Source organism: Pogona vitticeps, chromosome 1 (genome assembly GCF_051106095.1).
Source record: "Pogona vitticeps strain Pit_001003342236 chromosome 1, PviZW2.1, whole genome shotgun sequence".
Classification (NCBI taxonomy): domain Eukaryota; kingdom Metazoa; phylum Chordata; class Lepidosauria; order Squamata; family Agamidae; genus Pogona; species Pogona vitticeps.
In genome coordinates this window covers 27217607-27505964 of record NC_135783.1, presented here as the reverse complement: position 1 = coordinate 27505964, position 288358 = coordinate 27217607, and the positions used below count along the sequence as shown (strand labels likewise).

Sequence of the window (288358 nt, the reverse complement as noted above, 5' to 3'; positions counted from 1 at the left end):
TCGTGGCTGCCATTTCAGCTGCAACGGCAGCTTTTTGGGCTTTCTGCCTTTGTTGCTCTTCCTGCTGCCGGTGTGTTTTCATGTGTGCATTACGACTTTTGATTTTGAAAAACATCCTAATAAGAAAAGAAGGAAACAGTCAAGGGGTGTGTAAAGAGAGAGGACAACAGCCTTCAGGAACAACTTTCTTAGATCTTGGGAGTATTCAATGTCCACATAGATATCCTGTGAATGTCAGCTGAATACAGACCAGATGTTCTATACAGTGGTGCCACGCTTGACGACGATAATCCGTTCCGTTAAAACCACTGTTAAGTGATATCGTCATCAAGCAAAAGAAAAAAACCCATTGAAATGCATTGAAAACCGGTTCAATGCGTTCCAATGGGTGAAATACCTCATCGTCCAGCGAAGATCCTCCATAGGGGAAGCCATTTTCGGTCGCTGTCTTCCGGAAATAGGTCCGGAAAATAGCAGGCGGCCATTTTGAAACCTGTCAATCAGCTGTTCTTGATTGTCATAATGTGAAGAATCAGATACCAAAGCAGGGTCATAAAACGGATTTTCTCCATTCAATCATCGTTTTGCGATCGCAATAACAATCGCAAAAACCTCATCGTGAAGCAATTTTGTCGTGGAGCGGGGTAATTGTCAAGCGGGGCACCACTGTATATTTTCAGACACTCATTATAAGATGTATCAAACATTCCTGTTTTCAGACACTCATCAATGAGCTCTATCTCCAAATCTACTCTGTCAGCACCATTATGGGTCCCAACGTTGTCACCCACACATCAGGGGCTCATCTACTTATTTCTCTTCCAATGTGATGTGTGCCACCTTCTGCCTGCAGTGTTCCTGTACATTTAAAATAAAGGAGGAAAGAACACTCTCCAAGCAAGAGAACAAATGCATAAAACCTGACATTAGAAATGCAACACGAAACTCAGTGTCAGTATATTTTAAACTCAAAGGACTATATAAAGAAAGTACTCTTCTCTGAAGTCTTGTGTATAGGCAAAGAATTTTTGGCAAAATCCTGGCACAAGGACAACCAACTCTTTCCTGAAAGCAAAAGTCTTGCAACAATTTTTTAAGACAGCTTAACCATTGTCCACTAGCTGACAGACAATTAACATTACTGTCTGTTGGCAGAATATTTTTGAATCAACATTTTGATGGTACATTATCCATGTTTGCATTCTGTTTCACCGTCTTCACCCCCACAACCATGCACACTGCATATATCTAAACATGTGATCCAAATACTGTACATGTCTGAGGAATTAGATTGTAATCAATTAAAGCTCACAGTTAAATCTGTAGGCGGTTGCACAAGTTACACCTGTACAAGAGTGATAACATCACTGGTGGGGTGGGGAAAAGACTCAGTAATTATGTTATACAATAGGATTTGGGCTTGTTAGTCTTAGAGGTACCACACCTTTTTTCACACATGCTACAATAGAATCAGACAATTATCTCTGTGTAATTCTCATTAAAAGGAGACCTGTGAGAAATATACTGTTGTTAATCCTTGGCCTATTTTATTCTTTCATTAGGAAGTTGAAACTAGGAATGTTCATTTTTTATTTTTATTACCCTTCCTGGGAATCCCACTTGAAGGATCCAGACCTTATAGACACCTGTGTTCACCTGGAGAGAAGGCCCAGCTGGCAGTCTTAATATCTTAGATAGGCCTAACTTCCTGTTTGAAAAGAAACCTGCCCTGATGATTGTTGGGAACTTGGAAAAATGTTGGACTGCAATTCTTTTGGACTACAGCTCCCAGAATTCCCTATCACAATAGTCAATATCTCCTGGACAATTGCCGAGTAGGGAATGTTCCAAGCTTCCTCAGTCCCTCAGAACAAGATGAGGATTTAGTGTGGCTCATATCACTTGTGTGCCATCTAGAAAATGGATGCCACTTTATAAATTTTGCTGCTGATTATGCAGTGGAGTTACCAATGAGCAACACCCTTCTTATCTTAGTGGAAAAACTATCTTCCCCTGAAGTTTTTAGTAAGAAATAGCACATTTCTGCATATACCATAGATATAGATTTACTCACTTGCCACATTCTTTACAGGGGAAAACGGTAGGCGGGTCAGTCTCACCACTTGTGGTACTATGAGCTGGGGAGGTTTTGACAGAAGAGTAGTCATTCTGGGAATTCAGTTTTTGCTTCATTCCCGAGCGGGCTTTTACCACAGCGTTGGCACCACTATGAATCCGAACATGGCCATTCAGGGCTTGTCTGGAGCTGAACATCTGGAAGAATAAGGAGATGATAACAAAGGATCAATTTATTGATTTCCTTAGAAGAGAAGACGAGTAAACCACTTCTGAATACTTTATATCAAAAAACCTTTAAAAAGGTTGCTCTAAGTCAGAATGTAGTTGATGGTGTCTTGTTAATTGGCAGGATAGCTGAGTAAGTTAGGTATCTGGCTGAGAAGCCACATGCTGGGAATTCAAGCTCCCTCTGTGTCTCCTGGGAAGAGAGTCAACCTGGGTAGCCTAGGGCAAGCTGCACCATCCCAGGGTACCCCTAGATGAAGGGAATGGTAAACTACCTCTGAGGACGATATAATTATAAAACCCTGGAAAGGATTGCTGCAAATTGGAATTGACTTGACAGCACCTAATTACTTCTTCATGGATTGCTGCCTTGTCATGGCGAAGGGGCTTGAGTAACTCAGAGAAGCTATGGGCTATGCCGTGCAGGGACACCCAAGACGGACAGGACATAGTGGAGAGTTCCGACTAAACGCAATCCACCTGGAGTAGGAAATGGCAAGCCACTCCAGTATCTTTGCCAAGAACGCCCCATGATCAGAAACAAAAGACTAAAAGATATGACGCTGGAAGATGGGCCCCTCAGGTCGGAAGGCGTCCAACATGCTACTGAGGAAGAGCGGAGGACAAGTACAAGTAGCTCCAGAGCTAATGAAGTGGTTGGGCCAAAGCCGAAAGGACGCTCAGCTGTGGACGTGCCTGGAAGTGAAAGGAAAATCCAATGCTGCAAAGAAAAATACTGCATAGGAACCTGGAATGTAAGATCTATGAACGTTGGGAAGCTGGAGGTGGTCAAACAGGAGATGGCAAGAATAAACATCGACATCCTGGGCATCAGTGAACTAAAATGGACAGGAATGGGCGAATTCAGCTCAGATGATTATCATATCTACTATTGTGGACAAGAATCCCGTAGAAGGAATGGAGTAGCCCTCATAGTCAACAAAAGAGTGGGAAAAGCTGTAATGGGATACAATCTCAAAAATGATAGAATGATGTCAATACGAATCCAAGGCAGACCATTCAACATCACAATAATCCAAGTTTATGCACCAACCAGCATTGCTGAGGAGACTGAAATTGAACAATTCTATGAAGATTTACAACACCTTCTAGAACTGACACCAAAGAAAGATGTTCTTCTCATTCTAGGGGACTGGAATGCTAAAGTAGGGAGCCAAGAGATAAAAGGAACAACAGGGAAGTTTGGCCTTGGAGTTCAGAACGAAGCAGGACAAAGGCTAATAGAGTTTTGTCAAGAGAATAAGCTGGTCATCACAAACACTCTTTTCCAACAACACAAGAGGCGACTCTATACATGGAAATCACCAGATGGGCAATATCGAAATCAGATTGATTATATTCTCTGCAGCCAAAGATGGAGAAGCTCTATACAGTCAGCAAAAACAAGACCTGGAGCTGACTGCGGTTCTGATCATCAGCTTCTCATAGCAAAATTCAAGCTTAGACTGAAGAGATTAGGAAAAACCACTGGGCCACTCAGGTATGATCTAAACCAAATCCCTTATGAATACACAGTGGAAGTAAAGAACAGATTTAAGGAACTAGATTTGGTGGACAGAGTGCCTGAAGAACTTTGGATAGAGGCTCGTAACATTGTCCAGGAGGCAGCAACGAAAACCATCCCAAAGAAAAGGAAATGCAAGAAAGCAAAGTGGCTGTCCAACGAGGCCTTAGAAATAGCAGAGAGGAGAAGGGAAGCAAAATGCAAGGGAGATAGGGAAAGTTACAGAAACTTGAATTCAGACTTCCAAAGAATAGCAAGGAGAGACAAGAGGGCCTTCTTAAATGAACAATGCAAAGAAATAGAGGAAGATAACAGAAAAGGAAAGACCAGAGATCTGTTCAGGAAAATTGGACATATTAGAGGAACATTTTGCGCAAAGATGAACATGATAAAAGACAAAAATGGGAGGGACCTAACAGAAGCAGAAGACGTCAAGAAGAGGTGGCAAGAATACACAGAGGAATTATATCAGAAAGATTTGGATATCCCGGACAACCCAGACAATGTAGTTGCTGACCTTGAGCCAGACATCCTGGAGAGCGAAGTCAAGTGGGCCTTAGAAAGCCTGGCTAACAACAAGGCCAGTGGAGGTGATGGCATTCCAGTTGAACTATTTAAAATCTTGAAAGATGATGCTGTTAAGGTGCTACATTCAATATGCCAGCAAGTTTGGAAAACTCAACAGTGGCCAGAGGATTGGAAAAGATCAGTCTACATCCCAATCCCAAAGAAAGGCAGTGCCAAAGAATGCTCCAACTACCGTACAATTGCACTCATTTCACACGCTAGCAAGGTTATGCTCAAAATCCTACAAGGTAGGCTTCAGCAGTATGTGGACCGAGAACTCCCAGAAGTACAAGCTGGATTCCGAAGAGGCAGAGGAACTCGAGACCAAATTGCTAACTTGCGCTGGATTATGGAGAAAGCCAGAGAGTTCCAGAAAAATATCTACTTCTGCTTCATTGACTATGCGAAAGCCTTTGACTGTGTGGACCACAGTAAACTATGGCAAGTTCTTAAAGAAATGGGAGTGCCTGACCACTTTATCTGTCTCCTGAGAAACCTATATGTGGGACAGGAAGCAATAGTTAGAACTGGTCATGGAACAACTGAGTGGTTCAAAATTGGGAAAGGAGTACGGCAAGGCTGTATATTGTCCCCCAGCTTATTTAACTTATATGCAGAATACATCATGCGGAAGGCTGGACTGGAAGAAACCCAAGCCGGAATTAAGATTGCCGGAAGGAATATCAACAACCTCCGATATGCAGATGATACCACTCTGATGGCAGAAAGTGAGGAGGAATTAAAGAACCTTGTAATGAGAGTGAAAGAGGAGAGTGCAAAAAACTGTCTGAAACTCAACATCAAAAAAACTAAGATCATGGCCACTGGTCCCATCACGTCCTGGCAAATAGAAGGGGAAGATATGGAGGCAGTGTCAAATTTTATCTTCCTGGGCTCCATGATCACTGCAGATGGAGACAGCAGCCCTGAAATTAAAAGACACCTTCTTCTTGGGAGGAAAGCGATGACAAATCTTGACAGCATCTTGAAAAGCAGAGACATCACCTTGCCAACAAAAGTCCGAATAGTCAAAGCTATGGTTTTTCCTGTTGTGATGTATGGAAGTGAGAGCTGGACCATAAAGAAAGCAGACCGCCGAAGAATTGATGCCTTTGAATTGTGGTGCTGGAGGAGGCTCTTGAGAATCCCCTGGACTGCAAGGAGAACAAACCTATCCATTCTGAAGGAAATCAATCCTGAGTGCTCACTGGAAGGACAGATCCTGAAGCTGAGGCTCCAGTACTTTGGCCATCTAATGAGAAGAAAAGACTCCCTGGAAAAGACCTTAATGTTGGGAAAGTGTGATGGCAAGAGGAGAAGGGGACGACCGAGGATGAGATGGCTGGACAGTGTCTGCGAAGCAACCAACATGAACCTGACACAACTCCGGGAGGCAGTAGAAGACAGGAGGGCCTGGCGTGCTCTGGTCCATGGGGTCACGAAGAGTCGGACACGACTAAACGACTAAACACACACACACACACACACAATTACTATTTACAAACTTAAATTGGCTTAAGCAGTCATTGTTTCTCCTCAGGACTCTGCTCTGAAAGTTATAATGGGGAAGCAGAGGATAATAAATAATACATCTCTAAATAAACAAATCCTCAAATTTCTGGGAACAATAGTTCTATAAAAAATTCCTCGTTATTAATCATTAATTTATATTGTTGAACTGCTTATCTATTGATTGCTTTAACACTTTTATTTTTACCATGTCAGCATACAAGCTACTTTTCTCCACTGTCCGTGAAAATAACTCAATGTCCACAGAAGGGAAAGGGGGAGTTTCAATGAAAATCTTAGTCAAGCCTCTCCGTGCAACCTAACCAAATCGATCACAGTTTCTGAGATTTCACAAAGCACTGCGTCTTTGAATTCCTTATGGATTGGGACACACTTCCTGAAAAACTGTAGGCTGTGAAGTTTCAGCAATGCAGGATTAGTATCTGTATTAGTATCATGAAGCCACAAAATCTATATAGCCCTGCTGTGTCCACACACCCACACGCTTCTTTCTTTAAGGACTTAAATCATTATCAAACAATTATCAAATAAACGTACTGCCCCACAATCTGGCATTTCACAGGAAAAAGTGACAGGAAGCATGATGCTCTGCAAGGAAGGCAGGTTAATGGGTGCAGCAACCGGAGGAGGGTCTGGGGAATGTGGGTTTTCCGTTTCCTCTTCTTTGACTGATTTTCTGTCTTCTACTGCTAGCTCTTCTTCCTCCAACTCATCCTCTTCTCCACTAGTCTGAAAGGCAAAAGCATTTTCATAGAAAGTGAAACAACCAATTAAAAAGTTCTGAGTTTTTTTCACCAGAAAGTAAGTCATGGGAGATTGATAGAAGTTGGATGTTGCTTCCAGAGTGAGGCTGGTAAAATGGGTTTTAGCTATGAGACCACCATAAACATCCTTCAGCTCTGATCCATTTATCTGCCTTGGAGATGAGAGGCAGACTCCCAAATCTTACACTCAGAATGTTACTGGCTTCAGATCAATATTCCTACCTTTATCTAAAAGTGCTGTTCCCTCTCTCCCCGTCCATGCTTCCTTTTATCTGACAGGGAATGAGTTTCCAATTTTGCTCCTTAACAGAATTTGTTTTTCAGAACTTGCTCCAGAAAAGAAAGCTATATATTTATACTCAATGTGGGGAGGATGCTTTCAGCCCCTTCCTGTTGCTCTCAAAATTGTTCAGGTTTCCCTTTATTCTTATACTTGCATCCCAGCGCGGAAATTGATAACAGATGAATTGCATGAGAAAAATCAGAAACAACTGCCTTGTACCAAGTTAGACTCTTTGTACATCTAGCTTCTTTTATTCTACCTAGATTGACAGTGGTTCCCAGGACAGGTATCCCTCAGACCACCCCGTTATGCATCCCTTAACAGTGGAGATGCCAGGAATTAAACCTGGGGCTTCTTCCATGTTAAGTGAATGCCTAAGCACTGACCAATGGAGATACCAAACACATCAAGAGCAAAAAATATATGCAAGTTTCTGTGTATGTAGACATACAGAAATACTTTTATGGTAGAGCCTTGAGTACTCAAAAGTTGCATCACTGAAGGGAAAAAGCAATGTTCGCACGTGCAAAATTTTAATTTTGTGTTTCCTGTTTTGTAACAGAACATTCAGAAATGTTAAAAATAAACAAATATCTGAAAAATGGAATTTCATTTATGAAATAATACTTTGACAACAATAAAGAGGAGGAGAAAGAGAGGAGTCAGAAGCTTACTAGATGTTCGTCTTTTACTTCTGCCAGGCGTGTTCTGTGTTTTCGTCCTAAATGCATGATTTTCTTCCAAGTATAGTAGTATTCCACACACTGTGCCACAGTTTTAGACTTTACCTATAATTAAAAATAATGCTGCAATATATAATGTCTTGTGTCCTTAAACTAATAATATCCATCTGCCCAAAAATAAATCTGATACCTTGGTTAATATGGTGCATTTTGTTGCAACTCAATAGGTTGAGTGAGCTGAGCACTGAATATTGCTGAAGTATCCTTTCATACTTACAGTGCCCAGGCACACACACATAAAGACACACAAACTCTGTCATTTGTATTCTGCCAGTATTCCATGAAGCATTGATGGGTATAACTGGCAATCATTTATTTACAACAACCATACCTATCAATTAGGTTATGCTGTGTGTGGGGGGGGGGAGGGTTGAGAGAGAGAGAGAGAGAGAGTGACAGAGTTTTTTCAGCCAAGACTTTCTGTCGACCCAAGCAAGTAGTCTGCGATCAATACAAAAGACCAAGTAAAAGTTAAAACTAAATGCTTGGGGTATCCCAGAATGTGTGAAATTCTGCTTTAAACCATGCATTCCTGATTTAGTTCAAGTGCTGAGTTAGCAGCAATTGTTGAACCCTCAGAGCAAAATATCTGATTGAAAGAACAGCAAATCCCATCTTACCATTTTCTGCACCAAAATGAAATCTTTGCCATATGTGGACAGGGCTTTGTTGAACAGTTTCTTTTCTGCCGGCGTCCACCGATCAGAACCTGTAGTAAATCGACAAGAACAAACCATCAGTGTTTTTACTATTACATCAACTGACTGATTCCCTCTTCTCAAGGCTCAACTTGAATGAACCTGCCAGTGATTACAGTTCACATGCAGAGTCAGAACATAATCTTTACCAACCTGCTTGAAACTTACCAGCATAATGATAATTTGCCAGAGGATGTGATTTTGCTCTTGTTGGTTTCAACAGAAGAAGCATCTCCAATGCAGCCTACATGATAAAGAAGGACAAAGCAAACCATGCAGAATTATTATACCATCTAGTCTTACTTATTATATGTAGTTTTCGTAATAGGAACATTTATCTAAAGACACCACAGGCAACCAGTGGAGGCGGGCCAGAACCAGAGTGATGTGGTGAAATTTACTTGCACCCACCCACCAGTGTGGCTGCCACATTCTGGACCTGCTGAAGCCTCCAGATTAGGTTCGAGGGGAGTCCCATGTAGAGAGCACTGCAGTAGTTGATATGGGAGATGACCAGGGCCTGCACCAAAGTCCTGAGGGAGCCCTTGTCTAGGTAGAGGCGAAGTTGGGCAATTAGCCTAAGCTGGTTAAAGGCAGATCTGGACACAGCTGCAATCTGGGACTCCCAAGAAAGAGCTGGATCCAGAAGAACACCCAAATTACGCACTTGGTCCCTAAACTGGAGGGAAGTACAATCAATCCAGCATAGGGACCATTCCCCCTAATTTGTCAGAGGTCTCCCCATGGGTGCAGAATCTCTGTTTTGCCTGGGCTCAGTTTGAGGCTGTTAGCTCTGCTCTTTTCCAGTACTGCAACCAGACAACGGTCAAGTGTCTGGGCAGCATCCACTGCAGAGGCAGTAAAGGAGAGAGAGAGTTGTGTGTTTTCAGACTACAATCTTAAATACACTTTCTTGAGAGTGTTTACAGTTTTGATACCCCCCCACACACACACCTCCCCAAAAGAAAAGAAGACAAGGAAGAAGAACTTGAGAAATAATGTGGTACAGTGATAAACAGAGGCTAGGGAAATCCAGGTTCTCTTTCTCACTTAGCCACAATATCTATTGTAACTTTGTGCCAGTCATTGTCTCTCAGCCTGACTCATCTCAGAGGAAGTCCTTGTATGTTGCCTTGAGCTCAAAGGAAATTTGGGATATAAATGCAAATAATAAATAATAAACCATCTTCAAAAATACTAGAAGCAACAAAGGGTTTAACAAAGGAGGAAAGGGATGAATGCCCAACACTGCTGGACATGTAGTGTGAAATTACATTCACGCAATTAGCCGCCCAGAGACCTTTGGGTAGAGTGGGCGGCATATAAATTAAATAAATAATAATAATAAATAATAATAATAATAATAATTCACAAAAACTTTAAGTCTTCTCGTGAGATTTGTTGTTGATTTGAACACATTAATATATAGAAACAAACTTTTCTTACCATAACATTGCCTTTAGCTTCAAAGAGAGAATGCAAACCATATTCTAGATTAGTTCCTCCACCAGTTAATACACTTGAACAACACATATTTAAGAGGTTGGTCACTGTAAAAAGAAAATCCAAAATAATATTGTGAGATGTTTCTTTGTCCAGAATTAAGAGCACAGAAATTTAAAAAACGATACCACAAAGCCAGCAAAAATTGTGTGTCTGTGTCTGTCTGTCTGTCTGTCTGTCTGTCTACCTATCTAAGTAAACATACTTAGCAAGAAGTATTTTAAACAGAAGAGATTGGGAGAGAACAGTATTGTAAGGCAGGAGTGCTGGAAAAAATTATCAAGATGAGGAACATTGAGGTGTTAATTCCCACATGTACTGAATTAGATTAGGATCCATTTACTGAAGTAATTAGTTTGATCTTACACATACAAGTCAAATGACACTGCATAAACTCTGTAAGAACAAATTGATGCAGAACAATGTATATAAACCTCCCAAACCAGTAGGATAGCATGTGGATTCCAGCATCTATTTGAAATAACCACAAACCATTATTTCAGCAAACCTGAACTACTTTATAATCTAATTAGTAATGGTCTTTTCCCCCTTCATGGATTGCTACCTTGTCGTGGAGAAGGGGCTTGAGTAATTCAGAGAAGCTATGGGCTATGCCATGCAGGGACACTCAAGATGGACAGGTCATAGTGGAGAGTTCTGACTAAACACAATCCACCTGGAGCAGAAATTAGCAATGCCACTCCAGTATCTTTGCCAAGAAAACCCCATGAACAGAAACAAAAGGCTAAAAGGTATCTTTTAGTATATGAGCCCCTCAGGTTGGAAGGCGTCCAACATACTACTGAGGAAGAGCAGAGGACAAGTACAAGTAGCTCCAGAGCTAATGAAGTAGTTGGGCCAAAGCCGAAAGGACCCTTAGCTGCAGATGCACCTGAAAGTGAAAAGAAAGTCCGACACTGCAAAGAAAAATACTGCATAGGAACCTGGAATGTAAGATCTATAAACCTTGGTAATCTGGATGTGGTCAAACAGGAGATGGCAAGAATAAACATTGTCATCCTGGGCGTCAGGATACTAAAATGGACTGGAATGGGCGAATTCAATTCAGACGATTATCATATCTACTACTGTGGACAAAAATCCATAGAAGAAATGGAGTAGACCTCATAGTCAAGCTGTACTGGGATATAATCTCAAAAATGATAGAATGATTTCCATACGAAATCTAGTACTGACACCAAAGAAAGATGTTCTTCTCATTCTAGGGGACTGGAATGCTGAAGTAGAGAATCAAAAGATAAAAGGAACAACAGGTAAGTTTGGCCTTGGAATTCAAAACAAAGCAGGGCAAAAGTTAATAGAGTTTTGTCAAGAGAACAAGCTGGTCATCACAAGCACTCTTTTCCAAAAACACAAGAGGCGACTCTACACATGGACATCACCAGATGGGCATTGCCGAAATCAGATCGATTATGTTCTCTGCAGCCAAAGATGGAGAAGCTCTAATACAGTCAGCAAAAACAAGACCTGGAGCTGATTGTGGCTCTGATCATCTGCTTCTTATAGCAAGATTCAAGCTTAAACTGAAGAGAGTAGGAAAAACCACTGAGCTAGTCAGGTATAATCTAAACCAAATCCCTTATGAATATACAGTGGAAGTGAATAACAGATTTTAAGGAACTAGATTGGGTGGACAAAGTGCCTGAAGCACTATGGATGGAGGCTCATAACATTGTACAGGAGGCAGCAACAAAAACCATCCCAAAGAAAAGGAAATGCAAGAAAGCAAAGTGGCTGTCCGACGAGGCCTTAGAAATAGCAGAGAAGAGAAGGGAAACAAAATGCAAGGGAGATAGGGAAAGTTACAGAAAATTGAAAGCAGAGTTCCAAATAGCAAAGAGAGAAAAGACGGCCTTCTTAAATGAACAGTGCAAAGAAATAGATGAAAATAATAGAAAGGGAAAAACCTGAGATCTGTTCAAGAACATTGGAGATATTAAAGGAACATTTCATGCAAAGATGGACATAATAAAGGACAAAAATGGGAGGGATCTAACATAAGCACAAGATGTCAAGAAGAGGTGGCAAGAATACACAGAGGAATTATACCAGAAAGATCTGGATGTCCTGGACAACACAGATAATGTGGTTGCTGACCTTGAGCCAGACATCCTGAACTCAAGCGGGCCTTAGAAAGCATGGCTAACAACAAGGCCAGTGGAGGTGATGGCACTCCAGTTGACCTATTTAAAATCTTAAAAGATGATGCTGGTACGGTGCTACACTGAATATGCCAGCAAGTTTGGAAAATTCAGCAGTGGCAGAGGATTGGAAAAGATCAGTCTTCATCCCAATCCCAAAGAAGGGCAGTGCCAAAGAATGCTTCAACTACTGTACAATTGCACTCATTTCACACACTAGCAAGGTTATGCTCAAAATCCTACAAGGTAGGCTTCAGCAGTATGTGGACTGAGAACTCCCAGAAATACAAGCTGGATTTTGAAGGGGCAGAGGAACTAGAGACCAAATTGCTAACATGTGCTGGATTATGGAGAAAGTCGGAGAGTTCCAGAAAAACATCTACTTCTGCTTCATTGACTATGCAAAAGCCTCTGATTGTGTGGACCACAGCAAACTATGGAAAGTTCTTAAAGAAATGGGAGTGCTTGACCATCTTATATATCTCCTGAGAAATCTATATGTGGGATAGGAAGCAACAGTTAGAACTGGATATGGAACAATCGATTGGTTCAAAATTGGGAAAGGAGTACGACAAGGTTGTATATTGTCCCTCTGCTTATTTAACTTATATACAGAATACATCATGCGAAAAGGCAGGACTGGAAGAATCCCAAACCGGAATTAAGATTGCCGGGAGAAATATCAACAACCTCCGATATGCAGATGATACCACTCTGATGGCAGAAAGTGAGGAGGAATTAAAGAACCTCTTAATGAGGGTGAAAAAAGGAGAGCGCCAAAAATGGTCTGAAGCTCAACATTAAAAAAACTAAGATCATGGCCACTGGTCCCATCACCTCCTGGCAAATAGAAGGGGAAAATATTGAGGCAGTGACAGATGTTACTTTGTTGGGCTCCATGATCACTGCAGATGGTGACAGCAGCCACGAAATTAAAAGACGCCTGCTTCTTGGGAGGAAAGCGATGACAAACCTAGACAGCATCTTAAAATGCAGAGACATCACCTTGCCGACAAAGTTCTGCAACATCAAAGCTATAGTTTTTCCAGTAGCGATATATGGAAGTGAGAGCTGGACAGTGAAGAAGGCTGAAGGCTGAAGAACTGATGCTTTTGAATTGTGGTGCTGAAGGAGACTCTTGAGAGTCCCCTGGACTGCAAGGAGAACAAACCTATCCATTTTGAAGGAAATCAAACCTGAGTGCTCACTGGAAGGACAGATCCTGAAGCTGAGGCTCCAATACTTTGGCCATCTCATGAGAAGAGAATGCTCCCTGTTGGGAAAGTGTGAGGGCAGGAGGAGAAGGGGACGACAGAGGACGAGATGGTTGGACATTGTCATCAAAGCTACCAACATGAATTTGATCAAACTCCAGGAGGCAGTGGAAGACAGGAGGGCCTGGCGTGCTCTGGTCCATGGGGTCACGAAGAGTTGGACATGACTTAATGACTAAACAACAACAAATGGTCTTTTTGTGTGTTTTTGCAATTATTTTTCCCCACTACTACATTCTTGTGTTCAAAAAGAAAACCTACTCAACTCCAAGATCTGTTCCAAACTGTTACCATTCTGACATAGCAGGCATTCCGAAAGCACTCTTATATCTCACTGTGGACAATATACCTTGCCATCGTATACTGTCTCATTTGTATTCCATGTGTGATCAGATGGCAGGCTGATAATGTACAAAGTAACAGTGGTATGTGTGAATGAAAGACAGGAACCTCAGTGTACCTCTTTCTTGAAAAGCGTCATCTTCCCGTTCCGGCAACGGTTTCCAAACTAACGTTGCCCTGTGCTCCTCTTTCCTTACTGATGTTCTCTTTTTCAGTTCAGGGATGTCAGCCTGGAATCCTGATCCAATATTGATACGCCTGAAATCAGTTTTTTAAAAAAAGTAAGTTATTTAATGTAAGTTATTTAAAGATGCAGACCCAATGTGCCATCTGCAATCTGAGTGGGCAACTGAAGTCTTAAGAAGAAAACAGGCTAAAAGAAATAACTGCTTATACCATATAGGAAGCATCAAGGTAGAGAGGGGAAGGCAAAAATACTGGAAACTTTTAACAGAAGGCATAAAATGATAGGAGAGAGAGAAACCTCCCCATATTCTAGTACTGTTTTGGGGCCGTTGTCATTGTATTTTTGGTATTTACTTGCTTACTTTTCTTGGTTTTGAGAAAGAGGCTGTGGTATGTATGTATGCTTTATTTTGCTATTTTTTCTTGTGTGTGTAAGGGGATGCTTTCTCTGATTGTTTTTTAAAACTTGTTATTTGGTTAATTTTCTGTGTATTTATTCTGTTAAAAGCATATATATTCAAGGAGCAATAATCAGGTGAACTAGACTGCCCAGCAAACAAAACCTGTACACAAGGTAACAAGTCTTACGGTTCTATGTCAATAGTCTGCTCTCCTGGCCCCGGAGTCACAGGAATGTTGCCACCATCCACACTGTCTGAAAGACAAACATGACTATGATGTTCTAGAGAAAAGGAGACAATTCTTCCACTCAAATACGTGTTTGTTCACTTACTTGTACAATCTGTGTTTCTACTGCTCCAGGAAAACTTTTAAGAAAATAAATCCAAATTGGGATAAATAGGGGGTAAGCCACTCCTGTGGCACTACTAAGGTATACACTTTGTACACAGTCAGTCTTAAGTTAAACTTTTAGAATTTCCAGTTGATAAGATCAAAGAGATGTCCTAGACAGGCACCCTCCCAATGTGCTTTACCATCCCCACTCATACCACCAGTGGTCAAGGTGATAGGAACTACAGCCAACAAATGTTTCATGGTGCAGTGCTCAAACTGCTGTACTGCAGCCAAAACTGTGCTCCTGACCCAGAATTCAATCCCAGGTAGCCAGCTCAAGGTTCACTCAGCCTCCCATCCTTCTGAGGTCACTAAAATGAAGTACCCCGCTTGTGGAGTGGGGGCAATGTGTAGCCTGCATAATTCACTTTTAAACTGCCCAGAGAGCACTGTAACTGCTATAGGGTGGTATATAAGCTGCACAATTTGCTTGTTGCTTTTTATGCATTCAATGCTTTAGGAAATATTTGCTGAAATCCAGTAGTACAGTAATTCACAACTAGAGTAGGCCCACTGAATCAGTGGGGATTTATTGAGTCAACTCCTCTGTAAGGCCCAATGACTGAATGGACCTACTCTAGATGCAACTTACTATGGGATTTCAGCCAGTGAATAGCATGATCTTGGCTCCTGAGATTATTTTGTAAGAACATCTCAATTTAAACTCTTAAAGAGCTTATTCAAGGCCATGGCAAGCAAATTTTCCACATCTGCAGTGATGAAATAAGGGGTGGGAGAGAGTTGTTGAGATAATGCATAACAATGCTGAAAATTGTTCTGGCTTGATCAACTCCTAGCTTCCACTTATTTCACTACAAACAGATGGGAGTTTTGCAAACAGAATAATGCAAATTTGTCTGCTTGAGTGGAATCTGTTATGAATGCATTATCTCTTTCTCTGCCTATCCACTGTTTCCTGGTTCAATAGATAACATTTATATGTGTGGGGCTGTGAAAGAAAGGAGGGAGTTGAATTCTTTAGAATTATTTATTCTTCACATTTGTGGAATATAAAAAGGTTCTGAGTTTGGACTCAGAAAAAAGTGGAGGAGGAAGGGGAAAATAGATAAGAAGAAGCAAGCACGCTTGTTCAAGAACAATCAACAATGTGAGGACACAGAATATTGTTCTGCATACACTCTTCATCCAAACAGACTTTATTACAAGCTTTTATTAAGGTTGTCCTAATTGCATACCTCCCCCATCGGCCATCCCCCTACAAACTTATGCCGTCCTATGTACAAATTCTGGACCACCAACTCTCTGGTTTTGCACTGTCACCCATAAGTATGAAGAGACACATAACATGCCAATTCATGCCCTCAAACCCAGCACTGTCGCATTCCCCATCAAATATGTGCTCTATTTCTGTGCTGTTTTGTGGCACAAACATTAACTCACTGGTCCCCTCACAGTCCACATGGGTGACAGTGACAAAGCACAGCAGCCTGTGTTGAACATACTATCAGAAATGTCACATCATGTATCTTTGTTGACTGATGAAACTATATCAGGCTTCAGGTGTCTGCGTGTTGGAGGGGTATTTTAAAATATTTGAAGTCTTCCTTCTGTGTTTTTTCTAAGTCCCCTGTGTTCAAGACCAGTGTGTTAAGGCTAGATTTCTTTGCCTCATATGTTGTATTTGTATATGAACATTAAGTGTCAAGAGCCATTTAAACATTCCATCCATGTACCCCCAGCCAGAAGTGGTGTAGTCAAGGAACAGGCACATCCAGGTTATCACAATTCAAGAAATTTAACTACTGTTTGGATAAGCACAAACAGAAAAACATTGAAGGTCAAAAAAGGTTCAGCACATTTTTAGAAGATGTGCTCTCTCAAGTGGCGACAGATGTCTTTTTGCCCTAGTGTATTGAATTTCCTCACCTATATATCTTGCATTTAGCTTTGTTTTGTGGCTGGTCATTGAAAAGAAAATGTGGGTTACATTTGGAAGTCAAGATGTTAAGGCACACTTCCCTGAGGAAATCCCTTTGTAGGAGGGAAAATGGGTTAATCTGAGGCCATAACATCTAGTTGGACCCTGAGAAGCAGATAACAGACCACCATGTTTCTCAAGCTAGGTGAACACTATAACTCTACATAAGTGAGGAAAATTGTCAGTCTGGATGTATTTGTATTATATAATATACTTACTAGATCGACAGAGGAGTACCCGAGGAGTGGGCGTCAAAGGAGTGAGAGGCAGCTGGGGGTGTGATGTACCATGAGAAGATGTGATAACACTGCTGAAGAGGCCAGATCCTTGACGTACTGGGCTTAGCATAGGAGGGGGTGTGTAGGGAGGAGGATTGTGAATTCTGTCAAGCAGATGGTCGGCTAAGATGCGAGGAGAACGAAGCTGACTTTGGTACAGCGTAGCACCTGAGTGAGACACACTGAGGGTGAAGGATGGAGGTGGTATGAAGAGTGGTTCAGGTCTGTGACGGGATTTTTTCTTGTCTTGTAAAGGTCTGATGCCTTCTTCGGAGTTGGTGATGCTCGGATGGCGTTTTTTGTTTGGTTCCTGCACAGAAGTTTACTCAAATCAGATATTTTAGCCACAATGAAGCTAGTTTAATGACATCCCTATATCCCCAACTAATGACTCTGAGATCCTGCATTTTGCTGCAGTTTTGGCCAACAGGGCAGTACCATTGTGTATACTTAGAGCTGGCAGCTAAGAAAGTTTGCTAAAAACCTGAATTCCTTCCATGGGTGGTCAAATTGCAACCTTTCTAATGGTTGAGAAAATTGTCCATTAAAATATAGTCAGCACTGACAAAGCTAAGCCAGGGAACTTACAGAGGACCACCTGCTGCATATACCTATATTTTTTATTAAATCAACAGCACATCCAAAAAAACAGACAACTAAATTAAACCTGTTGCCATTTAATCCCTTGACATAGCTTTGTAGCTCACTTTACCAAAGATACTTACCAGACCATGTCTTTTTTAAAATCACTTATCCATGACATGCTTTATTTGCATGCAAGGCATCATCAGTTGCAATTATGTTTTTTATAAATCAAAACATTTCCAATTTCTCTCCCAAAGGTCTTGAAGCTCCCATGGAAACTCTTCATTTTTAGGAACCCATTATGGAAGTCTTTAATTATGAAAAATTTCCAGCATCGGTGAGCTCATCCTGGTGGCAGAGATTTTAAGTGATTAAAGGCTTCCCCTCTCCCATCCCACAACTTCTACAGGATCCTGACAATGAAAAGGATTACTCTGGAGCCTTAAGAGCTTTAGAAGAGATGTCAGAAATGCTTAATTTCCAAAAAATTGCCATAGCTAATGATGCCATCAACTACAGAAGTGGTGACTTATGTAACAGGATTTCAGCCACTGACTTCATTGGCACTACTGCATTCATCAATGATTGGAATGTCATTTTTAAAAATAATTTGGTACGTAACCTCTTGGAAAGACACCTCCCAAGTCACTTATTACCATTAATGCACACACAGCCTTTAAAACATATTTTCCATTGCATGACTTCTTACTTTTCAGTTCCTTGTTGGCCTTCCCTCTGCGTTTTGGAAACAATCCATGTTTAAAAGAAGGGAAATGGCCTAAATTGGGGTGAAGAGAATCCACTCAAAATGCCCCCCAAATTCTTCAATCTCCAAAAAGTAACAATAAAAGATATCATTACTCTCTCATGTAACATAGAACAGTATTTCCTATCATTGCATTGTTTGCCAAAGGAACATTTCTGTAATATCATTATTACAAAAAAATTAACATCACCAGATAACATTGTTACATGCAATTTGTTACTTCCCAGTACTGTAATTATTTCCCATTTATTTTTATAGGCTGTTATTGCTTTGCTTTTGTTACTGCTTAAATGTTATGTTCATTTTACTAATATCTTAAAAATAAATATTTTGTTGAAAATGCGTTATAGACAGAAAATAAAACAAAAACCAATTAATGATCCTCTGAGACAGAAGTATTCAAAATCCAGAAAACAAGGGTGAATAATAACTAAATGAAATATAACCTAGAAGATCTATGACCAGGATCTTCTGTCATTTTAAAAAGGGTTGGTAGCAGCCGTTATAATGGTGGACATTGTGTGTGCATGATTGGTATTGTAGTGCTAGGAAACTTCCCCCCAACTTCTTTTCCCAGAAAAACTTCCCTTACCATTTCTGCTACAGATCAAAGCAGACAGATACATATATCTTGTTTGTTTTTTCCTTACAAGCACACAGCGACTCAAATAGAAAGACACAAAACACCTTGGCTGATCAAACCAGTGGTTCATCTTGCCCTGCATTCTATTCCCACAGTACCATGTTTCCCCGAAAACAAGACAGGGCCTTATATTAATTTTTGCTCCAAAAAGCGCACTAGGGCTTATTTTCAGGGGATGTTTTATTTTTTTTACGTACAAGAATCTACATTTATTCAAATACAGTCATGTCATCTTCTTCTGGTTCCTGCACAATGGTGGAGACTTGGGATTCACTTAACTGGGGCTTATTTTGGGGATAGGGCTTATATTACGAGCATCCTGAAAAATTATACTAGGGCTTATTTTCAGGTTAGGCCTTATTTTCAGGGAAACAGGGTAAATGATTAGCTAATTGTGGGATGCCCATATGCAGTGTGGGTGGATGGTTGTGTACACCTATGCACATGTACAATTTTAAGTGGGAAAATGATGGAGTGGAGGAACTTCATTAGTACTGTGTCAATCCAAATTGTGCCCCCTTACGCAGTGGCTGATATTCTTAAAAATACAGTAGACTTGTTAAAGATTCAGTATACTCCAGAAGTTGACAAAAAAGGGTAGATTCAAAATTAAATCTTTGTCTCCCCTGCCAAAACTCCACGCTTATCATTGCATACCTCTAATAAGGGAAGAAGAATCCAGCTTCACAAATAGCAAATGACGTCAACCATAAAAACAAACTTCTCACATTCACACTGCTTGTAGCTTAACATTACTAGCATATGCTCCAAATGTTCCACATTTTTGAAATGAGAAACACTATAAATCCACACATTAAGTTGGTTTTCCCACCTTCTGTGCAATGTGTGTATGTGTGAATATACATGAAGGACTCATTTGGAATGATTTTTCCACAGAGCTTGGAAGTAATGCATTAAAAGTCACAACATTACCTGGACCACATCACTTTGGAGGCAGGGGTAACATTATTATTTCTGAAATACAGTGTTAACAATGCTGCATTTTTCAGTGTAACAATTAACACTTATTCATGGCTGCTAAAACAATGAGACTCCTTGGCAAAGTGCCATTTTGGTGAGAGCGGGGGTGAGTTACCCTTATGGATTTCCTACAACACTCCAGAGCTGTAGGGCACGGTGGCTACTTTCAACTGCCTGCCACTTGTGTCATGGAGTCCAGTTTAAATGGGATCCCTTACCAAGGCCCTGGGACCTCAGGAACTGCTTGAGGACATGAGGCGTAGATGCTGGTCTTGTCTGTTATATTGCATAGATTATATCATTAAGACTTCCGTGAGCTACACTATATCCATAGACCACAAAAAAAATCACGTGGCTTGGTATTGGTTTATAAGGAAAAAGAGGAAGCTGATTTCAGTAACCAATCACAGCCCTTTGCAACTATTTATCTAGAGGAAACTATAGTAGACAAAAGACAGCGTCATCCCTTCCCAAGAAGAAAACAAAACTGTTTTTATGCAACAAAACTAACACAAACAAGCACAAAGAACATAAATAGGCAATAAATCCCCTTGTTGTAGAACACTGGAGAACCCACAAAAAAAGAAAGAAAAATAAGGATGCTAGATCTAAATGGACCCTGGGATTATTGGCAGAGCTCAGAAAAGTTACTTCTTGCTTCCTCAAAGGCAACTGTTCTGAGCTCATGATTGCACAGTACTCTGAACTGGGATGTATATTAAGATCTTGTGAAAAAAACAAACACAAAGGGATTTATTAGGCACCCATGGCACAGTTAGCAGCAAGAGAACACTCACAGAAGATGCGCAGGGGCTGACTGCCTTAGGGGAGGCTGGCGGAGAGTAAGTCATCCTCACAAGAACAGGCATCTCATCATCTGAGACAGGCTTATCTTTGGCTGTGGCACTGCCGTCAGGAGCCTGCTTGCTGGACTCAGGTGACGGAAGCTTTACAGGGACAGAAACAGGCATGATGATGGGCAGGAAGCTCTCCAAATCAGAAGACAGCTGCTCTGGCGGCGGCTGTGGCGGCTGTTGTTGTTGGTGCTGCTGCTGCTGCTGCGGTAGGTTCTCCCCTTCCTCCTGTACAGATAATCAAAGGCTTTCAGCCTCAAGCTGCAGATGGTTCTCAACTAGAATGTTGAAGGCCAGTGTTTGTTTAAATGGTTACTGTTTGGGGCCACCAAAATCCTCCAAATAGCCTGACCACCAGCCAGGATGTCTGGCAGATTCTGGGAGTTGTAGTCCAAAATGGTACATCTCCCTGTTGAGATTTTGATATGAAAATGCAGTAAATATTAATGTTATATAGTTAAATGTAAAATGGCTGATTTTACCTGAGTCACTGTGCTGATTGCATTCAGGTGTGGATATCAAGAATTAAGACTTAATGTTGTACAGCTGTGTACATGATGAAACTTTGTGTAACAGAAAGTGAAGTAATGTATTTTCTGATTGGTCACAGAACTCTATATAAGTCATGTGTAAAATGAATGTCTTTATCTGTTGTAAGTCAGATCACATTTTCTTATGCTGTGTGTTGCTTCATGTCATGTTATGCTGCCAGAGGAATGTCTATTCTCTATGTATATGTGTAAATAGACAAAGTTGTTGGTTTTACTCTCTCAGTGTCATAGTGTCATAAGTATCTCTGCTAACCAATATCTCCTTACTCTGCTGATGTTATGAGAATACACGTTATAATCAACATTCTCAACATGCTCTGCTAAAGGCAGCATAAACAACATGAAGTCTTGAGGCATTTGAAAGATTAATTGAGTTACTGTTTCATTAGTCCTTGTAGATCAAAGTCCACTTCTTCAAAGATACTTAGTGTCAAACTAGATGAGACACTTGGCTTGCATTTAGAAGTGGTGCTCCCCTAACAGCTAAAAGAGATCAGTTTGTCCTAATACAAGAGTTTCTCACATCTTTAACTTGCATTCTATGATGTTTTCTTTTGCAGCTGGCCACAAGGGCTTAATTTGAAGTTTGAAGAAAATCCATATCTGCTGGAAAAAATGTGTTGATACAATAGACAACACAATTCTCTTTATTCTTTCCTGCAACAGACCAATAACACCTGCTTGTCCAGTAAACATAATATGAATCAGCACTGCACTCATGGCTAGAGTTGCCGAAGACAAACAGAAAGTTGAACTAGGTTGAAAACCAAGAAAAAAACACGCAAGAGGCCATTGTGTTGAGAAAAGGTTTTGCTCTAATTTCAAATGAACAAATACTAAAGGTGTAGTTAATGTTGAGGAACCACTTTTGCCTGGAGGCTAGCCAAAACTTGTGCCTAAGCATAGATCCTATGTGTACAAGACATCACAATTAATGGATAACTGACACACTTGGAAAGGAAAGCTGGAGAAAGACATTATTTCTAGAACAATAGCAAGATTAGTTTCAGTACAGGTGCATTAAAGAAAAAAGGCAAAGCAAAGCAAGCAGCAAAGTTTAGCCCTCAACCCCCAAAAGACTAACAGTCAAGTAACAAGGAAAATGATAAAAATGATATTGTTACGTACCTGTCTGAAAACAGGAGGTGTCCGTAGCCCTCCATGGGACCTCATGTGACCATTGAGGGCTGGTAAACTCTTAAATTCCTTCAAGCATACAGAGCATGTTAGCTTGCTCTTTGATTCAGGTCTCTCAGTATAAGTTTCTTTATCAGGACCACTGCTGTTGTCAGGGAGAGGGACAAAAGATATTTTCTTAAGAATGTTCCCAAGTATATTATAGTTGCTGTTGCTTTGCATATAATTCTCTCATAAAACACCAGACTCAGAACTGGAGTGCATGGAGGTAATGTATGCAAATTCAGTCAAAAGCTATGTTAATTCAATCATTTTCTCACCACTCAGATCAGTGGGGCAGGTTTTAAAGTACATGAATTTAAAATTAGGATTTAAATGTGTTGCTAAATTTCTGTCAAAGTCTAAATAGAGTATATGATGTTCAAATGCTCAAATATAGAAGACTCTGTTATATGGGTAGTATGTATATGGATGGAACTGTGAAGAGGGTACAGTTTTGAGTCTTGATTATACCTTTGTTCAGGAGAAACTGATTGCAACCTGTCATCAGGCAGCTGGATCTGTTAGAAACAGAAGAGATATTCAAATATGTCAGTAGTATCTTGGATAAATTTCTCTGTACAGCATATGCACGCGCACGCACACACACAAAATACATACAGTACATGATTCCTTCTCTCTATGGCATTCACACCATCACCCTCTTTAATTTATTTTATTTTCAGGTTTCCCTGAAAAGCAGTGTTTTGAGCTGTCTTCTAAACATTAGCAAGGAGGGGACTGGATACTGCTCCATCAGGAGCTGGTTCCACAGAGTCGGTGCCATGATAAAGGCAGTCTGACGTCTCATAGAAGACTTCTGAGCCTCCTTCGGAATGGTTACCCAGAAGAGCATTGCCTGGGAGGATCTGGTGGGTTCGGCAGATGACATTAGGGAGAGACGTTCTGACAAGCAGTGTGGTTCCATACCACTGAGGGCTTCATACATGGGCATCAAACCTTTGAACCTGATTCAGGACTCAATGGGTAACCAGTGTGTCAAGAAGTAGCAGAATCGCATTTTCTAGCTATGCTTCTCCACACTGAAACACATGCTGACTAAGCCCTCCTCTAAACTGGGCTACTGAATATTGGGTTCCAATACAAAGGCTCTGCACCTGTATTCAGATGTACATGCATAGAATTCCTCAGGATTCCACATTGTATAAAACAAATCTCATGTGTATTCTACTCATATCTGGCAGAGGTCATAGTTGGTATATGTAATTCCATGGCACTGTCTCCCTGCTTCCTCCTTAAGGCAGGAGGTTGTGTTTTTCTGAATTATCCTCTTCTCAAGCATCACAACAAGAAACAGAACCTAGACATGCAGATAAAGACTGCATCTTCACAGGAATATGAGTGTGTGGGGCTAGGGTGGGAAGAGATGCCATTTCCAAACTCTTCTAGCATTTTCCAACCAAAATGATATTAGACATGACTGGGTGCAACTCAGATTACACTCTGTCAAGTCAGGGCATCTCATAGCATCTCTACAATGTACAGTGGACCCTAGACTTACGGAATTAATCCGTATTGGAATGGTGGCTGCAAGTCCAAAAGTCTGTAGGTCGAGGCTCCATTGACCTACAATGCATTGAAAACCGATTAATCCGTAACCAGCCGTTTTGTTCCATTTTTTCCAGTCTGTAGGTCTATTCTCCAGCTGCAAGTTGAACCTAAATATTACGGCCAGAGAAGTCTGTAACTCGAAAAGTCTATAAGTGGAGCTGTCTGTAAGTCGAGGGTCCACTGTATATGACTTTCCTCAAATCAACTAACCTGCTGCTGTTACGTGCTATACCAGCGCTCACCATGGAGGCCCAGGTGGCGTCAATGGTCCGCTCCGCCTATTTCCATCTGTGGCGGATTGCCCAGCTGCGTCCCTATCTTGATGTTGGGGCGCTCACCACTCTGGTCCACAAACTCGTAATCTCGAGATTAGACCACTGCAATGCACTCTACATGGGGCTACCTTTGGGGTTGTTGCGGAAACTTCAAATGGTGCAAAATGCGGTGGCCAGACTTCTCATTGGGATGAGAAAATACCAGCACATCTCTCCCATCCAGGCCGCCTTGCATTGGCTTCCCATTCGTTTCCACATCCACTTCAAAGTGTTAATGATGACATATAAAGCCCTAAACGGTTTAGGACCTCGATACATGGCGGAGCACCTTTTCCCACCTAGATCTACCCGAGTCACTTGTTTCAGCCAGGAAAGACGGCTGAGGGGCCTAACGCCGAGAGAGGCCCGGAAAGAAAAAACAAGAAACCGGGCCTTCCTGGCAGTGGTCCCTCAACTATGGAACACCTAGCCGCCAGAAATTACCCTGGCACCCTCACTGGGTGTTTTTAAGAGTCATTTAAAGACCTGACTCTTCAGGCAGGCCTTCCCTCCAGTCAACACCTGATTTTCTTTTTTCTTTAGCTTTTTTTTCCCATCTTGATCTTCTAATTTGCTGATATAATTATGTCACTGATTTACATATACTTTGATGATTTTTTAATTGTATTTTATAATGTTTTATTCTTCTTTGTAAGCCGCCCCGAGTAGACTTTGTCTAGAAGGGCAGGGTATAAATCGAATAATAAATAAATAAATAAAATATAATGTTGGAAAAGTAATTCATTGTGTTATTTGTTCCACTGACTGTTACTTTTTTGTTAGCTCCTATTTTTGTTAACATGCACCAAGGGAGAGAACTAGAATTGATAAAAGAATGGCATCAAATTGAAAAGGTCATGCCAAAATACCTATGAAACGCCCTTCAAAAATAACATTTGAAGAAACTTACCTAACATAACTAAGTATATCACTAAAGGAACTTCAATCTTACAAGTTATGTTATTTTTGAAATGCAACTTCATTACACTTTAATATATAATGTGCACCGAGATTTCAGAAAGCAGACAGTGGATCAAGACCCACTGTTAACAGGGGCTGTTGTAATTTCCTTGATTACATGTTACATTTCACATATTATCTCATATGAGTTCAAGAGAGGGAATTTCGCACTACCCGAAAACATCTGCAGATATGTTTCAAGCTGGAGCAAAGCTACATAGTGATATAATTTGTGCACATAGTGTGGGCCGCTACAACACAGTGGCTGAAATTATGTTGCTCCATGTAGTAACTCACAAGTTGAGTAGTCCTATGGAATCAATTGAACTTATGGTGATGACTCGTCAAATCCCCATTGATTCAACAGGCCACAACTACTCTAGCTTTGAATTACTATGCTAAGTAATAGGATTTCAGCCAAAGTGTCCACCTAGGTACATTAAAATAATAAATGTAGGGTTCAGATGGGCAAGAACCCTCTGCTGCAGACAACCCCACTACTACTTTAATAAGTAACATCCAACAGACTGTCATGTCAATAGACAAATTTCACTGCATCTTTTGCTGAATACTTCTTTCTCAGAACCCTTACCAGAACAGTCTAGAAACTCTGGCTGAGGGCCACACCACGGCTTACCCCCAAACCCTGATCTCAGAAAGTAAACAGCACAGAAAGTGTTCACATACCTGAGGCCACACTGTACTGGGGGACAATTCCTGGGACCCTCTGTCATTCATGATACCACTTGCAGGAGATATAAGAGGCTGGTGAGGGAGGCTACCATCAACTGAGTTTATGCCTGCTTGTGTTTGACCTTCAGGCCCCTCTGCTCCAGGGAGTCCAAACTGAGATTCCATCAGAGCCCGTGCTTTGTCATCATTCTGGAAGTGGTCTGATTGCCTGGTATCTCCTGTTGGCTGCATGGGTTGCAATAAGCTTTGTGGATACATCTGTCTGAACGACTGCTGTTGATCCTGATAGAAGTACTGAGGAACTGCTCCCAGCTGAATAAGCTGCACAGAATGTCCTCGATCATGGGAGTATGGGTGAGTTTCCTGGAGAGGCTTCTGCTCAGGATCTCTGTGATAAGGAGGAAGTTGCATCTGCATTTGTTGCTGCTGCTGCTGCTGTAACTGTTGCATCATAGGCTGTACTGGATAATACTGAGCTCTTTGCACTGTGCATTGTCTTTGCTGCTGCTGTTGCTGCATTTCGTGCATCAGGAGCCTGTGCTGACTTTGGTGAGGGGGATGCTCCTGTAGATAATATTGATCCTGCTGCAGCTGCTGGGGCAGCAAGTGCTGAGAATGCATTTGCTGCAAGTGGGCCTGTCCTTGACTCATTGCAGGGTGCATTTGCAAATGGGCTAGATGTTGCTGGTTGTCATAATAGAGAGGTTGTTGGTGCTGCATCAAGTGCATGTGCTGCTTTGGTTGGGTGTTTGCGAATCCCTGGTGGACTTGTGGTGGCACCTGCTGGTATCTTTGCACTGGTTGAGACTCCAGAGCCGGCTTTTGAGACAGCAGTTGTCGAAGGGCACTGTCATTGGCATTCTCCATTGCCAAAGGCTGGGACTGAATGATCTGAGAGACATTGTTGACTTGGATTCGTAAATTCTGGTTAGCAAATACTTGGGCAAAGGAGTCTAACTTATGCAAAGCTCCACTTGTTATTTTCTGCAACCTGACCTCATTAGATTGGGGGGAGAGATGTTCATATCCATCTGTCGGTTCTCCTTGACTAGGTGGGCTCCACATGACATTCTGATTGTTCCTTATGGGCAGGTGGTTCCCAGATCCCAAATGGGTCCAACTTGCCTGCCTAGGAGAATCCATCAACCCAATGGATTTGGACACAATGCTATCGTGAGGGAATGAAGGGGACAGGGAAGAATCCTGAGATGTGTCAATGGCGTCCGTTCCATAGTTGTGGTTTAAAGGTGCAAGAGAATTCAGGTGCTGCTGCTGATAATACATGCTTTCACCATCATTTTGGTTCATTTTGTACATCTGCTGATCTCCCATTTTTAGCACTTCTTCTCTCATCAACAACCATTTAAAAGAAAAAAACTAATCCCTGAGAACTCTTCAGGATGCAAAATGGAAGCTGTTTTATTCTTTTGGCTGGTCTGCTTGTGCTACAAAATTGAATTCTTCATCAATGGCCATTCCACTTTCAATCTTGGGATGTTTTATAAAATGCCTTAAGTCTTTGACTTCAAAGAAAACACGACGCATGGCTGGCTCCAGATACCTGAAAAAGAAAAGAGAAATGATGTAACTGTTTCTGGGCTAGGTGTCCTTCTCACCTTCCTTTGGACAAGGCTGTTTCTAGCAGGGTTACAATAATGCAAAATCGAAAAATCATGTTTACAAAGGATACCATATGGTGAACTAGACTGGTCATAGTGTGTAACAGGACAAGTACATACCTTCCCCCCCCCCCCGCAAAAGAACATCAATACTACTCCACACAGAGGGAGTTTACAGAAGAGAAGTGACTGAGGATGTATTTTTCATGTAGAGCTGGCAAGAGAAGGGCTTAATAAAAATAGAACATTTTAAAATGCCAGATTAGGGGCTGGACAATTCTGGAGGGACTGTGGGTCAAAACTTTGCCCTCAGCACTTGTCACCCTTGCCCAGGCCTGGAAATAACCAAAAACTGGGAGGCGGAAGGGGGGGAATGGAGATGCATCCATGGCTGATGTTTCAGAGCTTCAGCTCGAAGGTTCTCGTTTCCCATTTTGACTGGAGAGTGAGGGGTTTGGGGGCTACAAACCCATGCGCATGTGCGTACATACATGTATACATATGTACACACATACACACACACACACAATCTCGGTCCGTGGAAGCCTCAGGAGTAAACAAGAGAAAAATTCTGTTCATTTTCCTCAGTATTGATGGGAGGGGCATTAGGGACCTCAAAGGGGGCCTGAGAGGCCTCAGCAGTACAGGGTAGACCCCATTCTCTCTTCCCCGCCGCCATTTTAAATGATTAGGGAGCATTTACATGAAAAATAGTCTCTACCAATATGAATCTTCCAAAGACTTGAGAGGCCCAGTTTGTATATAGATTTAGACGTGAAAGCAAGGAAACAGGGAACTTCAGTTTAACTACAGATCTTGAAGCTTCCACATCTAGCTAGAAAGATTTTTGCTCCACACCACACACCCCACTACTTCAGTTCTGCTTTCTCCAGCCTGTCCATAATATTTTAGTGATCCAATAAAAGGATTATCCACCTTAGTTTCTGAAGATCAAACATGGCCTACATGAGCAAGTTTCTTCTTTGTAAGGCAAAATTGTTCCTGCATTAAAAATATTCTTGTTGGCAGGGAAGAAAATAACAGAGAGCCTATCTTTCCTCAGGATGGAGGTCTACATTTTAAACTGCTACAAAAAGTCTGATAGTGTTGATGTTTGATAGATTGTTTTGTTGCTCTTATAATTTTAGATACCAGTGTCTTATTTTAACCACGTAACCCTGTTTATAGCAAACGGCTTTAGGAAAATATTTTGTAATGCTTAAAATAAAGCAAAAACAAATAAAATTAACCTTCTTCAAAATAAGGTTTCTATTTATCCCAGAGGGTAAGAGGGCAATCCTTTATTCTCAAAATTCCACTGCAAATCACTCTCCCTGCTCGAGGTTTCAAATATCTGAGACTCTCTTAACATTTATTGCACTGCCTATCTCTGAACATGAGTATATGTTTTCCATGTTCAGAGATAGGCAGTGCAATAAATGTTAAGAGAGTCTCAGATATTTTCACAGCTATTTGTCTGAGACATCATCAGCCATTTTAAAAAGCTAGTGTTACATTTTATGCCCCCAATTGACCAATTAAAAACAAAAGCAAGCTAATTTACCAAATATAGATTGACTATCTAGCAAATAGCCAGGTTAATCCAAGCACACTTCTGTTAAAATAAAAAGAAAACCTTTTCTCCTTAAGGATGTACTTCAGATGCAAATCACCCTCTATGAGTTCTGGTGTATTTTCTGACCTCACAAGAATTGCAATGGACTGAGTATTAGGATAAAGTTAAAGTTAAATCTGTGGTTAAGTTTTTATTATTATTATTATTATTATTATTATTATTATTATTATTATTATTATTATTATTATTATTATTATTATTATTATTATTACAATATTACTTTAATATATAAACCGCCTCCTTAATGCCAAAGCACTATTCTGGGCAGTTTACAAACAGTTAAAATAGAACTACAGCAAAACAAAACACTAGAAACTAAAATATTAAACCCATAATAAAACAAAATCTAAAAACTAGAAAACCCAATGGTGCAGTCAATTCTCAGCCTGAAGCTGAAACATGAGGCAGGAGGTTCAACCTGGATCAGCGTGAAAGACCTCCCTGAAGAGCAGTGCTTTTAGCTGCTCCCTAAATGAGTAGGTTATGGAATCAACTCTCTTCTGAGAGTTGGTTCCATAACCTTGATGTCACCACTGAGAAGGTCCTAACCCCAAAAGAAGATTTTGGGCCTCTCTCGGGGTGGCCTGGGAGTATCTGGGTCGGACAGATGACATAGGAGAAAGATGCTCCGACAGGTAATGTGGTCCCTGTTACATACAGCACTGATGTTACCTGTCTGTCATGGGTTTGGAGGGAAAGTTCCATCCTATGGGGAGTGGAAGGCGGGACATCAGGAGGAGGGGCTGTACGGTATATATATGTGGAGCTTGTGTGAAGAGAAGCCAGAAGCTGGAGGGAGAAGCTGGGAAAAGAAGCTGGGAAGAAGAAGCTGGTGTGGGAGTCTGTGTGTCAGACAGGGTACTACTGTGTGTCAGTCAGTACCTACCTGATAGGTTCAGGTGTCTTTATGGGTAGCCAGAACTGATAGGTTCAGGGTCTGTGCTTTATTTAAAGGTGTTCTGTGTGAACCAAACGGGTGTATGTATGATTGAGACTAAGCCACGTTACTGTATCTTATTCACTTGATCATTTTATTTTCCCTGTGTGTTATTTAAATAAACCTTATTCCTTTGTTTGTTTAAAAATCCATTCCTGGTCTGTGTGACTCCTTACAGGGAATGGTTGGTGGCAGCTTAGTTAAACTGTGGCATATCCCAGTAGGTCTGGGGTTGTCACAGTCCCAAACTGTGGACAGCTTTACATGTGAATGTTAAAACCTTGAACCTGATCCAGGACACAACAGGTAACCAGTGAAGGCTAGCCAGAACTGGGGTGATGCGGTCAAATTTGTCCCACACCAACCACCAGTCTGTCCACCACGTACTGGACCCACTGTAGTCTCCAGATCAGGCCCAAAGGCAGCCACACAAAGAGAGGGTTGCAGCAATAGATCTGGGAGATGACCAGTGCCTGCACCAACATTCTAAGGGAGCCCTCATCTAGGTAGGGAAGTTTAAATGTATACATGGGGTAGAAAGTAATAGATAACCCATCACTAGAAAATGGAACTCCTTAACTGTTGAAAGCATATGAATACAGAGCAGGAGCTTTATTCATCTCACAAAATGTGAAAATTAGTTTTCCTTGTTTTGCAATAAGTATGAGTTTCTCTGAGGTCTGTTTTCCCAAATACTAAAGTCTGCCAAAACCACATCTCTCCCCTACAAACATACTTTTAACTCTAATCACAGGCTATAATATTTGTTTCTGGCATTGCATTTCCTAAATCTAATGAGAATTCCAATGACCACCCACTCCTGTAAGAGGCCAATATACTAAATAATCAGAATACATTATTTCTGCTTCTAACCATCATGGTTTGCTAATTATATAATTAATAAAAGCACGTAAGTTTTTTTAAAATTTTGTTTTATTCCCATCCATTACATTGGTTGAGACAAAAAAGTAGCTAATGGCAAAAAAGTAATAGATTTGCTATCACAGCTTTTTCCGCAGGTAAAGGTAAAAGGTAAAGGTTCCCCTTGAAAATTTGTCCAGTGTAGATTCTGCAAGAAAATATAGCTCTTGGATCCTATCCTGGTACATGAAGGTTACATTTGATTAGCTGTACCTTGATATGAGCAAGGTTTTTTTAATTAAAAAAAAACTGGTGTACCTATTTGTGCATGCAACATATCAGTTTAGATATTTCCTTACCTAATAAAAGCTCAATAAAATATATTTGAGAATGCTGATTGAAAAATTACAATACTAATGCTGGATTATACTGGTAGTCTGAGAAATGTGGAAGGGGGAATCCTGTTTTTATTATCTTCTCCACTCATTACACTTTTGAAAGTAATACTCATTATCTCAAGAGAACCATTACCAAAAGCCAAATGAACAGATTTTTTAAAATCAATCCACAAAAGTCCCTACAATTATACCCTGAGAATTAGAACTTTTAAAAATAAATGCCATTATTGTAGTAGTGGAGAACTATATTAATTTTAACTAATTAAGTATGTTCAGCTTAGTGCAAAAGACATTTTTAAAGCCATAATTACTGTCAAAGAAATAAAGTGATCCTCTTCCACATATATCTGGTTATCTTTTGGATAAGTTACTTCATGAATTCCCCCCCCCCCCCCAATATACTTCAAATAATTCTCACTGCTGGGAGAAACGCATTAAGAGACATTTATGGTACTACTTCAAAATGCTGATGTACATCAAATAACAATCCAACAATTTAGAGAAAATATCAAGGTTACTCTATAAAATATTTAACCATAACCCAATGAGAAACACAGCTGGAAAAGTGATAGGCAACAAAAAATGTTGACAGGATTACAGTGCTTACAGAAAAGGTGAAAGGCAAGAGAAAAGATGACTCTGGAGAAATGGCCAGAGCTTTATAAAATTATGTCCAGAATCGAGCAAGTGTGATATACTGATAGAGTAGTACTGAAGAACTGGGTTCAAATCTCCACATTGGTCACTAGGTGGTTTTAGGCAAGTCACATTCATCTCAGCCTGAGCTAACTCAAAAAGTTGTTGTAATGATAAACTGGGGAGGAAGAGAGTCACATATGCCACCTTGAGCTCAATGGAGAAAAGCCGGCGTATGTATGTATGTATGTATGTATGTATGTATGTATGTACGTACGTACGTACGTACGTACGTACGTACGTACGTACGCACGCACGCACGCACGCACGTACGCACGCACATATGTATGTATAAAAAATTAACAACTAACTCTTAAAATACACATAGATGTCAAATCACTGATCCATATAGGTCAGCACTGTCTCCACTGATCGACAATGGTTCCCAAGGATTCCTAGTAGTCATTTTCTTCAGCTGTGGTGGGAAACTGGCAGGGACTGGAGCAGTGATATATGGGCCTTTACTGAGCTTAATAAAACCCAAGGTTATCAAACAAAACTACTGAGTACCCTGTTTCCCCTAAAATAAGACCTAACCTGAAAATAAGCCCTAGTGTGATTTTTCAGGATACTGGTAATATAAGACCTACCCCCCAAAAAAAGCTCCAGTTAAGTGAAACCCTGCCCTCCACAACTGTGCAGCAACCAGAAGAAGATGACATGACTGTGTTTGAATAAACGTAGATTGTTGTAGATGAAAAAAATAAAACATCCCCTGGAAATAAGCCCTAATGCATTTTTGGAGAAAAAATTAATATAAGACCCTGTCTTATTTTCGGGGAAACAGGGTAGTAGATTTAGGTTCAGTGCTTAGAGAAGTTTCTTTCTTTCTTTCTTTTTGACTACAACTTCCAGAACGGCATGCTGCCTAGAAGATTCTGAGACATGCAGTGCAAAAAGGTAATTTCTCCAACCTCTGGTCCAGACAAACAAATGCTCAATGTAATCTGAAGCTCTAGGACATGACTATGGTGGCCATCTTAGATGATTTTAAAGCATGACAGAACAAAATTATGAAGGGTAGAGCCACAGAAAGCTGTTCTTCAGGAAAGATAAGTGTGACCTCAAGGTGTGCATTACCAGTCACGGTAGGTCAAAGTGGGACAGGGTTTCAGTTTCCATCCCTAACATGTGGGGTTCTTGGGAGTGTGTGGCTACGACATGCCACTTCCAGTACATGCAGCAGAACCTTTCTCACAGCTTAAAAAATAAGCCCACCACATCTGGAAATACATCTCTAAATGCAAAAATTTAAGACAGGGTGGCTTTTAACATACTTTGTTAACTGACCTCCATTTAGCTAACACAAATGTATCTGAACTATTCATGGATTTGATCCTCTGCCATTCTTGGCAAAACTTAATGTTACAAAGGCAATGTAGAGCCAGTTCCAACTTTTCCAATACATTTCCAGTTTCCCATCTTCCCTTCTGTACATGGAATTCAATGACCCTTCACTAGAACATCATGATGTTGTGTGTTTCCTCACCACTGCCAACAACAGCTGAAGGAGTGAAGCAGGGCTGGCAAAACCTATCCTGCAATGTAATCACAACACACAGCAAAGAATAAACCAGGTCCAACATTAAATGGTCTCTACATTTCACACACAGTATTTTCTCAAAGCAAAGAACAGTTGTTGGAAGGGCTGCTTCTGGTTGTCACAATGGCAGCAAGTGTAGGAGAGTTTAATCCTTTTTTCCAGTCTCCAAGAAAATCAACCGTTCTTTCTTTGTACTGGGAGAAAGTTGCCCAAGCCTACTATTATTTATTTATTATGTATTTATTTTATTTATATCCCGCCTATCTGGTTGGGTCAGGACCACTCTAGGCAGCTAGTATTCACCAGTAGGTGAAATTAATAATATAAATATTAATATTAAAAATTCATAGTAAGTTGCAACTGGTATACACATATACTGCCGTTTCAGAAGGCATTTATTAGAATGCTACAGGGAAGGGATTAACACTTCCTGTCCATTACTGCTATGAATCCTTGTAAACACCTACACACACTGTAGCTGCTTTTTGCACTTTTAGATCTCTTCACATTAACATCAGAAACACATCTAATATCATAGCTGCTTTCCCCTATGTTGTACTTGCCTATATCATATAATCATAGAAAAGTGAAGTTGCAAGGGGCCTACAAGGCTATCAAGTCCAACCCCCTGCTCAGTGCAGGAATACAATCACAGCACATCTGCCAGTTGATTATTCAAGTTTCTCTTGGATGCCTCCAGTGTTGAAGCACTCACCACCTCTCAAGGCAATTGGTTCCACCGTGGTATTGCTCTAACAGTTCCGAGGTTTTCCCTGATATTTAACCAAAATCTGGCTTCCTTTTACTTGAGCCCATTGTTGCGTGTCCTGCACTCTGGGATGATCAAGAACAGATCTTGTCCCTCTTCTGTATGACAGCCTTTCAAATATTTGAAAAGTGCTACCATATCACCCCCGTCTTATTTTCTCAAGGCTAAACATGCCCAATTCTTTCAGTCTTTCCTCATAAGGCTTGGTTTCCAGCCTTCTGAACATCTTTGTCACCCTCCTCTGAACATGTTCCAATTTGTCACCATCTTTCTTGAAGTATAATACGCAAGGGGAGGCCTAACCAGTGCTGAATAGAGAGGGACTAGCACCTCGCGGGATTTGGAAACTATACTTCAATTAATGCAGCCTGCAATAGCATTACCCCCTTTTTTTTTTTAAATCACAAAGACAAAAGGAGCTTGCTGTTTGCTACAGCAGCCCTTTATTCCGGCAGCCCTTTATCACAAGCGAACCTAACTTCTGTCACCCAATTCAAAGTGCTATCCCATTGCCCCATCTGTAAACCACAGTAAACTTTCAGCAGAACACAATTACGTGTGAGAGGAAGACAGCTGTGGAAAAACTCTTACATATGTACACATATTACAACCTTGATCTACAGTTATTTTCTATTATTCATCCAGATGAACCAGAAAATTCAGCCACCCTAGATACACTGCACGTCGGTGGGTGCTCTGAATAGCTTCCATACATAGGAGCATTTACATACACACATACACTTGTACAGAGTGAGATGCTTTAGACTTTAGGGAAACAACGTGATGCCTTGCTTTATTTCCTCCTATTGTTCTACAGCTCATCAAAAGGGTTCTCAAAAATTCAAAAGCTTACTCATGAGTGTATCATATTTTATTTGCTCCTCCTAAAAGCATCACCAAATGGTGGCTTTAAGGGGTTTCTGCCCCCTTCAGTGGTCCAGCCCAGGCAAACACACTTCTTCCTTAAATGGCATTGGTTTTAGCAGCATGGTTGATTATACACCTATTTTTTTAAAAAAACAATATTCAATAAATACTGCTATTAGCCTCCAGGAAGTGCCCTCATAAACGTGGGCTTGGAGTTACTTAGGCTCCTGTCATTGGCAGTATGACAGCTCCCAATCTGATGGCAATGGCCCAGCTGGTATGGTGGCTCCATGTGGCAGGTGGAGAGGCTGCTGGGACATCTGTGTGTTAATCAACCACTTAAGCTTTGCAGTTACGTTGGGGGGGGGGCATAAGGGCTATACACAGATTTTGAACTACATAGGGGCCCAGTGTTCCTAACTCCAGTATTTTTGAAAGAAGTGTATGATGCTTACTAGGAAATTCATACTGAATATTTTGGGATTTGATTTCTGAGAAAACAAAAACAGGATTCCACAAAATACTGTTCTTTGGGTATGATCCAGCAACATAGTTTTATGTCATCTTATTCCCCTGTTATTTCTAAACATAAGACAACAGTCTCCTTAAACTGCTGGCACACTTCATTGCCAAGTTAGAAATCAATAAAACAAAAGGATCCAGTGAAATAATACTTATTCTCAGAAATCACAGGGCTGATTCCTCTCCTCTTTGCAATTAAATATGCCAAAGTCATTTTTTTCCCTTTGTTCATGTTTCATTCTGGCTAAACTCCTGCTGTGTATTAAATCACAACTAGAGTAAGCCCACTGAATCAATGAACTTACAGAAGAGTTAACTCGCTGAATTCAACGTGCCAATTCTAATTTGATTTACTATGCTAAGCAATAGGCTTTCAGCCAATGTGTTCACATGCTCCCAGATTTATCTGAAACATACGATTCAATTAAGATTGTGATTTTTAACAGGATTATTTGAACTGGTGGACTAAGGTAAATGTTATGTTGACCTTTGAACAGGAGGAACTGTTTTCTGTGTGTGTTTTAAGTTTTATGTTGTAAGTTATTCATAATATACACTCAGAAATAAATCTTGCTAATGTCAGCAGGCCTCATTCCCAAATATAGTTATATTTCTCTTTATTCTGACAAAAATGCATGAGCACCATGGCAAAGAACTGTTCTGCTTCACAAGCTGATCGATAGGGTGCTTCCAGCTCTGAAGTTCTAAGATTATTATTATTATTATTCACAATAGCATCAGATTCAGAACACTGGTGTAGAACTGCCTGCCTCAGCCTCTCTTTCTTTATCTATAATTAGCTAGCTTTTATAATAACTAAAGCATGACTGGCAATCTGGATTTGTATGATAAAATACATCCTGAAACTACAAAAAGTAATGTATTGTACCTTATTTTGGTTCTGCTGCTGCTCAGAATTTTTTTAAAATAACCTGATTTTTTAATTTTATCACAAACTAAGAAACCAATTCTGCTATCACCAGAAAACTGAGAAGATATCACAACTCCTTTGTACACCACCATTACATTGTAGAAAAGGTTAACATTAAAATATGCAGAGGCCCTAAAGTCTTTTTAAAACACTCTATCCCACCTAATATCCTTTTTAGGCAAAAGGCCAATTATAGATAGATAGATAGATAGATGATAGATAGATAGATAGATAGATAGATAGATAGATAGATAGATAGATAGATAGATAGACAGACAGACAGACAGACAGACAGACAGACAAGAAAGAAAGAAAGAAAGAAAGAAAGAAAGAAAGAAAGAAAGAAAGAAAGAAAGAAAGAAAGAAAGAAAGAAAGAAAGAAAGAAAGAAAGAAAGAAAGAAAGAAAAAGAAATTCAGTGTTTAAAAGCCCCTTAGCATTGCTTTAAAAAGAAGAAAAAGAAAACACACAGAGACACCCGACCTGAAAGGACAGTGAATCTGAAAATAATGAAGTTACATATTTAGATATATACTAACATACTGGTGAGATATTAGTATCAAAAACTAACAACATACAGTGGTACCTTACGAACTTAATCCATACTGGAACGGCGTTCGTACATCGAAAAGTTTGTACATCAAGGCAAACTTTTTCATAGGAATGCATTGAAAACCATTTAATCTGTCCAGGCAGTTTTTGTTCGTATGTTGAGGCGCTGTTCGTAAGTAGAGGCAAATCCAGTTAATGCAAATCCAGTTAATCCATACTCTACCACTAGAGGGGAGGATTTATTTTTTTCCCCTTCTTTTGACCTAAAATGAACTTAGGTCAAAAAAAGGGCAGGAAAGATTTTTTTCGTTTGTAAGTCGAGGCTCCATTCGCAAGTCGAAGCAACATTTCGCAAACAGAGCCGTTCGTAACTCAAATCGTTCGCAAGTGGAGACGCTCGTAAGTCGAGGTACCACTCTATTTAAAACATCTGGTAAAGTATCTAATTTCTCTACTTCCTTTCTTTTTCACAAACCATTATATAAAATGTTAAATCCAGAAATTGACTTCTATTCAGTGGCTTAATGATGTGACCCTCCCAACTGTACCTTACATAGCTTCTGTATAACCCCACCACTGAAGCTGGACAATCAGGGTCTGCAATTTCACAGCTATGATCACATGTCATCTACCATAAGCTTGTTCTGAAACTGACGGCACATCTAGACATCATTTAAGTTAATGGAGGCAGGCTCCATCCAGGAAAAAAGTGTCACTCTAGGGAGGTTTGGAACCACCACTGAAAAAACAGCTTGACCAACTTTCCAATCTGTGTCCATACATAGCAGCAGTGAATGCAAAATTGTCATGTCCATCTTTGTATGTACACTGTGTACCACCTATGTTCATCCTTGCTTAGCCTTTCTCAGTCTAGTACTCTCCAGATATGTTGGATTACAACTCCCATCATCTAACCATAAGAGTGAAGGAATCTTAGACCCCTCAAATGGGACATGCTTTGTAGTGCATTTATTAATCAGCCAAACAACATGAACCAGACATCACGGCTAGGAATGATGAGAGGTGCACTTAACAATGTCTGGTGGGCACTGGATTGAAAAAGGCTATTCTACCACTAAGTACTCTTGCAGTGGGTTATTCAGCGTTGTCTGGGAATGTTGTAATCTTTTATTAAACAAAGATTCTCTGTAAAGTCAGGGAACAGACCTTGATATTAAGAAAAACAGAAAACAAAACATTGCTTTGTTTAATACAGATGTCTAGACTAGTTTAAACATTGTTAAGAAACATTTGCTGTATCACAAACACAGGCAATATCACTTTAAACATTCTAACATTTCTTGAATTTACACAAATGCAGTTTCCTACTCTAAAAAACATGTGTTAACTTTTTAACATTCAATAGTATCAGTTTTCCTGAATTTTTAAAATATTTGTTTTAAAGAATTTCTACCTAGCTTTTCACCAAAATATTACAGAACTAACATAAAAATATAGGGGCAAATGTGACACAAGTTTGGATCAATCAAACAAAGTAGACTGAATTAGTGGGAACAACACATTGGCATGCATGTAAATTCCACTGACTCTACCAGGTCTACTCTAGCTGGGACTAACAACTGGTTTTAAGCCATTAACAATGTATTTAAAAAAACCAAAGTGCTAAGAGGTTGAAATAAATAAAATCCTACCAAGACCTTACAAAGAGAGGAGAATAAAACAAATACACACATACTCACAAACAACACCAAAAAAATTTACTGGCCAAAATTTTGTTGGAGATTATTGTGTCCACATCTAGCATGGCAGAAGCAGTCATGGATATTTGAGGAGGTGAAAGTGAAATTACTGTATTAATATATGTGTAATGTGCCCCAAATTCCTGATCTCTATTTAGGCTCTCAGAGATGCTCTGGAAGTTGTTTATGCAGCCAATTTGTGCTGTCTCCCCTTCAATTTCGCTTTGTAAATTCATTTTTTTCCTACAATACCCACTTGGAGAGCCATACCAAAATGTCCTGAGAGGTTGAAATGTTATGCTATGGGTACATTACCAAATAGCCATAGCAGCTTCAGCAATTAAGTCCTGCATAATCCTCCACAAGATTCTGACTACTCTACCTTGGAGCTAAATCCAATGCTAGCTGCAGCCAGAGTAGATCAATTGAAATATGTATTTTTAGACACAAGTTTGTATCGTTCCTTGCAGTAAACTGCTTAGTGTTCAGCACTAATTCAAGTCTATAAATGACTGAAACGAACAAACAAACAAACAAATGTCACATGCATCACTGATTATAATGAACCTACTCTTTTTGTTGTTGTTTGGTCGTTAAGTCTTGTCTGACTCTTCGTGACCCCATGGACCAGAGCACACCAGGCCCTCCTGTCTTCCACTGCCAAACCTACTCTAGTTGAGGCTAACGCTGGATTAGCCATTTGGGAAAAAGGTAGTCTACATTTGGTCTCAGAACAACAAAAGGACTGATATTTCTCAGGTCAAATGAAGTGACTTTAGTGGGGGTGGGGGGCTTTAGTAGCTAAGAAAAGTATTTTTTTTCTTTTGTAAATAACATATCATCCTAATCTAACAGTGCAGAAGCAATCATGGGTACAGAGCCCCTAAGGAGGACATTTGAAGCAGATCTTAACTTTAACAGCCTCATGGCGCAGTGTTTAAACTGCTGTACTGCAGCCAAAATTGTGCTCACGACCAAGGGTTCTATCCCAGGAAGCCGTCTCAAGGCAGCCCTCTGTCCTTCCAAGGTTGGTAAAACGAGTACCCAGCTCACTGGTGGTGCAGGAGGGGCAATGCGTAACCTGCATAATTAACTTGTATACCACCCTGAGAGTGCTTTAAGCACAATGGGGTGGCATATAAGCAGCATGCTTTGCTCTGGTTCAACTTTATCGTCAATTCAACACAAGAAGCCAACCTTAGTCTCTAGCTGTCCAGACATTTTAAAAAATGCAAAAAACTGGCCCTGACCTGCCCATCTTTGCACTATGACCTCCCTTTTGTTTTGGATAATAATTAGACACTACAGTGGTGCCTTGCTTAACGATGTTAATTAGTTCCAGCAAAATCGCTGTAGAGCGAAAACGTCGTAAAGCGAAATAAAAAAGCCCATTGAAATGCACTGAAAACTGTTCAATGCGTTCCAATGAGCTGAAAACTCACAGTCCAGCAAAGATCCTCCATAGAGGCGGCCATTTCTGGGTGCCTGTAAAGCGAAAAATGGGTCCTAAACACAGCGGGGAGCCATTTTGTATACCCGGCGGCCATTTTGAAACCGATGATCAGCTGTTTTTGAACGTCGTAAAGTGAAAATCAGTTCCTGAAGCAGGGAACCGATCATCGCAAAGCGGAAAAACCCCATTCAAACCATCATTTTGCGATCACAAAAGCGATAGCAAAAACATTGTCATCAAGCGGATTTGTCGTTAAACGGGGTAATCGTAAAGTGGAGCACGACTGTATACCCACAAACTGTATTAGACATAACAATTTTTCTTTTTATGTTGCAAATCATGTTGATACAACAGAAAGCACAGCAACAACTTTTTAAAACAATAACACTATAGCTGCAATCCTGTTGCTCTGGCTTCCACCTTGTAAGGCTGGTGATGTCATCAGCAGTAACACATTTTCAAAAATTATAAATCTCTGATTCCCACCTGAAGATTCTTAGGCTCCCTTGGGATGTCCTTTGTCATGGGGAAGCCATTGGGGTACAAGGGAGAAGTCATTAATTTATGAAAATCACTGATGTTGGCAAATTTTTACCATTGCTGGTGAGTTTTTAAAAATTAATGACTTTCCCTATCTTGCCACTCCCATAAGCTTCTTCATAAGGAAAGAGATCTCAAAATAACCTTGACACTTTTGGAGTAGGTGGGTGGGTGGGTGGGATCTGACATTTGTAATTTCCGAAAAATTTATATGGTTGATGATAGCATCAGCTTTACGTAACATAGCTCCATGAACAGGATTCCAGCCATTGGCTAGCTCATAACATTTAAAGGAAACACTAAGATAGCCAAGCAAGACTATGATAATGCAAAAAACCAGCATTTATTTACCTTCATTGATTTAGCATTGGTACTTTCTCTATTTTACCCAATCCTGAGAGACGAACAGCTCATTGTGGCAGGAAGAAAACCTTTAAAATGGCTAATACAGCAAATGAAACTGACCATCTAAATTGAGGTAGATAGGTGAGGACCTATTTTGATTTTTACTTGATCCTCAGAATCTACCAGCTGAAGCCTGGTGCAAAAGATATTTTCTTAGACCTAAAGGCAAAGTTGCACAACAGGATTTTGGCCTATATACAGTTAGAAAATCAATTAGGGAAACAGATCTATTATACTATTACACATTAGTAACGAATGCTAATACATGGCAAACAAGATTACTGTATTAAGCATTGCTCTCTCCTTTTTTCTTTTTCTTTTTTTTTCCAAAAATGGAGTAGTGTTAATTCCTCTTGGCTGAATACATTCTAGATTATACAGGTCTTTATACCTTATCATTTTGAAACTGAAGTGAGTCAGATCTACAAAAAATTAATTCTCTCTTCCTTTTACAGAAGAGCACTCACTGTACCATGATGATTTTGTACACGTTTTCTACATTAACTCTTTATCCTCACTTTTTTTGTTGCAGGCAATACTGGTTTAGAAGTGGTCTGACTCTATACATGGCAGTTTCATGGGTTCATAAATAGATGTATTTTACATCCACATGTGCTCTTCCATTCATATTAAAACTCAAGTAGAAAACATCATATAAGAAGATGGTCTAGGAAATAAATGCTAACTGTACACTTTGGATGGCATTGTACATGTGCCCTCTTTTCTCTCGACTGACAAAATGCAATGCTTACGTCTTAGCAACAGTATGCCAGTTAGATCCCTGGAGATCCACTTAGAACTGATTAGAAGTCATTGTCTGCCTTTTACAATGAGTCCAAAGTGTTACACTGCTACTCAATGCTTCTTGTTTATTTAAATGGCAGCTTTAAAAAAAAAAAAATCTTAAGATGTTCAATAAAGACAGCCTCTCTTTTGATTTAAAGCAAAAACTGTGTATATATTTATTTAAAATATTTTGCCCTGTCTTTTTCCTAAGAAAGTATTCAAGGTGTCTTGCAACATTAAAGCTACAAACAATGGAATATTCAAATATGAAACAAATTAATATTTTATTAAGAATATTAGGCAAAGTGTTTGTGGCATTCAGCTCTGCTCTCACCTGTCCGTCATAGCTGGGCAGGGGAACCTCAGCCAATGAGAGGACGGAGGGTGGTGCAGAAGTGGGAGGAGCTGGGTTATATAAGGTGTGTGGGGAGTTTTGGAGGAGAGTTTGAGAGATGAGTGATTAAAGAGCGTTATAGATACAGTGGGTTCTTGACTTAAGAACGGCTCGAGTTAAGAACATTTTGACTTAAGAACCGCTCTCATAGGAAAATATTGACTTGACTTACATACTTAGATTTGAGTTAAGAACTGAAAAAAAAACCACGTGGGAGGCAGGGAAAGTGCAAAATTTGAACTTTCAGTTAACTGTTGGCCAGTGAAAAGGGTGCCTGTCTGCTTCCTCACTCCTCCCAGCGTTTAGAGAGTGGATTGGGAGACAGTCTTCGGACTGCCTGGTACTGTACTGCCTGGACTGTATTTTCCCTGCCTTCCCTGAACCTTTCTTGACCTAAGAAAAAAAAGAAACAAAATATCCCCCTCTAGTGGTCGAAGGCAGAATAGCAGCTTCCCATTAGTTTCTATGGACGGAAAAGAGCAGATACGGATCAAATGGTTTTCAGTGCATTCCTATGGGAAATGCAGATTTGACTTGGGAACTTTTTGACTTGAGAACCGCCTTCCAATACAGATTAAGTTCTCAAGTCAAGACCCCACTGTAGAGTGAGAAAGTGCCTGTCAGTGAGGGAAAGTCTGTGTGAGCTAGTGTCTGAGAAACAGTGATTGAATAATTGATTTATACCTGTGATTTACTCCTTTTATTTTGTGTAATCAATAAACCTTTTATTTGTTTTGAAAGAAACCCTTGTCCTTTTGATTTAAAGGATAGGTTGGTGGCAGCAAGTTTTGGTGACATGTAGTGAGCACTCTTATAGGCCTGGATGGGTAGAGGCTTGAGAGCGGCCTGCTACAGTGTTACTAAAAGAGATTTACAGTGGACCCTCGACTTACAGACGGCTCGACTTACAGACTTTTCGAGTTACAGACTTCTCTGGCTGCAAAATTTAGATTCGACTTGCAGCCAGAGAATCGACTTACAGACCAGAAAAAAAAAACCAAAATGGAATAAAAATAGAATAAAAACCACTGGTTATGGGATTAATCGGTTTTCAGTGCATTGTGGGTCAATGGAGATTCGACTTACAGACTTTTCGACTTGCAGCCACCATTCCAATACGGATTGATTCCTTAAGTAGAGGGTCCACTGTAAAAACAACACAATACACCATTTCATGAAAAAACCTCTCCTAGACAGTCTGTCACTAAGGAAAAGCCTATCTGAGGAGAAAGGTCTGCCTGCTCACAGAAGAACAGCATCTATGAGGCAAGCCTGGCTTCCTATAAGAAGGGTTTCCAGAGTCTGGGAGCAGGGGCAGAGAAGGCCCTCTTCCATGTCCCCACCAAGGGCACCTCTAAAGATGGTGGGACAAAGGCTATCCCTGACGATCTTAAAACCCAGGCAGGCTTGTAGAGAGAGATACTGTACGGTCTTTGACATAACTTGGACCCAAGCTGCTTAGGGCTTTATAGCACTTTGAATTATGGTTGTAGCTATATAGTCAAAAACAAGGAAATCCAGAGTACAGATTAAACACATTCAAGACACATACATGTTGGAGCACCCTTCTGCAAACACATGAGGTGACCTCAACTATTTGATTCTTCAAGTAGGAAAAACCTCCATTAATTAAGGATTAAAGACTTTTGGCAAGACGGCAAAAATCCTGTTCTTTTTTTTTTTCTGCCATAAAGTAGCACCGCTGTAGAAGTCACAGTGACATCTTGTTAATTATCCCCAATTAACTGCTATGATGTCTGTCACTATGTTATCATACATATGAGTTAAAAAAAAACTATGAGTTTTGGCCATAACAACTTGGTGCCCCAAATACAGATAAACTGGACTGAGGTCATAAAAATTGACTGAGATTTAAGCCTGTGTTGCAGATCTACTGTTTGAAGATGTTGACACTAATAGAGCCTTTGATTCATTTTAGCTCTTCCTCATTACTAGTGATTTGCCATGAGGGATGTAGGGAAGCTAATGGGATGATACTGTTGTGTTTACCTGGCGTGGAAATTAAGGTAAAAGAAGGATGGCTCCATGTGCCCCATGTTTTGGAGGAGGAGGAGGATACGTCCGTGGTCTGAACTTCTATGGTTTGGGATAATTTCAATCACACCTTTCTGCTTTATACTCAATTTGGGGGGAAGGGGAACTCAAGTGTAAACCAAAAAAGTATGGAGAATACTCTGAGACAGGCTACCTGTGACAACATACATTTCACTCACCTATCACTGCTAAGCATCACTGACAGATCTGACTTTTTCCTTTAGTCCCTTTCTAAGCAGTGTAAACTAGTGGTTCTCAAACAATGGTAGTACATGTATCCAGGTGAGAGACACAGGGTTCTAATAACAATAACTAAAAATGTCTTCTCCCTTAATTCAATGCCCACCTGTAAGCATAATGCTATCAGTAACTTCAGACATTCAGTGTTTCTTTTTATTAAACAAACATCCAACCTAAACAACATAAACCTAACACCACAATAAAATACAATTACATAATATGCCAGTGCTACCTTCACCCTCAGGGCAAGCATTAATAATACTTTTAAAATTCATTCAAATCATTTTCTATTTAGAATGTCATTGTTTCTTCCCTCGGCATATACCCCTTCCCTCTCCGAAATACTGTACATATTCCAAGAATACACTCCATTATTTTCTTAAAATCATTATTTTTGATAGGCCTCTTCTTATTTTCGTATCACATGTCAATTTATCATTAATTGCCATATACCATAGTTCTCTATACCATTCCTCTAAATTAAGTTGGTTATCATTTTTCCAGTTTCTTGCAAAAATTAACCTTGCTGCCATAACCATTACAATTCAATCCTTATTTTCTTTCAACAATTGATCTTTCTTAACCATGTTCCATAAAGTCAGTGTTTCTCTTAATCTTCCATTCTTTTTCCCACCAAGTTAACATATGATAAAATGTAGTAACAGAATACTAGAAATATATGACTATTCTTCTTAGAAGAAGTGGGCTTTTTGTTCTGTCAGTGTTGGACTCAGGTTCTTTGAGAGTGACTGATGGGATGTATGGCAAGAAGAGTGGAAAACTACTGGTGTAAACTACTGTCTTAATTATTCTATGTACAATCTTCAGCCAGGCCTCCTCATTACTGTGTCACTGTTCTTTGTGGTTTTTTGCGTGTTTCCTATTTAAGAAAATGATTACAGCAGTTCCTCACTAGTTGCAGTTTCTTCAATCTGAAAAAAAAAATTCTGGTGACAACTTCCTCATGGAGGTAGTATTCTATATTGGTAAACAGTGTGCTTCCTTTTTCATGGTAAAATCAGCCTAATGATTTCGATAAATCATTTTCCAATGCAGTACTCGCAAAAAGTACATTATTCATAGAGTTCTTAGTAGTCTAAACATTCTAATTTTTAAATTATTGCAGCTGGTTGCTATTACACCCAGTTCACAGGTGAGAAACTGAGACTGACTTGCTGAAGAATGATCCAGAGACATGTCTAAGCAGAACACAGTGGTTTGCAATGCCGTTCAGAATACTGGCCCATACATTAGAACAGGCTTGGGAGCAGCCACTTAACTGCTCAACCCTAGAAGGCAAGAACTGCCTCAGCTATCTAGGCAGGGAAGCTTTACAAAAACTGGTTCTTCAAGGCCATCAATGACTCACATAACTAGCTTGTTTGCCCCGTAGAGTTGTTATCAACTCCTCAATATCAAGTTCCATATATTTCATTGGCTTTTATTAAAAAATGAATGGATCGGACTCACTGAAAGTTTTTCTTATGCCTCAAATGAAGATTCCAGAATTTCTTCCTCTGTATTATTCAATCCGTTCATTTATGTAACTTTTTTTCTGCTATTGCTGTTGTTGTGTGCCATCAATTCTGACTTATGGTGACCGTTTTCAGATTTGTCTAGGTAGAGAGTGCTCAGAAGTGGTTTACATTCCCTTCTACAGCTGCATTCAAAATGAGTTCACAATAGATAAAGACACAAACAATGGAAGTAAACTGTTGTGGTGGTTATTGTTTCAAATTATATATTGCCCCATAGTGCTAGAGCATTCTCTCGGCGGTTTACAACATAATTATGCAAGGAACACTTTGCCTCCCAGCGAGTTAGGTACTCATTTTATCAGTGTTTGGAGGATGGAAGGTTGACTCATCTGGACTGCTTATCTAAACTCATAGGGATCAAGCCCAAGTCATGAGCAAAGGCAGTATTGCAGTTTAACCACTGCACCACAGGGCTCAAAATGGGTAACAGTTCAATCCTATAAGAGCATGAGAACATACACTTTCTTGAAAAACAGCTCCCAGAAGCCCCAAGCCAAATTGGCTAGACTGACTGGGGATTCTGGGAGTTTTGATAATGTAATTTTTCCAAGCTGCGACCCCCTGTACATGTCTATTCAGAATTAAGTTTCAAGGGGCAGAATCCTATTGCCTTATGTGACTGTGTAAGGGCAAATGCGCAAGCAACCCTATCTCTGTTACTATTCATTTATCACACTCCCGTGCATCTATTAGTTGAATAAACAGTCACACATTTGGTTGCATGTCCAGCTTTATAATAGACAGGAAATGAGGAGGAAAAGCCACTGTGTAACTGTCCCAATTCACATAATTGCATCCAACAGGATTTGAGCCATAGAGTTTAGCGGAATTTATTCTCAGACAAGTGACTACATATCTGAGCCTATATGCTCAAACCAGATACCAGGATTCAGGCCTGGTAAACAAGGTTCTACACTTTCAGGAGGCCACTAAATCACAATATCCTTATGCCTGTGTAACCAATACCTGATTTAACAAGCTAAACCCATCCCACAAACTACCTCACCAAGAGAGCTGAAAATGTTTCCTAGCTTTTTGAGTTTGCAGGCCCTAAACTTTATATGAGCGGTCCATTTCAATTTTCCTACATATCTGCCGTCTTCTCATAGAGATCTAGTCTCTATGGTAATCATTACGGTCTCTTAGGGGAGGAACATATATTCACTGGATTAAAGTAGTAAGATTATTATTTATTTATTTATTTATTGGACTTATATACCGCCCCATAGCGCTACAAGCACTCTCCGGGCGGTTTACAATTTTAATTATAAAGGCTACACATTGCCCCCCCAGCAAGCTGGGTACTCATTTTACCGACCTCGGAAGGATGGAAGGCTGAGTCAACCTTGAGCCGGCTACCTGGGATTTGAACCCCAGGTCGTGAGCACAGTTTTAGCTGCAGTACAGCGTTTTAACCACTGCGCCACGAGGCGTAAGTTGCTATTTTTGTATGAGATTTTGTATTATGGCCTACTTCAACCCCATAAAGGAAGAAAGAAAGGATGCATCAGCATGACCAAAATCATAACCAACTGTGGCGCCACCACACATGAAACGCCTTAGCAAACACAGCTGTGCCCAAATGGAGAAGCAGCCACCCTTATAAGCAGCTCTACATTAGCCAGCATATACAGTGGGGTCTCGACTTACAAACTTAATCCATATTGGAAGGCAATTTGTAAGTCAAAAAGTTTGTAGGTCGAATCTGCATTTCCCATAGGAATGCATTGAAAACCATTTAATCCGCATCTGCTCTTTTCCATCCATAGAAACTAATGGGAAGCTGCTATTCTGCCTTCTACCACTAGAAGGGGGATATTTTTTCTTTTTTTCCCTTAGGTCAAGAAAAGTTCAGGAAAGGAGTGGGGGAGGCAAGGAACAGTTTGCAAAGCACTTTTGAAACCTTTTTTTTCAACGAAGCCAATTTTAAAGCATGTTTTAAAGCATGTTGTGCTGATTTTTTCAGCAAAAAGACACACAGGCAGGAGTCTGGAACTCATACCTCAGCCTTTTTAGATGCTGAGCAAGCCTCTGGAAGCCTCTTCAGAGCCAGCTGATCAGCTGTTAGGCGGGGAGAGGAGGGGGCAGGAGCAGAGAAGAGCACAAAATGGCTGCCAGGCTCCCTGCTGGGTGTCGGCTTTTAGCTGTTTCCTGCTCTTTTTCCTGCTGTTTGGGGGCTACCAAGGCCTGGTAAGTGACTTTCTTTTATTTATTTTTTAGTTTCTGACCCTTGTTTCCCCTCCAGAAGCCTCTAAGGGGAGGGAGGGGGCACTTTTTTCCTGTTCATAACTCATATGTCAAGTCCAGAGGTTGCTATTCTAAGGTGATATGAACAGATGACATAATTTCAGACTTGAGACAGAGGCAACTGCTGAGAATGTTGCCCATGTAAAAAAACATAAAATGCACAAGAATGCATATCCGAAAGACATTTGAATGCAACTCATTCCCTGTGTTGTATTTCACAAGCCAGTGTTCACATGAAGCACCTAGTGTGCCTATCTCCAACGCTTCTGATACGAGATTGCCATGTGCTTTTACTCCCGGCCAAAAAGGCACTACGTATATGCGTCAACACAAGGCAAGGGCGAATACAAGAGGGGATCGGCAACCGTTTCTCTACTGCAGGTCTGAGCGTTGGTTTTCAGATTTGCTGGCTGCACAAGGGTTGCCCATTCAAACAGGCCAAATAGGCTAATTTGCATATTTACTTGCATATTTTTCCCTTAGAGGCACCATAAGACCTTCTGAGCAATTTTCCCCCTCCAAAAAATTAATTAAAAAGTGGGGCTGGGAGGGAAAGCACGCATACAAGTTACTTTTTGCCCACTGCTGGCTTACAGAGATACTGTACAGAATGGTGACAGCACAAGTTTGGAGTCTCCGCTTTGCAACATTATTTCAATTCTGGTATTAAAACATCTGGTCAGGACAATTTTTCTGTTTCTTTCCCAAACCCCCCCCCCAAAAGCTCTACAAAGTTCAGCCTAGAGAAAATTCCTGCTGTCTTGTCCGTTTTTAATATTTTTGTGGTTCCATAAACTTTTGGTTTTAGATTTGTACAAGGAGTACACCATGTTTTTTTTTTTCTTTTTCTATTTTGTTAAAAAATTCCATTCTCCCCCTGCTTTCTGAATTGGGTTCATTCCATTCTTCCTTGGGTGGCAACTATTTATGGTTCTAATGGTAACTAATATGGTTTTTCCACCTGACTAATCTGGCTACCCGTCAGGAAGGAATCCTGGAGCTGAGAAGCAGAAAAAGACAGAATGTTTTCCACACGGATGGACTTCATTGAGTGCTTAGACTTTTGATCAGAGCTCATGTCTGCCAAGCAATGCCACTATCCTCAGAAATAAATGATGTGGCACTAAGGTAGGATGGCAAGCTGGCAGGGATCTATCTTTGGCAAGACTCACAACTGGGAAAATAGATTTTTTAAAAAATTAGAACTCCCAGAAGCGCCCAATCAGCAAGACCACTGGGGGCCCTCTGGTGTGGACAATGTGACCTGATAGGTGTGTTCATTACCATACACCTTTTAGATGCAGTCGTGCCCCGCTGGATGATTACCCTGCTCTACGACGAATCCGCTTTACGTTGATGTTTTGCTATCGCTTCTGCAATCGCAAAACGATGTTTTAAATGTTTTTTTCACTGTGCGATGATCCATTCCCTGCTTCGGGAACCGATTTTCGCTTTACAACGATCAGCAAACAGCTGATCGTCGGGTTTCAAAATGGCCACCGGCTGAAGAAAATGGCCCCCTGCTGATTTCTAGGACGGATTCCTCGCTTTACAGGCACAGAAAATGGCCGCCGTATGGAGGATCTTCGATGGACGAGCAGGTATTCAACCCACTGGAACGCACTGAACGGTTTTCAATGTGTTTCAATGGGTTTTAAAATTTCGTTTGACGACGATTTCGCTGGAACGAATTAACGACGTCAAGCAAGGCACCACTGTATCTGATAAAGATCATATTATTGTCCCATATATATGTCCTTAAGATAAGTTCTCCCTACGTTACTTTCATAACACTGGCCTTGACAAAGGGTTCTGTGATCTTGAAAGCTTGCACATTTTTGTGACTTTTTGGTTGGCCTAATAAAGCTATTGCTCCAGTCTTGATTTTTGAGATCAATTTATGGCAATGTGTTTTTGCTCATTCTTTCTCTTTTTAACCATGTTAAAATAATGATGATGATGTGCTGTAAAGTTGATTCCAACTTATAGTGACTCTAGGGTTTTCCAGGTACTGTAGACAGAAGTGGTTTACCATTCTCTTCTGGGGCTTCCCTGGGACTGTGCAGCTTGCTCAAGGCTACACAGGCTGACTCTTCCCCTGGGGCATAGAGTAGGGAATCAAACTCCCAAACTATGGCTCTGCCAGAGACCTAACTCACTGAGCTATCCAGCCAGCTAATCTAGTTGCTGCTTTTCATGTGCTTTTCATTACACTTAGTTTAGTTTCCCATGTTTAATTTTGGTTACTCTTTGACCCACTTGTTTGAAATACTATTACATGAGCATCGATAGTACATGGGTGAAATGTCAAGACATACTTTTTTTAAATAAATAAATTTAGTAATCAGTTGGACCTGGGATATACTTCACTACAGAAAAGATAGCGTAAAAACTAATTAACTTAATACAGTACAGTGGGGTCTCGACTTACGAACTTAATCCGTATTGGAAGGCAGTTCTCAGGTCGAAAAGTTCATAAGTCGAATCTTCATTTCCCATAGGAATGCATTGAAAACCATTTAATCCGTATCTGCTCTTTTCGTCCATAGAAACTAATGGGAAGTTGCTATTCCACGTTCTGCCACTAGAGGGGGATATTTTTTTCCTTTTTTCCTTTTAACCTAAGATGACTTAGCTTTAAAAAAAGGGGGGAAAAAGAGTTCGTAACTCGAATCTAAGTTCGCAAGTCGAGTCCATATATTCCTATGAGAGCGGTTCGTAAGTCGAAACGTTCGTATGTCAAGCCGTTCGTAAGTCGAGACCCCACTGTATTACTTAATCAGTCACTTGTACGAAGGACAGTTACAACTCACTCAAATCCCAATTTTCCAGTGGATCGGTTCGTAAGTATGACTGAGTATGCATCAAACCCATTCATGGAAGTCTATTCATATTTAGATAAATGCTTAAAAACTTAAGCAACAAACCCACTGAGAAAGTTTGCCATTAAAAGAGAAGGGAGAGCCTATAATATCTGAAAACAAATTAGTTGCGGAAACACATGCCTTGGAAATTAAAAATGTAAATGTATTCCTAATGTTGCAAGCACCAGAACAATGAGAAAGCAGATTACACCTGTGTACAAACCAACCCCAGCAAATGACTAGGAATGCAATGAGGTCTCAGTCTTAAAAGCTATGAAAACATGTACAGTAACATATGCTAACAACAGTATAGTTAGTATAAGAGAACCTATTTTCTGGTGAACAAATAGTAGATGGTCAAAGTGCACAGTTTTACAACTTCATGTGTCAGTCTCATGTCTCATTAAAGGAATATAAATAATATACTGTTCACAAGGGTAAGTGATCTACAACATGCTATGTACAGCCCCTAGAAGGCCATGTATTAAAGAAAACATTTTCTATCAACCTCAAGTATTGTACTGTATTTTGCAAAACAATGGGGTAATATGCGTAAATTGTGACCTGCTGAATTAAATGCTACTCACCTGTCCTGTTATCTGTCGCCTTCCAGGTTATGGTTTTGACAATTCATAAAGGGACTTACTTATTATTATTTAGTTATTTAAACTATCTATATACCTGCCATTTCCCTCATGAAGACCAAAGTTAGCTTCCAATAATAAATATGGTAACATTAATCTTTTTTTTAAGCAGCTCTGTATAAAGAAATATCTACTTTAGGCAACCAGTCACTAAAAGAAAGGATCCCTGCAGACAAAGATCTTTGCCTGCTTGTGGAAGGACAGCAAAAGCTATCACTGTTTAGAAAAATCAGTTTTTTCTTATCAACTCACAGTATCCCCCCATGTGTGTGCTTGTTCTTGTGTAGTGGTAAATTTGGAAGTGGAGGTGGTTATTCTGACAATCCCCACAGCCAACCCCTCTTGCATAAGAAGAGAGCTGCTGGACTGGCTCATGTCAACAAATGAGCGGCAGGGCTTTTAAGTTCAGGGCTCTTAATTGTCCATTTAAGACCAAACCAGTCCCCCATACTTTGAATTACAATCAAGATAGCCTGCAACAATATAACATTCTTGGGAAAATCTATATCCCTCCATAGCAGGAGTGGGGATTCAGAGACCATAGGATGAAATCTGGCCCTCTGAGGTCTCCCTGACAGGCCTCTCCCCTAACATGATGATTTGGCAGGTTCCCCACATTTTTACAGCCTTCAAAAAAAATGTTTCCTAAAACTTAGTTAATGGCTGTGAGAACTTTATATAAAATACGTATATTTCATCTATGCCTCCACCACTGGAGCAGACGAGAACTTGGCAGAAAGTAAATCTGGCTCTCTAGCTCTGAGAGATACTCCTTTGTTATACCAGAGGGTATTTATAGCGGTCCTCTAAGCATGCTGCCTTCCACATATAGCATTTACTATATACTTGCCTTTTTTGTTCACACCACTTCATAGAGTATTTCCATTCTTATCTGTCTGTTCCTTCTGTCTTTTCCCCTCAGATCACACACACACACACAACCCCAATTTTTCTGAAAGAAAAGAATGGGACAAGAGTGTTATTTCTATAGGGGGGTTAGGCTGGGGAGAAGGTGTTTAGTGATGCTGGTCTGAGGTAATTGGGACTCGTGTAAGCAGTACTGCCCCCATCTGGCATCCTTTCCCCCAGATCCTACCTTGGGAAAAGATGTGGAGGTGGAAGCTTGTGGTTTGGCTGATTAACTAGAGTTCTTTAGCTTGCCAGCTAAGGCCAGCCAAAAGTAGAAGACACCTGCTTCGCACAATTTGTCTTCATTAAAAGGCATGGAGTAAGGTACTAGGTAGGAGGGATTACATGTGGAACATCTGCTATAGTTTGGCACACCCTTGTTAAATTTACGAGTGGCATCTATTTAATCTGCATGCACCTTGTTTTGCCAACTTCTTTAAAATACTGTACATTGTTATACACTTCTCCCTTGAATAGCATGGATCTGGATTTGGTTATACAGTGGCTTTTTTCAATCAATCAATCAATCAATCAATCAATCAGTCAGTCAGTCAGTCAGTCAGTCAGTCAGTCAGTCAGTATTGTGCTGTTATTAGTTTTCAAGAAGTAGCCTGAGAAAGATGGGTCTCAGGCTTACCTAGGGCCCTTTTGTTGGCAGTGGGGCATCCCCCAGTCTAATGGTAGTGGCCCAGCTGGCCCTGTCTCTACTCATGACAGCTCCACATAGTGGCCTGGGAGTTTGCTGGGGCATGCTGAGAGGCTGATTTGAGTAAGGGGAGGTGTGTGTGAATCAACTGTTTGTGCTTTGTAGCTACATTTTGAGGGGCATAAGAGTTATACAAGGATTTTGAACTACCCAACGCCCCTTGTCCCAGTGTTGTTGAAGAGAAAAGTGTAACTGCAAAATTGTGCCTCCATAAAAAGTGCTCCATCACAAATGTCAAAAGTCATTTGAAAAAAAACCCGACAAGGGACAAAGTAAAAATGATGCACTTAGCATAACGGTTCCTTCCATATTCCAAATGGCTCTCTTTTATCCAAGTGAGAACAGGCTAGAACAAGCAGGAAAATACAGATGATAGCACCCTATCTCATAGCAAAACCAGAGTTACAGCTAATGCATAATTAGAAAAAGGAATTATTTAACTTTTGAGGGCAGAGCATGAGCTTCTCCCCATCTCATTTAATTTACAAATTAGCTTACTTTGCTCTTCAGGACTTTAAGCATGAACTCCAACTTCTCAAATATGAAAGACTGCCTAAATCTTCCCAGCACACTTGCTTCTGCCCATATTTACTGCCTTGTATTGTGTTCCAGCAAGGGACTCTCACTGCCTCCCATATGAGCTAATTCTGGAAAAATTATTGGATTACAATGCACAAAATCTTCCAGTTGCCTTGGCCACTGGTCATGATAGCTGGAGGATTCTGGGTGCTGTGGATCAAAGATGTAATTTCTCCAAATTCTGTCCTTGAGCAGTTGTTAAGTGCTTATGCTTCTGATCCCACCTCACAATAACTAATCCAAGTTGAAAAGAAAATGAATCTCTGGACTATCAGATTGCTTAACAGGGTTTGGATTAGATTTTGTTGCTGATTACTCTCTCTCAGGAGCTCTCTACTTCCCTCTTTCTTACTTTCTTTTTAAAAAGAAACACAGGGTAAAAATATTTTAAATAAATAAATAATATAATGACAAGACAACATGTGACAAAATCCTCTTGCGTATCTATGTAAACAGCACAACATTTTGAGGCAAACTGCCTGGAATTAAGAAATAATTATAGAAATTATTAGTTGCAAGCAGAGTCAAACAACTCAGAAGGAAAAAGAACAGGTTACTTACCTGTAAACATGGTTCTTTAAGTGGATTCTCTATGAATACACACAGATGGGTTAAACAGCGCCTGCGCTGGTTCCTCTCGGAATTTTCCAGAGCTATGAGGGAAAAGATACAATGTTTGAGTTGCCCTGCACTGCGCAAGTGCAGCCCGCCAAAAATCCCCAGTTCCATGTGCCCGCACATAGAGAGAGTTGGAACTCAGTCAGCAGTGACGGACACGTGGGGAGGTTGGGCGGGTCGTGTGTATTCATAGAGAATCCACTTAAAGAACCATGTTTACAGGTAAGTAACCTGTTCTTCTTTAACGTGGTTCTCTATGAATCCACACAGATGGGTGACTACCAAGCTACTTACAGGATGGTGGGCCGTCACTGCAGCAGTGATGTAAGGATAGCCCTCCCGAATCTGGTCTCATTCTTGGCCCTGAGGTCCAGTCTGTAGTGTTTGATGAATGTTGATACACTGGACCAGGTAGCTGCTCTACATATATCGGGGATGTCTACCCCACGCAGCAGGGCTGTGGATGTGGCAACAGCTCGTGTAGAATGAGCACGCAGGTTTTCAGGGAGAGGTTTGTGCTGCAACTCATAGGCCAACGAAATGGTGGAAACCAACCATCTGGACAGGGTCGACGTCGAAGCAGCGGTCCCTTTACGTTGGCCATAATAACACAAGAACAGTCTCTGGACTTTCCTGAAGTCCTTGGTCCTTGAGATGTAAAAGGATAATGCACGACGAACGTCCAGACAGTGGAGCGTTCGTTCAACATCTGAAGAGGGTTCAGTGAAAAGAGTAGGTAACAACAGAGGTTGGTTGACATGAAAGTCCGACACCACCTTGGGGAGGAAAGAAACATCTGGGTATAACACCACCTTGTCCTTGAAAAATTGGAGGTAGGGAGCATCAGCCCGAAGAGCCGCCAATTCACTAGCCCTACGGGCAGAAGTGATTGCCACAAGGAACAAAGTTTTGAGGGATAAAAACTTTAAGTCACAGGTTGCCATAGGCTCGAAGGGGGGACGAACCAGTGAGTGCAGTACTGTTTGTAAAGCCCACTGAGGTAATGGTCGTCGCACAGGGGGTCTCATGTTGGTCAGACCTCTGAAGAAAGCTTTCACCGTTGGATGGGAGAACCATCTGGAGGATTGAGACCCCTTGGGTTGGAAAGTAACAATGGCTGAGGTGTACACCTTTAAGGTAGACTTGGTTAGACCAAGATCAAACAGGTGTCTGAGATACAGTAGCAATGTAGATAAGGAGACAGGAGATGCTTGTAAGCCCCGCTCTGTAGTAAATTTGAGAAAGCCTTGCCACTTGTGTTGATAGAGGCGGATGGTAGAAGGCTTTCTTGCTTTGTCTAGAACTTCCACTATGGATGGGATATCCTCCACGCTGTCAATTGGAGGGAGTCCAGGTCGGGGTGGAAGATCGACCCCGAGTCCTGAGTTATTAGGTGTGGGACGAGGGGAAGCTTCACCTTGTCGATTGCTGTCTGCAGAAGTAGAGAGAACCAAGGTTGTCTGGGCCACCAAGGTGCAATCAAGATTGCTTCTGCTTGCAGCTGGAGGGCTCTGACTACTGACCTCTGAACCAATGGTATGGGAGGAAACATATAAAGAAGGCCTGTGTGCCATGGGATCATGAAAGCATCCCCCAACGATCCCGGGCCGCGTCCTGCCCTGGACGCGTAGCGGGGACACTTCTTGTTGGAGTCCTTGGCGAACATATCGACTGTTGGAGTTCCCCACCTGTGGCAGAGTTCTTGAAATACATGTGAGTCCAGCTCCCATTCGTGATTTTGAGTGGAGCGGCGACTGAGCTCGTCTGCAACGAAGTTGTCCGTGGTGGCTATGTGGATGGCTACCGGGTAGATGTGCTCCTGGTAGCACCACTCCCAGAGATGTATTGACAGGAACAAGAGGGACTTTGACCTTGTTCCCCCCTGCTTGTTCACGTAGAACATCGCTGTGGTGTTGTCCGTGACGAGCTGGATCGCCCTGCCTCTCACAAGAGGTAGGAAGGACCTCAGAGCCTTTATGATGGCTAACAGCTCCAGGTGGTTTATGTGCAGTTCTGTCTCCCGAGGGGACCACAGAGCGTTGATCTGATGACCCTCGCAGTGGGCTCCCCAGCCTTGTGGACTCGCGTCTGTAGTGACTTGAGTTGACAGATGAACAGGGTGGAAAGGACGGCCGATTAACAGGTGAGGACGGAAAGTCCACCATTGCAGCTGCTGTGCCAACTCCGGGGTGACAGTAAGGAGCTTGTTGTGACTGTCGAGGAGTGGATTGAAGAGGGACAGCAGCCAAATTTGAAGTGAACGCATCTTGAGGCGAGCATGGGACAAGGTTGCTGTTGTAGAAGCCATGAGGCCTAGCAGATGTTGTGCAAGGCTTGCTTTTACTCTTGCTCGTGGCTTGAACTTTTTTATGGCTCTTCTTAGCTTTTGGATGCGTTCTGGGGGCATGAACATCCGGGCGTGTACTGAGTTCAGCCTCGCTCCGATGTAGTCCACTACCTGAGAGGGATTCAATTTGGACTTTTCGTGATTGACAGAAAGGCCCAGTGATTGTAATGTCTGGAGAACATACTGGGTGTCCTTTAAGGCCTGGTGTCTGGATGTCGAGACAATCAGCCAGTCGTCGATGTAAGGAAACACCTGGATCCCCTGAAGGCGCAGGTATGCTGCCACCGGAGCCATGCACTTGGTGAAAGTCCTGGGCGCTGTGGAAAGGCCGAAGGGCAAGGCCACAAACTGATAAATGATGTTGTCGAAGAGGAGACGCAGATATTTCCTGTGGTTTTTGTGTATGGTGACATGGAAATATGCGTCTTTCAGATCCAGGACCACAAACCAGTCTCCTTGCCTCAGAAGATGAATGATGGACTCTAAGGTCACCATCTTGAACTTGCGTACCTTGAGAAACTTGTTGAGGCTTCTCAGGTCGAGGATGGGACGAAGACCCCCGTCCTTCTTCGGAACCAGAAAGTATCGGGAGTAAAAACCGTCGAGGACATCCTCTGACGGCACCTTCTGGATAGCTCCCTTCTGAAGAAGAGTCAGGATTTCCTCCTCTAGGGTCGGATCGAATGATGTAGGGTTGACCTGTCCTAGAGGAGGCAACCTGGTAAACTCCAGGCGGTAACCGGAGGTGATAATGTTGAGGACCCAGATGTCGTTGGTAATGAGGGTCCAGTTGTGAAGGTAAGGAGAAAGGCGGGTGGTGTGGGAGGACGGCAGTAGAACAGTCGGGGAGTCAAAGGTACTGTTTTTGTTTCCTTGCAGACGTCTTGAAGGACTGCTTTCTACGAGGTGGCTGTGGTCTGAAAGCTACAGAGGAAGAGGATGAGGCCTGAGGAGGACGCTGAGAAGAGGTGCCTCCATAAGAACGGTAAGTGCTGGTGGATGGCTGTTGATAGGAAGGGGAAGTGTACTTAGGGCGCCACTGTGGTTTGAACTGTTTAGTTTGAGGTTGCACTGAGTAGGACTTGGCTGTCTTTTTACTCTTGTGCAAACTTTCCAGGTTTTCATCGGTGTTTTGGCTGAAAAGACCAGAAGCATCGAAGGGGAGGTTTTCTACCCTGGTTTTAATGTCCTCCACAATGTTAGCTGAACGCAGCCAAGCATGCCTCCTCAAGGTGATGAGGGAGGCAAAGTTCTTAGAAGTGGCTTCCGCGACATGGCGGGCGGCAAGTCGTTGATATTTGGACACTGTAAGGGCCTCAGCGTGTGTATCCAAACAGAGTTGTCGTATATCTTCCGGCGCAGTTTGAAGGGCCGGGAGAACCCTAGACCAAAGTTGTTTTTGGTAGGCCCCCATAGCAACCAGATAATTGACAGCACGTAAGGTGAAAGTTGTCATAGAATACATGCGACGTGCCAGGATCTCAAGCTTCCTTCCCTCTTTATTGGTTGGTGTAGGGTGGCCTTTCGCTGGAGTCTTAGTAGAGCTAGACTCCACTATCAAGGAATTAGGAGCAGGATGCATGAGAAGAAAAGATGTATTTTCTCCGTGTATTCTGTACAGATTTTCAGTCCTTTTGGAGATAGTGGTAGCATTGGCAGGATGCTCCCAGAATTCCTTAATGAGATCCATCAGTTCTGGGATGAAGGACAGACTAACTGGATGTGTCCTCTCCGCTTCAATGTCTCCAAAGATCAAATTCTCTTCCCTTCTTGGAGACTGTTCGACAGCTAGCTTTAGAGCTTGGGCCATACGAGCAACCATCTGAGTGTAGGAGGAAAAATCTTCCGACGGAGAAGATGGTTTAAGGTTAGCTGCCTCTGGAGGTAAAGGCTCCCCCGGAATAGGGACGTCTAAGGAGACCTCAGACTCGTTGTCGTCTTCGACGTCGGAGGAATCTTCCTTGGCATGGTCTTCCTCGGAAGGATAGGAAGAAGGAGGGGGAGGTATTCCCGAGCCCGAGGGTGCCGTTTTCGGGCACGGAGGAATCCCATCCTGAGGTTGCAGTGGTGCATCAGGAGGGACGACAGGAGCGTCTTTCGGCGCCGATGGTTTCTTGGAGCCCTTATCCACAGGTCTCTTCGGGAGAGGGCTTCGACGTGGAGACCGGGAGCGAGAGGACGAGGAATAGGAGTACTTGGTTCTCTTTCTCCTATGTCTCCTTTCTCTCGAGGTCGAAGAGGACTCGGTGGACGAATCTCTTCTTCGCCGTCTCCGGTGGGACCTCTTCCGACCCCGACTGTAATCTGAGTCGGACAGTGAGGAGTCCCTTCGGCGTCGGTGGCCTCGACGGTGCTTGTGTCGACGGCGGGGCTTCTTCGGCAGCGGTTCGTCGTCGGCGGAGTGAGAAGCTGGGCGCCGAGGGACTGGTTCTTCGATCGGTTGGGTAGGTCGACCCCGTGGAGGGCGAGGAGATACCGAACGCCCCGACTCCGACAGGAGTGAAGGGGATCGGGTGGTTCGCCCGGTAAGTATCGGGCTGAGCGGTATGCTCTCGGCGCCGGCAACGAGCTTGTCGAGCTGGCTAACCGTAGGCGACTTGCCCAGATCCACCGGTGGCGGTTGGCGAGGTGGAATGGGGGCGCCCAAGTCGGAGACCGAATCCCGGTCCCGAGAAGACTCCTCGAGGAATGGAGAAGGCACTGACGCCGAAACAGGTGGTACGACCAGGGTAATTTCCTTGGTCTTTGCCTTAGCCTTCGGCGCAGGCTTGGATGATCCTTTCTTCGTCGGTGCCGAGGATGAAGAAGAGGGTACCTCGGAGGAAGACTTTTTGCCGGCAGGCAATTTCTTAGATTTTCCTTTGGAAGACTTCTTGGAGACCTCCTTAGATGTCGATGGAGGGGAAGAGGAGACCAAGGTCACCTCTGAACGAACAGTGGAGACCGACTGGACAGATTCCATGTCTGAAGGTTGCGAAGCTGACAGAGTGCGATTCCACAGAAAATACTTGAGGCGTTGCTGACGAGATTTTAAGGTCGCCTTGGTGAATTCCTTGCAATGCTTGCAAGTGGCGGGCGAATGGGTCTCGCCCAGACAGAAAAGGCAGAGGGAATGATGGTCCTGGAAGGGGAGCTTCCCGGAGCAAGCAGAACAGCGGCGGAAAGGTCCCTTTTTCGCTGACATAAGCCAAGCGGTGAAAGAACGGTAGAGAAAGTCAGTAATTGAAGAAATCCTGCTGGCGCGTGGCGCCTCAGCAGGAGGTAATAGGCCTCAATCAGGATCAAGCGGGAAGCGAAAGTACTTGCAATAAGCACGCCAGAGGCAAGGGAAGGTCAGCCGGTCCGAATTCAGGGCAACGGAGATGCGGATAGACGATAGGCAAGCCAGGTCAAGTCCAAAAAATCCGAAAATAGCGAAAGGAGAGTAAAATCTCAAGAGCTCTAACCGAGAGGTTCCAACTCCGCGGGCGGATAAATGGAACTGGGGATTTTTGGCGGGCTGCACTTGCGCAGTGCAGGGCAACTCAAACATTGTATCTTTTCCCTCATAGCTCTGGAAAATTCCGAGAGGAACCAGCGCAGGCGCTGTTTAACCCATCTGTGTGGATTCATAGAGAACCACGTTAAAGAACAGGCAATTTGCCACCAAAAATTGCACCATTTATGTTACTCCAGCGTAACTAGGGAAGATGATTTGGGCCAAAAGGTAACAGCTCAAGGAGTTGAAATCAATTTTAATTCATTTTAATTGAGGAGGATAATAGAAAAACAAAAACAATAGCTGTGGAACCTTAAAGACTTAATCAATTTATATCTTGTGAGTTTCCATGGGTACAATTTACTTCTTCAAACACTGAAGTGGACCTACAAATGTATTCAATTTGTTAGTCTTAAAGATACCACAATACTTTTGTTTTGTTTTGTTTTTGGTGTTGCAGAAATAGACTAACATGTCCATCCCTTTTCAAACAGCATAATGGGCGAGGTTTCCTTTTTTGAAAACTTCCTTGTCAGGAAATAAACAGCCCTTGTAACTTAAATTTTGAAGTGCTAAGGTCATTTATTTCATGCTTGTAGATTGTTTACATACTCAGTTGAAGAAAACATCCTCCGTTTATAAACAGTCAGGAGATTGCACTAAACAATAAGCAGCTTGTATATAAATGTCCAGGAAAAAATGCTTGAATGTATAGCTGATAAATGCCAAATCAAGAGTCAATCATGGGGCTTAAGAAAGTAATTGTGAGCACAGAAGAAATCAACGCTGCAACCTACTATTGGGATAAAAAGTAAAAATCTTACAGATATGATGGCAAAATATTAATAGTAGTCTTTTTTAAATTTAGTGGCTTAGATCGGCTGTATAGTTGATAAATGGGTATAACTTGAGAAAGTCCATAGGACAAAAGTTTTCTCTCCTGAACTCCAAAACCTCTTGACCTCCTCCTTCAAAGGCTCTTTGGAAGATCAGGGGTGCTTTCTTAAACAATTTCAATCAAAATGGAATGAAAACTAATTCTATACGTCCTTCTATCACTTCTTTCAGGTTACCATATACAGACACATAGAAAGTTTGGCTTGGTGTTTCTTGGACTGAACAAGCACAGACTAACATGCTCAACACATGTTGTCAACTTTCTGCTAGATACCATGTAAATTAATCTATCTTACTAGCAGTATATCGAAGACATTGGTGTGCCTCAGAAGTCTGCTTGAGCTTATAGAGAAAAGGTGGCCCCAGGAAAAAGTCTATGATTTTGTGTTGATGTGACTTAGGGCACTGGTTCTCAACCTTGGGTTACTCAGGAGTTTTGGACTGCAACTCCCAGAAGCCTTCACCACCAGCTTTCCTGACTGGGGTTTCTGGGAGTTGCAGTTGAAAAGCATCCGAGTAACAAAGGTTAAGAACCACTGACTTAGGGCAGTGGTTCTTAACGTGGGCGATAATGCCCCCCAGGGGGCGATTTCATTTTTCAGGGGGGCGGTAGAACGAAAAGGGGCGGCGTGGGGGCGCTGGAGCAGAAGGGGGACGGTAGGAGGGCATAGGAGCAAGCCAAACTTGTGAAGATGGCTGCAGCCTTTTTACAGTGTGCATGAATATATATTTTCCTCCAATCTTAATTTAGTTTCAGAGGTTTCGTCTTGAAATTTTTAGTTCCTGCATTGCGGTTTGTTTTATGCCCTTTTTATATTTCTTTTTGCATCTTAAAATTCACTTGCAACTAAATCATAAAATGTTACTCTTTGGGGGCATTTCATTTTCTCGCAATTGAATTTTAAATAAATAAATAAATAAATAAATAAATAAATAAATAAATAAATAAATAAATAAATAAATAAATAAATAAATAAATAAGAAAGAAAGAAAGAAAGAAAGAAAGAAAGAAAGAAAGAAAGAAAGAAAGAAAGAAAGAAAGAAAGAAAGAAAGATATCATCACCGCGGGGAGGGGGGTGATGATAACTTCCTCAATGGCTCAAGGGGGCGTGTCTTTCAAAAAGGTTAAGAACCACTGACTTAGGGTACAATTATTTACTTATCTATTTATTTTATTAGATTTATACCCCGCCCATCTAGACCAAAGGTCTACAAGAGAATCGAAGGACTTGTTGGCTCATTTCTCCCAAATATCTTCTACCTAGACCACTCGATCATTAGATTGTTGAGTGTGGCTACCCTGAAAGAAGCCCAGAAAATGATGACAAGGAACTGAGCCTTCTCGGTAGTGTCCATAAAACTGTGGAACCTGTTGCCTCTTGATGTATGCCAGGCTCCTTGTCTTCTGTCTTTAAGGAAGCAGGTCAGAACAGTGCTATTCAAGAGGCATTCAGGAACATCTTCCCCATGTAATAGATTTCCTGACCCATACTGAGTTAGCTGTTGGAATCTGGGGTGGGGTGGGGTGTTTCCTTGTATTACACTTATGTCTGGTTTTGTTATTGTCACTGTTATTTATAATTTTCAGCTTATGTTGTGGGCATAACACCCAGGGTAGTGGCTTACCGCTAGACGGGTAGTATATAAATACAACAAATAAATAAACAAAAGTTCGGCATTGTTAAGCCCCATTGATTTCAACCAAACAAATGTCAGCACAACTTAACCATATATCTCACTGGAAACAATTCCAAGCTGACACCAACACAACAGGTTGCTTATATTAGGTTCTCTGTGCTGTACCTGAGGTGTGAAAATATGACTACATTATCTATACACAATTCAGAGACACCCGTGAAAGAGCTGAGGTGTATGCTCAACAACAGACTGGGTGTGTTGCGTAATGTGTGACACAGTACTAAGCTACATGTGTTACAGCTCACCCCACCCCCCACAACTAGGGTGAGAGAAAAGTAAAATACTAACAAGCACAATGAACAGGAGTGGAATTTATTCCAGAGGTAGGCAAAATGTAGGCTTCTAAGCTACCACACCCACCATCCTTAGCCACTATAACCTATGGCAAAGGATGGTCAGAATGGCACACCAACGGCTTCTAGAAGGTCACATCCCTGCATAAGCCATCTTAGTCCATAAACTACTAGAAAGACGGATCATATTGACTATGAGATAATCTTACATAAACAGTTTCAGAATAAACAGAAGGGAAGGGGATTAAAACTCAAAAACACAAGTCCAGTATTTCGTCTGAAATGATTAAGTGCCTTCATTCTTATTTTAGCCACACAACTTTAGATTTGCCAAATTCTTAATTAGGATATGGCAATATTTATTCAATGCAGAATAAATCTTTTCTTACACGTTGCTCAAATTGCCTAATAATTTAATAGGCTATAAATTTAACCAGGTCCTCATAAAAGAAAAAAAAATGGATGCAAGCATTTGGCTTAAGGCCTATTTTCCATCTTTCTTGAATTTTAGAAATATGCATGTTTTTCATATGAAAAATGTGGATGCTATACATTTAGATGTAAAATATATTAATTCAGTTTTTTAAAAAACACAAAGCATAAATACAACCACAATGCATGTCATTATGATGTGCTGAGAGAAGGGTGACCAACAACACAGTATACAATTTCTTAATTCCTGTCTATTTATCACTGTGATTTAAACAATGACATTTATACCACTGTAAACCTTGGAAGGCACTCAGTGTGGTGTAGTGAACAGAGTGATGGACTAAGACTCTGGAGAACATGGTTCAAATCCCAACTAGGCCATGGAAACTCACTGGGGGGAGTGAAACTGGTAAAACCACTCCTTAAATATGTCACTAGCATGTTTCCCCGAAAATAAGACAGGGTCTTATACTAATTTTTGCTCCAAAAAACGCATTAAGGCTTATTTTCAGGGGACTTTTTTTTAAATTACAGCAATCTAAATTTATTCAAATACAGTCATGTCATCATCTAGCTGCTGCACAATGGTGGAGGGGGGTTTCACTTAACTGGGTCTTATTTCTGGGGTAGGGCTTATATTAGGAGTATCCTGAAAAATCATGCTAGGCCTTATTTTCAGGTTAAGTCTTGTTTGTGGGGCATTAGGATTGCTATAAGTTAGTTCCAAATTGACAGCACATAGCTGACTAAAACATGGACAGAATTCTATTCAGGGTTTATTGACCAGATTCCCTCTGATGTTTGTGTGACCTGCTGCGACTAATTGATGAAATGATGGGCCTGTCTTGATCACATAGCTGATCATACAGCCAACTGCACAAACATGCTGTGTCCTGGTACCTCATCAATAAGCCATGATGTTACAGAAATCTTATGTAAATAGCAAGAGCAATTACATATACTTTGATGATTTATTTGATTGTATTTTATAATGTTTTATTCTTCTTTGTAAGCCGCCCCGAGTAGACTCTGTCTAGAGGGGCGGGGTAGAAATTGAATAATTAATAGATAGATAGATAGATAGATAGATAGATAGATAGATAGACAGACAGACAGACAGACAGACAGACAGACAGACAGACAGACAGACAGACAGACAGACAGGATTTGAGCCACTATTTATTACATTTCTCTCTTAGCTTACCATTCAAAAAAAATACTGCATATGATGACTAGCATCATCAATAAAGGCAAGTTAAAGCAACAAAACTTTCAAAATTATCATTAACAACAAAAATAAAACCCATCAAGCCAATTGTAACAGTTGGAAGAGAACAATTAAAAAAATGTATCCTCATACCTTTCCTAAATGCTCTCTGTGTGTGTGTGTGTGTGTGTGTGTGTGTGTGTGTGTGTGTGTGTGTGTGTGTGTGTGTGTGTGTGTGTGTGTGTGTGTGTGCGTGCGCTCACACAAACCTATTTTTTTATTTCACAGTTCTGAGTTAAGTCAGCCATGTGCAAATACATTTTTCTCTGTAAAATCTATACAGCAACCACCACCTTTAAACAACTTGACTTTCAAAGAGAACTATTTTGGGCTCCCTTAACTTCTAACTGCATTAAAAATAGGATGACGCTCTGATCTTATTTCTTCTCCTCAGTAAGATGTCTTCAAGCCTTGAGCAGAACTTATTACAGCCTCTGTTTCCAGTCATACACGGACAATAAGCTCTCGCTTTCTGCAATTTCAAATCAAATCATACACTGACTCAGCAGCCTGTATCTTGCTTTAATTCCATAAAAATTACTCTTGAAACAGTAATCCCGTGTCTGTTGTTTTACATCAAGCACAGAGAAGGGGGGTATATTTTCAGGAACAGGGTTTGCGGCTCAAAGATGTGGGTTATCTAGATACTCTGCATATAATAATAAGCTTGTACTGGATAAATACCAAGCTCTCCATCTTTATGATAGGTGCTATGTACAAAAAAATGGAGGATTGTACACAGCAATCCTGGATACACAGTACATTCCCGACAACTGAGGGTTAGGTCATACTCCAAGGCAAACATATATTTTCTTCCCTTACGGAGTTATCCTTCAAGGCACACAACTGTTTCACAGCTATTTATGCTTGACACAAGCGCTCAACTGAAGCTGCATTACAACTCAGCTGACAAAATACAAAAATACAAAAAAAACATGCTGAGTGTGTATCAGATAGGGAAATAGCTTGCATTTTGGACTACATGTAACACTATCTGGTGCAAACTACTGTATTTCCCAGTGATCACAACATATGTGAGATTACAAACCAGCTCAATCTTGATCACGTCCAAGCAGAGCCATTTTGGTTCAGCAACACAGCTACTCTTTGGGGGGACTGGGATGAAACAATTCCTCCACTGATGGAAAGGTTGCTTTAAGGAAGCTTGCTCCCAGCAAAGTGACCCTTTGATCAGATGCAATCCTGTCACACCATTTCTACTTAAGGTCTCTCAGCTTCTAATGACATGTTAACTTCATTGTCTAGTTTAGTCCAAAGACACATTATATGAGGGCCAGGCCACCCACCGATAAGATGGTGGAAGGGCTTTGCCCATACAGTACTGCTCCGAACATGAAGAGAACACACCTGACGATAATGAAAACATTTGCTTTATTCTAAAACAGTGGCTCTCAAATTTTGGCCTGTCAGATATTTTGGCCTTCAGGTCCTGAAAATCCCAACCAGCATGGCTAAAACATCTGGAGGACCAAAGGTAAGTTCTAAAAGCCAACATACTTTGGACTTGTTTTAAATAAGGATCTTCTTCAGAGGCTATCAGAACAGTTATAATAATAATAATAATAATAATAATAATAATAATAATAATAATAATAATAATAATAATAATAATAATAATAATAATAATAATAATAATAATAATAATAATAATAACAACAACAACAACAACAACAACATATTATTATTATTATTATTATTATTATTATTATTATTATTATTATTATTATTATTATTATTATTATTATTATTATTAAATTTACAGTGGTGCCTCGCTTAGCGATCGCTCCGTTGAGCAATGAAATCACTTAGCGATGGGGTTTTGGCCATCGCCAGAGCGATCATTTAGCGATGGCCCCTATGGGGAAAAATCGCTTTGCGATGATCGCAGGAAAGTGATCACTGCAAAAAAAATCATTTTTGGCCAGCTGATTGGCGGTTTCAAAATGGCCGCCGGAAAAAAAATGGCCGCCCGCTGTGTTGCGTCGCTTTAGAGGCACCGAAAATGGCTGCCACAATGGAGGATCTTCGCATAAGGTTAGTTTTAAAGCCCATAGGAACGCATTAAACAAGTTTTAATGCGTTTCTATGGGCTTTTAAAAATCGCTTAGCAACGTTTTTTCCAGAATGGATTAATGTCGCTAAGCGAGGCACCACTGTATTGTCATTGTAAGTATATACATAGTATACCCATACAACGGAATTCATACACGCACCCAGAGAGCAGACCCACATGGACACACATAAAAATTCCCCAAACACTCTCCACCCATTAAAAATCCCCCACTAAGAATACAAACATCTGCACCGCAGGCTAAGGAACACTGTTCAACTAACTATTCACTACTGGTGGTCTTTAAGATCATTATTAAGTTCAATTATAGCTCTAGGATAAAAACTACAGTATTCAGAAAATGTGTGGTCCGAGTCTTAATTGTTCTATATCTTCTGCCAGACGGCAACAGTTCAAGAAAGTTGGAAGCAGGATGAGAAGAGTCTCTCAGGAAATAAGTACACTAACTTTATAAACCAAATTATAATTATATTATCTTCATTTTATATATACATTTAATTGTCTTTGCATTTTCTGGTTCTAGAGTTCCTGAAGAAGACCCCCAAATGAAACAGGGCCAAAATGCATTAATTTTAGGATAAAACCAAACATTTAATAGTTTCTTAAAGCATGTTTTTTCTTTTCTCTGGGTTTCTGGGTTATGCTCACCAGCTGTTTTAACAGTCTCTGCATGTCTGATTCTGCTTACAGGCTTAAAACACAGAAGGAAAGGTTGATGAAGAGGGAAAAGGAAAACAAGCAGAATGAACAGAATTACTCAAAGGTTACACTTCTGAGAAACACCAAAGAACATAAAAACAGTCTTGTGGTGCCTTTAGAACTAATAGTGAGCTTTCAATGTCAGCCTTCACAGAATACAATCTCCTTCAAAACTTGGAGTCCAATAGGTGCTAGCACATTATGTCAATTGGGTCAATACCCTATGTAAGGCTCAGATTAAATGTAAGGCTCTAGCCCACTTCTGCCTGCTTCTTCATTAGAGGTGAAGAGAACCCCACCACCATGTTCTCCTCCTGGGTGAATACTTGCTTGCCTGCATATTATAAACTTTTGTCCTTTATTCTGCCTGACAACCCTTGCTTTGCTTACTTGCATTGTGCCTTCCACCCCACCAACTACAACGGATACCACCTGGCACTGTTAAGGCCATAGGTTTCTATAATTTTGAGGGTGAGGTGAGTGAAATAGGATATGGAAAATTACCACTGGCCACAATCTTGTTGGTTATTTACACTGATGTGAGTGCAATGGTGCAAATCAGTGGCTCTTTGCCAGTAATTAATGAGTTGCCACTTGGAATCCTTACTGCACCCCACTCATGTGACTTGATGTACGAAGAGAGCCACAAGCAGTGACCCATTAACTAGTGGTAATTTTCTACTGTAATTATTGCTGTTGCACTTACATTGGTGTGAAAAACCAACAGGATTCTGGCTGATGTATTGTTAACACTAATTAAGACTGCCATTATGCTTCTCATGGAATTGGATGGATGTCAACATCCTGGGGAAGAAACTAAACCCTACACTTGGGAACACTATTGCAGCAAACTCAAATAATGAAAGAACAAGTAGAGAATACGAACAACAATTCAGAATGACGAGAGAATACTACAGTTCTTATAATGACTAGGAAGAATAGAGCTGTATGTGTTCATATGTCAAATAAACAACAACAATATTCGTACACTGATTTAAAAAAGAAATAATGAAGAAAGTCTCAGATGATAGTCTTCTTTCTGTAAGTTCTATTGTGTATGATGAAGTATCAAAATGTGCAATTTCCTGTCTGGAATACATAAATGAAAAATCCAAGAAAAGCTGTATCACATGAATGATCTGGTCATATGTTTTGCTTCTTAGTAAACATAAAAATGGCAAACACCAATTTTCAGATTATACAGTTCAGCTCCACAGACTGTAATTATATTTTTTCATTGTCCTTCTTCTCTTTTAAAAGCATGAATCTGCCACAAACCAAAAGATCAATAGTTTCTACAGCTAATTTTATTTTTCTATTTCAAAAAGAAGACAAAACAGAACAAAACCAATTCCAGCATATAAGACTTAGAAGCGTGCACAATTCATTTTCAGCTTTGTGTAGACTCAACTGCTTCACTGTGGAAGTGGAACAGGATGTCTAGGCATTGTGTTTTCACAAAATTGTCCTCACAGAGACTGTGATCAGATCATAAATTTAAATCGGAGTAGATAAAAATCACTAACTTTTAAAAATCAAATTGATTTAAATAACAATTTCAACTAAAGAATTTGATTTTGTTAAAAATGTAAATAATCAAAAATCTATTTGTTTGAATTAAATTTAAATTTAAATCCAATCCATCCTACGTCAAATATTCCCTTCCCTGCTTCTCTACTTCCATTGTTGGGATTTGTCCTATGGTGGAGGAGGGCACTAAACTATGAGACCGTGAAATCTTTTTAAAGGATTAAAGCTGCATTTCTACATACAAACACTAGCCTACAGGTAAGGTCTCTTGAATTCAAAGGGAATTATATCAGAATAATCACGCCTATGATCGCTTTATTACTGGACGACTGAGCAAGAAATGAGATTTTTTAATCTGGGCCCACTCATAATTTTCCCCTCAAGACTAACTTCTATATACTAATGTTTTATCATCAATATTTTGTGTTTGATGTATTTAATTTATTAGTATGGTACACAGAGAACTATTGTAATTGCAGTGGTTCCCAATCTTGGGTAAACCAGGTGTTCTAGGACTGCAACTCCCAGAAACCCCAACCAGCACTGCTGGTGGTCAAAGCTTCTGGGAACTGAAGTCCAAGAACACCTGGCTTACCAGGTAGAACAAAAATGTAATTAATAGATAAACAATAAGAGGACATTTGCCTGTCTCTTTTAATAGTATGTTAATAGTATTTTAATAGTATGTTACTGGGATGTGGTGGCACTGCGGGCTAAACCGCAGAAGCCTGTGTTGCAGGGTCAGAAGACCAAGCAGCCGCAAGATCGAATCCACGTGATGGAGTGAGCTCCCGTCGCTTGTCCCAGCTCCCGCCAGCCTAGCGGTTCGAAAGCATGCAAATGCAAGTAGATAAATAGGGACCACTTCGGTGGGAAGGTAACAGCGTTCTGTGTTTAAGTCGCACTGGCCATGTGACCACGGAAGATTGTCTTCGGACAAATGCTGGCTCTATGGCTTGGAAACGGGGATGAGCACCGCCCCCCAGAGTCGAACGACTGGACAAAAATTGTCAAGGGGAACCTTTACCTTTACCTTTACTAGTATGTTACTGTTAAAACCTTGAACAAAATGAGGGGAAGAAGAATATCCTAACTAAATGTCTAATATCATAGGGAGGGGAGAAAAAGACAACTATCTGGGGTTTGAGCTTTTGATTGATTCCTTGAAATTTTTTTTAAGAAGAACTGAGAACATGTTCAGGTAGGTGGCCATATAACTCACTATTTGGATTGCTTTGGTGCTCTTGGCTCAAATCAAATGATGGTGTGCATACAAGTTTCAACTTAAGAGTGATCCATCACACCGCTTTTAAGAGCTGTCTCAATGCTTTTTGTCATAGCACTAGGGCTACAGCTTTTTTGGTGCAGTTTAGAGTGCTTCTAATTAACCTCTTCGGTAGCCCATACGGATGGTTAATTTATGCCAAAACAGAGTTGTAGGTTGTGTTATCTGAGGTGACAACCTTGTGACGTAATTGGTGGTTCGTGGCATTGAAACAGATAACTCTCTATTTTCATCTACTCTACCATTTAAAAAAATGAATGATGCCATAGAAAAGGTAGGAGAGAGGTGGGAAAGGGAGTGTCATTAATTGAAAAAATGCTGATCAGCATGAACAGAAGGATCACTCAAGTGAGAGATAAAGTATATTGCACTAAAGGTAAGTATGAACCAGACCTCTCCAACTTCCCCCATGTGAACATGCCCTGACTCATCCATATATGCATTTACCTGGACCAAAATCCACTTGAAGGGAAATCCCTGCATGGAAGGGAAATTGCACAGCAGTCTTTCGCCTTGCAGGCTCCTCTTGCACAACTGATCACATGAACTATCTAGCAAACGAAGGAGCACAAATGAGAGCCTGCTGTTTGGTGGGGTGGGGAGGGACACTTCATCACCTTTATGGGATCAAGTACATAAACAGAATTGTGGCCTTGGTCTTCATTTCTTGGGTTTCAACTCCTAAATGGGTCATTTTTGCAAGGTGAAATGAATTAAACTAGTGATGCCAGTATTGTTTTCTTTCTCTGTTTCAGTCCAAAATTTTTATTTTTATACATTAGACAAGGGGAAAATAGAAACGGTTTGAAGTCCAAAGGAGGAAAAAAAAATTATAGAAAAAAAGGTGCATTCACTCTCAGAAACTGGGACTGAAGGAGACTCTCCAATCTACAAGGGATGCAGAGTATTCCATTTGAATATTCCACATGCCTCCTATGAATGACCTTGTATGCATTTATACACTTGGGAATCCTGCATTCATTATTAATTTCAATATTATCCTACACTGCAAAATCAGATGAAAAATAATGACTGGGCCCTCTGGTGAATTTCATGGTGGTAGAACCTTTGATTCTAGCAGTGTCAAAACTTTTGTCATGCTTTGAATGCAGTGCCAAGTGTGTTAGAAATAAACTAGTGAAGCACACAGAACCTCCACTGATGCCACAGATAAGTCAGGATGGAGGCACTCAAATAGGTAAAGGTGAAGGTTCCCCTTGACATTTAGTCCAGTCCTGTCCGACTCTAGGGGGCGGTGCTTATCCCTGTTTCCAAGCCGCAGAGTCGGTGTTTGTCCTTAAGACAGTTTCCGTGGTCCCATGCCTAACGCGACTAGACACGGAACGCCGTTATATTCCCACCATGGTGGTACCTATTTATCTACTCGCATTTTGAGCTGCTAGGTTGGAAGGGACGTGGTGGCGCTGCAGGCTAAACCGCAGAAGCCTGTGCTGCAGGGTCAAAAGACCAAGCAGTCATAAGATCGAATCCACGCGACGGAGCCTCGTGGCGCAGTGGTTAAAACGCTGTACTGCAGCTAAAACTGTGCTCACGACCTGGGGTTCAAATCCCAGGTAGCCGGCTCAAGGTTGACTCAGCCTTCCATCCTTCCGAGGTCGGTAAAATGAGTACCCAGCTTGCTGGGGGGGCAATGTGTAGCCTGTATAATTAAAAATTGTAAACCGCCCGGAGAGTGCTTGTAGCGCTATGGGGCGGTATATAAGTCCAATAAATAAATAAATAAATAAATAAATAAATAATAATAATTGTCCCAGCTCCCGCCAACCTAGCGGTTCGAAAGCATGTACTGTAAATGCGAGTAGATCAATAGGAACCACTTCGGTGGGAAGGTAACAGGGTTCCGTGTCTAAGTCGCACTGGCCATGTGACCACGGAAGATTGTCTTCGGACAAACGCTGGCTCTATGGCTTGGAAACGGGGATGAGCACCGCCCCCTAGAGTCGAACACGACTGGACAAAAATTGTCAAGGGGAACCTTTACCTTTACCTAGGTTGGGAGGAGCTGGGATAAGCAACGGGAGCTCACTACGTCACGTGGATTCAATCTTACGACTGCTGGTCTTCCAACCCTGCAGCACAGAGGCTTCTGGGGTTTAATCCGCAGCAGCACCACATCCCTAGGCACTCACATACACAACATTTAAAAAAACCTGTATTTTCCAAGATCCCCACAGTTTTCATATTGCAGATATGGTCCTATATATCTGGTTTAAGTGCAATCTAAGCTACATGGGTATTATTTATAGAGTGTTGGATCTAAGTTTAGGCATATGTTACTGTCTAAAGCAGACCTGGGCAAAGTACGGCCCAAGGGCCACATACAGCCCCTGAGCCGCTCCTGTCCGGCCTGCGGACAGTTTTGAACCTCAAACCATTTATGGCTTTTTGTCTAAAGTTGATCAGTTGCTTATCTTTAACATGCCGCAAAAAACCTCTTTAGTATTTGTGAATATTAACAAGTTTAAAATAAAAACAATCATAACATCACTGTTTCATTTTATTTTTAAGTAAAGCTGGTTTGGCCCCCGAACACAGTTCAGATTTTTCATGTGCCCCCCTATAGAAATTAATTGCCCACCCCTGGCCTAAAGGAAGAGGACTTCCCCATATTCCTTCCCTATAAGCAACTCTTCCCTAGCTACCTGCAAATGCTACGCAAGTGTTGTGTACCCTGTTGAATGTGTTGGGCTAAGACTGAGGTGAGCAGAGTCCTTTTGCCAGAAGACAGCAAGTGCTGAATCAATCCATGAAGTTTCGGAGTTTGATTTTTAAAAAATGAACAAACTATGTCTGGCATTAGACTGAAACCAGACTGTACCAAGTGCACTACATGAACTCTGATCACAGTATGCTTCTCAGAAAGATAACCGAGCTGTCAAGCTGAAAAGTGCTTCGGCGTGCCTACAAATCTAGGTTGCCACAAACACACTAAAGAGAGACCACATACAACAAAATGGTTTCTTGGGATTAATCATGAAACAAAAAGTCTTTCACCTTCCAAGTGCTGATGCAAATCTAGATCACTACAAGTGGTGATTCAAGTCATTATCACTTTCACAGCCCCACTGTTGTCGCTCACATTTTTCACTTTACAGGGCTTGGAACAATCTTTATGCATTTCCCACAGATATATGTCTATCTATAAATGCATTTTTGGAGTTTCTAATATTTTAAAAATAAAATAACTGTGGTAATTGGCCAACTACATCTATGCACCTTTCAGTCCATTTTACATCATGGTGAGAATATGGGATTGGACAGTGACCGAAACAGGCACTGAAAATGGCCGCCGTATGGAGGATCTTCGCTGGACTGTGAGTTTTTACCCCATTAGAACGCATTGAGGGGTTTTCAATGCATTTCAATGGGCTTTTAAATTTCGCTTTACGATGTTTTCACTTAACAGCGATTTTCCTGGAATGGATTATCGTTGTTAAGCGAGGCAACACTGTAATAGGTTGTGTTCACCCACCCTATACTTTAATTTCTACTTCCACCAACCAAGTCACTCTCCCACAAGCCAAGCCCACTATCATATACAACCGTGAGGGAAAGAGTTTTCCAACTCTGATAAAAATAAAAAGTTTTTGTTCCCACAAAAGGCTTGTGCCTTGATTGTTTCACCAAACACAATGCACAAGCTATATGTTGTATCGCGGATACCAGTTGATTACATCGACATTGTTTATTGTTAATCACAGAGGTCCAGGTAATGTGTCATTTTCAAAAGAACCAGACAGAATTTTTTATTGTTACAAAAAATGAAAGTTCAGTGTTGTTGATTCTCAACAAAACAACCTTCCTTTCTATTTTCTACCGCCTTCCCAAACTCTCTCTCAACTCCCAAAACTCGAAATTCAAATCCTTCCCCCCCATCTCCTCCTCCTGCAGAGATTCTTATATCTTGTGACTCCGCCTGTCCAGCACTCCCATTGGTCCAAGCAGATATCATACAGTATTACTATTCATGACCTGGACGGATGCTACAGTTATTGTTTGTGGAGGGGGGGTTATTACCCCAGTGTGTATACCTTTATGTTTACTCCAAACCAGCCAGATTCCTTCAGAGGTTTCTACTATCCTCTTCTGTTTTTACAACCCTGAATAAACAGGACAGGAGTCTAATCATTTATAAAGTAACTACAATGTACACAAAATCACTAGTAAACTGATCACTTATTCACAGTGCATTTGATTTAACTCAAATCAATTTAAATCATGATTTAAATACAAAAATAGAATTTTTGAGAATTTAAATCAAAAACATTTTTTAATTTAAATCATGATTTATTTTCTTTTTAAAAAATCATTAGTTTTATCCACCCTGCTCGTAATGATTTTCCATGAGGATACATTTTAGCACTTCTCTCTGCACCCAAAGAAGAATCATAGTACAGTAATGTTCTCCTTTACAACTTCACAGAATACAGTACAGAGCACCATTTATGAAACATCCAGATTCAACGAGGCAGAGTAGGCATCATTTTGGAACCTGGCTGAAGAGATCTGTGGTGCAATCCAGTCCCAATGGTGGCTATCTGACCACAATTTTTTTACTATTAAAGGTGACCCCCCACCCACCCAATATCCAAGGCTCCCAAAGTCTTCTCCAGAGATAAAGGGAGCTCTGGGTTACCTCAGAAACCAAAGATTTTCTATTTGTTTAAATAAAATATTTTTGAAGTCTGATCCATGCTATGACAATGTAAAGTTGTGGAACAGAATTTTGCCCAGTGTGTTTATGTAAATTGTTTTAAAAAGTTTTGTAAATATAGTCCAGCAGTTCTTGGGCCCCCACATGTATAGGGTTCCACAAACTTCTGTATAGAATATAGATCAATCTTTCTGTCTCCACAAAGGAGATAATCAACAGCTTAGTCTAGAAAACACCATAACATTCTTTCCAGTTCTCATATCCATATCTCCAAAGAACAGGATATGGATAGGAGAAACAAGGATTAACCTGTTCAGTGCCTTCACATATACCTATTTCAGTGAACGTCCGTAATCATTTATTTCCTAGCATAACTGCAAAGCAAATCTGAAAGATTTTTTTTAACTCAGTTTTTAAAAATGCACAGTACGGGCCTTCTAAAGACAAGTTGTGTAAAATATGCATATTAGGGATAAAGCAAAGAAGTGTGCACTTTTAGGGGATCATGTGATTAATTAAAGTATTTCCAAGTAGCAATTTATGATTTAAAACCATAATTTCAATCAGTTTGATTTAAATCAAATCATCTGTACCAGAAGGTTAAATGCACGTGTTAGTATGTTACCAGTTATTGGACAGGACACATATATGAATTAAATAGATTTTTTTAAAACAGGGAAGATTAGATTCCCACGCACACTACTCCTCTGAAATGCAAGTTCCATAAAACCGTGAGTAGTAAGCTGTTTACGCAGAAGAGGGCAAAATACGTACCGACGAGTTAATTTTTAATTTGAAAATCCCACATGCTGTTCCCAGTATTTCTTAATCAGATGTTGTGTAGCAACTGGACGAAAATAGGCACTTACTCCCTTCCCTCTTTTCCCAGCTAATCTGCAAGGGGGCATGTCTGATAGTCCCAGCACTGTTTTATTTTTCTGCATCATCAAATGTTGAACTTAAGCAGAAGCACAGCCAGCTTGGACTTTTCTTCTATCCTCCGCAGCCTACGTGCCTCAAAGTATTTCCAATTTTGACTCACTGTGGAAACAGCATTTACAGTAAGTCACTTCCCAGTATATATAATCATGTGTCTCAACTGAGCTCTGCATCTGTTGAATAAAGGTTTACAGTAAGTGACGACCAATATTTATAACACACAGTGTGGATGTTATAGAGACTTATATGAAAGGTCTAAGTTGTTTCCACAAAATTTTAATATGCTATGAAGAAGCCCAACTCTGAATCAATGCCATTCTACATCATAGACAAACTGAGAACACAGTTAAATGTTGAAAAAAATCCAACCCATTTTTGAATCTGGTTTAGTATGTTTGAAATTGATTTTAAAAATTCTGACAACATAATACAGTACACGGGGAAGCATGGGGGTGGGGTCGCCTGGGAATCTCTTTTTTTGTTGGAAAGCAAGGCATTCTACTCAAGAGGGGCATTCATTTTAAATCACTCGTGAAATCAATCAATCAATCAATCAATCAATCAATCAATCAATCTATTTATTTATTTATTTGATTTATACCCAGCCTATCTGGGCGAGTCGTCCACTCTAGGCAGCTATTTTTAATTTTTAATTGTTTCAGCATATTTACACAGCACATTGCTTTCTATAGGGTTTGTCAAGTAATGGCTTTGGGGTTCTACGGAAACAGAAAGACTGAATGGAAGAAAGCACTCTCTCTGCAAGCCTAGAAGCTGCCAATATTATCAATGTCTCTGGTCAATTTTTCTTTGCCACTCACTCCTGTGCCTTCCCTCTCACTAACCCAAATTCAATTGCTCCCTCTCCTTCGCCAACCCCATATGTGTATGCAGGTATGTGTGTGTGTCCATGCATGTGTCGAGCTGTAGAGAAACCTTGCACTCTGATCCGTTTTATTTTTTTCTATCTGTAATATTGATCAAGCACTGCCCCACTTTGAAAGAAATTTTAAAAATGAGAAATAATACCACAGCAGCAGTACCAAGTGGCCGTGAGAGGCGGACAAAGAACAAAGCCTGAAATACAACAATCCTAAGAGCCCATGTAGCCGTACAACACGGTTTAAAAACAGATTAACAGTTTTCCCAAGAGGAAAACCAACCCCCAAAACCACGTGACTACCATGTGCCTTTGAACTGACTTCAAAACTCTTAATTCATCCGATTCATTTTCATAGTGTGCAACTGTGTCCTGGGTCTTTTATGTAATAATGGGTCAGAATCTTGCAAAAAAGAAAAAGAAAGTTCTGAAAATATCTCTTCTACTAGAACGTTTTTCTGAATTTATTCAACTGAAAAGCAAGACAAAGAAACTATTTTTGTCTTCTTTTTAATGATACTGATGAGATGTTTCACAGACACTTTTTCAGTGCATAGCCTCTTTTTTTGGCACACTGTACGACTGGACAAAAATTGTCAAGGGGAACCTTTACCTTTACCTTTAAAAAGGCAGAGAAACATGACAAACTTGTGAATGTAAATATATGTATCATAACACTCTCTCACCAAGGTACCAGGATGTGATATGCTGGAAAAACTAAATGAGAAACGGAAGAGGAAAAGTGTAAAAAGGTCAGAATATTGTAGCATTTATTCTCCCAGCCCAACACATCGCTTTTTTTCAGACACCATTTCAAGGCTTGTGATCCACAAAACTCATGCTAAAATGAATCTGTTCGTTTTTAAAGTGCTACAATATTTTCCCTCAATCTTTTTTCACTCTTTACTTTTAACCCACTTTCAGAGATAGGCTATGGATCGGTTATTGCCACAACGGAACAGGAGCATAATGGACGGAGGGCTCCAAAATGCTCACATAGGACTCCTCATAAGGTCTATACATATTTGGATCCAACAGCGCTAAACACCAGGTGCCCCATTCCACTAGTATTTCTACTGCTAAAGAAAGGCCAGACCATTTCATATACTTGTCATATAAAGCTAAGTTTTGAAAGAGTTGCTTAAGAATCTTCAAGCACCAGTGTGCTAAAGCCTTAGTTTACAACTGCTCTAAGACAGTTAACAGTAAATTAGTAACCATTAAAGCATGTAGACACAGATTTGCATTTCACAGTGCCTAAAATAAATTACATGTGTTCTTTTGTTTGGTTTTTCATTTCTCATGTCTTAAAGGATTAGAACTAGAAAGACCCCCCTCCCCCCCAAAGAAGACAGAAATTTAATTTGACATGCAACAGAAGTTACTATGGTTAAGTAAGGCATGAAGCTTACCACCGACAATAGTTCTTTGCAAATTACAATGTTCCGGCATGCATAATTACAAAGTCAGTGTTATTTCTTCTCCAGATAAAGAAACCACAGTTGTAATTTTCTTACATAATGCTTGATCTAGAATACGAAGACAGTCCTCAAGCTCTTTAAACCCAAATTTCTACCAATCTGGGTCACAACTAGGAATGGACAGAGTTCCAGTTTGGTCCAGTTCTTATTTTTCCAATGCTAAGTCTGCTACGTCCCAGTTCTTCTCTGACTTACAAATGTCTTTTTTAGATATTTGTTAGCCAGTGAAAACTGGGAGAGAATGAGCAGAGCATTGAAAAAAATAATACAAATATCTTTTTTAGATATTTAGTACACATATTTGTATGCATTGAAAAAATCTGTATTCATCTTTTTTAAATACATGCATTTTCCGTACTAAAAAAAAACCCACAATTTTCATGCTTTCTAAACTTTTTTTCTTTGCAAACAGTACTATGAGATTTCAAGAGCCAGTTACATTCCAGTTTGTGCTTTACATTTGGAAACTGTGGATTTGGTAAATTCACATCAAAATGTAAACAAAAGAAATCCGTCACATGTCCTGAACTTCAGTTTGTATCTTTATCTATCCACCACGGCCACAGTGAGGAAGTCTTATTCTGAAGGACACTGCCAGGAGGCAACCTCAGCTTGTGTCCAACACAAGCATTTTCTCCCCCACACGCCTATCTCTTCTGATTTAGAAACGCGTCATAAATCTAGAAGTGGAGCAAAATATATCTCAAGGAAGACATAGCAACTAGTGCCACGGCACTATTTTGGATCACACAGGCAGCACCCACTGTGATTCAGCTATTCACAGGTATGCCATTTCTGACAGTAGAAAGTTATCTCTTTCTGGCTTGTGTCCAACACAACAAACTGAAATGTCTGATGCTAAACAAATACACACACCCTGTCTAAGCTTAAAGATAGTCTTTCCCTGCCTCCGAGTCATAGGAACAATCGCCATGTGCATAATTTTGCAAACAGTGATTTGAATCTGCAATTCTGAAATTAGGAACAACTCTGTGAACATGGAATAGTCTTTACCAACTCCTCGAGAAATGCCTAAACAAGAAAACATTTTGCTTTTACTTTATTAAACAGAAATATCAGAGACTATTCACTGTGCATATCGTTAAAGTTCAGGTAAGCAATACAAAATATATCTAGTGGACAATCTCACTTTCTGATACATTCTCAGCAGCTTTGTTCCCGCTAATTTCCTGGAGAGCTGCTTCAGAGAGCTGCTAGAAAATTAAATGTCTGCTCAGTTGTAAAGATTGGACACAGAAAGCAAAAGGCTTAATTAGCACACTAGCACCACAAGCATTCTTTGAAAAAATAAAGTTCCTAAAACAAAAACAAATGAAAAAAAAACTTAATGAAACCATAAGCAGAAACAGTTACAGGACTTAACGTGTTGTGAACTGCCCAGAGAACGCATGCACTATACAGCAGCATACAAGTGGAAATAATAAATAAATAAACAGCAATACGGCTGCTTGACAAAAATATTCACATGAGAATAATAATAAATGTTTTATTATGGTCATTGACCAGCAAAAGTAAGGTACATTATTTAAATTAGGAGACATAAAATCAATCTAAAAACATTAAAAACACTAAAACACTAAAAACAACTATATACATATATATAAAACTACATTCATACATCTTACTAAATATCATGAGAATTAGCATACACAGAATTTGGCACATGCTAAGTTTATTGTGTATGGCAAAGCGTCATTTTTCCAGTAACAAAGCACGACAACTCAAGTGGTAGGAAAATGTGATATCACACAACAAAGTTGCTGCCCAGCTGGTTTGCTCAGTCCCCTGCAACAGATACCACAGTATTTATATCACAGGAAAAACAACTATCTGCAAAGATACACTTTCTTTGTCCATTTTACTCTAAGAACCAATTCTAAAACTTTGATGTTTCTTTTGTCCGAAATGCACATTCCTTTGTGTTTTCACTAATTTATTCACAACTGATTCTATTATTTACTAGCATCTCTCCAGAAACAGCAGCATGATGGAGGTCTTAGTATAACCAAGCACTAATGATTCTAGAGGGAGAACTTTAATGAAATACTGTTTCACACATTACAGTCGCAAACATACCTTGTGAGGCTCACTTAGGGCTGGGCTGGAGTGTGCTGGAATGGGCTAAATAGGGTTGCTGAGAGGCTCAGTATGCCATCTGTTGCAGTCCCCACATCGAAATGGCCTACGGACCTCAAGGAACCCTATTTCATCTGCAGCAATCAATTGCCAATTCGCCAGCATCTCTTCTTTAAGAAGAAACCAGCTTCAGGATAGTGACAAATTAAACACTTCCTCAGCTCTGTGAAGGGATCAAGAAAGTGAAAGGAACTTTTAAACATGTGTACTAGAGCACTTTAAAAACAGCATTAAGTATGTGTATTATAAGTTAGGTATGCCCATTAGAATACATACCAAATACAAAGCAAAAATACACATACCTAACTTGTAATACACATAGCTAATACTGTTTTTAAAGTGATGTAGTGCATATTTGCTGCTCTGATACACATTTAACATTCTTTCTCAGCCCATCCACAGAGCTGAGGAGTATTTAATTTGTCAATATTATGAAGTGGCTCTCTTCAATATATCAGTAAATTTAAAAAGGAAGGCTCCCTTTGGTTCATTTCCAGCTATCACACGCAATGGAAATGGACCAAAAGAGAGGAATCCTACCTGCCCCAAAAAAGCAGAAGCCCCTGACAGGGGCCAGAAAGGTGAAGACAGGACCACTCTGAGAATAGGTTGGTTCACTACAGCAAGTACGTTGTCTAACTGCGGTCTTTAGGAGCAAACCAGCCTGTCTCTGCAGTGGACCAAGGAGTGGGCTAAATGCCCATGTAGTCACCCTCACAGTGGAAGCACATATAGTGATCATGATTCCTGAGCCATAGTTCCCACATTAAGCCACAGCATTATATTTTAATATTTCTGCTTTGTTAATTACTTCAATAACTACATAAATATGTAATAATAACTATATGTTGTATAATACATCAAACATTAAATTAGATGTGGAAATTAAAAAAAGAGTCCCAAGATAAAAATCAATGTTTTTTCTCAAGACATCACTTGCATTAATAATAATAATTATGTGACACCAAGTCAATTCTGACTTATAGTAGCCCTTTTCCAGGGTTTTCCAGATAGAGAATACTCAAATGTTGTTTACCACCCCTTCTTGTGGGGCCATCCTCGGGCTGTACACATTGCCTGAAGCCACATAGGCTGGCTCTAAGCGCAGGAGTCATAGTGAGGAATCGAATTGCCAACCGATGGCTCTGCAACCTATTTTTAAAACCACAACATAAGGTTATTATCTCTTCAAGAGCCCAGCACATTACTCTGTGAATATACAGACACAAAAATCAAACAAAATAACAGTAATCTTAAAATGAGAAGGGAAACTTCACACTGTACAGTATCTTTAATAGCAACAGCACGTACACAGATAACAGACTTCTCCAATGTTTTAGAAAAAAAATAGTTCAACATTTCTCCTCTTAAAAAAAACATGATCAAGCAAGAAGGATCTCTCTAAGGAAAGAATTCCAAAGTGGTAGCACTGCAATAGAAAAAGGGTATTCTCAGTGTATGAGCATAACAGAAATGCAGACCAATCTCTCTCTGTCCAAAGCATCTAAGCTTTCAAAGAAATGTACATTAAAATAGGAGAAAAGGAGTAGAACAGAAAAAATAGCAAGAAGCGAACATTTCTCGTGTATCATATGGGTTAGCCCCAGACAGGGAAAACCAGACCCATTTTTGGTCTAAAGCTTGAGTATGAAGTTGTTTGATAATGATTTGTGGGAAGGCAAAACGTATCTCTCTGAAGGCCTCTCCCAATGGCATATTAATTGTGCAGCTGTTACTCAAACAATTGTCACCACAGCAAGTGGGAAAAATGCATCCACACCTTCCCATTTAGTACTCAAATCATTACATGTTCCCACTGAGATATTACAATTTCTCCGAAAATGAAATTCCTATCCCAGTGCCAGTTAAAATGCTAATTCCAAAGCTTTCTGCCATTAGGATGATGGCCTAGTCAGTCACCTAAAGCACTTGACAATAAAGTGTCAAAAATGACAGTGTGAGCTGTAACACTTTGTTTTCTGAACTAAAGAAGGCTTAACAGTGATCCTTTTGCAAAATAACACAACAGGTAAGGCTATATTTTTCATAAGATAAGTCCTGTTTATTTGTTACTTTCCCTCCCCTTTAATTTTTAAACATGAAATGTATTTGGAAGAAAGCATTTCAAGGAACTCCCTTCTCGCTTTTTCAGTCCATTTTTTTTACTTTTAAAAATTGCAAAATGAAAATTATTTCAAAACTGCTTCCCCATCCCAAATTTTAGGCTTTTCTTCTTTTTTCCCCAAACAGATGTTTTTCAAAAAGAACTAAAAAGTAACTAGTAAGTTTCTGAATTCTTTTTTTAAAAGTAACCTTCCCAAATTACTGCCTATCTATTGGCAAGTCCCTTGCTAAGGGGTGATAATGATGATGAATACTGTAATTTACCCTTCTCACAACTGCAACACTTCATAGTTGTTCTAACTTTACATGAGGTCCCGCAAGCTTTAAACACAATGCCTACAATCAATCTGTTGTAGCAGTTGAGGTGTTCGGACTAGAACTGGTGAGACAGAGGTTGATATATCCTCAGTCATGGAGCTCACAGAAAGACCTTGAGTCACTCACAATCTCTCAGCCTAATTCAACCCACACAATTGTTCTGAGGAGGGCATGGGGATGGGAGAGACGCCTAGAGACTTTGCCTTGACCTGTGAACTCCTTGGAGGAAAACTGAGATATACAGCAAATAAATACTAAACTATTCCCTTCCTCATCCCAGTAACAAATAATTTGACTCTACAGCTGCTCCAGTTACATAGCACAGATGCAGATACCTCCCCACCCTTACACTTACACTTACACACATACACACACGTAAAATCCGTCTGTACGCAGGTGAAGATCCTTCCCTTTATGCAAGCTTTCCCTGACTGAATGGCTGTTTTTAAATGGATTCTTCTACCTTACTCCATTGAATGTGTTTTGATGTTGCTTATTTTTTTGGTATTGTATTCACTGATCTTTTTAGTACACTGTATATTCATTGTTACATACTGTCTTTTAATTGTTGTAAGCTATCTTGGGTCCTTTTTTAGGAGAAAGGCAGGTTAAAATATTTTAAACAAACAGTTCTCCCATAGCAGAATGAGAACTCCATTTTATATGGGGAACTGAGTATTATACCACTGGCAGCTGATCGGAGCTTAAAGTAGTACTGTATGAAGAACAACATGGTGTGTATTCATAAATGATACGTTTAAGATTGCAACCTGTGCACCCTTACCAAGGAATAAGCAATTTTGAATTCAGTATTAATTACTTTTGAGTAAGCATGCTTTACCTGTTCATGTTTGTAGCATCTCAACCTATACTTGATTCTTCAACAGTAATGTTTAATAAAAGGAATGTACTAGTTCAAAGGAACATAATTAGCAAATTGCGGGGGGGGGGGGGAGAACTCTTTCATTTACGACCAGGCTGTTTACAATATGAACATGCGTCTGCCTCTGTGTTTCTTTAATAATGCAACCGCCCAAACAGTACAAGCCACAACTTGAATTTATGTAACCAGATTTCAAGCCTTGGGCCACAACTGGCTATGTAAAGGTACAGAGAAAAATAATGTATTTATTTTCGTATTTTAATTAGTATGAATACTACTGTTTATGTTTTGTGAGCCACTTTGAAAACTAAATAAGTTGACAGTCTACATGATTAGCTAAATAGATATACATACTTTTTCAAGTTAGATTTTCATTAAGAGGGCTTTGAGACTGTCCGTTGAGTTGGAAGAAAACTGAGTCAATCATTTTTGAAACCCTCTCTGCTCAAAAAACACCCACGGTAGTTAGCTGCTACTTTTATACTTACAGATATGCTTGCATCTGAACAATGCCAAGTCAGCACTTACAAAACCTAGTGCAGAACACAGTCTACCACAAACAGATGTTAATAGCAAACAGTATTATTTGACTTACGAGCTCTTGGAGACAGGGTGTTTGATTTTGTGAAATGTACCTGACACCCATAAAATTCCATTCCCCCCCCCCAATTATCCTGATGCCACCACAATTCTTGTTTGTTTATAATACCAATATGCCACTTTTCTCCTAAAAGAATCCAAGGTGGCTTACAGTATTGAAAGAAACAATATTAAAAGCTAAAACCATAAAATTGTTACAATATTAAAAAAGAACAAATATATTAAAACTTGTAAATAAAAGCAGTATTAAAAAAATCATTACAAACCACAGAAATACAATAGTCCCTTTAAGAAAAACTCTTTTTAACCCCTCATTAAAGAAGGCCTGAAAAGAAAGGTTTGCTGAAGGACAGCAAAAGCAGGGTCAACCTCACCTTCTGTGGAAGGACGTTCCAGAGTCTGGGACTAGCCTGACTTCCCGTGTCCCCATCAAACTCACCTGTGAAGGCAGTGAGACTGAGATACAGTGGTGCCTCACTTAATGATTGCCTTGTTAAACGACAAAACCGCTATATGATGACTGTTTTGCGATCGCTTTTGCTTTGGGAACCAATTTTTGGCTAGACAATGTTTTTAAAAACAGCTGATCGGCAGCTTCAAAATGGCCACCCACTGTATAAAATGGCTCCCGCTGTGTTTATGGACGGATCCCTCGCTTTACAGGCACTGAAAATGGCCACCCCCATGGAGGATCTTCACTGGACGGTGAGTTTTCAGCCCACTGGAACGCATTGAGTGGGTTTTCAATGTGTTTCAATGGGATTTTTATTTCGCTTAACAAGGATTTCGCTCTACTGCGATTTCGCTGGAATGGATTATCCTCGTTAAGCGAGGCACCACTGTACAGGCATCTCCTGATGATCTTAATATCCCGACAGGCTCATAAAGGGAGATAAGAGTCTTTTAGAAACTTGGACCCAAGCCATTTCAGGCTTTACAGGTTAAAATCAGCACTCTGAATTAAGTCTGGAAGTGGACTGGCAGTCAGTGGAGCTGCTGTAACAAGGGAGTTATGTGATCCCTATAACCAACCCCAGTTAACAATCTGGCTGCAACATTTTGGACCCACTGAAGTTCCTGAACACTTTCCGTGGGCAGGTTCACATAGAGCATGTTACAATAATCCAACTAAGGATACAATTAAGGCATGTGTTGCTATGGCCCAATCAGACATTGCCAGGAATAAGCGTAGCTCACAAACTAGTTTTAACTGTGCAGACACTGCTGGCCACTGCTAAAACCTGGCCATTCAGTCTCAGGGACAAATCCAGGAGCACACCTAAGCTGCACACCTGCATTTTCAGGGGAAGTGTAACACTATCCAACACAGACTGAATCCCTATTCCCTGATCTGCCTTTCACATGGCCAGAAGCAACGCTGTCTTGTCCAAATTAAGTCTCTGTTTATTCACCCTTACACAGTGGTCTAGAATTGAAACAGTTTCCTCAGATTTATGTGGGAAGGAGAGATAGAGTTAGATGTCATCCTCATAGTGGTGAGAGCAAGCCCCAAGACTCTGTACAACCTCTCCCAGTGGTTTCATGGCATGGGGGACAAAACAGAACCCAGAGAGACACCATGTAGGCCAAAAGCCAAAGTTTCAGGCAGGAGTCCTCCAACACCACCTTCTGAGTTCTCACTTCCAGGAAGGACTGGAGCCACTGTAAAAAGGTGCCTCCAAGTGGCATTGAAAGGAAGCGAGGCCCAAATGATGCTATGATCTATGGCAGTGGTCCCCAACCTTTTTCCCCACTGCGGCCCGTTGGGGGGGAGGTGGCACGCTTGCAGAGGACTTGTGTGCATGCATGTCGTGGCACTCACGGGGGCCGCTCGCATGCATGCGCACTACTCACTTGCAGCGGATGGAGCGCGCTTGTGTGCAGCGGCGCTCGTGGGGGCGCTGGCGTGCTGTGCGCTCGAAGGGGCCAGAGGGTGCTTGCATGCACAGGGGCAGGAGATCTGTGTCTGTGGCCCAGTCCTGCCCAGGCCACAGACCACCGCCAGGTCGCAAACTGAGGTTTTGGGACCCCTGGTCTATGGTATCAACTGAGAGATCCAGAAGAACAAAAAGGGGTATAGCTCTCCCTTTCCAGTTCCTGGCACAGATCATCCACAGATCATCAACCAAAGCAGTCTCCATTCCATAACCAGGCCTGAAGCCAGACTGAAATAAATCTAGAAAATCCCTGAAGCTGAGAAGCCATAACCTACTCCAGCACCTTGCCCAAGAATAGAACATCAGAGACTGGCCATTAATTATGCAATCCCGTGGGATCCTCCCTAAGGTCCTTTACCTCCTCTGACTTGAGCTAATATTCCTTCAACCTTATATTTCTATTCTTAGGGTTGCTTCTCCTTCCCCCTCACACCTCTCCTCTCATCCTTCCATATTCTCGTCTCTCTGTCTTGCCTTTGTTATCTAGAGACAAAAGGGCCACCATTGCTCCTGACACTTCCAACTTAGTCGGTCGGAACTAGGACGACTCTCTCCTCTCCTACCCCAAGTATATTTCTGTATTAAATACAGTACAAGCTTTCTTATTTTCTTAGAAATAAGTGCAGATGTGATTCCTTTACAATGGGTGGAAATGTGCTGAGTAAATACTCTTCTCAAAGGGCTGAATCCATAAACTAATGTTGCTTCAGTGCCACTGTGTGTGTCCTCTTAACAAAATGCTGTTATCATCTTCCTTTCTAATGAGAAGCTTGGTTGGGACAGAACCAACCAAATGTAAAAAGAGAGATGTGCGATTCCATTCACTAGCACACCTTCTAATGAGGTCACTGGAGCCACAAGATGGAATAGGAAGGGCAAGAATATTGTTATCATATAACCCAATATGGTTCTTGCACTATTCACAGCTAAACACACAAACAGAGATCTATTTGTCAAATAAGGCAGATCTCTTGGTAAGTATGATTAGTATAGAGCCAAATGTGTTCTACAGAATCCTCTTCAGACATTCATGTGTCCAACCGGCCTCCAGAGGTTGGTGACATTGGGGCGCAGAACTTATGTGCATGCCCATGTTCATTTATATACCACCTCATTACTGCAAGCAGTACATTAACACAAAGTTAAAACTCACAAAAGCATAATACACAATAATATAAAACATGATACCAAAAAAATATGACAGCAATGCAAGAGGCAATAATTAAACCACAGATATGAACGACCCTGTAAAAAAATCTGAAATTGATTAAAACCAATTTAAAAGGCAGCTTTAAATAATTTGGTCTTTACCATCCTTAGAAACTCAAGGTGGGAAAAGGCCTGTCAGCATTTTATTCCAGATACTAGAGGTCACATTTGAAAAGGCACAATTCCTCATATTCATCTTTTTGGCCTCTCTCAGCTTTTAACAACGTGGATAGGGAGGACTGGGTAGGATGGATAGGTGATTTCTGGGAGAGACATTTGACATGTATGGGGGTCCTAAAACATTCAAGGCTTTATAACCAGCGTTCTTGAATTAAGCAAGGAAACTGACAGGAAGCCAATGAAGGTACACCAAGACTAGGTGTCATCAGAATACTGGTGACAGCAAACTCCAAATCTCAGTATGACTTCTCCCAGTGGCTTCATATAAATGTTAAAGAGCACTGATGAGGCAGTACAGGCAACGATCGTGGCATTGGAGAGTGGGATCTTGTTTGTGTGAAGCACACACTGCTTAAACGGCTCTGGAGGGGCCATAAAAGAAGCAGGAAAAAGGGAAAGGGAAGGGGAGAAGGGAAAGGAAGTTGGAAAGAGGCAAAAACTCGAGATAGTATAAAAGGAAGATAAACTCACAAGGGAACGTCAAAAGAAAGAATTGGCCATAAGGCACAATAGAAGATGATTTTCAAAATCGAAAGTACAGCAATAGCTTGTCGAAAGGTCTGGCCTGAGCGGTGGCTAAAAGGAGCTAAGGAGGTCTTTGACGGACGGAGCATGCGCTCCATGAGGGAACGTCCCACTAATTACATATCTTTAAACTCTAGAAGTTTCTGAGAGGTCCTGCACAGCCACAGTATAACCCAATTGTGTGCATTCACAGAGACTATGAAGAAGAACATAGTGATCTAGTTCAAAACAATGGAAACACTCCCATTGAAAGATAAATACAGACCATGGGACCGCTGGAAAAAATGTATCGGTACAACATGGGGATGAAAAGAATCAACATAACTCGGGTTCTTTTCTCACATGTGACTGAGCCCTTTGTTTCATCCTACAACAAAAGCCCACCTCTCATTGTACATATCTTTCAACCAATTAAAAAAATCTAAATTAAAAAGAACAATTTATCAGATCAGAAAATGCCAATGCTGCAAAGCTAGTAAGAACCATCAGCAGCAAGCTATTTGTGGTACAGTTAAAATAGCCAAATTAATTTATCAAATTCTCCCCAAAATTTTGCTAAAATTCATAAAGAGCAAACTTTAACAACCTATTTTTAGGAGATAGTTTCCAAATTCAAGTTCCATTTATGTCCACCAGCAATATCTGTAATGTGTAAGTAGAACTTATAAAACCATCCTGAGATTATTTCACGATTGCCTTTGCACAATAACCCTGAGATCCATCCACTGGAACACAATACAAGTGACACACAGTTAGAATTAAAGACTTCTAAGCTTAATGTTTTCTTTTAAGTGCCAGAACAAAAGAGATCTCACAACTTCCTCCACATTAATAGCTCAATCCTGAGCTACTCCATACTTTCTACATTCAGTAATATGAGTTAGACACAGGTTGGTAGTATTAAACAACTAGAAGTCAGTAACTTGCCAGTCTACTTGTAACTTCAAGTTACTCAGAGCTCTACCAATAGTGTCTTCCATATCAGCAAGGCGCATTCTGAGTAGACAATAACTTCTATATACAATTGAGACTCAACCTCGTTAAAGCAATTGACTAGGAACTGCTATTAAATAAACGAAGAGTTTTCATTTTCATAATTGCTTGCACTTGCACCTCAGGACGTGTGCAAAGCACCTTTCTCTCTGAGAAAACAACACAAAACTTTACTTAAAGACATCCAAACAAAATTGATTCTATGCAATCAATTCTATGTTTTTCTTTCTGGGAACAGATTTTTGAAACATGCTGATTCAAATTTAACTTGTGGTCTGTTAAGACTCCAAGGTCCTTTTCGTATTTACTGCTGTCGATCAAAGTTTCACTACATTCAGTCCCAGCTAGTAATTCAATGAAAGACCACCTAACAGTTGGCATTTGCTGTATAGGGCTAGACTTAAAAAATAACAATTTGATTCACTACAAGACAGCTTCCTATGTTTGTAGCTCTGTGGCTCTATATTTAAGCATTCCTCTGTACTTTGCTGCAGCTTTCACAAAATGTGGTCTCATCTGGACACAGTACCTCAGGTAAGGTCTAGCCTTGCAGTTGGAAAAAAAAGTACAGTATGTACTGTGATCCCACCCATCCATCTTAATTCCTTGACATGAATTTGAATTGCAAAACTGAAATGCACACAATGGCTGAAATCTAGTAGTAAGTTGCTACTAGAGTAAGCTCACTGAATCAGTGAAATCTGATGAGTCAACTCCTCTGTAAGTTCTACTGATTCAACTGACCTACTCTAGTTGCAACTTTATACTGATTTCAGCCATTCTCTCAAAATAGCAAGTCCTTTATTCCTTGTTATTTTAATCCAAAATATATTTTATGAGTGATGTCAAGTTCCATTATTATTATCGTTAATATAATTATCATTATTATACTATTTCTGTTACTATTTGCAACCAATATATTTGTAATTTCTCTTACTAATAACAGAGAAGTTGTTAAGATTTAAAACCTGAACAACACTGTTGTTTTCATCCAAATAATAATTGTACATAGTAAAATAAATAACAAGTCCAATTTTTGTTCGGAAGTCTTTCTTCAGACTAGAAAATCCAGACCTGTATATAACAGTTCTTACTGCACCTAAGACAAGACTTCAGATTGGCAGGGATCAATATAGTTGTGTTTCTCATACAGAATGGGACAGGATGAGAGGCCATTGCTCATCTATGCTACTCAGTTTCTGGTACTCAAGGTAATTTCTGGATTTGAAATTCTTTCATTTTTAACCAGTGTTGCATAAGGCTCTGACTGATGTGTCTTGGTGATCTAGGTTTTTTAAAGGTAGATTCCATAGGTAATATCCAGAAGCAGCTATCATGTTCTCAAGACTCACAAAGAGAGTATGGCTTAATAAGAAGCTGACGGCATACACCAAGATCCAGGTCTATAGAGCCTGTGTCCTGAGTACAGTCCTGTACTGCAGTGAGTCCTGGACCCTTCATGCACGGCAGGAGAGAAAGCTGAACACGTTCCATATGTGTTGCCTCCGACGGATTTTTGGCATCACCTGGCAGGACAAAGTTCCAAATAGAGTAGTCCTAGATCGAGCTGGAATTTTTAGCATGTATTCATTACTGAAACAGCAACATCTACGTTGGCTCGGGCATGTTGTAAGAATGGCTGATGGTCGGATTCCAAATGATATTCTGTATGGAGAATTAGTGCAGGGAAATCGTCCCAGAGGGAGACCACAGCTGCGATACAAGGATATCTGCAAGTGGGATCTGAAGGCCTTGGAAATGGATCTCAACAGATGGGAAACCCTGACATCTGAGCGTTCAGCCTGGAGGCAGGCGGTGCATCACGGCCTCTCCCAATTTGAAGAGACCCCTGCCAAGCAGGCCAAGGCAAAGTGGCAGTCACGAAAGCAGCAAAGTCAGGGAGCTAGACAGGGTACAGATTGTATTTGTCCTCAGTGTGGAAGGGATTGTCACTCAAATTGGCCTTCTCAGCCACACTAGACGCTGTTCCAAGTCCTCCATGCAGAGCACGATGCCATAGTCTCTCGAGACTGAAGGATGCCTATGATCCAGTAGTAAGTCACAACTAGGTAGGCCCTCTGAATACATGGAACTTATATAAATGTTGACTACCAAATCCCCACTGATCACTTATCACTGGATTTCAGCCAATACGTCTAAAATCTTTTCACATGTCCTTTAAAGTGGCCACTCTCAAAGAAGACCACACCGCCCTTGAAGGGGAGCCTTGGAACGTTTAAAGGGAGCCACAGACTGGAAACAATTTTTCACATACCACCTTATAAGGTTCCTTAACGTACAATATATACAATCCTGATTCAGCTTATATTTCTTTCATATTGTGTTTATGGCCATGGCCAAAAAAAGGTTGAGAATGGCCGCTTTAGAGTAATATATGATCTAGCTAGATTCTTATTTATGTGGGTTGTAAGTATTATTATAACCATTGTTGCACAAGAAGCTAAGAGACAGCATCTACCAAGGGCTCTAGAGGAAGTTCAAGGGTGAAGTAACAGGACAAAAGGAGAGAGCAATAAAACGTACCTTTTTTGGACTACAATCTTCTAAATACTTTAACTAGGGCAGCCAGTAGCAAAAAAGATTTGGAGAAAAGCAATCCAAACGAATAACTTTTCCAAATTCTTCTACGAACAGCCTGCTCACCGTTCATTCTTAGGACGACATCAGATCTTGCCTTCCTGATTTATTACACGAACACGTTACTTCCATCCTATGTGGTGCTGCTGCCATATGAGGTCTCTGTCCCTGTATTGCGGGATGATGGAGGGGGGCAGGTCATTTGAGCACGTAGGTTGGCAGGAAATCACCAAATTTCTCACAATATGCTGTTGGCACATGACGGTTAACACAAGGAACAACTGAAATAGTTTCCCAGGCTGGGATTACAAAACTCACATCAATTCTGAATCTGCTAATTAAATAGATGAGCACCTTTAGGCCACTTATTTTGTACCTTTAAACATCTATAGTATACAGTCAACCCTCAACTTGCAAACTTAATCCGTTCCGGAAGGAAGTTTGTAAGTCGAAAAGTTTGTAAGTCGAATCAGCATTTCCCATAGGAATGCACTGAAAACCAATTAATCCATTCTAGCTGTTTTTTGTTCTTAGGTCGAGGGGCAGTTTGTAACTCAAATCATTAGTTCCCATAGGAACTAATGCAAAGCCGGTTAATGCGTTCCTACCACTGGGGCAGATTTTTTTTCTTTCTTTTTCCTTTTAACTTAAGATGGCTTAGGTTAAAAAAAAGGAAAGAAAAGAGGGAGGGAAGGAGGGAACAGACACCTTTTCAACAGAACACCTTAAAAAGCACCTTTTCAGCCAAGACAAGCACCTTTGGGGAAAACCAAGCACCTTTCAGACAACAGATCATGTTGAAAAGCACCTTTTCAATCAAGACAAGCCAAGACGCATTTTCCCCCCATTCGTAACTCGAATCTGAGTTTGTAAGTCAAGTCAATATTTTCCTATGAGAGCAGTTTATAAGTCGAAATGTTTGTAACTAGGGCTGTTCGTAAGTCGAGGGTTGATTGTGTAGCAGCTTTGAAAGAATGACAAAGGAAAGTTCACACTGAAGGTCCTTCTAAGCTAGGGCATATGAAAATACTTTTAAGACAATCACTGAAACGTGATCCAGTGGTGTGACCTCCAACGGTGATTTTCAGATATTGCTTCCCCGCTGCCCATCCCAAAGGCTCCCAAAGACTTCACCGAGGAGCCCTAGGGAGCCTTGGAACCCAAATGGAGTCAAGGGATCGGAAGTTTTACATTAAATTAAAATACAGTATAGATGAATGGCACCAGGTGATGACACTGGCACAATCTGCATAGCACAACTGCATCAACTGGAGTTCAACTGGTAAGTCCCAGAATCTCTCAGCCCACATGACAAGTAGATAAGGAATGACAGTTCAAAAAAACTATTTCTGGGAGTTGTAGTCTAAGACATTTTTCCAAGCTTTGATACACCAGCATCACTGTGGCCCAACAGTGGCCTCCAGAAAGCTTACAAACAGGAGATGACTGCTTTGTTCTGCTGCTGCTGCTCCCAGGGAAAATGGCACAGTAGTGCCTCGCTTGACGAGGATAATCCGTTCCAGCAAAATTGCTGTAGAATGAAATTGTCGTCAAGCGAAAGTAAAAAACCCATTGAAATGCACTGAAAACCGGTTCAATGCGTTCCAATGGGCAAAATACTTCAGCGTCCAGTGAAGATCCTCCATAGGGCGGCCATTTTCCACTGCCTGTATAGCGAGAAATCCGTCCTAAAACACAGCGTGAAGCCATTTTGAAAACCCGACAATCAGCTGTTTTGATCGTCATTAAGCGAAAAATCGGTTCCCGAAGCAGGGAACCGATCGCCGTTAAACCAAAAAAAACCCTCATACTCATCGTTAAGCGATTTCCTCGTCTAACGAAGTAATCGTCAAGTGGGGCACCACTGTACTGTGAAGCACACCACCATGAATCCTAGATTTCTTACAGGGAGCATTTTAATGAATTAACAATTTTTACTACTCTTTTATCAGCTAGCAAGTCAGGTAGTGTTATTACAACAGAGATGACCCAGGGAAGCATCTCCACCAATGGTAGACTGAAACACAAGATGCTGCCGAGATACAACAGAAGATACAAGTCTCCAGTTTTTCCTCCAAAAGTCCTCAAAAGTTTATACTTGCCTCCTGCAGAACTTGCTACTTGAGTAAGGATGCCAGGCCAGACAGGTACACAAACACCTCAACTCTGCACTAACATCTGCAGCCATTCAGAATTACTCCACCAACAGTCAATACTCTTTATAGTAAACATTACAAACCACACCTTTAAAAAGTAGCAGCTTGGCTACAAGTCTGGAAACCTGGACCACAGTGCCCTTAAACTAATTTCCGAAACTTGGATCAAATAGACAAGGGCTGTCCCGATATAACCACTGACAGACTTTGTTAGAAAGCTGAAAGTACAAAAATTTTAACCACAGCCCTGGGGTGATCAGAGAAAGCTCACTCAATCAATTATGTCTAACTGTGAGACAGAAGGCCAGAGGGATGCCCCACTTGCTGGAGAGCCATCCCTCCCCCACAGCAAGAATAAGTAGGAGAGTCCCCAGCCAGCACCTGAACCTACAACAGAAGCTCAGCAAGGGACAGAAATAGGGGAGTTGACTGAGAACTTGCAGGGTGTGACAATGAAAGAGGTCCAGGAGGAAAAGGCAGCAAAAGGGAGGGAAAAGAGGGTGGAGCTTGAGGCAGGAACAGGAGAGGTGAAAAAGGAAAGAGAGCCAGTTGCCAGCAGGCTGGGAATGGGTGTGGATGGAGGAACCCTGGACAGGATGATGGGAGAGGCTGAGAGTGCCTAAAGAGGAGGCGGATTAAGAAGAAGGGAGATTCCCCCCGGACCCTCTTATTGGGGAAAAGCCAAGGTGAGAGAGTAGAGGAGGAGGTTGAGAGAAGAGAAAGAAAGAGTAGAGAGAGAAAGGAGAGAGAGGCTACAATGGAGAATAAGAGAGATGAGGAAGAAGTACTACAGGAAGGACCCTGGGAGGATCAAGACACCACCCCCCCAGAGGCGAGCCCTGTGGAATGGCGATCGGGATGACGAGACCGTGCCCTTGCTGGAAGATTCGATGGGGCAGACAGTGAGAGACTGGATCCCTGCTGATTTACCAGGACAATGGAACAATAGTTATGGCAACCCGTTCCTGTTAGAAGATTGGAGACGTCTTCCGGACCCGTTGGCGGAAGGAGAAGAGACTCATAATCATGTCACAGACATTTGTTCATTGTTAAATGCACCAATAAATCTTTCGCCTGTTTTGAAGCAACAAAACTCTACTGATTTCTTTGGACCGAAAGAGGAGCCTAAAGTCAAACCCTCACATATTGGCGCCCAGCGCAGGGGGCCTTTGACATTGGGAGGCCCTACAGAAGACTAGCTCTGCAAAGTAACAGAAGGACAAGAAATTCTGATAAAACAAGTAGAAGATCAACAGCAATTACTGATTAACCAATTAACACAAACATGCCTGGCTACACCGTTACTGTCAGGGACGACGCAACAGAAAATGCTGATAGTAAGGCAACCGCCCATAAAAATACAAAAGATGGGACCACACGATGACCCAGCGCGTTCCTCAACACGTTTGAAAGATTAGCAGCAACAGCACAATGGCCAAAAGAGCACTGGGCATTGATCCTCACACCATATTTGACGGGACTACACAAGAAATAATGGACACACTAAACCCAACAGAAAGTCAAAACAGCGATTTTAAACACATTGAACTTGAATGAAGAAGCATACCGGAGGTGGTTTAGGGATCTACGACAATGACCAGGTATCCATCCCAGAACCCTAGCACAGAAAATGAGGGTCAACGCCACGAGGTGGGTGCAACCCACAGGAAAGATAGCTGATCAAGTATTAGAGATTGTGATTATGGAACAACTTATATTTATGTTAGGATCAGGTCCCAGAAACTGGGTGATGAAAAACCCACCAACCTAGAAGTTGCTATAACCCTGTTGGAAGACTATTTAGGAGAGGAAGAACCGTGGTTTAACAGAGGAATGACACTATGGGAACGCCTCTCCCCAAGGTTGCTAAGCTGTTATCTGTTGTAGTGAAGAGCACATTCTGCTAGTGGATGCAGCTGCTTCTGACGAGGGTGGTGGTGGCTGCCCATTCTTCCTCTTTCCCATAGAGTCATGGAGCATAACTTCAAAGCCTTTCTTCAGCCAATCCTAATTGGCATTATGCAACCAGTGCCCTATCTGTATACCATCAACAATCTGTAAGCTTGTTAAGGTTAATAAAAAGGATCCCTCCTTGGGGCGTCGCCCAGGACAGGCAGGAAGACTCTGCTGGCGGACATCTCTGTGTGTCGATGCTCTTCATTAACTTCTCTCTCTAAAGTTGATTGCTTTCTTAATTATTTGTGATCACCCACTTTCTTCTTCCATGATCACTACATGACGCAGTTAGAAAAACCCAAAGGCAAAGACAAGATGGCCAACACACCAGGGAGCAAGAATGAGAGAGGACCGAACCCCCAAGGGTACTGGAAAACCTGACCGGACCAGACAGAATTCATCAACCTGACGGGTAGCAGTCCCACAATCATGGAGGAACCAAGTCAGGTACAACAACCCGCCACCTGGGCTACACTGAAAGAACATATGGTCTCATGTTATGGTTGCGGGCAGTTTGGGCACATTAAGAAATACTGTCCAACGGAAGAATGTGTGTAGGCAAACATATATGCCCTCACGGCTAAGGTTGGTACAGACGATCATCCGGGCTGGGTAGTAAAAGCAAACGTGGAGTATGGAAAGGGGCGCTCATTGATACCGGGTGTAGCAAGACCTTTATAAGAGACCTGCAGGGGGAGAATCTAACTGAACATATGTTTATCAAATGTGTCCATGGGGATGTCAAACCTTATGGAGTGATAGTAGGCCAAATTGAGATAGGTGACCAGATGAGAGAGATGGAAGTCAGGGTGATACCCAGGTTGGGGAGATAAATGCTATTAAGAAGAGACTGGCCAGGAGTAGAAGAACTAACCCAAACAATAGTTGAGGAGTACAATGGGGAAGCGGAAAATTGTATGTTAGAAGAAGAAATGTCCAGGGATAAACTGAGAAACTGGCAGCAAGATGATATCAGACTGAAAATGATCCAGCTAAAGGCGGTTCCGGAGGGAACTACACAAGAGGGAGAAGTAAAAATTGAAATGAGGGATGGAGTGCTGTACTGTGTAAGCAAAACAGACCTTGGGGAAGAAACCCAGCTAGTAATACCTGAGAGACTTAAAGGACTGATGTTAGACTGGCCCATTATGTGCCACTAGCAGGACACTTGGCAGTATAAAAAACATTGGTGAGAGTGCGGCAGAGGTTCTTTTGGCCACTCATGGCCAAGGAAATACAGTAGAGGACTATTGCCAGTCTTGTCCTGAGTGCCAAATCACGCAACCGAAGCCTCAACCTGGGGGGGGGGGAGTTAATACCGATGGGTGTGGATGGAGGACCTCTGGCCAGGATGCTGGGAGAGGCTGACAGTGCCTAAAGAGGAGGCGGATTACTGAAGAAGGTAGATTCGCCCCAAACCCTCTTATTGGGGAGAAGCCGAGGCAAGAGAGTGGAGGAGGAGGAGGTTGAGAGAAGAGGAGAGAGAGAAAGGAGAGAGACAGGAGAATAAGAGAAATAAGGAAGAAGAACTACAGAGAGGACTGGGAGGATGGAGACCTCAAGAGACAAACCCTGTGGAACGGCAATCGGGATGACGAGATCGTGCCCTTGCTGGAAGGTTCGACAGGGCAGACCGCGAGAGACTGGGTCCCTGCTGATTTACCGGGACCATGGAACAATAGTTATGGCAACCCATTCCTGTTTGAAGATTGGAGACCCCTTCCAGGGGCTTGTTTATTGTTAAATGCACCAATAAATCTTTCACCTGTTTTGATGCAACAAAATCTACTGATTTCTTTGGACCGCAAGAGGAGCCTAAAGTCGAACCCTCACACTAAGCCAATTAAAACAAACATTTATAGTGAGTACATTTGAAAACAAAATATCTGAAAGAAAAAGTCTCACTTTTAATTGGCTGGACTCTGGCCGAACACCTCCAGTGTGCAAGGAAACAACAAACAGCTCTTCCAGCATGGAAGCCCAGTGTTGTATTTTAGTGTCTGTACTAAAAAATAATTAACTGGTTTTATTTTATTTTATGCCGAACAAATTAATCAGGGACCATTTTTCCCCAGCAACCGTAAAGTCTATGATCAAATAGCTAGGCAAAGTTTCAGCATCCGTAAATACCTGCTGCCCTGAATCCTGCAGGAGCCAAATTTACACACGTACAACAGATTCACTCCCTAAAACACGTAAAACGATCCGGAGTCAGGCTCTTACTTAATCGAGGCATCCAATGCGAATATTAACATGGCACATCTCCCACGTCAGCTTTTATTTAAAATGAAAGGGGGAGGGGGGAGCTCGATCGTATTATTTCCTCGATTTTTAGGGACAGAGTCTGACTCATCTCCCTGTGTGTGTGTGTGTGTGTGTGTGTGTGTGTGTGTGTGTGTGTGTGTGTGTGTGTGTGTGTGTGTGTGTGTGTGTGTGTGTGTGTGTGTGTGTGTGTGTGTGCGGGTGTGTGCGGGTGTGCTGCGCTGCATCCATCTTACTTTAAGTGTCTCTTCGCTTTTGCCTTCGAATAAGCAGCACCCGCAGACGCCATGAGGAAACAGCATGGGCGGACGGGCTTAGGGAGTGGCCAAGATGCAAATCTCTCGCTTTCCAATTTCCCACCGACTCCAGGCAGGGATGGCAGCGTGTCCTCGAGTGTCAGATCCACGCGTATGGAAACTTAAAACTTGCCAAACCCGAACGCTCCCTCGGAGCTGCAGGCAGGCACGCGTGCACTATATTTAACATCTCAATCTCCCCTCCCCTCCCCTCCCCCCCAGTGCGTGTGCGTTTTAAGTGTTGCAACGTAAGGCGTTTGCCTGGGTTCGATTTCCATCTGAACACCCCGTTAACGCCTCGCACCTTCAAAGCAGACACCCAGCAGCCGAGATAATTTTAAACAGTTATGCATATATATATTTTTGAACAGTTATGCATATAGTTAATATATATATGAAAACCCCAATAATCGGCAAGCGCTCTGCTCTTTTCCCGCTGAGATATGTCGCAGCAGGAGGGAGGAGGCAGGGAGGGCCTCGCCTACTCAGTCCATACCGAAAGTGAGTGAACTGCAAACTTAGAAAAAAAAGTTGTGCCTGCAGCTTCATGCAAGAATGGAAGTAGTGAAACGTTTGCCTACCTGGTGCAGGACGGGAACAAGTGCATGCAAGATCCAAGAAAAGTGTAAAGTCTACCCCCCCCTTTTTTTTTACACCAAGGGGGCAACTTCGAATTTAATTTATCACAGTCCTGCTATTTACTCGCGTCCTACTTTGCATGCAAGAATCACTCATCCTGTAAACAAAGATCGCTCCGCCAGGAAACATACGCACCCCGCCTCATCCTTTCTGTAAACCCCCCCCCCCTCTGTGCACTGTACCCTACTCTCAGAGACTGGACGGAGGTGGGGGAGACGCAGGCGAAGAGGCGGGCAATCCAATCCTAAACCACGCCAGGAAAGGCTGGAGGTGGCTGGACTTACCTTGCGCAGGAAATCCCATGCATGCCTCCGACAAGGGGGCTCCACACCCCCAACCCCCCGGTGCAAAACCTCCGGGTCAGGAAAACGCTGTCAAATTGTTTTTTCGTGCAGATTGGGGGGTGGGGGGAGAGAAAAGCAGAAGCAAAAAGGGGAGGAGGCTGGAAGAGAAAAATCGGATCCCTCCGCCGCCGAAATGGGTCTGGTCCTGAATTTGCAAACCAGGAAGTAAGGTGTCAGCAGCAGCAGTAGTTACACCAGCAGGAGAAGCAGCCAGAGAGCCTCTGTCACTGGGGGTCTCCTGGATTCCTTTAGATCGACTGGGAGATCCCTGAAGATAACCTAGGGGGAACGTGGATCGCCCCGTTTGTGTTCTTATTTTTTTTCCCTTATCCCCCAAAGCTGCAGATTTGCTACACGTCACGGAACACACACACACACCACCGGCAAATACCTCTCCGATCTGCTGGCAACTGCTTTGGAGGCGGCCAAGGAGCGACTGCATTCGCTTCGGGGCAAGGCGAACCCTGGGCTGGCCGCGCTTCTGAACTGGGCATGCGGGGCGAGCAGCGCGTGCCTGGGTGGCCTTTCCTACCTGGGCGCCTCGTCCCTCGGGTTTAACGAAGTGGGACGGGGGGGGGGGGCAAGGTCGGTGACATTTCTGCAAAGGAGTGTGGATAAGGCGCGGAGGGGGGGGGCTGCGGCCGTGCCCTTAAACCATCCCGCAGGAAGACCCCACACGGAGCCCGATCCTGTGCATGTCTTACACGGGGGTGGGGGGGAAGCCTGCCCGCTTTCGCCCTCCCGAACCCTTGCATTCTTGAAGACGGAGGGGAAGGAGTCTCCAGGCAGCCATCCTGCACACCTTTATTTGAGAGTCAATCCGGAGCCAGGCTTGACTTCCAGATAAACGTGCAGGAGAAGATCGGGGGTATATAGGAGGGCCTCCCCTGGGTAAAGAGTTCAGGGCTTGGCCTTTTGACTTGCCTCCCTCGCAGGGAGAGAGACGGGCGAGCCGTAAAAAGGGCGCCGCTTCGTAGGAGGAGGGTGTGGGCTAATCATGGCACACCGCACGTCTTTCTACCACGCCATGACTGCAAAAAAAACGTGGGGAGGAAGAGGGGGCGGCGGCGGCGGCGGGGGAACTCCTCCCGGGGAGCGCCCCCAGCTGGCTTTTGATTGGCCCCGGGGCTCCGACGGGAGCGCGCGCGCTGTACTGTCTCGCGCGCGCCCCCATTCGCCCGCTTTCGTTGGAAAAGAAACTTGCAATGGGGCGTCGCGCACGCGCGCGCGGGAGGAGGGGGGTGACGGCGTTCTCGCCCTTTGAAAGGGAAACCCCAGCAATTCGAAATCCCGTGGCGGGATTTGCGGGTCAAAGAAGCCGAGCCCTCCCCTCTGGGGGGGGCGGGGGGGGAAAAAGGCTTGGTATCGTCTATCGGGAAGGAAGACTGACTTTAGCCGACAGTGCTTGCCGATTTCGCCGAGGTTGCTGGCTCGCCTCCCCGGGCCGCCCGTAATAGGTTGTCCTCCAGGGCGAAATTGCAAGCGCCGGGGTCTTTTTTGGTGTGTGTGGGGGGGGGGGGCGGCGGCGAAGCCTTTGCCGGTGAGGGGGGGGCATCCACAAGGCTTGGGGAAAGTTTCCCTTTGAGTGTGTTACTGTTCCTCGGAGGCACAGGAGCCTCACAGGAAGGCTAAAGTTGGCGCTCGGTTGTGCTGCGGAAGCGCTGCAAAGTGGCTTTTGCGAGTCTAGAACCTGCTGCACACGACTAGTGGGGACATGGTTCTGTTTCCAATGTATATATTTATTACTAAATAATGTTTTTTGGGGGGGAAGGCGGCATAGAAATACATTATTTTTAATAAATCAATAGGTGGTTTCACAATAGCATTGCTTCAAATAGGGGACTTCACAACCACCTTGCAAATGAGGTGGTATGAGTTACTAGCTTGGAGTGTTTTTCTTATCTTTCCTGCCACAGCCCACGGCCCTTATCTCTTAGATGGGGAATGAGTGGCCTTCCAGACGTTGGATTCCACCCATCCTCACTATGCTTGGTAAAGCTGATGGGATTTGTACTCCCCAAATCTTTAGTAGATTATGTGTTTTCCATTCGTGTTCCATACCTTATTTATTGATTGATTATTGATTTATTAGATTTATACCCCGCCTATCTGGACTACCAGTCCACTTTAGGCGGCTTCCAATACAAAACCGGACAATAAAACAGGCAAGTACATGCTAATACCTTGCTTGACTTCTGTGCAAGGTGAGAGCAGAGCTCACCTCCTTTGCTAGTCTGTTAACTAACCTGTGTGAAATTCTGCTGTCACATCTGGAAAGCCCACATCAAAAACCCTCTTCGCACTTCCATGTAAAATGCGTTGAAAGGGAGTCTGCACATGCCAGTGGAAGGCTTCTATGCATAACCTTGGTGCTTAAACTGTTTTCATCCCTCTTGCATTCAGGCAAGCACCTCAGTAGCACTTTGTGTTTTTCTAATTTAAACTGTTAGAATGGACTCCAGTTTTCTGAAGTTTCACAGAATTTCAGTGGTAACTTCTCCAGATTATGTAGGGATTATTGGCAGAGTGTTGAAATTTAATGGCTTTTAAAAATATGCAGTGGTTAAAATTCAGGCCCTACAGACCAGAATTAGCTTAAAGTCTCCCCTCAGTAGACCACCCTGTATTGCTTAGTTCTCCTCAGTTAGCACTTACTGTCCAAATAACTCATTCAGAGACACTACCCTGTTTCCCTTAAAATAAGACCTAACCTGAAAATAAGGCCTAGTGTGATTTTTCAGGATGATCATAATATAAACCCTACCCCCAAAATAAGCCCCAGTTTAGTGAAAGCCACCATTGTGCAGCAACCAGAAGAAGATGACATGACTATACTTGAATAAATGTAGATTGTTGTACATGAGAAAAATAAAAAACTCTGAAAATAAGCCCTAATGCATTTTTGGAGCAAAAAAAATACTGTAATATAAGACCCTATCTTATTTTCAGGGAAACACAGTAGATAAGAAACAAAATTAAAATGTTCCATTTACTCACAGTTCTGCAGATATCAAAATAAACAGCGTTCTGTAGAAAAACAGTGACTGGTTTGACTGGTTACATTAGCTGATTCAGTACATTTGTGACTGACTCACTACATGACTTGCTGACTGACTATGTTGCTCTGTCCGCAGACTGAATGAAAAGACAGAACTTTTTTTGGGCGGGGGGAAGGCGGCATAGAAATATTTTAAATAAATCAATAGCCTGCAGACAGTTGAGTAGACATCTGCTTCTCTCAGGCTGGACATACAGTAGGACCCCTGTATCCGCTGGACCAGTATCCACAGTTTCACTTATCCGTGGTCTGAAATTTTGAAAATGATTAAAAGAAAAGGGGGTAAAATAGAAATAAGTATTTTCACAATATATTTACCCAAACTGTCCACTGTAGGGAGCCTGAGACCATACTAAGTATTGTTATTGTTGAAGAATACACAGCATGGTCTCTGGCTTCCTTGGTTGGCCAGTTCTGGTGATACAGGTGAAAATACATATTCCTGGATTCTGCTCTTTTGCCATACTAGTTACTAGTATTTATCCATTCCGGATAAATCCTCGCTATCCGGAAACGTCGCTTTACGGGGCAGAAAACCCCATAGGGTTTTATGCGTTCCTATGGGGGATAAACTCACAATTTTAGCTGTTTAATGTGTTCCTATGGGGGATAAACTCACCGTTAAGCGAAGATTCCCCATCCGGCCGCCATTTTCGCCGCTTCAGTAAGTGAGGAATCGGTGCGAAAACGCTGCGGGCGGCCATTTTCTTCATCCAGTGGCCATTTTGGAACTGCCAATCAGCTGTTCTGCAAACATCGCAATGCGAAGATCGGTAAGCGAAACGCTTACCGATTATCGCAATGCGATGTTTTGCCTATTAAAACATCGCAATGCAATCGCAAAAGCGATCCCACAATCGGCATGGCTGTGCGGATTCGTCATTAAATGGTGCGCTGGTTATGCGAGGCACCACTGTAGTATTCACTATTATCCACAGTTTTCAGCATCCATGGGGGCTTGTAAACAATGCCCCACAGATATTGGGTTCGAACTGTGCTTTCTGATTCAGAAACTGTGTTTTCGAGTTCCAAAATCACTTGTATCAACAGTTCTACGTACATAGTATGTCATGCATTCCCATAAAGATTGCTTACTTACCAAAATGCTGAAATCAAGTCACGGCCAGCTGAACTCACACACCTGCTGAAACAAAAAGGGGAATGCACTATAAAATTATGCAGAAGATGAATAAAGTGGATAGAGGGAAGCTCTTTTCCCTCTCACGCAATACCAGAACCAGGGGACATCGATTCCAATCGAGTGTTGGGAGAGTGAAAACAGACGAAAGTATTTCTTGACCCGACGTGCTGTTAGTCTGTGGAACTACTTACCACAGAATGTAGTGATGACATCTGGCCTAGATGCCTTTAAAAGGGGATTGGACAGATTCCTGGAGGAAACGTCCATCGCAGGTTACAAGTCATGATGGGGATGTATAATCTCTGGGCTTAAAAGGAAGGTACTTCCAAAAACCAACTGCAGTGGACGGTATCAGGAGACATGTATCTAGTTGTCTCGTGTCCTGCCAGAGGCATCTGGTGGGGCCACTGTGAGATATAGGGAGCTTGACTAGATGGGCCCTTGGCCTGATCCAGCAGGGCTCTTCTTATACGTTCTTATGTTCTTAAAGAGCTCAAATTCCCAAAGCTTCCCAATATAACATCAATAATATAAGCGTATTCAGTAAAAGATTAATCATGTTGTACTTCCTGTCATTGCAAAATGTGATACATGTGATTGTGGAATTCATAGAATCAAAGTATTATAAAATAATTGAGATGGAAGGAGCATAGAAAGCCATGGTGTCCAACCCCCTGCTCAATGCAGTAATCCAAGTCAAAGCAGATCTGACACACGGTTGTCCAGTTTTCCCTTGAATGCCTCCAATGTGGGTGCACTCACCACCTGCCAAGGTCACTGGTTCCAATGTCATGCTGCTCTAACAGTTAAGATGTTTTTCTCTATCTTCAGCCTAAATCTGGCTTCCTGTAATTTGGGCCCATTATCATGTGTCCTGCAGTCTGGGGTGAGTGAGAACAGATCCTGCCCCACTTCAGTACAACTGCCTTTCAAGTATTTGAAAAGTGCTATCATATCTGCCCTCAGTCCCCTTTTTCTCAAGGGAAAACATTTGCAGCTCTTTCAACATTTCCTCAGAGGGCTTGGTTTCCTGTCCCCTGATCATCCTCAGGTGAGTAGAAACCATCATCCTGGACATGACTACAACAGAACTCTTCCAAATGTTGAAAGAGAAAACACCTTGCAGCCTGGTGGGAGAGGAGTGAGCAGAGTGGAAATCTGAATTAGCCCCAGGATAGACCTGCAAGGGGGGGGGGGGAAGTGAGGTGGGAGAGAAAAGAAAGAGAAGAGAGAAAGAGAAAGGGTAATTGTTGGGAATCCGGAAGAAGGGAAAACGAATCACGACCGCTGAGCAGAGGGGAAGACTGGGTCACTGGATTGGTCCATGGGAGGACCAGCCAAGAACAGGTATGCCTCGGTAGATGAGAAGGAAGACGCAGCAGGAAGCACGAGAGATTTCAGGGCTCCTAAATCATGCAAGGATGAGCACCGGTGCTAGTTTTGAATTAAAATGATATACACAGGGAACAACTACTACTACAACAACAAAAGGGAGCAGAATAGAATACAACTGATCAAGGAGGAAAGTAAATACAATTCTAAATATTTTAAAGGTGACAAATGTGTGGGGGAGTAGGCATGGAGCCATTGGAAGCGTTGCAGGTGTGCTCCTGTTCTCCCCTCAATTTTAGCCTTCCAGTGGACAAGCTGTGAATCCCTAGATAACTCTTTGTGACTCTTAGTATATCATGAGTAAGTTTGGAAAGTATGGAAAAAACTGCCAATTATTAAGACTCTGGGCAATAAATTAATACAGCAAGTGGCTGTGGTTTGCATGCCTGTATTTTCATGGTAGCTGATGTTGCAGGCAGGTGGCCCAACTGGCTTATTCCTGGGCCCTATATTTTAGGAAAATTCACATTGACCCATTTGGTGGAAGAACTTGCTTTGTAGCTAGACATTTACAAACCTAAACATGTAAGTTTAGGTTTGCAAGCAGTAAGCAGTTAGTTCCATTCAAATGAGCTGAATGGAACTTACTGGTGGGTGCAATTTAAGGACTAAACAACGACAAAAAAGCAGACACAGGACTGCCTTCACCCCCACGCCAACACCCACATAGTGTGCTTCTGGATTAGGCCTTTAGTACCACTGCAAACATCAGTCATGGACATGCAAATCTTAGCACAGGACAGGCTTTTGCCCTTCAAAGCATGAATATAGGAAGCTTCTCGGTGTGTCTAGTAAGCTCGCGGCAAATTCAGTGCCTTAGGCCCCAATGAAAACGAAAGAACACAACTGTGTCTCTCTCAAGCTGAAAGAAATAAAGGATTGCATTCATAGACACCTGAACCACTAGGCGCTCAGAGGCAGCCACTGCCTTCAATCAGCAGATTTTGCTGTATTTGTGTATTTTTGCCATATACGTATCCGTGGCATGGATTCACATGAATTATACTGAACGCTCATTTCCAAATCATTGCCATCTCCATTTCCTTGGTTGTGGCACTGGCGTGAGAGGTTGGACTGTAAGCTTCATTGAAGTGGTATATTTTTTCTCCAGTTGTATTCCTCAAGGAACTCTCCATGGAGTGCTCATGGTGATGATGAGGCTTGCCAGGTCTCAGAATGAGCTGCTGTTCCAGGAAATGGCTGGGCTCCCCTGAATCTCCAGGCCAGGCAGACAAATGTCAGGAGCAGTGGCAGAAGGGAAGGATCCAGTCTCTGTTGTTATGGGGTGGTCATAGTGTTTGGGTACCCAACTCCAAAACTCTCAGAATTGCACAAGGGCACACTGGCTTCCTTAGTCTGTCCAGCACAACACATAATATACTTGCTTAGGAGCTCAGGCAGGGAACCCAAAATACCCAGCTCACTCCCTCACACATGCACGGTGAAATAATATGTCTCCAATTCCTGTGACAGCACAAGGCCCCACACCAGGACTTCACCAAGACCCACCCCAGGCATTGGGCCCCAGATATTAGGGGATGAGGAAGATAATCCTGTGACAGCCCCTGACAAACAAGACAACACTTCAAAACCATTCAGGAAAAATACTTTTATTGTTTTTGGAAAAGAGGCTAAACTGGTATATCCTCAGCGGAGACGACAGCCTGGTTCAGCTCCAGCAGGAATCCTGCCTTCTGGTCCCTCGCATCTCCTTGGGGAAGAGGAAGCCTCGGGCTGTGCAAGAGAAAGAAAAAACAGCTAAGTGGGGAGCTCCTCCACGGCCGTTAACCGGCTTCAACCCAGGCGTATCCACCCACCATGGATGGATACGCCTCGCAACTTCATCTCAAAGTTCCGCCTGCCAACCGATTCACACATACACACACACACACCAGCCACCCACTGACACACACCTTCACTCCACCATCCATTCACACACACGCCCGGGCTTCCATCCACTGATATCCGCACAGCTTCCGTCAGCTGGTTTCAGGAGGCTAACGTCCACCGTCCACCGGCTTCATCCACCAACCTCTGCCGGCCTCCGCCTGGTGGCCTCAGCCACCTTTCCGCAGGCAGATCCCACTAGCTTCTGTCTGCTGACGTCCACCGACTTCTCCCCGGTCCATCGTGGACATCAGCCAGCTTCAAGCCCTCTTAGCAAGTTCAGAAGTGGCCTTGGGCAGAAGGGCTGGGTCCCCTGCAGCTCTGCTGCTGCTGTCTCTGCCCGACTGCCCTCCGGCCACTGCCTCCTGCCCTGCCCAGCAAGCCCCTTTTATATGCCACCAGAGAGGTGGAGCTCTGTGAGGTGACAAAGACCCAGGAGACTGGGGTTGGTTGGCAGCAGCTGCACCCTCAGGATTGGCTGAGTCCTGAAGATTATGTCAACAATCCCTCTGATCATGTGATTCACCCACAAACCTTGCATATTGCATGATATATATATATATTTTAATTTATTAATGGCCTTGTCACCAATCCCTCTGATTGTTAAATCTCCCCATGTTGGTCTTCTGACAGGATTCTAGGCTGGTGCCCCAAAACTTTATCTTCCATCGTTTGCACCATAAAGAACCTACCTAAGCCCTGAGTTAGGAAAAAAAATACAGAAATAAATAAATACATAAATACATAAATAAATAAATAAGGATGGGCACAGTCACACAATGCAGCCTTTGATCTTTTTTTTTATCGTTGTTGCCTCTTTTTGGACATTTTTTTCTGGCCCTTGCCATGAAAAAGATATTATAAGGAACCCGTTAGGAAATAACCTAAGTGTTTGAAACATATGCAGTGGTGCCTCACTTAGCGATGTTAATCCGTGCAGCAAAAATCGCTGCTATGCGATTTCATTACTAAGTGATTTTAAAAAGCCCATAGAAACACATTAAAATGCGTTTAATGTGTTCCTATGGGCTTAAAAACTCACCTTATGCGAAAATCCTCCATTGCGGCGGCCATTTTCAATACCTCTAAAGCGAGTCAAAACAGCGGGCAGCCATTTTGTTTACCCGGTGGCCATTTTGGAACCACCGATCAGCTGTGCGAAAATGGGGGCTTTGCCATGATCCCTTCCCCGCGATCATCGCAAAGCCCCCGCCGATCAGCTGTGCGAAAATGGGGATGATCATCGCAAAGCGAATTTTCCCCATAGGAGCCATCGCAAAGCGATCGCTCTTGCGATGGCGAAAAGTCCATCGCAAAGCGATTTCGTCGTAAAACGGAGCGATCACTATGCGAGCCACCACTGTACCTGTATTTTAATACCATCCCTGCACTATCAAAGATGCAACTGTGTTTCAAAGATGGTTGTGTCTGGTTTCGTATGTCTTTAAAATCCACATAATTTTGATCAGAAATAACATACCTTTTTGATCTACTCAAAATGCACTATAAAACAGTTAATCATTTTTGTGCGTATTCTACTAAGGTAATAGTTGCCTAATATTTCTTTTAAAAATACGTATTTAAATCCATGGTTTCATATTCTTTCCTTCTAGTGGCCCAAATAAGCCAGGTAAAGAGGTCAGTAGGTGTTGGCAGGTATTTTTCTTGAGATTCAAGACAGTTGTCCTTGAGTAGATGAGCATTTATTTATGCAATATATATTATCGAGCAAGAACATTTGTTACTGGAAGACCAGACAAAGTTCTACCTTAACCAGGGTCTGCGTTTGAACTGATTCACCTGCACCCATTTCAGCAAGAGCTCTAATACTCTTTCGATGCACTGTCTTATATGTTATTCCCACCGGAGAATCGAGACCGAAATTGTGTGGTAACGCTCCCAGCCTTTGGAACTCCCTCCCACTGGAAGGTAGACTTGCCCCATCTTTGCTGTCCTTTCTCTCTTCTCTTTCCTTTCTCTCCCACCTCACTTTTCCCCCTTGCAGGTCTTTTCCTGGGGATAATTCAGATTTTCACTCTCTTCACTTGTCTCCCACCAGGCGACAAGGTCTTTTCTCTCTTTCAACATTTGGAAGAGTTCTGTTGTAGTCATGTCCAGGATGATGCTTTCTACTCACCTGAGGATGATCAGAGGACTGGAAACCAAGCCCTATGAGGAAATGCTGAAAATGTTTAACCTTGGGAAAAAGGGGACTGAAGGCAGATATGATAGCACTTTTCAAATACTTGAAAGGCAGTTGTACTGAGGAGGGGCAGGATCTGTTCTCACTCACCCCAGACTGCAGGATACATGATAATGGGCCCAAATTACAGGAAGCCGAATTTAGGCTGAAGATAGAGAAAAACATCTTAACTGTTAGAGCAGTACGACATTGGAACCAGTGACCTTGGCAGGTGGTGAGTGCACCCACGTTGGAGGCATTGAAGAGAAAATTGGTCAACTGTGTGTCAGATCTGCTTGGACTTGGATTACTGCATTGAGCAGGGGGTTGGACCCCATGGCTTTCTACGCTCCTTCCATCTCAATTATTTTATGATACTTTGATTCTATGAATCCCAGAATCATATGTATCACATTTTGCAATGACAGGAAGTACAACATGATTAATGTTTTATTCCAGAGGTGTTAACACTGAATACATTTATATAGTATTATCAATATTGTTTTGGGAAGCTTTGGGAATTTCAGCTCCTTAAGAACATAAGAACGTATAAGAAGAGCCCTGCTGGATCAGGCCAAGGGCCCATCTACTCCAGCTCCCTATATCTCACAGTGGCCCCACCAGATGCCTCTGGCAGCACACGAGACGACTACATACCTGTCTCCTGATTCCCCCCTCCCTGCAGTTGGTTTTTGGAAGTACCTTCCTTTTATGCCTGGAGATTAACAACCCCCATCATGGCTTGTAACCTGCAATGGACTTTTCTACTTTTTGTCTATTTTCACTCTCCCAACACTCAATTGGAATGGATGTCTCCTGGTTCTGGTATTGCGTGAGAGGGAAAAGAGCTTCCCTCTATCCACTTTATTCATCTATTTATAGTGTATTCCCCCTTCTTGTGTCACCAGGTGTGTGAGTTCACCTGGCTGTGACTTGATTTCAGCATTTTGATAAGGAAGGAATCTGTACGGGTATGCATGACACACTATTTTATGTACAACTGTTGACACGGGAAGTGATTTCGGAACTGGAAAACACAGTTTCTGAATCAGAAAGCACAGTTGGAACCCCATATCTGTGGGGCATTGTTTATAAGCCTCCCACGGATGCTGAAAACTGTGGATAATAGTGAACACTATAATAATTAGTATGGTAAAAAAGCAAAATCCAGGAATATGCTTTTTCACCTGTGTCACCATAACCAAAGGCCACCCAAGGCCAGTGATGGCACCAGCAATGGGAGCAACTTAGTTCAGAGGCAGCAGCAAGTCTGGCATGCAGGATGTTGCAGGTTCAGTCCCTGACAGCCATGCTTCAAAAGGTCCTGGAAAAAGGAGTTTAAAACAACAAATAACTCCACTGAAAACAGTAAACAAAAGCAATACAGTGGGGTCTTGACTTGAGAACTTAATCCGTATTGGAAGGCGGTTCTCAAGTCAAAAAGTCTGTAGGTCAAGTCTCCATTGACCTACAGTGCATTGAAAACCAATTAATCCCGTAACAGGCCGTTTTTGTTCCATTTTGTTTTTTTTTCTGGTCTGTAAATCAATTCTCAGGCTGCAAGTCAAACCTAAATTTTGCGGCCCGAGAAGTCTGTAACTCAAAAAGTCTGTAAGTCAAGCCATCTGTAAGTCAAGGGTCCACTGTACTAAAAACACAATCAAAGCAATAAGACACAACAGTCCGTTCAAAATCCTAACCCAGGCAGACAGTCCATAAGGGAAAGCTTGTTTAAATGGGAAGGTCTTCGGCACCTTGTGAAAGGACAACAAAGATGGGGCAAGTCTACCTTCCAGTGGGAGGGAGTTCCAAAGGCTGGGAGCATCTTTGAAACACAGTTGCATCTTTCATAGTCCAGGGATGGTGTTAAAATACAGATATGTCTTTCAAACACTTAGGTTTTTTCCTGATGGGGTCCTTATAATATCTTTTTCATGGCAAGGGCCAGAAAAAAATGTCCAAAAAGAGGCAACAACGATAAAAAAAAGATCAAAGGCTGCATTGTGTGACAGTGCCCATCCTTATTTATTTATTTATTTATTTATTTATTTATTTATTTATTTATTTATTTATTTATTTATTTATTTATTTATTTATTTATTTTTCCTAACTCAGGGCTTAGGTAGGTTCTTTATGGTGCAAACGATGGAAGATAAAGTTTTGGGGCACCAGCATAGAATCCTGTCGGAAGGCCAACATGGGGAGATTTAACAATCAGAGGGATTGGTGACAGGGCCATTAATAAATTAAAAATATATATCATGCAATATGCAAGCTTTTGTGGGTGAATCACATGATCAGAGGGATTGTTGACATAATCTTCAGGACTCAGCCAATCCTGAGGGTGCAGCTGCTGCCAACCAACCCCAGTCTCCTGGGTCTTTGTCACCTCACAGAGTCCCACCTCTCTGCTAGCAGATAAAAGGGGCTTGCTGGGCAGGGCAGGAGGCAGTGGCCGGAGGGCAGTCGGGCAGAGAGAGCAGCAGCAGAGCTGCAGGGGACCCAGCCCTTCTGCCCAAGGCCACTTCTGAACTTGCTAAGAGGGCTTGAAGCCGGCTGATGTCCACGATGGACTGGGGAGAAGTCGGTGGACGTCAGCAGACAGAAGCTAGTGGGATCTGCCTGCGGAAGATGGCTGAGGCCACCAGGCGGAGGCCGACAGAGGTTGGCAGATGAGACAGTGGATGTTAGCCTCCTGAAACCAGCTGACGGAAGCTGTGCGGATATCAGTGGATGGAAGCCCGGGCGTGTGTGTGAATGGATGGTGGAGTGAAGGTGTGTGTCAGTGGGTGGCTGGTTGTGTGTGTGTGTGAATGGGCTGGCAGGTGGAACTTTGAGATGAAGTTGCGAGAGTTGAAGCCCGTTAACTGCCGTGGAGTTGCTCCCCACTTAGCTGTTTTTTCTCTTTCTCTTGCAGGGCCCGAGGCTTCCTCTTCCCCAGGAGGATGCGAAGGACCAGAAGGCAGGCGTCCTCCTGGAGCTGAACTAGGCTGTTGTCTCCGCTGAGGATATACAAGTTTAGCCTCTTTTCCAAAACCAATAAAAGTATTTTTCCGCAATGAAGTGTTGTCTTGTTTGTCAGGGGCAGTCACGGGATTATCTTCCCCATCCCCTCATTATATCTGGGGCCCAATGCCTGGGGTGGATCTTGGTGAAGTCCAGGTGTGGGCCTTGTGCTGTCACAGGAATTGGGAACAAACTATTTCTCCATGGATGTTTGAAGGAGGTAGCCTAGGCAGTGTGGGTTCCCTGTCTGAGTTCTTAAATATAAATATGTATATTATGTGCTGGACAGACCCAGGAAGCCAGTGAGCCCTGGTGCCATTCGGAGAGGGTTGGAGTTGGGTACCCAAACACTATGGCTACCCCGTAAGAACAAATGAGACTCGTTCCTTCCCTTCCACCACTGTTCCTGACATTTGTCTGTCTGGCCTGGAGATTCAGGGGAGCCCAGGCATTTCCTGGAAGAGCAGCTCATTCTCTGAGACCTGGCAAGTCCGATCTTCACTATCAACACCATGAGCACTCCACGGACAGCGCCTTGCAGCACTTCATGGACAGTTCCTTCCGAAGTATAAGTGGAGAGAAAATATGTCACTTCAAAGAAGCTTACAGTCCAACCTCTCACACCAGTGCCACAACCGAGGAAATAGAGATGGGCAATGATTTGGAGATGAGTGTACATTAAAATTCATGTGAATCCATGCCACAGGTATATGGCAAAAATACACAGGTACAGCAAAATCTGCTGCTTGAGGACAGTGGCTGCCTCTGAGCGCCTAATGGCTCAGGTGTCTATGAATGCAAGCCTTGATTTCTTTTGGTTTGAGAGAGAGCCACACTTGTGTTCTTTCATTTTCATTAGAGCCTAAGGCACTGAATTTGCTGCCAGACTCCTAGACACACCGAGAAGCTTCGTGCATTCTTGCTCCGATGGGCAAAAGCTTGACCTGTGCTAAGATTTGCATGTGGTGTTATCATTCGCAAGACCTCTTTCTAGGGTACCATTCATAACTATTATACTGAGAATACATCTTTCCATGACTGTTGTTTGCAGTGGTACTAAAGGCCTGAACCATTTTGCAATGACAGGAAATACAACATTATTAATGTTTCATTCCAGTGGTGTTAACACTGAATACGCTTGCATTATTAATATTATATTGGGAAGCTTTGGGAATTTCAGCTCTATAAGAACATAAGAACATATAAGAAGAGCCCTGCTGAATCAGGCCAAAGGCCCATCTAGTCCCACTCTTTGTATCTCACAGTGGCCCCACCAGATGCCTCTGGCAGCACATGAGACAACTAGATATCTGTCTCTTGATACTGTCCTCTGCAGTTGGTATTTGGAGGTGTGGCGTTCGCCCTTGTGGCCCCTGCTTCTCTTTCCCTCACAAAGGCTCAGGTCGCGTTTTCCTCTCACTGCCACCAGCCAATTACCTCAATCCACAATATAAATGATGTTTGTCTGAACACTTGTGAACAGAAACAGAACTCTTTTTTTATTTGATTTATATCCCGCCCATCTGGTATATTTATACCAGTTTATTGAAGTGAAGCAGATTGAATAATAACAGAAGTTTCTCAGATACACATTATACATGAGCAAATAATCAACAGTCTTCTCAGTACATAATTCTTTTCTCTTGCTATATCATTACCACCTTCTCTACCTAATTTCCTAACCAACTCTATATCTCAGTATCGGTACCCTCTCACTCTCTCTGACTAAGCAGCCCTTATCTGACTCCCCCTTCTCATGACAAACCTCATGCAGCTGCTGACTCCGCCCTCTCCGGTCCTCTCATAGGTTTGTGCAAATCCGCTCATTTATATGAATAGTATGAGTTACATGGTCGATCATCACAGGAGATACTTTCCTTTTAAGCCTGGATATTATGCATCCCCATCGTGGCTTGTAACCTGCAATTGACTTTTCCTCTAGAAATCCATCCAATCCCCTTCTAAAGGCATCTAGGCCAGATGCCATCACTACATCTTGTGGCATGGATTTCCACAGACTAACAACATGCTAGGTTAAGAAATATTTTGTTTTGTCTATTCTCACTCTCCCAACACTCAATTGGAGTGGATGTCCCCTGCTTCTGGCATTATATGAAAGGGAAAGATCTTCCCTTTATCCCCTTTATCTATCCCTTTTATAATTTTATACATCTTAATCTTGTTCCCCCCCACCCCACAGTCATCTTTTCTCTAGTCTAGACTAAAGAGCCCCAAATGCTGTAGCCTTTTCTCTTAAGAGAGGTGCCCCAGCCCAGTTATTATTTTAGTCGCTCTCATTGGCACCTTTTCCATTTCCACTATGTCTTTTTTGAGGTGTGGCAACCAGAACTGTACGTAAAACTCCAGGTGTGGCCTTACCATCATTTTGTACAACGGTGTTATAATGTTGGCTGTTTTATTTTCAATCCCCTTTTAAATGATACCTAGCATAGAATTGCCCCTTCACATATTGCGGCCTTGTCATGGTGAAGGGGCTTGAGTAATTCAGAGAAGCTATGGGCTATGCCGTGCAGAATGTCTGGAGATTCTTTCTTTCTAAGACAGACAGGTCAGAGTAGAGAGTTCTGACTATACACGATCCACCTGGAACAGGAACTGGCAAGCCACTCCAGTATCTTTGCCAAGAAAACTCCATGGACGGAAACAAAAGTCTAAAAGATACAGTATGACGCTGGAAGATGAGCCTCTCACTTAAGAAGGTGTCCAACATGCTACTGAGGAAGTAAAAGGAAAGTCCGATGCTGCAAAGAAAAATACCACATAGGAACCTGGAACGTAAGCTCTATGAATCTTGGTAAGCTGGATGTGGTCAAACAGGAGATGGTAAGAATCAACATTGACATCCTGGGCGTCAGTGAACTAAAATGGACGGGAATGGGCAGATTCAATTTAGATGATTATCATATCTACTATTGTGGGCAAAAATCCCATAGAAAAAATGAAGTAGCCCTCATAGTCAACAAAAGAGTGGGAAAAGCTGTACTGGGATACGATCTCAAAAATGATAGAAAGATTTCAATACGAATCCAAGGCAGACCTTTCAACATCACAGTAACCCAAGTTTATGCACCAACCGCCTATGTTGAAGAGGCTGTAATTGACCAATTCTATGAAGATGTACAATACCTTTTAGCACTGACACCAAAGAAAGATGTACTTGTCATTATAGGGGATTGGAATGCTAAAGTAGGGAGTCAAGCGATAAAGGGAACAACCTTTATCTCTTGGCCTTGGAGTTCAAAATGAAGCAGGGCAAAGGCTAATAGTTTTGTCAAGAGAACAAGCTGGTCATCACAAGCACTCTTTTCCAACAACACAAGAGGCGACTCTACACATGGACATCACCAGATGGGCAAAAGCGAAATCAGACTGAATATAGTATCTGCAGCCAAAGATGGAGACACTCTATACAGTCTGCAAAAACAAGACCTGGAGCTGATTGTGGCTCTGATCAGCTTCTTATACCAAAGCTCAAACTTCAACTGAAGAAAGTAGGAAAAACCACTGGGATAGTCAGGTATAATAGAAACCAAATCCCTTATGAATACGCAGTGGAAGTGAATAACAGATTTAAAGAACTAGATTTGGTGGACAGAGTGCCTGAAGAACTATGGATGGAGGCTCGTAACTTTGTACAGGAGACAGCAACAAAAACCATCCCAAAGAAAAGGAAATGCAAGAAAGCAAAGTGGCTGCCCAACAAGCCCTTACAAATAGCAGAGAAGAGAGGGAAAACAAAATGCAGGGGAGATAGGGAAAGTTACTTCCAAAGAATAGCAAGGAGAGACAAGAGGGCCTTCTTATATGAGCAGTGCAAAGAAATAGAGGAAAATAATAGAAAGGGAAAAACCAGAGATCTGTTCAGGAAAAATGGAGATATTAGAGGAACATTTTGTGCAAAGATGGACATGATAAAGGACAAAAATGGGAGGGACCTAACAGAAGCAGAAGACATCAAAAAGAGGTGGCAAGAATACACAGAGGAATTATACCAGAAAGATTTGGATATCCCGGACAACTCAGATAGTGTGGTTGCTGACCTTGAGCCAGAGATCCTGGAGAGTGAAGTCAAGTGGGCCTTAGAAAGCATGGCTAAAAACAAGGCCAGTGGATGTGATGGCATTCCAGTTGAAGTATTTAAAATCTTAAAAGATGACGCTGTTAAGGTGCTCCATTCAATATGCCAGCAAGTTTGGAAAACTCAGCAGTGGCCAGAGGACTGGAAAAGATCAGTCTACATCCCAATCCCAAAGAAGGGCAGTGCCAAAGAATGCTCCAACTACTGTACAATTGCACTCATTTCCCACGCTAGCAAGGTTATGCTCAAAATCCTACAAGGTAGGCTTCAGCAGTATGTGGACTGAGAACTCCCACAAGTACAAGCTGGATTTCGAAGGGGCCGAGGAACTAGAGACCAAATTGCTAACATGTGCAGGATTATGGAGAAAGCCAGAGAGTTCCAGAAAAACATCTACTTCTGCTTCATTGACTACGCAAAAGCCTTTGACTGTGTGGACCACAGCAAACTACGGCAAGTTCCTAAAGAAATTTGAGTCCCTGACCACCTTATCTATCTATATGTGGGACAGGAAGCAACAGTTTGAACTGGATATGGAACAACTGATTGGTTCAAAATTGGGAAAGGAGTACAACAAGGCTGTATATTGTCTCCCTGCTTATTCAACTTATATGCAGAATACATCATGTGAAAGGCTGGACTGGAAGAATCCCAAGCCGGAATTAAGATTGCTGGAAGAAATCAACAACCTCAGATATGCAGATGATACTACTCTGATGACAGAAAGTGAGGAGAAATTAAAGAACCTCTTAATGAGGGTGAAAGAGGAGAGTGTAAAAAATCGTCTGACATGCAACATCAAGAAAACTAAGATCATGGTCATGGCACCACCACCAACTGGCAATGCTAACGCTGAAAGGGGGGGAAAGGAATCCCGTTTGAGGCGTGTCCCAGCTTCCCTGGATGCCACGCGACATTACAAGGCTGTTCATGAGAACAGCCAGGGGGCGTGGGGAAAACAGAGGGCATTTAAGGGCATGCACCCTATTGTCTTCCTCCTTCCATGCTTATCTGGCAGGAGGGAAGGTAGCCCGCTGCTCCTAGCTCGGCCATCGGGCACCATATGTGCAGCACACTTGGTCTCATGTGGTTATTCCGGGGTAAGAGGGCAAATAGATAGGGAATATATGGAGGCAGTGGTAGATTTTACTATATTGGGCTTGATGATCTCTACAGGAGCCACAAAATTAAAAGACACCTGCTGCTTGGGAGGAAAGCGATGACAAACCTAGACAGCATCTTAAAAAGCAGAGACATCACCTTGCCGACAAAGGTCCGTATTGTCAAAGCTATACTTTTTCCAGTAGCAATGTATGGAAGTGAGAGCTGGACCACAATGAAGACTGACCGCCGAAGAACTCATGCTTTTGAACTGTGATGCTGGAGGAGACTCTTGAGAGTCCCCTGAACTGCAAGGAGAACAAACCTATCCATTCTGAAGAAAATCAACCCTGAGTGCTCACTGGAAGGACAGATCCTGAAGCTGAGGCTCCAATACTTTGGCCATCTCATGAGAAGAGAAGAATCCCTGGAAAAGACCTTGATGTTAGAAAAGTGTGAGAAGAGAGGGGGACGACCGAGGATGAGATGGTTGGACAGTGTCACTGAAGCTACCAACATGAATTTAACCCAACTCTGGGAAGCAGTGGAAGACAGAAGGGCCTGGCATGCTCTGGTCCATGGGGTCATGAAGAGTTGGACACAACATAATGACTAAAGAAGAAGAAGAAGAAGAAGAAGAAGAAGAAGAAGAAGAAGAAGAAGAAGAAGAAGAAGAAGAAGAAGAAGAAGAAGAAGAAGAAGCATGGCATTGGCCTTCTTCACCCACCACACACTGGTTGGACACTTTCATTGAGCTGTCCACCAGCACACCAAGATCTCTTTCCTGATCTGTCATGCACAGTTCAGAACCAATCAGGTGATAAAGTTTTGATATTTTTTTGCCTCAATGTGCATTGCTTTACATTTTCTTCTATTGAAACACATTTGCCATTTTGCCAACCCTTCTCCCAGTTTGGAGAGATCTCCAAGAGGGATTACTGCCCAGTAATTAATAGGGGTACCCATTGGGGTGGGGGAGAATGGAGGCCTGCAGATGCTCCTGTTTCATCCTTCCTTCCTTCCTTTGCACCAACTCCATTGGAGAAAGATGTCCAGGATTATCTTCAGTAGCTAATCAGAGAAAACAATCATCTCAACACCATGCTGCACAGTTTCGGTGAAGAAGATGAAGACACATGCAATCAGCATAGATTCAGCCTGTGTTTGCAAGAACCAACTGAAGGTATAGCTGTCTTTTTCCACTGTGGAAAGGGAGAATTAAATTGGTTTAATCCTCCCTTGGCGAGGATTAAATAGGTGATGGTTCTTCTACCACTTTTCACTTCATCTTAATCTAGTCCAGCTTTCTGTATGGTGTGTTCTGCATATTGAATGAACAGATAGATAAAATAGAGCCTTGTCTGACACCATTCTGGAAACCATCTGTTTTTTCGTATTCTGTCATCTTGTTCTCAAAATAGATTATAAATCAAGACAATCAAATGCTGAGGCATACCCATTTTTTCAGAACTATCAGAGATACTCATGATTCACATGTTCAAAAGCTTTGCTGTACTCTATAAAACACAGACTGATCTCTGAAATTCTTTGGTGTGCTCCAGGAGCCAGTGGAGATTTGCAATATGATCTCAAGTGTCTTTTCCTTTTCAGAATCCAGCTTGAACATCAGGCATTTCTCAGTCCATATAAGGTAAAAAAAATTGCTGCAGCATCTTGAGCATCACTTTACTTCATGGGAAATTAGAGCAATCTTCCTATAGTCTCAGCCCTTGCAAGATCCTTTGGTTTCTTGTCCATACAGACTAGCATTTAGCTATGATAGAAGTACTCTAGAAATATTTAAAGTAGAAAAAGTGTGTTTACTTACAGTTATCATTTGTGAGTTAGATTAGATTAGGCATCATTCAGTCTTGATAGACTGGTAATGTGCTCTGTATGGCCTTGAAACAGTGTCTAGTGTGGCTGAGAAGGCAAATTTGAGAGTGACAATCCTTTCCACACTGAAGACAAATACAATCTGTCCCCTGACCAGCTCCCTGATTTTGCTGGTTTTGGGACTGCCTCTTTGCCTCGGCCTGCTGGACAAGGGTCTCATCAAATTTGGAGAGCCCATGATGCACCGCCTGCCTCCAGGCTGAACGCTCAGAAGTCAAGGTTTCCCATCTGCTGAAGTCCATTCCTAAGGCCTTCAGATTCCACTTGCATGTATCACAACTGTGGTCTCCCTCTGGGGCAATTTCCCTGCACTAATTCTTCATACAGGAGAACTTTTTGAAATCTGACGATCAGTCATTCTTACAACATGCCCAAGCCAATGTAGATGTCGCTGTTTCAGTAATGTATGCATGCTAAAAATTCCAGCTTGTTCTAGGACTACTGTATTTGGAACTTTGTCCTGCCAGGTGATACCAAAAATGCATCAGAGACAACGCATATGGATCATGTTCAGCTTCCTCTCCTGCTGTGCACAAAGGGTCCAGGACTCACTGCAGTATAGGAGTGTGCTCAGGACACAAGCTCTATAGACCTGGATCTTGGTATATGCCATCAGCTTCTTATTAAGCCACACTCCCTTAGTGAGTCTAGAGAACATGGTAGCTGCTTTGCCAATGCGTTTATCGAACTCGAAATCTAGGGAGAGAATGTCAGAGATTATTGAGCCAAGATACACAAAGTCATGAACAACTTCCAATTCTTGCGTGGAGATGGTAATAGAGGGAGGTGAATCCACAGCCTGGCCCATGACTTGTATTTTCTTCAGGCTGATTGTTAGTCCAAAGTCTTGGCAGGCCTTGCTAAAACAATTCATGAGTTGTTGGAGGTCTTCAGCAGAGTGGGCAACAATGGCTGCATCATTGGCGAAGAGGAAGTCCCACATGCATTTCAGTTGGACTTTGGTCTTTGCTCCCAATCTAGAGAGATTAAAGAGCTTTCCATCTGATATAGTCTGGAGATAGACACCTTCTGTTGCAGTTCCAAAGGCATGCTTCAGCAGAATAAAAAAAGAGGAAAATTGAGTCTCTACCACATGGAGGAGCCTCCCATGTTTGTTGCTTGGTTGGAGGAAGAAGAGTATCAACAACAAAAACAATGAAAGCAAGCAAGCAAACAAATGGGGGGGGGTCTTGCCTCAAATGTCAAAGGCAGGAAAAATAACTTTACCAATCAAATTAGTGGCAAAGGACAATCACATTGGGCTATAAAAGCCCCCTCCCACTGATACCCAATGTTAGTTTATGCAAGATTGCTATTATCCTGACAAATCAAAAATTATAGAACAGGTAGTGCTGTGAGATGAGACTCTCAGGTTGCAGGGTACTCACTCAGCTCCTGGGGAAGAATGAAGTATAAGTACAAGTAATATTTACTGAATAGTATTAGTCAGACTTCTTGGAAAGCCTATCAGTATAACCATTGTTCAAGCTTATGCTCCAAGAATGCTGAAGAAGGAGAAATAGAAAGCTTTTATGCAAGTATCTACGAGGCTTTCTGTCATGGTGTACACATATGTGTGTGAGAGAGAGAGAATGAGAGAGAGAGAGACAGCAGTATGTGACAAGTGCTATTGGTGGCCACAGCTCATCTTCCCCTTCTCCTTGCCATACCTATTCTAAGTCCCTATTCTCTTTCTGTCTTGACAATGTGAGACTCCTGGATGGACAAGCTCCATGGAATTCCTCATCTGCAGTGCAAGAGCAAGACAAGGAGAGCATCGCAGTTTCAGTGATTTATGGAAAATATCTTCACAAAACTAGTGTTCTTTTTTTTTTTTTTTTTGAAGGTGCACACACAGAGGAAGACAAGATGGACTACCTGCTTGGTTTTTTTTTTTAATGCAACCACTCTTTCTGATACTTCAGGGTCTTAATTCATGAAACAAAGCAGTAACTCCCATAGTTTTGCACAAGTTGCACAAGATACAAAATGTACATAAAATGTCAAATGGAAAGCACCAGGAAATTTTCACCCTCTGGAAGAAGAAAAAAATGCAATTCCTGATCCTTGCCTGTGAGGAAGAGACAAGAAAGGAGTTACATCCCTACTGTAAAAAACATAGGTTGTTGACAAAGGACATTTAGAAATTTGGGGAAATCTGGAAGTTTGTGTACAAATGTCTGAGGAAGTCTGAGTCAAGGTAAAAAGAGGCAGGTGAGTGAAGATAATATATTTTTGGAAAGGAAGAATGGAGATATTCCTATTAAACACCAATGTTTACTTATTGTTCATTTTAAAGGTTACATTTAAATCTCAGCCCTTCCTCCATGGATTTCAAGAAGTACACATGGCTTTGCACTTTATGCTTCCACAACCTTGTGAGGTAGGTCAGGCCAAGAGAGAAAGTAAGGGTTCAGGTTTACCCAAAGAGCTTCATGGCTCAATAAGATCTGGATCTGTCAAATCCCCACCCACCCAATAACCTCTAAACTTCACTGGCTCATTATGTGACTCAAATGCTTCTGATTGCTGAGTAGTTGATCTGGTGGGACCCTGACATGAGTGATTTGATGGATTAGGCTAGTTATGACCTATTTGATTCTTTAAATACTGTCTCAGTTTTGCAGTTTGCTCCCAAAACTAATTAGGCAGACCAGGATGAAAACAAGAGAAATAACCCCCCAATGAAGGACTCAGCTATCATGGTCTTTGAGGAGCTACTGCACTCTTCCCTTCTCTTGCCTGACAAGGCGTTCTGAGGAACCTGGAAGCTGTCTTCCTTTTGAACCACTTGAGAGATAGTACAAAATCCATAGGGAGAAATATCTTTAGGACCAACTATAATTCCACAGTACCTTACCTTGTCACCAAGGCTACTGAAGAGTTCTAGAGAACCTGGGGAATAAACAAGGAAACATTAGTCCATATGTTGGCGGTAGTAAATATATTCATGATAACTTACCAATGTTGTCTAATAATTGCTTTCATGTATCAGGATTAACTAATCTGAGATAAAAACCACAACCTTCTCTGAAGTCATTTCAGACTTACATATGTTGACCCTTTCCAGGGGTTTAGTTGGACTGATACAGCCATTGTTTCAGTATTGATTTTGAAGCTTGCTGTGTTTTTGCTTATTCTCTCTCTTTCTGTCTTGTTCCAGTATTGATTTAAGAAGTTGGCTATATTTTTCCTTACTTTCTCTCACTCCTTTTTAACTTGGTTAAAATATAATAATAATAATAATAATAATAATAATAATAATAATAATAATAATAATAATAATAATAATAATAATAATAATAATAATAATAATAATAATAACAATAATAACAATAATAATAACAACAACAACAACAACAACAACAACAACAACAACAATAACAATAATAATAATAATAATAATAATAATAATAATAATAATAATAATAATAATAATAATAATAATAATAATAATAATAATAATAATAATAATAATAATAATAATAATAATATGCCATCAAGTTGATTGTGACTTATGGTGACCCTTTCCAGGTAGAGAACTCAGAAGAGATCTATCACTCCCTTCTTCTGGGTGTATCCTGGGACCGTGCAGCTTGCCCAAGGCCACTCGGGCTGGTTCTTCTAGGAGGCACACAGGAAAATTGAACTCCCAACCTCTGGCTCTAGAGTCAGAAACCTACCTCCTCCTCCTCCTCCTCCTCCTCCTCCTCCTCCTCCTCCTTCTTCTTGTTTTGTGCTGTGAAGTCTCCTCAGACTTACGGCAACCCTATAAGTGAGTGATCTCCAAAATGTTCTGTTTTCAACAGTCCCGCTCAGCTCTTGTAAACTCATGGCTGTGGTTCTTTTAGGGACCCAACCTATCTCAGATTTGGTTTTCCTCTATTCTTGCTACCTTCCGCCATTCTCGGCATTATCTTTTCCAGAGAATCTTGCCTTCTCATGACGCAGGAAGCCTCACTTTCAACATTTTGCCTCCAGATATAGTTTGGGCTTGATTTGATCCAGGACGCACTTGTTCATCTTTCTGTCAGTCCAGGATGTCTGCAAAGCTCTCCTCCAGCACCATATTTCAAACAAATCATTTTTTTTCCTGCCAGCTTTCTTAACTGTAAGGCTTTCACACCTTTACATGGTGATTGGGACTACAAGAGTATGGACGATCTTAGTCTTCATCTCCCATGGCATGTCCTTACATTTGGTTATGTTTTCTAGTTCCTTTATTGCTATCCTTCCGGTTCTCAATCTTCTTCTGATTTCTTGGTGGAAGTCTCTGTTTGGACTGATGATTGAACCAAGGTATACAAATCTTTCACTATTTCAATTGCTTCATTGTCAACATTAAAATTCTGTCGTTCTGTAGTCATTATTTTTTTTCATGTTCAACTGCATCCCTCCTTTAGCACCCACTTTCTTCTTATACTTTCACCATAAACTGTTTCAAGTCACTGATGCTTTCTGTCAGTAAGATGGTGTCATTGGCATATCTTAAATATTTGGTGGTTATTCCACCAATTTTCACTCCTCGTTCTTCTGAATGTAGTCTATGTGACTAAGCCAAGATGAAATAAAGGAAATATAGTTAATAAATTGTTGCCGCTGATGTTTCAATAGAAAGAACTATTTGTGTAATTTTTTTTTCGTTAAAAAACATTTTACCATATTTTTGTTTTTATTTTTAATTTCAAATTATGGATTTAAATTCAGGAGTAGAACTGGATGGTAAAGCAGAGGTAAGCTGTGAGAGCTTCTCAAAAATCAAAAATCAAAAATCAAAAAACAATTAGCAGTTGTGTGTTAAATACACACAATTTTTATCTCTGGTTTGGCCTCCAACTTGTGTGAATGAAAGAACTAGAATTATAAAATGTAAGAAAGCATGAGTGTGGTTGTGAAGGATAGTATATAGAAACATCATTGTGTCTTGTGGTGTTGGAAGTGTTAACAAACACAATGCATCAGACATTTGCAACTGTTCTTAAAATCTTAAAAATGCACAGTCATCCTGCCCAAGAATACCCTGTCACTCTTTTCTTAAAAAGCAGCCAAAAATGCTTCTGCCTTGGTTCCAGTTTTATGTACAAGCTAGCCCAGGATCAAGACAAGAAGCTCCAATTATGGAGAGTGCGGGTGAGGCTGCAACAACAAAGATATGGTGGATGGGGAAAAGATTTAGATGAAAATATCCAAATATGCATCAAATGGGCAAATGCATCAGTTCTGATGTAATTCTTTGCAGTTTCCTCCCACAGGGGAAGTGGTTGCAAAAATAGGGTATGGTGTTTGAAGACAGATGTATATTTCAGTGTATTTTTGTAGAGTTTCTCTATTGTTAGCACATTTACTCAGAAAACCTCTCCCTCTATTTCTGTACTTCTTAATGTCAGCAGCCTTGGGTGACAGTGTGGGAACATCCAGTAACAAGACTGTTTCATATGGAGACTGCACCATTTTAATCCTATATTCACATGGAAACAATGCTTGGAGTGTTTGATTTGAAGGTTACTGATAGTTTCTGCTGAAACAATTGTTTCATTACATTGGAAATTTATTGAAGATCATTGTGAACCCTCTTACCTGTAACTTATACAGTGGTGCTTCGCTAGACAGTTACCCCGCATGACAGTTTTTTCGCTAGACATTGACTTTTTGCGATTGCTATAGCGATTCACAAAACAATGATTCCTATGGGGGAATTTCGCTGGACAATGTTTGGTCCCTGCTTCGCAAACCGATTTTCACTAGACAACGATTTTGACAGCTCCCTCCGCGCTCAAAAAACGGGTGTTTTCGGGACCTAAGCTTCGCAAGACAGCTATTTAAACAGCTGATCGACGGTTTGCAAAGCGGCTTTCCTATGGCCGATCTTCACTAGACAACGACGATTCTTCCCCATTGGAACGCATTAAACAGGTTTCAATGCATTCCAATAGGGAAATGCTTTTTGCTAGACAATGATTTAGCTAAACAGCAATTTCAGTGGAACGGATTATCATTGCCTAGCGAGGCACCAATGTACTGTATATCAGAAATCAGGAATTAGATTATGGCACTGAGGTTTAGATCCCATCCAACTACCAAGTAATGCTCATACCTTGGCATCAATTGCTTCTTTCATCCAATGCACTGCCTAAAGTATAAATGTTAAAAATATTTTCAGTTGCTACCAAAAAGAGGAAAGAGGGAGCTGGCCTAGCCTCATGGGTGAGGACGTTCCACAACTTGAGGGCAGCCACTAAGAAGGCCTACTCTCAAGTCCCTGTCAAACATACTGTACAGCACCTGTAAATGAGATTGTACCAAGAGAAGGGCCTGCTTGGATGGTCTTAACACCTAAGGAGGGTTATATAGGGAAATATGGTCTGTCAAGTACCCTGGACCAAAGCCTTAGAGGGCTTTATAGGTCATAACTAGCCCAATCAATCCCAGGATGCATTGTCATGTGTAATCTGATACCTGCACACATACAAATGACTCATTCAGTCCATCTTGCAACTGAATTTAACTGCAAATTAAAGACTGGACCAACTGGTCAAAATTTTAAACTTTCCTCTTACTTTCCACTTTTCTGTGCCATTTCTGTACCATGTAGCCTGATGAAGATTTCGGAAGACTCTGAATGTTTGCACTGCCTTTGGTGACTTTTCCATATTATCTCAGTGAATTTCGTAACAATACATGATGCACTTTAGGGTTTTAAATCTTGAGTTAAGTCTTGGTGGTCTGCGGCAGCACAATATATTTAAAGGGTCTGTGATGAAGAAAAGGTTAAGAATCGCTGTTGTAAATGACTGGGTACAATTCAAATTACATTCAACAAGATGCATATTTTTGAATGGGGAAGGGTAGAAAGAAAACCTCCTCAGGCTTCCTAGAATGTCCTTTACAGTCTCCAGCTTGTGGTGACCTACCATCCTCCCTTCTCATACCTTTCTTTTGTCCCTGCCAGGAAGATATGTCTTTCCTTTGTTCTCTAGAGATGAAAGTGGCATCTATCTCCAACTTAGTGTGTAGTCAGATGGTGCTTTATCTCACAGTTTCTACCACTTAGGAAATGGGCTAGTTGGCCCCGTTTTCTGGTGACCACATGACATACAGGCAGTTGTGAACCAGCCCTACCCTTATTCCTGCCTTCCTGTACATTTACTTAGCAGGGGTAGGATTGCTCCATGTTAGTTTGGTTTCTGGCATGAGTGATTGCCAGTATTGAACCCAAGAGGCACTGGTAGGTGTTTTCCCCAACAATTCAATGCTATGTCATTTGGGTAGCAAGCCATTTAAGTGATATGTCATTTACCATTAAATTGGGGGGGGGGGAACTCCTATCTTTTCCTCTCTCCCTGTAGAGATGGTGACAGGAGATGATGTGGAAAGTGATCTTTTTCCCTCACTCCTTTTTTTCTTTACAATCCAGTCCCGTTTCACTTTGGTGGCAAACCAATGAATTGATATGTCACTTATAAACAAACAAACAAATAAGCAAGCAAGTAAAGTCAGATTTGCCCTGCTACCCACAGCCAAGGCAGAAGAAGAGGTAGGAGAATCTACCCCTTCTTTCTTTTTCTTTACAGTCCAGTCCTGTTTTGCTTCAGTGGCAAACCAGTACAGTGCTATGTCACTTAGCAATAAATGAAAACAAAAATTTCAGCTTTTCCCCTTCTCCCTGCAGAACGGGAGACAGGATACAGGGGTATGGAGGCTGAGAAGGAGAAATGGGCTAAATAGGGTTGCTTTGAGGTGTGCTATGAGCTCCTACGTATGCTAAAATCAGCTGATCAGTGCATGTGGATGCAAGGATTGTTCTAAATTTCAGGCTGCATTTTCCAGGGACCCTGTTTAGCACAGTCCTTCCCAGACTGACTTCACTGTCTAGTCATACTTTCCAGTAGCAGTAGGACTTCTGTCACTTTTCCTGTCACAAGCAATACTTCTCCACTAGACTTCTTTTCTTTTCTTTTTTTAGAAGGAAGTGCGGACATAATTCATTTTAAAAGGCAGAAGTGCAATCATTCTGAAATTCAAAGGGCTGAAACCAAAAGTTGCTTTTGAGTGGCGACATGCTTATTCTCCTACAATACACACAGAAGGGGAGGCCTTTTCTGTGGCTGCTCTCAAATGGCTGTTACCATTGTTATTGTGGTTCTTTTGCCCACAAAAGCAGACAACCAAGTTAGTGTTATTCATGTGTTATTCACCCATAGCAGCACATTGAACCCTGAGAAAATGTGACTTTAGCCCCAGAGAAATGCTCTTTTCAGGAACTGAAATAGATTCTTTGCAATAAGATGCTGCTGTAAGTTAAGGTGGTTTAAAATGATGTAAAATGATATATATACTGTGCTTACATATATACCAAATTTTTCCATGTATAAGACACCCCCCCACTTTTCTAATCCAAATTTAAGAAATCTAAGTGGGGCTTAGCAAGTGTAGGGGGAAAGGGATAAAAGCGCTGCAGAATTGCTTTGATCCCTGCTTTCCCCTCCACTTGTTTTGTTCTCTCCTCAGCTTACTTCCATGTATAGAACAACCCTCAATTTTTAGTCTAAAGGTTTTAGACAAAAATATAGTCTTATACACGGAAAAATACAGTATATGTAAAATCCCACATGGGGGAGCTCAGCATGCCATTTTTGAATGTTTATAGGATTGAGCTGCACACATTTTTCTGGAAAAAACATGTTTTTTTCCAGAAAATGTGTGCTGCTCAATCATATAAATGTTCAAAAATAGCATGCTGAACTCCTCCATGTGGGATTTTGCTTTATACCTTTCCATCAAAAAAGCATTTGAAAACTTCAGTTGGAACATGTAGCAACTAAACCACTACAGGTTTCATGACATCATCGTTTTAATTTGCAAACCTATGCACTGGTAACCAGTTGTTTACTAAACTCATACAGGGCATTGATCTTAATAAGCAATAACAATTTTTAAAAGGCATATAAAGGCAGCATTGATGTAGAGTAATTAATGGAGTGTTCTTGCTGACTTGGTAGACTAGTCCCGCTTTGTTCTCAGTGTGGTTATTTATCTTATTATTGTCAACTTGTAGTTGCTTTATTAACAGATGCTGGTTACGAGCCATCTAAAGGAAAGGCAGGATTTTAACAAATCAATAAATATATACCCTACTGATTGCAGTGGGCTTTGTTTCTACTCCAGTGTGCATAGAAACTCTACTTCAGCCTTTTCTGGATGGGAAAAACTCATAGAAAAAAGATAAATGTTCCCACATGCCTGCTATTTCCACCTGTATATAAGACAAATAAAGTCTTCTGTCAGTACAAGTTCAGTTTGTCTTGCATAAATAAATAATTTACGCAAATAATGTAAGAGAACATAACCTTGACTATGCAGGGCTTATGTATAACTGGTGTATATTTGGAAATTTGTACACTGCTGCTCCCTGCAGGATAAATTGCCCTATAGGACTTACCCAGTTTCATCTGTGTAATTTGAAAATACATTTATTTTGCTTTGAGATATTTAATCTGTATACTTCTCTAGAAATAAGTTGCATTGAGCACAATAGGACTTAATCCTCAATAAATATAGGCCAGTTATAGCTATATACTACAAAATCACTAGAAATAGGTTATACTTAGCATACTAATTACTAAACACTTGAAGTAACAGGAAATGCTAACAATGGATGAATAAAAATTATGTGGCGAAAATTTAGATGTACACAATTTTATATGAATATTGGAAGAAGTATTATAAACATCAAAAGAAAAGGCGAGGCATTCTAAATGTTGCTTAAACTGGAGATACAAGACAATGTGTTCTTGTACATTCTATTTTTCATTATCAAATTGTATCATGTATTTGACCTTCAGTGTATTATTTTTAAGCTTTGCAATACTGCACTTAAAAAAAATCCTTCCAGAAGGAAACATTGTATTGGAAGCAGCACACACGCTGCTTTATAAGCTAGAGAAAATTCATGGAACACAATCCAGTCATTATTATTGTTGTTAATTTAAACAGAGGTTGCAGTTCAGTGTAGCCAAGATGTCCATGTTTAATGAGATGGGGGCCTTTGATATCAAGGAGGTGGTGAGCCTATAAATAAACATATTTCTCATTCTGTTTCATGCAGAATATAAAACACCATTTTGTATTCGTGGCAACCTACCTATATGAGGCAGGGCCATAACATCTGGTCCAATTTAGAATTTCTTCTTGAACTGCAAATTTTATGCAGTCTTTCCCTGATGAACAGTTCTGGGGAACCCAAAAGCCTGACTTATTTGTAACTTTTGAATGATCCAATAAAAGCACAGCAGGGCTCCTGTATCCATGGGATAATTATCCATGGTTTCACTTATCCGCAGTATGATAATATTAAAAATATTAAAAGAAAAATCTAGAAGCACGTATTTTCACAATGTATTTACCAGAACTATCTCCTAGAGGTAGCCAGAAACCATGCTATGTAATCTTGTTGAAGAATACATTGCATAGTCTCTGGCTCTCTTTAGTGGCCAGTTCTGAAAATACATGGTGAAAATGCATTTTTTCTGGAGTTTTACTTTGTTGTGTTTAGCATTAGTTATCACTTGTAGTTTTCAGCATCTGTGGGGGGCAGGCTTGGAATCAATCCCGCATGTATATGGGGGTCGTACTGTATTGTCTAAGCCAAAACCTTCTGTTTAATTGAGTGTATCTTATATCCAAGAACTGAGGAAATATGGGAAAAAAACACATACTGTACATCAGAAATCTAAGCCAAAACCTTCTGTTTAATTGAGTGTATCTTATATCCAAGAACTGAGGAAATATGGGAAAAAAACACATACTGTACATCAGAAATCCAAAAAACTTCCTGATTTCAAACATGATTCCTAAGGCGTATTGAAGTCAGCATTTTTAATAGCAAGCCATTTCCTTTTCCTAAAATCTGCTTTATGCATATTGGGTCGCACTCCAGTTTATACACAATATATTCCTCTGGCTGAAGCATGCAGTTGGCTGTGGCCCTGGAAGCATTCCTGGCAAGGCAGCCGCAAAGACCAAGCCAAAGCTTCTCTTCCCTCTTCGCCGGCCAACTTGGCATCTGGGCCGGTTTAGTTCAAAGTGGGGACACGTCACCTCGCTGAAGGGCAGCGACGCCTTCGCCTCAGCCAAACGACTACAGCTCCCAGGGTGCTTCGCGCCATCGTGAAACGGAATCTCTTCCGCCCGAGGAGGAGGGGGGAAGGCAAAGAAAGGGCGGTTACTCAGGCTTGGGGCCGTCTTGGGTAGAGACGCGGAGCGGAAGTGGGCTTTCCTGGCAGAGAGGCCGGCTGGGCCCGGTTCCGGGTACCACTTAGTCGGTGACAGAGGAGGAGGAGGAGGAGGAGAAAGCGGGGAGGGAGAGGAAGAGGAGGTGGAAAAGATGGCGTCGGACTTGGAGACGGAGATCCAGGCTATAGAAAGGAGCTTATTGGAATGCTCCGCGGAGGAGACCGCCTTGGTGAGGCCCGCCGCCGTCCGCGACCGCCGCGCGTCGAGTTTCGAGGGTTGGGGAAGAGACGGGAGGATTAACGGGCGGCGTTTGGTGGTGGAAAAGCAAAGGACTGGAAGAGGAATACCCTGGAGAGCGGGGCTGTGGGGTCAATAAGGGAGGGAGGGAAGGTGGGAAAAGCCTTTTGCGGGGGGCGGGTATTGTCGGGGGGGGTCTGGTCTGAGTAGAGAGGGACATGCCTGGGCGTTGTTGGGGCAGAAACTCCTCGGGGTCGGAGGAGAGTCAGGAGGGCTGCAGTTCAAAGCAGGCGGCAAGTAGGCTGGAGGAAAGGCTAAGTAAGGTGTATAAGATGGGAAGGGGGGTCTCCAGCGGAGAGGAACCGGGGAGTTGAGGAGACACGTGAACAAAAGAGTGTGTAGAGGGGAGAGGGTTAGAGCGGTGGCTTTGGGGTCGCCCCTGAGAGGCAAAGCCTCCCTGGTTTGGGGACCGAGTGGGGCAGTTTGTGATCCAGTTTGGAAGGCACTCTTGGATGGCGGTGTACTTCTTGGCTCAGAAAAGGGAGAATGGTTTATGAAGAGCAAAGAGGTGTGAGGGGGGGAGAGAAGAGAGAGACTTGAATAAGTCGATAAAATAGGTTGTTGCCCAGAGTAAGTCGTAACATGATCGACTGTTGTCGTAGATTCTTGAAAAGCGCTGCTCTGACTTGCCTGCCTGTTTCCAGGCAGTGGCGGTTCCAAAAGACACCAGGAACTGTCAAGAAGATGCGGGTTAGAGAAAAGTAGTTCGTCACAGTGAACGTGGGTAGGACTCAAGAGAGTAGAAACAGGGCACCTTTTCAATGGTACTGATTGCATACTAGCCAGATAATGGGTTTTGTTTTAGAGACTGCCTCACTCGCTGGGGCTGACTTAGTTTGAAGGCCACCTGTATTTCATCAGCATATTTGCATGTGTATTCCACGTCACATCATGTCTATTCAAAATCTGGCAGGAATCAGTTCTCAAAATAAATGTTGGTGGTTTTGTTCTCGTTTGGTTTGAATGTATTTGCATTTATTTCATTTTATAAACTTTTGGTATGAACAGGAGCTTGAATGTTTGAGGATTTCACATTTCTCTTGTTTTGCCACTTTTAAAATCAGTTTAGGAAATGCCAGAAGCCATTTTCACACCTAAAGCTCTCCATGACATATGGCTGTGTCTTTGTGTAAGCATTTGGGAGAACTGTTGAGTTTATGATTCAGCAGTTTTGTGCTCAGATTCTCCTTTTCATTCTTGAGATAGCCTTTTCAGTTTTCTTTTATTCAGATCTTTGTGTTGGCTTTTATAGTTCTCAAGCTGGCCAGCTGACCCATTTTTACTCCTGTGACCCCCTCTGAGCACCAAGTTTGTAAGAAGTTCATAGTATATCCTTTTAGGAAATGATTTTGACATGAGTTTGAAGGATAATCTTGTTGCCAGATCACTGATCAAAATTATGTTATAGTCTTTAAAAAAACAAACAAACCTTGAGTATTCCTTCTATACAATGGTAGGGGATACCTTTATTAGACCATAATGCCCAGCCTGATGAAAGACTTAAAAGCTAGCCTGTTTCTCAGATTTTAGTGATCTAATAAAGGTAGTGCCCATTCTTATTTTCAAAATGCTTTTATGACATATGTTCAGTCTGATAAAATGTTGTACCTCTAGAAGGGTGGAGAGTGTATAGACTGTTATGAATGTACATAATATTCCAGATGTTGTTTTGATAATAATTTGATTTTTTTCAGAAGTATGACATAAATTATATATCATAAACATGTTGTCTCTAACAATGAAAAAGTCTGGCCATTTTCAGAGTTGACATCTTGCGATCTGAAACATTTTTATAGTCTTGCTATTGTGCTATATTATCTGTGTCAGACAGAATATAAAAAAATTAAACAGTTATATAAGTACATACAGTTTAATATCAATTACACATAAAGTTTGGGCCATAGTCATAGGAGAAAGGTGGCACATTAAATAACCTATATTCTTCAGCTGTATAAATTTTAATACTTGAAGGAATATGTGCCAACTGCCAAACTGCCCTTTTTCTTGCAGTGAACAAAGTTTGATTACTTTCTTTTAATCTTGTATCTTTTCAGAAGAAAGAAAATGTATCTTGTACAATGGAATGTCTACTTGTAATTGGTACTTGTTGTAGGTAGTCACTAAGCAAGCCTAATATGAATGTGGTGTTCTGGTATTCACATTTTATGTGTATGCTTGTTGAATTTTGTAAAAAATTGCCTGCCTCTTCAAAATAACTTGTTTATACAGTTAAATGTTCAAGTAACATGCTACACATGCAATTAAAATCTAGAAAGATTACAGTGACAACACGGAGTTTATTTTTTTAGAGTAAACATCATGTTCCATCTGTAAGCATGATTCTTTGAATGTATTACAGTATGTTCCTAATTTAGGGACATAGTGCTTTACTGCAATGTATATTAAAAATGCAATTCTATTAATATTTGTTCACAAGTAAATTTCACTGAATTAATAGGATGTGTATATAGAATTTCATTCTTAAAAACTGAACTACCCATCAGTTTCGTGTTGTATTCTTTAGTAATTCACTTTTCTTTGTAACACTTGTTTTTTTTTTAAAGAGGACTTGGGATTTGGACAAAAAATATCTTGGCACTCTCAGTGATACATTTGTTCTGTAGAAATGTATTTTGTAAAGTATTTCTGCTTCAAAATATTTTGGTGTGTTTCTAAAGAGGGTGAACAGTATTTGGAAACACATTCTAATTTTCATGACATACTCAAAGTTTTCTTTTGAAAAGGCATTAAAGAGAACATTGCACTAAAACCTCATCTCAAAATTAATTTTAAGTGAATGGAAGTTTTAAGGTTTTTAGTTGATTCCTGTAGCGGTTGAAAGTTCAACAAAAGTGTGGATTTGTTTGCAAATATTGCAGTTAACTATTCTATATGGTGTCAGTAATTCTTTTGATATACATGTAATGACTTCAACAGGCACATTACTTTATATCTGTGTTTTTTATGCTAACTTTAAGAGTAGGCTGTCCCACATCACTATCAGCCCACTTAGAATGAATTACATTTTAAAATGTAGTCCTTTAAGTAATAGTGAAAAAGTGGGATATAACTCTCACAACTGTCACAACTATGATGTGTTGTGTTGACTTGGTCTGACTAAAGTAGATCCATTGAATCAGTGAAGTGTATAAGTGCTGACCTGCATTTTTCATAAAATTTTTGCAGAGTTGGGGCTAACATCTGGATGTAGGGCTCTTTGAATGATACAATTCAGTACTATGTTTATTTTTGACCAAAGTGAGACAGGTTTTAAAATTATTTTAAATTCAACAAAATATCAGATTCTTAAGATGCAACTTAATGTTTCCATCAGTTGGGTGTAACTTGCCTTACTACACCAGAGGGTAAAAGAATGATACAGTAACTGCCAGTCTTTCCCTGCTCTGTCATGTTAGTCTAAAACTGCTGGAGAGCTCAGTGGCTTAGGCATTCGGCTGTGGAGCCAGAGGTTGGCAGTTTGATTCCCCACTGTGCCTCTTTGACAGGGGCTGGACTGAGTGATCCATTGGGTACTTTCTAGCTCTGCAGTTTTAAGATGATGATGATTAACTCAGCCTTATCCACTTAGTATTAAAGATAGCTATCTTAACTTCATTGTGATTCTTTCAAACTTGTTTGCACAGAGTCCCCTCCCTCATCCTTCCTTGTTCCTAGAAGTCAGGAACTGTGCTTTTACAAGCCTGACCTGCAATGTAAGTTTTGTAGAGTGAATGTTAGTGGGGCAGATGGAGAAGAAGAGAAAGGAAACAGATGCAATTCCAGCAGGTGGTGGGTAACTGCTGTTGTGAATTATTTGAGCAATGATTTCTGGTGCTGGTTGACATTGAGACAGTATTTGTTTACAAGTGTTCATTTAAAATGCTGATTGTATTAAAAACATGAATGCTACCTTGTTTCCCTGAAAATAAGACCTAACCTGAAAATAAGCCCTAGTATGATTTTTCATTTGACCCAACTCTGGGAGGCAGTGGAAGACAGGAGGGCCTGGTATGCTCGGGTCCATGGGGTCACAAAGAGTCGGACACGACTAAATGACTAAACAACAACAATGATTTTTCAGGATGCCTGTAATATAAATCCTACCCCAAAATTAATCCCTAGTTAAGTGAAACCCCGCCTTCCACCATTGTGCAGCATTGTGCAGCAACCAGAAGATGACATGACTGTATTTGAAGAAATGTAGATTTTTGTACATAAAAAAAATCCCTTAAAAGTAAGCCCTACTGCATTTTTGGAGCAAAAATTAATATAAGACCCTGTCTTATTTTCGGGGAAACATGATAGATTAAGTTTTTGAGATGCTAGATTGAGTTATGTATTAGATTTGAAGATCACATTGTTCTGTGGATACTCTGCATATAATCTTTGGAAATGCCGAAGTATTGTACAAAAACAAAAGATTGTCATCTCTTCTATGCTCCAGAGGTAATAGAATTGTTGGTGCTTAGAAGGAAAAACAGCTGGGCTAGCTGGACCTTTTCTTGATCCAGCAAGGTAGTTCTTATGTTCTCTTTATTAAGTTTTTACAATAATTTATTAGTTTTTGCTCTTAAACGTATCTGAGCAAAGCTCAAAGAACCCTTTACATTGTTTTCTGGTGGTGTTACTGGCACTACTTTTTGGCGAATAGGATCCTTTAATCTCCTCCTTCCTCCCTTGTTCTTGTTAAACACAGTTGTGCAGTGCCATTTAACCTTTTTTTCCCTCTCAACGGCACAACTACTGCACAAATGCCAAACATTGCAACTGGGGTTATGTGAGGCTAGGCATACTGAAGTATATTCACTATGTGTTCCTGGCAAGCTTTGAAAGCCCACTTGCTTATTCTTTATTTTTAATTGTTATAGTTTTTTAAAAAAAAGAAAAGCAGTGATCTGACAGGCTTTCAAGCTGTGTCTTTCTAAAGGCATCCTTTACCCTAGTTGACACCTCCTGGCTCACTCTTCCGCATCAACCCCCCAGCAGACTTGAAAGTAACAGTGTCTAAATTCTATTGAAGGAATCCTTCAAAAAAGGAAAACTTAATTTGGTTTGTACTCACTTCAGAATGTAGTTTTGCTCAAGACAGGATCTATTATCCAGAATTACTGGGCAAAATTCTGTTGATGTAGTTCCACCAGTGTAAACTGGATTATGGTGCCAGAAAGAATTAATTTAAATTGATTCAAAGTTTCCGATCCCCTGTCTTTCATCTTTAAAGGCTCACTGCATCTCTCTCTTTTGGGAGCGTCATAAATGTTGTGTTTGTGTGTGTGTGTGCTTTTAATAGTCAAAAATAATTGCTTGTTTGCTGCTGGTGCAAATGATGATCTAGTAGCAGTTTTTTTACTAATGAAACCTCCCTTCCCCTCCCCCATCCCCAGTCTCCCAAAGTCTTCCCGGAGGCAAAAGAGAGCCTAGGGACCTTATGAAGCAGAAATTGGGGGGGGGGGGGGAATAGGAGGCTTTAAGTATTTCTGGCACCCTGATCTGAGTTTACACTGGCAGAACTGCACCAGCAGGATTTTGCCCAGTAATTGACAAAGGATTCTGGGTTTATTTGTGTATGTTAGTAAATGTCCCTTTCTTTGGAAGTTTTTTTTGTTTTTATTTTAATTTTTTCAAAACCTACCCCTTTGAGGAGGACTGGTGCAAAGATTCTTACAAGTTGTTGTACTTACCTGGTTTGCTTTTGGACTTGCATATTTTGAATTGCATTTCTGGATTCAAAATGCCATGTGTGATGGAGGAATGCTGTTAAAAGGGGGGGGAGTTAATATACACAAATATACTTGAATATGCTAAAATATAATTGGGTAAACTCATAATAGCAGACATTAAAATCAATTGTAAGTTTGTAAATGTTGTACTATACAGAACAATATATGATTGCTCTGCTGCATTCTTGAAGATTTTTTTTAATTAAACAATTTTGTAATCCTTTATTTTAGTTTTGTTATCATTTTTTAAAATTTTCATTTTTGTCTTAAAGAAATGGCTGCAGTCATCTGATCTACCTAAGGAAATATACAAGCACCTGGCCTACTATGTACCAAGGATATATTGTAAGGGTCCTAATCCAGTTCCACATAGAGAAGATATGCTTGCACAACTTGTCTTGCTTGGCCCGTTAGAATGGTACTTGTGTGGTGAAGATCCTGCATTTGGCTTCCAAAAACTTGAGCAGTCAAACAAACCTTCCCATCTTTGTGGCCGAGTTTTTAAAGTTGGAGAACCTACATATTCTTGCAGGTAACTATCAGTCACTGTTATTATTAATATTTGTTATTTTTATTTATATAAAACAATGTGTAGGCCATAATTAAAGGTAGCCATGATAAAAGAAACAGTAATCTGAAGACTAAATTCTGATAATTACCACTAAACCCACCAACCCTACTTTGGAACTGCCAGGTACCATAATGGTCAAATGATAAGACATAATCCAAGTCAGTTTATAGCAGCCATATATATTTAATGTTGGGGTACTTCTGGATTTTCTGTCCAAAATGATTAAGTGGTAAATATCCATTGGTAATGGGTTTTAATTTTGGAGTGTATAACTATTGCTGTAAAAATTGTAAAATCTAAAAAGACAATTAAAAATGTTTAATTTCTCTCTTTATTTAGCACAAAGCTATCCGAATCTTAAATGCTCCCCCCCCTTTTTACAACACTCTTAAGTTTTGATCTAGGAACTATGTATGTATTTTCCACTTCTTTTATGTGTAACAAGGAGTTAACATCACTAAAGGTAAAAAACATGCCCAGATTAGTTCAGGTTTCTGATTGAGAAAGTGCCAAAGTATTAAAAAATCTTCCTGTGAAGTCCTACAAGCTATGTGCAAGGATTTTGTTGAACTTGATATTAGTTTTCAACCAAGGCAGATTAAGGAAAAGGCTTATATTAAGTCATTTCTAAGGTATTTTCTGACCTCGTGGGAATCCTAGTATAATGAGCGTTAGAAAAATCAAGGTTAGGGATAGGGGTTAGAATTAGGGTTAGCAGGTTTTGTACTGTTTTGTCATCTTGTACAGTATTTGTATTTCCTGAACCCACTGAGAATTTGAATATCTCCGTCACCCCTGGAACATTTACCCAACCTATGATAGCCACAATATGCTGCTTCCACTTCTCAGCATCATAGTTTACAGTAAAGTGTGTGGACACTTTGCCCCCACTTGAACAAATCCTGTAGCCTGAAATGGTAAATTACAGTAGAGTAGACACACTGAATCAATGAGGATTTGGTGAGTCATTCCTCCATACGTTTCACAGATTCAAATGGATCTACTCCAAATGCAAATTACTTCAGCATAATAGTTCACCATTAGAGTAGGTACACTTTAATCAGTGGAACTTATAGAGGAGTTGACTCACTAACTCCGATAGCTCAGTGGTTTAGGTATCGGCTACAGAGCCAGAGGTTGGGAGTTTGGTCCCTCACTATGCCTCCTTGATGGGATAGACTTGATAATCTAAAGGGTTCCTTCCAGCTCTTCAGTTCTGTTATACTCTAGTGTGATTTACTACACTAAATATGACTTTGACCATCATGTTACATTCATCAGGACTAAAATGTACCCCTGGTGGAACACTATATATTGTATACTACCTAGTTAGGTGTTCCCCGTTGTTTAAAAAAACTGTACATGGGAAATAGTTGAAACTTGAGAATTTTGTTTACAATATTGATTTGATGTATAAAGCCCTAAACGGCTTGGGCCCTGGATACCTGAAGGACCACCTCCTTCCATATGAACCTACCCGGCAATGAAGATCTAGTCAGGGGGCCCTCCTGAAAGAGCCATCCCTCAAGAGGTAAGATGGATGGCTTGTAGACAAAGGGCCTTTTTGGCAGCCACTCCCCCCCCCCGACTGTGGAACGCCATCCTGAGGGAGATTTGTCTGGTGCTGACGTTGATGATGTTTCATGCCAGGTCAAAACCTTTCTGTTCCAGAAGGTTTGTAATTGAAATAATATAAACTGTGGGTCCTGATGGCAATTTTAGAGCATTGTATTTTTAATTGCAATTTAATTGTTCTTATCTCTTTATCAAATTCAAATTGTTGTAAGCCACCCAGAGACCTGGGCAGCAAATAAGTGAAAGAAAGAAAGAGAAACAAACATCTTCTGTTGTTAAATGGCTGCATTATAGGTCTAGTGCTGTGTGAATTCTAAAATAAAATGGAATTGCAGTACTAAAATGTCCCCTCTGCCTGGATGAAGGTTAAAATACTAGTGAGTGAGTTCTATGACTTATGACTTCATTTTTACACTAATTCTTGGCTCAAAATGGAAAAGATAGTATCCCGGATTATGTGTAGTTTACATTATAGGTTTTCTGTTAACAGTTAACATTTTGTATGTTTACCCCTTTATCTTTACATATTTTCTGTTCTTTTTCCTTCTGCAGGGATTGTGCAGTTGATCCAACTTGTGTGTTATGCATGGAATGCTTTCTGGGAAGTGTTCACAGGGAACATAGATACAGGGTAAGAAGACATAGTACCGTATGTATGACATCAATAACGTCTTGTTTTAGAATCTGCTACAATGTGGCCAGAACAAATTATGTTGTAGTAAATTCCATTTCAGTTCGTGGAACTGTTGTTTTCTTTCTCTTTTCTCCACTTAACCACAGTATTATTCTTTGTATAAACAGAGGTGTTCCACTTGTCGAGGAAATCCTGATGGTTTGTTGTGCATCATTAGTTTGATTAAAAGTAAATATGGGGGCTTTAGCTTTCTCAACATTATTGCAAAGTTGGGTAGCCAAGTGTTGTTTTTATCACCCAGATGTGATGTCCAATGCAACAATTATCTGGATTTCCTATTATGGAACTTAAGCTATCATTTATTACAAGATGCCTATACAGTCTTGTACTGGTGGTGAGGGAAGTAAGACACAGCCTCCAGGTCTAATTTTCTAGATTGATTGCATGAACAATTAAACTAATCCCAGAGTCCCTGATGTAGAAAAATGAGACATAAAGAAGAGTTATCTATCTTTCACTGTCTGTGGTACAACATGAGTTTCTTCCTTTTGTTTTCTGCCATTTCCCAAATTATTTATTGACTTTTGGGTGCAGAGTACATCCATTTGATGTTTTTATTTGACAGGCATACTTTTCTGTTCTTATTCATTTTGAAATAATATTTTAGATGACAACTTCTGGTGGTGGAGGTTTCTGTGATTGTGGCGATGCTGAAGCTTGGAAAGAAGGTCCTTATTGCCAAAAGCATGAACATAACATTTCAGAAACTGAAGAGGAGGAGGTAATATATACCTTTTAGAAACTTAGTGCTGAGAGAACTGGGTTGATTGAAGAAAACTGTGAGAATCTGTTACAAGACCATATTGTCCAGGCCTCCCCATACCATTATATCACAAGAGCTTGTTGCCTCCTGTGTGGGCAGAATTTGCTGCTGAAGTGAGAGGGACCATATCAAGATGGAAACAAAGGAAACTTTAGAGTCCTACAGGATTCTTGGTCAGATGTAGATGTTCTAAAAATTGGGTGCCTTCTTCCTCGGTCTCCCCAATTTTTATAAAACCTATCCCATAGAAGAATTTGGTTGAGACTCAACAATACACCTGGTTTCTAACCTTTCCACGATCCAATTAAGGTGTTCCCAAACCAGGCCTTAGTTTTTATATCTCAATCCCACGGCTGCTTTGATTTTTTTTTGCGCCATACCAACATTATTTCAGCTGAGAATGGGAAGGGTAATCTGAGCTCAGATCTGCCCTCTTCATTTCTGCCACCCAGGATGCCCTCTGAGCATCCATAGGGTTTTATCCTTAGTTACAGAAAGAAGACATGTTTCAAAGGCCTTGCCATGAGTTTTGGAGCTATAAACAGACTGAATTAATCAGAATGAACAGTAGTTTGGGCGCCCTAGGCAAAAGAAAAGAAAAATATTTTTTAAAAAGTTAATTTCCCTTTATTCTCTTGTTTTATTTTAATATGCTTTCATTTAATGTTATCTCTGTGTGTCTTATTTATGTATCTTCTGCTCCTTGTTTAATGACAATTAATGTGAAAAATGGCAAAAAGGAAGAAATTGCTAGATAATGTATAGGAATTTGGACGAACAAACTGTTAATTAAAAACCCATGGGGGTAATTAGGACTTTCTAAAACTAACTCTTAGGTCTCACCACAACTCAAACAAAACGGGTTATTTTTCAAGGCAATAGAAACAATGTGGTAATATTTTTCTCTCTGTCTTATTCTAGGATCCACTTGTGCACTTGTCAGAAGAAATGATAGCAAAAGTTTATAATATTTTTGCTATCATGTTTCAATATGCTGTAGATATATTAACATGGGAAAAAGAAAATGAACTGCCACCAGGTTTAGAAACAGGGTAAGTAAAAGTGTTGTCTGAGTTTTTAGGACTTACATTTAATACTAATATAATCACATTGTAACTCTCATCATGACATAATGTGCAATCCAAAGGTCATTTGTTAGTCGTACTGAAAACCATGTTACAAGCATTTATATGTTAACCTATCAATTTCAGTATGACCTAGATGTGACTGGTTATTTCTGCATTAAGAGCATAAGAGGCTGCTTTATAGTGAGTCAGATGCTCACAGCCTTAGTCATCTTGTCCAATATTGTTGGCCATGACTGTCAGAGGCTCTGCAGGGTTTCAAGATGGAGTTTTTCCAACCCTACCAGGAAATGCTGGGATGATACCTTGGACTTTCTGTGTGCAAAGCTTCTGCTCGGTCACAGAGCTGTGCCTTGGAGTTGTACTTGCTGGGCATTTTAATCCTAAGCAAAATTAGCAGTATATTCAATGGGCCATAACGTGGCTAGACAAAACATGGCTAAGATTATTCTTAAATGTTTAGGCTGTCTGAAGGATCATATTTTCCCATATGAGTCTCCCTGGGTTTTAAAATCTTTGCAGGGAGGTTTTTTTTTCTGAATTCTACCATCTTTGCAGGCTTCCCTTGCCTGGTGATAAAGCAAGAAGCAGTCTTTTGGGTGGCTGCTCATAGGCATTAATTTACATTACTTTTAATTCAGTGGTTATTTCAATATAATATTGATCAAAATCCTGTTTCTTAGTATAGTAAATCACACTAGAATAACCGTACTTAATCAATGGGAATTTTGGTGCGTCAACTCCTTAAATTCCATTGATTCAAATAGGCCTATTCTAACTGCAACTTACTTTAGCTTACTAAATTGCAGTTAAGGGTAGGCCCATTTGAATCAATGGAACATACAGCATAGTTGGTGAACTAAATCCCCATTGATACAGTAGGCCTACTCTAGTGCACCTTATTATACTAAGCAACAGAATTTTAGCCTGTATGTTTGATTTTTTTCAATGTTGAGTTTCCTGACCAGCCTCCCATTGCTTATGCTTTGGGACATAAGTCAAACAGTGTATATAACTGTGGTGAATTGTTGCTAACAAAGAGTCAAACTTGTATTTCTTGTCACACACCAGTTGTTTGACTTGGTACATGACTACTGTGTTTCCTCAAAAATAAAACAGGGTCTTATATTAATTTTTGCTCTAAAAAGCATTAAGGCTTATTTTCAGGGGATGTTTTATTTTATTCATGTACAACAATCTTTTGTTTAGTCGTTAAGTCATGTCCCTTCATGACTCCATGGACCAGAGCACGCCAGGCCCTACTGTCTTCCACAGCCTCCCGGAGTTGGATCAAATTCACGTTGGTAGCTTCCATAACACTGTCTATCCATCTCATCCTCTGTTGTCCCCTTCTCCTCTTGCCTTCACTCTTTCCCAACATCAGGAGCTTTTCCAGGGAGTCTTCTCTCCTCATGAGATGGCCAAAGTATTGAAGCCTCAGCTTCAGGATCTGTCCTTCCCATGAGCACTCAGGGTTGATTTCCTTCAGACTGGATAGGTTTGTTCTCCTTGCAGTCCAGGGGACTCTCAAGAGTCTCCTCCAGCACCACAATTCAAAAGCATCAATTCTTTGGCGGTCAGCCTTCTTTATGGTCCAGCTCTCACTTCCATACACTGCTACTGAAAAAAAGCCATAGCTTTGACTATGCGGACCTTTGTCGGCAAACATTGACTTCTTAACTATCAGCAGCTCATGCTAATAATTAACGCTGTTTGACTTGCGCTGTTGGGTATAAGTAGTAAGAATCTGGCTGTTGTATTTTTAGTGGTCTTTGTCCCTCAGTGTTTCGCAATCTGTCTTGTATCCCTTTATTGGGGAAAAGGAAAGTTGTAAAGAAAATAAATGAACAAATGTTAATAAAAAGATGATGGAAACGGAAATATGTTTCCAAATATAATGCATGCCAAGAAAATGTATTCACATGGCACTTGTTGTCCATGTTCCTATTGTCCAATTCAGTATATTTCTCTATACATATTCTAAAATATAGCAGTAAAGTGATATTTATGATATCTTGATTGATAACATTTCTAACTTTTAATGTTGTCATTACAGCAAAAAGAGTGATACGTACTACTGTATGCTTTTTAATGATGAAGTTCACACATATGAACAGGTTATTTACACTCTTCAGAAAGCAGTCAATTGTACACAAAAGGAGGCCATTGGTTTTGCAACTACTGTAGACAGAGATGTAAGTAAATGTTTAGACTTCTCTTAAAATGGTGCATGTAAATGATAAATTTTAAGAAGATTTAGTCCTCGTATAGGTTCTTCCTCCCTTCTTGATGGCTGAAAGAAATGATATAGGAAGGATAGAGTTGTATACACACCAGGTGGATAAACATCAATGATATTTTTAAAATAAAAATTAGTTTAAATCACAGTTTAAATGATGATTTAAATAAAAATTGATTTTTTAAATTTAAATTGGGATTTAAATCAATCAAATCCACCCTAGAGGCATTTTGCAGAGCTTTAAAACATAGTTAATTGCCTGCTGTCTCCTGATCTAATTGTCCTTCTTAACTTTCTTCCAAGAATGTACTTGTCAACATGCAATTTCTTCTTTACCTCCCCTGCCTTTCCAAATAATGCTGTGAACGTTGGGGTGCTTTTTGTTGGACATCTTCCCAGCCTCAAATTCTTTGGTAGTATGTTTGCAAGCTATCATCACTGTATCTCTGAGAAAGGAAAGCTTTTTATTTAAGTACATGATCCCTTTTATGCTGTTCACCAGAGCTTTTGTTTTAGTTAGCCCCTGTTCAAGGGCAAAAGGAGACAAATTGTCAGTGTAATAGCCCTAGCTTGAAACAAGGGACATTTTCAAAAGCAAATTGATCACTCTGAAATTCTTGGTCAGGTTGAGATGATGAAGAACATGTAGCTAGTACTGAAACCAAGAATAAAGTGGCTTGTGGTATGTGTGGTTTCAGGAGGAAATACACCAATACAGGACTTGAAAAGATCAGGGAAATTCTTATGTTTCAGAGGAATCAGACAGTATAACAAAGACGAATGTGTTTTTTATCAAGAAACTCTTCTTCAGGGGCTTTTTCCACAGAAGAACTGTTTAAGAACCTTGCATGCAGATATTTGTTTTAGTCAGATATGATTGTAGACTAAAAAGCTCCTCTGATTTGACTAAGGAAATGTCCCTTAATTGATTCTGATGTATTTTTGTGTACTTTTTTTGAAGTTGACTCTTCTTGATCTGCTGTAATGAGCAGGAACCTTTTCATTTCTTCTCCCCCAAGAGAAGAAATGAATGATCTCTTTATGGCCCTTCCCATTTCACTTCACTTAGCGCAGAGATAACGTGCTATCTCTATATTTAGCCAAGGCAAAGAGATAGTTCCGAAACCAGCAAAATCAGGGAGCTGGACAGGGGACAGACTGTATTTGTTTTCAGTGTGGAAGGGATGGTCACTCTCGAATTGGCCTTCTCAGCCACACTAGATGTTGTTCCAAGACCTCTATTCAGAGCCCGTTACCATAGTCTCTCGAGACTGAAGGATGCCTACAAGCCACTTAGATTACATGGAGTGACATGATGACTTCATAGGGTACAGTTTTCTCATGAAATCCCTGAAGAGTTCTATAATTTTGTGCACTTGCTGCAAGTGATACTTGCTGTATTTATAGTATATGTGATTAAAATAATAAAATATGTGCAAAACCCATTATAAATATAACATTCCTCTGTTCAGCTGACTTGGATGTGGTAAATTAAAGTTTAGGATATGTATTAACACAGGTTTTGCTGTAATTAGTACCATAACTTGTATATTTAGTATATGTCAATGCTTATAGTTAATATAGACTAGTACAGCATTGTAGAGTTCAAGATTCAGTGATGCAGATGACTGAGGCTGTAATCGTGCAGAATTATATTAAAGTAAAGCCCTTGAACTTAGTGGGGCTTGGTTTTGACTAGACATATGTAGACTACAGTTAGCTACCCATTATTCAATGTGCCGTTAAAATGCAGTAGTTTAAGTTTTAGTTATATTTATAATAAACATTTATATGGCTATATAACCTTAACAGGGACGCAGGTCAGTTCGCTATGGAGATTTTCAGTACTGTGATCAAGCCAAATCAGTGATTGTGGTAAGTTGTTATTGCTTCTTTTCTCTTAGTTCTGTCAGAAATTGTTACCTATGTAGCATATCTCTGTTACTGTGCTAGAAATATAAAAATGTATTTCTAATGAGGTGGTCAGACACCTCTGTGTCTTATTAGTCTTCTTCACTTTCTGAGTATTCCATCCTTTGAAACTTTAAAAATGCTACATTCTGCTATCAAATAATGACCAGTGAGTAGTGGCAACTTGACTCCTTAATGTATTGTGTCATCATCATCGGACTGAAGGATGCCTATGATGATGATGATGATTTCTGGGAGTTGCAGTTCTCACAAGTAATTTTTTCAAGGCTTGGTTGTATGTATGGCTGCTTTTAAAGATAGTTTAAAAACTGAATTTAATTCAGTACCCAGCTGCTGAACTACTGTACTTCATTTAACCAGAATAAAATGGCTAAACGTCAGGGTGTAACTGAAAGATCTGTGGCAGCTCACAGTCTATTTCCAAGCACAATTCAGTTTGCTGTTCTGTTTTCAAAGCCTTGTATGGGTTGGACTGGAGTACATGAAGGATTGCTCCCTTCATATCAGCCTGCTTGCTCGCACATTAAGGAGGTTCTTCTCAAGATATCCTCTATTTGAAACAGGGCTGGTGATGATGTAAGAGACATAAGACAGGATTTTCTCAGTTGTGGTCTCTAGCTGTGACATGTTTAGTGGTGAATAAAAGGTTAGCAGCTTTGACAGCTTTTGCCCACTTTCATGATGGAGAGTGGAAGACTGAAATTTCCTGTAGTCAGAAGAGAAATCTTAGATGCAGGATTCCTATTTGTAGATAAGTTACTCCCCTGTGCAGATGCATCCATTTGTAAGTCCAGATATATACAGAAATACAGCAAGCGTCTTGCTATGTTCATGTTCCTCTCTTGAAGCTATACATACCATTGCTTTTTGTCAAATATTCCTGAGGTTGTTAACCCTCATGTTGCAAAGACAGTTGTGGTTTTATAACTGCAACATGAAAATGTGCAGGTGTCATTATATTTTAGAGAATATTTGTTTGTGAGCTTATAAGAACTCACAAACTCTGTTTTCCTAAGGTTCAATGTGGGTCTCAATTGTCCGAGATGAAAAGTGTGTTGTTTTACAAAAACATACTAATAACTTCTCTCCTCTTTCTTATTCTCTTTTTTTTCTGAAGAGAAATACCAGTCGCCAGACTAAGCCACTGAAAGTTCAAGTTATGCATTCATCTATTGTTGCCCATCAGAGTTTTGGTTTGAAACTTCTGACTTGGCTGGGTAACATTATTGGATACTCAGGTATGACCATTTAAAATATAATATAAAATAAGGGAAAATCCCTTGATGGAAAGAAAAAAAATCCTTCTAGAGAAGAGTGATAGAGTGACATGTACAACACATTTTTTCTTATGCAGTTAAATTCAAAAAGTCCATAGATCTGGTGGTACTTGTGAACATGTAATCAGATTGATTTTGAGTTATGAGTCATGGTTATACATAGCATGAGAGCCAAACTATGTGTGATGTAGGGGAGATCTATATTTGGCTATCTAAACAAAATCTTATTTTCCAGAAGCAATTGTGGAAATGAACAGTTAACTATTTCTGTTCCCACTACCAGCTAGCCCTGTCATCATGCTTAACTGTGGAAAGAAAACTAGAGTCACAATCACTCAATAGTAGTCTGTGACTGTCTCTGTTTCTGTTTGGTTTGAATCAGATTAGTTCAGGGCAAAAATTAGGACCCTTTCTCTCTATACTACCTTGCAGCTCCTGTCTAAATTGGATGCTCCTGCAGCGGCCTTAAAGAAACAAGCCATAAAACACATAGAAAAAGATGTTGGAAGAACTATTAAGGGATATCTTCTATCACATGTGATGTTACATTCTTATCTTAACAAAAACCCCAATAGTATTGTACATTGCAACAATTGATCTGCCACTTGATCTGCCGTCTAAACTGAGAATGGCAAACTTGTGAACCTCTCCAGGTCCTATGAGTACCAAACTGAATGAGAAGGCGTGGCAATAGTAGTCTAACAAGATTTTGGAGGACTGTTAATTCTCTGTCTCTGTTTTAAATGTAAAACTTCCTTAAATACCATTCATTTCTTCATTCTTTTGGGAATTTGAAGGAATCTTACATTTTAAGTAACGTTACTATGCTTTGATCAACCTGCTGTGGAAAGTGATATTCATGTGAATAGGAAATTCAAAGTTAATAGAAATGTCTTGTATTTAGTTCTAATTTATTAAATGTATGAGTCACTTCTCACACTCTAAAGAAGTCTTAAAGTTTAGGAAAGGATCAAAACAAAGAGGCTAATACTTCCTTGCCTTTTTACGCCAGCATAACATTTGGAAGCAGATTGCTCAAGTGAAGAAATCACCATGGACATTATCTGCTGCTTAGTGCATCACATGATTCAGTTACAGTAGATAATGTCTAGAGAGATTTCTTCACTTGAAGCAATTTGCCTTCAAATGTTCATACCATTGCCAGAGGATTTTGGTCAAAGGACAATAATCATTAAAATAATAAAAATTACAGAAATCTTAGCCCTTCTGCAGAAGATACCTAAATGGAATAGTAAAATAAAATAAAAATCTTCATTAACGTGGGAATAAACAACAAAATAACTACCAAACCCAAGTCATTGTACATTTTATATAATGATGATTAAATATTGTAGATACAATTGAACTGGACACTCATGCATGGAATTTGATTATTAATGCAAAATTCTTTTGTCTCTGTGTTACTTTTTGTTTTTGATCAGATGGTCTTCGAAGAATACTGTGTCAGGTTGGCTTACAGGAAGGACCAGAAGGAGAAAACTCTTCTCTTGTGGATAAACTAATGCTGTCTGATTCAAAACTTTGGAAAGGTATGTTATTTCCAATTTTTCTTGTTTCAAAAGAAAACTGGAGACAACAAGCTCCAGCTGAGAACCCCTTTTCTGTACAAGCTGAGCTATTTGCATTAATCAGACAGAAAGAAGCTGTTTGATATAGGAAGGGAACACAGACTTTGGGTGTCCATGAAGGGAATTCCCAGGTGTTGCCTCTATTAGCTCCTGTTTTACTGCAGATTGCAAGAGGGTAAAATGAGATATACTGTTCAGGTGATCATAAGGAACAAATTAAGGATGGGAACAGCTCTTTTCAAACAAGCAAAATCAAGCCGAGATTGTAATTCTCAAGCCGCTTGATAGGTAGTAAACCATATTGCAGGGCTTCCGTTAGAATATGCCTGCAGTAAGATTCTGACCTCCTCCTGGAGATCAAATAACTGGTTTTACCTATCTGAAAGGCTGTTACATTCCCCCCCCCCCAGAAGTAGTCCACAGGCTTTAAAACTATTCAAGAGTCGTTACTGTGATGGAAACTTACCAAATAACATTCTTGTATCTTTTTTTTTAATTAAAAAAAACAGGAGCTAGAAGCGTGTACCATCAGTTATTCATGAGCAGCCTGCTTATGGATTTGAAGTACAAGAAACTTTTTGCTGTCCGGTTTGCAAGAGTGAGTATCTTTTTACAGCTGTTAAAAGTACTTGACAGTGCAAATGGGAACACTGTGAATGGAATAAACAATTGTGACACTAAACAATGATGATTTGACATAAGGGCTCGTGATAGTGTTGCTGCATGTGTGGTGTCTTGTTTGTATATAAGCACTTGGTGCACACTGAAATATGCCACAGCTTTGGATTAGAACTATAGGAATATACATTCTTGTGTGATTTGGGTCACGTATAATGTAATTCCTGTTGCATGTTCTTGGTAGTTGTTAGTCCAGAGCAGACCCGTTGCAGTAGTTACATGAGTTCAATTGATTTTAATGGGGTCTCCTCCAGTTAGAAATAACAATTAGAATTCGGCCATTATGATTTAAAAACCATTTAATAGTTTAAATCCCATACTAATGGAGGATAGGTAGCCTAATAGATTCCCCCCCTTACCTTGTAGCATTCTCTGTTATCCTAAAGCAGATGTGAACAAAATGCAACCTGCAGGCCGTACGCAGCCTGCCAAAGGTTTTGATTTGGCCCCCAGAATCTCTAGGCCCCCATGTTCTCCCCCTAAAAATGCATTAAGAGTGCCTTTTCTTTTTTCTTTTACTAAAGAATTCCTTGCGCCATCTAGGAAGCATGAGAGGCAATTTTGCCATGCTTTGGGGGCCATAGCATCTCTAGCAATCCCCAGATATTTGTTGATTTTTAAAAATGGCCAGTACAGGCTCTGAGGAGGGGTTTCCTTTTTATGATTATTTTAAAAAGCTATTTCTTAAAGAGAAATGTTTTGCAGGTAGCAGGATGTGAAGGGCAGATGTGGCATTTCAAGCTGTAAGGGTGGGTGGATATGAAATTGCTCATCCCTGCATTAAAGAGTTGCCTGGTCTTCCAGAGCAGGTTTTAAGCACGCAGAAGGAGGAGGGGTGCAGGGAGAAATGGAGAGTAGACAGAAGCAGATCTGTCAACAGTGTCTCAGCATTGGATATGGCCCTGACTTTTAAATAAGAAGTTGTAACCTGCCACCCTCCAGATGTTGTTAACCTCCTGACTGTTGGCTGAGACAGATGGGAATCTCTCAGGCAACATCTGTAGAAGAGCAAGTTCCCTACCCTCATTTAATAGCTACAGTTACATTACTTTATCCCCTGGTAAAGTTTATGTTGAAACTAATATTGTTCTGTGAGGTGCAAATCAGTGTCTTGTTTGCTTCCCCCCCCCCCAATAACCATGGGTGTAATGTTAAAAATAAAAAAAAGTTTCTTACATGTTGCACTGCTTCCCAAAGAGGATCTCTAAATATTGGCTAAATAGAACAGTATTTCCTATAGCAACTGATGCTTGTGATATTCATAATTAGCTTGCTTTTTTCCTTTTACACAAGTAATTCTTGTTGCTCTAACTATGACTTATTCTTGGCCTGTTAAATTGTGATGGTATAGCACGTTTGCTTTTCACTCCTTCTGCATTAATGCAGTTTGAGCACAAAATTTCCCTACCACAAACAAATCTGGACATAACAACCAGTCAGTACGGATTAGAGGTGAATTTCCCCTTGTTGTTTAGAATTATCGGCAGTTGCAGAGAGATTTTATGGAGGATGATCACGAGCGGCCAGTGTCGGTTACTGCTCTCTCTGTTCAACTCTTCACTGTACCTACTTTGGTGAGTAGTGCTGCCTTTTTTTTAAAACTGATAGCTGGTACCCTTTGCCTCTTTTGCCTCCTTTTTAATAGAATTATGAGCGATTGCAGAATGATTTTGTGAAAGATGACCACGACAAAGAGTACTCAATTGCTGAACTCTCAGTACAGATATTCACAGTGCCTTCGCTTGTAAGTACTGAAGTGTTGAATGAACCCGTTTGCTCTGACTCCTGTTCAGATTTAACATATGATTGTTTTATATGTTGCCACCAGAGTTTGCGGAGTCTTACAGAATTTTGTAGCTAAACCCCCCCCCCCCAGATCCCTGCCCCTAAAGGGATTAGAATCTAATAGAGTACAGGCAGTGGAGAAAACCAGCAGGAGGCAGAGGGAGATTAATATTACTTCTACTGTACTGAGTAACTAAAATCACTCCTGTTAACATTGTAGCTGTGGTACAACAGATTCATAGATGACTATCTGTCCCAAGAAGCAGACATAACTTTTTGTCACTTGTAAAATTGTAAACATTGTGCCTGCATTTCAGCCACATTTGTATATAGTTTCTGTTTTGTTTCCTTTCAGACAAAAATGGCTGCTATAAAATTGTCTCATTAATGGATTTTGTTCTTTGGGCAGTTTTTTCTCCTAGCCTAACCATTGAGTCTAAAAATTCCCCTTGTCATAAGAAAGAGACTAGAATTTGCAGTAGGTACAGGATATACGAGGCCTGCAAATCTAACTCAAATGCAACTCTAACCTTAGGCTAATCTTCAGTATGTTGAAATTCTCATGGGGTCAATAAATATCCAAGAATTCACATAATACGAGTTTTTTTTTTAAAAAAAAATCCTAATGAATAAAGATTAAAGTTAACAGTTGTTCTTGCTTCAGTAATGTGCACATTGTTTATACATCTTAGTTGAGATGGAAATAAGTTACTTTTCTACTATGTTGGATATTGTTTTCCTCATAATTAGAATCTGACGTTGAAATTATAGATATAGCGTAAGTGAGTTGACGTCTTTTATATTTGTGTCAGCAATATGTAAAGCCCTGTCAGTCATCAAAACTAAAACCCCTGGATATCGCCATGAATTTATGTTATATTAAGTCAGTCTTCCAGAGATCTTGGAAGTAACACACATCACATTTTCAGGGGGTGACTACATTTATAAATAGTATGGGAATTGCTCTGGGATTGGGATGATTAGATTTGTATTTTTTTCGTTGATTATACAACATATAAATAAAAGCAAATCAGCCCAAATTCCCCCCACATCAGAATTCTTTTCCTTCACTGCTGGGGCTTCTACTTTTCTTGTGACAAATGCATTCAGATTAATTTAGGTGGTGTGATCACTTGTGTTGATGCACAAGAGTATATGCATATATGCAGGGTGCTGTTGGTTGGGTAGGGAAGCAGCAGCAAAAGAACACTTGTGGGGGGGCAGTTCCCCTCAGATGCCTTTAGAGATAACCAAGGAGACTTCAGATCTTTGCTAGTAATGCTGTTTCTTTTCTTTTTTTAAGGCTTTGTGCCTGCACTACGATAAAGATGCACTAGGACACGTCAGCAACAAAAGAGAGACAAAGAGAGGATGAAATAACTAACCAGTGCTTCTGTGCAGTTTGTTAAGACAGCTATGCTGTAACTGTGCCTCCTGCAAATCTGGATGGCTGTAGCAGAAGCTGCCATAACAAGCTTCACACAAGGGCTGATTGCCAGTTTCCTCCTTTTTCTCTACTGACTTCTGTGTAGTTGGCTAAAGTGTGTTTGCCAGGAAAACGCAATTTCCTGGGTGGAAATTCATAGTGGATCAATTAGTATTTTTTCTGCCTTGTAGTCACACCCCCAGGTAGTTTCCTGTTCAGGAATTTGCTTTTCATGCCTTTTGCTGCAGAAATGGGATATAGTCTGCTTTCTTAGTCTCTTTATTTTTCTAAGTTGTGGAAATAAAAAAAGTAAATATATTTTTGCCATAGGCTCGAATGTTAATAATAGAAGAAAACCTCATGACAACTATCATTTCAACATTCATGGACCATTTACGTCATCGAGATGTGCAGGGACGGTTTCAGTTTGAACGGTACACTGCCCTCCAGGCTTTCAAATTCCGACGAGTACAAAGCCTGATTCAGGATTTAAAGTAAGGAGTTTTTAATCTAATCTGTCAGAATACTTATACATAGGTAAGAAAAAAAATCAGGTTACAAACATATTTTTGCTCTCTCTAGGTATGTGTTGATAAGCAAGCCGCTTGACTGGACAGATGATTTGAGACAAAAATTTCTAGAAGGATTTGATGTTTTCTTGGAGTTGTTAAAGTGTATGCAGGTAGGTGATTTTCCTTCCCCCTTCCCTCCCTTCCTCCCTCCCTCCCTTCCATCCTTCCTTTATTTTTCCGTGTAAAAAGACACTTTTTCCTAAAATAGAGGAAAAATTGAGGATTGTTTTATACATGGAAATAAGGGGGGAGCACTTTCCCCCACCACTTTTTGCAAAGAAAGTGGAAGGGGAAAGTAAAAAGTGGTGGGGGAAAAGCAGCTTTTTGCAAAGAAAGTGGAGGGGAAAAGCACTTTTTTGCAAGAAAATGGAGGTCCCTGTCTTCCCCCTCCATTTTCTTGCAAAGAAAGAAATGTTGGGTTAGAGACGAGGGGGGGATCTTACACATGGGGGCATCTTATACACGGAAAAATACGGTACTTACTTTGTACACTGCCCATCTAGACTTGGGCCACTCTGGGTGGCTCACAACATAATCAAACATAAAACATCCCTAGATATATAAAATATAAACCTATTATACTTACTGTAGGACAACAAATATGACGGTATGAGGTCCTCTTTATATTTCTATTACATTTCCAGTATCTTGCAAAATGTTAGTATTTAATTTTGTTGCTGCAAGCGAATGAAGAGCAGGAATACTGTATTTTTGTTGATTTAATTCTTTCTCACCCAACCTATAATTGGCAAATCTCAAGTCAGGTATAATCAGTAAAACCACAGTAAAAGAATTTAACAAAGTTTGAATACTTTAAAATGCAAGGTTTTAAGACTTTAAAACAATGTGACAATTAACAGTTTAATAATGGAGTGGTTAATTGTCACTGTTCTGTTTCTGCAGAACTAATGCTTTTTGCAGCCCTCTCCCTGTAGAGCAGTGGTAGAACATCCTGCTGGCGGCTGGAGTTAACAGAGTTTTCAAGGGGTACATGCACTCTTTCTTTTGTTCTCTTTTCTGTGACCGTATCTCTCTTACACCCCACCTATAAGTAGCTCACCATGCTTTTCTTCTGTCTCAAGGGTATGGATCCTATAACCCGTCAAGTAGGGCAGCATATTGAAATGGAACCAGAATGGGAAGCAGCATTCACATTGCAAATGAAACTGACACATGTAATCTCAATGATGCAGGACTGGTGTGCTTTAGATGTAAGTTGTATTTCATTCAAATGTATTCAAATTTTCATTGAAGAACTAGATTTTATTTTGCTTAGGATGAATATATCATTAAAGCTCATATGTTTGTAAGTGGGACCTCAAATGCCATGCTTTTTAAAAAATGTAGCATTGGTGCAAACTTTGTTGACTTTGTTAAACAAAGCAACTTAAAGTTTGGACTGGTATAGTGTCTGTTGAAGAACCTTGACTCCTATTTAAATGCCTGTATGAATGCCTCTTATGTAAATAAGTTTGAATGTATGTAGGAAAAATACTATTACCAGGTTATGTTCCCTCTGCTGGTGGAAGTGTCTTTGATTCAGTGAATGAAATTGAAGGAGAGATTTTATTTGCATTTTATTTTCATTTTTTACAACCACAGGCCAGCCATTTAAAAGCAAAAGAGAAAACTTGAATTAAAAGGCAGATAGCAGTGCTCTTTAACAAAGTCTGTTAGATTCAAGGATGGTTTCAAGACCTAATTTTATCTATGCAGTGCTCCTAGTATGACTGATGGAATGATTTTCCAGTTACTTTATTGTTGTACATGCAGTTGCACAGAATCTTGCAGCCTTGGCTCTAACTTTGCCAGATCAGAAAGGAGGAGGTAGAAATAATACTTATCAGATCTGCCTGGTAATTTTTTTTAAATATGGGGAAATATATGTGTTCCGGATATCTTCATAAAGTAGACAATACAATGAAACATTATTAATTGTTTCTGCCACCTCCGATTGGCAAGGACAAAGTTGGTGTGAATAAGAGGTGCACAAATATTTTCCTTCTATTTATCTGTATGACATTAGAGTGGGTTAGAGTAAAAAACTCTGTGGTACTACTTGAATTCTAAATTATGAGGGCAGTCTGCTGGAACAAAGGTTTTACAGTTATTCCTAGCCGTTAGATAATGCTCGGTTTGAGTGACATCCCCAATCTCTTATTTAACAATTTCATGGCACAGCAAGTTTGATGGATTGATACTGTAAGTGAATATTTTCTCCTCAAAGCCTGTCACTTAGCCTGAGAGATGGTTATGTATTAGAATTAGAAGACTTAACTCGGTGGGGTTGAGATTTCATTTAAGCCAGAAGATTTCTTTAAGCCATTTGAAACCAGATTTTATTTGCTAATTTCTTTTCCTTCTGTAGTCGTCTGCAACCTGTGTGCTCCAGAGGGCTAGGGGCCCTTTGGAACAGCACAGAGGTGCTTGGAGGTGTTGCTGAAGAAGGGGAATCATCTCCCCCTTCCTTATATGGAAGCTTTCTCTGGATTGCAGAACTTGCTGTCTTTGAGGGACACTGAGTCCAACCCACTGCTTATTGTAAGGATCCAAATCAAAGTAGATCTGACAGATAGTTTTCCCATTTTCTCTTGAATACCTCCAGCATTGGAGTGCTTATATTCCATTAAATCCACAATTTTCAAGGTCCTGCTTTAACAAATAAATGATGTTTTTCCACAAGCAAAACTCCTCTTTCACTCATAGTTTTTTTTCAACTTTGTGATAGACATGTAAGAAGAGAAGGAGAAAAATAGTAGCAATCTGAAATCCAGATATATTCTCTCTTTCCTGTTCTGTATCAGTTGCCACCAACTACTTTGAAATGTGGGCCAATATCCTGTTGACACTGGGCATAATTTCATGCTCCACCGCAGATCATTCCCACAGTCTCTAGCATGGTGTTGCACAAGCATGAGGTTGACTTGTTGAAACAAATAGGATTTAGGCTTGTGCCAGGAAGTACAAGGTATCTCCTTGTCCAAAAGAGCCCAGCTACTTGCACAGTGGCTGGCTGCACAGATGGAATGCACACAGAAGATGTTTCAGCTCGTTTGCTTTATGGAGTGTGTGCAGTTCACAACTGCACACACTCCATTTAATTTAGTTCTGCAGTCTCTTCATACATTATGACATAGAACTAGATTACATAGGAATTGTGTTTCTATAATTACAAGCATTTTTGATCTTTACAGGAAAAAGTGCTCATTGAGGCCTATAAGAAATGTCTGACTGCACTGATGCAATGCCACAGTGGTTTTACTGATGGAGAGCAGCCTATTGATCTCAACATGTGTGGACACTCAGTCGAGACTATCCGATACTGTGTTTCTCAGGAAAAAGTTAGCATTCATCTCCCTGTTTCTCGTTTACTTGCAGGTAACAATGAAATTGCTTCATGGTGCACAGGAAGTTTTTTAAAAAGCCATTCATACAAGCACAAAGTGTTCAGAGATTAGATTTTTTTAGATATTTACATGTGCTGCATGAAACTGTTTTATAGATTGTATATATTGCTAAAACTGTCTACCCAGAGTAACTATGGTGATACCTATTTTCTTTGGAAATGGATGTATTTCAGTATGTGCAAGGTAATGATGTATGTATGAATGAGGATATCTCACAGCCTTTAGTCCATGCAAAAAAAAAAGTCAGTTATGTGTTTTATGCTAAAAGGTGCTTGTCAAACTCTTATGTTTTGTATTCACAGGCAAGCTGTTAAAAAGTGGCTTGTTGTGACCTATCAGGCTGCATACATGGTTTCTCTACTGCATATGATTTCAGAACTGAGATATTTGTGGGCCTAGAAACAACTTAATTTTCTCCAGTTTATTTTGTTTTATTATTCTTGAGTGTTGTTAGCCGCCCAGAGTAGACTTTGGTCAAGATGGGCGGGATATAAATAAATAAATAAATAAATAAATAAATAAATAAATAAATAAATAAATAAATGCACTCCAAGCACAAATAAGTGCTGGAGTACATCTAAAAACTAGGTTGCATTCCATCTAAGCTGGTGGTCATACCTGCTTACCCTGAGGTCACATAAAGAATACACAGGAATTTGATGAATTCAGTTCAGTCCACTTTACTGAAACAGAAGTACTTCTTGCATATAGGAATATTGCAGTGACATGTTTAGTGGAGCACTTAGGCATTTATGTCTAATATGCTCTTACGTGGTAGGAGGATTTTGTCTCAGTTCTATGTAGACCTGTAAGAATTGGGTGCCACACCCAGACTCAGAGTTTGGAAAATATGCTTTCTAGTAACCTCATGATTTTCCCAGAATTGAGTACTTCATATGAGGCATACAAGAGGATAACTGTTAATGCAAAAATTATTCTTTATGTTAATGTAGGTTTACATGTGCTTCTGAGCAGAACTGAAGTGGCATACAAGTTTCCAGAACAGCTGCCAATGGTGAGTGGTATGCCAATATTGCTTAATGCGTGCCTACAATTGGATTGTTGTTTTAAAAATGTAACAACTTTGGGTGCAAAAAATGTTGATGGTGATAAGAAATAAATGAATGAAACAATAGCAAAGGAAAAGTGTCCTTAGATCTGGTTAATGTTGTAATTTAGATGTCAGGGAGTTTTCTCATTTGTCTACAACACTTTAATACAGTATATGTTTTTCCTGCAAGATAAAAAAAGTGAGATGTTGCTAATATCTCTCTTCTGATTTCCTAAATGCTTTCACATTTTACTCCTACAGCAGCAAAGCATCATAGGATAGATAGGTTTATTGATGCCAAGGGCTTAATTTTATTCCTGTTTAACTGAAGGGTTGTTGTTGAGTCTTGGCTCCTTATTCATGTTAAGGAAGTATAGAAGTCTTTACTATTAGTATTAAAGCATATTAATGAATGGTAGTAACCGTCAAAACGAGGCTGCCTCAGGGAGATGTTGTTTTAGCCACTCATCATATAGATGTGTTCAAAGACATTGGTGTCAGACTGTTTTTGAAGTTGACCAGCATTTAGCACATTCCTGAGGATTTCATATGGCAAGTACAGCCGTTGGGAAGTTAAGGTTCTCACCTTGCTGCAGATGGTCATGCTGAACAGCAGACTCTTCCTTGCCACCAAGATGGCACCAATAAAACGGGAGGGGCATGGCGCCCCGGGTCTTTTATGGATAGCAGCCTGAGCACTGGAGAGATGCCTGGATGTCATTTAGTTATTCAGAGTTGTGAAGGTAGCACTCCATTGTGGGTAAGGAAATTACGGTCACTAGCAGGCATCTAGAGGGTGCTATAGGCAAAGGATGTTAGGAGGAGAAAAACAGGATGGCACTTTTCACTTGCTATTTTTTCAAGAATAGAACAGGATTTCTTACTATCATTAAAAATATTTTAAGGAGCTAGCAAAGAATCCTTCAAATCAGAAGCCATCTTTATGTTTTATCTACTTGATGCAGAGTGAACTCAGTCCACCTATGCTAATAGAACATCCCCTACGGTGTCTTGTTCTATGTGCCCAAGTGCATGCTGGAATGTGGAGAAGAAACGGCTTCTCGCTTGTCAACCAAGTAAGTATGAGAATTCCTGTTTTCCCCTTGTCATGTAAATGAGAGAGTCATAGGGCAGATTGAAATGATGACTTAATTGTGCTAGCCTGGGTACCTAGATAGATAATCTCCATATTTACATAGCTGTGTTGTGCTTTTTCTGGATCCCCAATGTATTTGTTAGGAACTGAGAGTCACTGAATTAAAAATGTTTATTATTTCAACCTGTTGTGTCAATGAATGAGAGACACAAAGTTCTGTTTTTGGGAGCACACTGAAGGCCAGCACATAAATGTATAAATTAAATTTAAAAAAAAAAAATTGCACTGCTTATGTATTGCCCCATAGCACTTAGAGCACTCTCTGGGTGGTTTACAATTCAATTATGCAGGGTACACATATTCTGTTCTATAGAATAGAACAGTAAATGGTTTTAAATGTATTCTTCAAAGAGACAGAATAAAGGATAAATTTGAGTATTAATAGAAACACCCTTCTATTGAATAGGCTTCTAGTGACAGGCTTCACAACTTATTAATAAATGAGTTGTCAGGGCAGCAAGCTACATCTTTTCATGGCATTAAGTTCTATTTTTAGACCACTTGTGAAGTTAAAAAAAAGCTTTTGTATTCTGATCAACTTAAATAATGTGGTAAGAATACACCATTACAATAAGAGTAATAATATATAATATATAATATTCTTATATAATATATAATATTCTTGGAATAGTTCTGCACCTTGTTTCATGTGTTGAATTCCCTGTTTGTCAAATCTTTTTTCTTTTCCTCCACAGATATACTACTATCATAATGTGAAATGCAGAAAAGAAATGTTTGACAAAGACATAGTAATGCTTCAGGTAAAATTATTTAATACTATTTGTGGATATTTATGTGTCTAAACCCTTTCCTCTTAGTTGTGCAACTATATAAAAATACCTTTTTATACTGAGATGTCACTAATCACTTGCTTTTAAAGGAGCAGGGTTCTTTTTTACCCAAACTTACATTTCCTTTTATTTCTTGAAGTTTTTGTAAAATATTTTATTATTTAGTTTCCGAATATTCCCTACATTGTATTGTTCTGTACATGCAGTTTCCTTACCTAATCCTGTGATGAATTCAGATTTCTTCAAGTTTTTCTGTCACTTGGCCTCTTGTATACTTCTACAATGAAAATGACTCTGCATGCACATTTTGAGAAAACTTCTCACTTTATTGTCAACTTTCTAAGGTAGCTGAAAAATTAAAACTCAGTACTGTAAGAAAAAACTCATATGGTTTTGAATTCTAAAAGAAAGCAGCATTTTTTAAATTATAAAACTTTTAAGATTTCATAGTAAGAATAAAAATTCATAGTAAGAATAAAAAGTCCATAATGGGAATTCTGTTATTCCCTAGATGAAGCCTAAAGAACACTTGTGTTTACCAATTACAGCATAGCGTTTCTCTGTTTATTCAGAAAACATGCTATACTGTATATCCCATGTTTCCTGTACAAACATAATTTTTATTTTTAATAATTATATTAATAGTTTGCCTTGTTTCCAGGTTGTCCATATAATAAATACATTCATTTTTTCTTTAGACAGGTGCATCCATGATGGATCCGAACCATTTCCTCATGATAATGCTGAGTCGCTTCGAACTTTATCAGATATTTAGTACTCCTGATTATGGCAAAAGATTCAGCTCTGAAAATTCCAATAAGGTATGTTATATAGACTGTTTAAAGTTCAGTTTCATACTCGTAAAATGTAGGGTGCAATATGTCATGCCTTCAACTAAGACTGCATTAAGAATTCTTTAAAAACATTTAGAGTATATATTGGGTTTTTTTTTCCCTTTCAGGATGTGGTTCAGCAAAACAATACACTCATTGAAGAAATATTGTACCTGATTATAATTATCGTTGGTAAGTTGGCTCCCCACCTCCAGTTACTGTGTTACAGGACAGATTGGGGTTGGCTGTCCTTTCATTATGAGGTTGGCTTCATTGCTCTATCTATAGGCAGTGCCTATACTGGGTTTTTTTCTCAGAGTGAAAGGAAGAGGAAGTACAAGTGATTGCTCTGCCCCCTTTTTCCATGGTACAGTACAGCTCCTCTGGTGAGATGTGGGGACTGCTCACATCTCTTGCCATGCAAAAGTGTGAATTCCCCTCCAGATGTTATACCAGAAGTATGGTCACTCATGCCTTCTTTCTTCATTCTGTATACAATGTATAATATAGCTTTGTATGTGTTTACCCAGGAAGGTAAATAAATAAAATAAAATAAATAAATAAATAAAGGTTAAAAACCTAGTAAATGAAAAATGAATATCAGGAATTGATCAGAGCTTGCTATAATTCTTGGTTCTGTGCCTTGGTTTGGCAGGTGAGAGATTTATTCCTGGTGTTGGCCAGGTGAATGCTACAGATGAAATCAAAAGAGAAATTGTCCATCAGTTGAGCATCAGACCCATGGCTCACAGTGAATTAGTAAAAGCATTGCCGGAAGATGTGAGTGTTATTAGAAATGTATTTAGTACTGCTTCTGTAAATTGGTATTAACAGCTTTGGGAAGTGTAGTGACCCATATTGAAGGCACAGGGGGGAGGGAAAATACTGTATTTTGAAGGTTAGCAATAGGAAACATTTCTTTTATATTGGACATTACTTTTTCCCAGATGATGTACTTTTAGGTAACTTAGACTGCTTCTCCTCCATTTAATGTTCCCTGGAAAGTAATCAGTATTTTGAATTCACTTAGCAAAATACAGTGAATTTTCTTAACATTTGGGGATTGTTTGAATCCAAATAAAGTAGTCGACTTTAGTCATAAGGAACAGGAGATTTCAGTATTGCTTATTAATTTCAGATAGATATCAACGATAGTATAGATATGTGAATCTTTTAAGCCAACTATTAGGTGAAGTAATGAATAACTCATATGCTCATGAATTATAACATATTTTTTTGTTCTTTTCTGAATTGTGTAGGAGAACAAAGAGACTGGAATGGAAACTGTCATCGAATCAGTGGCCTGTTTCAAGTAATGTGCTTCTTGCAATCATCTGTTTTTAAATGTAGGAAATAATGCCATTGTTTGGCCTGGATAAGTATTGCTTAGGGCAATATGTAACTGCACTCTTCAAACAGTAAATTATATTGTACTGTAAATTAGCATCTTTCACCATATATGTAGTCAAACTGTGACAAATAATGCTGGAATCTGAAAATATAACACATCTGTTTTCATTATTTGGGAAAATACTCTTCACCAAAAATTTTTAAGAAATGAAACAAAACATTTGTGTTTTACTGTGTTTCCAGATACTGTATGTGAAGGAAAAAATTATATGTGGGAAAAAAGGTCTAATGATCCATGTTAGCTCATAGAAACAAAAATAAGCATAGTACATTAAAAGCTAAGCAATATATAAGTGATACAGGTTTTTGTAGATTAGAATCCTAATTAAATACCACATTGTAGGGACGTGGTGGCGCTGTGGGCTAAACCGCAGAAGCCTTTGCTGCAGGTTCAGAAGACCAAGCAGTCGTAAGATCGAATCCATGTGACGGAGTGAGCGCCCGTCATTTGTCCCAGCTCCCGCCAATCTAGCGGTTCAAAAGCATGCAAATGCGAGTAAATCAATAGGGACCACCTTGGTGGGAAGGTAACAGCGTTCCGTGTCTAAGTCGCACTGGCCGTGTGACCATGGAATATTGTCTTCAGACAAAACGCTGGCTCTATGGCTTGGAAATGGGGATGAGCACCGCCCCCTAGAGTTGAACACAACTGGACAAAAATTGTCAAGGGGAACCTTTACCTTTACTAAATACCACATGCATCCAATGAAGTAGACTGTAGCTCTTAGCTTACTCCTCAGATGAGAAAACTGGAGTATCTTTGCTCTGTTTCCATCCCAGCAACAGTAATCTTAGAAAGCAAGGCCATACTCTGGTTTTGTTCAGGTGAGGAAGAGAAAACGGTAATGACCATGCATGCTACCAGCTGATGACTCCCAAGGAAATGTTGTTGAAAACTAAAAGAGGTTATCTATTCTTGGCTGATGGCATAGTAGATTTGTTCTTGTATAGGGGTGCAATACACATTTGTTACATGGAAAGTATGTCTGAAGAGGCCTCAGTTTTCAAATGGTTTGCAGTTTCACACTTGTGGAAACTCTTTACAAGCAGTGTTCGGTTATTAGTAGTGCATTCTAATTTTCACTCGTATTATTTCAGGAAACCAGGATTAACAGGCAGAGGATTGTATGAGTTGAAACCCGAATGTGCTAAAGAGTTCAACCTGTATTTTTATCATTTTTCAAGGGCTGAACAATCCAAGGTAACTATGGAAGATATTTTCAAAGAGGTAGCTATGTTAGTATTCAAAGCTTACAATAAAAATAAAGGCACTTTGAAGACTAACAGATTTATTTTAAGTTTGAGATTTTTGTGGATTACAATCCACTTCTTGAGACATGTGGAGCAAAACAGACCACTCTAGGCCAAGCTATTTTTCTCATCTTATTTGGTTCTCAGCTCTCCATCATGTTCTCTGTGGATATAAATCTGTAGCCTAACTTTTGTGCTTCATGTTTCTGGCAGAGTAGCTGATAGTACTTAGAACAACAAATTCTAGGGGTGTGTGTGATGTGGGATGCAGAGAAAAGGAAATAAATTTAGCACATTGATTTAAGCAAATCTTTCTGATACTTAGTTTCAGGACATTCGTTCTTATTGGTTTCATAACTCAGAAAATTAAACTTAGTTCCTTTTTTTAATGAAGTCAACTTTGGGACTTGAAGCAAAACTGTGAATATACTGTTTAACTGGAAATGGGAAATATCCATGGAACATTTCAGGTTCCTCATGATTCATTTGACAGTGATTATATTGTTTCACCTGTAGTTTGGTGTTTGTATTGAGCCGTACCATTGTGCTGTTTACTAGAAGCATTGTGGAAATAGACCAAATATACTTGCATTAAGAATCTCACTAGTTCTTAGCCCTGGTGGCAAGGCCATGCATTCAGGACAGCGAAAACATAAAAATCAGCAGTAAATTGTGAGCTGGTTGAAAGGCAAACACAAGGGGAAAAACTGCTGATAAATCCATCATAATAAACTACTCATGTAGTGTGGGGTTTGAGGGGGAAAAAGTGAAGGGTAATATTCAATTAACTGTACAATAATCACATTGTTGTCTTTAATGTACATTAATGCCTCTTTTGTTTTTAAATAAGGCTGAGGAAGCCCAAAGAAAACTAAGGCGACAGAATCGGGAAGATACAGGTACCGATTTAGATAATTTATATAGGTGTCTCTGTAGCTTTACCCCCACCTCTTAAAACTCTGTACAGTATATGTCTTCAAGTATTATATTGTAACCCTGCTTTTGCACTTCGTTACTAACCTTCCTCAGTAATCATTTGAGACCATTGCTATTTTTTCATGCTGTTATCTACATATCTTATGTTGTTGGAATTTCTTCCCCTAATTTTCATTCCTCCTTCCTCTGAATCTAATCCAGCTTTCACTATATGTTCTATATGTAAATAGAATGGGTAAAGAGATAGAATATATCTGTATTTGATGCATTTTCCACTCTGTTTCTCCATATTTTATCCTAATAGTAGCCTCTTGCCCAGATTACAGGTGATCCATCAGAAGTATCATGTTGTGGCACACCTATGTTTTAAAAGCAATCCATAGTTTTTCATTATTTATATTATCAATGGCTTTAAGTGTTTCTTGTACCTTAATAACATTTTCAAATTATATGAGGTATTTAAGGGGCGATTTTACCAGTGAGTTTCCATTGCTAAGCAGGGATTTGAACCCAGATATCCTGAATCCTAGTCCAGCACTCTTTAATACACCATACAGTGCTCTATTAGCCAACATATTGCAATATGATTTCTAGTGTCTCTTACTTTTCTAAATTTAGCTGACATTTCTCACTTCATATGTGGTAAAAATCTTTGTGGCACAAATCTTGTACAAGATCCCATTACATATATTGGTAATTACTGAAATCCTTTTTTGGGGAATGTGGTTTACATTATTATGTTTCTACTGCTGACATGGCAGGCTGCTTGCAAAAGTTGGCAACAGCTCATCTTTGCATTTGTTGTAGTTGTGACGTAGTATTTTTGTCTTGAAGAGTTACACTGTGTGTATTCCTTGGATGAATGTAACAATACTTCTCTACAATTTTCTACATTTTTCTTGGCATGTACTATTAAGATTCCTTTACAAATGCATTTGTATTCTTCTAAAGATGTTTACCTTTGTAGATACAGATAATAAATTATGTAAAATATAATATAGGAGAAGTTGATACTTGAAGTTTAAAAAAACACCAATGTGGTGTGACTTCTGCTTCTTCATGACTAGATCCTTTGCTGTTCTGGTGACTGAAATAATATGAAATGACCATGTTAGTTCCTCCGATCCCTATGGAAGTAGAGACGTAGTAAGAGATCTTTCCAAGGGTTTTCTTCCTTCAACATTTCACTCATCAAACATTTCTAGAATAGCATATTAGCTTCTGGGAGTTCTAAAAACTGAAGAGTTCCAGTACCATAGCAGCAGGACTTAAATTGTAGTCTTCTGTTTTCTTACTTGGGAGTAAGCATTTTTAAAGTCAGTGATGATGGCTCCTGAAATGTATAAGATAAGCAGTTTAAGAAAATGCATGTATTGATGTTTCTCCATCTAGACAGGTTGTTAAATACTGTACATATTCTGTGAAGAATGCTGTATCATAGCTATCATGTATTCCTTTTGGTTTCAGCACTTCCACCTCCTGTTCTACCTTCATTCTGCCCTCTTTTTGAAAGCCTGATCAATATTCTCCAATGTGATGTCATGTTGTGCATTATGAGGACAATATTGCAGTGGGCAGTAGAGCATAATGGCTATGCCTGGTCAGAGTCCATGCTTCAAAGGGTATGTTAATGCTTAGATTCCAGGTGTTGCTAATTCACTTGTGAATTTTAGAAAATTGTGGTGAATTCTTTTTAGAAACACAACCTCTACGTCTGATTATTTTTCCTTAGGTTCTGCATTTGACTGGAATGGCACTACAGGAAGAAAAACAACACATTGAAAATGCTGATGAAGATAATGTGGTGACATTTACCTTCAGTCAGAAGATCTCAAGTAGGTTACTCGCTTGACTTTTCTCTTAATAACATTTGCTAAGAGTAGTTGACTCTGTACAGTATCAATTTAGTGGTCTTCTGAAAGCATAGCTTTTTTGAAAGGTATTTGCTAAAGTTGATGTAAGATTGAACTTCAGTCCATAATGGAGGAAATAAATTTCCTTACAAAATATTGTAAATTCAGTCTCAAACTAAAGCAAAGTAGTATTATCTAAGTAAAATTGTCATATTTTTCTGTGTGCTGTCATCCTGTTAATTAGTGTAACAAAAGGCATAACATTCAGCTTGTTCCTAGCCAGGACTTAAGAAATCTTGCTGCAGTTTTCAAGAGTACACACACACATTGGCTCAGTCCATGCTCGTAATTCCCAGCAGGGACTATATAATTGCCAGCTAATAAAGGAGTGAATGTTATGCCTTTTGTGATGCTGTTAGCATGTTTGAATTAACTTGGTACAGTGGGGTCTTGACTTAAGAATGGCTTGAGTTAAGAACATTTTGACTTAAGAACCACTCTCATAGGAAAACATTGACTTGACTTACATATTTAGATTTGAGTTAAGAACTGAAAAAAAACACGTGGGAGGCAGGGAAAGTGCAAAAAGTGAACTTTCAGTTAACTGTTGGCCAGTGAAAAGGGTGCCTGTCTGCTTCCTCACTCCTCCCAGCGTTTAGAGAGTGGATTGGGAGACAGTCTTCAGACTGCCTGGTACTGTACTGCCTGGACTGTATTTTCCCTGCCTTCCCTGAACCTTTCTTGACCTAAGAAAAAAAAAGAAACAAAATATCCCCCTCTAGTGGTTGAAGGCAGAATAGCAGCTTCCCATTAGTTTCTATGGACAGAAAAGAGCAGATACGGATCAAATGGTTTTCAATGCATTCCTATGGGAAATGCAGATTTGACCTGAGAACTTTTTGACTTGAGAACCGCCTTCCAATACGGATTAAGTTCTCAAGTCAAGACCCCACTGTACTGATTAGGCACCAAGGGTAATATATGTACAAACACTTAAAACTGCAATTCAATACTGTGTGTTTTGCTGTACAAACAAATATAATTGTTGCTTTTCTGTCACTGTTCCACATACTGTTGGGTTTTTAACATATATGTGTAACATGCTGTATGTATGCATTGGACAGCTATGGTTAAAAGATGGGGTGTGCAGATTTCTGTTTCTGGACTACAGCTCCCAGAATCCCTCAGGAAGCATTGCCTGAAGAATTCTGGGAGTTATACTACAACCACCACCTCCTCCCAAAAGATCTGCACACTTAACAAGTACATTCATGATCAGGCAGTTAAACCAACATTGTCTGTGGAAGATCCGCATTTTCCTGTATCTGGGTTATCCTCACAGTTCAAATGTTACATTCCTAAGATAGGAATACTGCTTATACAAACAAAAAGTATTTCATAAGTAAGTATTCTTTGGGTTGTTGTTATGATACAAAGAAGTGAGAAAAATATATTCAGATCAACATTTTAATTGTATATAGTGAATTGTTTTCCTTATCCATGTTTGATTCAGGGCCCGGTGAGGCACCACGCAATTCTCCAAGTATATTAGCCATGCTAGAAACTTTGCAAAATGCACCCCATCTAGAAGTGCACAAGGACATGATCAGATGGGTATTGAAGGTAAATCATCCTCAGTTATTTCCACATCTTTATGGCTGATATGGAATATTTTTCAATATTTGATGGCATTTTTTTTTCTTTTTCTTGTCTAGACTTTTAATGCTGTAAAGAAGGTCCGGGAGCGATCTTCTACAAGTCCTGTATCAGAGACTGAGGGAAATATTATGGAAGAGGTAAAAGTAAGGACATTTTTTTAAAAAATAATGATTTGAGAATAGATGTGGATCACAAAGAAATCATGCCTCATTTGAAAGATTCTAGTGTCTAGCTAATATGGCCTTTCCCCAACTAGTATACAGAATTTGGGGCAGATGTTCACAGTCTGTGCCTGATACATGTGTTAGAGTTTCTTTGTTTAAAAGTATGTTGCATTTCCCAAATGAGAAGGAAGGTTGTGATTATACAAACCATGATGTATAACATAAGTATTTAAATTTTATGTTATTGTATCAAAATTGTTTTTCACATTCTAGCCCTCTCTATCAACGGTGCATAATCTGTGAGGACTTAAGTGCCACCCCATTGTGTCCTGACCCCCTCCCCCAACGTCCACCACCTAAATCTGCAACTGGTTTTGCCACCAGTGGAGATTTTCCATTCTCTTCCCTTGTGATTCTTATACAGATTGCTTTGTGATTATTGCTGATAACAGTGGCATGACTGGTGTATGTATGAATGCAAACAGGTGTGCATTTGCACAGCAGCTGATCCTTAAAGCATATCATATGGGCTTTGGTGACTGAAAAGATGTTCTCTTTAGCTTACTGACCTTGCCATCTATTTTAATGGATTGATTATGATGAATATTTTGTAAGGAATTAAGAATCTCACTCATAATCAAACTCAGCAAAAAGAAGAGGGAAATTAAATATGTAATGAAAGGTCACTGTTTGTTTTGAAGGCAAGACTTCTGTTCATTGGGTTAATTTTGACCACAGAGAGTACATACATCTATGTGCCTAGTAAACAGGGTTTGACTTACTATAATTTCCTGATAAGCCCTGTGTTCAGTTCACCTAGTAAACAGGGTTTGACTTACTATAATTTCCTGATAACCCCTGTGTTCAATTCACCTCAGGATTTTCCAATTAATAATCTTGCATCATATATATGTTATTAGTCCTACATAATTTTTTATTTTCTGTCGTGTTGTGATCAATGTGCTCATGAAAATGTGTCAGTGAAGCTAGACATTTATTGAACAAAGCAGTCTTGTGTCATGTTCTCTCCCTTTTTCCCATAAAGTAAAATTTGGCATACTTCTCTTTGTTGAGAAGTCGCTATTTTATTTCCTCATCCTTGTCAGTAACAGTCAATGATACGCAGTAGAGATACACAAATGCACAGAATATTGATATCATGACATGGTTCTTTATGAAAAAATGGCACTCAGCTGTCATATTGGATGGCAATCCACATCTAGTGCATATTTCTTCTTAAATCATCCAGATGTAGCTTTTTAGTGGCTCTGGTTTGTTTTTTGTTTAGATCTGCTGAATATGCAATAAAGGCTGAGTACACAAATCTGATGTTTTTGATCAGGCAATACTTCAAAAAGAATTTATGAAGTCACTGTATTTCTGAAATGCATGCATGTTTTTGGGGTGAGATGGCTCTTAAAAGAGGGAGAGTGCCAAGTACATTATTGTATATTGCTTGACGTATTTTGTCTGTTTAATGTACGTGGTAATTATGCAATCTATACTTAATTGAAGATACAGATTATGATTAGTTATTTATGTTTGCTAATGTACCAATTTTGTAGAGCACACGAGACAAAGAAAAGGCTGAGAGAAAGCGAAAAGCTGAAATTGCCAGATTGCGAAGAGAGAAAATAATGGCTCAGATGTCTGAAATGCAGCGACACTTCATTGATGAAAACAAAGAACTTTTCCAACAGACGTTAGATGAATTTGAAACTACTACCTCGAGGGTACATGATAATAGGTAAAAAGAAAGTGACAAGAAGCTTGAGAAGCTAACAAGTCTCTTGGTCTTTTTAACAGGAAACCTTCAAATTTCAAAGCATCATATTTCACTTTGATTGGTACAAAAGCATTTTCCACAAAAACTTGTTACTCCTGTCTTAGGTTTCATCTCAATTACACTTTGTTATTTAATTTTATTCAAAATATTTTTACCCTGCCTTTTTCCTTAAAAGCTACTGCAGCCAAAGCTGTTGCCATCATTAAAAGACAGTATTTAAAGCTAAAAAGAGTAAATCTACAAATACCAAAAAGGATCAAACAAAAATACCCCACTAAAAAAACAGTAAACAAAAGCAGCACCAAAATCACATTCACAGCAGTAAAGCACACCGATCCATTTAAAAAACCCACTCAGCCAGTCAGTCACTAAGGGAAAGCTTGCCTTAAGAAAAAGGACTTCCTGCTTGTGGAAGTACAATAAAGATGGGACCTGCCTGACTTCCTGTGGGAGGGAGTTCCAAATTCTAGGAGCAATGACAGAGAAGGCCGTCTTCCGCGTCCCCACCAAACACATCCATGAAGGTGGTGGAACCAAGAGAAAGGCCTGTCCTGATGATATTAACACCTGAGCAGGCTCATAAAGGGAGACACGCAGTCCTTGAGATAGTTTGGATCCAAGTTGTTTAGGGCTTTACAGATTAGCACATTGAACTGTGTCTGCAAATGGTTTGGCAACCAGTGGAGCTGCTGTTACAGGAGCCTCGTGGCGCAGTGGTTAAATCGCTGTACTGCAGCTAAAACTGTGCTCACGACCTGGGGTTCAAATCCCAGGTAGCCGGCTCAAGATTGACTCAGCCTTCCATCCTTCCGAGGTCGGTAAAATGAGTACCCAGCTCGCTGGGGGGGCAATGTGTAGCCTGCATAATTAAATTGTAAACCGCCCAGAGAGTGCTTGAAGCACTATGGGGCGGTATATAAGCAGCACGCTTTGCTTTAGAATGCTTTTTACAGGGGGGTTGTGTGATCCCTGTAACCAGCAATCTGGGTGCCACATTTTGGATCTGCTGAAATTTCTGGACACTTTTCAGAGGTAGCCCCACATGGGGAACATTACAGTAATCGAGCCAGGATGTAACTGAGGCAAGTGTTAGGGTGGCCAGGTCAGTCTTCCAGAAACGAGTGCAGCGGGTGCACTAGTTTTAACTGTGCAAGAGCACTCCTGGCCACTTCTAAAACCTGGGCATCCAGGCTCAGGGACAAATCAAAGAGCATCCCCAAGCAGCACATCTGTGTTTTCAGAGGGAGTGTATCCCCATCCACTACAGGCTTTAATGTAGCACTTTAAACACCACTTTAATGTGAGGGTGAGCAATGTCAGCCTTCCAGGTATTTATTATACTGTAACTCATCTATTCAGAGGAGTTCTGAGAGAAAATGGTAGTTGCAGTCCAATAACATTTCTGATCTCACAGTTTGCCCACTTTGCTTTAGTGAATGGAAATGTTAAGGCCTTTAGACCAGTGGTTCTTAACCTTAGGTTACTCAAGTGTTTTTGGACTGCAACTCCCAGAATACTTCAGCACCAGCTGTGCTGGCTCAGGTTTCTGGGAGTTGCAGTTCAAAAACACCTGAGTAACCCAAGGTTAAGAACCACTGCTTTAGACCAAGGAGAGGTTCTTCCTGTTGAAAGAATGACAGAAGGCAGTTTTCAGTGACACCCCAGCCCCATCTAGTACAACTCCTAATGCCTGAGATCATAACGGGGAGAGATTCAGGCAGGAAAAGGAAAAGTGGCAAAAAATTGCATCCCTCACCCCGTTCTGCTGTGTTTTCAGCCCAAAGAACCTATGTGTCCATGTACTTTTGGATCCGAAATGACTGCAACAAGAATTTGGATAATCCAACCTCTTGTGGCCACAGTATATCATGGTATAGAGCTTTTCAGATATCATTTTAGACTCCTCTAGACATGCATGTGTAGTACATGCTGATTTATTAGCCAGATTAAAATGTTGGACTTCACAGCCTATTTATATGATATTGCCTCACTTTGGAAAAACTTACTAATATCATTTGATTCTAGTCCTTCAGTTTCAGATACCAAGCTTATAGCCTTGGGCCCTGAACAAACTAAAGTGACTGAGATGAGACAAGTGGTTACATGTATCTTGTGTCAAGAAGAGCAGGAGGTTAAAATGGACAACCAAGCCATGGTCCTGGCAGCATTTGTTCAGAGATCAACAGTCTTGTCAAAAAATAGAAATAAAGTGATTCCGGATCCTGGTAAGTAGAGGTGAAGTGGTAATATTATATCTCCTTGTTTGTATTTTATGTGAAATATAGGTTGGTCGCCTAGATTTCAAATCTACCAGATTCTGTTCTGAAATAATAATTAGGGAGATACTGTCCAATGGTATATTCAAGCAAATGATCATGTTGCTAATTTAGCACACCGGCCTGAAATCTTGATTTTCCTAGCAGCTGAAGCTGGCGTATGTATATTTATTACGGGCATCTATTCTTGATAAATAAGTTTTTGCATAAATATTTGATTAGTCTGAAATATTTCTTCTTGAGGTAATGTTTGTATCTCCTGTGACTGACATTTGTCTCTCACTATCCCTTAAAATTTTGTGTGCTTGCTTTTGTATACAGATAAATACGATCCATTATTCATGCACCCAGACCTGTCATGTGGTACGCACACTGGTAGCTGTGGACATATTATGCATGCCCACTGCTGGCAGAGGTAATTGTCTTTTTCAACATTAATAGATGCTAGATATATGGTGTCTGGAAAGTAAGAATATATGCTGCTATTAGTGTCTTATGCCCTTGGAAAGACAATTCTGCTTTTGTCCACCCTGCATACTTCTTGCCACTGCATTATACACTGATACTTGTATGAACCTGTTGGCTCCTTTTAGTGTAAATCTGCAGACTATCAGATTAGCAATCAAATGGGCAGCAATACTGGCTGTGACTGTGCAGCACCAATGTAGTGCTACGCAGCCTCACACCCATGCATCTTAGAGGGAACATTGGTGATGAGCATGTGCGGCCTTCCTCCCTTCCTGACCACCCACCCACCCTGTCTTTCTCCCTACAGGAGACATCAACAATTAAAAATACACAAAATCATAGTTAAAATCACAGGAAATTATACTGAAAAACAATTAAAGGTCTATCAGTATTACAATTGCCATTAAAAACATTTTTAAAATCATTTTTAAAACAGTGAAAAATCTCTCAATTCAATAAATACAGCATTTTGAAAACTCACACTTATTGCTTACAAGCCTGCCTGCCTGCAAAGGAAGGTCCGTGCCTGACAATAGAAGGACAAGAGGGAGAGGGCCCCAGAAGATCTTGAAAGCCAAGAAGGTTCATATGGGGTGATTGCAGTCCTTCAGATAGCCTTAAGTCATGTAGGGCTTTATAAGTTACAACCAGCACTTTGAATTGGGCCCAGAAACAGCTGACAGACAATGAAGCTGTTGTAGTAAGGGACTTACATGCCCCCGGAACCAGTACAAGTCAGCAGTCTACTGCAACACCAGCTGAAGTTGCTGAACAGTCTTCAAAGGTAGCCCCATGTACAGTGCATTGCTGTAATCGAAACAGGATTTGATTAAGAGTTATGTCATTGTGGCCAGATTGGAAATGTGAAGGGCCACCAGCTTTTAACTTTGCAAATGCACTTTTGGCCACCATTGAGACCCATCCAGATTCAGGTTATGAGTTGATGAAAGTAGCAGGGTGAAATTCAGTGCAGTCTTACATAACTAGTTTTGTCAAATTAATTTAACACCTTTTGTTGCTTCCTAAAGATACTTTGATGCAGTGCAAGCAAAAGAGCAAAGACGACAACAGAGATTGCGAGTCCACACAAGTTACGACGTAGAAAATGGTGAATTTCTTTGCCCTCTTTGTGAATGTCTAAGCAACACTGTCATTCCTCTGCTTCCTCCACCAAGGAGTTTATTTAACAGGTTAGTTGCTCTTTGTAAATACCTTAATTAGGAAAAAACCCACAAGTTTTGTCTTCGAGCCATTCATTTGTTTAAGCAACACAGCTAGAGTCTAGCAGACCAAAATAGTATGCATTTAGCGGAATAGGTGCCAGGTTGGTAACACTGAAAATGTGGAAAGTCTGAATGTTATTGTCATTGACCAGAATCCTGTTGGTGATTTCTGTGTGAGTAAGCAAAATCGCCCAAGTCACAGTGGTGAATTGCCACTAATTAACACAATGCCAGGCATATTTCATCGTGCAAGCTGGAATGCAAATGGAACCTTGTTAATTGGCAGCAAATACTCCAATTTATAATCCTTTATTTTGTATTTAATATACATTGTTGTAACTGACAAGCTGTTGGACCCTGAATGTAGTTATATTAGTCTGTATCAAAGGGAAGAAACAACAAGCTAGTAGCATCTTAAATGTAAACGTCTGTGATTTGGTCCATTCAGTTTAACACACAGTGTTATCTGGAACTGATAGTTAGGTAATGTGTGTTTACATGCCGGTATAGAGATCTTCCTGTTTGCCTTCAATCTTACGTACATCATTCAGCTTCTTGGAATGATTCCATGTTCTAATACTTTCTCTCTCTACTTTCTCAATGCCACACACAGTTATGTAGCTCTCTACCGCGTCCCATTCTGCGTTTCCTTACTCTTGGTTTTTCTAGTTAAATGCTGCAAACATTACTTTGACACGATTGTGTAAATCTCCTCCCTTTAAAACTTTACTTTAAAATTACACTTTATAGTTTGCATCCAAGATGTCATGATGGCTAGCAACTGGAATGGCTCTTAAAAGGGGATTGTATACATTCATAGAGAAGAAGATCATCAGTGGGTTATAGTCATGTTGGTTTATATATATCCTTCTGTATGGAACTGCTGTGGCCTCTACACAACAGTTGCTGGGGAGCATGGACATGAAGATGCTTCTGTGCTTATATCTTCCCCGTGAACTTTCCATAAGGCATCTGATTTGTCTCAGTGGAGCAGGCAGGACGAGATAAGCCTTGGTCTGATCCAGTGGGGCTGTAGCCCATAAAATAAAGCTTGACATTTCTGAGCCAAGTTCAGATGTGCACAGAGTAAGTAGTGACTACACACAATAGAAATGATCAGTGAGAACACAATCTTCCAAGCTATGTTGCACCATTTTAAACACATTTTCTTTAGAAAAATGAAGTGTTTCAGGTTTGAAGTTTGCTAATATAAATACTAATTCAGAAATTTTTTGGTGGTGGTCCATTATGTGAATTGTCAAACTCTTATCTTGCTGGTTGGCTTTAAAATCTGCCTCCCACTAACAGAAAGGTCCTCACCATCCATGGAAACCTCCTGATCCAGCGAAGCTGTTTGTAGAATGTGGGAGAAGTGTTTATTGCTGACACACCTCCATTGAAAATCTGTTCTGGAGGGAGGAGGGGCTTTAGGAGGGGTGCTGTAAGTGGCCAGAAGAGAGAGCCTCCCCTGCCCCATCAGCAACACATTCTGAATGAATCCCCACTGGCAAGTAAAAACCAGGGTGGCATCTCGGGGTAGTTAAAAGGATTTCTTTGAACAAAATATTTTGACTTATGGTTAAGAGAATCAATTACATTTATCACAAAATAAAGAGTATTACTTTAGTATTAGAGCTGGGATTTCATTTGTAAAGGTTGCTTGTTTTTAAGATGCTTGTTTTGCCCTTAGAAAATAAAGCTGCTAAAGACTAGCAAACCAAAGTCACACATGGCAGAATTTTAGCACTGATAGGTAAACATCAGTAATCATCTGCTTAACAGGTCAGAGAGCTGCATTAAGAGATTTGCTGTACCAGAGTAGGATCCACCACACTCAAACTATGTCACAGAGATTAGGGCTGCTGTTAGGAGTGGATTAACAGTTATACCTCAAGTCTCTGGGAATCCGTGATGTCAGTTTCTAGCATGTTGTAGACATGACATTATTATATCAAGATTTCCTCTCTTTGCTAGAGTGTGACAATGCCATTTAAACACATAAAGGGAAAAATCAGTCAGGAGTACACTGGATGGGTGTAAAAGAAGGAGGCCATGGCAGGCATGGTGCTTGCCCACATAATGAAAAGAAGAACAGGTTTGGGAAGGTGGGGGAATAAGAGAGGCTGCTGATAAAAGAAGATGGCAGGAGCATGGGGCAAATGGGTAAAAGCAGTTTCTTGCCTGAGGCATGCTAAAAGCAGTTGGCTGTTTAAGGGAGAGAGTTCAATGCCAAGTGATGGTAATTCTGATGCTGTTTGACATTTATAGATTGCTTTCAAGAGGCCATTGGAGGCCAAGCCGGGTTATTGTAAATTCTTTAAATGGTTTTAAGCATATTTCTATGCTGTTTTAGTAATGGTACACTTGGTGGCTTTGATATCTGTAGATATAGGGCAGGATTGAAATACAGTATGTAAATAAAGTTACAACACTTACCATACATATTGATTTAATTCTTGCAACCCTTCAAGGTAGGTCACTGTGATTTCAGCACTGGGAAGAGAATGGGTGCTGAAGTTCAGAATTGCTTGCCTAAGTTTACCTCAGGATCAGTCATGACTAGGAGTCTTCCTAATTTGAGATCTCATTCTCCTGGCTGGTAGGCTGCAGCAGCTTTCATGGACACTTGGTCTGTTTGAGCTTAGCTGTTTTAGTAGTCCTGTAAGTTAGCATCCTTTATTAGCATCATGTGCTTTGTTTGCACGTTGGCAAGCAAGATACATTCCTGTATGTTGCCATAGACAGCAGTTTTTCATTCCAAGCTCATGTTTACCGTGTTTTAATTGATTACGCAATACATTGGCAAGAACTGATCTGTGAATTCTCACTAATGAGTTGTTCTGCACCTATTCAGACATCCTCAGAATCTTCCAGAACCTAGAAAACTGTTAGCCCCATCCTAACACTTAGCGCATGCTCCTCCACACAAGGCTTAATTCCCACTTCCATTGTGACCATCACATTTGAAATCAACATTCCTGATCCAGCACATAGGCACTATATTAAACTCAAGAACTGTGACAGTTTGCTACAAAACAGAATACATAACATCAAGCATCTTGTGAGAAAGTTTTGGTCACATGCCCTAGTGACAGCACACACGGCTCTGAAGCTAGTTGGATACTTGGCCTCGGTCACAGCCGTCATTTCCCATCCACAGCTAAAAATGAACGCCGTGCAGACATGATTCCTATAAAGTTTCCACAGCATCACAGACAGCAAAAGAAGCTCCAAGTAACCCCAGAGCCAGCAGATTAGTTTCTTTGACAGTCAGACACAGAAAACCTTTCAAGGGGTCAACCCTGCAAAGAGATGCAACCTTCAGTTCTCATAGCAGACACAAGCCTCACAGGAATGTGTGTGCACTGCAAGGGTGGGTAAACTCATGCCCTGTGGTCCCAAGATGAGAAAAAACTACATATAGACATGCTAGAGATGCTAGCAATGAGAAAAGCTCTCAAGGACTTTGATTCTTCAAGGAAAGGTGGTGAGCTAACCACAGACAAATCTACAACAATATTTTACATAAATAAGCAAGGAAGTATACTTTCAGTAGCTCCCCTGTAACTTTCTGCCTGCTGTAGGAATGGTGCATTCAAAAACACATTTACCCCATTTTTGTCCAGATCACAGATTTGGTGAGCCAACAAACTGCTAGATGTGTGATTGGAAACTATTCCCTCAAGAATTCCAGAGCATATGCAGTCATTGCGGCCATCCACAGATAGACTTATTTGCAATTGCATAAAACACACAGTGCCAGAGATACTGTTCCTGGGCTGGCTGAGGAATTAAATTTCTGGGAGATGAGTGTGAAGCTATGTCAGAAGAAAGAGAACGGCATAGTCCTGTCACTGTAATTCCCATTACAGCCATGGTTCACAGCTCTTCTCTGCATGGCGAACAACATTTACCATCTACTACTCATGGAGCCATATCTGATATCTCTGTACAGTGGGACAATTCATCATCCAGACCTCAACAAAATAAAACAGTGTGGAAGATTCATCTATCATAAAAAGAGTCTTGCTCAAGCCGCAAAATTATCCACAAGGAGAGTTACAAATATAAAGCTTGCCTTCTTTGCAACAACATTGAGAGAAGATTGCAAGATTGCTGTTTGAACCCATGGATACCTCTGATCTTCACATATCAACATGAAGACAATATTTCTGGCCACTGTCATGTCCACCAGTTGGCGAATGAGCTGGGTGCATTGCATTGTGACCCCCTCCCTTTTTTTTCTCTTGTAGTTCTTTAGGATAATATGGTCTTTACAACAGTTATATTTCTTCTCCCTAAAATTGTAACAGATTTTCACATTAACCAACCTCTGGTGTTGCTAGCCTTCTTTCTGTCCCCTACTACAGATTTGGAAAGATCATTGTGTACACTAGATGTCTATAAAGCTGTGGCTTTCTACATGCTGAAGACAAAGACTTTTCAGAAAACTAGCAAGTTGTTTGTCTTTTACTAAGGAAGACAACAGGGTGTTCATGTATCTTCTCAGAGGATTCTTGCCATCACTCTCATACCAGTTAGCAAGGAAACCTTTCCTCAATTTCTTAAAGGGACATTCCGTTACACCTCTTGTTGCCTCAACTGCCTTCATAAAATGAGTGCAGATGACAGAAAAGCGTGCACTGGGTATTAGGGTGGGGCTAACAGCTTTCTAGGCTCTGGAAGACTGGTGACATCTGTTCATGTGTACAACAATTGGTGTGAATTCACAGATGATCACTCGAAGAACTACAATTACAATTAACCTGTCCTTTTCGTATAACTTGCAACCTCGAATTTCACCAAATTTATGAAGTACATTTTGATTGCATGTCTGCACACCAGACTGTTCAACCAAGAATGGCCTTGTCAGTTTAGTGAACATCAGTAGGATTCTGGCCATTATTAATCAAGATGGTTTGTGAGACTGTTTTATCCTTGAGACAAAACAATTAATTATTTGTTTGTTGACAGGTTAGAATTTTCAAGTCAACCAAATCTAGCTCACTGGATCAGAACAGTAACTCAGCAAATTAAAGCACTGCATATCCTTCGAAACCAGGAAACTGCTGGTAAGTGCAAAATTGTTTTTGTTAATATTGTCACATTTCTGAAGAGCAGTGATGAAAACTATTTTGGTTTTGTTTTTTGGGTTTTGTTTTTTGTTCTTTAGATATGCATGGTCTTTTTTCTTTGGGGGTATTTGACTTGACTTGAGAGTTTACCTTTTTGTATAATCAAGACAGTTTTCAGTTCTTTCAGTGCAGGGCATTGAACATTAAGACGAACTTGCAGTTAAAACAATATATTGTTTCACTTACTTCTCAGGTAACTCCTCCTGTAGCAACTCAGAAAAAATGGATGAGCTACAGCTTCCTGAAGGGTTTAGACCAGATTTTCAACCAAAGTGTGTATTTTATTTTATTTTATTAATTATTAAATAATATGATAATGTTACAGCCAATGTATGGCGTTTAGGAAATTGATTTAATGAAGTCTGGCAGTTTGTTCAGCCACCACCATGTAAGAAATATCTTGTGAGTGAAATGATTGCAGCTAGTGACATTGTTTTGTCATGTCTATTTGTAATTTCTATATGGTATTTGAAACCATTAAAGAGGCCAAATGAGACCTTTTACAGTAGTGCCTCGACTTAACGAAATTAATCCGTATTGAAATGGTGGCCACATCTCAAAAATTTCGTAAGCCAAATCACCATTTTCCATATGAATGCACTGAAAACCATTTAATCTGTTCTGGCTGTTTTTCATTCTTATGCAGAGGTGCCGTTCTTAAGTCAAAGCATTAGTTCCCATAGGAACTAATGCAAAGCCGGTTAACCTGCACTCTACCACTAGGGGTAGAATTTTTCTTCTTTTGACTTAAGATGGACTTAGGTCAAAAAAGGGCAGGGAAGCGGGGGAGGGAACGCCTTCTAAACAGAACACCTTTAAAAATAAGCACCTTTTAAAGAAAACCAAGCACCTTTTAGCTTTAAAAAAGGGCAGGAAAGGAAGCAGGGGGTAGGGAACCTGCTTAAAAACAAGCACCTTTTAAACCAAGCCAATTTTAAAAGAGAGAGGTCACAGTACACAAACCCTAGAAGACACAGAATCCAGCAAGCATTGTTCCAGCTCAGAGCTCCTAATCACAAAAAGAGAGTCTAAACTGCATTTTACAGCCTGCCTGCATCAACAGCCAGCACAGCCCCTCAGAATATTTTCTGATTTTAAGAAAAAAAGACTGTGGAGTCTAAACTGCATTTTACTGCCTGCCTGCATCAACAACCAGCAACCATTATTACATTATCCCCAAAGAAAAAAAGACGAGTGAGGTAGCAGACAAACAGCCTCTTCGCTGGCCAACAAGCCAACTGAAAGTTCAAATTTCGCGTTTTCCCCGCCTCTCCCACATTTTTTTTTGTAACTCAAAGCTCCGGCCACAAGTTAAAGCAATATTTTGCGGCCGGACCTTTTCGTATCTCGAATTTTTCGCGACTAGAGACGTTCATAAGTCGAAGCATCACTATATTGTGTTAATCTACCTGAATTCCTTTACACTTCTTAAAGCCCTTAGCTTTGCCTGAATTCTGATACAGTACTTTACATATCCTTTAGATGTACTGCTATTAATTCAAATGCCTGGGGTAAATGGCCAACATCCTATTGCTTATTATAATAGAGTGCACTAGAGTATTCCCATTAAATCAGATTGAGTTATCATGCTAAAGTAAGTCACATTTGAAGTAGGCCTGTGAATCAATAGAATTTATGGGGGAGTTGTCTCACTAAATCCCCATTGGTTCAGTGGGCCTACTCTCATGCAATCTACTATGCTAAGCGACACGATTTTGGCGACTATCAAAAAATTAATGAATTAGTTATTGTTCAAGTGTATAGCAGATAGTCCCCAAAATAAGTAAGAGGTAGATTTCAAAGATACATTTTAAAATCTTCCTAAACAAATTAAAAGGGTACATTAGCCCAAACTGAGATTGATTCCTTGGCCAGTATATTCTTGGCTTTTTAGATCATTTAACTGTGAACTGTCAGTGCTTAGTTTCTGAACAAATTGTTTTTAAATCCTGTACATAATAGTGACTGTGTTTTACTTATCTAAGGAGTCCATATTCTGAAAGCATTAAAGAAATGCTGAAAACATTTGGCACTGCAACATATAAAGTGGGTCTGAAAGTTCATCCCAACGAAGAAGATCCTCGTGTACCTATCATGTGCTGGGGCAGTTGTGCATACACAATACAAACAATAGGTAACCGCATGTCAGTTAACATATTTTGCTCAGGAGAGGGGGAATCACTTGAAATCTTTTGGTCTCATACAGTAACTGTTGTTTTTTTCTCTTCTGCAGAACGAATTTTAGCTGATGAAGACAAACCATTATTTGGTCACTTGTCTTGTAGACAGGTACGATGTAACAACCAACATTGTCTGAACCCCGGAAGCATAGGCACATCTGCTGAAGTCATAACTGTAACTTTTACTTTGAGCCCTATGTGATGCTAGAGAACAGCAAAGTGACCGTTTTATGGCACTGTTTACTCAAGGTTACATGAGAGACCTCTCACATTATCTGTTCACATTTATGACCTCCAGAATTTCTGTTTGACAAAGGGATTTCCTACAGCATTTGGCTTTCTTTAAAACATTAAGAAATCAGATTTGTGTTTTTTTGTTTTGTTTTTTAAAAAATGCATTTCTGTAATGATAATCTGTGTTCTGCTTTAGGATGACTGCCTTACTTCGTTAACTAGATTTGCTGCAGCCCACTGGACAGTTTCTTCACTTCCAATAGTACAGGGTCACTTTTGTATGCTTTTATCATGTAAGTTCAAGTTTGTGATAATTATTCTCAATTACAGAATTGTGAGGGAGGGACCATGGTGGATGTGTGCTTATGCATTTTAAAGTAACCTTTTGGGTCTCCTCTCAGGTTTTTATTTAGTGCAGTGTCGCAGACAGAATAATGCTTCTGCGAACAAAATGTACTGTTTGCAAAAGTTGCATTATCTGTTTTAAGAGAGTACAATAGTGGGCTTATAAGACTGGGGTTAGCCCTTTAAGAACACAATGGGTATGTGTGCCTTAATTATATTTTTCAGTTGAGCATGTGGTAGCTGTTATCATCACAATGTTTGCCCTAGAGAATTAAAGTTGATTGTAGGCTATTGTTACAATGTAGTTGTATCTGAGAAGACCAAACAAGAAGACCTTATTTTGATATATGCCTTCCATGAGGTTGCCAGTACTGGGTAGGATTTATGTGGTTAACAGAATGTAATAAATTCACGAAGGCTTTCACGGCCGGGATCTAATGGTTGTTCTGGGTTTTTCGGGCTCTTTGGCCGTGTTCTGAAGGTTGTTCTTCCTGACGTTTCACCAGTCTCTGTGGCCGGCATTTTCAGAGGACAGCAACCTGTGCTCTGGTGTAGTTGGCTTGGGAGTGCCAGTATTTATGATATGTATGAATGTAACTTTTTAATGAAACTAAAATAGATTTTTGGCATCCACAGTAATTTGGAAATTAACCATCATTTGCAAAATAAGACAGGAGGATTCATGTACAAGGATTCATGTTCTTAAAATAGCAATAGGTGATAGAGTAGAGAAATCCGCTCTTCTGTTTCATAAAACTGCAGTTCTCTGGTCCATGTGCTAAAGGAACATGGGATTATAGAAAGTGATTATTTATTGCACACTGTGCCCAGTATGCTTTCTTTAGAAGAATGAGCTTTTAATTAGTCCTATCTCAACTTGTTGATCTTAAGATACTTTGGACTCCAACTCCCATCAGCCCTAATCAGCAGGACTAATTATTAGGAATGGTAGGGGTTGTTGTCCAACCAGCAGAAGGTATCACATAGAAGACAGCTCCCGTTACATAAAACATTTTAATGAAAGCTGCACTCCAAAGGCTTAAATAGTTCTTTACCTATCACACATTCTGGTAAGGTTTCCTTGAATGGCCATTGCTTAGAATTCAAATAATTACCCTGTGAAAGATAGTGATGACAGTGGAGGTAAAACTGAGAACTTTCTTATGCAAAACATTATACTTTGCTGCTGAACTATGGAACTTTGCAATTAATTTCATGGTAACTGTGGTCCATATTTGAACATGTTTATCCTTCAAAGGCATACTAAAGTTTATTTTATTTTTTGTTTATTTTAAATATTTTTACCCCACCTTTCTCCTTAAAAAGAACCTAAGGTGGCTTACATCCTTGAAATACAATATTTAATGCTGTAAAGAGTTTAGATGTCTTAGATAATTTACATGATAAGCTTGTGAACATTTCAGAAATTAAACATAAAATATTAATTTTCCCCCTATCAGTAACCATTGTTTTGTGTTAAATATACAGCATTGGTGCCTAATGAAAAAAATGGGAATTCTGCATGCATTCTTGATATCGACATGTTTCATCTACTGGTAAGTACCTAAGCACTTACAACAATACTGCAGTGGCATATGCCATACTTAAGTTTTAGAAAAAAAAGTATAACAATACTAGAAATATGCTTAGCAAGTGATTTTTTTAAATGTCATTCCCCAGTCCTGAGTTTGAGGATTACAAGGGTAGCGTGAGTGCAGAATCATAAGTGTGTGAGATTTCGTTTCTTTGTTTTTGTCTAATGAAGTACCGTGTTTCCCCAAAAATAAGACAGGGTCTTATATTTATTTTTGATCTAAAAACGCATTAGGGCTTATTTTCAGGGGATGTTTTTTTTTTCATGTATAACAATCTACATTTATTCAAATACAATCATGTCATCTTCGTTTGGTTGCTACACAGTGGTGGAGGGCGGGGTTTCACTTAACTGGGGCTTATTTTTGGGGTAGGGCTTATATTACGAGCATCCTGAAAAATCATGCTAGGGCTTATTTTCGGGAAAACAGGGTATCTGGTCCCTTATATTCAATGTTGACCCCATCTGTTGCTTTATGCAAGGTATTGGGAATGGCAACATTGCAGCATTTGGCCAAATGTGGGTGGAAACGGAGTTGATTAAAAAAAAAGTAATTGTTATTTTGTGTACCTGTTTCCCCCCCCCCCATCTGCAGGTGTGTCTGGTGCTCTCTTTCCCTGCTCTGCACTGTCAGGACTTTTCAGGAGTTAGCCTTGGTACTGGCGATCTTCATATCTTCCATCTTGTCACTATGGCACATATTGTACAAATAATGCTTACTTCATCTACAGGTAATGTATTTCTTATGTAGATATGTGAGTACAGGTAAGGTGGGAAGGGAAGGAAAGGTGAAGAGTATGGTCAGAATTGTGTGTTAGATTATTTAAGAGGCAAAACAATGCAATATGTCACTGTGCTGTTTTATCTTTTAAATAATGAAACATGCCTTTTTTTTTACTTTAAGCAAAAAAAAGTTGATTTACCAGTTGAAGAAAATGCTGCATGAATCCTCTATTCTGTCCTTGAGATTGATGTAATAAGCAGTGTTCTGGGGGGAAATAGAAATCATGGTCCAGTCTGTTTCTTGTAGATACTATGGATGAATGCAGCTCACTTCCATTTACAGTTTTTTTGTACCCAGGAAGGAAATTGAGACCAAGATTCAGTAAAATGCTGGTGGATTGAAAAAACCATGCCGATATACATAGTTATGTGGGATCATTGGACTAGATCATTAGAAAGTATGGGATTGGACTGTTGTGGTGTCCAAAGAACTGGCTGACAGCCACTGGTGCTCTGCAGACAATCAGTGACTATCTTAGCTTAGAGAAACTCACCCGAGGAGCCATCAGATGCCTCCTTGTGTGAGGTTTGCAAAGGCACAACTGCTTGCACCTCTGAGTGTCATGTGAATATCCTGCCATTATGTAAGACGTGTAATTGACGTTGTGGTTTGTGAAGCAAAAGACATGGAACCAGTAAAACGTTTCACTGATAACATTGTATTCAACAGGGGTAAGCTATCAAGCTGCACAGATTTCTTGAGTTTTATGCTCCAAAATGGGATTCAGTACAGCTAGGTTTAGATTTCTTATTGCTTGGTTTTTCAGAAGAAAATGGCATGGACCAAGAAAATCATACTGGTGAAGAAGAAGCAGTACTTGCTTTGCATAAATGCCTAGGCCAGTATGCAGGAAGGTAAGCCAGTAAATTGTCTCTGGTCTAGCCATTCCATGCATCAGTCTCCTTCAATTCTTTTCTCTGAGATAAATGTATAGAGTAACGGATTGTTTAATGGCCAAAGGCAGGGCCAAAACTAAGATATTTTCTTGCCATGAATTCACAGGAGGAGGATCAAAAGCTATTTACAAGCACAATAATATTTAATTTTTAAATAAAGGAACTCTGGTCACAGCAGAAGCTCTGGTCAAGGCAAATAAACAAGAAATTTAGGCCCTTGAGATAAAGATGCGATGCACAGGGAATAAAAAGAAATTTAAGGCATGCCATGTAAAAAAGAATTTGAAGAAAAATATGAGGAATGTTACATGCAAGCAAAACATTTCTACATTCTTTTCTTTTAAAAAATGTAGAAAAACAAACATAAAATGATTTAAATGATTTTCTATTCAAATCTCACAGAATACATAAGTAGCTGCAATTAGTCCTTTATAAACCCTATAAACTTCCATCAGGGAATGGAAGCATTTCGTCATTGTGTTATCTTGAATCTTTTTGATGTGAAAGCAGTGTTGTAGTTCATTCAATCAGCCTGTCTGTCCTATGAGTTTCTTAAAGTGGTAAATTTTGCCTTGCTATGGCCTGGGCCTTAAAAAGGCAAGTAAAATCCTCCTCAGAGTCAAAATCAGTGCTTTGACTTTGATGAGGAACAGTAAAGGATGTTTTTTCATACCAGATCACCTGTTTAATAGAATGAAATAAATTAAAAGATTTAGGGTGTACAGCAGAGGGTTTTAAAATGAAATTTTACTTTGGTTCTCTCTCTCTCTCTCTCTCTCTCTTTCTCTCTTTTCGAAAAAAATCATCTGGATTTATTTTGTAGTGCCTTGACAGAAATTTCCTCTGGATGGCATCTGTGGAGAAGTATAAAAGCTGGGATCATGCCCTTTTTGAGGTGCTCTGCAATGTTTTTCCACTATTTAAATGGAGTTCCAGTACCACCAGAATTACAAGGTAAAAATTAGATCATGTAATCACATCTGCTTAGATCCTAATCAAAGCCCCTTTTGCCAACAGGGAAGCTGTCTCTTCTAGCCAGAGACATCCACTAAAGTGGGAGAGAGTGGAAAAACTTTGCTTGTTCCTCTTCCTCTTAAATGCTCCCATTTTACTCACTCATCATTTTCCCGAAAATGGTCCCTAAAATTCCTGGGCATACGAGGAATTTGAGGTGGCACTATTCCTCTAGCATTTTCCCCTTTTAAAACCTTGAGAATAATGTCAAGCTTTGTATGTAGCGTCTCATTGCATTTTGTGTGGCTCATTTATCGATAGGTCACAGACACTTAACATTTTAACAGGGGTGGATATAAAAAGTTTACACACCCCTGTTAAAATGTCAAGTGTCTGTGATGTAAAAAAGCAAGACAAAGATAAATCATTTCAGAACTTTTTCCACCTTTAATGAGACCTATGAACTGTACAACTCAGTTGAACAGCAAACTGAAATCTTTTAGGTGGAGGGTAGTGTAAATAAAAAACTGAAATAATACGGTTGCATCTGTGTGCACACCCTCTTGTAACTGGGGATGTAGCTGTCTTCAGCAGTAAACAGTCACATTTAAACTCATGTTAAGTATGAGTCAGTATACCCCTGCCAACATTTAAAGTGCCTCTGAGGAATCCCAAATAAAGATCAGCTATGCTAGTAGGTCTTTCCTGACATTTTCGTAGTCACATCCTACAGCAGAAGCCGTGGTCCACAGAGAGTTTCCAAAGCAGCAGAAAGCTGAACATAAGGAGGAACTTCATCTTTCAGCATAACAAGAACCCAAAGCACACATCCAAATTAACAAAGAAGAAGATTAACATTTTGGAATGGCCCAGCCAGAGCCCAGACCTGAATCAGATTGAACATCTGTGGAGTGATTTGAAGAGGGCTGTGCACAGGAGATGCCTTTGCAATCTGACAGATTTGGAGTGTTTTTGCAAAGAAGAGTGGGCAAATATTGCCAAGTCAAGATGTGCCATAATGATAGACTCATACCCAAAAAGGCTGAGTGCTGTAGTAAAATCAAAAGAAGTGCTTCAACAAAGTCTTAGTTTAAGGGTGTGCACACAGATGCAATCATTATTTCAGTTTTTTAGTTTTACTTCCCTCCACCTAAAAGATTTGTTTGCTGTTCAACTTAGTTGTACAGTTCATAGGTCTCATTAAAGCTGAAAAAAGTTCTGAAATTATTTATCTTTGTCTCATTTTTTACATTACAGACACTTGATATTTTAATAGGGGTGTGTAAACTTTTTATATCCATTGTAGATGTTTAAATATTAATTATTGCTAATCATGTTTCATTTTTTTCCCTAACTTTGCAGTCAGCGGGGCAAACCAGTTTGAACACTTATGCAATTATCTCTCCTTGCCAAACAATCTCATTTGCCTTTTTCAAGACAACAGCAAAATTGCAAACACATTAGTAGAAAGGTAGGAACTATATTATTTTCCTTTAAATATATGTGCTATGTATTACAGTGGACCCTTGACTTACAGACGGCTTGACTTACAGACTTTTTGAGTTACAGACTTCTCTGGCCGCAAAATTTAGGTTTGACTTGCAGACTGAGATTTGACTTACAGACCAGAAAAAAATCAAAATGGAACAAAAACGGCCTGTTACGGGATTAATCGGTTTTCAATGCACTGTAGGTCAATGGAGACTTGACTTACAGACTTTTTGACTTGAGAACCGCCTTCCAATACGGATTAAGTTCTCAAGTCAAGACCCCACTGTAGTTGCCATCTCCTAGTTCAGGAAACAATTCGATGGAGCAGCTGAACTCTGGATTCAAGCCATTTAATCATGTAGTTCTTTGTCAGTTACCTGAAATCTAATGCTTCCTCTATTCCTTCTGTTTCAGCTGGTGTAATAATGATGAAGTAAAACGATACCTGCAAGGTCAGAGACAAGCCATAAGGTAAATGAGAATTCCCCCACTGGTGGTATTGGTTGTTTTCCCTTGAATGTTCCCAAAGGACATTAAATGTTAGAGCATCAGTGATGCTAAATAGGTTTAGACCTGAACAGGAGCCTGGAACACCTGTGGAAATTTAGTCTGAGAGAAGGATATGCATGTAGTAATATTTTCTGCTAACAAAAAAACAAGTAAATTTTGTCCAAAAGATGCCTGCATTACAATCTGATAAGAATTTCACCTTCCGTAGTTTTTTAGGTGGTCCTGTGGGATTATGGCTAAATCATGCCATGCAGTCCTCAAGGTTTTGATGTATAAAAGTTTAATGTTAGATGAATTAAGAGTGAATTCCTTTCACCATAATGGAGCAAATTGCTTATCGAACTTGACTTTACATATAGATTTGAAATGTTTTATATCTAATTGTTTCATCTTAGCTATCCACGAGAATCTAACAAACTGATAGACCTTCCTGATGATTACAGTTGCCTCATCAATCAAGCATCGAATTTTTCGTAAGCCTTTTATGCAATTCACTATTTTTTTTATTATTAACAAGCATAATTCTAAGAGCAGGAAATCCTATTTTGGCCAGATACAAAATTCACAAGTCTTGGCACCATCAGTTGAAAAGATACTGAGCAGCAGGACTTAGCTATGTGCCAGAGACCTCGGAGAGCTACTTGATCATCCTGGTTTAGGTGGGCCAATTGCTTGGCTCACCAAGAGGCAGCTTCTAAACTATGAAAATTAGAATTTTAGAGTACAGTTCCCAGAACCCTCCCTTTCCTAGCATGACCATTTCTATCCTGAGCACCTTATTGTGTTTAAACTTGGAAAATTCATAGATGCTTAGGTTTTCAACTCCATGCTACTTTCTTCATCAATCAGTATTATTTACATGTTAAGACATACTAAAATTTTCTAAAAACATCTCTATATAATCTTGGACCAAAAGTTCCCATATGCCAAGCAATAAAGGGTTTATATATTTTATCTGGAAAATTTGTTTACTAATCACATGATACTTGTCCTAGTATTAGCATCTGAATAATGGTAAATACTCCAATGTGTTAACCGCATTTTCTTTCTCTTACAAAGGTGTCCAAAATCAGGTGGTGATAAAAGCAGAGCACCAACATTGTGCCTTGTATGTGGTACTTTGTTGTGTTCTCAGAGTTACTGTTGTCAAACAGAATTGGAAGGAGAAGATGTAGGAGCTTGTACTGCACATACTTACTCCTGTGGCTCTGGAGTGGGAATCTTTCTCAGGCAAGCACATGGTTGTATTTAATTAACTTATGCAAGAGGAAAACAAATTACCCAATTCCCCAATTTCGTGGTGTGGAACTGGCTTAGCTCTTTAGTTTGTTCTCTGTTCAAACTCCAGCCTCCACAAGCTGGGGCAAATTAACAGAGTTATATGTCAATGTACATTGCACACTCTTTGACCAGGATGCTGTCTTTTGCATGTTCTTTTCAGAGTACGGGAATGTCAGGTGCTGTTCCTAGCTGGGAAAACAAAGGGCTGCTTCTACGCTCCTCCCTACCTTGATGACTATGGAGAGACAGATCAAGGCCTCAGGTTGTTTCTCAGCATTTGGCTTTTAATCCTAAGTGAGATGTGTTGAGCCATTTTTGTTGTCTGTACCAATTTGGGTGGTCGCTGTTCATTGTAGCTTGTGTGTGCCAAACACATAGAGCTTAGAAAAGGCCCTTTTTTGGTCCATGTTCTTCAGATTGGCCTAGTCATTCTGGCCTTTGGAAGTTGTAGACCAAAAAAATGCACTATTCCAGTGTCTGCAAAGTTCATGTAGGATTTTAAGTTTTAGATCTGAAAGAACTACAAGGGTTGGAAGCCACCAAGAGTCTTGAAACACGTAAAAACCAGCCAGATGGTTTTGATGAATGATGTCCTGTTTTGGTGCCAAACTGGCACACTAAAGCCTGAGTGTGTGAATCTCTGTTAAATCATTTCAGCTCTTACAGTTTTTTGGGAGCATCATGGAAACACTCTGTGATATTTGGCACTGAAGACCTGTGACTTTAGGGTTAGAATCGGGGGAGGCATAGCTTGTGGGCAACACATTAGAACAAGAAGAGAAGTCACAATCTCTGCCTTTTGCACCTGAGCAGGTGATGACATTTCTAACATTTTATAGTCCACATCTCAGGTTTCCAAAATGTTGCTTCTGTTGGAGCAACTTGTGGCTCTCCAGACTTACTATACATAAATGATTGGAGTAGTATATGTTGCCTCACCACTGATTTAAATAATCCTTACAATCTCCGTGTTAGATGGATCAGTATACAGATGTTTAGGGGGAGGCAGTAGTTGATTACATAACAATGTACACAACACACATTTTGAATGGAAAGCTATTAGTTTGCATTTTTTTAACTTTCTGTCTAAGAAAATAGTTATTTAAATTGCTTACATTGCACATGTGCAAAAATTTGAACATTGGAACTCTGATATTCTCTTTTATGTTATTAATCACCATTTTACTTACTTGTCCCTAGGCGTGGGAATCCTTTGCATCTCTGCGGAGAGCGATTCAAAAAGATTCAAAAACTCTGGCAACAGCACAGTATCACAGAAGAAATAGGACATGCACAAGAAGCAAATCAAACTTTAGTAGGCATTGACTGGCAGCATTTATAATTTATTTTCTGAGGACTGGAACTTCATTATCTTTTTTTTTAAAATCTTGAAAAAATGGTCAAAGAAGTGGAAAATTAGGAAAAAAAGGATTGAAACAATAAAGAGAAGATTCTAGTTTTTTAATTCACTTTTTCCATGTTTGTTTTGTTCATTTCCTGGTTACTATAACCATCTAAACACTACTTTGCATTGCAGGTTTAATCAATAGTATTCTTTGGTTCCTTCAAACACAATTTTTAGTTTTTATAACTTGGACTAGTGAAATTTAAATTTCTGGTACAAAAGTGGCAATCTCCCTGGTATCTGGCTGATTTTTTTTTTTAACAATTAAAAGGGGAGGAAAATCTCTGCCAAATGGCCGTTAAACCAAGCACAATGTTGAGGTGGTTTGTTTGCCCTCTGGTAGTAAATCTGAGCCAATTAATTTCCTTTTTAGTCCTTAAAATGTTCTTTACATGAATTGAATTAAATGAAATAAGGGTGCAAAAATGTAGCAATGGATCCATCTAAAATAGGGCATAAGAACATTCATTGTATCTAAAATGGTTTTGTAATCTGCAGCCTTGAAAGGGCTCATTTGCTTTTGTATTCTTGTTATGTGGAAGGATATTTAATAAGGAAAATTAATACTTAAAGATATTTCTGAAGCCTTGCACTCTTTAAATATATTGTGTGGATTGTGATAATGAAATACCGGGCAAAATAACTTTGTTTTCAATGCTGTGATTGGTAGACTTCAGTGTTAAAAAGGTTGACATTTTTCTAGAATGAGATACTAAGTTTGCAAATCATCTGTCAAAGATGTCATCTTATTTCAAGACAACTTTGAGGAAGAGAATGAAGATTTTTAAAACATGTTTGTTTACTTCCAGCTTTCAATATTCAGGATACACTTGCCTTTTTACAGATTTGAAGATAACACAAAATACTAAGTAGAACACATGGACTGTTCTTCCCCTTTCCGCCTAAGTTTGCAGACTTCTAATTGCAGTTTTCTCATTCTTTAATTTCCTTCTGCAATACCACCAACTACATGAATTTGCACTTGGCTGGCATTCTGTAAAGAAGTTTGTCTATAGTATATTTTATATGTATATTGAAATAACTGCACAGATTTTGCACATGAGTGCATGAAGGCAGTAAATTTTCTAAATATACACGAGGCCTCCAAGAGAACAATATAAAATAGCATAATATACTTTCTGAAGAGTGCTTGCATATTCCATCCCTTTCCAGTATCATCCTTTCTTTAATGACATGTTACTATGGTGTCTCTTTCACAAAGTTATAATTATCTGCAATTTTAACAAGTTCTGGTACATTTTATTTTTTGGATTTAATACTTGGTGCAGAGAAGCCATCCCATGAACATCCACTATATTTACAATTGCTGTACGTTATATTTTTTACCACCTTATTGCATCAGCTAGTGACAGCGTATTTTCTATGGGCTCAGAATAGTTGCAGTTCATATCTTGAGATACAAATACAAAACTTAGACCAGCTTGGTTGCCACTTCTTGGGGCAATTTTCGGCAGACCATGTCTGTCTGATCAGAGTCTTCCTACATATATTAGCAATTTCTGAGCCACTCTTTTGCTACAAGTGTTGGTAACTACCAAGAAAATACCTGTTCTTTATTTTCCCTTCTTTGAATAGATTGTAGATAAGAATATTTGCCATGCATGTTATGCTTAACGTACTAGTTCTGCTCTAACGGTATTTCTTTGGGATTTTGCAAAATTTACTTTAAGAAGCATAGAGTAAAAATGAATTAGATTCCAGTTTTCTCTTCCTCTCCTGTTAGATGCACAGGTATTTCAATAACAGCGAAATAGGATCTGCTGCTATGAAAATTACAGATTTCTGTATAAAGTAAATATTGAAAGAATAAGCTATTTTCCCCTCAGGTACGGTAGTCTGAGTTGGAGATCTTATATGTTGGTGGAATTATGATTGTAAGACATTGGAAAGTGATTAATTTATCCTGTTTTTCTGTAACGTTGCTCATCCTTCAACAACCCATTTTCTTCTCTGATTCCCCCGCCTTTGCATGTATTTATGTTCATTGTAGAAATGTTTATATAACAAGCTTTCAGTATCAGGGAGTTCATACCTGTAACAAATTGGCTATAAATTTTCATATCTGTGGACAACTTGTAAAAATTGAAGTGTATCATATGTATAAAAGTATAAGAATAAAAGCTTTAGGTGTTGACATTCAACTGATGGTTAAGCCTGGCTTGCTTTTTAAAGGAGAAAATCCTGCTGGAAACTGGATGAGCTCACATCATCAACATCTAGAGTTTCCAGCTCAAAGTTTTATTTTCACCACTTCAGGGCCCCAAATCAACCTGGACCAAAGGACAGATGTCAACATACAGTTGCATTATTGGTATACAATAGGGCATATTGAGCAAAATACTGTTGTATAACTTTGCGCTTCCGCAACCTAGATTGGATGCCAACAGTATTTAATTTAAAGTAATTAAAGGCATCTTGGCTCCCTCTTTTAAGATTCTGAGGCCTTTGCCTAGCACTAGCGGAAGCTTTTGGAAACCTAGGGGGGCGGGGCTAGGAAAAAAATCACCACCACCAGGATGGGGATTGCTGCAAGTGATCTGGTGATCATTTTTTAAAAAAAAACTATTAAAGGCTCCTTCATCCTCCATCCCAAAGCTCCCAAGGGCATATCCAAAGCCCTAGGGAGACTCAGAAACTAAAAGGTTGGGACAAGAACTTTTAATTGCTTTAAATTAAAGGCTTCCAGCACCCAATCTGAGTTATGCCAAGCAAAGTTACACCAATAGGATTTTGCCAGTACAAAGCATAGAAAAAAATGTCCATGTATTGCTAGACCAGAGGTTTAGAGAAACAATGTTCAAGATCCTCTTAGGTCCAGTTTTAAGCTCCAAATTGTGTTAACTTGTGTGTGATTATTCTGACTGCCTGTTGCGTATCAGTTGCTCATCTGGGCACAAAAAACACTTGTACATTTTCCCTTTTGCACACATTATTTCACAATAGGATTTCAGTCACTAGGTATAGAATCATGAACTTAAATTGCTAACCTTACATGATGGATTATGATTCTGTTAATGTTCATCTCCTAAATGCAATAGTTATTCATGTGTGACTAGTGACATTATGTATGAATAAACCAGCCATCATAAATAGGGTTCCCATGTTATCAAATGTTAGCACCATAGAAATTGCTTTTCAGTAAGGGGGAATTACACATCTAGTTCAAAGTTATCAGGTGGTATATATATACATGTATGAACTGTGCCACTAGTTTGGGTTCAGATTTTAAGTTGGCTCCAGGTGAGTCCTCTTGAAATCAGCATAAAATTTTACATGTGGTTTAGTTTCTATAAAGTCAGTGGGAGTGCAATGTAAATAATTTAATCTGGATTTATTGTGTTCTATACAGTGATGATTGCCCATTCTTCTTGGGTCTGTCAGAATAGGAACAAAAGATTGTATCTCTGTAAGGGGAAAAAAAGGTCTCTGCATTTCTTAATTTGTTGCCTTGTGGAAAATAAACTGATCCAGGCATTTATCTCCCAGTAGGGTGCTATTAGTGATGTTCTATTTCTCTGGCCTTATCTCTTAATTAACCTCTAATGCTCCTCTTTTAAAGAGCATTTTAAAAATCTCATGTGATCTTTTAAGCTCGATGTCAGCTTGAATACAAGGAAAGTTAACAGCAAACATTGTTGCATTTTGCTGATACTGGAATGTGGTTTTTTACAAATTCTGTTTCATTATTGCAGTTTGTGCCAATTACCGGTTCACTAGAGGTTACTGTAAGCATGAGGAGCCTGATATAGCCTTCCCCTGCTAAGCAATCCATGCACAGAGAAGCAAGCATTGTCCGGTATTAGGTGTTCAGGATAGAGCAATGCATGAAGGTTAATCTTGTAAATTGTATTAAGGTTACTTAGGAATAATTAGCACCGAAGAACCTGCATATATTTTTCCCTTCTTCATATGTCTCACCAAGCATTCTGTGCCTTTGGAGAGGACTAAGGGGGAAATCTTCAATTATTTGAGATAATGAATAAATTTCTCTAAAGTTAAATAGAAGTGATACAATGCCAGAGCATTACGGTAAATTCAGTGGTCTTTGAAATATATACAAAAGACTGCAATCAGCCGAGTGGTCATTGCTTCAAGCCAGTGTCCTTTTATAAGCTGGGATAACTGAATGATTAAATGTGGTTAAGAGTCCCAACTGCCTTATTCGTAGACATTTGTTTCACATAGCATTGAGGATATAAAGTTGCTTATTCTGAAGCATCAAAACTGTGGCATCTTAAAGCATGTATTAGCCCTTCAGGAAAGGGATCTGAGACCTGTGTCATAGGGTAGGTGCATAACCCATGGCTTTACAAACTGAGTACAGTATAGCTCTGTTAATGGTCAATCAGTCACACTAGCTAAATGGCTGTAGTCCTCATTTTTTCTTTCTTTAAATCAAACATGATTTGGAGGGTTCTTTAACAAGAAGATTGTATCTGACAGTTTTTTCAAATCAGTGTAGCACTCTCTTCTATAAAGTAGGATATATGACCAGTTGAAATATATCGGGGGGGGGATATATATATATGTTTGTTATTGTAAAACCATTTAATGTAATAAAACTTTAATGGCTTCCAGGAAGGAGTCTATTACTTTCAGTCCTGGTTTGTAGGCTTCCAAAGGTATGCGATTAATTCCTGTTTGAAGCAAAATACTGCAATGGACTTTCACTTGTGAAACAGAGACTTGGTGGAACTGGAGGAGGGAAAGCTTGTCTGCATAGCTGCTTCCTTCTCCTAATGCTTCAAACACCACCTACTGATGGTTGCAGCACCTTTCAGATACAGTTTTATTCAGTGCTGAGCGGGGGGCGGGGGGAAGTTCAATCAGCATAATATGCTAATAATTCATTATGGATGAAGAACTTTTGAGTGCTTTGACAGAGACAGGGTACATGCAATCTCCACACATGGTTTAGTTACATCCCATCTGGATTACTGTAACACACTCTATGTGGGGCTGCCTTTGAAGATGGTTCAGGAACTGGTGCAAAACTGACTGGAGCCAGCTACAGGGTGTGTATAAAGCACATGTTACAAGAACTGCACTGGCTACCAGTCTCTTTCCATGCCCAATTCAAAGTTCTGGTCATTACCTATCAAGCCCTAAACACCTTGGGTCCAGGGTACCTAAAGGACCGTATCCCCCTATATGCCCCTTCTCGGCGCTTAAGATCATATATTGTTTATTTTTTAATATTCAACTTACTGTTTTTTTAATTGTGTGAATTTTAATGTTGTGAGCTGCTTTGGGTCCCTTGTTGGGGGAAATGCTCCATATTCTTCTTCTTATTGTTGTTGTTGTTATTAAGTAATAATATTAAGAAGAAGAAGAAATTTTAATGTGGAATATGTATTTATAAATGCATGTATTGTATTCATGTACTACAATGCTGTTAGAGCAGTACAGCAGTGGAACCATTTACCTTGGAAGGTGGCGAGCACTCCAACGCTGGAGACATTCAAGAGAAAATTGGACAACCACCTGTCAAATTTGCTTTCATTTGGATTCCTGCATTGAACAGGGGAGTGGACTCAATGGCCGTATAGGCCTCTTCCAACTGAATTATTCTATGATTCTTTCTGAAGCCTTTCTTTCCTGCATCATGGAACTCAATGCTGTAGGACTCCCAAGCAGGTACTGGTCAAACCCAGACTTATTTTCTAAGTTTCAAGTTGCTGCAGCATGTCTTTCTAGAATCTAGATCATGACCATGGATTAGCCCTCTTCAACCTCCTGCTGTAGTTCTATCAAGAGTACACTATGTAGCAAATGTTGAATTCTTCACCATGTTATTTGTGAAACTGCTCTCAGAGTCTGGTAAAAAGAAAAGTAGAAGACATGGTTCCAAGCTTTAACAGACAGTTACAAACTCTTCCAGTCCAAGAAGAATTTATGTGAGCAAAAGCCCTATAACAACTACAGGGCCACCAGTGGTGGAAATAATGAAGGAGAAAAACAATGTATTAAACATAATATATTTCAACATTTTCTGAACAAGTAGTCTTAAAATACATCTTTGTAAACCTCTACATTCACATCAGCAAAATAGCACCTACATATTTAAATGGCATTTACAAGTCTCACAATCTCATTTGACAGGACAAACATTACAAATTGCATAATATACAGCTGTCATGCCAACAGACTGGAATATTTTACATAATAGTTGTGTCTCTTCTGGTCGCTTGTCTAAGACCCATTTCCCCATCTTTCTCAATGAGTAACCTTCACCAGTAGTTTGTGCCTCTATCAAGGGGATGGAGTAGCCAAATCTAATGGAAGTCCCCCCCCAAAATTTTTTGCCTTACTTGTTCCATGGGAAGCAATACAACCCAGTGCTAGAAAATTCAACTTGAAAGGAATGAAAAAAATAATTCCTTCAGAATTACCCAATTGCTCCTCATAATCCTGTACAGAAAATAGCTAGGCTTCCTGAGTCTCACAACTCAAACATATTTCAACAGCCTCTGCCCATTGAACCTTAATGAAGGTATCTTTGAAATCAGCAAAGATGACAAGATTTTGCAGGGAACTGAAGTATTTTAATATGGCAATAAATGTAATAATATAGAGCAGAGTATAATGAAGTCTTGCCAAACACATTTCTGAAATCACCAAGGTCAAATTCTTACCCACTTGCTTACCTCTGAAAGTCAGGCTTGTGTTTATCAAACTCAGCCAATTGTACACAAAGTTTTTTTGTGCATGTTTGTACTTACTAATACTGTTTAATAACTTGTGCCATTCACAGACGATATACTTCTTGCTCTTCCAAAATCTGGTCTCAAATGCTGGATAGTTGTGGAATAAAGAAATGGATCGTTCATTTATACGTAGAGGTCTATACCAATGTGATAAACATTTTCTCTGTAGATTCGTATCAGTGAAAGATTTGAAAACTGAGAAGACAAAACATTTCACAAACTGGGCGGGATTGTTCAGCTCAGAAACAGTATTTGTAGGATTTGGTAGATTACAGAATATTTTAGTCCTGCTCTTAATGTCTGACTAGTTGTCAGTTCCTGATATGTTTTTCCTCTTAAACATTTGCCCCTTTCTTTCTGTAACTGCTGCTAAAATTCTTGTCCTTACTCAAGCTGTTATTTACTAAGGCTGCTACTTTAACATACTCATGGTTAGTATTTTCTCTAAGCTGAGTCTTACTGAACTTCATTGTGATAATGTCACTCTTTTGGTTAAACCTCTGGCCTGCTCCTTATCCCTTTTCATAACGGCTCCAGGGCTACAGCCTTTATATCAAAGCTCTCAGGCTATGGCCATTTGTCCATATCTAGAAAACAAGTTGGACAAGACCTTGCGCCTCTCTCTTTCCTCACTAGGAATTTTGCATTAAATTACTAAACCATACCCAGCGGCATAATGGTATGTTTGGAAGTGCACATGCTCATTGTGAGAGTCCCCGTAGCCATACCCTCCCTATAAGGAGAGTACAAAAATGTATATAATTGGACCACTGTGTATCAAGAATTGAAGAGCAGATGTTTTGTAAAGTTAATGGCTCTGAATTGCCTAGTCAAGACCAAACCACTCTCAAATATCTGGCATTACAACAGGTATAATTTACAATATACTGTTGCTAGGAAAATCCATCTGTCTTTTAGCTACTATGAGGATTTCAACTAAGTTCAGTGGCTAAGGGAAGCCTGAGGGTAGTGGTGGATGATGTAATAGTCCCTGCTACTTGGAAAGTCTCAGGGCTTTGATCTTGTGAGCCCTTGCTTCACCTTGGTGACAGAGTGCACACAAGATCCTGGCTTTTAGGGTCTACCTTTTCAGATCAAAGAAACCCAGCTAGCCATGTTCAGGAAGAGTCTGGATAGCTGCCACCAGTGAAAGTAGATCAGCAATACTGGAGAAGGGCTGGGTTGATCAGTGATCCCTAACAGAACCAGTTCATCATAAGGCCGCTTCACGTCTTCCTGTGCAACCCATTCCTCAAAGTCCTTTCTCTTAAGCATTTTGCCAATGCCTCCTCAAGCATCTCTAACCTGTGTTTTTATTGCTAAACACACACTCCTGCTGAGATTAGTAAGACTTTTCTAGAAGGATAGCTACTCACAGTGTCTAGGAATATGCTGGAACTAGTTAACTGTTTAAGAGGAGACTTTTGCTTTCTCTTGAGAAAGGCTTGCCCAGCAAAAACATGTATATACATATAAATAAATATAAAATATAATCTCCATATAGATTAAAGATAAAAATCTCTTTACATACAAGTTATTTCCCATGTATCATTCCTGCTTATAAAATTAAAAGGTATTTGCTATGATCACCCATTTCAGAGGAATTTACAACCACGTTGGGTAACATTTGGATTAAAAATGCATTTAATCAACATTTTCTGTAAGCTGCAAAGAAGAATTGAATGTGGATCTTTTATTATGGAATAGTTTACACATATCACAATGTGGTAAAATTAAAAATCCAGATGTTGATTTGAGACAATTTCTCCCTTTGGCAACTAAGCATTTCAAACTGGTTGCCATGATTACCCTACAACCAATACTTAGTTTACATATCAGATTTGTTATTTGGTAAACCAAGATAATTTCCCTTGAGATACAGAAAGAGATATCATGGTTATTAAGTACTGCAGCATCTAAGTAGCCACTGGCAACTTAGATTATAGCTTATCTTGCTGTTTTAAATCAGGGGCTCTTCTTTCCATAAAAGCGCAAATTTGTATTCAGTGCATAAATATTTAGCACAATATTTCATTATTTTTGTACATCATGTGAATATAGTAGAAGTCAGTTTTCCAACGGCAAATTATGCGCTTTTGTCCAAATGGAGTTTAAAAGCTATCTACTTTTTAATGTATCCTTCCACTTCTTTGACATCTGGTGTTTTTCCCCCTACCAAGGTACAGGTAATGGCCATTAACTATTTTTTAAAGTTTTTTTTATTTTTCCAAGTCTACTTTTAAATTTAAGTTCAAAAACAATACAGTTCCATATTTAAGTGGAACAGTTCAATAATGATGAGAGAGAAAAATGTAAGGTAGTGCCAATCAATTTTTCTCACCATATTCCTCACGAAATATTACCTGAAATGAGAATATAATGTCCTTAACACATTGGTTCCTCTGCTTCAAAGATATCATGCTATAGCCCTTTCCCCATAGACATTAGTGACTGTCTTTTCTGTCTATTGTAAGGATGTTTGCACTGTCCCAAATATACACTATACTGTGAAGGTTCTATGTACAAAAACTGGTGCTTGGTGTATACAAATGTATAACCGTGGTTGCTTGTGAACTTTTAAAAGTGAATATTCACAAATTTCAGTCTTTGGTAACTGTTGTGTTCACTCAGCTGACGGTTGAGACAGCTTGGATTTTTGCACCTTCTCCGTCCGCTCCTTCGGCACTTGCGTCCACTTGATTCTGTTTACCAAGGTTTTTCAAATTTTCCAGGGTGGTTTTAAAAGTTTCTTTCAGGTTCTTCTCCAAGACCCACCCTTCACTCTCGCATTCAGGATCTTCTGGATTCGTGATGCTCTCCAGAGAGGTATGCAATAGCCGCAACCCAATCATAACCGCTATCTAGATAAGATACAGAACAAAGGGTAGGTCAATTTGCCTGAAAGCTTGGACCACAGCCTTCCTTTCCATACAGAACTGTAGACATACTTAAGTGTGCAAGGCTCATGGGTAAGCAGAGAGTCGCTGCAAGAATCAGGCCCCAAGCCATGAAGGAGCTTAAAGGCAAAAACAAATACTTTCCACTGGGTCCAGAAACAAGCTGGCTGCCAGTGCTGTTGCTTCTGGACTCATTGAATTAATGATTTATGCTGATTGACAGGTGATCAAGAGCCAAAATTTTGCACTAGTTTCAGAGCGAGTATGAATTACAATCAGAGACTGGAAAATTACATTTCCAGACTCTTGATAGGAACTGCTTTCTCTCGAAGAAGCTGACATCAATGCCACTTCTGAGAGGATGTTTTGGAACCTTTGACATGGTACCTCCTTCCAGACAAGAGGCAAGATCTAGATGTGCTGATTCTTTTGGTGGAGGGTTAGCCTAACCATCCAGGACCATCTTGAATAGAGACATTGCAGTAAAGTCTTTGGCTGAACTCAGCCTTGACTTTCTCAGTTTATCTAAGAACATATTTTGCCTATATCAACTTAATATGTGCTATGTAGCAATGGAGATGATGGTGTTTGGCAGAAGAGATATTCTTCGGCATGGCAGAGAAACTGTTCCATCACAAACACCAAAACACAATGCAGGTTTAACCAGTACCAGCAGGATTACCAGCAGAAGCTGAAAGTGTCTTTTCTCTTCTACTTTATCTGGGCTGAAACTGATTTCCTTTAAATGACTGACCCTACAAGACTGCAGGCTCTGTTTTGGAACTTGCTTTAAAAAAGACAGCCTGGTATCTACATCTGGCTCATGATCTTGGAGACTTTCCAGTTAGTTCCACCTCTGTCACCTCTAGTGCTTAGCCTGTTGAAAAGTCTTGCGGGGCCTGAAACCTAGCACTTGTTTGAGAGATTTTAGTGGTCTATTAAAGGTATCATCCACCCTTGTTTTTGAATTGCATATAACAACCACATAGCTTTTTACTTCTTTTTAAAATACACTGTGCTATTATTACCAATGAGCCCAAAAATACCCCCCTGGCTCTCTGTAGTGGTCAATTTTGATATTGCACCTTGGAGATATCTTTAAAAATATGAAAAACAAAAATAAAGCATACTGCCTTTGCTACTTAAGATTGATAAGATAATGGCACAAAAACTGAAAAAGTCTCCTAAACAATGACTTTTACTTCAGAATATCATGTTTGAAAGTGATTAGGTATTACTTCTCACACCTCAGTAATTCAGCATTAATCTTTATTTCAAAAATAACTTTGCAACTACTAGTAGCACATTCACCCAAAAGTAACTCATGACATGTAACTATATTACTCATAGCTAGTTACTTTAAAGCTCCGATGCAGCCATATAACAGGCAGAACATGTATTGTGAGACGTTCCTTTGAGAATTGCTGAGCTCTGTAGTAACCATTTAACGTCTAAAACGCTAATATACAAGTTATAGTTTAATGTGCTGACAATAAGTAATTTTAATTATTTAGTTATTAATAACGTAGCAGCCAAGGTCGTATAGTGGTCTGAAGTATTAGAGCATGCCTTGGGATTCTCTGATCCAAGTTTCCCTTACTATACTTGGCTCTTTCTCAACCTGAAAAGAGCATAACTTTTGAGAGGGAGGACCACAATTCTTGGCAATTGAAGAAATGGAACAAGAGTTCAAAAGGAGTTGCGGAAGCCAATGAAGAGACATAAAGCTATTCAGCTATTTAACAGTAAACTCCTAGGCAGGTTAACTAAGACACAGGACTGGCTGGATTCAGTGGGCCTTACTCCTTTGCTTAGGACTGAAGTTCTATTGCCTGAGGTCTAATTGATTATGACATTAGTCAGTATGTTGTTTGCATATGATATTGGTTATGGAAAAACGTATTTATTTAGAAATTATTCATAGTTTTCTGAAAACAGACATAGCCTCTTCTGGCCTTCCTAGTACAATTACTATCTGAATCACCTTCAGGTTTCCCAGTTCAAGCTATGGGAGAATTAAGACCCGAGGTTACGTCTAAGGTCAACTATTCTGTCCTGTAGAAGAGTATTGTCCTTATGTATCATTTCCAAGTTATCTGCTTAGTATTCCAAATCATTTGCTGATCCTCTATGACACAGCTAATGATATTATAAAATCTCACATCTCATTATGGCAAATTATGAGATTCACAAAATCTCATTATGGCAATTTGTAAAATATTCGTCTTTTTGATGAAACTGAACGTGTAACAGATCCTTAAAGCAGAAAGAAAATGTTGCAGTCTTTAAATGTAGTTCATAATTTGACCTTTATCAATTGAAAAGTAGAACATTTCCATTAAACGGCAATAAAACTGACCTAAATCCAATCGCTACTCTAATTAAAGTAGACCTGTTGTATCACTTGCTGAATGGTGAGGCAACACTTATGTAAAATCCACCAATTAAATGTGTCTACTCTGATTGGAACTATCTATTGGATTCTGCCACCTCTCTTCAGGACGCAAACATAATAGCCATGGAGTACAAGGCCATATGACCGGATTTGAACGCAGCATGAAAGGGAAGCCTGATGACACATTTTAAATGGCTGCTTGCCATTCAAGATCGGCCATTTTAAGTTCACAGTCAAAATCATTTAATTTATTTCTTTTGATAGATAATTGATCATACATTGTTATATTTTATATGTATCCCTGTCCTGTGTTTTTAATGTTTTTTTATTTAAAAAGTCTTATAAGTGAATATTACTACGGGCCTTCTATATACTGCAATGCTCTGACGGAAATAGATAAATAGTTCACAGTCGATTGGATTTCCTGAGAGAGCCATGCCCCTCTTGCACGTCCTGACTGGCCTCTATCTGTCTCCTCTAATTACATCTTCTGACCCTAAAGCTCCTAGCTTTAAACTTCAGACACAAATGGGACCTGCGCTAGATTGCAGCAATGTCCCTCCAGAGAAATGCTCCTCCGGAGAGTGCTCCTTGTGGGAAAGTTATGCTTCCAGTGCTGGGGTGGGAAGATAGTTTCAGGAGCTGGGAAGGAATGAAATGCACTTTCCCCACAACTCCCGATCTTTCCTGGCTGTCCTAGTCTTCCTCAATAAAGGACTGACAGTTCTGAACCTGATGACAATGGCACAGTATTGGAGAACATTGAAGGCAAAAGGCTTCCTTTTCTCCTCTCTCTCCTTTTTCCAGGTTCATTTCAGCTAAACTGGGTGGGAGATCCTGGGAACTGTACCCCCAAAACAGAACAACTTTTCTAAGCGCTCCTCTGTTTCCCTTATTCCCATCCCACCAGGGTTGTCGCATTACCTATTTAGCTGGTTCCCCTCAAGATTTTAAAGGTGTTACCCAATGCTCCTTTGGACCACTATCTGGCCTGAATTCTTCACTCAGGGTTGTGACCTATTATTTGTGAGAAGCAACCCTTTCTGTTTGGTTAGCCAATGAATAAAGCTATCAACATTTTCACAGACCTTTATGAAGAAGTAAATGTTGCAACGTTCAGGACATGCTGTTCGTTTACTAAGAATCTCTTTGCAGAGGCACCTGCACTATTTTTACACAAAAAATTGCATAGAAACCAGTTAACTCATAGCCAGGAATGCTGGCTGGGCAATTATGGGAATTGTTGCTCAAAAAAGAAGCTTTTCAAAGCTGTGACATTGTACATCTTATTGTATTAATTTTGTTAGCAGGGGGATAGACTTGATGACTTAGGGAGTCCCTTTCAGCTCTACAGTTCTATTGGTCTATGAATCCATGACTCCATGTTGTTGTTTAGTCGTTAAGTCGTGTCCGACCCTTTGTGACCCCAGAGCACACCAGGCCCTCCTGGTCTATGAATCCATGACTCCATAGCTCTCCAGAAACATTCACTTCCAGTTTTCGAAAAAGGAGCCATGTTAATCTGTGCAAGCAAATCAGGCAAACAAACATCAAAAAACCAGAAATGTTGTGGTATCCCCCACACCAATATTCATAGAGTTCAGTCATCATAAAGAAATAACATTGTCCAGGTTTGGCAACTTCTGAAAACTGGTTTGTCAATAAATATTTCAGAACCTATGCAATTTGCCTTCTCCTAATTTTATGCTCTATGGTCAGACCTTTATTCTGGTTAAAATGTGATTCAGATACTCTAAAGTTAATGGTAACATGTTGAAGTAATTAAAATAAATATTTTGTTTGTTTTCTGAGACCCTACTCCACTCTCAGAAGTTGGTGGAGGGAGCTAACCGAGGAAAGATTTTTGTTTTCATTTTGATTTGATGTGCCATTAAGTTGGAAACAACTTACAGTGACCCAAACAGGGCTTTTAGAGTAAGAGAGATACATATTTACGGCGGTTTTACCAGTTCCACTCCCCCCAGGGAATTCCTATGGTTGAGCAGGGATTTGAACCCAAGCTCCTAAATCCTAGCCCATCACTCTTTCCACTACACCATTTGGTAGTCATTTAGAATGTAGGTAATACATATCTGAAACGTATTCAACATTGCATCACCATTATTATATTCTTGTTCTAAATCATAATTATTTTACTGTATTCCAATTCGACTAGTACAGCGTTTTTTTTGTTGCTGTTTACATTTAATTAATTAATTTTTAATAATTATGATTAATTAATTAATTATAATAAATTAATAATTATAATTATAATTATAATTAATTAATTAATTTAAAATATGTTTATCTTGCCTTTCTCCTTCTCTGTTTGCTTTCTTCTGTTGGCATTATTGTGCATTTCAGGTAAGGATTTGGGTGGATAACTCAGTGAAATGAAGAACAGGGCTGGGGAGATCAATTTCCCACTGTCCCTTGTAAGAGAAGAGGCAGCCTGTGCAGCCTTGGGTTCCATAGGTAAATGACTTATAACTATACCTAAAAAACCTTGGAAAATGACTGCCATAAGTTGGCATGGACTTGATGACACATTATTATTATGATGATGAATGGATTTTTATTTGCATTTGTTCTGTGCATCTGAACTGCCCTGAAAGCTTACTAACTGGAAAAGTGGTTTAGAAACAATTTTACTGTGTTAATAAAGGAAGAACGGGGCTGGGGAGATCAATTCCCTCTGTCCAAATAGTACACAAACCAGTTAAACTTTTGAGGGAGGTTTCCTTGAATAGAAACCACTATTTATTAGTGTGCACTTCGTAGAGTGGTTATTTACATCTTGTCGAATAGCAGTTTCATGGGCACAGCTACTGGAGAGGACTGAGGTAGAGGATCCTGATCTAAAGATAATATGATAGGCAATCCTCAAGGACAAAGGTTGTTTTTGGATGGTGCATCTGATAATGACAGATTATTCTATTCAATTGATCAGGGCACAAAAGAGCATCTTACTGCAAGTGTTGCTTCTCCATTGAATTTGTTGGATGGAACATTATGGAGAAATATTCTGCATCAGATTTCTTCTGGCATAAAAGACTTCTTCAGCCTTCAGATTCCTAGATATTGCTGGACTCCTAAATTTCCCATTGGCTGGAAAATCTGGGAGTCTATCTCCAGCAAAATCTATGGATCAAAAGCTGAGAATACTATATTCCCCAGCTGATCTCTTTTCCTGTTTACAAATATAAATATAAACACATAGAAACACATAGAAAAATATAAACACATATAAATGTGTTTATATTTTTCTGGCTGTAGTTCAAACAGGATTGAAGAGTCTTCTGCTTTTAAGAATCCTCCAGTGTATGAATGTGGGATATTGTGTTTCTATATCGACAATTCAAACACCAAGAACTGGCTCGATATTGCTCCACAATATCATGCCTGCATTGTCAGCAGGAAAAAGAATGCAAAACTTTACATAGCAAAGGGAAGCCTGAATTTTGATGACAGCTATGTCAGCAGTCAAAATGATGTACGTGATACTCTCTTGTGCTCACTATCATTTCTTCTAGGCATTTTGATACCTAGAGAACTAATTGAAAAACAGTATTGACAGTTGCTTTGTGTTTGGGTGAGAAGTGGTTAACTGATGACAAAAAGAGTTAGGTTCTGGGATTTTCCCTTGCTTGGTGTCTCTTTCTAAATGGTAGTGAGCACAAAGGGTATCCTGTAGACCACTGGTTCTTAACCTTGGGTTACTCAGGAGTTTTGGACTGCAACTCCCAGAAGCCTTCACCACAAACTGTGCTGGCTGGGGTTTCTGGGAGTTGCAGTTCAAAAACATCCGAGTAACAAAGGTTAAGAACCACTGCTGTAGACCATCTTGATTGCTGACATGGATATCGTCAACATTCAAGTTTATAAAGTCTAGTATCTTTCTTAGTGCTGACACTGTAGATATGATATTGTGCAGCGATACAGAACTACTTCCTGGCATTTTGAATCACCAATATAGAAGCACAGTATTCCACATTCATAAACTAGAGATTTGTTGAAGAATTGGATTTCCTGGCTTTTTAAAGTGGAAGTTTAAGCGTATCTAAACTATACACAAATTTCAACAGCATTTTCCCTCATGTAGATTACTCAGCACCAGGGGATCCCAGAAGATGATCACATGATCTGTAATATGGTTATTGGGGGAGGTTAAAACCAAGAACAGCTGGGATGTTGTTGCAATCCCTCTGTGCCAAAACATTTTGAAGAGATGTTTTGGACTTAATGAAATGATGAAGCAAAAATGTGAGTGCAACATATACATCAGAGAAACATACACACCCTTTAATCTCTCAGGTAAACTAATGTTGCCATGCCTGGAGAATGCAGACTTGAAAGCTATCATTTAATGTCCAAACTCTTGCTTTACAAACTTGTTTTCTGAAAGATGTCCCCTTGTCTTTTACTTATTTATTTATATTTAAAATACTTATATGCTGCCTTTCTCCTAAAGATCCAAGGCTGTTTACAGTATTAAAACAAAAGTTCAAGTAAAACAAAACAATACAATAATTCCTTTTTAAAATCCCCTTGGTCAACCAATCATTTAAAGGAAAGCCTGCCTGAAAAGGTCTTTGTGTGCTTGCAGAGGGGCAGCAAAGATGGGGCCAGCCTGGCCTCTCATGGGAGGGAATTGAAGAGTCTGAGAGCAGCAACAGAGAAGGCCCCCTCTTGCCTCCCTACCAAATGTGCCTGTGAGGATGGTGGATTTGACAGAAAGGCCTCTCCTGATGATCATAATACCCAGGTAAGATCATAAAGGGAGATGCTGTCTTTTAGATAACTTGTACCCAAGCTGTTTATGGCTCTATGGGTTAAAACCAGCACTTTGAATTGTGTCCGGAACCGGATCAACAGTCAGTATAGCAGTGTAGAGGACTTATATGTTCCTTGTAAACACCCCCAGTTTACAATCTGACTGCACCATTTTGCACCGATGGGAGTTTCCAAACACTTTCGAAAGGCAACCCCATGTAGAGCGTGTTCCAATAATCCAGACAGGATGTAATTAAGGCATGTGTCTGTGTCACCACAGCCAGATCAGACCTCTCAAGTAATAGGCACAGCTGGTGCTAGTGCTAACTGTTAGCTAGTGCTAACTGTGAAAAGGCACTCCTGGCCACTGACGAAACCTGGGCATCCAGGTTCAGAGATGAATCCAGGGGCATCCCCCAAGCTGTGCACCTGTGTTTTCAGAGGGAGTGTAACCCACTGGCTGAATTCTTATTCCTTGATCTGCCTTTTGGCTGACCAGAAGCAGCTCTGTCTTGTCTGGATTATCTTCTGAATTTATTTTAAAGTATCTGTCGGGGAGCTGGAAATTAGCAAAGTTTGCCACTTGAAAGTAAGGTCAAAATCATCCACACTACATTAAAAAAAAGACAGTGAAGAAAGATGGGGGAGGGAGATTAACTCATTTGAAATGTGGTGTTGGAGGTGAGCCTTACAGATAACACTGACCACCAAAAAAGCAAGTAAATTGGTGCTGAATCAAGTCAACTCTGAACTCTTGGTAGAGCAAAAAGGAGTAGATTGAAGCCATCCTATTTTGCACATATAATTAAAATACAGAACGGACTCAAAAAGATATTACTGCTGGGATCAGTGGAACAGGCAGTAGAAAAATAGGAAGACCAAACATGATATGGGTTGACTCAGTAAAGGAATAGCTGTTACTTTGCAAAACCTGAGCAGGAGAGAACAACCTAACCTGAGATACTGTGGATCTGAGAAAAGCTGTTAATGACAGGGCATTTGGGAGGCCATTTACTCACACCTGAGAAGTGACTTGATGTCACATAACACCTTTGGAGTTTTTTTAAAGTACCAAGCAATGGGTGGAATGGAGACTTATCAGGAGACTGTGACAGGATATAGGCCCCAAAGCTTTGCTAACATCGTAAGACAATCACCGCTTAAATGAGTGAACTTATGGATATTTGTTCTTTACTCTTTACTATATTTTTAAAAAACATATTTTCAATATCTGTATTTTCTTTTCTTTTTTTATTGTTTTGGGTCTCCATTTTTACAACCAGACACAAAATCTCCTTGCAAGCATGATTCTCATAAGCCTGTTTGGCCAGGAAGATATTTAAAAGTTTGCTAAGAGTCAGCTAATTGGGTCCTGATTGACAGTTTCAAAAGTTCATATTGCCCCAGACCTGCAGTTGATTTCTCGTTTGAAAATGTATGTGAGACTGTTTGGTCTGAGAAATAATGAGATAATGCTTATTGAAAATGCATGGCAAAATATCCTCCTTTCTGGAGGACTGTCACTCCATAAATTTCTTTAAAACAAACCCATCTTTTCAGTCTGTTTCTATGGCTTTTCTCTCTAAATATCTCTCTCTGCCTACCAATGTACACAATGCTTCATTTTGCAAAGTTCCTGCTGGCTAGCCTGTACCATACATGTCCAATCTTACAACAAAGTATCTGTTTTTCCCTTTTGAAAAAACTTTTTTGCAGATCAGTATTTCAGCCCCTTGAATTTGGATTCTTTCTGAATAAAAAAAAAAATCCAGGGTATCCACAAATCTCTCCTCCAACACCAAATTTCAAACAAATCATTTCCCCCCGTCAGCTTCCTTTACTGTTCAGCTTTCACACTCATACGTGTTGATCAGAAATATAAGACTTTGAATGATCTTGGTCTTGGTCTCCAGTGGCACATCCTTATACTTGGGTCATGCACGTTCATAAGTAATAAATATCAAGAAATGCCTTTTATAGTCTTAATTATGGTCACATAATAAAATAAACAGAATAAGATGAGCAAGTAATCAAACCTCACATAATTAAGAGATATCAAAAATCCTTAAGTATGTCTACCAAATTAATATCCATTTGCCTTTTGTCAATGGGATTTTTAATGATCTGACGAGGTATCAACACAACAGAGAGGAAAGGAAAAAATGCGATTCTGTCCTCCTTTTAAGTAAAGTGATGGAATAAATGTCCTCGACAATAAGTCTGTACTGCAAACACAATTCAGAGAACTTAGACACGGACTGTTTTTTTATCTGTTGGTTGAAATCCTGTTACTTAGCATAGTAGGTCACACAACAGTAGAGACAGTGGAGAATCTGAAGAGTCAATTCTTCCATAAATTCCGCTGATTCAATTGGGCCTGCTCTAGTTGCAACTTCCAAGCTAAGCAAGATGATGTCAGCCAGTGCTTCCCCCTTAAGTTTTAATACTGATTTTAATGTTCTGTTCTAACAGATATTATTTATATGTTTGAATTCTACTTTTGATATTTTTATCAGTGTTTGTTACGTGTGCTTTGAAAACTTGTTTTCAAATGCAAAAGTGAGTTCTAAAAGTTTGGAAAAATGTGAATTATCCTAAAATGTTTGTCTAGGGCAGCAGATATTTTAAATACAAAACACCTCAATCCTGTGCATGTTTAACTGGAAATAAATCCCCCACTGAAAGTGGTAATATTATCTTCTGAATAAATGCACACAGCATAAACTCTTGAAGGGGCATGCTTTCCCCACAAAAAAGCCATATAAACTCCTTTTATGGAGGCATGCTCTAAAATATAGGGGCTTTCATGGTTCTTATCAGTTCATACAGAGTTTGGATTAGCAAATGCAATAAATCCTGATACATGAAGAGCTGACGGTTAAGATGTCAGGTCATCAGCCTTCCCACTCCTAATGGGTCAATGGGTGGGTCCTTGTGATACCATAGGATAGATTGTTGTGATGTCACACAGGTAAAGCAGGTAAGGGTTGGGAAAGAAGTCAAAACTGCTTTGGAGCCAGCTAAGTATAAGAAAGAGCAATATAGGTCAAAGGGCCCAGCTAATATGGAAATTAGCATCTAGGACGAGCAACTAACCAATCAATCCACCAATCAACCAACCTTTTTCTGGCAGCCAGGAGGGTAGCAAAGGATACTCCACAGCTGCTGCCATTCTCACTAAGGCTTACATCCTCAGTGGTCTTACCTATAGCAGTGGTCCTCAACCTTGCACCTCCAGATGTTCTTGGACTACAACTCCCAGAAGCCTTCACCACCACCTCTGTTGGCCAGGATTTCTGGGAGTTGAAGTCCAAGAACATCTGGAGGCCCAAGGTTGAGGACCACTGACCTACAGCACAAATAAAACTGCAACTCGTTCACATGACCCTGTACTGCTTCATTCAGAGTTCATACAGCCAAAAAAATTCATGAGTCAAGTGTTTGCATCAACCAGGTATTTCCCACTCTATTCCCTTATCTCTTGGCTTTTGATGTACCAATATTTATACAAGTGTCACACAAGCACCTTCACACTGAGATAGTGACTCCTGGGCATGAGTAGGAAGTGAGCAAAGATGAATACCCAGGCACATTAAAGCCACCTCTCACACAAGAATCAAACCTTTTCCTCCACCTTGTCTCTCCACTGGATATCAAAACCTGAAGAACTATCTACTAATAGTATAGTCAGAACCTGAAGAACTAGCTATTGAAACTGAGGGCCAAATTACATATTATAGATACTCTCTCATTACAGCTGACATACCATCAGCATTTTAGAGGTATGACTCACAGCTTTGTGTCTAAGATATCAAACTTGCAATCAAAGTCAAAACACCTGTTCATCTCCCAAACATCAATCACAAAATAAAGCAAACTACTTTTTCAATTACATGAGGTGAGAAAATGTCCTGCTGTGACATTCAGAAACCTTCAGCAGTTATTCCCTCTTCTAATGATGGGTTGGGTGCAACCTATAGTTTGGTCTTCAGTCTTGCTTTTGTTTTGACTTTGGCAGCTACTGCATTGTAATCCAAAATAACGCTTTGCCTCAGACTTGATGCCTTGTTCTATATTCAATGACAGGAAGAGATTCTTTGAGGCATAAAAAGCCCAAGGAGGCATAAAAAGCCCAAGGAAGAAGGTGTAGGAACTCATATAGGAGAAGTTACTCTCATAAAGTACTAACTCAGCTATGCCTTTTCACTACTTTGCAGGTATGCCTCAACTGCTCTTTGAGAATACCTGAACCGTGATATTCTGAGTTAGGTTGAATTCAGATGTGTTTGTTAATCCTGCACAAGCAGTTTTAAGAATAGAGTTCAAGGATTCACACTGATTCAGTGATAATTCCCAGCTCAACCAAAATGCACCATCAGGAATTTATAGGGCTGTTTTATGGTAAACATTGATTGCATTAATAACGGAAACAAAATTTTTAGAGTATATATTTTTAATTGCATTTCAATTATTTTGCCTTTTTTTGTATTTTAAATGTTGTAAGCAGCCCAGAGACCTTTGGGTAGTGTGGGCAGCATATAAGTTAAATAAATAAAAATAAATAAATAAAATGTGATCTTCCATACAGTTCAACACCATTTTCCCCAGCAGACTACTCTATAGGTCTACTGTGACACTGCATTCAATGGAGTTTACTCGTAGCTATTCAATACAGGATGTCAGCGTCACAATTTCCATTGGTAACATTACGGTTGGTCGTGGTTTCAGATGCTCAAATGTGTATACATTTAGAAGCAAAATATGGCCACCCAAAAATTAAGTACACTTCTCCCTTGAATTGCATGGGTCTGAACAGCACAGTTTTGATTTTTTTTGAATAAATACATACACACACACATATACAAACATACTGTATCCTTGGCCACCCAGAACCCCATGAGTTCAACACTGAAGGTATTAAAATGGTATACTTGTCCCCAAACACAACATATTTAATACAGCCTCTAGATCCGGGCTCATAAGGACTTTTAAGGCTCATTACACATGGCATTGTATGGAAGGTTTGTCAATATTATGGAAGAGTAGGTCATTCCTAGATAGGTAGGTAAATCTCCAGAAGTACATTTCTTTATAAATTTAAGGAACAAAATGAGAGAGATTGAGAGATTGAAGGCCAGCAACAACCTGTGAGTTTCAAGGCCACAGATAATTTGGTGGGGAGGGGGGGAAAAAGCAAAAGCAATGACACAGAAGGGAGAGCAGAGAGAATGGGTCTGTCTCAGCTTCATATCCTGGAGATAGGGATTAAGGTTAAAAGTATGCACATCGTGGTATTAAAATGCTCCCCTGCCTCTGTTACTCCCCAGAAAATCCTGTCACACTTGTTACATGCCAAAGAATTGCCCAGTTTAAGACTAGCTGCAGGTCCCACACTTGGCCCTACTTAGCATTTCATAGTATAACTGGGGAAAGTATTTTCTTGGTGGAGATACCCCATTCCCTTTCCTCTTCTTAAATATCTCCTTATCCCATGAAAAAAAAACAACCCAAAGTTCCTCTTGCAAGAACTACAGCTCCCAGTTTCTTTATCTGGGCAATCTGGGGAATTGCAGTCCAAGAAAGTAACTTTTTCAAGTTCTGGCTGGAGCTTTGAACAGGAACATTCATGTTGTGGGAGGTGAATCTACACTGCAGCAACCTTTTACTTATTTCAAGATGGTTCTGACAATGGGGGAGGATGAGTCACATCAGTGTATTACCTCGAAAAGCCAGACAAAGAGAACGAATACTCCCATAGAACTCATCATGCCACTGTAGTAGTTAAGCAGAGCCTCTCGGCAGCCGCGGTTCCACAGGTTGAGCTCTTCCGTCTGAAAGTCATAGCTGTAGTGAGCTGAGTTATTTGAGACCTGGTACTGGATACATGGTCGTGGGGAACTCGGGTTGCAGCAACTGAAGGGGACACCATCCACCAGGTATCTGCCATCCACGTTGCTTTTAATACGACTGCAAGCAAGCAAAGCACAGTGAGTTACAAACATCAAGATTTCTCATTTTACATACAGTATATGAATGTAAAAGCTGTTGTGCCAAACAAGCAATCTCCATAGTCTATCTAAAAGTTCCCTTCCCAGCGCCTCAATAAAAATATTTCATTTTAACTTGTAAAACATCCATTCTGCTACTCCGAATGGATTACGTAATTCAGAATAGAACCCTGGTTTCCTCCTGCCAACCTAGCAGTTTGAAGGCATGTGAAAATGTGAGTAGATAAATAGGTACCATCTTGGTGGGAAGGTAACAGTGTTCCATGTCTAGTCGCGCTGGCCACGTGACCACGGAAAATGTCTTCGGACAAACGCTGGCTCTATGGCTTGGAGACAAGGATGAGCACCATGCCCTAGAGTCAGACACGACTGGACTAAATGTCAAGGGGAACCTTCCTTTTGATGAATACAAGAATACTCAGTCATACTTATGTGTCCCCAGTAAACATGGAATGAAAAGCAGAGAAAATCACATTCTTGAACCACCCTGACTGTTGAAATGCTAAAGAGGAACTCATTTGTATTAAGCAGAGCTGCAACCTTTAGTCAAGAGATGAGAAATGTGTCTGTACTCCAGATGTTGCTCCTCTGACTGCAAGTTTCTTTTTTCTAACCAGAATAGACAACAGGAACGGAGACTGGGCAGTCCAACAGCATTCAAAAGACTACACAGCCCCCTTCTCTTATTTAACCAGTTTGATCATACACAGTATTTTAAAAATTCAACTGACTGAAGAATGTCCCTAATTATCATGTTGGACATTGTTGTTTAGTCATTAAGTCATGTCCGACTCTTTGTGACCCCATGGACCAGAGCATGCCAGGCCCTCCTGTCCTCCACTGCTTCCTGGAGTTTGGTCAATTTTATTTTGGTATGTTGGACGTTACCATTTTTTAAAAGGTGCATGTAGTTTAAAAAACTGAAAAAAGAAGAAGGACCATCTCAGTTGATGCTAGATTAAATTAAACCTAATCTCTGTCTAGAAGCAGATGGATGCTATCATATTTTGGACAGAAGACAAAACTCATTAGAAAATATAATAATGCTGAAAAATATTGAAGGCAGCAGAAAAAGAGGCCAAATATGAGATAGATTGATTCAATAAAGGAAGCCACGGCCATGAGCTTACAAGACCTGACCAGGACTGTTAATGATAGGACATTTTGAAGATAATTGATAGGATCACCGTAAACCAAAAGTGACTTGCTTGCATGTCACAATAAAAGCAGACAACCATATGTTTCCAGTCTTGGGTCCCCAGATGTTCTTGGATTAAAACTCTCAGAAGCCTTCACCACTAGCTGTGTTGGCCAGGATTTCTGCAAGTTGTAGTCCAAGAACATCTGCGGATCCAAGATTGGGAACCACTGACTAAGAGGAACCATCGACCACCATCATTTCACATTTAGAGAGAAGGCGCTCTCTAAAATGCTGTTGCCCTGCTTGTCACTTCGGACAGACCTATCTCGTAAAACCAAAGAATATTTATTGCTTCAAAGCATTTTTTAATTGCATAAATATATATCAATGAAAACAAGACGCTTGCAATCAGAAAAGTGCTGGTGATTTTCCCACCCTTCTTCACGCCCCCACAAAAGCCTCTCCTTGGTTTAAGGTTATCCTCCTGAACCAAGTGAGTTGTTGGGGAGGGGGGCGCTGCTGAGGGGGGGTTTACTGAAAACTGAGTAGAGAACCTGCACAGAAGGAAGTGAGATTAATCCTAGGCAAATATAGCATTGAACTGCATTGCACGTTGTGGGAGCTACGCAGTGAACTCCATTGGGGGTATTTCTGTGTTGCCATGTACAGAATTATTTATTTATTTATTTATTCATTACATTTCTAACCTGCCCATCTAGTCATTTTGACTACTCTGGGCGGCATACATCAGACACAACAAAACCAATTAAAATAATATCAGCATCCAAAAATAAAATAAAATAGAATAGCAGTTTATAGGAAAAATGGTGGGGCTTGGCTGACTCATGCCACTTGGATTACCATAATGTGCTCCAAAGGGGGCTGCCTTTGAAAAGTATTCTGAAGCTTCAAGCTGGCCTGAAATGGTACAGTCAAACTGCTGAGCAGGCCTTGTTAGTTACAGGGAGCATATAACTCTCCAGTTAAAACAGCTCCACTGGCTGCCTGTCCATTTCTAGACCCAGTTCAAAATGCTCTATCAGTTTTGAAGTGCTGTATGACTTGGGTCCAGATTTTCGGAAGCACTGGTTCTCTCTACAACGAACCTCCCCAGTTTTTAAGATCTTTGGGAGAGGCCCGTTTTAGTCTGGCTGCCTGTTTGGTACTGATGCAAGAGAGGGTATGTTCTTAGATAGTGGAACACCCTTGGAGGCCAGGCCAGCCCAGCCCCCTTCCACTCCTTCTTCTAATGACAGGCAAAGCCTTTTTTTTTTTACAGCAGATATTCAACAATGGAATTGGACAGAAAGGAGTTTTAATACGGAATATTGTATATTTTACTGTTTTCTTTTGTGTGTGTTTTAAAGATTTTTACACTGTTCTCAGTGTTACTACAAACAGAATCTTGTTTCTTCCTTCTACTTACACAGCAGTGGTTAGAGCATTTCTAATTTGTACAAGGAAGTATCTATGAATGATTCCTTGTGCAAGATCCGAAGTTGGCCAAGGGTTTGTGCAAAATATGACTGCATGGGCAGAAAATAGAAGAAGGATTTTGTCATATGGGTTTCATTGTTTTTAATATTTTAACTTCTTATGCATTAGTTTTATCTGTTTTTATAATCATTTGTGAGTCATCTTGTGTCCCTATATTGGGAGAAATGTGGTAGAGAAGTAAAATTAACAGACTGAATAAAATGGCCCAATTGAAGTGAGTGCAGCAGAGTGCAAGTAAGTGACAGTAATCAGTATCTGATCCAAGAGAGTGAGTTATGAGGCTGCTTAACAAATTTGGCATTTACCACAGTTTTGGGTAAACTGTGAAAAGATTTAAAGGGGCTTTGCTTTATAATAAAAATTCCAAATCCGCTGCTGGAATACCATTCCTGATGGTACCTAATGGTTCAAACTGACATAATAAATTTCACAGCTGTATCAACATGGCCAGTAATGATCACAAAAGCTTTCAAAGGCTTTCTCCATTGTTCAAAATATGAAGTACCGCTTGTTGAAACAACATCCACTGTTGTAGAGTTTAGTCAACATCACATTAATTACTGATGACAGAAATTCAGCCTTTAAATTTGAAACAACTTTAACTATGTGTACATAAGGTGAGTTTAATAGCTGAACAGGTTACTGGTCTCCCCTGTGAAATGGAATCATTAAACATGAAACATAAAACAATTTTATACTAGTTTGATTGTTTTTCTCCCAAAGAATGATGGGATATTTTAAATGGGTAACAGTGCTGAGAATTCTCTGTCCCGGTTTGCCAGCTCTCATCACAGACCATTTTTACTATTTAATTAGGCATCCTTCAGTCTCGAAAGACTATGGTAACGTGCTCTGTATGGAGGACTTGGAACAGCGTCTGGTGTGGCTGAGGAGGCCAATTCAAGAGTGAATTTTTACTATAGGCATTATTAAATTAATGTCCCACAAATCATGCTCAGGACAGCTAACAATAAAATAAAATGCAAGATAAAATGCACATGTGAAATAAGCGGCATCCACTACCTAAAACTTTTATAAGCAAATGCCGTCAACTTCTATGTCAAATACTTTTCTGAATAAAAACATATTTGACTATTAACAGCAAGATGCCTGGGTGTGATGATCAAGAAGCCCTCTTCTGTATTCTCACCAAACATATCTCCTTTTATGGTGAAGGAAGGAGAAGTACCGCTTCCAAGAACCATAAAATGTGCTACCTGTTAGCTATCAGTATCGGTCAACCAAACAGGCAGACAAGAAATATACAACAAAGCCCAGTGAAAAAAGGAGAGAGAAAAGTCTCAAGATGTTAAGAGGGGGGGAAATTGGTTGGTGATGTATAAAGCCCTTAGTGCCAGGATCCGACCATACTTTCTTCCCCACATGTGCCCAATCAACTCTTGAGATCCTCAACAAAAGACTTATTGGTTATTGTACAAGGGGGAGGAGGGAGTGAAACGGTGTGTCGTGAGGCCTTTTTAAATGTCCCCTAGAGGTGGTATAGCTCAGGAGACAGTTGTGCCTGACTGCAGAATCAAAGGCTGTGAGTTCAAATCCCGCATATGCATACTGGCAGAGAGGAAAAGGCAAGATTACCCAGAGTGTGTTTGGCTGATGCGGTTCATTGCTCCGCCACATGTGCAAGCATTAGGCGACCTGCACAGTCTCAGAGTACCACCAGAATAAGGGACTGATATACCACTTATGAATAGGTTTTATCTATAATACCCTGAGAGGACCACCAGACTTTTAAGCAACTTGACAACACATTATTATTATTACTAATAGTAATATTATTATTACCTTTCAGTACTCCCCAGAAAAAAAGCAGTTTCTGCTAAAATTTGGTGTCAAACCACTACACCTAAACAGGCCCGAGGCAGCTGTTGTGCTGAGCTGTAAACGTCTCCTGACAATATACTTGTTTATCAGTCCTTTACCCAACTCTGGGTAACTACCCTATTTTTGTATTATTGTTGGAATACTTTGAACATTTATCCTTTTACTGATTGTTTTGAAACTGTTTTATAGCTTGTTGGATGTAAATTTAAACAATAACCCACTACTATAAGCAACGTTAAAAACACGATGAATGGAGGCATACATATGTACTTCAATATATACAAAAGCTCTTCCTGACACAATTATTTCCAACCCATGTGCAGAACAGATTAATTCTTAATTGCATGCTACTAAATTAGCTGGTCTGCTGTCACTGTATTCTTTTACTGTATTGTAACATGGCATGGGGACCCATATCTGGGATTCCACATTTTACAGCAGGTGAAACTCGCTCAGAACTATATATAAGATTATTTAGAGGTCAAAATTCTTCTCCACCCTCAGGATATCTTTAAGCAAATTCCCACTGGTTTTTTTAAAATTAAACAGATGGCTGCAGCAGCCTATATTAACAACAACACAGACAGCACTTGGAAAAGGTGCTTGCTTAGACTAAAATTCCCAGAATCCCGAAGGAAAGGATTCTGGGAGCTTTAGTCTCAAAATTAATTTTTCCAACCATTGAATTTCACATAAGAGATACCCTGTTTCCCCGAAAATAAGACCTAACCTGAAAATAAGCCCTAGTACAATTTTTCAGAATACTCAAAATAAAAGCCCTACCCCAAAAATAATAGTTAACTGAAACCCTGCCCTCCACTATTGTGCAGGAACCAGAAGATGACATGACTGTACAAGGGGGTGCTAATAAGTATTGAGCCTTACCCAGAAAAATTTGAGCTAGGAAGCTATAAATTGCAGGTTTGTCTATATTCAATGGTGCAAAAATCAGCTACCTATGATTTTAACTTAACTTTCATTTTCCAGTCCAAAGTGAACATGGCAGCACCTCCAGAAAAGTTCAATGTGGAAAAGCATAGGACAATAATCAAGCTCCTGCTTCTCCAAGGGAAAGGTGCAAAGCAAATCCATGATGAAATGTCACAAACTATGGGCGACAGTGGCCCTTCATATGCAACAGTTAAATGTTGGGTTGTCCATTTTTAAACTGGACATTTCAACGTTGAAAGTGAGAAACCCAGTGGAAGGCCTGTTTCTGTCTCTGTGCCTGCAAATGTGAAAGCCATCCATGACATGATCATGGAGGACCACCAGATATCAGCCAAAAGTATTGCTATATATCTGAGAATATCACGTGAGAGAGTTGGTGCCATTATCCACAACGACTTGGAAATGAGAAAGCTGGCAGCAAAGTGGATCCCCAAACTTTTGACACCCGTACAAAAGAGGAAACATGGAGTCATTGGTGGGTGTTTTGGAACATTTTGCAAGAAATGAGTCAGATTTCCTGGGCAAACTGGTAACGAGACATCGATCTACTGTTATGATCCTGTGACAAAGGAACAGTCTAAGGAATAAAGGCACAGTGGTTCCCCCAGGCCAAAGAAGTTCCAAGTGCAAAGGTCGATGCAGAAGCAAATAGCAACAGTTTTTTGGGATAAGAAGGGAGTTCTGCTGGTGGACTACCTCCAACGGGGTTGAACCATCAATGTAAAATATTATTGTGCTTTATTGACGAAGTTGAGGCAAAACATCAAGGAAAAACATTGAGGAAAGCTCTCCAAAGGTGTCATCCTGTTACATGACGCCTTGTCACACACTGCAAGTGAAACAATGACAAAACTGTCCTCCTTAGGTTTTCAAGTGATGCCCCATCCACCCTATTCTCCCGACCTGGCTCCTTCTAATTATTATCTGTTCTCCACACTCAAAAAACACATAAAGGGACAATGATTTGTTGTTCTGGAGGCAACTAATGCTGCAAATGAGTGGTTATACCAGCAGTCAGAAGAATTTTATTTGCAGGGACTTAAGAAGCTGCAGGACAGATGTCGCAGGTGCATTGACTTCCTGGGGGAATATGTAGAATAGTGTGGCAGTTAAAGCTTCCTAGCTCAGTTTTTTTTCTGGGAAAAGCTCGATATTTATCAGCACCCCCTCATATTTGAATAAATGTAGATTGTTGTACATGAAAAAAAAAATACAACATCCCTTGAAAATAAGCCATAATACGTTTTTTGGAGCAAAAATTAATAGAAGACCCTGTCTTATTTTCAGGGAAAAACGGTATGTAGAGTCTTCAATCATGCATTACTTGGTCTTTATTAGAAAGACAATGACATGTCCCTCCCTATTTTAATCGTAAAGTCTTAGAGAAGATTGGCTTGTGGTCTAATTATATCTCAGTCTATTTACAGTCCCCAAACCATTGTATGCTCGCAGCCTAAATAAGCTGTCCCCAATCGGGTATCCTCTAGACCAGCGGTTCCCAACTTTTTTGGGACCACAGCCAGCTGAGCCTCTGAGGAAGGCAGGACACACACACACCCCGCGTGTGGGGTGCTCTCAGACACATGTGCACACATTCTCAGGCACATGCGCGAAGTGGTGGGGGAGCGCGCACATGTCTGCCAGCACCAGCGTGAGCACTCCCCCACTCCTTCACGCATGCAGAGGACTGACTGCATGCCCTTGCGCGTGCCTGCTCACCCCTTCATGCGGGCGCATGCGTGAAGGGTTGGGGAACACTCACACTGGTGCACATGCGCAAAGCAGCTGTGGGGAGGGGAGTGCATGTGGGGGGGCGGGAGGTCTGTCTCCGTGGCCCAGTCCAGCTCAGGCTATGGACCAGCACTGGGCCGCAGACCGGGGGTTGCCAACCTCTGCTCTAGATGAGCTGTGTGACAATTCCTACCACTTCAGCACATCCACAACTGTCATGGGCTGGAAGGTGGCCCATATGGAGGGAACCAGGCTGGGGAAGACAGACCTCCATGCAGAAAAACAAAAAAATCTCCCATTAATTTCAGTATGATGGACTCTGTTGAGCTTGTAAGACTATAGGCTCTCACCTTCTGTGCTTCTTGATTATCATGAATACCACACAATGTTGATGTTCACATCACAGATAGAGCTGGATAACAATATCAACCTCCAAAGTAGCAGAGATGTTTTTAAAAGGCACTCAGATTTTATGATTGCTAAGAGGGCTTTAAATAAGACTTCTATTGAATAAGACTCCCCTCCTTCTGAGGGGCTGCAGAGCTCAGAATAACAATAAATTCGTGTGAGTCACTTGACTAGTAACAAGACATTCAGTATTTTTAACTACACCCACGCATAAGCACAGCATAATCTTGTTTTCCCCTCTCATGCACTGCCCTTCTGCTGTGGATGGATTAAGATCATGGATCTGGAGATAATGCTACCAGTGTGAACATCTTATTGTTTTCTTAAGTAATTATTTATATCAAAGGGTGCTTCTTAAACATAAACTATCCCTATACATTCTACAAATAAACATCTGGCTAACATCGGAGCTCAATATATAATTGCATATACTGTACATAAATTTCATTATCATAATGGGCTACTTCAAGCAGGCTGCAGAATTCTAACCCAACCAACACCACAAGTGAAAACCAAATTTAAGAACCTCTAAAGAAAATTGCCAAACCTAGGTGGTAGTTTTCTTATTGTTTTGAGATTACTTTCAATATGGCAGGTGGTAGTCAAGAGGAGATAAATAATTACCATATGTTCATCTGAATTTCAATTTTTACATTATCATTTTTTTTACAGTATGGCCAAAACCCTACTGTGAAATACAACACACAGGAAGACAATCGCATAAGTGGTTTTCACATGTTGATGTCTGTCTGGATACACAACCAATTTTGCAACCCAAGCTTGTTTGACAGATCAGTGGTAAGATGGTGCATATCACTTTTATGATTGCTGGTTTATTTTTCACAGTTCCAACAGGACTCTGGTGTATATTATTAGAACATGCAAACTATAAGCAACTATAAGCCCAAAATTCTAGTACATAGTTAGGCCTGTGGAAGATAAACAGCATAACATGCAGCTGCTTCTCCCTGGCAATACACAAGTCTCTGCTTGGATTTTCAGGCACATGCAAATCCACCAGTTTGGAAAATCTAAGCAGGGATTTGTTAATTAGCAATGGGAAGTCTCTGTACGTTATGCTTTCCGCCTTCCACAGGTATAACTACGCAACAGGATTTTGGCCTTACAATATTTATCTAAAAATATTTGCCATCGATTTTGAGGGAATATTAATATATTTGAAAGATAGGGTTTCAATGTATGGTGTTAACCCCTACCACTCTATATATATTTAGAGCCCTTTTAAAAAAGGTTATACAGTACTTACATCCTATTGAAACTAGTGAGTTTTAAGTTAGTAGCAATAGGATCAATGTCCTATTGATGATATGTATCCTATAGTACAGGCCTATATATATCCACTGAGAAGTAATTACTGATGCATTTAGTGACACTCTCAGGTAACTGGTATAGGATTGAAGCCTTGGTATCAATGGCGTTCTAGAGTTCTCTTCTACAAAATGTATTTTCAGTGAGCGTTTGAAAAACTACCTCTGCCTATTTGAATGCCTTCTTACTGTCACGAATGACAAAGTTCCCATATTTTCCACCAATAAGCATTTATGGGAACCATTACCTTAAACAATAGTTCAATTTAACAACACTTTTGGGTAGATGCAATGTGAAAAGTTATACACTTATGCCTAAAACTTAGAGATAGGAGGGCTTTAATTTCTGGTGATTCACTGAGTGTAGTTGGACAACTATCTTAATCTGTTTCCAGCTTTTCTCAATATAAAATAGGGACAATTCTAATTGCCTGATTGAAAGGAGTTGCTTTTTCTGGTAGTTTACTGTAATATTACTGTGTTTTTCCGAAAATAAGACAGGGTCTTATATTATTTTTTGCTACAATAATGCAGTAGGGCTTATTTTCAGGGAATGTTTTATTTTTTTCATATACAACAATCTACATGTATTCAAATACAGTCATGTCATCTTCTGGTTGCTGCACAATGGTGGAGGGCAGGGTTTCACTTAAGTGGGGCTTATTTTTGGGGTAGGGCTTATATTACAAGCATCCTGAAAAATCATAAAAAAAAGGAAAAGGTTCCCCTTGACAATTTTTGTCCAGTCGTGTTCGACTCTAGGGGGCGGTGCTCATCCCCGTTTCCAAGCCATAGAGCCAGCGTTTTGTCAGAAGACAATCTTCCGTGGTCACATGGACAGTGCGACTTAGACACGGAATGCTGTTACCTTCCCACCGAGGTGGTCCCTATTGATCTACTTGCATTTGCATGCTTTCGAACCGCTAGGTTGGCGGGAGCTGGGACAAGTGACGGGCACTCACTCCATCGTGTGGATTCGATCTTATGACTGCTTGGTCTTCTGACCCTGCAGCACAGGCTTCTGCTGTTTACTAGGGCTTATTTTCAGGTTAGGGCTTATTTTCAGGGGAATATGGTATAACAGCATAAACACCGAGACAGAGAGCAGTTGTTAGAGCCAGATATTTTAAATTTTAATACTTCATGAAATAGGTGTGGAGACCCCTTGTTTTAATTCACTTAAAGTCCAAACTATGAGTTGGACAAAGCATACTAAAAGCTGAGGATAGATACCCAGGGTGGTGTAGTGGATAGAGTGATGGATTAGCACTCAGGAGACCTCGGGTTGAATCTCTACTCAGCCATGCAAACTCACTGAGGTGTGAAACTGATAAAACCATTCCTTTAATATTTCACTTACCTTGAAAGTCCTATTAGGATCGCTATAAGTCTGTTCTGACTTGACAGCACATAACAACAACAAAGGCCAGTCATGCCTAGTTCAGATCTATATTGGGAGTGTTCTCTCCGTCCCCCTCCTCCAAGTTTGCCCTGATGGCTAGTTGCCTTTCCAGAGGTGATATTTACTGGAAAGATATGCTGTAGATGTGACATTAGTCTATTTACATTAAAAATGTGCTCCACTTTTACTTTTCTTTCAACCAGGTAAAGAATCTCTTAGCCCTTCCTTAATTTCTACTTGATATACCTTTTTTGGAAAAAAAAATCACAAGATTTGCAAGTGATTTGTTGTAACTTAAAAAAAATCCATAAAATAATCATATTAGACTGCAAGACCCTTAAGGCTAAAATACAGCCATGTTGTCACGGAGTGGCACTAAAACAATGCTGTAACGATTGTGCAACAAACAAAATGCTAGAACAATTTATCTTCCTAGTTTTATGAAGGCAAATGGAACAGGAGCACCAAGTACATATACATTTTGCAGAGCCATATTAATTCTGTCAATCCAACCAGCCAAGAATAACTACAGAGTAGCTTAATAGAGTTTGAGAATAATATCAGAGCACAATGCAGCAGGCAGTTGTTCTCTATAACCTCTCTTAGAATTAATGGCAACTGTGAAATATTTTATTTTATTTCTGTTACCTAAATCCAGTGTTCATACCACCTACAGCAGAGCCATGTAAAGTTATGGAGCCCATCAAAAAGAGCTACTAAAATCCTTTTGATTTCAGTGGGTCTTCTTTAGCTAAGCCTTGTGCTGGATTTAACACAATGAGGTTTGTGCTAGCGAGCTTTTGGTCAGAATATACCCTTCACTTTCAATTTAGAGAAATCAGGCATGCTGGCCACATTAACAGAACTACATGAATGGATGAACCAAAAGCTAGCAAGTTGTGGTGGTAAGGGAATATTTTAAAAAATTGTTCTTCATTATTATAGCTGTATTGCCATAATAAGAATCCATGATAAATGTAGCTGACAAAGATTCATGATTCAATCGGCCAGTGAAGTAACCACTTTGGGAGCTTGAAATGCCACTACCCTTAGTCTGAGTGACAGATTATTCTAAAGCAGAACCCCAGAATTGTTACTGTGCTCCTACAATCAGAATTACACCTAAATCTCAATTTAAAATCTCAACTACCCTAGAAAATAAATATGTATAAATATTTTTAGATGAATTTCTCTAACAGAAGAAATTAGTAACTCTAAGGTGTAATTAAGAGTTTTGTTTATATACAACTACAAAAGAGGCACTATTGCATATAATGCTGGTAAGGACTGGTAGCAGAAGTTCAGATGCAAATAAGAGAAATTAAGTTCCATAACTACTTACTCTTTCACTTCCTTGGAGCTAAAATCCAAGTATCTATTGCTGATCCACTGAATCTCAAACCAGTCTCGAAAACCAGTGTTTCCACAGCATTTGAACTCAATCTGGAGCAGATCAATGGTCTTCTTCATGAAGCATCTTCCTGGAGTATCTGTATCACGATAGAACTTCATACCATTTCTTAGCCCCTGTTCTAGTGTACTTTCCAGAGAACCTCTCATCAGAAAACAAACAAGAACAACAAAAAAAATGAAGATGATAAAAAAGATGCACAATGCTAAGTAAATTTTCAGGAGTGGCTTCCACTTTGTAAATTTAGCAGGATCCAGAGAATCGTAGCATATCTTTCCTGCAAGAGCATTGAATGCACAAGCTAGTACACCCACCAATATCAAGGAATTGGGCACAAAGTGACTTTCAGAATTGTCCATCACGTCACTTCTCTTTCTGAGCTCAATTTTCAAGAACAAACCCATTGAGAAAACAACGATCCCTGCAAACACTGAAAACCAGTTCATGAGCCACAGTCCTTGTGCTAGTTTTACTCTTTTCTTCTGGTTGAACTTGACTTTCATCACTGCCATCTTAGCAAAGTTTGATGCACCAAGACTACACAGAAATTAATCCTTTTTTCCAGGAGGGAACCAGCTTTTAGGAAGATCTGCCACCATTCAGGCCTGGAAGATTCTTAATGGTGTAGCTTCAGCTGAGCTGTCCTTTGAACTTTCCATCTTGCTGAATCTGAAGATATTCGGATAGAATTAACAAATTTCACACAATTAAAAAAACAAATAATTGGCAAATAGTTTATGCAGCTATTTCGGGTGGTCCCTTCTACGCAAAGGAGTCACAGCTTCAAAGTTGCAAATGATTAAAGCTGGATCTACAATACGTCATTCCAATACTAATCAGTGTAATCCAATTTAGAGCTATCTCTGCCAGCAGATGAGCATTGGGAATAATCCCTCTTTTTACTATTTAATGGATTTGCACTTTCACGTGATGCGTTGCAGTGCATTACAAATGAAAACCAAGGTATAAAAACATGTCCCATTCATCGATTCTTTAAGAGATGAAACTGAAGACTGGGTAAAAGTTGTATCATACACATACCTGTACCTTGATTTACAAAATGCTCCAAGCCAGTAAGACCTTGCTGCAGTTTATCTTGTGTCAATCACCTTGAATGACATCCTTTGGCTTATGTGTTTTGGAAGGGTGGAATTAAGGTCACAATTTCAGTGAACTGAAATCTTAAGTTTCAGGAAAGCCAGTAAACAAAATATACCATTCTTCTGGAACTACACCAAAGCATCTCAGAAACTCTTGCAAATATGAAAAAACAAAAACTCAAAACTCAAAAATATTGGTTTGAGCTCAAAATGCTGGTTTGAGCTAATTGTGGTGAGCCAAGAGTAGACCAAGACTCATTTGATGATATAAGAAAACCTTTAGCACAACACCAAGATTTTGTATCACCAATCAAGGAATCTCTGCTCCACTGTGATTTTTTTATAGAACTGCATAATCTCCTTACAGTGTTCTGATAATGATATAGAGCCTCAGAGTATGGAATGGCAGTAGCTGTAAATTCTTTTGTACTGTTCACTTTGTTGTATGGGGCTGCTCTTTAAATAATTACTGCAAATAAAATAAACCTAACAAAGATGTTAAATTTTAAATTAAATAACAACATACAAATGTGTTCCAAATTGGATGCTTAAAATAGTTCCATGCACAAACAAGGCACCAGATCAAGTCCCTCAAAGAAAGTCCTAATAATAACTCTTTGATATCTCCAGGCAACTCTGTTTTTTACAGCCTTACCTTCATAAAGCATTCAAGATTGTTCCAAAGCCAGAATCTTCAACACCCTCAACCAAGGCAACAAGGACCTGATTCCTGCTCCAAGGGACCAGAAATTATTTTCTTCTCCATCCCTACCTGTTTCTTAAATGAAACTTTATGACTACAGTCCTAAGTATTTTCCCACTTACTGGGCTGGACCAAATAGCACATAAGGATTAAACCTGCATTTTATAAGCAAATATAGTAAACAGGGAACAAACTATCACTGATGTTGTTTCTGTTTTCCATCCTTTAATATTAAGGATATTCTTACCCCACTTTCAAATGTGTCCATGGCAATGATTTGTAAATATTTGTATAATCTTTCATCATTATGTGTTCACCTTCTTGTAATTATTTTACAAGAGGAAATACTTTTGGAAAGTTAAAGACTAACACTAGTGGTTCCACACATTTTTGAAAATCATGCAGTACACCCGAGTATACCTTAACATACTTTAAATTCAAAAGAATGAAAGCACAATGTTCTAAACTGTGAGAAAGAGAAAACCCAAACCTTCATAAAGTGAATTATGTAAGAAACTGATTTCCTTTTGCACCTCACATCCCCAAGATTATGAAAATTGTAAAATGTAGATTAGCATCTCAGCACCACCTAGTGGTTAACAATGAAATTACAAGGAGTGCAAGGTTTTCTAGGTACAGTGGTGCCTCGCAAGACAATGTTCATTCGTTCCGCGAAAAACGTCGTCTTGTAAAAACATCATCTTGCGAAACGCGGTTCCCCATTGGAATGCATTGAAATATAATTAATGCCTTCCAATGGGGAAAAATCGTCTTGCGAAAATTGTCCATAGAAAACATCGTCTTGCGAAGTGCAACAGCAATCGCAAAAACCAATCGTCTTGCGGATTGTCCCGCGAGGCAATCGTCTTGCCGGGCACCATTGTATAGATTACCTAGAAGTGGTTCATCACTACCTTCATTTGGGCAGCCCCAAATATGCAGACTTGCCCAAGTCTCAGATCCTGAGAGGCACAGTGGAGAACAAAACTCCCAACCTCTGGCTTGATACCCAACTCACTGAGCTATCCAGCCAGCTCAGTTCTATCATTAATAACCATTAATACACCATATATTGGTTTTTATAGGCAGTCAGCATGGATGTTCAAAAGATATTTCTGGGACAGAGTATGGTTTCCCAATTGTTGCTTTGTCGCAGTAACTTCCAAAATGCAAGACATGAGTTAGAGTAGAAATCTTCTTGGATTACAAAACAACCCATATTGATAAGTTTCCAATTATAAGTATTGAAAAACATTAAAACAAACCAGACATGAGATTAACCTTCTTGGATCAATCTCTTTAAAAAAACCTACAGTGACTTATGTATTTTCTGGCTTCTATGGAAATTCCAAATGGTAAGCAGCAAGGACCATTTTTGTGTCCCAACAGAGTATGTGAGCTGAAACAAAAATGTCAAAAATAGTAGCTTTGTTGGGAATTTTTCTCTTTTCTTTGTAAAAGAAAACCATGCATGGCAAATGATGTATTTTGGGTCATTGTTTGTAACAGTTCATGAGACAATGCGTCAAGATACCTACGTCTGTAGGTCTAGTTCTATGTGGAGTCTTCAATAAAACATGACTCTTGGATGACTAAATGTACTGTGCTGGTGATGAATTGTTAATGAACAATATTCATCACCACTGGTAGAAACTTTGTTTCTAGTTCCTGGACATAAGTTGATTTTTTTAAGGGCTAGAAATTTCTCTGTCTAGGGAAGGAATGCTAGGGAAATTAGAGAAAACTATGAAGAGGGAAGGAGTATCTCCACTATACTTTTTAAAATGGCAGTTCCTATTTCAGCATATTTATTATCTGAATCTGCATTTTCTTTGGTAATTTCTGCTTTTAGAGTCTGGTCTAGGACCATGTATATTTTCTAATACAATCTGACCTCACAGTAAATGTTGTGACTAATACAAATATGCAAAACACATGAAAAGAGCATACTAAATGAGACCAAATGTCTGTGTAATCCGGCACTCTGTTCACACAGTGAATAGCAACCTATCAGAAAGCCACTAAGTTATTTTTAAAAATCAAACAAAAAATCAGCAGAGACGGTTGGTATAGAAACTTAAAAGTATAATGTAAACCTCATTGTTGCTATTTACTCCATAAAGGAAGATAGCTCAGCTACATCCACAAACTGCCACTCCCTTTTTTCTGTAGTTGCTGGTCACTTTCAGAAATCCATCTGGACACCTTCCTTGTGGAGCTTGTTACCATCTTCTTTGCAATGTTAACAGTCTTCTACTCTAAACAGACATTAAAAGGAAAATTTCTCAGAATTTTTGTGTGGTTGCTATGGAGACCTTGCTTTGGCAGAGCTGTCCCTTCTATGTAACTCTTTAGAGGCCAAAGAGCTTGACAGGTGCTGTTATAGCAGCAATCTATGCAACTACAAAGGAGTTTTTTTTAATTCACATTAATACGTGGGCCATTTCTTCCTTTCCAGTCTGAGTTCTGCATTCCTAGTCCCATCATTATTGTGATAGAAGTATGTGAAAGTTAAGAGGCACAGAATAAACGAGAAGCTGTTTTAAATATAAAATTCACAAAAAAATCTTAGATATTACTGATCTTAACCCACAGTAGTTATTAGTTTTCCTTTTTACTGGACTCAAATAATGCTGGAACAGAAATAAAAAACTGAAATGTATTTTTATTTCATGAGGGACAAGAATCTGTCTTTATTTTAACAGTTCAGGAAATTCTGAAGTATGCTAGTATAAATATTAAAATAAAAAAGAATGACCTTGCTTACAGTGATCAGAAATAAACAATTTTACATAGTGTTCTTAGGGAGTCAAACAATAACAAAGAAAGTTGTTACATCTAAGGAAGAATATACTTTCGTCAAAAACAAAGCAAACAGTAAAAACTTTGAAATGTTGAGACCACTGTACATTGTACAAAAAGAGAAGTGCTTTTGCAACCCATCACTGGGAAAACAAGTTCTTAGATAATGAGAAACAGAAGACAAAATCCAACCAAAGTTAAACACTTTACATCCCGCTAATTTCAGAGAAGGAATTAACCCTATGCTTAACTATATCCAGTTTCCACTGAAGTACTTAACTAAGCAGAACCATTACAGATACAGAACAAATGAATGCTATGTTGTGCATTGGATCCAGGACCAGAATATTTGTAAGTTCTAGCACAAGGTGTCTAAAGCTGACATAAACATCATACTCTCACATAATGTTTGCAGGATTCTATTTCAAATAGATTTTATACAATAAGATGTTGGTAACAGGGCAAGGGAGCTAGAGCAGAAACATGTGAAGCAGAAGTGGAGTTTTTCCGAAGAGCAAAAATCAGATAATCAGTTGAAGGCAAAAAGGTTGTCAGTACCTATGCATGTACTATTTCCAAATTGTTACCCATTATATACTGTACACTGTTTAAAAAAATAAATAGGCTATAATGGTTCCTGTATAAGCTTGTCCAGTAAACAGTAGTCACTAATAACATTTCTCCGTTTTAAACATCTCACATCAGTCTGTTTTCCAGTATGATCCTCCTTTTTAGCACCAGTTCCACTTTCATAAACAGGTTAAACAAGTTAAGCATTTGTCACCCAAATTTCTCATTTCTACTGTCCACATATAACATTTTTTTTCAGAGACACTGAGCACCTTTAAATTAACAACATTTTATCTGAAGGCGGCAATCAACAGTGGAGAAACAGTGGTGTGGCCATATAGAAGAGAATTAAAAGGGAACAAAAACAGGAGTTAGTATATACACTATCAGCTAAAGCAGGATGAATAGCTATTAAGATGAAGGGGGTGACAATATTTTGGTAATCTCATCAGGCTGCTTTAACAGATAGGGAGTACCAATAAGGTGCATGACTCTGGCCTTTCAAACCCTAGCATTACTTTCATCTCCTGGCACCAGCTTTGTTGCCAGCACAGATGGGTCGCCCCCCCCCATGCCACCCTTTAGGCATAATCGGCAGGGAAATCAAACACCCGTTCAGTTCCAGTCCCTGGCCCTCTCGTTTTCGGGAATCACACTCCAGTTCGGGGAGGCCTCATCTCTGGCCAGCCAATTGAAGTCATCCACTTGGTTCCAGTTGTTCCGGCTTCTATCCAGCCTGGACGTCTCGAAATCGGCGTCGATGCCTGCATAGGTCCAGGTGTAGGGGGCGAAGCGGATGTTGCTGCAGTCCTCCAACATGGCCCGGCTGGTCACCTGCACGTAGAAGCTGGTGTCGGTGGTGCGGTTGGTGCGGAGCTGCTGGCAAGCGAGGGCCAGCACGCAGCCGCGGCAGCCGTCCACCCGCGCCGAGGTCGACACGGGCCCGCAGAGCACCGTGCAGTCCCGGCAGTGGCGCACCAGCAGCGTGTTGGGGTTGCCCCTCAGCCGCACCCGGCAGCGGCGGAGGCCGGAGAGCACCACGTCGCGCTGCAGCAGCTCGGCCGGGCCCAGCTCCAGCTCTTGTCCCTCGGCTCCGCTGAAGCCGCAGCCGGGCTCCACCGCTGAGGAGGAGGAGGAGGAGGCCGCTGCTTCCCCGGAGTCTTGTGGGGAGTCCTCCTGAGGCGGCGGCGGCGGCGGCGGCGGCTGCTGGAGGGGCGGCGCGGCCTCTTTCTTGAGGGCAGTTTTGAAAGCGAAGCGCTTCTTGGGCTGCAGCTGGAGGCGCCGCTCGGAAAGCGCGCCCTGGAGCCGGTGGAGCGTCGCCTGCGCCTGGCGGACCTCGTACGGGGCCAAGAAGCGCACCGAGTCCGTCAGCAGCCGTTGCAGCTCCTGCAGCCGTTCCGCCGCCTCCGCCACCGCCTCGGCGTCCCGGTCCGGCCCAAGCAAGCTCTCCACGGCGTCTCGCTCTCGGGCGAAGGCGGCGGTGAAGTAGTCGCTCTGCTCCTCTTGCACCGTCTGCGCGTCCCGCTCCCGGCGCCGCCGCTCGGCCTCGTCTCGGCGCTCCGCGTCCCGCTGCTGGAGCCTCTCGGGGACCACGGGCGCAAACCCACCCGTGAGGGGCGCTCGCCCATTCTCCGCCGGCACCGTAGCCTCAGAAAGCGCGTCCATCTTTCTTCGCCCGGCGCGGCCTCTCCCACCTCGCTCTAAGAAGAACGCTGATTGGCCTCTTCCTCCGGCTTCGCCTCTGAGCGGGGAAGGAACCTTGATGAGAGCATGGGCGTGGTCTTCTTGCTTTCTTAAAGGGGCCACGGCTAAATACTGTACTCTGAGGCAGGCGAGGCAGATGTAATTAATCCACTGATAGAGAAAGGCGGAAATGTTATATACATGCGTGGGTGTGGTCGAGGCGGAATGAAGGGCGCTTTGAGCGGAAGGAAAGGATGTTATTGGTTCGGCTGCCAAATAAGGCTTTCAGTGCCAATGGTGTGTCAGTTGCTGCCGCCAGAAATAAATGATAGAAGAGCAGTTGCAGTGCATTGATCAGAGCTTGGAAAAGGGTTGGGTTTTTTTTAATCGAAAATTTCACAGTGGTGGCCTTTGGCCATGCTGAGCAGGAAATCTGGCACCTGCAGTCCGAAAAGTAACTTTTCCAAGCTCCGATATTCATCTATTGCAGCATGAACAAGCAGCTTGAAAGATTACAGAGTTGACTGTTTGGACTAAGCCTTTCACCGGTATAAGTAATTTATAGATACATTTCTGCCCTAAAGATTATTTTAAAATGCAAAACTGATATCCTCACATATAAGGAGTCTATTGGAAATTACTTATTTTAAGGCAGTTTTAAAGATATTTTGACAAATCCCCATCTAACCACCAGATTTTGCATCTTTCTCCTCCCACTCTTAAGTGGCAAGAGTTTGGTTAATCTTCTGTATTTCTGTAAATCTTTGTAAAATCTGAGCCACTGATTATTTTTTCGCATATGGGCTCCTGGTAAGTCTAAGGCAATGGCATAATAACATGGTTGACAAGAAACTACTGCTAGGATGGAATATGAAGAAACAATGGTTTTCCATAGTTAAAAGACACCCTTGTCTGACACTTTTGACTACAGGAAGCCATTCTACAGATAACACCATATTGAAAGCAGCAATGGCTTAAAATGACTTCTGATGAAAGTGAAAGGAAAAAGTGCCAAAGCAGGGCTGTAGTTGAATACTAAGACAAAAATAATGACTACAGAACCTATAACTCATTGGCAATGAAGGAAAAGAAATAGTTAAAGATACTGTATATATTGGTTAAGTCATCAAACCAAATAGAGACTGTAGGCAAGAAATCAGACAGACTTGGGAGGGCATTTATGAAGGAACTAGAAAGGATTATAGGCTATAAGGATGTTTCACTAGAGACCCAGGCTAAGATCATCAATATGATTTTAGTTCCAGTTACTATGTATGGATATGAAAGCTGCACAGTGAAGAAAGCTGATAGAACATCCCTCACCCCCAATTGCTTCAGATTATGGTGCTGGAAGAAAGCTTTGTGGAGTGCCAGAAAGACAAAGAAGTGGGTCCTAAATCAAATAAATACCATTTTTTTTCAAAGCAATAATGATGAAACTGAGGCTATTGTACACTGAGCACATAAGGAGAGAAGTATGACATGTCCCTACGTGTCCGTAGATTATTTCACTAGCCTGAGGCCCACGACACGTTCACTCCTCTACGCTGCCACCAGTTGATCTCCGTCAACAATGTTTAATTAGAAAGACTGAGGTCCATGCTGAGTGTAAAGTTGAACCAAACAGTTTATTGGTTACAAATCACATAAACAGGTTCTTCAAAGTCTTAAAATATTCAGTAGTTTTGTAATAACTTTTTTTACTCTTAACTCTCTTAACTCTTTGTAAGTTCCACACTCTTAACTGCCTCCCTTAACTCCTAACTCTAACACATACTCTAACTCCCCACTTCAGATTCTCATCTCTGACTCAAACTGACTAGCTAACTCCTCTGCCTCACCCCTCCCTTCTGTTTTCTCTGGCTCCGCCTCCCAACAGCCCATTGGTGTATACAAATAACCTCATACATGAGCCAAAGCAGGGTGATTGTCACAAGAAGACTCACTGAAAAAGACAGTAATGCTAGGAAAAGCTGAAGGCAGGAGGAAAAGAGGAAGATCAACTATTGGATGGATGGAATCCATAAAGAAAGCCACAGCTTTAAGTTTACAAGAGCTGAGCAGGAGTATTAATGACAGGACATTTGAAGATCATTCATTCATAGGGTTGCCATAAGTCAGAAGTGACTTAATGGCATGTAACACACACTCTGACAACTCTATGCTGCCATGACAGGTCAGTCCATGATGGAAGATTCCTGTGTCCTAAATATATATTTGCAAAACAGGTTCTATTTTTTAAGATAAGAATTTACACATGGTTGTTGTGGGGTTTTTTGGGCTCTTTGGATGTGTTCTGAACATGGCCAAAGAGCCCAAAAAACCCACAACAACTATTAGATCCCAGCCGTGAAAGCCTTTTTCTCCAGGTTTGTAAGAGTATGCATCACAGTTGTGATGACTCAGCTATGGAATATTCTACAGTACTTGCTGTTTTCTTTATTGAGTTGGTGACCAGAATACTGTTGCTGATTTCTTTTTGCCTAATGGAAATAATGTGAATCTTAAGTGCCCTTAATTAATGAGTTGGTGGTTGCATTCCTGTGGTCATGTCTGACTGCATGACTGGGTCTGCAATAAGGAATGGAAACATCACCTTGTTAATTAGCAGCAATTTGCCAGCAAAATTTAAGTGAGTTCCCTTACACAAGTGTTAATTGTCAACAGAATTCTGGCCTACATGTTCTTGGAGTTCCTACTCTAATTAGAATTTTTAATGCTTTATTTACAATTGTACACTGTGCTCTGATACTCATATGGATGATGTGTTATTTCTAAGTGTTTTAGTAAATAATAATAAATGATATTTTGAACTACAGTGGTGCCCCGCTTGACGATTACCCCGGTAGATGATGAAATCGTTTGACGATGACGTTTTTGCGATCACTATAGCGATTGCTAAACGATGATTCAAATGGTTTTTTTCACTTCACAACGATTTTAAAACAGCTGATTGGCAGCTCTCAAAATGGCTCCCTGCTGTTTTGCTAACCTCATTTCACAAGACAGGGAGCAGAAAATGGCTCCCCTATGGAGGATCTTCGCTGCACGATCAGGTATTTCCCCCATTGGAACGCATTGACTGGTTTTCAATGCATTTCAATGGGTTTCGCTATACTGTACAGTGATTTTGCTGGAACACATTATCGTCGTCAAGCGGGGCACCACTGTACATTGTTACAGATACCACTGTGTCAGCAGTTTATATGCAGTTGACAGAAAAAAATCAATGGGCATGCCCATGCAAATTAAAGCAAGTGTCAGTGGTACCAAGAATATGCCTAAATCCATTGAAGTATGGATAAATATGTGCAGCATACCATAGCCCAGAGCTTTCTGGACCATAACTTTCAGAGCTCCCAGTCAGCACAGCGATTGATCATGCTGCCTTGAAATTTTGTGGAACTGCAGTTTAAAAAGTAAGTTTTCCAAACTGTATTATAGGCAGATGATTGAAACCAGTTGAAAAGAATAGCTGATGAAAATGTAGTTTTAAAAACATCTTTTTACTGTGATTTTAAACCATAATACCTGTATCTCAGGCCAAGATCAATGTTCTATTTCAAGTGGATCTTCCTGCTTGTGCCAGACTTGGGAATCCTTCTGTTACATACAGCACTGATGTTACCTGTCTGTCATGGGTTTGGAGGGAAAGTTCCATCCTATGGGGAGTGGAAGGCGGGACATCAGGAGGAGGGGCTGTACTGTATATATATGTGAAGCCTGTGTGGAGAAGAAGAAGCAGGAGGAGAAGCTGGGAAGAAGAAGCTGGAGTGGGAGTCTGTGTGTCAGACAGGGTACTACTGTGTGTCAGTCAGTACCAACCTGATAGGTTCAGGTGTCTGTATGGTTAGCCAGAACTGATAGGTTCAGGGTCTGTGCTTCAAGTTGAGTGTTCTGTGTGAACCAAACTGTGTGTATGTATGATTGAGACTAAGCCACGTTACTGTATCTTATTCACTTGATCATTTTATTTTCCCTGTGTGTTATTTAAATAAACCTTGTTCTTTTATTTGTTAAAAATCCATTCCTGGTCTGTGTGACTCCTTACAGGGAATGGTTGGTGGCAGCTTAGTGAAACTGTGATATATCCCAGTAGGTCTGGAGTTTGTTACACCTTCTTCCCTCTTACAAACTTTCTGCATCCTAAAAACTGATTTTAGAAGGCTGGAAAATTCTCTGGAGCAGGATTTAACTCCCACAAAGGGTACTTCAGCAGGAGGGAAAGAGGAAGAATATCTCAGTGTTGAATGCAGAAATACACGAATGTTTACTGAAAGACACCATTGGGTTTAATGTTTAATACACATATACATTGCTTAATGTTTAATGGAAACAAATCCATATATATATTTTGGTATTACAAAATCTTAGGTGCTATCCACTAACTGTGGGGGAATGTGAAGTGCTTGACATGTTTTACTAAACCAAAGACACAACAAAACACAACTTTTCTTTGCTGTAGTGGTTCACATGTGTAGATATATGGTATATTTTTATGCTCACAGTGAGGGGTAACTGCCTGGATTTAACAGAATTCTTGCAAGCTGTAATTTTCTGTCTACGGATAGTCTCTATTTGGCTTTTATGTCAAATATAAAATTATAGCATTAGAGATTAGGGAGTTTTCCAGCCCTACATGCAGTAATACCAGTCTTTACAATTCCTCGGAGAAAAGAGTTGTAAAGGAAGGGCACCTAGCTTCTATCTTGATAGCTTACTTTGCAATGCTTCTCCAAAGCTTAACTATGATGGGTCCTGCAAGTGAAAGAGCAGTTCGGCTAGACATTGCTACAACTGCTAAACCATATAAAATTGATGATGTCTAGTAAGTGCATTCTGCTCTGCAACAGAATTGCAGTCATCTCAGGAGCAAAAATTATAGGGGCATAATAACTAAATGATTTAAATTTCCTTCTTGTAATTGATTTCTGGCGCACAGGAAGTAATAGCTTGTTTTGAATAGGATATAGAAGGGCAATGTAGTTTTTAGTGCATTACAGCACTTAGCTGGCTCAGTGCTCACAAGTTAATGGATTCCTGTTTTTGGTTTTTAAGAGAGCATGAAAAGACTGCGATTCCTATCAGCAGTGTCTCTTATGGTTGTGCTAGTGCGGATGGAAACATATATAAAACCTTATAAAGCTCTGGAAAACCCACTTACGCAGAAAGAAGCAGAATGTTTTGCTTTCATATGCAGGCTGTTATGCTGGGCAGGAAGGATATATGCTAGTACTCCTTTTTCTCTTAACATTTAAAATCCTTTAAAAATATTTGTATGACTTAACTTCTTAGCTTTCAAATATTGTCTTTTTAATTATGTAAGCTGCCTTGAGTCCCTATTTAGGAGAAATGCAGGGTAAAATATTTTCAATCAATCAATCAGAAAATACACTTTTTTATTTCATTTGCACCCACTCACTGGGTTTTTATTGAGTGATTTACCAGAACCCAAGATCCCCTTTCTGATCAAGTCATTGCCATCAGCATATATGTACCAATATACATCACTTTACACTCGCTCATACTGCATCATTCCTTTGCCATTTTAGGGCCCATTTTTGTAGTTTGAAAGGATATTTACAATCACTTTTTGTTCTCAGCATCCTCAATAATGGACACTTAACTATTTATCCGTAACTTCAGACCAGTGAAGAGTAGGCACCACATATCCTTGATGGACCCCACTGCTCATATCCATCCATAGTGACAACTGACCATTTATTCCTACCTATTGCATGTTGTTGTTTGACCAGTTCTTTGACTACAAGGGAACTCTTAGGAAATTGCGAACCAGTCTGATCCTGTTCTGTGCTCAATCTGGCTATTTTTTGGTCCAGCAATGGGCTGCTTTTTTTTTCTGGATTTGGGCTAGCGTGAAGGGGACTGGATTGCATATGCATGTAAGTGTCACTTTAAAGATCACACAAAGCAAAGTGACCCTTTCCAGTGTGATCCAACATGATCCAGCTTCCCTTTTTGATCATACCCTAAATTTGATAATATCGTCACCCTTGTTTCCAGTTGGATCAACCACACCTATGTATCACACTAGACCCTAAACAATATCATTTAGGACCAAGTCGAGGGTCACAAGCAATATGAGAGAGGAGCTGCTGCTGTTGCTGCATGCAAGCTTTCTGGTTTAACTATCCTATCGCTGGGCTCTGAGGGCTCCTCAGTGCCAGGCACTGTTGATGAGCTATGCAGGGAAAATGGCCTGTGAATTCCATGGACAACCCACAAAGAGGTCCTCAGAGCCTGTCAGTTGGAAAACAGCTGAGTGTGTATATGGAAAATAGTATGCTCAACCTTGTTCTCCAGAGATCATTTCCACAGCTTAGACAGGGAAGCATTTTCAGCAGAGCCAAAAGTTAGGGCTGAAGCACCTGAAGTGGAACAGGGGTAGGAAGAACTGAAGGAGACAGAGATGGGGCAAGAAAGAAGTTGCAGAGATGGGGAAAAAGCCCTGAGATCTTTGGAGATGCAGTGTTCAAGTGGCAGGAGAGTTTGAGCCTCTCTGATTGATTCTACAATTATCTTAGGATACAGTATTGAGGATCCGGAGTAGGAGGGTCTTTTTGCACCAATGTTCTGCTTACAGGCTTCCCAATGGCATAACAATACAAATGGAATGCTGGACTGCATAAGTCTTTGGTTTGATACAGATTTGATCTTCTAATGCTCTTTTGGCTGTCGGGTCATCTTTAGTCTTGATGGGTTGGGAAATGTTTATACCTATAAATAAACCAATCTTGTTTCAGATAGTTTCCATCTAAGAAGCCTTCAAGAGTCTGCCTTAGTCTCAAGTCTTTCATGACAAGTACTTTAGTTCACAGAAAAGTGTTTAAATCAAAAGACCAGGTCACAGTCAAATATGTATTGTGATTTAATTATCGCTCCATACTCTTCCCTCAAATTGCTCATGATTTATTCTTTTCCTACCACATAGCACAAGACTCCCATCCTAGTCATAATCAATTTATCTGTATGCAGTATCATATTTTCCACAAAGCACTGAGCTTAAAGTGATTCCCAAAAACAAATAATAATAATCTTAGTACTGCAGAGCTGGAAGGGACCCTATGGATCACTGAGTCCAGCTGCTGTAAAGGAGGCACAGTGGGGAATTGAAGTCCCAACATCTGGCTCCACAGCCAAATACCTAAACCACTGAGCTATTCAGCAATTCAACACAATTTAAATTATTAAAATTGTGATACAGTATAACATTAACCCATCATAACACATGATAATGGGTTGAAGTACCCTGATATGTTCTGTACCTGAACAAAGGACATACATATTAGGTTTTATTTTCTTTGTACCCTTTAGGAGACAATCCAATCTGCTCCACTGGTCAATATGTGACAACGGCCAGAATCCTATTGGTATTCGTGTAAGCTTTGTATAAGTTAATTCATGAGGTGCCAGGTTGTGTCTCAGTCATATGCTTGATTGGATACCCAATTGTGCAACTGAGAAGTACCCCAGCATCTTGTCGATTAGCGGCAATTAGCTGCAAGTTATGCAATTCTCACATGAACACCAACAGAATTCTAGCCATCATCTGTGCTCTCCATCTCTCTCCTTAAAAAAAATCTTATGACAAGGGGTCATAAATGGTTATGAGCCAGACAATTCCATCAGATTTGGTTGGGGACATGGTAGGGAGGGGTACAAATAATCTAAAAAGTTGAACAGTTCAAAAAGCTGGGCTGATTACAAAGGTCTAATGAGTTAAGGAACCTGGTAGAGGAAGGGCACCCTATGGTGCCTCACGGGTCACCCTATGGCACTCAGGGCAGCAAGGAGTGCTTGGTATTTGCACAACTACACAAGAAAGTGAAAAAAAAGTAAAGGGGAGAAACATCAACAAGGAAGACACAAGCTAACAACCTAATTGTATGGCTTATCCACTCACAGCAAAGTCCTTCTACAATCAAACCCTTAATACGAAATAATACAGTATTTCACTACATTTAGTAAATTTATCTGAGGGAAAGAACAAAGAACAGGAACAAAAATGCTCTCTAGACAGCAACACAAGTCTTCCTCTTTGCCATATGGCTCCATAAAGCGACTGAGGAAATGGATGCAAGGAGACATACATACTGTGTGGTAACCTCAGTCTGAGACACCGCCCCCCAGTGCCTCAAGATTTGGAGCTCAGGGACATTTTGGGTTTTATTGAGGGAGTTTGGCTGTAACCTGCCTTCTTCTATAGTGTCTGCAGCTCAGTCTAGTGTATTATTTTTGATTTCCCTTTTCCTTAGTTCAAAGCAATGAGCATATTTTTAGCAACATGAAGGCCGAATGGGATATGAATAATCCCTGCGGTGTTCCTCCACCCCATAACAGCCATGGAATTGCACGTAAATCCTTAATTTGGTCTGGTTTTGCACACTTGTCCAAAGATAGTACACAGTACCTTATACATATAATACATTTTAAATTTAAAATTAATGTAGAAATTTCAAAACTTAAAAAGGAACATCATATCTTGGTCTATTAATAGCTACTATGGAGAAAGTCCCACATCTGTCTACCCTAAATGCTGCCCATAATTACCTGACTACTGCTGGTTTTCCAGTGAAGTTCACACACTGGAGGAAATGTGGTGTCAGTTTCTGACACAGTTTAGAACTAAAAGGGAAAATTAGTAGTACTTTGCTGTACACATACATACAAATTTGTGTTCTTAGAAATATGAACTTGAACACAAATGAAATGTGCAAGTTTCTTTGAAGAAGAACATACGCAAAACCCCTTAGTTCTCTTCAGAACACCAGAACCTATACAGGCAGAAGATGTGAGCCTGTCCATAAAAGCTCACATTAAAATATAGCAGTAAGTCTTTAAGGTGCTACGTTTTTGTCTTATTTTATTTTGCCCAACATGGTAGTACAGACTGACAGGGCTATCTTTTCTGAAATGATATCCATGCTATGTTGATGTACTGCTGGGCAAGATTTTCCCAGTTGTTCTTCTCTCAGCCTTAGTATTTTCCACCAGAAAGCAGATGGAGGAATAGAAAAGAAACACCAACTGGATATTCCCCCCCCCCCCACTATATGGAAGAAAACGATGGGTTGAAGACCTGCATCTGTTCATAGGTGGTGCAAAAATACAAGGTTAAAATGTAGCCATACATTCGTCTTCCTTCACATAGGTGAGCAGGAAATGTGGGTAATTGTCTCTGCTTCAATTATGAAGCTGCCTAGAGTGGTCTTAACCGACCAGATAGACGGGATATTAAATAAATAAATAAATAAATAGTTTGTATCCCTACACATCCATAATTTGATTTAAATGTATTCAAAAACTGCTTTTTTGTCTTCTGTACATAGAGAATAGGAAGATAACTTGAAAACACTGTGTGTGACATGTGTCCTTTTAGAAATTTCCTCTAGCAAGATGATCCATAAAAGAATAGTAAAGTCTGTATTTTTTTCTTAATTTAGTGGTATACCTACAAAACTCATTTTTCCATTGTTTTTAAAATAAGTATTGCCAAATTTTAAAAAAGGTTTTAAATGTATTCCATTCATCAAAAGTGCATAAAAATATTTTACACACTGTTTTCAAGTGCATTAACAATAACTTTGTAACATTAAATGAATGATGTAAAGTTTTTTTTTCAAAAGTAAGGGTAATCTTTAGTTGTTTCCCAAAGCATTTAGCAGACTTTGTTGTGAAATAGGGAAAAATCACTATTGGTTATAATGACAATTTTTGTACAAATAAGACAAAGCTGAGGTCCATGGAACAATGTTAAGAATTCTAGAATATTTAAAATTCTGATGAATTATTTGTGAGGAACATAAGACAACACCGTGGCTCCTATTTTGGCCGGAAACGTCCACATTTCCTTTGGTGTAGCCCTGCCATCCCATTTTGAAAGTTACGTGTCCAAGTATGGCAACAACGCTGAGAGAGCCATCCTTCACAGTATGAAAAGTTAGCGGGAGCTGCGCGTGGCCAGGATTTCAAAAACGAAAATTTAAAAACCGTCAGCATGCATTTCCTTTCCCCGCAGTTGAGAACCTTCTCAACTTCCTCCCTACACGTCACTTCGGTGGGAGGACAAACGGGGCGCTCCCCACCCCCCCAAAAAAAAGATAGCCGGGCTGAACTTCGCGTTTTCTTTCTCGCCAAAGTATACACCACCGTGTCCGAAAAACGGTTCGGCAACAAGCGCGCCCACATCCTATGAGAAACAAAGGCCACTCAAGTTGTTGCGCGGCTAATTAAAAAAAAAAAAAGCGGAAAGTTGTGTTTTGTTTCTCCGGGACCTGGTCAGCCGCAGCCCAGACCTTCGAAGCACACAACCCGACTCTGATGACAAGAGTTGTGAGGGGATTCTTGTTTTTAAACATTACACACACACCGAAAACCCGGTCTTATAGGGGAGCTCCCGGCCACGGTGCAAAAGCAGGCAGCTCGCTCAAGTTCTCCAGCGCCGTTCCTCATAATGCATGTGAATGTGGTGGCGGTGCTTCTCGCCGCCTGTGCCTCGTCTCCCTGTCGCTGGGTACGACTCCCGCACTGTGTGCTTGTTGTACTCGCTCGCTCTCTCTTCCTTTCTCTCGCTCTCCCCCTCTCTTTCCCCCCTCCCTTTCTCGCTCTCTCGCTCTCTCTCTCTTACACTGCCAGCCCCTGATGTGATGGCGAAGAAACCCCGTTGACAAGGCACTGCTTTTTCATGACGGTGAGTTTCCCTTTGAGTGTATTATAATTTTGTGATAAAAATTTCAAGGAAAAAAAAAACACACAACCTCCTTCCTCCCTTCCTTCGGGGAGGGAAAAGAGAGGGGGGAAATCTATCTCCAGACAGACAGAGAAGAAAGAGGAGCAAATTAACAACCAGGAGTTGCCAAAACCAGGATATTAGGTTTCAGCCCAGAGAGCTATTGGCTCTGGGGCGATGTATATAAATATATATCTAGAGAGAGAGAGAGAAAGGGAGAGGAGCGAGAGAGAGAGAGACAGGGGACACAGGGAGGAAGAAGAAGAGGGCGATTTTGCGCGGGTGGTGGTTGGTGGGCAGATGTTAATTCAGATGGAAATGAAATATTTATTTCTTTTGCAGTGACAGGCGGCGGTGGCGGCTAGAGAGGGCACTTCCAAAAATGTGTTTCTTGAAGGGGGAGAGACGAGGGAGGGAGTGAGAGAGAGAGAGAGAGAGAGAGGGAGGACAGATAAGGTTTCAGGTCTAGCCTGATAGCTGCAAGAGAGGGGGAGAGAGAGGATTGGGGTGGGTTTTCCTCTCCCCCCCTCTTGCTGATGCCATGCAAATTTAGGAGAGGAGGGAAAAAATCTCTTTTAATGACTCATTGATTGAGCCGGTTTAAAATTAGTTGTTGTCTTGTTGGGAGGGTTGGTTTTTTTTTTTTTGGACACCCCCTTGATGGCCATCGAGAGGGCGAGAAAGAAGTGTGTGCGTTTGTGTATGTGTGAGTGGTATGACAGAGAGAGAGTGTGTGTGTGTATGAGTGCGAGAGAGAGAGTGAGGAAGAGGGGGGATCGACTGTGTGTGTGTGTGTGTGTGAGGGAGAAAGAAAAATAATCTTTTCAAATCTCCTCCCTCTTTTCCCCCCTCGTTTCTTTGCTTTTCTCTAAAGCTCTCTGGTCTGTGAAGCACTTTTTCTTCCTCCTCCTCAGGAAAATGGAGACGCTTCGTCTTCTCTCTCCTGGGCGAGAGGCTGCCAAGGATTTTTCTTTTCTTTTGCCTCCCTGGTCGGATTTGGTTTCATCTCTCAGCTCTTCTCATCTTGTAATAATTTTTGCTGTATTTCTGCCACGGGCTCTGCTTTTCGCTGGTGATTTTTTTCCCCCAATTAATTTTGCTGGTCTGGGTTTTTCCTTTTGTTATTTATTCTTTTTTGGGGGCTGCGGTTTATCCTGTACTTTTGTCTATGCGTCAGTGTTAACACGGAATGGAAATGGCGATTGTTTCGTTAGATGTAATTCTGGGTCGGTAGGATTAAAAATGCATTTCGAAGTATTCGGCTGTAATTTGTATTTTAAAAATGGAAGAATAATAAATGTCCTAATCCTGTAATAACATTTTCGTTTTTGCCTCTTGATGAATGTGCATCTTTTATTTTTTCCTCGAATTAGCCTGCCAAAAAACCCCATTTTTTGGTAATTGATTTTCAGTTATGCGGGGGGGGGGGAGGAAGGATTATATAAAGAATTGATTGAAAATCCGTGAAAGGTTGGATCGTTTTGAGGTGGGTACTTGATTCTTCCCCCGCTCCTTTTTTCCCTGTTTAAATCGAGGTGGGGATTTGTTCAGGGGTGGAAAATAAACTTCAGATATAACCGTCTGAATAGTGTTCTTAAAACGGAAACACAGAGTGGATACATTCGTGAAATATAAGCTATTGCCGGTAAAAGGAGGGGAAACTGGCTGATAAGGCCTTCGGGTTTTCTGGCCCTTTTTTTGCAAAAATTGTACGCATTTGCACTATTGTTTTTTAACTTATTGTGCCTTGCCGAACCCGATTAAGAAAAAAAAATCCTTTTCCCTTCCGTGTGTCGGCTTTTAAAAACCGGGCATCTGCTTTTTGTCTCCCACTGGCGGGACTGGGAGAAGAGAAGATGGCGCTGTCTGGCTGCCAGCCAGGAGCTTGTTGCGCAGTTTCTTTCTATTCGCTTTTAATAGCTTCGCAGCCGCCATTTTGAGATGTTGATATTTTCTCCTAGGCTGGGGCGTCACCCCTTTTTGGAAATTTTATTCACTTCCTCAAAACGGATCCAAAAATATATACCTTCCTAAGCCAGTTCAAAGATAAAACGGATATGAAAATCCCCCTTCCCCCTTTTTAAGAGCTACGGTAATATTGAAGGTTTCAACCTAGAATATGCTATTTGGAAGGGTAATCTTACAGCATTTGACAAGATCGCTTGCCCGGAGCTTATAAACTAATTAAATCGTAAGCCTGGCTCGCTGTAAAATTGCATGGGTGGGCTTTGCCTGAAAACAGCTGTTTCTTCAGTCTTCGTCTCCTGGTTATGGGAATAAACGAAGGATTACCCCCATAAAATGAGTTGTTCCCTGTTCTAAACGACCTTAAACTCATAGTCTGATCAGACATGCTGTCAAATTGGCTTCACTTTCTTGAGGGGGGGGGGGCTTGTAACTGAAACAGAACAAAAACTACATATACAGAAATAAATTCATATAGTGCAAGTCAGATCTTAAATTTAGATATACTGTACATAATTTGTCAGGTAACAAAATGGAGGACTGTTGTGTGAAATTTTTACGCTCTACTGTATTTAGATCTTGCTGCTAAGAAAAGGGAAGTGTGCAAAATGTGTCCTCTTTGATACAAAAGTATTCCTTCTAATATCCAAAAAGGAACTCAACGTGTGTTTTCGGATGGAACAGGCATTCCTGAATTTTGTCATTCCCAGTGGTGGCACTTGTGAACACTGTGTTGGGTTTGAAAAACAAGTGATGATGGGTTTAAAACAATCTATTGAAGTAGATTAAGAAGAGTAGAAGAGGTCTGAACAAATTATCTACAAAAGAGTAGCTGATATTAACTATCTGAAGACTAAGTCCACAGGTCAATTGTACACTGACTTCAGTGATAGACTCTGTCCCATTTTAATCACAGTTACTGTACCTGGAAAACTGTTTTAGAAAGAGCTTCTGTAGTATAAGGGCACAATATTATTTTCTTAACATTCATATTATATAATGTAGCAGGTATGTGTTCTAAGTTTTGTTGAACGATACTGTTATTTATAAAACAGTCTCAGCTTTTGTCCAAATAATTTTTTAAAAAATGGTAGGTAGGCAAATCACATTTAAACTTTTACATGTTATGCTGAGTCAGATAAAATGGAGACTTCATCCAGTTCATTCTCATGCAGGAGAATTAATCTGGAAGTTAGGAATGGAATTCAGCACATCAGCTTTCAAATTCATATGAAAAACCAAACGTGTTACCATGTGGGGAAAGGAATTCCTCAAAGCAGAAGTTAGGCCCAATTTTGTTTAGTATCCATAGTTCAAAAATGTGAGGTGCACTACATGCTTGTTCATGCTGTTAATGGTTGGAATTGGCTCTGTAAATATTTTTAGTGCAATAGAAATGTGCTGAAGTACAACACTGGTATATCTCAGATCAAAATCAAAAACTACTATCATATAATCCTGAAGAGCCTACTGTACATTAAATTGTAGAGTAAAAAGCACATCTCTTTGTGTTACAGCAGAGTATAGGAAGGAAGAAGATTCAAGATTTAATGGGAAGGCCATTCTGTAGGCGTTGTTTTGCACTCCCAAGTTCTAGCAAAAGTTGGCCAGTTTAATAGTAAAACATGTCTTTTTACTATACCTAATTTTACCTTATGAGAAGGTCAGAACATATGCAGACCTGATCCTGGGGTATGCAGTCTCCTGCTTTGTTGGAAGAACTAGTTGCATGGACTCCTACCATATACTGTAATCATCTTTGGCTTTTTCCTTCTGCCATTTTGATTGAACTGAAAGAAAAAGAATAATTTCAAGCAATCAATTAAATTAAATAAACCGTGATTTAAATTTTAAAAATCAGATTTTTAAAATGATTTTAATTAAAAATCGCTTTTTAAAATTTAAATCATGACTGAAAGAAATTGTTTTTATTTATCCTGGCTTGAAGTAAGTCATTGGGGAGTTCTTGAATTTCAATTCATTACAAACAGTTTTGTTGAAATATTACATAATGTGAAAAATTATGTGAAATCTCGAGATGTTAAAAACAATGGTTTAGGCAGGGATTCTGAAATCAGATTTATCTAGGTACGAGCTTTAATAAACACTGTAGCAGTTATTTTTGTTGAAGAGCTAGAATCTAATTCAGAATTAGTTTGCAAATCATGTAAATTATTCTGGCATTCTGCAGATCATATATTCTGGCCTGTGACAAAGGCCTGTCAACTCCACTTCAGTTGGTAAATTCAGTTGGTAAAGTACAGATTGTACATTTCCTGTCATGTCACAAATTGCTGTTTTCCATGCATAACAACCAGGTAGATACACAGAAATATTTTGTCTGACCTACAACAGTGTGACCCAGGACAACTGTCTACCTGTTTTGTCACCATGACCTTTCCAGGTGGGATTCATCTGGTCTCATAATTTCATCTGTTTGCAAGCATAGTGCAAATTCAGTGGAGTCTTAACTTACATCCTTGGAAAGAGGGCCAACTGTTAGAAGCATGTACATACTATTTCCTTCTTATTTTGCATCTTAAAAATTTGCATCTTATTTTGCAACTGTTTTAATGATCCGCCCTCAAAGGTTATTGGATCCTATAGGATTTCAGGATACCATGAGAGGGATTCCAGCTGATTTGACTGGTGCTCCTGTCGAGGCTCTGGTTGATAGCTGGCTGGCTGCTGCCACTAGGGCTGTTGACACGATAGCACCTAAACGTCCTCTCTGGCGCAGAGATCACCCTTTAATCTGATTTAATCCAGAGCTGCGATCAATGAAGTGAAATAGGAGAAGAATATGAAGGCGGAACCCAAAGGAAAATAAATAGCTGCCAGGATCGCGACTAACCTCTACCAATCTAAGGTGAAGACTGCTAGTTGATCTTACTTTGCTGTTCAAATAAGCAAAGCCTCCAAACCAGCAGGTGGAACTTTTCCGTATAGTCCGCAATCTATCCTGAGTTGTTCATAGTGACTGGCCTCCCACTAGTATCTCACCTGGCCAATTAAATCAAAAGAGGAGGCCATCCGCCGGGATCTTACTCCCTATTTGAAAACAGTGGATTGAGCAGAGATGTCCAGCGCTCCGTCTTGCCCCATGAGACTTAACCACTTTCAGCCTGTGATGTCAGACATGGTGGACAGAGTGCTTGACTGCTGTCACACCACTACCTTCTCCCTTGGCCCTTGCCTGGCCTGGCTAATCAAAGCAGTCAGGCCTATGACATTTGAATGGGCTACGGCAGTAATTAATGGGTCTCTCCCCATTGAGGAGACACTCATCAGGCCCATTAGGAAGAAACTGACCTTGGTGGTGGATGATATTGGTAATTATAGACCCATCACCAATGTTTCTTTCCTCAGCAAGGTAGTCAGGGTGGTGGCTGATCAGCTGCAGGCTCTTCTGGGAGAAACCAATGTTCTGGATCTATTCCAGTCGGGCTTCAGGCCACGACACGGCACAGAAATGGCATTGGTCACCCTGTTTGATGACCTACTGAGGGGAGCTGACAGGTGCAAAATGTCTCTGCTGGTCGTCCTTGATATCTCAGCCGGCTTTGATACTGTCGACCATGGTATTCTCCTGGGGAGGATCTCCCAGTTGGGAATTGGTGGTCTGGCTCTTGCCTGGCTCCATTCCTTCTTGGAGGACCATCCCCAGAGAGTGCAGATTGGAGAGAGTTTCTCGACCTTGTGGAGCCTCAATTGCAGGGCTTGATTATCTGATCTCAATGCTATTTAACAACTATATGAGGCCGCTGGGAGGAGATCAGGAGACCGTGGGGCTTTGTGTCATCAGTATGCTAATGATACTCAGCTCTACATCTCCTTTTTTCCAACAACAGTGGATGCTGTTTCATCCCTTGAGCGCTGTCTGGGGGCTGTTCAGCAATGGATGCAGGTGAATGGACTGAGGCTGAACCCGGGCAAGATGGACGTACTTCGGGTGGGTGTCCCAGACATCAATGGTCTGAAAAACTCCCTCTCCTTGGGAGGGGGGAGTGACTCTTACCTCTAAGAGTGAGGTTCGCAGTTTGGGTGTACATCTGGACCCAGCACTCACCACAGGTGTCGCCAGTGGTCCATTCTGCACATTTCCACCTTCGGTGGATTGCCCAGCTGCATCCCTATCTTGATGTGGGAGCGCTCACCACTTTGGTCCATGCACTCGTAGTCTCAAGATTAGACTACTGTAATGCGCTCTACGTGGGGCTGCATTTGAGACTGAGGCAGAAACTTCAGATGGTACCAAATGCAGCGGCCAGACTTCTTACTGGGGTGAAAATGTGCCATCATATTTTCCCCACTTTGGCCGCCTTGCATTGGCTGCTGATTCGTTTCCACTTTGATTTCAAAGTTCTTACGATTACATATAAAGCCCTCGATATCTGGCAGAGTGCCTTCTCCCATCCAGTTCTGCCAGAGCCACTCATTCCAGCCAGGCTGGGTGGCTGAGGGGCGTAACGCCAAGGGATGTCCGGAAGGAAAGAACGAGGAACCAGGCCTTCTCGGCAGTGGCCCCTCACCTTTGGAACAACTTGCCTGTGGAAATCCACCTGGCTCCCTCTCTGGGTGTTTTCAGGAATAAACTTAAAACCTGGCTATTTGGGCAGGCTTTTCCTCCTTGGATCTATTTTTATTCTTTTTAAATTTGTAAACCACCCAGAGTAGACTTTTGGTCTAGATAAGCGGGATAGAAATCCAATAAATAAATAAATAAATAAATAAATAAACCATGAATTTTCATAGAATTTATAGATAGTTGCATGCAGTTATAGTTAAAATAGACAACATTATTTTTCATAATCTTCCAAGTAACTGCTGAATCACCCATTCCACCCCAGTGTTTCTACCTCTTGTAACAGATTGGGAAACTACAATCTGATGGTTATAGAAGTGTGCTAAGGAAACCTATTATACATTTTTCTCTTCCACTTTGTCGTCTGACCTTAGGCCAGGAGACTAAAGAGCTGTCAGACATGCCATCACTGCCATTCCAGGAGATTATGAAGCCACAAAACAGCACTGTGGGGTTAGTTTAATGTGACAGCTCCTTAAGGGCTAGCAGTTTAAATGTTATGCCTCTGGTCTTCCAGGTGATGGGGCATTTTTTAATTTTTCTCCGTAAACATGCCAATGTCAGCTTGTAAGGATGGCAACACCAATTTCAGTAGAAAAAACCCCTAATCATTCCCTACATGAGCACACTGCTAGTGTGCAGAGGAATTCTCACAAGGCACTTGGAAGTACTGCTGGTTTTCTTATCTTGGCATGTGAACTTGGGTGCATATACAGGTGTCGCAGCAGATGAATTTATGTAGTACAAGGTCTGATGAAACCTTTGGGTCCCTATGCAGCTGCCTTCCTTCACACAGTCAAGGAATGAAGCTTTAGTTACAGCTAGAATAACTTGGCTGAGAAAACGCATGTTTAATCAGATGGATATGGGAGGTGAATTTCATTTCTCACAACAGTCTGGAATGCTGATTGTTTGCATCTGTGTAAATTAATGGAGAGAAGCAAGGTATTGTTAAATTCAGCTATGTCTTGCCGTGATTTCTGCACACCCAGGTGGCTTTGTGTAGCCACAAAGTTTTAGAATGCGGGTGCATCCTTATAACATTGCTATAGTGGTGCTGATTTGCTAAAGGGCACATGAAAACTGGAATAACTAGAATGGTAGATGCTTCTTGAATATATGATACTCTGGCCAATGGATCAGTGTGGCTGGAGTTAAAATACCATTAATCTTGCTTTTATCTCTGTGCCTTACCTTGTTGTTGTTGTTTAGTCGTTTAGTTGTGTCCGACTCTTCGTGACCCCATGGACCAGAGCACGCCAGGTCCTCCTGTCTTCCACAGCCTCCCGGATTTGGGTCAAATTCATGTTGGTAGCTTCAATGACACTGTCTATCCATCTCGTCCTCTGTCGTCCCCTTCTCCTCTTGTCTTCACACTTTCCTAACATCAGGGTCTTTTCCAGGAAGTCTTCTCATGAGATGGCCAAAGTATTGGAGCTTCAGCTTCAGGATCTGTCCTTCCAGTGAGGACTCAGGGTTGATTTTGTTTAGAATAGCTAGGTTTGTTCTTGCAATCCAGGGGACTTTCAAAAGCCTCCTCCAGCACCACCATTCAAAAGCATCAATTCTTCGGAGGTCAGCTTTCTTTATGGTCCAGCTCTCACTTCCGTACATCACTGCAGGAAAAGCCATAGCTTTGGCTGTTCGGAGTTTGTTGGCAAGGTGATGTCTCTGCTTTTTAAGATGCTGTCAAGGTTTGTCATCGCTTTCCTCCCAAGAAGCAGGCATCTTTTAATTTTGTGGCTGCTGTCACCATCTGCATGGAGCCCAAGAAAGTAAAATCTGTCAGTTCCTCCATATCTTTCCCTTCTCTTTGCCAGGAGGTGATGGGACCAGTGGTCATGGTCTTAGTTGTTTTTATGTTGAATTTCAGACCATTTTTTGCACTCTCCTCTTTAACCCTCATTACAAAGTTCTTTAATTCGTCCTCACTTTCTGCCATCAGAGTGGTATCGTCTGCATATCGGAGGTTGTTGATATTTCTTCCGGCAATCTTAATTCCGGTTTGGGATTCCTCCAGTCCAGCCTTTCGCATGATGTATTCTGCATATAAGTTAAATAAGCTGGGGGACAATATACAGCCTTGTCGTACTCCTTTCCCAATTTTGAACCAATCAGTTGTTCCATATCCAGTTCTAACTGTTGCTTCCTGTCCCACGTATAGGTTTCTCAGGAGATGGATAAGGCGATCAGGCACTCCCATTTGTTTAAGAACCTGCCATAGTTTGCTGTGGTCCACACAGTCAAAGGCTTTCGCACAGTCCATGAAGCAGAAGTAGATGTTTTTCTGGAACTCTGGCTTTCTCCATAATCCAGCACATGTTAGCAATTTTGTCTCTAGTTCCTCTGCCCCTTCAAAATCCAGCTTGTACTTGCCCCATTTCAAGGCATGTAACCATAAAACTATTGCATAATTCAAAATACATCATTTCCTGAATCCCTTGGAATCTTTAAAATGGTGTACCATGTGACTACAGGCAACAACAACAAAAAATTGGTGTACTTCTGAGGGCTACCACACTGATTTTTGTGTACACCATGTAGCTTATCTATTTTAAAGTCACAGCAACCCAAAAATATTTGCCAAAGTTGGTTAAAATCTACACGTCTTTAAGAGAAACTATTTGGGTTGCCTCTGAGAGTCCCCAAAATGTTCATTTGTATATGCCATGGGTCAGTCCATCTCAAATATAACCTCCAAATGTGATTAAAATTTGTTCAGTTATTTTCATATAATACAGGCAGAAATGGATAGGTAGACACTTACAATTATTTATATAGATTGGTGTGTTCCAGGAAAAGAAAGGAAGAAAACAGAGAGGAGAGAATTGATCACACAAGGAACCACTAAGTTTTATCTTTTAAAAAACTTAACAAATCACTAAAAGTATTTCTTCATTGGAGAAAGCTCCCACTATTAATTTTTTTCAGCCATGCAACTTTTAAAGATAAAAGTGTTCCACGGAAATACATAATTTCTCTTTATGTATTTTATAAAGCTGTCTAAGGACTGGAGGAACTGTGAGCTTGTAGGTAAGAAAGTAGTACTGTATTGCCATTTCCCCCAATTCTTCGCTTGGGCCTTTAAGACATAAACGTTTAAGCATACAGTAAGCTTAAGTCTGAAAACTTCTTATCTGTGACCACAGTGCCAATGAGTTTTATTTCCATGCCCTTGTCTAAGAAGGGCTCTTTACATTAAAGAGTAGCATTGAAAGGAAAATCAGTTAGGTGTCATCTTCCCCATCTGAACAATGCTATGATGGTAAAAAACATACTTGGGATAATTTTTAATTTTTTTCAAGTCCAAGAGTGCTTCTGATCCAGAGGGGTGGATGGAAAACTCATTGTGCAAACTGTCAAGAGACATTGTGCAGCTATTAGTTTTTTTCCTGACAAATTGAATCCCAAGAAGCACTGAAGAAATCAGTTGCATAAAGTGATTTGAGCTAACCAGTCATCTGCTGTGGAGGAAAAGAAGCAAGAAAAATGAGGGCCAAAATAGTTTTAACTTTGTCTACTAGGTTTCAGGAGAAGCTGAGTTAGATAATTATCTGCAACGGGAGTTGGGATGCCTGTCATGGGCTGCCCACTGTTTTTGTAGACTGTCCTTGAAATTATCACAGCATGAACCATTGTTGCTAGGCATTTCTTACCCAGATAGGGGTGCAACTGGGCAATCGACCGAAGTTGATAGAAAGCACTCTCGGCCACCCCAGATATTTGATCTTCCATAGAGAGCGCTGGGTCGAAGAGCACAGTGGTGCCTTGACTTACGAACTTAATCCATCCCAGAAGATGTTTGTAAGTTAGAAAGTTTGTAGGTCAAAGCAGCATTTCCCATAGGAATGCATTATGTCAAGGCACGGTTTGTAAGTCAAAAGCGGTTAATCCGTCCACTACTACTAGGGGGAGAATTTTTCTTCTTTTAACCTAAAAGAAGGTTCAAATAAGAATTTTTCTTCTTTTAACCTAAGATGAAGGGCAAGAAAGGAAGGAGGGGGGGAATAAACACCTTTTAAACAGAACACCTTTAAAACCAAGCAGCTTTAAACCAAACCAAGCACTTTTAAACCAATTTTTTTCATTTTACAGTTACAGTACCAGGCATTCCAAAGTCCATTTCCCGCTTTCCCACATTTTTGTTTGTTTGTAAGTCCAAGCTCCATTTGCAAGTCAGAGCAAAATTTTGTGAACGGAGCCGTTTGTAACTCAAAATGTTTCTAGGTCAAGGCATTCGTAAGTCAAGGCACCACTGTACTCCCAAGCTGTGGGCCACTCCTTTAGTGGGAGAGGAACCCCATTGAAGCCATGCAAATTTTCCTCTAACCAATCCGATGGTCCTTCTAGCAGTAGAATCTCTATCTTACCTGGATTTAGTTTTTGTTTATTGGCTCTTGTTGTTTGTTATTAAAATTAGGCTGCACTCAGAACCTATACAGCATCCCCAGCAGATGAAGAGATGGAGAGATGAAACAGAATGTCAGCAGCATATTGGTGGTAGTGAAGCCCAAATCTCCATAGGGTTTCTCCCAATAGGTTCATGTAGATGTTAATAACCATTGGAGAGACTGTCATCCCCTATGGGACTGAGTAACAGATGTCCCAAAGGGTGGAGACAACATCTCTAAAACTGAACTACCTGGGGCCAGCCGTCAAGAATACTCTGGGACCACTGAAAAACAGAGTCCCCAATCTCTAAACTCAGTAGCTGTCCTGGAAGGATACAGTGTTTAACAGTACAGTATTAAAGGCCTCAGAAGGGCCAGTAGGGACCAGCCTGTCTCCTTTGACGTTGCAAAGGTTTGTCCCTTGTGATATCAAAAGACCTGCCTACTGGCCTCAGGAGAGTTTTGTTCTGAAATCTCCGGTAACGAAAAGCTGCTGACCTGGCAACCCCAGCTGTAAGGAAGATGTTATAATCCCAAACCCACCACATTATGATTTTGTTTTGTCTACTAATACCTTTGAATGTGATTTGCAGATTACATGTAAAAGTATGTATGCCTGTATACAAGGTATAACTATATACATTGCCCAAAGGCATTACAGTACTTAATTCTTACCTCAAAGCAGCATACAACCGTGTGTGTCCTATTACAAAAACATGTTACTTCTGGTCCATGTTATTTGACAGGGGGTATTTGTATTTTCTAGTATTCTGATAATAAATTGCATACAACTTTTCATTCTTTTTTCAGAAAAGAAATGTATTGAAATGTTAACTCATATATTTTACCTATAGGACCGAAAAATAGTATTGCAACCATGTCTGATGTTATGAATCTGTGCATTGTACTAAAACATGTAATTTCCACAACGTAAGAGAAGTACAAAAAATTATGAATAGTGATGTAGCATACATTGAGAATGCAAGTTATGAACTGTTAATCCGTCAGCCTCAGCAACAAACTCACAGGTGGCTTTTGGCAAGTCATTATCATTCAGCCTCAATTTCCCGTTTGTAGTATGTGTGGTGTAGTGGATACAGTGATGGATTAGGAGTCTGGAGACAAGGGTTCGAATTCCCGCTTGACCATGGAAACTCATTAGGAGATGGAACTGGTAAAACCACTCCTTAAATATTTCACTTACATTGAAAGCCCTATTAGAGTGACTATAAATCTGTTCCAGCTTGACAGCACAGAACACACACAAACAATATGAGGAAATAATACAGGCCTTTCATAAATTACAGTGAAACTAAAAATATCTCATATCCTAATAAGTGTTCAGGAGCAGCTTTCACAATTCAGTTTACCATAATTCATGTAAATATATTCATAGTAAAGAAGCATGTTCTATCACTTACTTTTTCTTCATGGTCTCTTTGACAAAACATGTTGCATTAATTACTTCAGGTACAAAACCAGTGTCCCGTTTTAATTGTCTTTTTCTAGAAGGAAACTGAAACCTGCTTTATGATACAATATGAGTGCTTTCATTTTTCCTTAGTTGTCATGGATGATGACGATGATGAGTCCTGTCTCTTTGATCTTATTGGGTAAGTTTTTAAAACTTTGGAATAATCCCTTTGCAAGAGGAAAGCTTGATAGGTAATAATATAGAAACATTACACAAGGGCTGGATCTTTGTTGGAGTAAAGAAGGGGAGAGTGGTCTCCCCCCCCCAGTTCCAACAGTCTCCGCTGCTACCTTCTGCACAATGCAGTGATAATTAGATGTCAACATGAATTTATCAAGAACATGTCCTGCAAGACTAATCTTTCCTCATTTTTGATAGGGTAACCTCTCAGGGAATGCTGTAGACCAGGGATCAGGGAACGTTTTTACCTCCCCCCCCCATTTTTTTTATATACGCCGATATTACCCCCTTGATTCGAAAGGAAGGAAATCATACATTATTTGAATTCGAAATCTAATTGAATCTATTCAAAATTACTTTGAAAGCTTCAACTTGCTTGAAAACTTCAGGTTTTGGAGAAATGATATTGCTTCATCTTGGATATGAGAGCATCAATATTGGGGCTCTGCTCATCGTCATTACCCCCAGGATTTTCATTTTTACCCCATTTGGGGTAATTTACCCCTGTTCCCTGACCACTGCTGTAGACAGTGGGAATGCTGTAGACATAATTTATACTGACTTCAATAAAGCTTTTCACAAAGTGCCCAATGATAGTCTGATTAGCAAGCCAACTAGGCATGGGCTAGATAGAATAACGATCAGATTCATACACAGTTTGTTACAGAACCCTAGTCAGAGAGTGCTTATTAATGACTTCCAAACTGAAAGGAGATAATGAGTGGAGTACCATAAGGCTTAATCTTAGGCCCAGTGCTCTTTAACATTTTTATTAATCATTTGGATGAGGGCGCATGAGGAGTGCTGTTAAATTTGCCGAAGACACAACATTGGATGGGATAGCTAATACCCTGGAATACAGAAACAAAATTCAAAACGATCTTGATAGACTGGAACACTAGGCTGAAAATAAAAGAATGAAATTTTACAGGGATAAGTGAGAGCACAGTTACAAGATGGGGGATACTTGGCTTAGCTTTCTACATGTGAGAAAGATACTGGAATTGTTATGGATCACAAACTGTAAAAAAGGCAAGTGCTATTTTAACTGCCTAAATCTAAGTATAGTCTCCACATCCCATGAAGTACGAATTCCCTTATATTCAGAACTGGTTAAGTCTCATTTTGAGTACTGTGTCTAGTTCTGGACATTGAAATTTAAGAAGGATGTTTGCAAACAAATTCAGAGGAAGTCAGCAAGAATGATCAGGAGACTAGAAACCAAACCCTATGTGGAAAGACTGAATGAACTGAGCATATTTAGCCTTGAGAAAAGAACACTGAGGTGAGGCATGATAGCACTTTTAAAAATACTTGAATGGTAGTCATAGAGTGAAGGGGCAAGATCTGTTCTTGACCATCCCAGAGTGCAGGACCCATAATAATGAGCTCAAGTTACAGGAAGCCAGATTTAGTTTGAATGCTAGGAAAACCTCTGAACTGTTAGAGCAGTCTGACAATGAAAACAGTTACCTTGAGGTGTTGAGTGCTCCAGCCCTGGAGGCATTCAAGAGAAAATTAGACAACCATCTGTCAAATATATCTTGGATTCCTTGAGCAGGGCGTTGACCTTATTGGCCCCTTACAACTCCATTATTCTATGATTTTTCTGAAGAACCAACAGACCTTCAGACCAGCTTTTAAAGGGCACAGTGGAGAGGCAGAGAAAAGTAAATTTCATTATGGACAGGGACCAGTACAAAACAGTATCTCTCAGCACATAGATCCCAGTATGAAAAACCTTTAGCAAAGCAGCTGCTCACAATCTAGTCCCTGTCAGTAATCTGGGAGTGATAATCAGAAAAAACTGAAAAGCACAGTTCTTCTGATGTACCTGTTTTGAGTAAAAAGGAGCAATATAATGGAAAGTACCCGAGTGTTTCTACTTCCCCTGTTTACAAGGATACTTGCATTCCTCATATGGAACCCCACAGTCTCTCCCTTCAAAAGGTGCAGAAGATAGGACATTAAATTAGACAGAGAAAATGCTTTTCTAAAGTTGTGAATTTATAAATTCATCTGATAAGTAGCTGGTACAAACATATTATCCCCAAGGTAATAGTGTTTTGTAACCAGGCTTAAATGATGTTGTAATTCTCTATGCTTATCTCTGTACCATTGTGTAATAGTCATTTTAGCCATTCAACACTTGAGGGATATTAAACTGTTAAATAGGTTGTTAGGCTTTCAGCCTAACCTTTTCCTTTTTTACTGAAAAGTGTCTATTAAAATTAGTAATGAGGAAAAAACTGGTTTAGGCAATAATTTATTGTTTATTTACAGGCACAGATCTCCATAGAAACTGAGCACATCTCATGGTGCAGGCTGCATTAATGACACAGGGCTGAACAATTTCAAAGGGTCTAAAACTACTGTGGGTCCAAAGTTGTGACCCATAAAAAAATTTGAGCTACAACATTAGGTACAAATACTTGAATAGCTGAGAGACTTTACTGTCCTCTTGTATAAAAAAAATTAAACAAGGCTATAACAACTCTTCCAAGCATTATCAGAGGAGTGAAAAACAGCTCCCAGATACGTATAGCTTGCTGCTGGCTCAGTAGAGTCCCTCTTAATCTGACATTTGTATTTGATACTCCTTCAGGTAAAGACCAAGTTTGTTTCCTTAGGCTCCCAATGATGAAAGGGATTACTCAGGGACCTTGGTACATTCAGAAGTCAGAAATGTTTCATTTCTGAAAAATCACCACTGCAGTTGATGTCACTGGGCTTATGCAGCATAAGTTAACAGAAGCAGGACTTTGGCCACTGTGTGTGTAGTATGGTACCTCTTTTAAAGCTTGATTTGACCCAGAATCTGTTTATTCAGCAGTCCAAGGTATCCATAAAACTATCCTCAAACACCACATTTGGTTGAACCAATTAGAAACAGTGATTTCAGATTTACTTCATAGTCTGTTTAATGGAATAAGATCAAATACTGGCTTCAGATTAATAAAACTTATGTAAGAGGCACTGCGAACTGGGAAGGCATACAATCATGTGAAAAAGAAAGTACACCCTCTTTGAACCCTATGGTTTTATATATTTCAGGACATAATAAAAATCATGATGTCCTTGTTGTTTAATCGTTTAGTCGTGTTCAACTCTTCGTGACCCCATGGAGCAGAGCATGCCAGGCCCTCCTCTCTTCCACTGCCTCCTGGAGTTGTGTCAAATTCATGTCCTTTCCAGGTCTGAAAATTATGTAAATACAACCTCAGATGAACAACATGGCATATCACACCGTGGTATGATTTATTTTACAAAAATAAAGCCAAAGTGGAGAAGCCAATGTGTGAAAAATACACGTTATATTGTAATTTTGTTAGATTGTTGTTTTATGTGTTGGAAGCCGCCTAGAGTGATCGTTCGACTAGATAGGCGGGATATACTCTACATGCAATAAATAAATAAATAAATACATAAATACATAAATACATAAATAAAAATCAAGTACACTCTTATTGTTTCCATAGGAATTAAGGGAGTAAGTACAGTGGGGTCTTGACTTGAGAACTTAATCCGTATTGGAAGGTGGTTCTCAAGTCAAAAAGTTCTCAGGTCAAATCTGCATTTCCCATAGGAATGCATTGAAAACCATTTGATCCGTATCTGCTCTTTTCCGTCCATAGAAACTAATGGGAAGCTGCTATTCCGCCTTCGACCACTAGAGGGGGATATTTTGTTTCTTTTTTTTCTTAGGTCAAGAAAGGTTCAGGGAAGGCAGGGAAAATACAGTCCAGGCAGGACAGTACCAGGCAGTCCGAAGACTGTCTCCCAATCCACTCTCTAAACGCTGGGAGGAGTGAGGAAGCAGACAGGCACCCTTTTCACTGGCCAACAGTTAACTGAAAGTTCACATTTTGCACTCTCCCTGCCTCCCACGTGTTTTTTTTTCAGTTCTTAACTCAAATCTAAGTATGTAAGTCAAGTCAATATTTTCCTATGAGAGTGGTTCTTAAGTCAAAATGTTCTTAACTCAAGCCGTTCTTAAGTCAAGACCCCACTGTAGCAGCCATGTGCTGCTAACCAAATACCCTTGAATAATCAACAAGTATGTCCACCACTATGACAGCCAAGGGTTTAGCAGTTTGCTGGTCTGGAGGATTCAGATGAGTGTTAACACAAATTCACCCCAAGATCAGATTGTACAATGCTCAAAGAAATTGAGTGTTGGGAGGGTGAGAATAGATAAAAGAAAAAACTTCTTCCCTCAGTGTGTTTTAGTCTGTGGAACTCCTTGCCACAGAATATGGTGATGGCATCTGGCCTAGATGCCTTTAAAAGGGGATTGGACAGATTTCTGGAGGAAAAGTCCATCACAAGTTACAAGCCATGATATGGGGATGCATAATCTCCAGGCTTAAAAGGAAGGTACTTCAAAATGCCAGATGTAGGGGAGGAGTATCAGGAGACAGGTATCTAGTTGTCTTGTTTGCTCCCAGAGGCATCTGGTGGGGCCACTGTGAGATACAGGAAGCTGGACTAGATGGGCCCTTGGCCCGGATCCACCATACTCTTCTTATGTTCTTCTGTTATGTAACCTCAATAAACTGAAGCAATATCATATGGAAGAGTGGGCCAGAATTCCTCCACAATGATGTGAGAGACTGATACACAGAAAATGATTCCTTCAGGTTATTGTGCTAAAGGTGATTCTACAAACCATTGTGCTTAGTTTTTCACATGTAGCTTCTCCATCATGCCACCATGTAATGTGTCATTTGTTGTTGTTCATTTGAAGTTCTATTTAAATAATTTTCAGACCTAAGGACCAGATTCTGACCACCACCCATTATGGTGTGGGTCCCCAGCCCCCTTTACTACCAAGTGCTAGGTCCTGTTCCTTTCTGTCACTTTTCTTTTCACTCTCTCAATCACCTTTAGAGCATAGCCACTAGCATCCATTTCTAGGTTGTATCAAGCTGGTCTTTTTTCTTGGTCTACCGCCAGGGACTGTCCCTGCCTAAAATTGGCTAACAAGGTTATTTTTATTATGGCCTGATAAAAACCATAGAATCTAAAGAGGGCATTCTTTCTTTTTCACATGATAGTATTTATCTATTAGAAGCTGTAGGGCATGTTTCTGATTTACACTTGATCATCCTGGTTTGAATCCTACCTGCTTGTTTTTTGGGCACTTTCCCCCATTCTAACCATTCCAATAATTTCTCAAAGCATGGAGAAACAGGAATCAGTGAAAAATGCTGTTCCATCTTCTTCCTCCAGTATAACTAGAAATCACTGATCACAAGTCCAGAGCCAGCCCATTGGCCAGAATTTTGGCAGTGGTTTATGCATGTGTATGTGGAATCATATAAGTCATGGTGTCAAACTGTGGCTAGGTAACAGGGTGCCAATCATGTTCCTGAGTTTGTGTCTGGTTGTGGAACTGGGAACTGGGCACAAAACAATAATGTATACCTTGTTAATTAGTGGAAATTTACTGTTACAGCTTACATGATTTCATTCCCGAATGCATAAATTGCCAGTCATGAAATTAGTAACAATGGGAAACATGGTTATATTGCCCCATGTATTTCCTGGGGCAAGACATGTTTGATAGGCTCTTTTCTATGTAGAAGATTTTGAGCTTCCAAAACTGGTTAAGTTAGACTCCCACCCTCTCAGGTTTCCAACAGAACCTTTCTGTGTATTCTGACAAATAGGTCTCAGATGACGAGACAGAGGGAAAGAAAAACAATATTATGGACAACAATGATCCTTAGTATCTATAATTATAATATGCTATATGGAATAGTCAGATTTTTTAAATGGTGAAAAAGAAACAGGAGCTAAATTAGAAATAACCATTTTTGATGTCTTGAAAAATGTCCTTTGTGAAGGGGGCTATATGAGAAAACTTCAGATACTGTGTTAACAAATATAACTTGCGTTGTAGGCAGTAAGCAAAAAGCATCTCGTTTTAAAAAAATAACTTTATTTCCATTCATTTCAATAATAAATGCCTTTTAATTTCCATTGATTAAAATATAACATCAGAATCCTCTGTGCTGGTCAGATGAGATATCTGTCACACATTAGATCCTTTATCAGAGACACACACACATACAAAAACCCAGGCGCTTGTGCTGCATACAGCGATTTATAGAATATAGTTTTGATTATAATAAGGTGACATTTCTTTTAAACAGCATAATAATGGCAGTTATATTATATATCTTTATGTAAGATATGCAGATATACATTTACACTACTGATAGTGGTTTCCTGGAAGTAAGCCAGGGTTTTTCTTCTGTTCCAGTAGTCTAAATCAGGTACTTGAGGATCATAGTATCAGTGCTCAGGTGGTATAATTCAGAGGGACTTTTTGCTATTTGTGTCACCTGATAGTTCGAGAACATTTAATTTTAGAATACTGTTGTGTAACAATTGTGAGCTTCTAAGACTGGTTGATTTCACTTTTTTGTTTTGTTTTTTTCTTAGAGACGCACAGGCACTGAATTATTTCTTACATGGAGCAGGCAGTAAATCTGTAAGTTATATTTTGATGTGTTATATAGTTTTAGCTTTAGTAACTGTAATACTGTTAGCTTAATCTTATTTCTCTATATTTGTGCTGTAGCAGAACAATGAAGACTTGACTAATGCAGGGTATTCTGCAGCCAACTCAAATTCCATTTTCGCCAATACTAGTGTAAGTATGCAGGAAAAAAGTGGAATTATATTGTGTTCTTGAAATTCTGTAATGGTTTGTGTATGCTCTGTGTAACTATATATATAACATACAGGATTTGATCATCTTATAGCACTGCTTCTTAACCTTGGGTTACTCAGGAGTTTTGGACTGCAACTCCCAGAAGCTTTCACCACCAACTGTGCTGGCTGGGGTTACTGGGAGTTGCAGTTCAAAGACATCCGAGTAACAAAGGTTAAGAACCACTGTCTTATAGCATCTGGTTCTGGTGTTTACGTCTCAATAACTTCTTGTTAAAATTGGCCATTATTCTAATTAACTTCCATTAAATGGAGGATCTGGCCATTTGCTAATGTAGCAATGTGAGCTGGCACCATTTACACTGCCATTGCTGTTGGCAAATGGAAGGTGGATTTTCTTCATGAAGGCCACCACTACAGAGCTTCTACAAGGAGTGTAGTCACATGATTCTACACCAATGAAACTTCTACTCAACAGATGCTTGTTATAATACTGGCCAGTGTTTGCAGGAGGATAATTTTCTTAAAATTTCTGGGCTTGATTTAGCTTCATTTCTTATATTTGGCAGGCAATGCAAAGATACTCCAAGTGCACACACAGATCCTGGAGATGTCCTGAGGTACCGGATGTAGATGCTGTAACTCTGCTGCACACACACATGTTCACAACAATTTCCAAAGAAGTAGCCCTAGCAGTATGTCTGAGCATGTTGGTGGAAGAAAAGGAAGATAAAATCCCCAAATGCTGTAGAACATGAAGATGTAACAATTTCATTTCATTGTGAGCTTTTTTATTCATCAAGGTCCTTTTCTCATGTACTGGTATGCAAATGACTGATAAATTTATACATATCTCCCTGGTTAGGTGAAGATATAGGTAATAAACAAAATGACAGTGGTTCATTCACAGAGGAATGGGACTGTCAAGTTATTAATTACAGATCCTGGCTACTATAATAACTGTAGGCCAGGTGCATATGACTGTCACAAGAATGCTAGGTGATATGTCTGGCCCAGAGACATCCTCAGAATAAATGTAGATATACCAGTAATGTATTTGCATTCCAGTGTCTACGGAAGTGGACTTTGAACCATGGAAGCTTACATGGATTAAAATGTAGACTTTAATGTGCTGTAGTGCTTTGGGGGCTCTTCTTTTGCCAACATGTTCACAACAGACCATTGATACTGAGCACTCATGCTTAGGGTTGTGATGGAAAACTGTCTTCCACACTCAGGTGTACAACTTCCTTGTGTTGAAACCAATGAACAAGGATGGAGTTGCATAGGGTGTGGAAGAGATGGGAGGAGGTCTTGCTTCCAGGGTTCCTGCTAGGTTTATCATGCAAAAAGAAGAGGAGATGATCAAATGTCGATCCATGGATTTTGTTGGATGACAACTGCCATGGTTCCTAACCAGCATGGATACTATGGGAATTGTAGTCCAGCAGTATCCATGAATCCAGTATCCATGGCCAGTGGTAAGGAATTATGAAAATTGTAGGCCAACAAGTCATGGTCCTGAGAAACACTGAGCTACAGTAGGGATCTGGAATGTGTAGTTGAGGAGGTCCATCCAGCTCCTTTGGCCAGTTTTTTTCCAGGGATACCCCAAAGTCTCCAAATAGATTTTTTTTCTGAAGTAGTCTTTTTAAACCCTGTGTGTGTGTGTGTGTGTGTGTGTGTGTGTGTGTGTGTGTGTGTGTGTGTGTGTGTGTGTGTGTGTGTGTGTGTGTGTGTGTGTGTGTGTGTGTGTGTGTGTGTGTGTGTGTGTGAGAGAGAGAGAGAGAGAGAGAGAGAGAGAGAGAGAGAGAGAGAGAGAGAGAGAGAAAGAAAGAAAGAAAGAAAGAAAGAAAGAAAGAAAGAAAGAAAGAAAGAAAGAAACAGTGACTATTTAATCTTAGTCAGTTTTTCCATTAAGGACCTTGACCATTCATTTCAAAAACTGAAACTAGTTGCACCCCATCCAGTATTTCCTGATATATTTTTCTTCTAAAATTGCTATTTTTTGTTATTTCTGAGTTTTGTTTGCAGTGGGAAGTGGGGGGCCAAAGTCTGTTCCCCAAACCCTCATCTCAGGCCTAGAGTTATTGCAGTTGGTGCACTTGGATCTGCAACATCTACTTTCAGTATACACAGAGCATATCACTCTTTCTTTTCCCACATAGCTTTGCACATTGGATCTGGAGGGTTAGTTACCTGATAAGGACTTTGTTGAGTTTTCACTTTTCAGAACCTCTCATGGTTCAGTTTGTCTAGTAAGCTATACTATGTATAAGAGTTGGATTATGTTTAATAATATACGAATTTGCAATTTAGTATAGATTAAATTACAAAACCCAGGATTTTATTGCTTTCCTACTGTAAGCAAAATATCTTTCAAAATATATCATTTAAATTAAGATAAGTGTTTTACTGACATCTCATTTCTATTCTTTGTTCCAAAAGTTGCTGTTACTGTTGTACTATATTGTACTGTATAGCCATCCTGTTTCTTCTTGAAATGGTAAAACCAGATATGTTAGCATATGTATTTTTAAGGCACACAACAAATGTATACATATGGTTTAAAACAAGTGGGAGTGATTTATATAATATTTTTTTCCTTTCAGAGCTCAGATGCTAAGTCATCAATCAAAGGTGTGGGGAGTCAGCTTGGAGAGGGGCCTAGTGATGGACTACAGTTGCCAAGCAGCCTTCAGTTTCTTGATGATGAACTTGAATCTTCTCCATTGCCTGATCTCAGTGAAGATCAGCCTTTTGATATCCTCCAGAAATCTCTGCAGGAAGCTAATATTACTGAACAGACTTTGGCAGAAGAAGCTTATCTGGATGCCAACATAGGCTCCAATCAACAGTTTGCACAAACTCATCTTCATCCTTCCTCATCAGCATCTTTTACTCAGGCTTCTAATGTTTCTAATTACTCAGGTCAGACGCTGCAACCTATAGGAGTTACTCAAGTGGTACAGCAACAAGTTGGAGCATCTTTCGCAAGCAATACAGTTGGTGTGCAACATGGCTTTATGCAACATGTGGGAATCAGTGTTCCCAGTCAGCATTTGTCAAACAGTAATCAAATTGGTGGTTCCGGACAGATACAGCTAATTGGTTCATTTAGTAATCAGCCTTCTATGATGACCATAAATAATCTTGAAGGATCTCATATTATATTGAAGGGTGGTGGGCAGCAAGCACCTGCAAACATGAGTGGTGGACTTCTGGTTCATAGACAAACTCCTAATGGTAACTCAATGTTTGGCAACTCAAATTCAAGCCCAGTAGCACAACCTGTAACTGTTCCATTTAATAGTACAAATTTTCAGACATCTTTGCCTGTGCATAACATCATTATACAGAGGGGTCTTGCTCCAAATTCTAACAAAGTTCCCATCAATATTCAACCAAAACCTATTCAGATGGGCCAGCAAACCACTTACAATGTGAATAGCTTGGGAATACAGCAGCATCATGTGCAACAAGGGATTCCTTTTGCTTCATCAAACTCGCCTCAAAATTCAGTAGTTGGTCCACATATGTCTGTTAATATTGTTAGTCAACAAAACCCAAGAAAATCAGTCACTCCCCAGGCTGTAAGTAATGCTGGTGGTAGCATTGTTATCCATTCTCCCATGGGACAGCCTCATACACCACAGAATCAGTTCCTTATACCCACAAGTCTGTCAGTAAATCCTAATTCGGTTCACCATGTGCAGACTATCAATGGACAGCTTCTTCAGAATCAGCCTTCACAGCTTGTGTCCAGCCAAGTATCTACTGATCATGTTATGCTGAACAGGAACTCTACAAACATGCTTAGAACTAACCAACCATATTCAGGACAGATGCTGAATAATCAGAATGCTGTGCAGTTAGTTTCTGGTCAAACATTTGCAGCTCCTGGAAATCAAGTTATAGTAAACCATGGGACTTCTCAAATTGTTGGTAGCCAGGTTCCGTTGCAGCAGGCATCTCCTGCTGTGTTGCATTTGTCTCCTAGCCAAGGAAACATTTCCCAAGGTAGAACGGGCTTTACCACAATGTCTCCTGGACAGGCATCTGGTTCAAATATGTCATCAAACAATCGGTTTACTGTTGTGAGTTCTGCCACCTCACATCCCAGCATTGGCCCATCAGCCCATTCTGTTGCTTCCAGTGGGAATTTTGCTGGAGATCAAGTTGTTCAGCAAAATAGAATGCAGTTGGCAGTCAGCGCATCACATCGTCTTCCAGTTTCTTCTTCCAAACCTGTCAACACCTTTAGTCACACATCAGTAACCCAACCACAGTTTTCCTTTGGCCAGGTATGAACTGATGCATGCTCAAAATCTTAATGTAATTTAAAGAAAAATATGTTACAGTGTTGGTTTGGGTACAACTGTAAAATACACAGTAGTGTTTTGAAATGATTTTATTAATTTACAGATGCCTAGATATTCAGAAATCTTCAAAATCTATTATCAATGTATCAATTTCCCTTGGCTGGAATGGTTATTCGTATGAATTCATTTGCTAAAAGCAGAGAGTTTCCAGAATTTTCAGCAGTGGCTGAGCTGTTCATTTTAAAATATTGACATCAGTTAAACTGTGATAGCTGTTCCATAGTTTAGTGTGGTAAGACTGAACTGCAGTGAGCAGTTTATGCCTACTGCCCTCCTCTTGTGCAGCTAGAAGAAGTTTGGGAAACCTTTGCTGCCATTTTTATGTTGAACAAAATTTGCTCTATTTACCAAACTGATTAAACTCAACTGTGATTAATGAGAATAAGTACTGTAACTTCAAACTCCTTAACTGCCCATAGTTAAGATTAAGCATTGTATAAAGTCTGGACAGCTATACTGCGTTTAATTTAAAGTGGAAGCAAAGTGTTCCTATATTCTGCGTCCATAGCTGCACTGGAGAGGAGACTAGCATATTTGCTCCAAAGCTCCCTACAGCTTATTCTCATCAACCTACACTGTGGTTTAGTGAAGAATGGGGAACAAGGCTCTCTATATTACTGGACTGCAATTTCCATTAGCCTAGCCTAGCTTATCATAACCAGAGGTGAGAAATTGCAGTAGGTGGACTTGCACTCCAGCTAGATATGGAGGGTCATTTGTGTGATTTCTGAAATGCCTTTTATAATGAAGCTGTGTAAAACATCTATGGGTAAAACTTTAATATCATCCAGATCATTCTCAAGTGAGAGAGAAGTGTTTCTATTTTATGCATGTTTGTACTACCTGCTTTAAAAATACAGAACAATTTAAGATGGATGTTGGATAGAACTGATTGAAAGTCAGATCTGTGAGGAAGAGAGATATGGTTTATTAAAAGAAAACCTTCTGTTCTTACAGTGGATATAAAAAGTTTACACACCTGTGTTAAAATGTCAAGTGTCTGTGATGTAAAAAAATGAGACAAAGATAAATAATTTCAGAACTTTTTCCACCTTTAATGAGAACTATGAACTGTACAACTGAGTTGAACAATAAACTGAAATCTTTTAGGTGGAGGGAAGTAAAAATAAAAAACTGAAATAATATGGTTGCATCTGCGTGCATACCCTTAAACTAATACTTTGTCGAAGCACCTTTTGATTTTTTTAGAGCACTCAGCCTTTTGGGGTATGAGTCTATCAGTATGGCACACATTGACTTGGCAATATTTGCCCACTCTTCTTTGCAAAAACGTTCCAAATCTGTCAGATTGCAAGGGCGTCTCCTGTGCACAGCCCTCTTCAAATCACCCCACAGATATTCAATTGGATTCAGGTCTGGGCTCTGGCTGGGCCGTTCCAAAATGTTAATCTTCTTCTGGTGAAGCCATTCCTTTGTTAATTTGGATGTGTGCTTTGGGTTGCTGTCATGCTAAAAGATAAAGTTCCTCCTCAGGTTCAGCTTTCTAGCAGAAGCCTGAAGGTTTGTGCCAATATTGACTGGTATTCGGAACTGTTCATAATTCCCTCTACCTTGACTAAGGTCTCTGTCCCAGCTGAAAAAAAATAGTCCCAAAGCATGATGCTGCCACCACCATGCTTCATTTTGCCCACATGTTTTTGGGAGACTCCAACTGTGTTTTTGCAAAATTTAGCCGGGCTTAGATGTTTTTCTTCGTAAGAAAAGGCTTCTATCTTGCCACTCTACCCCATAGTCCAGACATATGAAGAGTACGGGAGATTGTTGTCACACAGCCAGTACTTGCCAGGTATTCCTGCAGTTCCTTTAATGTTGTTTTAGGCCTCTTGGCAGCCTCCCTGACCAATTTTCTTCTAGTCTTTTCATCAATTTTGCAGGATCGTCCAGTTCTTGGGAATGTCACTGTTGTGCCATATTTTCTCCACTTGATGGTGACTTTCTTCACTGTTCCATGGTATATCTAATGCCTTGGAAATTCTTTTGTACCCTTCTGACTTTTTAACAATGAGATCCCTCTGCTGCTTTGGAAGCTCTTTGCAGACCATGGCTTCTGCTGTAGGATGTGACTATGAAAATGTCAGGAAAGACCTACTAGCACAGCTGATATTTATTTGGGATTCCTCAGAGGCACTTTAAATGATGGCAGGGATGTACTGACTCCTACTTAACGTGAGTTTGAATGTGATTGTTTACTGCTGAAGACAGCTACATCCCCAGTTACAAGAGGTTGTGCACACAGATGCAACCATATTATTTCAGTTTTTTATTTTTACTTCCCTCCACCTAAAAGATTTCAGTTTGTTGTTCAACTGAGTTGTACAGTTCATAGGTCTCATTAAAGGTGGAAAAAGTTCAGAAATTATTTATCTTTGTCTCATTTTTTAACATCACAGACACTTGACGTTTTAACAGGGGTGTGTAAACCTTTTATATCCATTGTAGATATAATCTGAAAAATATCTTGGTGGAAGTCTATGGTGCTGCCCAGAGTGGTTCAGATCTAGTCATCTCAATTTAATATGCATTATACATGCATTTTTCTGTCCCTCTTCACTTCTAATTTTGTATATCGAAACTGAAGACTTACAGGATGCATTAAACAAGTTTCCTTAACATCACAAGTGGGGAGGCTGGTTTAATTTTGGATAATAAGCCAAGACATGAAACTTAGGATATACAGTGGTGCCTCGCTTAACGAGCGCACCGTATAACGACAAAATCGCACAGCGATCCGTTTTTTTGGATCGCTAATGTGATCGCTCAGCGAGCTTTAGATAGGGAGAAATTCGCTTTGCGAAGATCGGTAAGCGTTTCGCTTACTGATCTTCGCAAAACGAAGCTCCGACGATCAGCTGTTTGGCGGACAAAATGGCCGCCGAAAGCCCCAAAATGGCCACGCACAGCGTTTTCGCGCCCTCCCCTTGCTTAACGAGGGTGCGAAAATGGCTGCCGGTGATAGGAAACCTCGCTGAACGGTGAGTAAAGGAGCCTTTTGGCTTTCCCTGTCCCGTTCAGCGATGTTTCGCTATAGCGAAGGTTAATCCAGAACGGATTAACCTCGCTATGCGAGGCACCACTGTAACTAGTTTCTTATTCTGATTTCTCATTCAGGATGTTAGGTATGAGCATAATGCTGAGATTGATATGTCTGAATTGTCCCACATAGTACAGATGAATATAGGAATTCACATATTTTAAGAGTGTTTGGTAGTTTCACACATTGTCATTGTTTCAACTTATATATTGCCCCACAGTCCTGAAGTACTCTCTGGCCAGTTTACAACATAATTATGCAAACAACGCATTGCCCCCCCCAGCAAGCTAGGTACTCATTTTACTGATCTCAGAAGGATGGCAGGCTTAGTCAACCTTGAGCCAGCTACCTGAATCCATTGGAGCAACTGAGGTAGTGAGCAAAGATGTAACTGCAGTTTAACCACTGCACCTTGGGGCTCATTAACTGCAGTATGTCTTTTACAGCAGCGGTCCCCAACCTTTTTGGGGCTGCAGACTGGCTGGGGGGAGCTATCTCCATGCGCGGGGGGGGACAGGGCACCCCCACGCTGTGCAGTGGGCGTGTTGCACCCACCGCGAGCGTGACACACCCCGGTGAGCACAACATGCCCACCGTGGGTGTGATGCGTCCACCGTGAGAGCGTGACACACCCACTGCATGCGTGGGGGTGTGTGGAGATCCGTAGCCGTGGCCCAGTTCTGGCAAGCCCACGGACCGGCAGCAGGCCGTGGACCAGGGGTTGATGACCCCTGTTCTACAGCCTTCAGACACCAGTGATTTGCCTGCTTAAATCAGACTCTATACTTACTGAGTGCAAAGAGCATTCAGTGCAGTAGGAAGTCCGGTTCATTTTTAAGGAACCAAGACAACATGGAGAATTGAATCCTTGATGCCCCTATAACCAAATCACCATGAATACTATGTCTTCATTCATTTACCAGAGCAGAACCTTAGAAAGGAAGTTATTAAAATCCTAATTATTGTTCACTGTGGATATGTAGCAGTTCAGTCTTACACATTTTTACTTGACAGTAAGCCCTACTGTATTAAGTAGTCTTGTTTCCAATCAAGTGTGGTATGTTTAATTAACGTGTGACATAATAGCGTTGCTACAGATGGGCTGAGTGTTTGTGTGGAAACCTATCCAGTGAATGAATGGAGATACTCCATGTACATGCTGATTTTATTAGTAGGATAAGCTAATATAATCAGATCTATAGAGAAATGTTTATATGTTTTGTATATAGAATGTTTTAATTATAGTTTAATTATATGTATGGTGTTTTTGTGTGATATCTTTACAGGGTCAAAAAAAAGTTTCAAACTTGGCATCTTCAATTTCATCATCAAAATCACAGGATAGCCTGAGACAACCTCAGCTAACAAGTATTTTAGGTAATATATTGCTTGTCGTCGTCTAGTCGTTTAGTCGTGTCTGACTCTTCGTGACCCCATGGACCAGAGCACGCCAGGCCCTCCTATCTTTCTTGCCTCCCGTAGTTGTGTCAAATTCATCTTGGTTGCTTCAATGACACTGTCCAACCATCTCATCCTCTGTCGTCCCCTTCTCCTTTTGCCTTCACACTTTCCCAACATCAGGGTCTTTTCCAAGGAGTCTTCTCATGAGATGGCCAAAGTACTGGAGCCTCAGCTTCAGGATCTGTCCTTCCAGTGAGCACTCTGGTTTGATTTCCTTTAGAATTGATAGGTTTGTTCTCCTTTCAGTCCAGGGGACTCTCAAGAGCCTCCTCCAGCACCAAAATTCAAAGGCATCAATTCTTCGGCGGTCAGCTTTCTTTATGGTCCAGCTCTCACTTCCATACATCACTACAGGAAAAACCATTGCTTTGACTATTTGGACTTTTGTTGACAAGGTGATGTCTCTGCTTTTTAAGATGCTGTCAAGGTTTGTCATCGCTTTCCTTCCAAGAAGCAGGAGTCTTTTAATTTTGTGGCTGCTGTCTCCATCTGCAGTGATCATGGAGCCCAAGAAAGTAAAATCTATCACTGCCTCCATGTCTTCCCCTTCTATTTCCCAGGAGGTGATGAGACCAGTGGCCATGATCTTAGTTTTTTTGATGTTGACTTTCAGACTGTTTTTTGTGCTCTCCTCTTTCACCCTCATTACAAGGTTCTTTTAATTCCTCCTCACTTTCTGCCATCAGAGTGGTATCATCTGCATATCGGAGGTTGTTGATATTTCTTCTGGCAATCTTAATTCCAGCTTGGCATTCCTCCAGTCCAGCCTTCCGCATGATGTATTCTGCATATAAATTAAATAAGCCGGTGGACAATATACAGCCTTGTCGTACTCCTTTGCCAAATTTTGAACCAATCAGTTGTTCCATATCCAGTTCTAACTGTTGCTTCCTGTCCCACATATAGGTTTCTCAGTAGATAGATAAGGCGGTCAGGCACTCCCATTTCTTTAAGGACTTGCCATAGTTTGCTGTGGTCCACACAGTCAAAGGCTTTTGCATAGTCAATGAAGCAGAAGTAGATATTTTTCTAGAACTCTCTGGCTTTCTCCATAATCCAGCGCAGGTTAGCAATTTTGTCTCTAGTTCCGCTGCCCCTTTGGAATCCAGCTTGTACTTCTGGGAGTTCTCGGTCCACATACTGCTGAAGCCTACCTTGGAGGATTTTGAGCATAACCTTGCCAGCGTGTGAAATGAGTGCAATTGTACGGTATTTGGAGCATTCTTTGGCACTGCCCTTCTTTAGGATTGGGATGTAGACTGATCTTTTCCAGTCTTCTGGCCACTGTTGAGTTTTCCAAACTTGCTGGCATATTGAATGTAGCACCTTAACAGCATCATCTTTTAAGATTTTAAATAGTTCCACTGGGATGCCATCACCTCCACTGGGCTTGTTGTTAGCCAGGCTTTCTAAGGCCCACTTGACTTCACTCTCCAGCTCAAGGTCAGCAACTACATTGTCTGGGTTGTCCGGGATATCCAAGTCTTTCTGGTATAATTCCTCTGTGTATTCTTGCCACCTCTTCTTGATGTCTTCTGCTTCTGTTAGGTCCCTCCCATTTTTTCCTTTATCATGTCCATCTTTGCACAAAATGTTCCTCTAATATCTCCAATTTTCCTGAACAGATCTCTGGTCTTTCCTTTTCTGTTATTTTCCTCTATTTCTTTGCACTGTTCATTTATGAAGGCCCTCTTGTCTCTCCTTGCTATTCTTTGGAAATCTGCATTCAATTTTCTGTAACTTTCCATATCTCCCTTGCATTTTGCTTCCCTTCTCCTCTCTGCTATTTCTAAGGCCTCGTTGGACAGCCACTTTGCTTTCTTGCATTTCCTTTTCTTTGGGATGGTTTTTGTTGCTGCCTCCTGTACAATGTTACGAGCCTCTATCCAAAGTTCTTCACTCTGTCCACCAGATCTAGTTCCTTAAATCTGTTCTTTACTTCCACTATGTATTCATAAGGGATTTGGTTTAGATTATACCTGACTAGCCCAGTGGTTTTTCCTACTCTCTTCAGTTTAAGCTTGAATTTTGCTATGAGAAGCTGATGATCAGAGCCGCAGTCAGCTCCAGGTCTTGTTTTTGCTGACTGTATAGAGCTTCTCCATCTTTGGCTGCAGAGAATATAATCAATCTGATTTTGATATTGCTCATATGGTGATTTCCATGTATAGAGTTGCCTCTTGTGTTGTTGGAAAAGAGTGTTTGTGATGACCAGCTTGTTCTCTTGACAAAACTCTATGAGCCTTTGCCCTGCTTCGTTCTGAACTCCAAGGCCAAACTTCCCTGTTGTTCCTTTTATCTCTTGGCTCCCTACTTTGGCATTCCAGTCCCCTAGAATGAGAAGAACATCTTTCTTTGGTGCCAGTTCTAGAAGGTGTTGTAAATCTTCATAAAATTGTTCAATTTCAGTCTCCTCAGCAATGGTGGTTGGTACATAAACTTGGATTATTGTGATGTTGAAAGATCTGCCTTGGATTCGTATTGACATCATTCTATCATTTTTGAGATTATATCCCATTCCAGCTTTTCTCACTCTTTTGTTGACTATGAAGGCTACTCCATTCCTTCTACGGGCTTCTTGCCCACAATAGTAGATATGATAATCATCTGAGTTGAATTCACCCATTCCTGTCCATTTTAGTTCACTGATGCCCAGGATGTCGATGTTTATTCTTGCCATATCCTGTTTGACCACCCCCAGCTTCCCAAGGTTCATAGATCTTACATTCCAGGTTCCTATGCAGTATTTTTCTTTGCAGCATCGGACTTTCCTTTCACTTCCAGGCACGTCCACAGCTGAGCGTCCTTTTGGCTTTGGCCCAACCACTTCATTAGCTCTGGAGCTACTTGTACTTGTCCTCTGCTCTTCCTCAGTAGCATGTTGGAAGCTTTTCGACCTGAGGGGCCCATCTTCCAGCGTCATATCTTTTAGCCTTTTGTTTCTGATCATGGGGCATTCTTGGCAAAGATACTGGAGTGGCATTGCCAGTTCCTACTGCAGGTGGATTGCGTTTAGTGGGAACTCTCCACTATGACCCGTCTGTCTTGGGTGTCCCTGCACAGCATAGCCCATAGCTCCTATGAGTTACTCAAGCCCCTTCGCCACAACAAGGCAGCAATCCATGAAGGAGAATATATTGCTAGGTTAGATCTAATTTTATAGCTTTCCCAAACTTCTCAAGTATGAAATTAATTTTTCCTAAATGGCCAGCAAGGGCATGATGCTGATATGTCTTAAATATAGTTGAGCATGCAGGCGGATCTTTATGGCATTTAGATACGCATGTCAATACTGTTTTTCTGTGCAAGGGACAGGCATGCTTGTCAGTTGCAGCAAAAACTACAAAGAGTCTTGAGGTACTTTAAACACTAACTTATTTTATCGGGCATTGGCTTTTGTGGACTGCAGCCCATCAGATGAATAGTCTGTCTTAAGGTGCCACAACAGTTGGTTGGGTATTTACAGAGTTAGCTTACTGTTAGTAGGGTGAAAATTTAGACAAGCCCTTGATGTATTGCTGAGTTCTTCAATGTGGTCTCTGTGATTCCCACTAATTCCTCGGATTCACACCTGCACAGAGTACTGTACTATGTGAAAGAGCTAAGCTGTAAAGCAAGAAACCTGTCACCACCCTTCCCATCATGCATGTATAAGCATTCCTCAGCTTGATCCCCCAAGTTCCTTTTTATCTCTGCTACATGTTTCAGAGCTTCTCTTTCCTCATTCCTCATACTGAAGTATTTGCCTATAGAGTTTCCTCTTACTTTTTTTCTACCCGTTTCTCCTCAGCTTTTTGATTGGTTGTATCATTTATACACGGTTTGCGGGTTTCTTCTTTGATCCCTCATTTCTGGGCCTTGTCCACTCCTGTGGCCTTAGAGCCCTTTTTAAAGACATGTTGGGACTGATGAGGAAAGAGCAGGCCCACAGATGGGCATTTCTCGCTGTTGGTTTTGTTTAGGAGAGACTCATTACTTGCAGTCTTGCTCAGTCTGTCATGGGATTACAATACAGAGCTTGAAGAAGTACCGGTTTAAACTCTGGTGACATGTTTGAGACAAATAGCTTAAAGCAGCAAATCAGGTAGCTGAAAATCACTCTCCATACCTCTTCTGTATCTATTTGTAAGAAACCTTTTGTTAAACTGGCATTTTTTCAAAATCACAGAGTCAGACCTCCATGACAGAATTTTGTGTGGATTTTGTTGATTCCCACATGACTTTCAGAAGAGATGGTATGAGTTTTACAGAATACCTTTTGTGTATTCATATGTATGAAAATGTAGTGCCAGCAGGTTACTACAGGGATGGATAATTCCTGGAAATGTTTGGGATGTTTATGTGACAGTAATTTATGGAAGCATATGTATGTGCAGCCTTCCAAGTTGTAGCCTTAAGACATGGCTGGCATCTTGGGAATGTGTCTAATAGGAACCTGAGAGCCAAGAGCGGGTGAGACTGCTGGTTCATGTTTACTACACAGTTTTAGACATACAGAAAAGAGTTATATTGACCTGTAGTAGATGTGCAAAGAGCTGGCTAGATAGATCAGTGGTTTAGGTATGTCTGTGCAGTCAGAGATTGCGTGTTTGCTTCCCCACTGTGCCTCCCGTGAGAAGAGCCAGCCTGTGTGACCTTGGACATTGATGATGATTTTTATTAGACAGTCAGAGATCTGCCATGTATTATAGCCTATCAAGTGGTAAGAGATGTAGCACAACATTTCTTCTCTTAGGATCAAACTGAATCAAGAGAGTAGAGTCTGTATTTCCCCTGCCTCAAACAATTTACCCAACATTTCTTCTGAGGACGTATCCCCAGTTTTGTAGATTCATACTCTGCACATTGTATTGCCAGATGGAATTACTGGGTTTGGCCATCAATGGTATGTTTCCATAGGCAGTACAAGCAGTTGGTCGCCAATGCTTCTGGGAGGCCAATGTGCCATCTCAACCTTGGACTGCAATTTCTCTTGCAGTGCGAAGGTTGAATCTCCTGCTCTGAAATCAGACCTCTTTCTTCATCCTCAGAGAGGCAGAGTGAATCTGTCATATCCTCTCTAGGACAACAGGATTGTACCATTATTTGTACTTAAATTCTGTTGAATGTGGACTTGCCTCTTACACGTTGCAGAAATATTCTTAGGATTATACCATTAATTTATAAATTGTTATACATTTAATACCAATGTAGTTGTGAATGCTTTTGTTATTACTGCTGCGTGTGTACTATAATAACATGCAAAGTTATAGATCAAGCAAGGCTTTTAAAATACATTCAGTTGTATGTTTAGGCAGAAGATTCCAAACATGGCTTAAGGTTTGCTTAAACTTGTTAAAGAAACTTAATAATTCATGTGTTCATAGGACAAGATACAGGGGCCAAGGTTATGCAGCAGCCTGTAGGAACTGCACTGCCACACCAGGAGAAGCAAGTAGGATCATCTCTTACACCACCAAAAGTGCAGGTAGGAGGATATTTCCCCTAATTTTTCTTAAATTTAGATTTTGGTGAAAATGTATTAGCCTTTGTTGTTTGTACTAGTGTTTTCATTAAAAATAATCTTTTTAAAAATTGTGAGAAGGCATGCAGATGGCGTATTTAAAATTCTTCATCAGTTTACTAAGTTAAAACTAAACAATAATTTATACCAAAGGTGTTTTCTAGCAAACTCTGATAATTACTTCTTATTGTTTTTATAACATGTCTGTTCTTGCTTCTGAAATGACATGATGGTAATAGTATTATAGTGTGCTTGCTATGTGATAGAATGTTAGCATATCTGTTAGCATTTACCATCCTGATCTTTAGATATATGCACTAGGTGTGAATCAAGCTATAGAGTGAGAAGCAGTATGATGTAGCAGATATAGTGCTGAACGAGGACTTAGAAAACTGAGGTTCAGCCAGAGACATGGTAAAGTCCTCCTTGAACATGTCATGTACCTCAAAAACTCTATTCAAGTCTGCATAGATCAGAGGCTACTTTATAGCACACAACAATAATGCGTGCACCACCATCCTTTGTTTACCTCTAGATGTATTTCACTGAAAGTTTCCATTGAAAAGCATGCACAGAATTACTGCTCTGGTAAATTAAGCCTGTATATTTAACAATATGTAGCCATGCTCTTTGGGTTTTTTGCCGTGTCTCAGAATAAAATGTTAAGTTTGTACTATTGCAGCCTACAGAAAGTACTTTCAGTTGTATTGTTCCTGTTTATGTGCACTAGACTGTAGTTTGTTTTTATAAAGGAAAGTAATGCTGGTGTAATAAAAATGTGTTTTGCACACCTAGGTGGATGATCGTCACACAATAGGACAAAAGAGACCAGCTGCTAAACAGTTAACAAAAGGAGCCTTGTGAGTCTTTGCCCATTTTTATTCATAGTGTTTCTTTAGGCATTTGTTTTTCTTCAGGTACCATCAATTTTTATCAGTTATAATCACTGACAATACTAATTTTCCCACTAGCATTCTACAGCAGTTACAGAAAGACCAGGCACATGCTGTAACTCCTGATAAAAGTCAGTTCAGATCTTTAAATGAAGCAGTCCAGAGACTCCTCTCATATCATGTGTGCCAAGGATCACTGCCAACAGAAGATGACTTAAGGAAAGGTAAGTTCTGATTTCCAAACTCTTGCAAAAAAATAAAGATAAAAATCCTGTTCTTGTGTGTTTACATAGAAATCAAACCAATGAAGTGTTGAGAGTGGTGCTGGATAATTGCAAGAAGGAGAACTGAAGCAAATGGAAAAACAAGGGAGAAATGAGTAAAATACTTTTGTTATAAAAGCCTACTATCTAAATATATTTTCTGTGCATTTTCAGTGGATAATGAATTTGAATCAGTAGCCACACAACTTCTGAAAAGGACCCAGGCTATGCTAAATAAGTACAGATGTCTGCTCTTGGAAGATGCGATGGTAAGATGAGTAAATGCATGTGTTTACTGTTGTCATGCCAAACTAAATGGTTCGCTTTCCTGTGAAAGATCTTCTTTAAAAAATAGTATGAAGTGTTTGTGTGAAACAAGGTGGAATTGGATGAGCTGGATTCAGATCATGAAATATATTTGTATAAATTTTAAGTCTTCTGTTGCAGGTTGCAAGCATTGGGGTACAATTATGGTAGGGAATTGGGGCAATTTCACTGGGAGGAAAAGAGTCAAGTCTGCCTTTCCCCATGCTATAACTCTGATCCAGCTCACCTTCCCCTTACACCAGCTACTTGTTCAAGAAAAATAATGTATTACAGGGCTAATCACATGTCAAAGAGCACATATAATGTGGTTGTCTGTGCATATATGTATGCAGAGACAGAGTAGACTTTTGGTCTAGATGAGCTGGTATAAATCTAAATAAATAAATAAATAAAATGTGTAGATTTATTTGTTTGTGCGTTTTACTTCACAGTGGTTAGTTTTCACAATTTGTTCCAATGCAACAGCGTGGCTTTCATCTAACCCCATGAACCATATCTTCCAACTTGTTCCCTACTTCAAAATTTTTTAATATAGCATTAAGAGTCCCGCAAAGAGGTACCGCCTCATGCCAGTCTCATCTATTAACTATTGTCTTTCCCAGCAATCATTCTGGGAGTTTTATTCTGGTAGTGATAGTTGTACAATTCAGAGAGCATGAGGGTGCAGAGATGCCAGTCTCTCTTCTTGAGACATACCTGTTCAGAAGCATTCTCCTGCCGACTTTTATAGGCAACTGCATGGGAATAGGAAGGTCTGAGTCGGCATATTTGCATGGTAATTCAGTACTCCTCTGTGGGCTTCTTTGAGGCTTGCCTGACAAGAGGAGTGCAATGAGAGCATATCTTTCAGGTACATTTACCTTGTTAACTCTTTTTCGTTGTTACGCATGGCGGATTATCTCAGAAGGCAGGAGAGATTGAAAATGTGTCAATTCCTGTTTATTTCCCTTATTTATATCTGGCCTTTCCATTGCACACAATGCTCAAGATGTCTGGAGTTTAGGCTGATTTTTCCTATAACATTTAATAAGTAAGGTAAAGAGAAGAAGTAAATTTTGTAATAGTCTTGAAAACAGGTTTGCTTCTTTAATTTTTTTCAGACCGAGCTACTGCCCATGCAAAGATGGTTAGGGCAGAAGCTTGGAGAAGAGTATGTGCAGCAATGAATAATTCACTAAAGCTGCTATGCAGATACAAAAGCTGCAATGCTGTGCAATGAGACTTTGGAGTAAGTCCCATTGACAATACATACGTAACTGTTGCCTTCCCCCACTTATGATGATAGGGCTTCTCTCTGCTGGTGTTTGAATACTTACACACCTTCCTAGCTCGATCCATCCAATGTATCTGTGCATTAGAGTTACTTTCTGAGTGCTTAAAAGCAGTATTATTTATCAAGTGCCTAAATCCCAGTGGGCAATTCATTTATGGGGAAGTCCTAAGCATTCTGGTTTAGAAATAAGAAATTATGCTAGAAATAGAGTTAACCACTGAAGAATATTGTTTAGATGCCTTGAGTCCCAGTTTTGGAAGAATGTGGGATTTCAGTCAGTTAGATAAGCAAATCTTGACTTGTAAATCTGACCACAGTTTTCAGACTCCTGCTTCTTGTGATATGTTTCAAATTACTATTAGTCTCTTAAACTAACACTTTGCAACCTTTTCTAATTTCACAGCCATCCTTGTCTGGCTTCTTTAAAGAACTAATCTCCCCTCCCGCCACTATTTAACTTAAGTGATATTTTTCAGTATTGATAGTATTCCATGTATCACAATAGGTAAAACTGAATGTTTTAAATAACTTTTTTCCCCAGAGGATAAATCCTTCTGCAGAAATGGTAATGATTGACAGGATGTTTAACCAGGAAGAAAGACAAGCTCTGTCCCGAGATAAACGTCTTGCAATAGTTGACCCTGGTAAGAAACAAAATGGGATATATGTACAGATAATGACTGGTAATTGCATTATTCTAAGAAGATTTATTATATTCCTAAGAAGTGAATGCCTATTGGTCCATTATACAAATGTAATATTTTCAAATTTTCAGTTCATTATTTCTATTCCACATTTCCTACTTTTGCCTTACAACATCCCTGTGAGATAGATCATGCTGAGAGTGTGTGACTAACCCAAGGTCACCCAGTGAGCTTCATAGATGAATAGGGATTTCAACCCACCTGTTCAAAAATCTATACCAACATTTTAACCACTGTAACACACTGGCTCAAAATTTCGAAAACATAGTAAAATATTTGTTTCTGGATAAAAGAAAATTCCAGACTTCAGAAAATATTCATTGCGTCACAATTTTATAACTGTCCTAATTTCATAATTATGAAGCCTACATTTTATTTATTATTTATTTTATATAAACTCCGTTGAACATAGTGGTACTTGTTTCTAAGCATGTGTGTCTAGAATTGTATTGTTACTTAACAGTTAACTTATAGAAGAGTAGTATGGCTGAATAACTCAGTGGATTCGATATCTAGCTGTGGAGGCAGAGCTGTGTGGCCTTGGGTAAGCTGTGCAGTCCCAGGATGTCCCCAGAAGAGAGTGTTAAACCATTTCTAAGTATTCTCTACCTGGAAAACCCTAAAAAGGTTGCCATAAGCCAGAATTGATTTAATAGCCCATGAATATTATTTTTATGAAGGTAAGAAGTATTTTTTCATTCTTTTGCATTCAGGCAAAAGATTTATAAATAGAAGTATAACCTGCCATAAAAAAATCCTAAACAAACAGAAGTCCTGTTTACTCTACTCTTTTCTGTTCCCTGTCACTTCAGACCTCCAACAGTCAGCAGCATTTGTCTACTGAGCATCAATTAAGTGACATCAAGCTCTTTCAGGGTTTGTTTGCTTTGTGCCTCCTTAGGCTCCACCCCTTTTGTGCTTCCACCAACAGCAGAATTCCCTTTAGCCCATTTTGCAAAAAAGGACAAATAAAATAAACATTAAAAACTATATTTGTACATACATACTAATTGCAAACATACCTGGCCTTCATCCCCAGCCAAAACCTCCTAGGGAAATGGGCCCAGTGGCTGGGCACACCCTAATTCAAAGCAGTAAGCCCTTCTCCTTGGGCCATGTGATGAGGGAGGACAAAAGAAGGCCCACAAAACAGACTCCTCAGTAAAATGCCCATGTAAACATACCTGGCCTTCATCCCCAGCCAAAACCTAGGGAAATGGGCCCAGAGTCCGGGCACACCACAAAACTAAACTAATTGCATTATTTCATTGTTCTTCAATAATGACTTGACACCTACTAATGGATTATAACCTGAATAGTACTATTACTCTACAGATAAATGGTAGAAAATTATCAAGTGAGTTCTGAAAATGCATGTTTGTATTCTGGTATTCTCCTACAAAAGATGAATGCTGCTGCTCTATTCCTTTTGTTTTACTATTCTTAATATGCCATAATTCAGCATTAAATCGCCTGTTTTCAAATTTCAGATGGTTTTCTGGCAGACTTTTGTTGTCCCTCTACGCAGTTTGACAAGATTGACGATGGAACACAGCCTGGCAAAAGTGATCATCAGTCGAGCAAACATTTAACTTCTCAGAACCAGACTGCTAATACCCAAATCAGAGACGGATCAATTTCAAGCACAGCAGAGTCTTTTAATCACAACAAAGTTCATGTAGTGCCTAACAATATTGTGAGTCCACAGCAAGGAAACATTTCTGTTAAAAAACCAGAAAATCTCACAAAAGCTTTAAAGTTTGAGAAAGCAAGCTGCTCTCCTGAATGCCAACTTATGCCTGCTTCTGAACAAAAAATAGCTGGTAAAGACCCTGACAAGGTTAATGAAAACTCTTTAAACTCTGATGATCATTCATTGAAAACCTTACGAAGTACAGATCATGGTACACAAAATAAAATTTGTCAGAATAGAGTTGATTCTCACTCAGAAGCAACATATAATCATTCATTGCAAGACAAAACTCTTCGGAGTTCTCCAAAGAATGAGGATTTGCATCCAGACAACTTGAAAGACTCTGGGAAACCTCAAAAGGATTTGTTGCTTAATAAGAGTTTAGAGACTACGTTCAAAAATATACTGGAACTGAAAAAGACTGGGAGACAGCCACAAGGCGAGGCAGCTGGCAGTGGGTCTTTAGAATTAGAATATCCACACTTTTCACTTATTGCTTCACAGGAAAACTGCCTGGAGAAATTTATTCCAGACCACAGTGAAAGTGTTGTAGAAACTGACTCTCTTCTAGAAGCCGCTGTAAATAGTATCTTAGAGTGTTAATAGTGCAGTACCATGGGCATATTTCTCTTACGAGCAAATGTGAATGACACCACAAGTACAGCCTGACATACATCGAAGGGTACCCTTTCTAAACTAGGTTCTGTTCTGTGTTTGGAAGCAATACTCATTGTGGTTACAGTGAGATATTCAGTTATGTACATCCCTAAGAGAAAGCTGTTTGGTAGGGCCTGTGCATTGGCTAAAATTTGGTTTCGTAATATGAGAATGCATCTTAATGAGCCACAGGTTGTGTAGCTGCAAGGAGGAGATTAGAAACTTTTGCTTCTGTTAGATTAATCATTGTTTAGCATGTCATTGGAACCATAAACTGGGGTCAATTTTAATTATAGTAAGTTGGAACAAACCAACTCCACCAAAAATATAGCTCGATCTTAGCTTGTTTCCATTAACAAACTTAACAGTAGGTTGTCCTGATTTAGAAAACAGCAGGCTGTGGTTAGTCAAACATTGAAGTGGAAACTGCCAGACTTACTGTGGTGTATGGTTTGATATTGGGTCTGAACCAGCCCTACGTGATACTGTTTGTGCTAATTGTTTCAATATGACAGCTTAATGAAACTGCAGTTTACTAGGCCCTAAATAACAAGGTAATATACTGACAATCACAGTCCAGTAATAAGTGTGATAAATAAATGTCAACAATTCGCATTTAATCAAAAAAAGCCCCTGGCCTTCACCCACCTCCCATCACTTGATTTTAAGATTTGATGTTTGTGATAAACTACATAGTACCGCTGTTCAGAAATGCCTGTCTCTCAGGTTTGGAAGAGAGAGAAATTTCTTGAAGGAGAGACATTGTCATCAGAGTGTTTACAGGGCTTTATAACTTCAAGTGCTTTTCTATTGCTCAGTGAGCAGAAACATATATATTATCAAGACTTTTGTCTGTGGAAGATATTGTACGCAGCTAGACTAAATGCATGCTACACAAAGAAGGCAAAAGATGCAAAATAGTAAAGGAGGAGGCTATGAGCCATGAAATTCTACCCACACACAGAAATTCTTCAAGAAAATATTCTGCATTCTATAATCGGATATAGTCAAAATCTTTCTGAGGTGGTGTAATTTTTTTCTAGACCAAGTATCAAGCACTTTTATTTGAAAATTGTGTTGTTATTAGTAGTAGTTTATACTTTTAAGGAGATGCTGGCCTTAATCTAAATAATTTAAAGACCCATGTGTTTTTTGTCTGTTTCTGCTGTTCAAGAATGTTAAGTCATCTGCAGTGGCAGTCATAATTACCAAAATATGTGCAAACCAAAGTTAATCCACTGCCCCATTAAAGGCATCTAATTCATGATTTAGAGCCAAAGGAATCACATGCATGGTTTCCATCTGGCTGGTGGTCATATTGAACAAAATAATCATTTTATCTTTTAATCTCTAGCATTCTCTTCCTATGTTACCATGTTTGTTTTTGTTTTTCAGCTCTGTTGGGTACATTGGTTTTGAGCCATTAGTATAAGGGATGTAGTATCTATTTGGGCCCGTGGTTTGTATGGCAGTTTCTCTTTAGTTTCCTTTACAGCCACATTCAAAAACTTCCAAGTTGATGCTATCATAGCCTAGTGACCTAATAGTGGCTCTTGTATACACATAGACACTTCCTAATATTGATTAAGAATGAGGAACTCCCTTGTGCATTCATCTGTGGAGCTCCATCACACAGCAGCCGTGACAAACTGTGGTTGTCAGTCAGATTGCCAGTATGCCCGGGGGGTGGGGGGAAGAATCAGCTTGTGCTTTTTAAATAACAGTATGCTACTAATGTAAGAGCCATTGCTCTCTTCCAGTCATCACAAGACCCCACCACCATCCCTTCTTGAGACAGCATAGGGAATAATAAAATATATCCAAATTTAATAGAAAAATCGTATCATTTAAAGCTCATCCCACCATTGCCAGAAACAGATGTGTGGAAGGCTCTCTTTCGTTTTTATTGTCAGTTTTAAAAGTGTTTCAGTTGTAAAATTACAGATTTGTAGAACCCTACATTCTGTAATGATTGTCACTTGAAAGATTTTAAATCTTGACTGGCATTGCTACTTTGGTGAATCTTTATACGCATGGAGTCTGGTACTTGTTTTCTTATCAGTGATATAAGGTTGTGCAGCCATTGCTTTTCCCTCAAGACCTGTAAAGGAATAATTAATTGAACTGTAACCATAATGAGATGTCTATGAAAACCATTTGTTAAACAGTCACATAAATCAAGTGAACTTGGATCTGATCGAAACATGACAAAACTCGACACACATCCATAAACCCTCCTTCTTTTGGTTTTATCTGGGAGTGTAAATTTTCCTTCAACTGTACAGAATATTCTGAATTTAAATACCAAAACAAAGCCTTTATGTTTGGGATATGTGAAAATTTATGTTTCAATAAAGTTCTAGCCAGGGCATCTGAAATGCACTTCGTCAATGTGGACTGAATCATAACTTATGTGTATCTCAGCATTTTATGCTGGGAGCCCTCTGAACAATGTTCAGCTAAATTAACCTGGGGTAGCTAATGTATTTTATTTATTAAAATGAACTTGGTTTTAGAGCTCTGAATATTTTAATTGGTAATGCAGTAAAAATATTTTTGTTCGTTGTACAAAGAAGTGTGATTTTGTTACGCAGCCCATGGTCCTGAATCCAGTGAAGGCCATTTATTTGTGCTTAACTGCTTTGTAGGATTGGTCTCTTGACTTCCTGGATGTCTTTCCATATTGTTCAAGGTGAAAACAAAATTTTAGCTGGCAACTATGAAAAATATCTGATTCATCAAGGTCAGCGTAATTGATCTGTTAAATTTGGGAGGCCTTACAGACTGACTTTAATGAAAGAGGATGTGTCACTTTTTGTCAGTGTGGTATGGACTTTATTTGCTTAAATACTTTCATTTGTATAGTATGTCTCACTTGAAATTGCTTTGTATACATTTTGTAAAAATATTTATAAAATGTTTTGTAAAAAAAGTATAAGAAATTGCAGTTTATTTTGTTATGTTGGATAAATACTGTTAAAAGACAAACGTTGGTAAAATATATTGTTAACCCATGGATAGGAAATGTTTAGCTGGAGACTACAGATTGAAACAACCATTGCAATACAGCCAAAGATTTGGGAAAAAACATGTTATCTGTGATTGTCTTGTTTTAACCAAGATAAATAGGTGCCACTGCAGATTATTTTTTTATTACACATACAATCTACTTCCAACATGGAACTAAGGGCAACTATTTAATGTCCTTATGTGGTCCTCCATTTTACCTCTGACAAATCTTAAGATCTCAGCAGCTTTATTCATAAGCTTTCAGACTATGTCATGGGATCATATTTCCTCCAGGACTTCACAGATGGAATAGAGAATTGGTTGTCTTTTCACACCAAAGGTTAAAATTTAATCCTTACGCTCTGTTCAACTGCAGGGGTGATAATTGTGGGCTTTGTATGACTCCGAAGGCCATTCTTACAGCCTTTGGAACCCCTAGAATTGTTCCTGATTTTTAGAATAACGAGTACCCCACCCAGGAAGATTGTGCCTCCAGGGGGCACTGTCCTCCTTGAAAACAAGGTTTGCCCTCCTGTGCCTTGTTTACCAGTCTTCTTCCACCCTCCCCAAACAAGTCCATTTCGGAACTGGTGGCCAGTTTCAGTTTTGGTTTCATTTGAACTGTATGGTGCATTCTATGGGGTCCTGGGATCAGACAAACGGCTCTTAGCTCTCCGAAACTTGCTCACCCTTGCTTTACTCCAGTCTATTTATGCTATATTCAGTTATTCTACAATAGCATGCCCTTTGCTTTCAAAAGCTTGCTCTCAATGCCACAGATCAAGAAAAACAAATTTTGTTGCACCCTGATCTGTTAATTGTTTTCAGAAAAGAGTGAGACGTAGGTATAAACAGTGAATTCATCACTCTAATCAATAGACAGTAATCTCCATGGTTGGCATATGTGAAATGACAGGCAGTGCTCTGCCAGAGACTTTATTACTGAGCAGCAACACTTTCCAATATCTCCCCAAAGCCTTTAAACATCATTACTGCCTTTATGTTTTTCAAAAAGGGCTTATTGTGTATCAATTCTTAACAGTGTCAGTTGCTTTGGATGCCTATTGTTTGACAGAAAGGTGGCATATAAAAATTCATAGTAGCATTATATCTACCTACCTAACTGAAACAATGTCCTGCCTCCTATTCTCACACTATTCAAGGAAGGGGGCTGAAATCTGAAGAAAGCTCTAGTAATGCACACAATTTTATTAAGGCCTTTCTTCAAAGCAGAACAGTGGCCATTGTTTATAAGAGGATAGGTAATAGAAAATGGGAATGCTTGGAGTGTATGTATGCATTATATTGTGTTACTGCAGAATGAAATATTGTTATGTGCTGTCAAGTTAGAATTGACATATATGGTGACCCTAATAGGTTTTCAAGGTAAGTGAGGTATTTAAGGAGAGGTTTTACCAAACCAAAGTCTCTTGAATCCTAGTTCATTACTCTATGCACTACACCACACTAGTGAACTATTTGTAAGGTTGTATTATGAAATAAAATATTTCATAGATCAAATTTGTATTATGTATACAGTATTTAATATTGTAGGAGGTTTTGGTACTGTCATATTTTTAACCTCAAATAGCTCATTAATTGTTACAGTGATCAACTTGCCTCTTGTAGATGAGGAAAATGTTTCTTTCATCAATAGACTGGAAGGGAGGGGGAAATCAATAAATATCAGACCATACATGGTGTTTTTACATTGGTAGGAAGATACTAGGAGCCTTTCTCTGCCAGTATATTAACACAGAATGGTGGAGGAGAGGAACAAAAGTGCATACCGTATTTTTCACACCATAAGACACACTTTCCCCCCACAAAACGGGGGTGGAAAGTCTGTGCGTCTTATGGAGCGAAGAAAACAGATTATATTTTCCTGTTCTCCTAAAAAATTGGTGCGTCTTATGGAAAGGTGCGTCTTATGGAGCAAAAATACGGTAATTCTTTATTCATTTCCCACAATATCACCAGGGAAGCATAGGCAAGGGCAAAATGCATAGGTAAGGGCAAAATGAATCAAAATCATTTTGATTTAGCAGGAGGTGTTTCTCTACATCAGGAATGGGCAACCAGGGTGTGTGTCCCACTTCCAGTTTTGAAAAATAAGGCTGGGGGCTGACTGTGAAGGCTATGATCTATTTAAGTTATGAATCACTACTTGCTGACATCAGGAGTAGCAATTGACATTTTCTGTTCTTGAGTAAAAGGGGGTGGATGAGAGATGAGAAGTCACCACGGTGTACTTACAGGGTACATTTCACTTATCTCTGCTCTACACTCTCTGCCAGATACACAGCACCCCTATGATTCTTGCTTTTCCCAGTTCCACTTATACCTGGGTTGATGTTTTCTAACAAACCCACATGATAAACTGTCTTTCTGCACAGCATCTATTTTGGAGGGGAGAGTATTGTAAACTTCAGTAACACACAAATTCACAGATACCGTTCTGGTGGGAACTAAGTATTTCAATGCCTAGCAATACAATCTAGATTCATGTTGAGTGAGAAACTTGTAACAGATCAAGTGAGAGTCTTTATGAGCAACGATAGGATGCCTTCTGATCACTGCTTCCTCACTATCTCCCCACAAATCCCAATAGTATAAGATGGAAGAAAGAGATACCATAGGAAGACTATTGTTCGTGGTGGGGAGTTTGTGTTTCTGCTTCCAGCTGACAACAATTGTTGGCCCATTTGGATTCTGCACGTCGGATTTTGAAGTAACAATATTCAGCATGGGTATCAACACAGATCCATATGAAGGGCATCATCCTGTGTACCTAGTCTTTTCAAAATTCCTCAGAATTAAACCACCCACTCCTTGCCTTATGGCAGTGAGACATCGTCTAGAGCCTGCATTAAAATATTTGTTTTAAAAGCAAGTCTTTAAGAAAACGGAACAAATCAGTATGAGTTTCTCAGAGCTTAGAAATAATACATTGTAATAGTGAGTGACTTGCCATGATTTTGTTTTTTATTTTGCCCCAATCATTACAGCATTAGCAGAATTTATGCAAGAAACTTTTTAGAGCTATAATCTCCAGAATCCCCCAACTAGTCTGGTTACTGCCCGTGCTGTCTAGGAGATGTGGGTAGATTAAGTCCAAAAAGTAACTTTCCCAAGTTACATTATTGTTGCAATGTGCTGGGGGACAAATTCATACATTTTATCATGAACCTTAACTATTTTTAAGTATTTTTATAGTTACAGAGGGAGTGCGTTTCCTGTAGGGGTTTGCAGTATAATATTCTCTTTTTAGAAGTAATTAACTATGGCTGAAATTCTGTTCACAGTGT

The 288358-nt window shown here is 40.2% G+C and overlaps 6 protein-coding genes across 21 annotated transcripts in view; 2 read left to right on the top strand and 4 right to left on the bottom strand.

Moving 5' to 3' along the window:
* Positions 1-100797, bottom strand: part of TRERF1 (transcriptional regulating factor 1) — a 106578-nt gene extending 5781 nt beyond the window's left edge. The window contains exons 1-15 of one of the 7 annotated variants that reach the window (XM_020794621.3): positions 100559-100797; positions 25983-27549; positions 22924-22970; positions 22402-22555; positions 20666-20950; positions 16834-17203; positions 14470-14536; positions 13814-13953; positions 9861-9964; positions 8583-8658; positions 8337-8425; positions 7648-7761; positions 6464-6655; positions 2075-2274; positions 1-116 (exon numbers count right to left, since the gene is read on the bottom strand). The exon at positions 1-116 is cut by the window's left edge and continues 5781 nt beyond it. In XM_020794621.3, the coding sequence (XP_020650280.3) occupies positions 1-116; positions 2075-2274; positions 6464-6655; positions 7648-7761; positions 8337-8425; positions 8583-8658; positions 9861-9964; positions 13814-13953; positions 14470-14536; positions 16834-17203; positions 20666-20950; positions 22402-22555; positions 22924-22970; positions 25983-27341 (3313 nt within the window). In that variant the 5' untranslated portion in view covers positions 27342-27549; positions 100559-100797. The other 6 variants (XM_020794618.3, XM_020794619.3, XM_072989769.2 and 3 more) reach the window with 6 other exon arrangements.
* Positions 54940-58193, bottom strand: LOC144585769 (uncharacterized). Its single transcript, XM_078382928.1, has 2 exons — positions 55291-58193; positions 54940-55031 (listed from the first exon to the last, which is right to left on the bottom strand). Exon 1 carries the CDS (start codon positions 57159-57161, stop codon positions 55305-55307), a length of 1857 nt encoding a protein of 618 aa, XP_078239054.1. The 5' UTR covers positions 57162-58193; the 3' UTR covers positions 54940-55031; positions 55291-55304.
* A 30323-nt stretch (positions 100798-131120) lies between the features above and the next one.
* UBR2 (ubiquitin protein ligase E3 component n-recognin 2) lies at positions 131121-192599 on the top strand. 4 transcript variants are annotated; one of them, XM_072989726.2, is made up of 47 exons: positions 131121-131390; positions 137451-137710; positions 139877-139955; positions 140626-140739; positions 141703-141833; positions 143923-144061; positions 145918-145980; positions 147155-147275; positions 148757-148864; positions 149413-149501; positions 151227-151325; positions 153123-153286; positions 153375-153474; positions 154447-154575; positions 156559-156742; positions 157725-157786; positions 158788-158898; positions 159674-159739; positions 160468-160590; positions 160731-160794; positions 161258-161382; positions 161862-161914; positions 163111-163213; positions 164114-164162; positions 165667-165821; positions 165932-166034; positions 167566-167675; positions 167768-167854; positions 169441-169622; positions 171687-171886; positions 172259-172352; positions 173434-173595; positions 178603-178700; positions 178957-179035; positions 180749-180897; positions 180997-181052; positions 181374-181470; positions 183011-183078; positions 183712-183847; positions 184667-184754; positions 185620-185750; positions 187113-187221; positions 187656-187712; positions 188147-188224; positions 188811-188981; positions 189193-189294; positions 190233-192599. In XM_072989726.2, the coding sequence occupies exons 1-47, from the start codon at positions 131313-131315 to the stop codon at positions 190372-190374; spliced, it is 5268 nt and encodes a 1755-aa protein (XP_072845827.2). In that variant the 5' UTR covers positions 131121-131312; the 3' UTR covers positions 190375-192599. The 4 variants fall into 4 exon arrangements, with proteins under 4 accessions (XP_072845827.2, XP_072845839.2, XP_072845843.2 ...); XM_072989738.2 differs by having other exon boundaries at positions 131149-131390; positions 167768-167848; XM_072989742.2 differs by lacking the exon at positions 151227-151325 and adding an exon at positions 151057-151155 and having other exon boundaries at positions 131164-131390; positions 167768-167848.
* A 3820-nt stretch (positions 192600-196419) lies between these two features.
* PRPH2 (peripherin 2) lies at positions 196420-227756 on the bottom strand. The gene is made up of 3 exons (XM_020803727.3): positions 224881-227756; positions 212951-213197; positions 196420-200026 (listed from the first exon to the last, which is right to left on the bottom strand). The coding sequence occupies exons 1-3, from the start codon at positions 225459-225461 to the stop codon at positions 199793-199795; spliced, it is 1062 nt and encodes a 353-aa protein (XP_020659386.3). The 5' UTR covers positions 225462-227756; the 3' UTR covers positions 196420-199792.
* Positions 227757-229397: 1641 nt separating this feature from the next.
* TBCC (tubulin folding cofactor C) lies at positions 229398-232484 on the bottom strand. The gene has a single exon (XM_072989720.2). The coding sequence runs from the start codon at positions 231787-231789 to the stop codon at positions 230740-230742; it is 1050 nt and encodes a 349-aa protein (XP_072845821.2). The 5' UTR covers positions 231790-232484; the 3' UTR covers positions 229398-230739.
* Positions 232485-242206: 9722 nt separating this feature from the next.
* BICRAL (BICRA like chromatin remodeling complex associated protein) lies at positions 242207-284983 on the top strand. 7 transcript variants are annotated; one of them, XM_020803718.3, is made up of 12 exons: positions 242207-242518; positions 255063-255111; positions 261603-261651; positions 261742-261813; positions 264446-266137; positions 270554-270644; positions 276095-276195; positions 277027-277091; positions 277203-277348; positions 277562-277656; positions 279529-279631; positions 281182-284983. In XM_020803718.3, exons 2-12 carry the CDS (start codon positions 255068-255070, stop codon positions 281985-281987), a joined length of 3264 nt encoding a protein of 1087 aa, XP_020659377.3. In that variant the 5' UTR covers positions 242207-242518; positions 255063-255067; the 3' UTR covers positions 281988-284983. The 7 variants fall into 7 exon arrangements, with proteins under 7 accessions (XP_020659377.3, XP_020659379.3, XP_078239044.1 ...); XM_020803720.3 differs by having other exon boundaries at positions 242270-242518; positions 261745-261813; XM_078382918.1 differs by lacking the exon at positions 242207-242518 and adding an exon at positions 243418-244043 and having other exon boundaries at positions 261745-261813.
* Positions 284984-288358: the final 3375 nt, after the last annotated feature.

Coding starts and splice junctions, on each gene's coding strand:
- LOC144585769 (XM_078382928.1), bottom strand. CDS start 57,161: ATGGTGGACTTTCCGTCCTCACCTGTTAATCGGCCGTCCTTTCCACCC.
- PRPH2 (XM_020803727.3), bottom strand. CDS start 225,461: ATGGCAGTGATGAAAGTCAAGTTCAACCAGAAGAAAAGAGTAAAACTA. Junction 213,198..224,880: donor AGCTCCAAGGAAGTGAAAGA/GTAAGTAGTTAT, acceptor GCTTGCTTGCAG/TCGTATTAAAAGCAACGTGG. Junction 200,027..212,950: donor TCTTTGTCTGGCTTTTCGAG/GTAATACACTGA, acceptor TATCTTATCTAG/ATAGCGGTTATGATTGGGTT.
- BICRAL (XM_020803718.3), top strand. CDS start 255,068: ATGGATGATGACGATGATGAGTCCTGTCTCTTTGATCTTATTGG. Junction 270,645..276,094: donor TCAGCTAACAAGTATTTTAG/GTAATATATTGC, acceptor ATGTGTTCATAG/GACAAGATACAGGGGCCAAG. Junction 277,349..277,561: donor AGAAGATGACTTAAGGAAAG/GTAAGTTCTGAT, acceptor GTGCATTTTCAG/TGGATAATGAATTTGAATCA.
- UBR2 (XM_072989726.2), top strand. CDS start 131,313: ATGGCGTCGGACTTGGAGACGGAGATCCAGGCTATAGAAAGGAGCTTA. Junction 153,287..153,374: donor AGCCTGATTCAGGATTTAAA/GTAAGGAGTTTT, acceptor TGCTCTCTCTAG/GTATGTGTTGATAAGCAAGC. Junction 169,623..171,686: donor TCGAGGGTACATGATAATAG/GTAAAAAGAAAG, acceptor ATTTGATTCTAG/TCCTTCAGTTTCAGATACCA.
- TBCC (XM_072989720.2), bottom strand. CDS start 231,789: ATGGACGCGCTTTCTGAGGCTACGGTGCCGGCGGAGAATGGGCGAGCG.